Below are 267,246 nucleotides of genomic sequence, written 5' to 3'. Positions count from 1 at the left end.
ATAATGCTACAGGATATTCTTGGAATATTCAGAGTTATCTTTCCTTGGTAACAGTGGTAGTATTAGGCTATTTCATCCCCCTGTCCGGTTACGATTATACAGGGCCTTGTCGTAAACATGGCCATGAAAGGGGCACGAGACGCCATCCCTCTTGCCGGAATGACAGGAGTAGTCACGAATGGTGTCGTTGGTGCGTGTTAGAGTGTTGTTTTCAAGTGAAATTCAGTGGTCATGCAATAAACTTCCAGAACAAAAGTGGAAGGTGCGCATCCCTACACCCCTCCTTTCCATCCACCCATGCACAATGACACTTAACACACTGGCACAGTCGTTGCCCATTTTAGTCTCTTCTCACAGGATACATGAATGCTGAAAACAGGGAATCCCGACGAGTTTTCGCACCTGTTGTCTGAGATGTAAGGAATACGTGTGACGAGCAAGTCGGTGTCCTTTTCGATCGTACAAGCTGGTACAGATGCCTGTGTCACACCCGCCACCACTCGGTGAGATTTCTCGTCGATATTTACGGAATATACGGTATTTTAAGGCCTAAGTGTACTTCTTAACCCATATCAGTATGAAGTTCATAATTGAAACCACATCCGTCAGTCCAGATCTGAAATTCCGAGTCTGAAGCCATGATCCGTGAAGGGAATTAAAATCATTAACTACTAAAAAGCGATCTCTACATCTTACAGACTAAGCTAAAAATGCAGCAGAGTGGGTTCAGGTGATCCTGTCACAGTCAGGCTGGTAAGGCTCATCATTAGACCAGGGCCCTTGTCCCATCAACACGCAACCCAGACAGCGAATGGGACTTCTCCAAGGAACGCTACCTAGTGGAACCCACCAAACATTTTCCGGAAAATATATAGACTCCCCAACACTGCAGGTTCCTGCATTACCCAGATTGTCAGAAGGGCTGTGCATCCCGTCCCGGCGGAGAGCCCGGGCACTCTCCTGATCCGAACCAAGAGATCAGGAAGTACCAAACCATGGGCACCGAAAACATTGGGGAGTCTCGGGAGACACTTGAAAGGCGAGGTCCCCATAATTTGCATACTTTTCCTGAATCTTGCCGATCACGTTGCTGTAACATTATATAATTTTCAGTCCCTTTTGACAGCAAAGTGATTGGCAAGATTCAGGAAAAGTATGCAAATTATGCGGACCTCGCCTTTCAAATGTCTCCCCAGACTCCCCAATGTTTTTGGTGCCCATATATATATATAATAAATCCATTGGCTTTATCAAAAAGGACAAGAGATCACGTTTGTTACCTGATGCTGTGTCTGGGCCAATTCCATAAAAGTTCAAAGCTATTATTTCCAATGACGCCCTGGATATGTTCAGGATCATACCATGTACGGAGACAAAGCCACAGGCATGGCGGAGACGATAGTAGAAACAACGAGCCACCATATGTCATCCGATAAATAAATATGTGATAACACAATAAAATTATAGCATGAAGAACCTCCACATTTATCAAACTTCGACCTCCAGAAGTGACTGGCATAAATCAATGATTAAGAAAGGAACGAGGGTTATGAGCTCTGTTATCAGACCCGATGCCTTTTGGTCAGCTGGTCCAGACTATGGATATCTTGTTTCGTCCAATTAACTACTCCAAAGATATAGGACAGGACAGGCACAGCAAATGCACTGGCAGCTTTGACCTTGTTTCGAGCATTTAGAGAAGAGCTCCAGATTTTCCAGCTAAAGATACCTAAACTGACTCTGACGGGCGTCAGATAGGTGGCCATTAAACACCAAATTAAACACACCAAAACCCGAACTGACTCACCTGAAAATAACCATATTCAAGTTCGTCAAAGTCGTTGGTGAGGCCGTCGTATCCCAAGTAGGCCAGTGCAAATGTAAGAAATCCCCTTGAGGCGAGAAGGGCCGCCCGGAACTCAAACAGACCCCCTGTACCTCCAAACATGTCAAGGACCGCGGGGAATGGTCCATCGCCTTAAGCAGCAAGTATTGTTGATGTTAGGGTTATACATGGAAACGTACGTATGCATGTAAATATGTGATTACAAAACATCTGTTAATAAGTACTACAATCGATTCATATTTAGTCGCACTTAAGAATCCTTGATTTGGGTGTATACTATGCCATTATAATTGTTCGAGTGAATAGGTAGACACAGGTATCTTACGGGACTTTTGTTTCTCCACTCATTTTTGATAAAACTGTCAAGGTGAGGCGAAATGGAACTCATGAAGTTCTTTGAGAGGCATTTTAGGGGTTGTTAAGATGTATCAGTCGTGTGTTTGCGCGCTGAAGTTATGAAGGAAAACCAGGCTCTATGGCTAGTCAACTTCTCGATTGCAATAAGTGCGACGTTTCGGCGTAGGTACTAACACCGTTTTGAGGCAAGTGGTAACGGTGCTAGTACATACGTCGAAATATGGTACTTATTGCAATAAGGAAATTGCTAATCCTTAGAACTTGGTTTTCCTTTAGAACGCCTGCACACCGACACACAAAACATGCGTATATATTACATAGGACTCCAAGCCGACCAATCCTTGTTTTATCATGGAGGTAAGCTAACAGGGTGTCACACCTTTTTAATATCTTTTACATTTAAGAAAGACATGAAATATACAAAATTTGTCTCACTGCGCTTTCATTGCCAACCCGGTAATGAAACAGATTCTACATACAATATTTTCAAAATGTTTTCCTTTTAAAACACAAGAGACTAGTAAGAATTGTTACTTTAATTAAATGCATGTTTACGAACAGAACAAGACAAAACCCATAACACTAGCCAGCAAACAGCCGTATATTCATATTGCACATTTACCTGAAGGAATAAACAGAGTTCCTCGTATTCGCCCAGTTTTGATGGGGAACCTTTGCACTCCATTTTTTAAGTACCTCCGAGTAATGTGTGTTGCAGCTATTTCTCCTGCCTTGATACTGGCTGACTGGATGGATTCAAGGTCCAAATGATTTGAAAACACCGATATTCTGACGTCGTATGGAATTGTGACGTCTTTAATCAGTAGGCGCGTTGTCCTCCTATGTTTCAGCGACGGCACCATGGACCAGAAAAGTCCCATAGGTTCAACACCTGAAACAATGTTGTTAGTTATTATCAACAAATTGTCCCTGTGATTCTTTAGTGAACTGTCAGTTCCTGTTTATTAGGTTTGGTTCTTTATACTCAAAGTTCAAAGTCTTGTAAAGATTCCACTATAGTTCTGGATGTTTCAAAGTGACGTATACTCACCCATAAACGACCCGCCTTGACTTGTATGGACAGTTGTATTCACCTGACCTGTTTCATCAGCTGTATAGTGTGCGCAGGACACAAACTCCTTTCCGGCCCCACTAAGAACAGCAGAAAGAGTCATCTTCTGATGCCGCTGAAGGCCTGATACTCTGATTGTCACAGGTTCATCTATCATGGCATCGGCCGGTTCTACAGTCAGAGTAGGGGGTGAGGCATTCAACGCTAACGATCTTGAAATGACTTGAAGACGACGTATAGAACTGCAACCTATCAGGCTGCAACCACCTGCCATGTTTAGCATGATGTGTGCTTGTAGAGATGGTAGTTGTTTTCTTGCTTTTTCTGAAAACGATAAAACTCTGCAATCAAAATTTCAGTTCATTTAATGTGTTCAGATACATTTGATTAATACTCACATCATCTAAAATATTGACTTATTGAATATTAACTTCTTACCAAGATAGATCGTAAACCCAAATGAAACGACGCAAATTAGACGGACCGCTGAACCTGCGTATGAATGCATATATCTCGCTGATCCTATTGTTTGTAAACAAAGATGTGGTCAGTGAGTGAGAGAGTTAGTTCTAGGCCGTACCCAGCAATATTTCAGCAATACGGCAGCGGTCTGTAAATACCCCATGTTGTTTTTCTAATTACTGCTTGATATTGACACCACATTGGTGTCAACTGGAATGAAAAAAATGTTCATTACAATGCATCACAGATATAAGAGAATATAAGAGAAGTAGACAGCAAGTAGTTTCGCAATTCGTTTTAGTTCTCAATTCCTATTTTATATGTTCAGATTTAAACATCTGCCGATGTATGTGCAAAATCAATACGGAATACAATCCAAGTAAACTAGGTTAGTTGCGAGATTAGCGAATAATAAAATTACCAAGGAACTTACACTTCGTTTCATACAGTTCCGTGTTTTATATACACCCATCGTCTGGTCTATTTCCGCTTACACCCCACAACATTTTTTGTGAGTGACAGATAATTACACTAATAACTGACACCCCCATTCTATACATAAGAGATTGCGGGACATGTTATTTTTTTTTAAGTTTCCCTACGTTGCGAGCCAGCTTCACTCGGACTGGGAATATCCTGTCGGTGTCACGATCGCTGGGAGAACCATGCCTGTATGAAACGTTCACATTTGTCACTTTGTGAACTTGTACAAACAATATTTGACTTACGTAGATTCCCCGTGGAAACTGAGTCGTCAGATACTTAGAATTAAACTGATCCAACCATCGGATATCGATGAAACGTTACACGTTCATACATGTACTGCATTGCTGTGGCGCACCGGTTAAACTACGGTAACCCGTTTATGCCACAACGCCCACACACAGGCAAGCGAAACTACAGGTTCCACTACACTATATCAATATCACATGCTGCCCGAGCGAAGACCGGACAGAGGCCTGTGACAGCTGTGATTGGATGAAATAGTGTAAGATGTGTATGTGTTTTAAAAGCACATCCACCCTGTTATTAAAACTGGCTACAATTTTAAGTATTTAGTGCTGTCATTTTTATCACCATGGGTTATGCTTATGTGTGTACATATATTTTGAAGTAGGTGACATTCGGTGCGGAGCTGGGGGTTGATGTGTCCCGCTTCCTGTGCTTGGCAAATGTGCCGGACAAGTTGGCCACAACATGTGTTTTATTGTAGCTGAGAGGCCAGACTGTGCCCATGTGTACATGGAATGGCTATTGATAGCCTGGATATTTATTTTTAAAATATAAGGTTACTATAGAAGTCAATGGGAAAACATTTGGTGTTGTGTAACCTGTACGGGGATGGCCTAAAAGTCGGGCCAAGAAAAGTCGGGCCGGGCCACCGGGTACTACTAAAACTGGATTGCAGAATATTAAAACGAAATCTGCGCATTTGGGTAGCTAGAATTCCAAGTATGGTTTGGTTGAAAATGTATGGTTCATTATCCAATAATATATTTGGCCCGGCCCGGCCCGACTTTTAAGCGACCCCAACTATACGCGGCGAGGCTGGGGACGCAAACAGAACGACCAACACGGCGGCGTATCACTGCTGTGCCTCAGTGCACAAATGATTCTCGATACGACGCAGACAAGTCTTTATCGTTTCACAAGTTCCCCACATACAGTAAGCTACGGAAAGAGTGGGTCATAAAGATCAAAAGTGACTTAGGCCCACAATTTCGGGTAAGTAGATATAACTGAAATTTAGCTATCATAAAGTTCAGCTAAATCTACACTGCAGTTTTCGTGCTTTGTAGACAAAATCAATGATAAATCAGCTGGACATGTCACTGATATATTTGTCATTGGTTTCAATAACGAAAACGTCGGTTAGTAATCCAAAGCGATATAATAACATAACAATTGTGTTTTTCAGCTTAGTCATGCGACACGAGTGTGTTCATCTCACTTTGAATCAAGTGCATTCAAAAGGACCTTGAATGGGAAGAGAGTGGTTAAGCGGGAGGGTTTACCCACTTTGTTTCCTTGGACACAAACACCATCTGTGCGAATCGGTCATCAAAAGAGAGCTCGTATGTGAGTCCATTTTGATACTATATTATTTACATCGATATTTTAAAGATCAATTTTTAGTGTTCCTTATTATTTAAGCACTTGGGTTGGGTGGGGGTGTTATAAGCAGGGGTTGGGAAAGGCAGCGGCTGTGGACCACTTTGGACATTAGAATGACCCATTAAAAGTTTGAAGTTTACTATTGATACAAGGGAAGTGACCAATTCTAAAATCAGAAACTGTCTGATAATCCTGCTAATGGCCCATTGACGAAGTTCTGTATCTCAATCCCCGTATAAGCAATCTTGGGATGAGCTAGTTAATCCTTGACAAGCGACCTCACCATGGTCTATCATCTCTCTAAGGATGGCAACACTCGCGTAGGTCCACATTTCTAACGACATACGACTAAGATTGTTTTTCAAACTCCCAATGTCTAAGGTAACACCATCACCTATATCAGCAGGTTTCCTTCTGTCATCCATCATGTCAAGACTATCGACCCAGACATAGTCGGTTATCTTCAGGGCTTTCTTACCTGGGGCCGTACCCAGTCCGTTCCCGCTTGACCTCGCCGTGCTAGAAAGCCCGCCATCTTGAAACGACATCCCGCTTGACGGGAGAGATTGAGATTGTTCAAGATGGAGCATATCTCGCCTGAGACGATCACGTTTCCTCATCAGCTCCATCCGTTACAGCTTCTTTCCAGCACTACACACTCGGCTTCTATGTCCGTAGTTTGCTCAACCAACGTGTCCTGGACGTCGGACTTCAAGGGCGTGTTGACATTGGAACTCGACTCTGACCTAATTGTCGACATCTTCTGGGTTGTTGGTTTTAATGCATCCACCTTTTCGCCCATCCGGGCACCAGCAGCCATACGTTTGGGCCTAACGTCACCCTTCTGCTCCATAGTGGCAACTATCTCTTGGTTAAATATGTTTACTTACAGGTTTTGTGTCCTCAGGTTTGAAAACCAGCCGCCATGCTTGCGAGCATGTGAGAAAAAAGCAAGGCAGCTAACTCTATCTGCAGCATGGTGGAAGGGAGTGAACTCTAATACACAATTACATGTAAAATAACACGACATTCCTGCAAATGGCCAATTGACGAAGTTCTCTATTTCAGTCCCTGTATAAGGAATCTTGGGATGAACTAGTTAATCAACTAGCTAAATGCCTGCTATACACCCTTGACATTATTGTTAATATCATTGGTATTTACAAACTATTGTACAATTATAGATTGATAGTTGGATGTCTGTATGTTTTATAATACAACATGTCTTACATGTGTGATTTCAAACCACTTCCAAAATTACATTACAATATCATCCCAAAGTGACATATATCATAGTTTTTTACTGATGTAAATAATATAAATGGCTTTATATTCACAACTGACTGCTTTCTTTCTTTATGTTTTTATTCAAAATAATCAGGTATGTTGAACTGCTTTATTTTGAACAGATTGTAACTAATTTTATAATTTTCATATCACAATGCATCTCATACACTATTTTTAATTTAAGATAGCATGTTTTGCAGCAGTACAAATCTTAAGTATTACTTTATCATTTTTATTGTGAAGTCATATAGGACCACATGTGAAAAGGTACGTACTTTTATGAACAAATTTCTGATGTTTCTCTTAATTTTTCACTCCTATTTTCAGAGAGAAAACCAGCATACCCAATGAAATCTTGAATGGAGCACTGGATCAAGTACATGTGTGTCACGAGAGCACAATACCAAGAGAGATATGGTGCCACTTGTGTGTCCTGATCATGATTATCATGTCACATAGCACATCAGCTGGAAGCTGCAAGACAAGAAGTCAGTAATCTACGTCAACAGCTTGAGGCAACGAAGAACAAATTGTTTTTCTTAGATCATTTTTGTTGTGACTCCCAGACTATACGTTTCTATACTGGGTTTAAGGACTATGATACCTTGAAGTCTGTGTTTTCAGCTTTGCAACCAACAGCAGTTGTTATGGTCAGATGGAATCAAATGCAGAGACATTTGTCTTCGAGCACTGCCAACATCAAGGTAAATGCTTTCAGAGAAGAAGCCTTACCTCTCATTGACCAGTTCCTCATGTTCCTGTGCTGTTCAAATTCAATGTGTCCCAAGCATCTGTGAGCCGTATGTTGATAACATGGGCAAACTATTTATATTTCATGTTGGGTAGCCTGCAGATATGGCCATCACGTACACAGATCGATAATAATATGCCACAGGAATTCAAAAAGAATTACTGAAGTACAAGAGTTATCACTGACTGTACAGAGTTGCAAGTACAGACACTCAGTTCAAGAGTTCACAACTCTAACATTTATTCGTACTATAAGAGCCACACAACCTTTAAGGGACTTATAGGCATCAGCCCCTGTGGCTATGTCTCATTTGTAAGTTCCCTATACATTGGATGCACTTCTGATAAAGACATTACAGCAAAATGTGGTTTACTGCACTTGCTTGAACCAGGGGATCAAGTTATGGCTGACAAAGGCTTCATCATACAGGACCTATAAATGGACAAACATGCCAGTCTTGTCATTCCCTCCTTTTTGGAAAGGTAAGGACAATTTAGTGAGGATGAAGTAAAGTTAACTCAAGATATTGCACGATTGAGAATTCATGTGGAAAGGGCCATCAGGCGAATTAAAGAGTTTCAGGTCTTTGACGGAGTTATCCCTCTCAACAGTGCGTCTTCAGTCAACCAGATATGGACTGTATGTGCTATTCTCAGAAACTTCCGTGGCCCTCTACTTTAAATATACGCAAGGCGTCAATCACTGATAACAGCACATGTGTCACTGATGAAGTAATGAAGAGATATACACTACAGGAAATGAACTTTCTCACTTTAAAATTGAACTTTTCAGTTTTCCATTCCTTAAAAATAATGTGTCTTGACTTCATTGGTAGAGAATCAGACTTGGTGGTTCCAGGTGGGGGTGATCTCACAATCACTTCTGTTACATAAAGACATCATAAAGTAGGATTTAAGGACTCTCAGTTTATTCTGATCATTACAGGTATGTAATATCATAATGAACATTTCATTAAAATTAATGTACCATGATACACTGTCATAATTGTTACCTGTATAACATTTGGACACTGTGGTATAAACATAGATTAATATCATTTGAAATGCAGTATTTGTCATAGTTATGAAGATCGCGATTCTATGGTGTCATGGACATGTTTTCGGAAGTTAACTTGAGTATGGAATATTCAGCAATACATCAACTGTGATTGTTCAAGAACTATAGAAAAAAACCCAAGTTAAAGCAGGTCAGTTATTCAATCAGCACACAGCCATTAACTGGCAAACAATAAAGTATGTACTTTCTCTACAACAGCAAATTACAAGCTTAGATTATCAGAACTTAAGGCCCAGCAGCGGAAACAATGACGCAAGCTTTTATTTTTACAGAGTACTTGAGGTAATTTGTAAACACTGTTGTAATGTACACAATATACTGTCATTACTGTTTAGTGATGTCAGAATGTACATTGTCATGAACTAAGTAATTTTGATGATGAATGTCAGCTGAGATAACAAAACATGACACTTTGCAATGGTTTCTATACAAGTAGCATAAGCTTGACAAAAGTACTTGTTTTACGGAGGAGGACATATTTACCTGAATATTGCATTTTCCTTTTTCAGTCTGTAAGTTTATCAACAAAAACAACTGCAAATTTGCATATATTTTTTTCTTTAGTAAATTTGGCAGTGTTTCAATGAAGTGGGATTTAAGTAAAATGTGTCTCAAAATGTAAGAAAGTAATTCAGTTTCAGAGAAACTAATCATTCCCAGCACATAGCTGGAAAGTATTACTGATAGAAAAAGAATCCAAAGAACATTTCATTTGATACCATTTGTCATCATCAAAGTAAATTCGCTCCTTGTGAAAATCAAGTTCGCACTTCCCAGGAAAATCACACCACTTCATGCCTGTTATGGCCATTTGCCCCATTATATTACTTGACAATAACATCTATGAGTAGATTTTAGTTTGAAGGTGCCATCTCTATTTTCTTTCAGAAAATCACACATTGCAAAGCTATCTTTAATAGAATATTTGATCTCTAAGAGTCCATAGCATGGATCGCTGTTAGGATCAAACACCTTGCGGTCAGGCGAGGTACAAAGGTGACAAGCACTAGGATTTACTTTACTCATACTTTATTTTAGTTGTATGAATGTGTTTGGAACACAATAGTCTACTTGCAAGTTTTTCATGATCATGATTTGAATACAAAAGTGTAAACATTGAAAATATCGCCCTTAGTTATTTTGTATTATTTTTGTATCTTATGGCATTGCAAGGTTTCTGGGGGGGGGGGGGGGGGGGAGAGAGAGAGAAACGGAGAAATAAAGAAGTCTTGAGTCGTGATTTGAATGTACTTCAAAGGAGAGGGCCTGTGAAGGAGTTGGTTTTAACTCAACTGGGAGAGAGTTTCACAAAGACGCGGCTGCATATGAAGGTTTTGGAGCCAAATGATTTTAGATTATAGCTTGGGCCAGCAAGTAACAGTTGTTGTGATGAGCGCAGAGTTCTTCCTGGAGAGTAATGTATCAGGAGGTGCTGAAGGTAGGTAGGTCCTGAGTTGTAGAAAGACTGATAGGTGACGCAGAGAATCTTGAAATCAATCCTTTCAAGATGCCAAACAAAAAGCTGTTGCAGAAATCCAAGCGGGATAAAATCAATGCCCGCACTATGGTGGCAGTGGCATCTTTTGTTAGAACTTCGCAGATGCTGCCAATGTTCTTCAGATGGTAGTGGCATGTCTTTACTAGATTATTTTTCTGCTTGTCCATACTGAGATCTGAATCCAAAAGAACGCCAAGGATGACACATTGCTATTGTCTTGAGACTGTGAAGATGACCATTGTTTCTGATTTTTCATCGTTAAGTTTAAGCTTGTAAGCAGACATCCAGGATCTTGTGTTGACGAGGTATGCTTCGAGGTTGGACTTGCACTCTACCTGACTTTGTTCGGAGGACTTGAAACTGTCAAACAGTTGGCTGTCGTCCGCATAGAAATGATGGGGCACATGATGGGTATACTTCTCGGAGACGGTTTCTGATCGTCTTATCGGACATTCTTCGGGCTCCAAACTGTTCTTGTGCTGTGTCTTAGGCAGGTGTGGTAACTCTAGGTCTTCCTGATCTGTCATTTGTCGCATATGTTTGAGGAATTCGATCCCACAATCGAGTTATTGTGCTGGGATGAACGTTGAACATCCTTTCCACCTCACTCTTTGATTCGCCAGCTTGCAATAGTCCAGTTGCCTGATTTCGATCGCCAGCGTTGAGGCGTCCTATTTTCGTGTACAGTACTTGCAAAGATCGTGGATGAAGTTGTGAGATTCATTTGGGTCTTTTTTAGTCACATGATGTATTCATGTTTTGCACGTGAGAAACAATCATTGTGCCTGATATTCGTGCAGTATGACATCCACGCACATCATGACAATCCTCATTGATAAAAGGTTTTCGTCGCGTTTGGGCAAGCGTGATCTTCTAAAACATTCCAGAAACAATGTGCAACCCTAAACAAATGCTTGAGTTCACATATGTGTACAAAACTGTTAGTATCATATGTATAATTCTGACATTATGAACTGATTGTTTATGAAAACCAGAGTAAGCTGACATGAGAAATGAAGACAGAAAACAAAAGTGGAGTTGACAGGACAAAGTCTGGATGGTGACGACGGGAAGCCGCATCGAAGCATGGGAGGACTAGTGAAAAGCATTTGCAGACACAAGTTGGTCCGCCGAGGCATGGCAGCCCAATCACAGGCCCTCAGGTCATTGCGAGGATTACAGACTTTATTTTTAAAATATAAATAGTTTGAGATGACCCCCGACTTGAAACGCTTTACAGTACAGAGTGAGGCAAAGTTAGTGACGTATGCGGAATGGTCGGGAATTAAGTGTCGGGCGGAATGAAAACAATGGAGAGGGTAGAAATAGGAACGAAAAGGTAGCGCAACCCATAATACAATTTAGGTAAATATTGCTAAATGTCAGTAAAAAACAAACTCATTTAATTTGAAAAGGAACACCAGGGAGACCAGAGATGATAAAATCTAGACTTGCTTCATTTAGAACTTTAGCATTACAGAGAGCGCTAGACAGTAGGGAAAATATTGTGGTTCAGGGACTGTGAGATAGACTTTGCTCAATGTATTCATATTGTAAACATTATTGCATTACAATCCCTTATGTGAGCTGGATCGGGTGGTTTTGCTCGCTGACTTGGCTGATGCATGCCATAGCATACCAACTGCCTAGATCGATGCTGCTGATGTTGATCACTGGTTTGTCTGGTCCCGACTCGATTATTTACAGACCAACGCTATATAGCTGGAATATTGCTGAACATCAAACTAACCGGGGTTGTGAAGAAATAATTACGTATGACCTCGTGTAGTCAGTGACCTTATTATGGTGGTCGTTCTATTTTGTCTGGCTAATGAATACCTACCCCCAAACATACTGGGGTGGTGGTGGTCTGCTGGATTATTGAATATTGCAAAAGAACTCGTTGGGATAGAAATTTGACTGAAGTCACCTTTTTCATATTTGAACATATATGAACTAGGAATGGGCGTATATTGCAATTCGAACTTCACAATAAGATGTCTTGCGGTAGGCTTTCGCCTGTTACAATGGGCAGTCTCCGGGACCAAGATCTGTAATCACTGATGTAGTCCAAACTAATGATGAAATTTGTATTTACCTTTTATTCTCATACATTAATAGATTGGTGAATGTTAATTGGTCATAAAACTGCATTTGCTTGACTTTAAACCCGTTTGAATAACAAGTAACCTGGTAACGGCACTCGTTGTAGGACTAAATAAACCAAAGTAAAATGGCGGACGCCACTGCAGACGCCTTTTCTCGAGTTCCAAACTTTAGAGTGAGGTCTTCAATTCGAGAAAAATGCTAAACTGATCATTTGTACAATCACACATGAGTCCTGACAGAGGCCAGTGGCAATGTTTCATAAGATAGGAAACAGTTATTTCATTACGTTAAATCTAGTGTTACATTTTCACAATATACGGCAATACATATTGCAATACGCGGACACAACACAGTATATCGAAATACGAAAACTGACAATAGCCAGCCCTAAAAAATTATCAACTCTGTACGTATTCAGAAAGCGCTGGTCGACAGCTGTGTTTGGCTTGGTGAGTCAGAAATCATGCATGACCTTCACCTAGTTCTGACTACTAGCTGTTACGCTATGAGTCATTTACACACACACGCGCGCGCGCACACACACACACATACACACGCGCGCGCGCACAGAGACAGACATATATATATATATATATATATATATATATATATATATATATATATATATACATATGTCAGGGTAGAGATTGCGTTCGGAGTCTGTACGAATAGAGGTTTGGAATCGGAGTCTCTACTGGTGGAGACTCAGATTATATAAAATAACCTATACAATCACAATCCCTTCCTGTAGAAACCCAAATCTGTCAGGGTAGAGACTGCAGTTCTACACTTATGAAAGCCAGTGAATATTTAGAAAACCAAACTGTGTACTGTCAACTCGGTTGTTTTCATTGTATATAAATGATCTATCATACGCACTGGGAACAGTACAAAACGGTTTAAGTCTTCCATCTGGTAATGCGCCAGGTGTCTTATTAGCAGATGACACAACTGTTGTAAGTGGATCCATAGATTGCCTACAGTGTGCATTAAATGTGTGCTTTGAGTACTCTTGTAAATGACATCTTTAATATAATGCCGACAGTGCGTGTTTGGTAATACCCACAAACATACATGTCCACCATTTCACATTTGGGAGAAAACTGTAACACAAAAAGATCTTGTGATGTATGCTGGCCTGAACACAACCACTTCATCCTCAATCTTTGTGCGTGTTCTTGTGATAAACTCAGTAGTCAACACAAAACGAGCTGTTCTTTGGTGGTCTAAAGCCCATATCTGCCTGTGGAGTCTGGAACAGAGTTATGTTGCCATGTGCACCCTTTGCTTGTGAACTGTAATGTAAAGTGACATCTAAAGAGTATGAAATACTCAAAGAGAAGGATCGTTCTTCTGTAAAAACATCCAGGGACGCTCTAAATGTTCTTCGACAGTTGTGGCACGAGACTTTTTAAACTTACTGTTAGTTCAAGCATACATAGAAAAAAGGTCGTCTTATGGTCCTTGGAAAACTATGCAGAGTAATTTAAAATTTGCAGTCAAGAATGTATTTAACTATAAACTTAGTCAATTCCTACTTGGCACATGCTATGAAAGAGAAGCTAGAAGTACAAAATGACCTATCTACCATATGCTCCTACTAACATATAAATACGACCTGACAAATTATTTAAATGCACACATTGTGTCCACCAGATTTCCAAGTAAATCACAACTGAATGTCCATGTTACAAAAAGTATCCATGATGCTGAAAATATGTACATATGTAAAGAGTTATCGTCAAGGGAGAATCAACACAGATACTATTCAGTGAGAGACCACAAGTAGCATATACATAGCCAATCTGAGACCACTTTCAAGAAAGACCGCCTGGAAGCTTTATTTTACAAATAAAGCTTTTGTCAGGCTCTTTGATCTTGCCACCACTTGGTGACCACTTTTGAATCCACAATTTATCTCCCTGGTTACTTAGGTGATAACACTGTACTGTATTGTACAGTTTCTAATTCCTCATGGACGTATCGTGTATGTGGTTGTCTTTCAAATAGTACAAGTTAGGTTCCCCGTCTTTGATATCTACTCGATCAATGTTGTGCGTTTTCATAGACCATATAGGGTCAGTAGCACGTTTATGTGTGTCTCCCTTGTATTCACTCGGTTGATATAAATAGCTAACGAGCACGCAATCTGGTTTTTCTCTCTATTTTTGCACTGTGCCAATGCTTCTGATACAGTGGATTTCATGCGAATGGTTTCAACTGGTCTCTTACCCAGTAGTCTCGTTATTTCATGATTCATGGCATCAATCACCAGTGGCAGTCATTGCAAACACGTTAGAAACTTTTCAGCCGCGTCTGGACCTCTATACAATACGGGATGTGCCGTTTTCCTGTCACATTGTCACCATGTACACGAATCTGTGGTCCTACATTTTGTGTGCATATGTAGTACCCCAATCGTCAACATTTTTTATCAAGGCATTGAAGTTGGCGTAGATGACTTAAGGCACAGGAATTTGATTCTTGTGGTTGTTGAATTTTAGGATATTGTCACTCTCTTTAGGCATGATGGCTCATCTGCCCTACACCTTGGCAATCCCCCTAGTGTAATTCTAATAAATCAGCTCGCGTGAAGCTGTGCAGGCATCATATGCAAAAGTTTTTTTCCCATCGTGTTTAGACTGGTCTTGCAGCCTGCTGAGTTGTTTTATCCACAACTAGTATAAGCCATATATTCACTAATAACGTGAATCTAGACCCCTTTTTTTACAAACTCCGAAAGAACAGGCACTGCCCGTCTGCTTTCACATAAAATGGCTTTTTCGTTTCTAAAAAATCATTTTTAACTTCTATGGCTTAAACACTGTTGGTCCCACTATTCCTTCTACAACTCTATGTGTTTCAATCTATATAGTGGGGCATGTGACGCAAAGCCCCACAGGGAAATCCCCCGCAGAAAGATTAAAAAAGTAGTAAAAGAGGGTCCAGTCTTTGAAGGGCATTTAGAAGTGAAATGCATAAGAATGAAGATTTTATGGATATCAACTTCTTTATATGAGAACACAACATATAAATGTATTACCATTGGCTTCTATCATTGTTATCATAACTGTCGGGTTCCAATCAGCGCTTGTTTATACTGGCTTCCAGCTTTCGTTAATTCATTCCACTTGTTACTTTGTTATTGTTTTACCTGTACATATAAATATAGCTCTGTACCCCATTCTCAATGTTGATATCCATAAAATCTTCATTCTTAAAAGAGGGTCCGTTTTGTAGCCACAGTCCTCCAAGGGATCTTAGAAAAATAAGTTTGTGCTTTTCTCCCAAGGAGGACTGTGTCGATGCCTTCTCTCACCATGAGAGCGCCCAGCTCAGAAAGGCCCTTTTCTGAGACCCAACTGATATGACCGTGATACCTTGCCTGGAAATGACAAGGAAGTCAACTTGAGGCCCGGCGGGATAGGAACTCACAATGCACAGCTGTGCCACTGTTCACGATAAGCCTGCACCTTAACCGATTGAGCTACTCAGGACCGATTGCAATAATCTCGGTTTAACGGGTCTATCCTGTGTTATTAACACTGTGATGACGTGATAGCTCTATGGCAACGTTGGTAGATGATCAATAAAGTTCACACCGGCTGAACACAATGACATAACCAGGTACGGTGGTAGACGATTGATAACGTCTCGCCGGTTGAGCACAATGACATAACCAGGTACGGTGGTAGACGATTGATAACGTCTCGCCGGTTGAGCACAATGACATAACCAGGTACGGTGGTAGACGATTGATAACGTCTCGCCGGTTGAGCACAATGACATAACCAGGTACGGTGGTAGACGATTGATAACGTCTCGCCGGTTGAGCACAATGACATAACCAGGTACGGTGGTAGACGATTGATAACGTCTCGCCGGTTGAACACAATGACATAACCAGGTACGGTGGTAGACGATTGATAACGTCTCGCCGGTTGAGCACAATGACATAGTCAGGTTGAAAGTACATTAGTGTAAATGTTGAGAAGAAAACAATCTACGCCATTGGAAAGACTATGTGTTTCAATCTCTATAGTGGGGTGTGTGGGGCAAAGCCCCATGCATGGCCACCTGTTCCCAGGGTTGTCATCTGATGTCAGACACAAGGGGAAACCCCCACATCTATGAGTAATTTGTCTAGAATTTCTTTCCCCTCACTTTGTTCTACAATCGTGGTTTGTAACTTCACTCGGAGTGAATTAAACATCATCCCAATATACAAAGAACTCACATCGACTACACCCGAACATTTCGTTCCTTTGCTCAGAAGTCTATGAATGTTATTCTGATCTGGTTCTTTATCATTTTCCATTAATGGGTGATATCCAACTATTCTATTCTTTATGATGACCAATTTACTCTTGTCATAAAATCTCACATAATCAGCAAGTTGAGAGGAATCGGGGAGCTCTTGCATTTTCACCCTGACGATTGGATTTTCTAACACAGATCCACTTTTCAGAGTAGTTTGAATTTGTGTAAACAGAGGCAGATTATAAATTTCGATTCCATTTCGTGGTGAGCACTTTGTTGCAATTTCTTCATCAACTGCTCGTGCTGGAAATGACACAGCTTTAAATCATGGGGTTTCGTGGTTATCTTGTGTAAATTTCATGATTGAAATTAACAGCCCATAAGGGTGGTTCGCTTTAGTCATAATTCTATTAGCTTGAACTTCATCTGTGAAACTGAGCTTCAGCAGTCTCTTATTAAAATATATTTTCACATAACTCGCTTCCATCGTTGTTATTGCATTTTCATACCAATCGAACCTTATTACATCCGGAAAAGTCTTATTCTCAATCGTGTTTCACAAGCGGTAATAAAATCATTTACGTGGGTCGTCATGGTATACCCATAAAATAATTACAGTTTAAATATACTGTAGGGATGTGGGGCAACCCCCCTATCAATCTAAGACAATGATTTCAGCGAAACAGTTTAATGTGTATCTTCTATTATGCCGTTGGTTTTCATAATAAATGCCTCTTGAGTTTGCTGTATTCCTTGTTTCATATATTTTTTTTGTGTGCGTCTTTGCTTTTAGAAGAAGATTTTTTATGAACCTTTGATCTGATTTCCTCCTTCATTTTGTGGTATTTTTCTAGTTCACCTAGGCTCAAACGAAACTCCTCTTCTGAGTTTTTATTGTCATTGAGTGCACGTGGCTTCATCAAAATCTGTGGGCATTCATCGTCGCCATGTCTGGGCTGGTGTTTGTTGCTGCTAAGGAATTTTTAACCAAATAAGGCACAAACTGATCGCGACACCTCCAACGGCTAGCGCTGTTGTAAAATCGATATGTTGCTGGTATGTTTCTCAACAAACAGATGCATATCATAATCTGTGAATAATTCTAACTCTGCACCTGTTTTCTTCATTAAGGCATCCCACCATAGCCCACGGCTCGAATAATACCATGCGGGGTCCAACCCATATTGCTTTGCAAACGTTTTCCTGAAGATCTCAAAAACGTCAGCCAACAATAGCACGTCCATTTTCAAATATAAATTGTGGTAATCACCCAGATTCTTACAGCCTAGTTTTCCCTATACATTTTCTGCGTGTTTGTAATCATCTTGTGAGACAGACGCGTCAGTCAACTTGCTATAGAATCAGTCAATAGGAGGTAACTCTGTCTCATTAAACTTAGATGGTCATCCACATATTCATACGGGTAAATACCCTTACGTGGCAGCAAATCTCTAGTTTTCTCCTCTGTGAAACAATTAGTTATATCCAAATTGTCTGGGTTATTAGCATTGACCAAACGGTCTAGAGACGACACCAGAAACTGAACACTATCTATGAATCTCAACCTGTTTAATGAAAAGGATATAATCTTTCCATGTCATTTGGGATACAGGATATGTTTCCCTCCACCTTTGAAATAGCTTGCATAATCAAGTGTAAATCATACCCTCGTATTGTATATTGAAAGACCACCGGGACATGAAGAAGTGTAGGGTTTATTCTCAACTTTAAATTACATTCATTATGAGCTGCACCTCTGTATTTTCCTGTCATGTGACATTGGTCTCACACTGAATGACCATTCAGACATTTACAGCAAACATGGCAATGTGTGCTTTTGATGTAGGATTTCCGATCTGCTCGGGTCAAACACAATGGGGTTTTATTACACAATTTTTTCATACTCTCTTCCTCTTCATGTTGTAAGCACTTTAGAAATTTCTCAGATGCGTCTCGTCCTCTATAAATAGCGGGAGGGTTAGTTTGACCATCGCAACGAACAACCACATACCCAAACCCACAGGCCTCATGTTCATGAGTTTTCTGAGTAAAACTATTGTTAGGAGATGGAGCCTCTGTATCGATTGGTTTAATGATAGCCTCGAAGTCAGCATAGATAATGTAAGGTACTGACATTTGATTTTCATGGTTGATAAATTTCAAGATTTTGTTGTTTTCTGTTGGCATATCTATTCCAATACACCTTGGCAATCATCCCTGTGTGCATCCAGCAGATCAGCTCTAGAAAACCTGTGAAGGCATCTTTCACAAAAGTGTTTCTTTCCCCCATATTTCGATTGATTGTACAACAGTTGGCTGAAATTCTTGATTCATGTGTAGTGATATTTTTCACCTTGTATCACAAATAAATTGATTGTTTTACAACCATCCTCATACATTAAAGGACTTCTCCTGTGCACTATTATGTTTTTACCATCATGTCCGAATACATTTATAGCTAAGTCTGGATTCTGTTTTTCAACTTTTGACTACTGAGATATAGGAATGGGTTCATCTATACCTTCCCAATTTATCCCATCATCATCCAGATAACTGGAACGTCTGTCAGAACGTTTTTCAGGTGGAAATTTAGCAGATCTTATCGCTACCCTCTCACAATCATCACCACGATTTTTAATGTTAACCATAGCGTGTTTCTTCTTAAAATACCCAGGCAGGGGTAAGTACATTCCACCTCTCAAAGGTTTATAGTTTGCTATATCCAGGTAGACCATGTTCACCTCATCAACCACCCAACCAGACCCCCTATTAGTGTAACGTTCTAGTGTTTCTCGATTTTTTTCAAATGATCTGTCAATAGAAGAGTTGATACTATCTGGTTGTGTTGTCCTGCTTACCTCTGAAGTAAACATTTGTATATTCAGTATCTCCATCCACCTGCTGTTTCTCTAGTGTCATCTTTAATGTCAGTTGACATTTAATACCTCTTAAATCATTCAGTTCTTTGTTCAGTTTATGAAATACCAATTGTTTTATATCTTCAAAGTTTATATCTCTTTGAACTTCCATCTTCCAACCCCGCAAATATTTTCCAAAAGCATGCTCAGTAGCCATGAATTGTAGTTCTATAGGAGTCTGTTCCTTTAGTAATTCAAAAAGCTCAGACTTCCTCATATGTGAATACCCTCGCATACCACACTGGCGTGCTTCCTTCATTAATTCTTTCAATGTAGGAGGTTTTTGATTTTTTACCCCTAATATATCTGGTAACTCAGGTTTCCCCATACGAGAATACTGTCGCATCCCACACTGGTTCGCTATCTTTTTCAACTCACGCACTGTAGTCATGTTACAGTGGGGTGTCAGCCGGTGCAAACTTTATCGTGCTGGAGGATCATCCCTCCACTATAGAGATTGAAACACATAGTGGGACTTTGATGTCAGTGATGTCTACGTTTTTATCAAGATGCATGCGCCAACTTCTCAGATACTTACCTACAGCCTCAGTGCTGATTCTATGCTGATGAAATAGTTCGACTAGCTCTGGTTTCCTCATATGTAAATAACCTGGTAACCCCAGCTCTTTAGCCTCCTGTTTGAGTTGTTTCACAGTTTAGTTGTTTTACCATAGGGTTGTTAAGCCATTCAATTAGTGCGGCTTTCTTCATACTAGAATAACCTGTAAAGCCTAGCTCTTTTGCTCAGAGTTTCAGGGGGTTTTATGCCGAGTCTGGTCTCCTCTTTTGAGAGTAACCAGCTACACCTAGTGTTTTTGCAATCTGTCTGAGCTCTCAGACAGTAGACATTGCACATGCATATATATATACATCAATCTCTAATTGGATATTCAATTGTTAAAAAAAAAATCCATTATTCGTATTTTACTCAGCTATGTTTAGAAAGACCCCTTTGATACGGTCACATCAAGTACAAGTGGGTGCTGACTACCCAACTGTTTTAGTAAGCCTTGAAACAAGGCGAGGAAATCCTCATTTGTCTTGGGTTGAGATGCGATTTTCCACCCATGTGTTATCGGGAAACAAAACTGAGGCCCATCACCAATCAGCGACATTTGCGATATTAACTGAAATTTGAAGATATCTCTCATGTTGTCCAATACCTCCTCAAGTTTGCTGATAACCATTTGTTTGGTGTCATGTAATAGTATTTCGTACGCATCCAGACGCCAGCTGCTCAGACAACCTTTTGGAGGTATAGTTCGGACGAACTTCAGAACTGTATTCAGAGTAACCATATCAATTCTGGGGTCTTATTTTATCTAGACAGCCAACTATACATATATGTAAATCACTGTTTCCAGCAAAAAAATCCTCTTTGAACGCATCTTTATTTACAACAGCTGTTATTTCATTGACACCTTGCCCAGAACCTTCAGATTTTGTTTATAATCGGAACCTCAGCATTAACAAAAGATATATTTTGGGCCCACAGCACTTCCATTATTATAAACAGGTGAAAACAAATCTCTAATAGTGTGCACAGCCAGTGTGTATAAAAAGTTACACCTGTATTTTGATGAGACGCCAACATTCTTTTCTGTAGCCATTTCTTTTTACGAAGATAAACTGATTTTTCTAACAATGTTTGCTCCGTAAGCTTTGCACAGACAATAGTGGCCTGTCACTCCGATGCCACACACAGAGCACATGCAATTCGGGAGGCCGCTCCTACTGTGAAAACAGCAGAAGCCCTCAGCCATGCTTCCCTTGTCACAGATCTCTGTTTTCCCCATAAGTACGAATTCGCAGTGGTATGGAGCAGTATAGTTTTGTGAGAAGTTAGTTTAACACAGTCCCCGCTAGGCCCAGTGCTATGAAGACCAACTTTCTATTTTTCTATTCCTCGGAAAGCGTGTAGTACTGAGCATGTGTTACGAGTTGGTACGAGTTTCTTACCGGTTAGCATGTAGTATTGTTTAACTTCAACGTCAACTTCATGGAACGTTTGAACGGCATGGTTCTTATGCTGGAGTTCGTTGTTAATATAATCAAGCCTCTGCATACTCAGCTTGAGTGTTTTGCAGTTTTGTGTCATTTTCGTTCTCTATCTCAGCCACGTTCAACTCCCGTAGTTTAGAGAAGAGGAAATTCTTACCAGAAAATGCCAGTCGAGCCATGCTGGGCACTATGACGTCATTCTCACCAAGGTTGGGGAATCGAACCAGCAGCGTTTGATTCTGGTCTATCTTGTCTGGATTGTTGGAGATGGTCACCGAATGATATTAAGCATCCTTTTGAGGAAAGAATAAAAAACTTGGAAGATGAGAGACAGAGTCGGTTGGAATCCTCAAACCAGGAACATCTTTGATCACAGATCAACCGCGTGAGGGAAACCATTGATCGAGTCCTGAATGAAGACATCAAATTGGTGAGAGAGCAAGGGAATCACCATCGCCAGCGTTCTGACGGCATTTGGCTTCATCATATCAACCATTGTCAATTCTCTGGAGTGTGGGTACCCACCATGCCCCCAAGTAGGGATGTTTCCTCGTTGACATCGGGGTTTATGCCCAACTTTTGGCTGGCAGTGGCAATGACTATTTCGTTGTTGTAACCCACCACCCCTTTGTGTATTCTCATTTGCATGTCGCACGGGGCCATGTACAATCCAATGCCGAACAGCAGTCGACTTTCGACCTTGTTTCAACGAGTTCTGTTATGTCCCACATTTGACACAAACTGTTTCTGCACGTCGTAAGTGGCTTCCTTACCTATGATAGTGGAGCACGTCTGCATCTATGCGCCCAACACGTCCCACACGTACACGTATAGAGTGAATAGAGTGAATCCTTTCAGTGTATCCGGCATAAACATTTTCCAATCATCACCTGGCCCTTGTTTGAACCTCCAAACGTGGTAATCCTTGCTGTTGTCAAAAGCCATGTAGCGGTCGTCCCACTCTTTTGTCTTTAAATAATGATATGACTTGTAACCCCACTTACAGCCATGTCGTAGCTGGCATTTGTGAGAGGCTTGTTGTGAATGATTGGAATGACTAATCCATGGTTTGCCCTGGCTAATGCCAGTCTGTCTTCAGATCCATACTGAATTCGTTGCAAACTCGTTTGTATGCCCGTCTATTGTACGGGTTGTTGATTGCATTCCACACCTTATGCTGAGGTATTGGTGCACTTATTTCTTTGAGAATACGTCTGATATGATAGTACACGTGAAACGTAAACACAGATTTAGTCAGTTCATCACGTCTAGTGTCTGTCAACATCAAGTCACATCCAGTCATCACGCACCACACTGCAAAATTGAACTGATTCTGCCAAAATTGCATTGGGTTGCTAAATCACGTGTGTACCGTTTCCACGTTCATGACCGAAAACCTGTAATGTCCAAACACATCCATAAATTGGGCTCTGAACTACAAACCATCAACCACAATTTTCATGTGTGTAAAGTCGGAGGCTCTTATGTTGTCGTTTTTTAGGTAATGCATTTTAAGGTACATATTATGTAAATATATTTCCAATATGTACGTGATGCCTACAGGAATAAAGAGCGGTGAGTCTGCTCAGCTGATGCATGCAATCGATAACACATTGGGTGAACTCAAAGTTGCACTCTGCGATATCACATACATCCAATGATGGACCAACAACAACAACAAGCTGTTTGTAAGTGGACCCCCAACCAGATAGCCGACTGCTGCTACAGTGTGTGTTCGCTAAGCGATGATGTCTTGAAACCACTGTGGGCCGAACTCAAGATAAATGACTGAAACGCCACAGTGGTGTTAACCAACAACGGAATAAACCGCTTCAGGCTGAGTCGACTGTTGGCAAGGTTGCTCGAGTTTTCGCCAGATGAGGGAAACCCACAAGTACTATCACTGGTTATCCAACCTAGTGCAGTACAAAGACCTGTGCATTAAACTCGGACAACATTCAAGGGGGTTACCCTTCCACGATACTGTGTGCCATGCCTTTGAACCGAGTCGTTTTGACTGTGGCAGTACAAGAGGTTTGCTCATGGCACAGTCCCTGAGATTGTAATATTGATTTTTGACATAAAACATAATCCAGTGAATATAGGATAACTCAGCATAAGACTGCAGATAAAGTGACCAGCTCACAAGGCCCCTGAAAATGCATCAGTGTGAGGATTTTCTCAGGGACACACGCGGTTTTGACGACCTCGGAGTAGAGGGTAAATTGTATGCCTTGCAGTTTGAAAACAACATTTACAAACGCATTATAACTGGTGGTGGTGGTAGAAACCTAAGTGATGTAGTCGATACCCAGGAGTGACTCTCAACAATAGGTTTGACTTGATCTGCATCGGTGATGATAGATGGTTGATATACTGGTCATTTGGGGCAAACGGCTCGACTTAGAAGATGTTGCGATCAATGCGACGGCCATCACCAAAAATAAGCCATATTCCGTCGTCTTCGCTGATGGCGACAAGTGGGTACTGTTGCCCGCTCAAGTTGACTGGTTTCTCCACATTAGTCTCAGTTCCCTTTCACTGAGAGCAAAGATACTACCTAAACAAAGTCATGAACAACGGAACCCTGCTTGTGGATTATGTACCAGTGCATAAGCGTGGTCTCAGCCCAATCTCGAGCATGGCGGCACACATGCTATCGAGTAAACCTGGTAAGGACGATGTGACATTGCAGTTGGTGTCTGCAATGCACACGTGATAAAAATTCTTGAAGATTTACCAACGAATTCCACGCTGGTCATCCAAGTATATTTAACGGAGCCATGGCAGGATGAAGTTGAAGTCGTGAAGTTAATCAAACTCTGGTGGCCCAAACGACATCAGTTTAACATTTGCACTGTTTACGTGCAGGTGATGCCAACTCCCATACCACTCTGCAGGGGTCACCTGCTGATATCTTGATATTACTCACCAAGATCTTCCTAACAACAACAAACACCTCATGGGGATGAAGTGCAACCCCAAGAGGTTATCAAACAAACAACTGGAAACTATTTTGTAATAATGTCTAACAATGACTAGTCATCGTCCCAACGTTACGCTTAACGACCTAGGGGATGTGGAGGGGTTTGATCAACCTGAGGAAGACAACTTGTATGTCCTACATTATTAAGATGGGTTGTTTAAGCAGGGACGCTTAACAGACTATAAAGAACCTAATTGGTTGATCAACATATCCCTCACCTTACCTTACCTCTCTTTTGATGAAAATCGTGTCACTGAAATTATTAACAGTTGCATATTAGCCGGGTCTTTCATTCTAGATAAGAGTTTAGGAATTTACCTATATCAATCACGTTATACCTTGTTATTAGAAAATTCAGAGTTAAGGTTTGTGATAATTGAGCCCCGAGTGGACACTATAATTATGGCAAAGACCTTAATCATAGAATTAATTACAGGCCATGATAGTGATGGGTACCAACAACTTTTGCCCGGGGTGATGATAAGCAAGTCCAACATAAAATATGTATAAAAACAGTACTGTATCATCATACAACTGTTAGGCCGCCAACCATTGGTAGAAGTAAACCCCCAGTCGCTTGATGTGAACATAGATTTACCCATTAGACTCTCACATTTTTCTCTAAGCTCTATAGATCTTAGAAGTCTCAAATACACTAATCAAAAATTAAGTGAAACACAATTAAAATATCTCTTGTAACATAAATTATTCACATTTGTTGATGAACTGATTTTTCCTGTACTGTTTGATTTGGGGAAGATAAATTGCGGATTCAAAAGTGGTCTGTAAGTGGCGGCGTGACCTGACAAAGGCTTTATCTGTGAAATAAAGCTTTCAGGTGGGCTTTCTTGAAAGTGGTCCAGAATCACCATTCTGTATACTACTCCATAACATACATAGAGTATGGCAAATGTCCATCCTGACACCTGACCCCTTTCACTGTATTGCAGTTTTTATGTACTGCGAACTGACTAAACGAGAGAGATTTGATTCTTGACATAGTAGATGTACATACATGTTTTCCAGCCTTTGGACCATTGACCTGATACTATGTTTACACGGCGGACTTTCAACGGAATATTGTATAGCCCTAGTAAATAATTGTATGGCTCGATTGTATGATCAATGCATGTGCCGCAGGTGTGTTAAAACAGGACCACGGGGTGGTGTTCAATTATTTTAATAGACGTCACCTGTGAAAAGATGTGCCATAAACCTGTAATTAGTGAAATTAGAAGACGTAGTTGCGAGCTGCCACTGCCAGCATGGTATGCCATCCATTAGTGATAAATTACAACTATTGCGACATTTACATAAAGTTTACTTGTTGTTACAATAAAAAAAATTAAAATTATAAAAGTTTACTTATTACTAAACCATTATTAGATATAAGTAATTACGAAAAAATAATGGTTTCTAACCTATCAATAAATGTAAATATTTAAATACACCACGACAAGAACTTGTTTTAAAATAAACCATTCAAACAAACATTACATACCTGTAATTAGAGAAATTACAAGACGTAGTTGCGAGCTGCCACTACCAGCATGGTGTGTGCCGGGCACATGGCAAATTCAACAATATTCCCGCGATATGGGGGTGGTCTGTAAACAATCGAGTCTGGGCCAGACAATCCAGAGATCAACAACATTAGCATCGATCTCTGTAACTGGGAACCGATGACATGTGTCATGTGAGCCTGACCACGCGATCCCGTTAGTTGAATTCAGTCCAAATAAACGTATGACTGTGTTTGATGTTTGCCCTATATATATATTTGCCCTATATATATGTGTGTGTGTGTGAGTGTGTGTGTGTATGTGTGTATGCACGCACACACACATATCCATACATGCATGCATACACACATATATACATGTGTGTGTGTGTGTGTGTATGTTTGTATCTTCTCCTACATGTTTCATTCGTGTATCATCTCCCTGAAGACTGAAGATACACGATTGAAACATGTGGGAGAAGATCCATGTTGTGTTATTATTTCAGAAACTACTTCTTATGTATCCCATCACTTTATACACACGCACACGCACACATGTATATATATAATGTGTGACAATAACATTTTAGAAGATGAATGATTTTTTTGTCTGTGATTCATATGTAGTTTTACCATCATTAACGTCTCATGCAATGTAATGATGACAGTGCTCTGTCCACTGTATGAGGTGTGACATCATGATCAGATCAACAGTATGTAAATTATGTATAATATGTATATTGCCTTGTCAGAACTAAATAAATGAACAAAAGTAATGTACAAGGTCAGGTGATCTACTTCAGTAATAAACTCATTCATTCATACAATCTAACATAAATTTTCTATGGCGACCCCACAATGTGGAACCTTCCTTCTCATAATAGCGACTGGGCCTGAGCTTTGGGTTGGTGATGGGTTTCCTTCGAAAACACTTTCCATTGCGACAAATAGGTACACAACAATCATTTATTCACCAAAGTTCTACATAATGTATTGATGCACAGACTGTACACGATGCAAAAGGATCATAAAAGCAACACGTGTTACATAAGTAACGACGGAACTATTTCATTTCAGAAACTTAAGCAGTGACTTTTCGTTTCGTGGTAATTTGTGTCTTAGGAAAGTGTATCCAAGAAGGATCGGTGATCCTTTTGTTAGAGCTGGGAGAAATGACCATTTTGTGTACTATTTGACAGAGCTTCTCAAAGATATCCACATATATTGCACTGTTCAGAGAAGTGTCAACAACAGACACAGAAGCATTTGATAATGCATTTGTGTTGTTGCCTGGATGACTTTTCGATCGTTCGTTGCAATCTTGCGTCAATGTCATGGGAGAATTGTGTTTTCCACTCTTATACCTCCCGTCATTGTGCTGAAGACCACATCTTTTCTTATCGCATATTTCTTTCTCAGGGTCCTTGTCCTGCTCTTCGCATGATTGATTCCTGCTATGCTCGGGCGCTGACATCCTACGCAACATCCGTGCCCAAGCAATGAAGGGCCCTTTCCAGCTTTGGTTCCAAGAATCAATTGTTTCTGGTGACATTGTTTTTTGTTTAGTCGTTTTGGAGAATAGACGATTCGTGTCTTCGTTAAGTTTCACCACTCTGACACACATGTCCTGTGTCTTGTGGACGATTTGACTGTGGAATTTCATTACTTTGTCCAAACAGCTGCATTCATCGAGAGATCGTCTGCAAGGATGATGAACTTGACTTTCTTGCTGTGACCCTGTTATAAACCCCTTTTCGCCCAAAGGCGAATTCAATGTGGCATTTATCTTCATCTGATTTACAGCAATGTCGGTCTCTCTTTGCTTATGGCGAAATGACATCCCTGGTGGCATTGGCATCTGTTTCTTCTTAGAAATAGTTTCGCATGGTTCACACGAGTTGGACGTCATCAAATCAGTACACCAACCGGCTTTCCTTTGCTTGAAGCCTCCGCCAGTAGAGATGGTGTTTGGACGTTGGAAGGAAACGTCGGAAGCATCGTGAAACTTACTCCCGTAACTGCTGACTTCATGTGAGAAGGACGCATTACCATTGGTCTTCTTGTGACTTTCCAAGACTTTCTCCGGAAGAGATGCCAAAGGAATATCTGGATTTTCAGTTTTCCCTGAATAAGGAACTGATGCCCTTAAATTCTCACCATCTATTACTATTATTTGCAAAGGCAACATTGCATCTCCCTTTTCCTTCTTTATATTGTTTATAATGGCGCGGCCTATATGGACATTGGAGGTGCTGGTTAGAATGATGAGGGCATCGTCATCTTCTGATGTCAACCTACTGGTGGACATCTCCTCTGGATGGACAGCCGTACATGTCATTTTCACCTCCATTTTGGAGCCAGAAGCCATCAAGATGCTCATCAGTTTTGGACGGTAGACATCTCTGTAAGGGTGATACATATACAATATACACATGAACAAACGTGCATTTTAGGATGTTACTCATGATATATCTACAGGGTAATGAAGTGAAATCAGTAAGTATACTGGACAGGAGAAGAAACGCAGTTTTATCTTTTTGTGAAGTTTGTAAATAGGAGACATACACAGGAACGCTAACTTTTATGAGATTTCAATTTTTTTTTCGAAAAGTGCTGTTCTTGTTCTTTACAATATCCTTGAAATGAAACGGTCGTCGTGGTTTATTACCATGTTCCTTGATGAAAGATTTCAGTTCTTTACATCATATTTAGTTCTACAATTATTTCGTCATTATCTATGCATACGTGAAGATCCGGGTTAGAAATGCGTTTGTGCCTCCGATGTTGTGAGACTATTAGTCAAAGAACTAATATTGCGTTACAATTCTTCATGCAAACAGTATTCCTTATGTGATGTGCAAGTGACGACAAACGCGATTGGGTTGTCATACTCGGTGATTTGGTTGACACGTCACACTGTATCCAAATTACTAGACAAATGCTTAGTGTCTGAGTATATACAATTTTCATAGTAACAAGCTATCCCATATAAATTGAAAAGGAGTCCAAGGGAGACCAGATATTCAGAATCTGTGAAAATCTAGACTTGCTTCATTTAAAGCTTCAAATAGAATTGCAGAGAGGACTTGACAGTAGGGAAAACAATGTGATCCAGGGACTGTGAGACCAGTGCTAATGATAGTAATCACTTGGTCCCGTCTTATAAATTACAGACCGCCGGCATATAACCAGAGCGGTTAAACAACAAACATTAGTATTACAATAGTATCAGTTGAATGCCATTTATTGCTGAGTGCGGCGTAAAACTAAAGTCACTGTAATGTCATCAACTGGAGTGATTTGGACTTAGCCCTTGTACCTAATACATGTAGTAAGAGTCAGTCACAGAACCTGACCTTTAGTCAGTGCTTACCTGAATATATTTTTGATGTCGGAGAAAATGGAAGAGTTCAGGTCTTCTTCGAGCAAACTGATAAAAGCAACTGTGAAATCGCGAAGCTCTGCCCGTGTGTTTCGGAAAGCCATCGTACGTGTTCGACTATGCTGGATTCTTTCTTCCCCAAGCCGAGTTCTTTGCTGCGCTCACAACTGCATTCCACAGCATACGCCGTGGATAGAGCCTCTCGCATGCCTTATATATGCTCTGGCAATCCCTTGTAGAAGCTCACAGCTTCTCGGGACATTGAACTGTGTGGGCTGTGTCTAATTTGAGACAACACAAATAATCTCTTGTGTATTTTTCACATACGTCCTGGCCATATAAGGTATAACAGCAAATGCCCATTTTTGATTATATTTAGATATATACTCTAATATCTACATGTGTTTTGCTCTTGTAAATAGAAGTGATAAAAACCCTTTCTACACACACACACACACAAAAAAAGAAATCCCAGCTGAAAGTAGAGTCGATTGTACAACTTTGACTATATATGAAGATGTTTCCAGGTATTACAGCACTACGACGTGGGTTGTAAACAATTGAGTCTAAAGTGGTGTTAACATAAGCTGACACAACTTGTTCACCTACCTTCATTCATGTACTGAATAAATCAAATTAAAAAGGACGGATGGGTCGTTGTGACGGACTAGTGCGGGTGTTATGATAAATCTCCCAACGAGAGTCATTGTAAATGTTACCAATCCGTTACGAGTAGAGTCAGTCGTACTTTTCTTATTCGGCTTTACTTCAGCGGCATTACAAGTGCACGACGCAGTCTGTAAATAAATAAGTCTGGACTAGACAATCCAGTGATCAACAACATGAGTATCGATCGATGACATGTGTCTATCCAGTGAACGAACCTGCCCACTCGATCCGTTAGTGATCTCTTACGACAAGCATGGGTGACTGAAGATCAGTTTTATCCCGGACCTTCACGGTCGCATCTTTACCAAACAGTGATGAAACCAGGTGTTCACGAAAAACTGAGCGTAGCCTGTCCTGGTGGCAGCTGTCGTCATAAACGCATGCACAGGCTACTCAGTAGTTCACCTGCAAGGATTTGGGAACGTACGGTACAAGTCAAATTAGGGCATTGCATCCAACATCAATTTTGTTACTGACGCATCCAGTTTTGAAATGTGATCGACATGTCTACCATAACACCTTTTGGAAGTTTTTCTGTACTTTTTACAGACATGTTATCAAAGAAAACGTCCAGCATTTCATAGCTTTTTTCTCGTTAATGTCCAGATGACAGTTACAATCGCTTTAAAGGGGGGAAGCAATCCTTTTTCCTTTCAAAACTGTTACTTACTGTTTTATATGATGTAAAATGTGTGCTTGACATACAATACTCACTCTCCTGTAGATGTATTTGATAGTAAGAGACACTCAGATGAGATTGACGAAACATTTTTTTATATATATACTCTTAAAAAAAGTAGGGGAACCTGAACGTTGAAGTCTGGTAGAAAGAAAACCCACTGAGGAACGTTACAATGACATTCATCTTGTTTATGCAGCATCATTTCACGTTATCACCACACGCAAACACAATGCATGGGAAGCACGTGCACTACGTGGGAGCCTCCTACATGTGCGTGGGGTGTCATTATGAATCTTGATGTTCTTCAGACAGACCGATAAATCGCTATAGACCATTTTTCCGATAATTTTCTTGCATCTGTGCATGGTCAGGGTTTTCAGGGTTAAGTCACACACAACTGACTGAAAATTGTACACCTGAAATCTTCATGTCATACTCCAGTCATCCATCAGGGGGGAGGGGGGAACTGAATGAATAGCTTTGCTTTGAATGAAACCCATATGGTGATGCATTCTCACAAACATCCATGATTATTGTATCAACATTGATTCAATCCCATATATCTCCCAGTTTCGACAATCGTACATTGAAAGTACAATTCCCCTTCCTTCTTTTTTTTTAAAGTGTATTTTCTTTTCACTTCTCATTGCAGCTATAGGGGCAACTGACCTTTGTGTTAATCTCTTTGTAAATGAGCTTTTTACAATTCCGTAATATATACTTTTGCAAGACCTTAAAACCATACAGTGTTTCTTCACTAAAGTTGGCACTGGTGTTTTGGTTTCTTTGTGATTCTTAGAAAGCATATGTTCTGAGATTCCACGGCAAGAACTAGTCTGGAACCTACGCTTATGTGCTTGTTCATCATAACTGGCACATAAATAGGCCTAATGGGGAAGTGGCGCATTCTGATAGTTATTTCAAAAAGTATATCTTTCGAGTTTTCATGCCAGTTTTCGTGGACGTAATTTGGACCTTGTGGCAATATTCATTAGTTCCATAGCCGTGATTCTTCTTTGCTTTGTCCGAATTATAGATTTTTGTGTCTTTTGAGTTTATGTGGTATTCTAGAGATGTCCATGTTTAGTTAGACTTCATTTGCAAACGAAGATGACCAACTATGCAGACCCGTATTCGATTCCACATATGTGTGAAGCCCACTTCTGGTGTTCCCCGTCGTGATATTGCTGGAACCTTGCTCACTCGCTCACTCGCTCACTCGCTCACTCACTGATGATGAGGTATATAAATAATAAGATATATCGAGTGTTAGGATGTAGGAACAGCGCAATATCTCACAAAAGTTACCATATAAAACAAACAGGGTTCCGCAAGGCGGTCTTAGCGCTACTATTTGTAACCCAGTTTTATAGTATGGGAGTATAGGACTTAAGGACGCTTTGTGGAAGTCTAGTCACATGTGGCGTCACGATCGGAAAGGTCACGCGAGTTCCATAGGAATATGCAGTAGGGGAGAAGCTCAGATAACAGAACTGTTTTCCCGATTAAACCATAAATAAACATATTTTTGAATTAAACATTTGGCTTCGTGTTTCTGAGAAGTTTATCTTTAAAAAGGCCAATTATTGCAATTCTCTAGTATTTTCCTTTAACTAAGTGCGTTTACTACTGTGGGGAATGTTGATGACTTTGTTATGTTGTGTAACATCTTTTGTCGTCTGTACAACGTAGACGGAAATCGAACTGCTGACCATCCTCTCCCTGATCGAACGCTCTCTCCACAGGGAAACGTGAGTTTTCCTGCATAAAATCTAGCATGGTGTGGCTCTTTCTCTTGGTGTGGATGTTTACGAGACAAAGTTTTGATATATCTTAAAGGCAGGACGGTCGAAAATATCGCATCTAGACTGTTTATAGAATCTCGCATTTATTTTAGAGCTGCTAACATGGAAAACTTTCATGCTATAAAAGTAAAGGTGTGGCTCCATATGTAAATATAGGTTCGTAAGCGTCATACGTGTTTCTTAATTAATGTTGGTTCTGTTACTTACTTGTAAACTACAATGTAGATGTTAATGGGTGTACATCTGATGTACTGTAACTAGGGTGACTAATCACTGTATGTAGCTTGTGCTCTAGTGAGCTGTGAAGCTTGTATGAATTCTATTGTGAGTTGATATAAAAGTAGTTTTTCAAAGGCTCCATCAAGAGTTTGATATTGTGAAGCAGAACTCATGTGAAAGGAGAATAACTTTGAAGATGTTAACATTTTCAGAATTAACTTGTGTGGTTACTTTTTATGGCTAAATTTGCTTTGAAAAGCTCACCTGGTTATATCATACCATGATACTTGACTAGCATGAGTAGTGCAGAGGCTGGTGTATCTGTTTGTGTGAACTTCACCATGTGATCATTGTGTTACATTGTTCCCCAGATGTCCAGGACCATGTTAACTGTGAGATCTATGAGGAAATGAGGACGGACTACAGTGAAATGACAGCTCTTTTGGCTTTGCAGGTCAGTTATAGACAGTAACAAAAACATGCATTCAGCCATTGCAAAAACTGATCAGATCAGTTTAATCTTTGAAGTGGTGTATTTCATGGTTATCATTACACTGGAGTGTGACTATTCTCATTATCGGCAAGAGTTGACTATTAAATGTCAGTGTGTTTATTTCCATAATCGTCTGGGATAGAATAGGTTTTCAGCAACCCATGCATGCTGTGAAAGGCGACTATGCTTGTCGTAAGAGGCGACTAACGAGATCAGGTCGTCAGGCTCGCTGACTTCATTGACACATGTCATTGGGTCCCAATTGTGCAGATCAATGCTAATGCTGTGGATCATTGGATTGTCTTGTCCAGACTTGATTATTTACAGACCGCCACCATATAGCTGGAATATTGCTGAGTGCAGCGTAAAACTAAACTCACTCACTCACTCTGTAACGTATATATGTGACCATAGGCCCAAATACATGATGCAATAATATCAGTGATAATAAACAACCATTTTCGTATCTTTCAAGCAACATGAAGGAATGTCATCAATTTTGTAAGCACAGAGTGTGAAGTTGTTACCATAAGTTTTTGGAGCATTTGTACTGATGGGTCCTGATCACATTACATAGTAGAATAGCTTTCCTGACAGTGTCAAGTGAAGGGCATGTCAAAGTAAAATGATAGAGATCTTCGATTTCATATCGCTCACCCTGTGGACAGATATGTTTCTCATGGGGTGTATTTGATATCCTGCCTCTGTCAATCAATAGAATTGTATGTCCAACTCTTGCAAACTGGTGCTCAGTTGTTCATAAAAAGAGTCTGATAGGTGTTTTTCAGCATCAAGAGTTGTTTTGCATGCAGAGTATATCTCATCTGGAACTACTGACGTTACTTAGCCACTGATTACATGTACATACGGGAAACTGAAACTCACAATACTCACATATATTTCCAATCTTGCTTTTCGTTTTGCACCAGGAGTTAGTGAAGCTGAACAGTCCTAGTTGTGCATTGTATTTTGAAGTATCGAGCTGTTCTTGTGTTACAGTGTGAGTACAGCAAGTACCTGACGCTGTCCCAGTATCGGTGTCGGACGTCCAGGGAGGATGTACTTGTCTCCTACCTTACAGACTTCTTCACATCGCAAGTATCAATAAAGGTGAGGTTTAACTGTGAACTGTGTCTGTGTGTATGGATGCTAATGGCATAGATATCACCCATCTACCGTCAACTTAGCTGTGTATTTTTATTCCATATTGTGAGATTTCTGATCGTCATCATTTGCATGTGAAAAATGCATTGAGTACACTTGAATAGAATTACAGTTTCGGGTGAACTGGATTGGATGGGAACACTTGGCTTTACATACCTTTTAGGTTCATTTGAAAACAAAAAGTTAGAAGGATGGCAAATGCGTATCAGTATTCATCACAAAGGTTTCACTTGACATTTAATGCAGCAGTTAGCCATTAAGTTATGTGTGTTGTTCATAGACTGACCAGTCTGCTGTATATATCACTGGTCCATCTCCACGGTCAGCTGGCGATCAAGGCTTCAGGCACAGGGGACATACAGACGGCAGTCAAACACTGCAGGTAAGATGAGTACCAGCAGGGGAGAAAGTGTTTCCATGGCCTCATTCGCAAAAGCAGTTATTGTTATGTTGGTTGTTTACTCCTACACTTTGTCATTTCTTGCAGTCTTCATAGTGCTGAGACATGTTGTGGAGTGCCGCCCTCCAGGACTAGTTTGCCATCAGTATACACAAGCAAGAGTTGTCATGATGGTTACCATGCATCAAAATCGATAAACATTGCTTTCAGCTTCATACATCAGCACTGACACACAAATAATTGTTTAGGATGTTAAAGGTCACATGCAACATAAAACACGACTTTGCAGATTCTGATTCCTTTCGGTATGCACTTACTGAAACAAATCATCAAAAATGCCAATTCAACCTATAAAGTTGAAAAACGCGTTGAAAAAAAAAGCCCGCGAAATCGGAGTTCAAACGATTCACTAAATTTTCCCCAAGCGCTGGGGGAAAAGGGGTTTCAACAGCTGTGCTGCGCCCATAACGAATGGGCAGTGAATAGGTTCGCGGAGCTTGAAACAGTATGCATCCCCGGAGTTTGAGGTCGTATGCAGTAATCTAACCTTGGTTGCGTACACAAACAAGTAGATAATCTACTCGTTACATAAAAATAATGTTGATTGTGGTAAGCAGCCTCTATCACAGAGAAAGCTCTCTGTCTGGTTTATTGATAACTATATGTCTGCCTGCCTGTCTGCTGAAGACAATATGCAATACACAGCTTTAGTCTTTGACCACATGCAATTTGAGCTTAACACCTATATATTTGGCTATACGCCATGAACAAAATAAATTGATTTATACCTCATGCACCCAAGTTCTGTCTCTACCATATTATGTAATTAGGCAGGTGTGATACTTGTACATATGACATGATTTTATGTCTGTGGGTTGCCAAGAAACTACAACCATTTTTCTCGGATGACTGGATCATTTTCCAGGACGCCCTGGACATGTTCAGGGTCGTACCATGGATGGACCTCGGGGTCAAAGCCACAGGCATGGCGGAGACGATAGTAAAAGCAGCGAGCCATGCCTACAGGTCTTTTAAGATATACTGTTTGTGCCAATGAAGGTCATCCACTAGCAAGGTGTTGGACAGGCTCTGTAAATTCAAAGACGAATTTTCATGTTCACATTTTGATCAAGAATCACATTTTGACGATTGCGAGTGGGAAGTGACTGGTCATGAGCATTTATTATTATTGTTATTATGTGCACAACAAGTATAACGTTCAAAACTATGTTCAGCAATATAGTTACCAATTTAGGCATCACAGTCATCACGTGATACAGGATTTAATAAGTCTTTGAAATATGTATACCATGTTTCTGGTAAAATATTATTTTTCTTCTGGAATTAAGAATCATTTCGCTACATTATCAAAATTCGTAGCATTGGTGTGATGCCATTTTGTCCTATTCAAGGACACGGCCTACTAACCACGGATGCAGCTAACCATAACAAGTGTTGTTTTAACGGGGAGGATTTGGGGAGGATTCCCTTTATACGTGTAAGAGGTCTGTCTGTTCGCCGGCTTAAAACGTATTGAGTGCCCTTAGACATTTTGCTTTAAGATAATTAAATCTGTGGTACAAATGTTAAATGAAAATAAAAATGATTCCCAAGGATTTTGCCTCATAAACAGCTTTGACGGGGTAGCACGTAAAAGTAGTCAGGACTTTATGCGATATATATTTTCTACAGAAGTGCATACAATTCGTTTTCGATACAAAAAAGTTAAATCCGTTTTCCAGTCAAAATCTCTAAATTGTCTGGAGGCACATTTGCGACTGTCTCTCTGTGGTATTCCTATTTTCACATTACCAAACGATAGTAAAATGATCCAAGGAAAGTGACCTATTTATTGAATCACTTAAGGAGGTAGGATACAAAATATCAAAATGTGCAGAAATTGCTAGGTTTGGTATCATGTTGTATACAAATGTGTCCCAAATCTAATTACGTAGCGAAAATAGCAAGTCACCACGGCAAGTCACAAGTAGCGCCCACTCGTGGCTTCGTCTGTAAAAAGTAATATGTCAATAAATGTTATATAGTTCTCTTAAAAGAAAATTGTTCACTTTTATAATTCCATTTGTGTGTTTTATGAAGATATTTCAGTCCGGAATTGAAATAAAGCAAAATCAGTTTTCAAGAGCGTATGTAGGATTTGACACATTAATTAACTCCTAAAATAACAGGAATTCAATAAAAATATTGATTTATCATTGCAAAAAAGTGGTTTTTTTAATAATAACAAGATTCTGTTATAAAATGAATTTTTATACGGTAAAATCACAGATTAATATTTAAAACTAAAAACAATTACATAACATCACATTATCTCCAATTAAAACTGCATACCCAAATTATATTTGATAAGTTGAGATAACTCTTGTCCAGGTTTACCTCAGGATAACTGCTTGTGTGTCCAGAATATCATGAAGTATTATAAGAAGCAAGATAAAGGGAAATAACTGCGTAGCATAAAAGTAACAGACACGCGCTCCTACTATCACATCCCGTCGCACACAGTATGCGCACAACCTGTATCCAACCTCTTTAAAACCTTTGAAAGACTATTTGTGCTAAATAAAGTGACAGACGAAATGCTGCCTTGTGGCACACCCTGACCCTGACTGTAATGAACAAACACTGGGACTTGAAATTGCCTGTCTGTTTCAAACTATGCCATAAAGTGAGGTCAACAACCTCTTAATCCAAAACCATGTAAATCAGGTGTCGTAGGCGTTCTCCATGGCAAAGAAAACTTGATACTACACGCTCTTGAGGTACAATAGCATTTTAACAAGCTATTCTAATCCTACTCAATTATCAATAATGCTTTGTTTTCCAGAAACATTGTATTTCTGGATTATTAAGACACCGGGTTCCTAAATAACATGCTGCAACGTGGAGTCCGCTTCTTCAGTTATAATGAACACCAGAGATTAGTTATTTAGGGAAACTGATAATATAAGAAACAACATTTTCGGAAGACATGTTTAATTTGTGAAGGCTGAAAACACCCTGTTTAACTGTTAACTGAAGGGGCATTGAAGTGCCCAGAAAAGTAGTGTAAATAATACAGAAGTTGACATCCACAACATTTTGTCCTATATTACTAGAATGTGTAGTTTACTGAGGAAGTGTAATCCCAGTTATAAAACAATTACCTATTACAGAACATCCTATTGAACGTACAATGTTCCACACGTAGCCAAATGTTTATACATGTAATTATGTTTCTTTGTGGTTAGAATTGTGGGCGTTTTTATTTGCTGTTAACAATTAACCAAAACGTCCTCCTGTGTTTTGCAGGAAGTTATAGCTTGTTATCAAAGATAGTGACCGCTTGCATTGTCGTGTTGTTTTAACGATTGGTCAAGTTGTCTTAGCCGAAAGCCAACCAAAGTCTTTAAATACAAGCCCTGCCCCAACAAATGTCTACATGATCAGTTGTCACTTAAACTGGGCTTTGCCCCTTTCCTAATCAATTAACGTTCTCACTTCTCCAAACTACACTGGTGACGTGTTGAGTGGTCACCGGATACAGGCTCATGTAAATAGGTAGGGGAATCAAGCTGGTGACAAATTCATTCATCAACACCGTTCAGAATAGACGCTGAAACTGTGTACAAGTATGGTGGATGCAACAATGTGCAGCCTCTTAACAGATTCTGACGCCAACCTCGCGGCACTGACAGATATAGCAGTGAGTTCCCTTGTGAACACTCATATACCTCTACTTGGGCACCTTTGTGGAGATCTCCCCGACAAAGTGGTCTGGAAGATGGTGGTGAGTGACCTAGCTATTAAAGTCTATGTATGCTAGTTTTATTGAAGCACAACCAGCTAATAGTATTTCGAACAGCTAATGACCTTTTATGTGTAAATTCAATTTCATTTTATTAATAAAAATTCACATTTACAAAATCGTCTGTACCTGGCTTTGTTTAAGCTCATGTGCACAATATCTAAACCTATATTTTCAGTATCTGAGCTGCCACCAGGTGAGAGCACAAGACAGGTGTACGATGCTGAGTGTTGTCACTGACTACATAGTCCACAGTCCTGTCCGTCTGGAGACTTCAAAATCAGGAACCAATCCTTCAGATATCATCCGCGTTTTGGCCCAATGTTGGCAAAACACCCTTCCTTCTGGAAAGAGAGGTAATTGTCGTTTTGCAATCACGCGTTTTATGATATTTTCATAAGGCTTCGTAATTTCATAGGGTTCTTTCACTATAGGTTTGAATATTCGTGTTTTCTTTTTAGATTTAGATGTTCGGTCTTTGCACAAGCTCACAGTTACCCTGGCCAGATGCGTGTCACAGCTGAGGAGATACCACCTCCACGATCCCTTCATAGTAGTACTAAAGCAAGCCATGCAACTGAAAAAGCAGGCCCGTGTCGACCTTAGCACGATGAGTTTTCCAACTATACACGAGCCCAACTTTCCGCGGATTGCTGAAATCTCCCACAACAAGATGAGAAGGTTCCGATCTTACGCAAACCTTGCTCCCACGGCTGCGTCTTTGCTAACGTCTCCCTCACCAGCTCATCAAAAACCTCCCTCACAAGTGCGGCCAGTTTATCAACCTTCACTGATCCAACAGAAGGTCTCAACGCCGCTTCGCCTGCTACATACCGTACGGCCACAGCCTCCACGATCCATACCTGTTCCACAGAAGCCATGTGTATCAGGCAATGTGAACAGACCAGTGAGAACCAACCCATCAAGCAGCATGTCCTCGTCTTCGCCAGTTATACGAATCACTCATGTTATGGCTCGCAAGGTCCCACTGGCACCAGCCCAACGAAACACCCATGCAGCAGTTCTCAAGCTCGTGCCTGCACCACACACTCGGTCTGCTTCAACTCGCAAGAATCCCTCTACCCTAGCTCAACAAAACCCATCATCACAAGTTCGAAATATGTCCTCACAGAACCCACGTGTACAAGCCCCACCATTTCCCGGATACACTCCTGTAATGGTCCCTACGTCGTCCCCTACATCTGTGCAAGCTCCGCAGATTCCACCATTTCGCACGTATGCTTCAACCATATCTCCACCGAGGCCGTTTTCAACGGCTCGACAGATCCCATCTACACACACACAACCGATCTCATCTACCCCAGTTCGAGTGTATTCTTCAACACTCGCACGGCAGAACCCGGTTGCAACAGCTACAAAGCAATCTTCCTCTCCGCCGCATCGACAGTCTACAACAAGTAACAGATACCTCTCTTCATGGCACAGCGCACCTAGTCCAGTTCGACGGGATACGTCAGTGATACGTGCAACAACCGGGTGTACTCTTCAGCAGCGACAACGACCTTACACACCAACACACCATCAACCAACTTCATCAACCAAAACCCAACCGGCGACTGTCCCTCAGTCAATTCCGTCTGATTCTTCGCCAGCAACTCAAACAAGGAATCTTGGTACATTACCTCAGTCTGCTAACAGACTCACCAGCAAACAACGGTTCTTAATACATGCTGAATTGAAAAGACTTCATCTCGTCTCTACAAGCCCTGCTATGCCACTGCACACATCAAGGATGTCTCTCACTCCCAGCAAGCGATCCAGCGCATCAGTAGCAGCTTCGGAAGTTTCTGCCCATCATCCCGCAAAGGAGATACTGGTAGAAGTCCGACAGTCTGTCTACAAACAGAAACAAGGCAGCACTCTCCACCCAGCAGACAGAGCCGTGACCAAGGAGCTGTTTTTCAACTAGAATCCGTTATGTAAACATTGTGTTCAACTCACACATTTCTTACCACTGAATAGGTTAACTGTTGGACGCACTGGACGTAGTTTGTGTCAGTAATGTTCCATCTGAGACGTATAAATGACAGATAAACCTTTTTAAATACCTTTTTCAACGTGGAAGCGCAGAATAAATATACTAGTCTTTAATCGTGGTTTGTTTGTGTTTATTACGCAGCCTGAAAGCATGCAGCTGGGATCACAGCTCAAGACTCTTATCAAGACTGGCTCTGACAACACCCAGAGTTACATTCCTAGGACTCTATTAGGAGCTACAACATTACACGGCACGCTTATTCTCTTAGTTCTATTCATTATGAATATACCCCGGACTGTGTCATTTTACTACATCCAACTCTTCCTAGAAAATTGCGGCATTGTTTCAAATGGTATTTCGTCCGACAAATGATGATACGTGCAAAGAAAATTGACACGAAGCAGAGGCGACCCGATTGACATGATGGGGGCGTCAAAGGAAAAGGGGGACAACCCGCGTGGAACTATCGCTGTTGCCTTCAATAGTGGGTTCTGAGCCTTTGTCACTTTATTAGGACAAACAAGGATGCACAATATGTACATATAATGTACATAATTCTAAGAATAAGCATGAGAGGCCGTAGCAGATATTGTTAGGTTCAGGATATAGGACACACTGCGTTAATTAACGAAATTGAAATATTCTTCGAGCTAAGATTATGTAGAGAGATTTAGTAGTTTCATTTAAAACATTTTCATCAAACTGTGCAACCCTGTATACGTCAGACAGCACTTCATATGCATCACATGCTAATTTGAGGCTCATGTAAATCTATGTACATGGGGCATTTCATTAACACGAGTTCATTCACGACAGTATCCACGCTACTGATGGTACTGATTCTATACTGTAGCTGAGTGAAAGAGTCGGCCCACAGACGCCTAACTGTCTACGGTTTGTTCCCACTTTGCCGGACAGCTGATGTGATGATATTTTATTTATGAAAGCAAATCAATTTTTGGAATTGTACCAAATTTATATATACCAAACTGAATTTGCTGAAATAAAAAAAAAATCAAAATGTAGTGTGTTAAATCGTTTGTTAGATCGAAACAGACTATAAGTTAATCCCCTATTGTTATAAGGATTATCGCGCATCAGTGATTTTTTATTCCGAACAAAAGCGTCCGGCAAAGTGGGAACCACCCCCCCCCCCCACCCCCCACCCCACACATTGCATGCATTCACGGACGCACACTTCTATCAACACAACACAAAACCTCAACACAAGACAAGATCGTCTCAGAGTGTGAAACTGAGTGACAGTAACGGAGATTCGGCCTTGTCGATTTGAATGTCCGGATCACCATGCTCGTTTTAAACAGTTCGAGTCTAACCTGATCTTGTCCCAATCACGTCTCCAAATGCATCGTTGTGAATATCTGACCATCAACACACGTTTTGCCTCGTGATCTGCTAACTACTCATCGGTGATTAACTGTAAACTAGTATTTTAGGATTCTTCTATTTCTGTTACTCCCATTTATGTTCTAAGTCCCTTGAGAGGCGGCGGGGTAGCCAAATGGTTAAAGCGTTCGTGATGGGTTCGATTCCCCACATGGGTACCAGGTGTGAACCCTTTTTTCCAGTGTTCCCTGTAGTGATATTGCTGGAATATTGCTCAATCACTCACTAAATCCCTTGATTTATTGCAAAGCGGCAATAGCATCCGTTCCATCACGAAGTAATTGTAGTTCTCAATAATAGGTTTCAATTTTATTGTATCTTTTCTTATGTTTCAGAGAATAATAAAAGACGAGAAAACTTAGGGATGTGACCGTTCCCATGTGTGTCTTGTTTTGGACCATTGGGACCTCCCTGGATGCTTAAGTTTAAAGCGCAGTGAAATTTCATGGGGTCATTCTGTAATATAATACTCTCTCTGACTGCGTAAGATATAATACACTTTTAAATCATGCAAGATTTTGGCCTGATTGACATGTTCATCATATCAACAATTATTTAACTAGCACATTTTCTGTAGACTGTAGTTTGGATCGTGTTGCAGGGATATCTTGATACAAGGATTAACTAAGGAAGGAGTCAAATTAGACTCGAGGGTTTACAAACCGCCTCTTAATCAACTTCATCCCGACATTTTGTATTTGATCGCAGCGTTTGTATATCGTAGACTGTCAGCCGCCCTGTTGTACACTCTTAAGACACATTCGCTTACCCACTAGTCCGCTCTAACAACACCATATCTACCGTTGTATCGTTCATTCTCTTTCATGTCTTCCTGTGTTCCCTTCCTCTTCCCTATCCTGCCCATCCTCAACACACTCCCCGCCTGACTTTCTACTGTATCTTACACCACCCCCGCCGCACCCATGACCTGTCGCCAGGTGTGATACACCTCACTCGGAGTATACGAAACGAACATATACCATATTCTTGATATCTACTAAAATAGAAAAAAAGTGAAAATAAGGTTAGGTCCTCATCGTATTGTTTATCTTGTCAGTACCACCGAGCACATTAAGATGAAATTGAATAATCGAGGAAATGTCATTGTGTTTGATGAATTTCATCCGTACGCTTCTTTCCTTCTTTCCCTCCGATTCTGCCTGAGCACATGAAGCGGGCGTCATTGATTTCAAACAATTCTGGCTTACACTAGGAACATCCGTGATGTCAACCGGATGTAGGCTGCGACACAATGAGTGATTCAGATGTGTTGTATCTACAGATGTAATGTGTAGTGTCATGAAACTGAAGTGCTCTTAGGAAACTATTCTCGCCTCACAACAAAAGTATATTCCACTTGTTTTGATAAATATTGTTGCCTGAAACTTGTAGTGTTTTTGCACACACACAAAATCAAGGCAGATGATCACTTGTAAAACATTTGCTACATGTCAAAATATGAATTTGCAACGGATGTGGTTTTTTTCACATTGATCCGTCAAAGATGCATATTTTCTCCACAGGTTACCAAAGAAGCGACAACACCAGTTTCACATTCTTTAGAAATCATGAAAGGATTCCAGAGATTTACTTAGGCCTTTAATATAACATCGTGGTGTAAACATTAGTCTACCCTGAGACACTACTTAGATAACCAAAAAAATCAACTTTAGAATATTGTCAAACATCACGAGGGGAAGACACAATAATAACAAAAATACATGTGCTGAGTGAAAATCGACGAAACCATATGTTCATTATTTAACAGTTTTTGGTCGCATTTGCGTGGACACATTAACAAAACCCTCACTTTATCAAAAAGTGATATAGAAGACATTTTGAAAGAAATCCAGACATATGGGATAAAGGTTTCTCAACGGTCTATGCAAAACCTGAAACTACAATAGACAGTCACGTGATTATGTTCTCCTTCGTTGTATGCGATCTGGTGCCATGACGTCAGCTCGCAAATACTTTCCCTACAACCAATATATGTAGGTGACGTACTCTACTGCAATCAGGTATATTTTAAGACAAACAGAGAGCAGGTTCAACACTTGCAAGAAACATATAACCGAGGGTTTGAATCCCAGAGTCGCCATGTTTATGTTCCTGGAACATCCGGGTTAGAATAAATCTTCAGCAACTCATACTGGTCTTAAGAGGCGACTAATGGGATCGACTGAACTCGCTGAATGGGTTTAGCAATATGTCATCGTTGCCTAGGTCGATGCTCATGCTGTTGATCACTGTATTGTCTGATTATTTACAGACCGCCGTCATATATCTGTAATAATGCTGTGTGGCGTTAAACAACAAATAAACAAAAGAATACGCCTTGACACAGATGAAGAGTCTCGCTGACTTTGGTATCACATCAGGTATTCACAGATCGATGCTCATGATGTTACTCACTGGTTTGTGTAGTCCAGGCTCAGTTATTTACAGACTGACGTCATATAACTAATTTTTTTGGAATACTGTTGTAGACGACTTTAAACGACAAATAAATCAAGATTCAATGTTTGTGAGCATCATAGCCCGTCGTCAAGGACAACGCCAATGTGTCCCGAGATCTGGACAACGTTGTCCGGACAACACTCCCTCACACAGCTGACCCGCAGTGATGTAACTAAGCAACAAATAAACTAAACATATGACTTGACACAGCTGAAAGTAGAAGCTGACTTGGGTATCACATCAGGTATTCACAGATCGATGCTCATTATGTTACTCACTGGTTTGTGTAGTCCAGGCTCATTTATTTACCGACCGGCGTCATATAACTACTGCTGTAGACGACTTTAAACGACAACAAATTAAGAACACCATAACCCATCGTCAAGGGCAACCCCAATGTGTCCAGAGATATGGACACCCCCGGACATTCCTCCCTCACACAACTGACCAGCAAAGATAAAACTACAATTTTCAGAGCGGATGTACACCAAAACTGTCTAAGTAATTCCGTGTGTACACCTTAACGGATATATGACATGTGCTATACAAACCCACACATCATAACTTCCCTCCTAAAATTTGAACCAGTAACCGCTGTTTGTGATTTCTGTAAACGCGAGACCTAATGATCTGATAATAATCAGATCCAGATCCGCTGCAAACATTTCGACAGGGCCACATTACTCATAGGCATGTATGGTGGGCGACGTCGCGCTTTTTACGCAAATTATAGGACACCATAGGTATGTATTTAAAGTGTTATGAGAATTGGTCCCAGACAATAACACCGTAGAATTGTGTTGTTGTGATATTAGATAAATATATACATCTGGTGTCACCATCCACGTGTCAAATGGCAATTCCATATTTGAGCTTTTGGGGACCAACTTGGTCCAAATTGCAGTTTTGGGGGAATCAATTTTCTAAAACTTGCAGTTTTAAATAATAACCATGGTAACCTTCATCCCAAAACTTTATTCCAAGAAACATGGATCATGTAGCGAACTTCCTCGTCGTTATAAAGCGGAACAGGCGGGACACACTCTACTCAAATAGCAAAGCAATGTGTATCTGCAGCAAACATTATGTTACTGTTAAATCAGTAATCCCTTTTATTGCATAATCCTGGCTACAGTTTTTGCACGTAAATATTTATTTGTCTTTAAGAGCTTAGGTGGCAATTATAAACACGACTGAGTCGACGGTTATGGGACCTACATAAATGCTTATCCTAGCTTCAACAAACCCCAAATGATGAATGCTCACGAACCTAAGTTTACTTTGAGATATGTGTATTTTCGACAAGAGATCACAGACTCCAGGAAAACGACAGCAACAGTAACATTGAAATCGTTTTTTTTCACAGCATACTAAACCTTTCATGTTTGCAATCTGACAATTAAGAGAGAGAATAATTAGAGTTTACAGAAATCGTAAGGTCGTGATTGCAGTGAAAATGTTGTTCTATATAGGACAACGCCAATCTCTCAATGTCTAAGAACTGTAAGTGGTCTCACACACGCCAAATCCTAATGAACAACCCGAGTGACACGCGTCACTAGTGTTTTGATGACTAGTTAATCAATTCACACCAAATGCCCTGTGATAGATTAAGAAATCACATAGTCGTGCGGTAAACGGTATTGACGTGACACATACACATGCACGTTGCACAGATCTCTCCGTCCGGATAACTGGATCATTTTTCAATGGAAATGTATGGGAATGGTTTGAAAATTCGCCGTCCGGGTCTGGAAGCGCGGGGTCCGGTTAAGCGAGTACAATTAATGAACGTAAGTTTCGTTTCACACAAAAATCGTCCGGAAGGCGGGGTTTCCGGATATGTGGGGTCCGGGTAAACGGGGTTCGACTGTATATGGAACTCGAGAATATAAAGTATACATGTTTTCTTGTTCCGTGTTAAAGTACGAGTTTGAATAGGCCTATCCTTGTTACATTTGCTTACTGTTTACTGGAGGTGTCCCAATACACTTCCGTGTTGAATTCAAGCCACAATGCGCACTTATATTAACAACAGTGAAATTAACATCCTGGTGGATGAAGTAATAACGCTTGTGTGTAGAAGGTCGACAGACAGTACAGCTAACATGCACATACAAACATGTATAGTCCTCTCCTGTATCTGTGTCGTCACGGGGGAAACATGTGAGTGTTTTGTCTACAATTTATACAATTAAGAAATAACATAAAAGTAACTCTATCTGTCTGTCTGTCTGTCTCTCTCGCTCTCTCTCTCTCTCTCTCTCTCTCTCTCTGTTTTTGCAAAGTCGTATTATCGTAATATCATGTTACATTTAACAGAAACAAAGCATATATAATTTATCACACATCGACCATTTGACTTGCGGTCCTTCGAACATGGCGTCTTGTTCTAGAGATAGTTGTCCAAATTTTCCTAGTAGTCACCATTAACCAAGCTTGGTCAGGCTGCATACTGTTTGTAAACATTTAATAAGTTTTCTTTCCATTGTGATTACGTTTTAGTGTTAAGAATCTAAAAACATTGAAACACATCCGACGTCAGCTGTGGAAAATTATACTACAAGCACAGCAATCCGTGAAACGATAAATATGGCGTAATTTAACTACCTAAGATTTTAGGATCACTGCAATAATTTACTCTTAACGGATGATAATACAGTCAGTGATATGTACTAAATAACACCAGTCTTTGCAGCGTATAAGAGAAGTGATATCTGAAAAAAATTCTCAGCAGTGCCAGATGCAAGAAGATATAGACAATGTTTATACCATATATCATACTTTTAAATCCCTTCACCAGGCCAGAACAGAAAAGACTGCGCGCATTATATTATTACGTCACAAGATCAATGAATCGTCATTATAGCCCTAACTGAATCCCGTTTCTTACAAACTGGTGTATGTACCATATACGCAAGAGGATACAGAGTAATATATTCTAATTACACATTTCAGTACCGAACAGATTTGAGGGAGCCAAACTTAAGCGCCTCTCTCAGAGTGAGACCCAATCTGCAGCTAACTGCGAACGTGTAACTCCAATATATAGTCTGGTTCATAATTATTGAGAATTTGTCTTCTTACTTTGAGCTATCCTAACACCTCAACTGATTCACTGATACTTAAAACTAAGTAATGGTATAAGGGAGGTAACTCATCTTGGCCTACTGAGTATAGTACAATTAGAGCTACCTCCCCTGAATTTGTAGCAGACGTCATTTTCCTCAGCACTGTCAACAATGTCTGCTGAAGATAAAAGAAGGTTGATTTTTGAGTTGTGTAATCAAGGAATTGATGATGTAAATACACTGGCAGAGAGAACAGGAACTCCTCTTTCTACTGTGTATAGGATTAGGAAGAATTTTAAAGAGGGAAAGGATTTTGGGCATCAGAAAGGAGCAGGGAGACCCAGAAAATTGGACTTCTCAGATCGCGTCCGGCTGGGAATTTTAGCGTCTAAAAAGCAAAGGGCAAGCATCTCCAACATCAGGTATGAAATGATAGAAAGGGGATCAACAGTTGTATCAAAATCTACAGTTAGAAGAAATTTGATTGATCTTGGATGGGAGAAAAAGACTGGAATTCTTTCTCCTCTCATGAAACAAGAACATAAAGACAGGCGTGTTGAGTGGTGTTTGGCACATGAAAACTTTGACTGGGAAAATGTGATTTTTACTGATGAAAGCTCAATATGGGTATATCCCAATAATGTGAAAATATTGACAAAGTCTGCGTCAGCACCGTTGTATCGACGACCTAAATACAGCCCAAAGTTTCATGTATGGGGAGGGATATCCTTATTAGGAACGACCCCGCTGTGTGTGTTTGAGGGAAACCTGAAGTCAACGCTACACTAACATGTTAGATAATTTTCTGCTTCCAAGTGCACATGTGTTTTATGGAAATGACTGGATTTTGCAGCAAGATAATGATCCTAAACACACCGCAAAACATGCCAAGCAGTGGTTTCAGGAGAAAAATGTGACTGCATTACCATTTCCTGCATATAGTCCTGACTTAAATCCCATTGAGAACATTTGGGGGATGATGAAGGAATGTGTGAATCAAAAGGGGTTGACAAAAATTGAAGACATGAAGAGAGAAGTGGTCCGATACTGGGACAGCATAACTCACGAGACACTAGCCTCTCTGATAGGCAGTATGCCTACCCGTCTTAGACTGTGCCGTGAAGCTCAAGGAGACTTGATAAAATATTAAATTGTTACCTACACAACATGAAAAGGTCAGTTCACTTTCACAATACATTCAATTTTATCTGATTTGTTCTCGTTTAATAATATGAAATGCTTTAGCTATTCTCAATAATTTTGAACCATACTGTATGTATGTATGTATGTATGTATGTATGTATGTATGTATGTATGTATGTATGTATGTATATATGTATGTATGTATGTATGTATGTATATTCATTAAAATAATACACAACCAACAATATTTTGAATTCTCTTTTCTCCATATCTAACACATTCTCTCCATCACATTTCATGTTATATCTATATAACACCACGGATGCTTATGTAGCGGCCATAAAATGCCTACGTCCCGTGCTGGGATTCGAAACACGGACCTTCTGATCCGAAGTCGGACGCCTTGTCCACATGACCAAATAGGTTAACCCCTTTAGTAAGCTAATAAGGTAAAGACCATTTGTGGGATGACGCCACGCCCTGGTACACTTATATGGTATTTTACAGCTTTCTGGATCGACACTGAGCACAGCGCTCGCTATGAACCTCATCCGTCTGAGACCCAAACTTCATGGTGGGAAGCGGCATATCACCAGTGTGCCAAATCTGACGGCCATCTTTTTGTTCCTCACGGGAAGGTGGACAAAGATCGAGTGAAAACTTTACTAATTGAGCACGAAGTGTACTGGGTTGGTGGATTCCAATACCCGTACCTGAAATGGACAGGTGAGCTAGTTAAGTGTATTTTCATACTTCCTGGGAACCAAATACAAACATAAATACACAAGGTGTGTATGGTGTCCATGTACACAAGCTCTTTGACCTATCAACGGCTCTTCGTATGAAAAATACTGGAGTAAATGTAGTCATTGGCGACGTTCAGTGTCACAAACATGACGTTGGCCGGTGCCTATGACTATGTTTCACTTCTCCCCCTGATACTGTTACGTCATACGCATTATGACGACACAAATACTACGCATTATGACGACACATATGTTATATTAGGGATTACAGTTTTTCGGTGAAGTACAGATTCTGGTATTTTTATTGGGTTCAGTCTCATTCGGGATTCAAAATCACACTTTCGAAGTCAGACACCGGGACAAAGCCAGCCTTCTAACTCACTCAGCCTCCGCGCTTTGGGATTGCACCTTCCTACATCTGAGTCTAAAACTAAGAACGTGCTGAAATCTGTACAGTCATATAGTTGTAATATTGCTGAGTGGGGCGGTTAGTAAACTCAACCACACACTTGATAGTTGTAGAAACATGCGCCGTTGTGTGTCGCCCGTGACTGTGATTGTGTACATGACCTAGTTTGGACCAGCACATATGTTTGCACTCCATCTTTTACGTATCTAATGCCTGTGCATCTGAAAACATCCACACTTTCCTATATTTATGTCCTGTTTCAACCCCTCTTGCAATATTTACAATGTGTGTGTGTGAGAGAGAGAGAGAGAGAGAGAGAAAGAGTGGTGTGTGTTTGTGTGTGAGTGTGAGAGAGAGTTGTGTGTGTGAGAGAGAGAGTGGTGAGCATGTGAGTATCTCTTTGTCTTTGCATCCTTTCCGCTTCTTCAAAAATTCTTTGCCTTATATGAAAATAGTTTTAGGTATAAATATATTTATATTTTCAGAAGACGACACAAGGTACCACACGAGAGTCGGTCATATGTACGCTGATGTCGTGACCCCTGTCACAGTTCAGTACAACTCTGCATCAAACTGTGCTCGCAGATGTGGAAACAATCATCAACTATATGGACTTCAGGTAAACAGAAGACAACTTTTAATAATCGTGAAATCTTGTGAGTAACGTGTTTGGTGTCACACGTATGCGTGTATGAGTCACTCTAAAACAGCGATGTAAAAAGTTGCAATATTAGATGTGGAAACAAGCATCGACTATATGGACTTCTGCTAAGCGACACAGCATATCTATACTGGACAAAAATAGTTAAGGGTATTTGTAAATTTTGAACTATGATTAATGGTGTATTTATTCATTGACATACTGATAAAATATCAGTCATAAAAATACCAATATCCCTAACTTATTTTGTCCAGTATATAATCTTACGACAACACTTCTTCAGTGGGAGCCAACATGTACATCTGACATATACACCACTGAGAGTAGATTCAATAAATTGCCTCTACTTCCGTGTCATTTGTACGTGGATAACCTCACTGGCTGCTGTATCGCCATTGCAGCTAGATACATTATTTGTCCAGTGGATGATCAGGGCAGTGTAGAGAGCAAACGCACTCTGCGAGAAACGTCCCATGATTGTCTTCACTCACTAACATGTCTACAAAAACAATACCAATGAAATATCAAGGCACAAGTAGCAGCATGTTTTACTTCATACTGTGAACTTTCTTTGAGCAATTTGCTTTGATCACCAGACATTATAGTGGTCTAACCTAAATGTCATTGTAAATGTCATTGTAAATGTCATAGACAACGCTGGTATCACGTGACAAACTCAAACCCAATATATTCTGATTAAGACTAACAATAGAGAAATAGTTGATGTTAAGCAAAGTTTGCAAACCCCTCAAATATCAACACCATGTCCTAGTGTCTATATTCGTAGTTGTATTGCATACTCGGAGATTTCATGTCTTATCACACAGACATTATATTGTCGTGTTGGTAGATTAAATAATCATGATCTGTACATCGTTTAATTGCGATCTGATCTTATTTCTTCAGAGGACATCTTGTTACTGTCTTGGATATAACCCCGAGAGGAACGGAATTATTGCTGGATATGCAGCAGAGAGCAGGTGTAGCGGTTATTCCTACCACTGGTGTGGTAGTGATTTGGTTATGAGTGTTTACAAGAAAGGTAAGACTACGCCTGTTACATCATTCTATAATCATTTTGGCCAGTTATCAAAGAAAGATACCAACGTATATCACGCGTCCTTAGTTTCTACGATAATGCCTCAATAACTGAAGTATTTCATTCCATCTGATCCACATTCTGGTCGTTACTTGAATCCAGTTGATCACAAGGGTACACACAAGGACAAGAAGTATATTAGTTTCAGAATATTTTAATAAGAAGTATCATAATCTGCCTACACTGTCAACGCAGAATGCGTGAATGCTCCTCAAAGTGATGATACCTGTATTGATTTCGAGATAATATCTCCTAATAATCTTCATTCTCTTAAGACTCTTAAAAAGAGGATTGGGTGGCCCAAAGCTGTGTCTTGGTCGTTATGTTTGCGTACATAGACGATGAGGAACAATTCTGAAGCCATTACAATATAATCGATTTCTCTTATATATTTGGGGGTAATTAACGAGCCTATAAAGCTTGATGAATGTTGATAACTACAACCATAAACATATTTTCATTCATTAAGCTAGTAAAAATATTACAACGGGTAAATCGACATTTAACCAATATTTAGATCGATGTTTAAGATATGTAAACGCCCTTAGTAGAGGCTAAGTGACTCGGATCAAATATAACAAATATGAAAACAGTTTCAGGTTTCTATAACAGTTACTACACGAGAGTCGGTTACATGTACGCTGGTTCTGTGACCCCTGTCACGTTACCGTACAATTCTGCATTAAGTTGCCATCTGAGTTGTGGAAACAGCCATGGACTGTTTGGACTTAAGGTAAGTACGTATACAGACAGCTGAAAACGTTTGATAATCATATGAAATCTCCAAATCCTTTGTCCGATTAAGTCTGCATCACGAGCATGAATGTTTTGCCATAATTTAACCACAACTCTGCTTCCATTGGTGTCTGCATTTGTACCTGACATGTACGTCATCAACTGTTAAACAATTTACAGTTCTTTACCATATGTATACGAATCAGATCACAGGCTATATATAGCCACAACAATTCGAGATATTATTTTTGCCTTTATTCACTGACATGGAAAATATAACAATAAAATATCAGAACTTAAGTAGCAACATGTATCTCCTCTTACCGGTCATTTTTGTTTACATGTATATACAGTTTAAAATATGTAGGGGAACCTGAAATTTCAGTTTGAATAGGAAGTATAAGCATTAACAGACGTCGCAAAGACAGAAGTCTTATGAACGCAATACCATATATTTCTTATCACCACCCTTAGACACAACCAGAGACCAGATAATAGCTCTGACACAACGCATGGGGTGCATGTGCACAGAGCACTTGCTCCATACACGTGCATGGGATGTCATTTTGAACATTAAATTTGACAATCAACTTGCATCACACCGTTGTTAGTGTTTGTTTCTAACCGTGTTTGTTTTTGGTTTGAAAATGAAACTCGTACTCCAGCAAATTTCATCTTTCAAGAACCATTACTGCACAAACAACTAGGGTAGTAAGTGCAAGTGATGATGCATTCTCAAAACCTTCGATTAGCTATAGTGTTTATAAATGATGACGCTTTATCGAACAAATGGAAATAAGCATAAAATGTTAAGCATTTATGCGTTCCAAATTCTGTTCCTCTCTTACACACAATCTAGCTCACACACCGCTTGCCTTTGGGAGTTCTGCATGTGTATATGACCTTACCGTACGTAGGAATAGTTGTCGAAAATAATAATATCGTTCACCCATCTTGGCCCGGCCCGACTATAGGGCAAACCCTTGACCAAGGATATGAGATATTTCGACATAATAAATCAATGCCTTCTTGTAGCTATTACTACCAAGAAATATCCAGACTCATGTCAAACCTCTTTACCTTTTCCTACAATACCATCTAGGATGATAGCCAATACGACATTTCAGTGGACAAACCCAGTATTCAAACGGTCATTTCATTGACGAACAAAGGAATATTATGGAAATCTCAGTTCTGATTTGGCAAATTATTTTGTTAATGATAGTTCACTTCATATTCTAAAATTACGTCCTCTTGTTCTGGTACTAATACGTCATTCCCATTGTAAACAGAATAGCAAATGGTACATGCCTTCCATCATGCCATCTACGCACATGAAACAGTGTAACAAATGTTTCTACACACAACGGATATATGTGTAAGCAAAGCATTCAAATTTCTGCTGTAATGGCTCCACAAGTTTGGCGAAGTTTTGACATTGTCACATAATGTGTGGAGACCAATCCGTATTCAGTTAAACTTTGGGATATCGTATCGTGCAGAAGCGTAGCAATCGTTATAAAAATAAAACAAAACAAAAACGGGCTTACACATGATTGTTGGTTAAAATGATAGGGAAGCCCTCAATATTATCTAAATGAAAAGCTTTCCAGCCTAAGGAGCTTACACGAAAAAATTGTCTTGTTATGCGCCTATTGTGCTACCTCAACATTAAACACCCATGTTGACGGTCCAAACAGAGTTGTGTGTGTATGTTTATATATATATATGATCTGACATATCTTTACCCAAGGGGACATCCTGTTACTGTCTTGGCCTTTATGTAAAAGCTTATACCATCACCGAAGGAGGCAAGACAGAGATCCGATGTCCAGGTGATTACGACGAGCGGTGTGGTGATGATTGGGTTATGACCGTGTACCAGGAAGGTAAGTCTAGACTGTAAAATACTTTTCATTTGCCTACCTTATTATTGTCATGATGTAATGTAATCCTCAAATGCATATACCTGTTATCAGATTATATTTATTCAAGAAGCAATATCTCAGGAGTACACAAGAGAGTAAATAAATCTTTGAAGGGAGAGTAATTAATACGATACATAGAACATTATCATGATGACACATCAAGACACCCTTACTTGAATCTGTATCACTTCATTACATTTAAGTTTAGTGTTGTTGTCATTTTAAGTAAAGCCGCTTTGTAAATTTGTCAGTTCCCTAAATTTTGTCAATGGTACACATGAACACACGGAAGTAACAGAATCTATAGTGATTCAGCATCGGGAAAGCTCGACGGTGTTCCCTGTTCCCTATAACAACTGACTTAAATCTGAGAGTTTTTCTTTCTCTTCATTCGCCGAAGCGGAATGTTTAAACTTTGGGTTTTGACTGAGTGAAAGTGTCATTGTTTTGAGTTTATTACAGATTCTACATCTGTACCCCTGTCACTGAATGGAAAGTGCGGTTATGTAGAAAGGTATTTGGCTAGCAATGGATATGAGTACGTATCATATCGCCTTGATGATAACTGTCGCAACAAAAGACCATACATATGCGCAGCAGATACAGGTGAGACAATTCATATACAGAATATACAACCGAAGGAACCTTATCGCTTGTGACTTTGTTAACATAATTTGTTCCATTTTTTAATATAACACCACAAACCTATACCTTGTAGCTTCCTCCATACGGCACATGTTGTCAAACTCCAGTTTGAGAGTGTGGACATTCCAACAACTCGCCAACAACACAAATTTCAGAGTTGTCAGACTGTTCTTGAAAAATGGGATCGGTCTCTATTCTTACCAGCTTTTCCATCAAACTTTCAGTGTTGTCAGTCTGGAGTTTGACGTCTGAAGTGCTTTCAAACTCGTGTTGTTCAACGAAATTGTCATGTGATCGCACGGACAGAGATGTGTTGTGAAAATTTTAAACAGGTCTTTCCCTCCCTCCCTCACTCTGTATATATTATAATAACTTTAAACAGAATATGGAAATGTTAATGTCAAATGTTACCTGCCCGACCCTCATCTCCCACTCCGATGAATTGTCAAAACAATAAATGGGTCAAGTGGCTGTGGGTAAGGTTTGACTTTTTGTTGGGAATGACGTTATATCGTGACATCTGTACCTTTTAGGATGCTATGGGTCCACGTGTGTAAAGACAACGCTAAGGACATGGGGACATGCTTATAGGGAGTGCAAATTGGCTAAACCTACCAAGTCAGACATCTGGAATATTCAAAGAGATAAGGACTATTGGATTGGTTTGGAAAGATCCGCAGAAGGGAAATGGATTAACGGTAAAGTATGATGAGGAATATGTACTAATAATTCTTATGATTGGGTGATTCTTTCTGAATCTGTCGATATGAGTTAAATCAAACTTTGTGTTAAATAACGATGAATATTATCTATAAAATAATCTTGATTTTTCAATTTAATTAATAAACGTAGTTAGTATATTTACTCAAATGGAGAAATATATGAAAATATGTGATTTAAATATGTCGATAATAGGGAAAACATATGAAAGAATCAGTGTATTATACAATTTATAGCGACGGTGTCCTGCATAGAAAAAAGAAGGAATTTCTTTTTCTCTGTGTAAATCAATTCGTTCCAAAACTGAATGAAAATTTCTAAAATCATGTGATATTTTAACAGGGAAACCAACTGAAAGCAACAGTTATCACCTAGACCGGGGCTGTCTTGGTATGCACAGAAATGGTTCATCCTTGCTATTGAACTGGTATGATTGTAGCCTTTTGCGTCCAGCTCTTTGCAACACAGGTAAACACACTTCAACTATCTTGTGGAATCTCGCCAAAGAAAGAAAACAACACGCCACGATTTAAACTCCAATGTCTTTACGTTTACAGTGAAACGCGAAACAACACCTTTGATATTTGATTCTACGTCAACGGTACGTCCATCGACATACGTGTCAGGAGCATCGACACAAGTGGTACGGGCATCGACAGATGGTTCTTCGGCTATGACATTTCCGGAGTCGACTGCTGAACCAGAACTCTCAACTGCCACCGACTTCTCACAATCCTCCGAACGAACCACCTTTCACCACATGAAAGGTTTTGTTAATAAAGGAACAGACAGGGGAGAAGATCATCCATCTGGGTTTACAGGTGCAGCCGTTTATTAATGCATATTTATCAGTCAAGGGTGAGGGTTTAAGTTACGGTTTTATGACAAGTTTTAAAGAGTATATAATAAGTTCGTACGATGCATCAGCAGAAACTCTATTCTGGTTAATGCTGAGTGTGCCTTGTATCTCTCGACCATCTCTAGCACAGTTACTGGACACAATTACACTAGCTGTGAGAATAAACTAGTGAATGAGTGAGTCTCAAAAGTCGTGCTCAGCGCAGTTCTAAATGAAACATGAGCTATAGTCTAAGTTGGGATAAACCTTCGGCTTTTATACGGTGAACGGAATGTAAGGAATTCTCAAAGATATTTGAGAGAGTGTTAAGTCATCGTTTATGTCAACACACACCTGTATTACCTTCATGCCCTTCTACCTGCCTCGGCCCATTCATGCATACAAGACAAATGTGTGCTGCCTGCTAAGTATTCTACCATTCGTTTCAGTGATATACATAGCGGGCGCAGCGAGTGTCCTTGCGGTGGGGACTGTTATCACCCTTGTCCTTGTATTCTTGAAAAGGTGTGTACACAAAGACAGCCAGGTTCAGTTCGGGTAAATGTTTGAGCAAGAGGGTTGTTGTATAATCGCTATCACAGTAGTCTTTTGATCACAGTCAGTATTCAATAGGAAATTATCACTAACAATGTGTCAATGAATTAGCAGCACCATATTCTACAATGATTGAAACATACATTCATTGTGATTACTATATTCGATTTAATCGTGACAGTGTATCCTACACACGTGTATACATGATACTGGATGGATTTATAACGTATTCGTACACGATCCTTTCTTTAGACAAAGACGCTACTGTTTCAAGATGGAAGATGAGAGAGAAGACGGTGTCCATTATGACAGTGGTGTAGAAAACCTATCTTATTCACTTGCTGGTCCAGGGTCACAAAGTGCCACAAATGAATATGCAATTCCATGTCCTGCACGAACTGAAAAGAAAGCCCACATGTCAACAAAGTCAAATATTCCTAATGAAAATCTAGTAACCAACAGTTTCATACAAGAAGAAAGTGTTTACAACGTCACGGAAGAAACATCGCCTGTAAAACCAACTGGACACATAAGTCAAGGGGAAAACACAACGTCCAATCCTTTAGACGAAGGAGCATGTTTTGAGGACGAGGGTCAATACAACGTCCTACACGGGCAAGTGTCTGCAAGGGGAACTAACTCTGGAATGTATGCTCACCTTGGCCAAGGTGAAGGTGATGTGGTGTATGATACGACAAGGCATCTGCAAAATACAGAACAACTCAGCGATACATACAACCATACTGGCGAAAGCAAGGACCCTGACGCTGATAATGAAAGTCAGTATGATGTATTACGCAGATCCCAGTCATCAGCTGATGGCAGTACAGGAATATATGATCACACAACAACCAGTGCAGACCAACGGAACAAGGTCTCAGCCGTACAAAGACCCATTCGGCAAGCGGTGGATGACATATACAGTCACGTTGACAGAGCCAGCAAAAGACCAAAGCAAGATAAACTCGATACCGCAATGGAAGTCAAGGAACACAAACGTCATGACGCAAAGAACACCGGTAAAGAGGACATTGACTGTGACAGCGTGAGTGTTTCGGGTGGTAACAGTACAGAACACGTGTACGGTAACACAGAAGAGATAATCGGTCCCAGGAATAGAGCCCCATGTGTCGAAGATGAAGCTGACTATTATAACATTGACTCAGTCCGAGAGTCCAAGCTGGGCGGTACGTCAAAGGGAGACGAGAACAATGTATACAGTCTTGCACACGGATTTTCTGACAAATAAAATTGTGAGTCAGTGAGGATGGTTTTACGCCGCGTTTAGCAATATTCCAGCAATATCACGGAAGGGGGAAACAAGAATTGGGCTTCACAAAAAATTTACCCACGTGGGGCATCGAACCCGACCCTTAGGTGACGAGCGGACGTTTTATCCATATTTAGGTAAAAGTGTGTTTATTAGTTTAAGAAACCTCTTGTTAATGAAACATAATTACTGTCTTTATACTTGACACAATGTATCCCTGGAAAGCCACCGCCGTCGTGGTATGGTGGTTAGACCAAACGCTTGGAGAGCGAAGGTCGTGGTTTCGATCCCCAGTCGCGTCACACCAAAGGATGTTAAAATATAGTCATTGTTGTTCCTGCCTGGTGCTCATTAATAATGGGAACCAGAAGGACTGGTCGACTTTGACTCTGGAAATGTATTTAAATGCACACAAAGGTTTGTTTGACAAGGAAGAACCTTCTTTGAAGCTTTGCTTCCTTATTATACAGATCTATTTAACAAGGTGTTAGGTAAGGATGTATGCTCTCGCTGCTACTGTTTTAGATGGACATGTATAAGGTGGAAACTGTTATGAAGGTGACGGCACACATCGTATCTTCATTGATTGTGACATTGATGGAGAGAAAGGATCACAGGAAATTTCAAGCGTTCCTTTATTATTTTCCAGTTTTCATCACCACAACAATATGCAAAGCTGCTGATGACAAGCTATCACATCACAAAACATATATCCTTACCCAATATGAAAGATATTGCAATACGTATTTGAAAAGGGTATTGTGATATACCGGTAATACCGTGCAATCCTAGTGTATAGGGTACCCCGTAAGGGTGGGGAAATCACATTAACTAGTGGCTGCAAGAGTTGTATGATCCACAGGGAGTTGATATTGATGTGACGTTTGAGTGTGACATAAAAAATAAAAGCGCCTTTGAGCGCTGAGTTGGATATACAAATACATGTATTACTTATGTTTACCCCTTGAGCATGTCCGTTTAAATGTTGTGTATAGTCCAATATTACTATGTTTGAATTAACCATATTTCTGATTCTGAAGGCGTATCATAGTTAAAAGTATTAAAAACGTAGTGTTGATGTAATGGTCAACATGTTCCATTCCTTTGAACTTCGTTTCAGAACTGCACATTTCTGTTAAGATACGGAACATGTTCTCAGGGAAGATTTTACACTTGTCATGTGTTAATGTGATGGTGAACGGAACATGTTCTCAAGGAGGATTTTACACTTGTCATGTGTTAATGTGATGGTGAATTCTTCAGAGAGAGCTGGGTATACAAATACATTATAAAATCATCAATATTTTGCTGAAGAGCTTGGCTGAGTAGCAAGTACAATGAGGTTATTAAGATTACTTTGTTTTCTCCCATATACTTGGTTGCATGTTAAACATTTTGACTTGATTTCATGGGAGACCATATAAAAGGCTATTATCATGGTCTCTGATTTTAGGTCAGTTTATTTAACATTTTCTTATTTTCTTGTATTTTCCTATGCATTGATAGATGTTCTCCCTTTTACAGTTATATATGTTCAGTTTATGTTCAATTGTTATGAATTGAATGCGGGGATTAAGTAAGTTATCGTGCATTTTAGCTGGGATTTTTTGTTTGATCCAGCATCCATCATCTGTGCATTTTGTACAGACAACACTTGTATATATGCAATAGGGCTGCTGTTTACCCTTCCTCAGTGCACTAAAGTTTTTGTTACGGACACCATGTGTACATTCATCTTTAAATGATTCTTGTTCTTTTACATCGAATAAAGAGTTTTATTGTTTTATGTTTAGAATCACATTTATCGTTGTAAAACAACTGAATAGCACGGTCGCAAGACTGATAAGATCACGACAACAGAGTTTGAGGCAACAGTGGATGATTTGACAAAATCTAGTCATGAAATCTTAATCAAATTAATGGTGGGTTTCTGTTGGACATAGTACAGTTTTAAATTGATTCAGGAAGTAGCGTTAACAGCTTCAAGACAAGGAATATCCTATATGACATTAGTAATCAAAAAGTTGTAAGAAAAAAGACATGTAAATTATTTAACGCTCTACGATTTAAACGGTATGTTAAATTTCTCTGAAAATTGATCATTGGAATAATTGCCTTTATCATGTCACGAAGGTGTACTTCAACTTCTTTAATAGTTTCACCAGTAATACTACCTTGCCAAGTTTTAGCCCAGTCTAAACTTTTTGACAAATCATTATAGTTGCCTCTGTTGTAATATCGTAATTTATCATAACATATATCGATGTATCGTCCGCAAAAAGGTGGATGTTGCTGACTATACCATCAAAAATATCTTTAATATAGATAAATAACAGTAAAGGTCCTAAAACGTGACCTTGGGGAACGCCAGCTTCTACAGATTTAATATCTGAACTGTCGTCATGTATCTTCAAACTGTATACCTCTTGTAGCGTTGATATCATTTGTTGATAGGATCACTAGGCAGGGAACACTATTCTATTTCTATTCTATTTAAGCCGTGGGTGTTGTCTTTATTAATCGTAGGAAGATAACCGTAAGATTTGCCAGGGAAATGTTAATTTGCAGGCAACCCAGGCCCTCGCTCCACTGTCGCTGTGTAAATGTACTGTCGCGGTATAAATCTAATGTCGCAGTGTAAAACAGCGCCCACCATGATTAAAAAATACCTTTCAGGTAATCATAAGGAAAGAGATTGGGGGACATAAACCATCAAATTCTATACCAACATTGACTGATGTGAGGAAATCAATGATATTTAGCGTTATATTTGTGAAAACCACAAAAGGTGTTCTAGAAACATGATGTGATGTTTCATGTTTCGTTTGGTGTAAGTTATCCCAGGAGCAACAAGATGGCGAACCATGAGAATATAATTGAAAAGAGTGAAATTGTCTCATTTTACTCAGATCGACCTGAAGAAATACAACTGAAATGTCGGAGACAACCAAACAGGTAATTATTCAGAATTAATCAACATATTTTACATATTAAAATCATTTGATTTTGCTAACAAGAAAAACGAGGATCGAACTGTGAAGTGCTTCCTATTTACTCGTACATCTTCAGCCTTCATGAAACCTCTGAAGATCCTGGTTAGAATTGAACACATACAAGTATTTGGGCACTGTCCTTGATTCAAGATTATCCTGGAATGATAACGTTGATTATGTTTACAAGAAAGGTCACCGGCGGTTGTACTTCCTTCGTCTTTTAAACACTTTTAGAATTGATTGCTCACTCATGGTTCTTTTCTACAAAACCTTTATACAAAGTATTTTAATTTTCAATCTTCTTTGTTGGTTTGGTAACCTGTCTGTTCAAAACAAAGCTAAACTCAACAAAATTGTTGACACAGCACGCAAAATCATTGGTTCAGAATCAGTAACTCCTATCGGCCAAATTTACGAGCAGCAAATTGTTAAAAAAGTGCAGAAAATTGTAAATGACAGCTCTCACATTCTCTATTATGATTTTGAATTTCTCCCGTCAGGACGCCGTCTGCGCATGGCGGCAGCCAGAACAAACAGGTTCCGTCATTCTTTTGTACCAGCTGGTATTCGCTATTTTAACAACAGTTAATATTTTTTATAACTTTTTTACCATCTCATCCCATGAGGCTTCTTTTTTACAAACTGTTTTCACCTTTTATCGCAGCATGTTAGTCCTATCTTACTGCAACATCTTAGTGCTCTTTATATGGTATTTATCTATATGTGCATGATTTTAGCGTTCTTGTAAAGTGCGTTGTGATTCAGTGTTTTGTTTACGATGTAACCAAAATTTCCCTCGGGATAATAAAGTATTATCTTATCTTATCTTATCTATCCTCAATAACGCATGCTTGTCGTAAGAATCTACTCCCGGGATCGGATGGTCAGAGTGGCTGAATTGGTTGACACTTGTCATCGCATTCCAGATCGATAGATTGATGCTCATAATGTTGATCACTGGATTGCCTGGTCCAGACTCGATTATTTACAGGCCACCGCCATGTCGATGGAATATTGCTGAGTGCAGCGTCAACCAACAAGCCAACCAAACCAATCATGCCTGTGCTTCTCGAGTGAAACTTAATGCCTACAGGAAACAGTTTGAGAGACAAAGGAAGAGAGCCATGTATTCAAATGACTGATCTTCCTGTGTACCATGATGGACGATACAAGCACGTTTGTCTGAAGCGGTCACAGTAGCATTCTGACTGGAGCATCCCTCACATCAAAGCGATGTATTTAAACTGGACCAATTTCACGCTGAAAACAGTATCATTTCTATTAGTGAGCTGGTATGTGTACGCAGAGAGCAACTGTAAGTATGTGGCACTTCCCATGTGTCTTGTTCTATCATTAATGTGCATATCATCCACAATAGGTCAGTAATGCATGGTGTTTCCGTCATCAGAATGCAGGCCATCAACATATCACTATTCACTAAAAATTATTTTAAAATATTATTTAATGTATCGGCAGAACCTTAGTTTTAAATATAATGTCTCCTTGCAATACAATGATTAGTATGTTGTGTGTGAGTGAGTATGGTTTTACGTTGCTTGTAGCAATATTCCAGAAATATTCCAGCAATATTCGACGGGGGACACCAGACATGGGCTTCACTCATTGTACCCATCCATGTGTAGGATATTATGAGAAAAAGTAAGTTTATTTGTGATCAAATAAAGTAATGTACACTGTCATAATCTTTTAAAACCATTTTTGAGGATGCACTGAGTATGTCAGGATTACTGAAATTATCATCGATTATATGTCATATCAGTGTATAGCTTTAGTCAGTTGTATAGCAACTACTCCCCAAGAACATATTCGTTCTTTTCAGCATCCGTTACAGGATATAGCAGAAAATGTTCACTGAGGTGTCGTACTCAACTAACTCCCAAGCATACTGCATGAATCTGCGTACAGTAAACTTATCACAGGATATCCTGTTTGTGTCCTGTTCTGTTGTCTGGTAGGCTGACTCACGCTTTCAACAACTGAGTTGGACGATGACATAAAGATAGCATTCACTATTATCATTATACAACTATCATTATCTAAACTGATTCTTGTTATCAATGGTAATAAAGCCTGGTCGTTTTGTCTGAATACCAGCAAGATATTATTGATCTGAAGGAATGGTTGACACATGACATCGTATTGCGCAGATAGATGCTTATGCTGTTGATCACTGGATTGTTTGGTCCAGACGTCATTATTTACAGCCCGCCGCCATATATCTGGAATACTGCTGAGTGCTTGTAAAACTAAACTAACTCACTACATGTATATGCATGCTAACTGAAAGGCCCGAGTCTGATTATAAGAACATATTTTAAACGATATATCATCATTACACATAACAGAATTTGCGTTAGCGAAATTTTACTGATCTAACATTCACTAAATGGGATCTCTCCTTTCATAACTATCTGACCTATCGTTAACAGCGACAGATGACCTCTACATCAGGGATGATGTTTTCACTTGGACGGACGCTCGCAGCGCCTGCAGCGGGGATCTCTACGTCCCCGGTGATGACAGCGTTCCCGGCAGCGTGTCGGACAAGATGTTGTTAAACACCTACTACTGGATCGGTGCCATACAGTATTCAACATGGAGATGGACAGGTACGTGTCTTAGTTGTTTGACATGCTGTTGTTGATTGCGGTCTATCAGTACTCGGGAGGTTGGGTAGCCTAGTGGTTTAAGACCCGGGTTCGATTCTCCCATTTATGGAGTTCCTCACCCTGAAATTGCCGAAATATTGCTATACGCGGCATAAAACTAAACTCAGTCACATAGGTACACATTCAGTAGCATCCCAATCGCGCAGATCGATGTCCATGCTGTTGATCACTGGATTGTCTGGTCCAGACTCAATACTGCTGAGTGCGGAGTAAAACGAAACCCACTACATTCAGTAACATGGATTGTCACATCGTTTTTCAATATCCATGATGACTTCAGTATTTGAATAATAAGTACACACATTACACGTTTAGATTAACATATATTTGAATTTATTAATACGATCGAAAAGTAGACCATGTGTCCAAAAGGGTTTCCGTGGTTATCACAATATTCTGATACCATGATTGTTCATGCTTATTATGGTCAAAGGCTGGACAGGTACAGTGGAAGCTGTCTAAACCAGTAGTCATAGGGGCTGAAAAAATAGTCCGGTTTAGACAGCGTGCTGGATTTGTTGAGCTGGTGATAAATGTACAAGCCACTGGTGGAACTGAGACTTTGTCCTGGTGTTGACAACTTGTCGGATTGGACAGCTTCCACTGTATATACTCCGACTTAATTACTAAGGAAGGCATTGTAAATATATTCTGTATTTACTAAATTAGTGAATCTAGTTTCTAGATTCATTTTATGATAATTAACAATAACTCATACTGATCTCTCCTACAGAAGACAACACGCCTCTATACAGCTATATCGGCATGCGGACACTCCCCATCGGTGGACTACCTTCAACAATCAGTGCCTGGAACTCGGTCCACCGGTGTCACATTCATTGTGGGGAGGATTGTTCGGTGCTTGGGCTCAGGGTATGTGTACACGGTTCGTCTTCCTTTCACCTGTTGTTTAGTATGGCATCGTCGTTTGTAGAGCAAGCTAATCAAAAGCATATTAGTTAACACTGAACATAGGAAACCATGCAACCTATGGACGGCAACTGCAACTGATAATCATTTTGTTGAGCAGTTCATACGGAGATCCTTTGTGTCTTGCATTTTTGGACGGTTCGCCTAAAGTCCGGATTAAGTACTGAGAATATTGATGTGGGCTGTATGTATTTGCGGGCCTGTATGTGTCGTTTGATGCAGTACTGGAAACAATGCCTAACAAACTGTGTTACAGATGAACGAGTGCTACTGTCTATGTACAGATGAAGATGTAAGCTTACCTGCTGTATCCACAGAGGTCAGATGTCCCGGAAACTGGGATGAAAAGTGTGGAAACAATTCCGGGTTGTCCGTCTATAAGCTAGGTACAGTACAACCCGTTAATCCGGACTGTAACATTCCGAGTATCAGACCATTGTCTGTATAAAGAAAACATTCGGGGATGAAGGAATCATGTCATTCGTAACTACTCGTCTCTTTCCGTGACCTACAAGAAGACTGGTACCCCTCTCTTATTACTCGCCCGTTGAAGATACTTAGGAGATAAACACCATGTGTTGGCCATTTTCCAGGTGTTATTGAGTATTTGAAGCACAGGAATGCATTTGGAACCGACGGCGTCAGCCGGAGGTTTCTAATGAAATATTCCCGTGATTCAAATACTCAATAACACCCGGAAAATGACCAACACATGATGTTTATCGACATTGTAAACACAAAAGTAAACCAAAGGGGTTTTACTGTCTGCACTCGTTTACATCGAATACGGACACAGCAGTGAAGTGTCATCAGCTGGCCGTTTCAGCTGGTTCTCATGGTAGCATCTGGAGTTGCTCATTTGTGACGTCATTCTAACTTTACGTCAGAATATGATTTGAATGACGTCACCACTGTTGATGACACAACAAAACAAGTGTTTACGTGTCAATACGCGGTGAATAGTCTTTCAGTTTCCGGGAATCTAATACCATTTAATCATGTTTTTCAACCAATCAGATTACAGAACACAGTAACTTTTGGTTTACAATGCAGTGTAATATCTTCACTTCAACATTACACTAGTGTAATACCGCTTGACCTATGACGTCAAAATGGTTCAAAGTTGTGACGTCACAATGCTAATGTTGATGTCACGATTTTACTAGACTGACTTGAAAGCTGAGAGTCCTCACACTGTAGGGAATTTCGCGGCAGTTTCTGTCAATTTATGTTGGCGAGTAATAAACAGAATACTAAACTCGCTTCAGTGAAATACCATTTTCATTAAACTCGTTAAAGATTTAGTATCAAACTCGCTTTCGCTCGTTTGATACCAAATCATTAACTAGTTTAATAAAAATGGTATTACACGGAAGGTAGTTTAGTATCCTCTATATACGTCATTTTTGCCAAGAATCGTGGCAAACCAATCAAATCGCGGTTAGTAAAACGCATTTCAAAACATGAAAATGGCGGAACAGTTGAACTTTGAAACTTCGCTAATTTATACCAAGCACAATTTAAACATAAACTTTGAGCTAAAAGATGAACAACTTTCAACACTAAAACATATTTGCAAAAGGAATAACCGAATTGCTGTTTTGCCCACGGGATGTAGGATACTCTTGGACGCCTGTTGTGAAATTCAGAGTTATCTTTCCTTGATAATGATACTAGACTGTTTTCATCGCCATGCCCGTTTGCGCATGTAGTCGCACGGAGCAGGTCAGTAGGAATTATGAGTTTGGGGCTGTTTTTTGTTTGTTTGTTTGTTTGTTTGTTTCTGTGGGTTATTTTAACTTATTTAAAATTTTACTACCGTTGCGTTTGTAATCCTACTTCTAGGTCAGTGAGCTTTCTGTCAAATGCTCACTTACCTGGGCGGGAAGAGCGAGTTCATATTACTGAAAGCCACATCAGTACTCGGTGGATAAACTTTAACCTGGTAATATTGCCACTGTATATGTTCATGCTATCTCGATAATCTCCGGGGTGTAAATATATACTAGGATGTGCTCTTTTGATCGCACTAGGGTCCTAGTTCGTGGAACATTTCAACAAAGTATACTGATTATTATTTTCTTCTATTAGCTATTGTGCACGTGTGCTTTCCTCCCAGGAATAATAAATATTAGCGTAGTTATAATATGTAGTAGTAGTAGTAGTAGTCGTCGTAGTAGTCGTAGTAGCTGTTGTTGTTGCTGCTGCTGCTGTTGTTGTAGTACTATATTTGTTCTGTTACAAAAATTGTTAAAAATATCATGTTATGATAACGATTTTCACAGAGGGTATCAAGTTCAGACCAACTGAAGGAGGACAGTGTGTATATGCCGAAAGATCGAAGGGAGTAGCATCATTTACTCAAGTTAATCAGACTTTATGCGACAAGAAAAGAAGATACGCTTGTTCTACAAACAGTATGTGTTATTTTTTTTATTGATCTATACTTTATCTACCATATTTTTCAAATCTCACATTTGTTCCATATCAAGATGATATTGTGAAAGTAGCAATACCAAGCTAGCAATTCCATAGGTATCCTAAGGTAAACGTTTGGAAGATATAACCTTACAGACAAGGCAGTCTGAAGGAGATTACAAACAATGGTTTCTGGACGGAATACAATAAAGAGGCAAGCCGATACGACTGTCATGATACTGGATACGATATCGTTGCAATAGCCTCTGGCTGTTGAGTAAGTCACCGAGTAAGACCCAAAGTAAGTCAATGACGCGTTCATAAAGAGAATAACAATTGTGTATTTTCTACTCAAGATATTTTAGTACTAAATTAAGTTTCAATATCTAAGATGCTTGTGTTAGCAAGTCTGCCTCCTCCAGAATATGTATTTTGGAAAAGAAAGAAGTGAAGCTACCGGAGGAGGTGACAGTGTCAGATGTTATCCTTGAACCTGCTATCAATATACTGCCTTCGGGCAATGACCACTTTCAATTACAGCTAATTTTACAGCTAATCCTGATGAAGTGAAAACACATCTGCCAGTAACAGAAACACGCTATGTGTTTCAGGTACATCGTGGATGTACGGAAGGTGTTCAGGGAACATACATATCTGTACTGTCAGTAACAAAAATACGCTATGTGTTTCAGGTACATCGTGGATGTACGGAAGGTGTTCAGGGAACATACATATCTGTACTGTCAGTAACAAAAAGACGCTATGTGTTTCAGGTACATCGTGGATGTACGGAAGGTGTTCAGGGAACATCTGTGTCACACAGAGGCAATATCAGAAGAAATGGGCAGAAGCAAATGCTACATGTTCCTTGGTGAAAGTTACCCCCTCCAACAAAGACATCTTCACCCAGTCCATGCACACTGGGGACGGAGTGACATACTGGATTGGTCTGTCAACACAAGTTTCAAGTAAATGGATTAATGGTGAGAATAGTATGAGATTAACTTGAAAGAACAAATAAAAATATTTGTACGCTTCGGTGCTTCAACCGTTACGCGTGATTTCTTACTTAAGAAACCAGAATGGTTTAAAGATGCGTCTTTTACAGTCATAGTTTGTATTGCTTCAAGAACATTACGCATAAAATGTCTAAAGCACTTGAGCACGGCGACAGTCAGTCGACCAGATCACACATTACATTCGGTACTTGCATCACACAAATACTCACCCGTGAAGATCCAGCAACCTAGGTTTGTTTTACGAGGCGACTGACGAGATCAGATGGTCAGGCTGGTTGCTCAAGTTATCATATTCAAATGGGGACTCATGTTCTCAATCAATAGATTGTCCAGATTCAATTTTTTACAAACGCCAAAAAGCTGTAACATGTGAGTGCGGCTTTAAAGAACAAACAAACACTGGTGTCCTGGGGACTTTTCCTGAACCAAGTGAGTGACTGAGTCAGTCTAGATTTACACTGCAATAAGGAATGTTCGAGTTATATGGCTGCGGTCTGTAAATAATCAAGTCTCAACCAGGCAATCCAGTGACCGACGGCATGAACACCGAACTACGCAACTGGGATACGACGTAATGTGTCAGTCAAGCCAGCCTGATCACCCGATCCCGTTAGTCGGCACCTACGGGGTTACCGGCGAATAATTTTAACTCGGATCTTCACTGTATCCTGATCCGAAAGTCACGAAGAAATGTGTTTATCCATTTCAACATATATCACCAGAGGATGCCGAAATGGTACATACTCAGACATACATAAAAAATAATAAACACAGGAAAGAACAAGGTGGTATGTTTTCTGGAGTCTACACCCGTTTAAAACAGCTTTAAAACTCATTTTAAATTAGGACTCTTAGGCCCATGCGGTTAATTTCTTTGGACGCCTATTTTTAGCGTTGTTTTGGCTGTGTTGGTCAGTAGATCCTTGATATTGAGTAAGCAGATCCTTGATATAGTGCAACAGACATCGAAGATGATGATGTTTATACTGGATTCTTTTGCTAAGACAGTATCATTCTTTTCAGGGACGATGTTTGCAAGGTACGGGACTGCCTTTCCAGACAGCGCCGGACCCAAGTGTCTGGCCATGATAACGGACAGAGGACAGAACATAGACCGACTCTGGGTTCCTTGTGAAATGAGACACAGATCAATATGTGAAACAGGTATGTTGTTTATCGTGACAGAGTTCAGTGGAATGCTTACATACATCTAAACAAAGTCAGGGTTCAATACAATATTCATATTAATGTATTCATGTATACCATTTGAGGTTTCAGTGGAGCATTAACAGGAAAACAAGTTTTGGACTTAGTGGAGTATTTAGATACATGTATCGAATGTTAGGGTTCCATAGAATGTTAGATATATGTGAAAATTTTTAGGGTTCAGTAGAATATTTAGTGGGTAGGTGGATCGAACTTGTGATCTTTGTATATTAAGCATAGTGAGTGAACGATTAGTCAAAGGACACACGGTTAATCTACATTATCAATGCATTTAAAAGTCAGTTGGGATTTCTGTTCAAGTATGTGAATGCAAGTAAGAGTTTTGTTTTATAAGTTAAGTTCTGAGAGTTATCGCCCTTGGATGAGGGTGTGGATGAAACGTGTAAGTAGCGTGTAATTAGATGACAACTCTCAGTGTTCACTGACAGCGTTAGTTATAAACATGTTTGTGTCACGAAACAGCACCATCTTCTTCCATACCACCAACAACATCATCTTCAACGCCAACAACTGAAACAGAAACAACATCAGTGCTGTCGACAGAGATGTCAGAGATGTTTACAAGTGAACAAAGCTTCGTGAATGTAACTGACACGACTGACGGCACCGAGAACAGTACACTGGCGCCCCCTGGTGATCGTGGTGAGGATACTGTAGCAGCTATTCCATATTGTGGTACATGTATATACCAAGAATTATCGAGAAGACCAATCCATATTTAGAGAAGGCCATCTGATAACTGACATAATCGTTTGTATTTACAATTAAAGGAAATAGTCTTAAAGATATGGCACAGTGATGGTACTGCATTTTGAAGAAAAACATCTATTCTTACTGCTGCTTATACAACACTATTAAACTTAGGTTTCACTTGTCAAAAATGTCAATTATGTGATCATGTAACATTCATTTCTGATTTTCACTTTTTAAAAGAAGGTAACCTTGTAGGGGAAACAAAATGCATGTTTTCGAAAAAAAGCATACATCGTGTTTAAAGTAAAAGGTAATTTGAATAATAGTTTTGTTTTTAAACTAAAAGTACAAAACCAAATTATCATAGTTTCTTTTTCTTAAAGATTTCTAAAAGAGACAACCTATTTTTAAAAAAATATACTGGGTGACGTTCAATATTTTATTCTCAGTATATATGTTACAGTTAGTGTGTAAAATGAGGCAGTTTGTGCTGACTCAGCAGCAGTGAACTAGGTGGCTAAAGGCCCACAATGGGTAGAAGTCTGCTCGAAGACAATTTTTTGGCATCAGTAGTGATCCAGACTTTGGTTGATTATATTGCTTTTGATCACCTTACCAGGCTTCCTTTAGAGTGAGTGAGTTTAGTTTTACGCCGCTTGTAGCAATATTCCAGCAGTATCACGGCACGGGGCACCAGGAATGGCGGCTTCCTTCAGAAGAGCTATGACAGTCAGCTGTAATCACAATGGATGAGGATTATATAATTATATGACTGAATTAACCTATTGTTTCACTTCATACTCCTTTAACACCATTGAAACTGACTTTCAGTCAATGTGCCAAATAAATTAACTGATTTTTCAAGCAACTTACACATTGACTGTAACATATGTAGTTTAAACAACGCCCAAGTAATTCATTGTCGGTTCGAGTGTTTTCCATGTACCCGTGCACCAAAACCTGAGCAGGAGCTGCGAGCTAATGCTATAACTACTGAGGTCTCCCAAACGTAGTGAGTGAGTGAGTGAGTGAAATGGCTTTCGAACTCTTATTATCGGGTTCTGGCGTGTCCAAGGGACGTAATTCTGCACATATTATACAGGCGTCTTGCTGACGATGTTTGAATAGAAAACGTAAGGTTTTTAAGACCCATTCAAATGCATGGAAACTTGTTTTCCAATGTACGACTTAAAATGTACGCAGATCATGTACTAAACTCAGTGCAGAACAGCTGCTGACAAGACGAAATGTCATGTTGTATCTAACAATTCAGTTAAAAATAGCAGAGCACCTTTTCATAAGACGAAACGTCATATTGTATCTAACTATTCAGTTACAAATAGCAGAGTACAATTAATAGGCAATACCAGAAAGTTAGAAATATATAATTGGTAAGCTCTATATATCAATAATTTCTTTCACAGTTTTACCAAAAGCGTGATATAAGTCTATGACATTATTACCCCCGCAGCGCTTTTAGGGCGAAGCGGAGGATATAGTATTGGGCTCCGTACGTACGTACGTACGTGCGTACATACGAACTGGAATATCTTGGAACCGTTGACTAGATTCTTTTCCTATTTGGTATCTAGGTTTATCAGAGTGTAGAAAAGGCCCAAGTCAGGTTTGGTCACCGTGACCTTCATTCAAGGTAACAAGGGGACTTAAGCGTTTACCCTTGTCAAGGAGATATCCCCTTCACTCACTGGATACTCGTCGTCGTATTCAGCACCAAGCTGTATCCTGGGAAGGGTCCAGTCGTTTGTGGTGTCCTTCACATAATTTTCAATGTCACGGTGGCACTTTGAAGATTTCAGCATATTAACCGCATGTTGAGATTGTCAGCAGGATATCGCAAGAACGGTTCACTGAATTTCCCTGATAGACTTTCAAGATTTCACATGAATGTTTTTCAATAAGCAATTTCTTTATTAAAACTTTTGCACATTTCATACCCTAAGACATTCACGTCAAGGTCAAAGTGTGCGTTGAAAATATTTACTACAAACCGAGATATCAAGAGAGGTTGACTGGTCATGTTTATGATGACATTTAACTAAATCTTAAATTACGATCTTCACTTTTATTACTTCTTGATAAGTTTGATTTGATAATTTGCGGCAGGTGATTGTGTCACCCCAGTGACAATGCTGGTGTTAAGTTTTTTTACCTCACCTTTCACGATATTTTGTTTTATAACTTTATCGATAGGTGATGCATAAATACATAGGCTAGGTGATGCATAAATACATAGGCTAGGTGGTGCATAAATACATAGGCTAGGTGATGTATAAATACATAGGCTAGGTGATGCATAAATTCATAGGCTAGCTGATGTATAAATACATAGGCTAGGTGATGTATAAATAAATAGGCTAGGTGATGCATAAATACATGGGCTAGGTGATGCATAAATACATGGGCTAGGTGATGCATAAATACATGGGCTAGGTGTTGTATAAATACATAGGCTAGGTGATGCATAAATACATAGCCTAGGTGATGTATAAATACATAGGCTAGGTGATGCATAAATACATAGGCTAGGTGTTGTATAAATACATAGGCTAGGTGATGCATAATTACATAGGCTAGGTGATGTATACATACATAGGCTAGGTGATGCATAAATACATAGGCTAGGTGATGCATAATTACATAGGCTAGGTGTTGTATAAATACATAGGCTAGGTGATGCATAAATACATAGGCTAGGTGATGCATAAATACATAGGCTAGGTGATGCATAAATACATAGTCTAGGTGATGCATAAATACATAGGCTAGGTGATGCATAAATACATAGGCTAGGTGATGCATAAATACATAGGCTAGGTGATGTGTAAATACATAGGCTAGGTGATGCATAAATACATAGGCTACTGATGACATAGTCGGACTCAGCTTTTAGAAGCGATATCTTATGATTATGGAAATGTTTTGTCCTATATTCACATGAACATTGTTTTCCAGGGCTATCCATTGGGCTAGCTGTCGGGTGCATCATGCTGCTGCTGCTGCTGCTGCTGCTGCTGCTGATTGTAGTCACAGTATTCATGTCAAGGTTAACAGTCCTTCACTTTCATCCAACATTAAATATTCTACAAACAGCTGCATAGGAAGTCTGCCTGTCTGTCCGCATGCACTAGGCTGTTGTGTTTGGGCGTTTGAATCAAACATGGTGCTGGTGTGTTTCAGCACCCATGTTTTTCGCTGTTTTTGAAAATGTTTCACTTCACTCGAACTCAGCGGATATTGTATCAGTTCCTTCACATCATGTTCCAGCATGTCGTTTAAAGTGTCCATTCAAACATTCAGCGCACAATATATTGTATTTACCATGGAATGAATGACCGAACCTCGTTACGTTTACATGTGACTACAAATTTTAGGGTGTTCTCATACTTTTAGTTTGTAGTGTAGATGTGCGATTTACGAACTTGCATTGAACTCGATTCCAAATTATTTATTAACCTAGTTAGTTGGCATGTGGATGTTAGGCAATCCATGTTACATTTCGGTTACTTTTGTACCTGACACAGGTCACAATATCCACGTGCCCTGATACGAAATACGTGTGAATGTCTGCTCCAGTATAATATAAGGAAATTTGTCCAATCTAAGTAAACTTATTTAGCCCCAGTGTTATTCGCTACACTCCTCTTACTAGGTTTTGTTAGACTCAGTGTAGGAGTGTCACGAATAGCACTGGGGCTAGGTTTACTTAGACTTCCAATCGTCATATATATATTATGGTACATAGATTTACAACGCCATGCTCTCATATGTCATTGTTGTTGTAGACATAAAAAATGGTGTTTCGCAAAGAGAGGCAAGTTTGAACCACTCGACAGCACAGCCGTGGAGAATGGAACCTATGGCTTTCATCTTTCAACGGACACGGCTACCACTGATGTTGTTGCATCCCAACAGCACCGTCCAACAGCCTATCCACCAACTTCAGCTACATCCCAACAGCATCGTCCAACAGCCTATCCACCATCATCAGGCACAACCTATCATCACCTAACAACCTCACCACCACCATGTTGTGCAGGAAGAACCAATACTCCCATCTATGACAATCCCGCTATCACCAATAGACCCTTGAATGCCAGTGATGAGCATCGCATACCCACAAACGGCCATTACACCCGATCCTATCATCATCTAACAACCTCACCGCCACCACCATGTGGCACTGGAAAAACCATCAATCCCGTTTATGACAATGCAGCCATCACTAATACGCCCCTCACTACCAAGGATGGATCATCTATGCCTTACAACAGTGGACGCAAAGAACCTTCCGCGCATGCGTATGACTATCTAGCGTCTGATCAACATTACAAGACTCCCCTAGACGGCGGAATTGTTGTAACTGATGTATCGGGGATTAACGACACGGGGGCAACTCACGTCGACGACTACAACCACATATCTTATGAATCTGACCGGCTGAGATACAAGGGAGACTATAACACTGTCGTCACCAGGGACTTCGCTGATTCGGATGTCGGAGAGACTGGTGACGTATACATGCAACCGATTGCTGAAACTGACGCTCACGTCAAAGGATGACAGTAATTCGTGCAACAGCGCAACTATCATGCTTAGGGTTTATACACAATGCAAGGGAGGTAATTCACTGTGCACAGTTCCCATGCCGGTGCAGATCGGAGAAGTGATATTGTATCACTAGTTGTCAGGGGGTTGTATCGTCACTTCCACCGTCATTACCATGTTCCGTGTCCTTACAGTGATATAGAAATTCTCTTCCCGCAGAGGTTATTCCTGTCATATCTTCCTACGAAGATGTGACAGAGTAACCTTTGAGGGAAGAGAAAGTGACACAGTGGAACATTAGTAATGCAGCGTAAAAACACCTCACTCATAGGGAGAACCAAACACTCGTACAAAATCTTTGAAACAACAGTTACAGTCTTAAGTGTCTTAGGTGAACTCATGTCCATAACAAAATACAGAAACAATATTCTACAGAAACAGTTACTGTGTTTAATTTATACTGCACCTAAAATATATGTTTCTCTTTCTCTTGCGACGATGCATTTTGATGGCAAACATTTGCTTTTGAATCCATATCTTCATATTCGAGAAACCATTTAAACTTTATTAACGATTGCATTCACGTTTGAGGTGTATATTTAATTATATTTACCGAGTCTAAGTCAAACTAGTGGTTGATAACACGATACCCGTGTGGCAATGAGTCATACATTCTGACCATCGGATCTTCATCCCCAACAGATCTTATGACAATCATGACGTTCTTGCATGACACACTGGTGACGTCATCGCGATTCTTGTAGCAATATATCTACTACTTTATGTGACGGTGTAATTTTATAATGATGTACTGTTAATCGGCTTCCTTCAAATATACTAGCTTTTTTACTGAATACTATATAGCTACTTTATAGACTTGGTGCTAATTGTTATTATCTTAAAACAGCCTCAGTGGTTCCTGAATAAAACTATTACTTTACACAGCTGTGACTGTTTTTCCGCATATGTATGTAAGTTCAAATAACAGAAAATATTCAGATGTTTAGAGAATTAGTAATGAGTTCAGCTATACGAACTATTTGTTCCCAATAAACTCACATCTCCTTTCTCGAAATATTTCATATAATACACTTGTTGTCATGGATCACCCCGAGTGACCAGTATTTGGGTCTGTTCATTCAATACATACTCCTGAAATGGTACGTCCCTTAAGCTGTTGCCCTTGTCATGCCGCGCGCTCGCGAAATCGCACATTTTGTTTAATCAAAACTAATGCCTGTGGTAAAATAATCTGCATCCCGACTCGTCGGTACCCCGAATAGCACCTCTGAATGAGCTCTTAGATCAGCCAGCGCAGTGAACGCGTTTGTGATAAGCAAGCTGGGCAAGTAATCTGGACGAATACACTTGGTTGCTACAGGTAGATTGGTGATTAAACACGTGCAATATATGCTGACCGTGGCATGAAATCAATACCGCTACTGTTTCACACGTATCTCGCCTATCGAATTAGTTTAGCAAAACACCATCACGACACGAGGAAATTGAACTTTTAAATATTTAGACGACAACCTGTTTCCCTCTTGTTTCAGATGGAATGTTCTAGAGGGCGTTCCCATATATGCAAATTAGGGTCATTTGTCAGGTCATGGCACATCTCATACTTGTAGAGTAGTAGGTGTTTACAAGGGAAAACGTGACGTAGGGTGACACCCAAACGCTACATTCTGTAAATGGCACTACGTGTGAGCTTGGCGAGGACAAGACGGGACACACAGAAATAAGTCGTTTGTGTACGCTTTGACTGGCACACCCAAGACACCCGCCAGAATTAGGATCACATATAAGTTTAGGAGTGGTAGCATAAAGTATTCTTAAACCACAATGTCACTCACCTGTGGAAAGGGCAAGGAAAATCCCAGAAATGTTATGCATATAATAAAAACGTGGTTGACAAACATAATATTTTGTATTAGATTCTTAAACCAATAGTGAACTTCTGGAGATGAAGATGATGTTTTGCAGGACAATGCAAGACTCGGGTAAATTATTTGTTGTTGGGAGTTCGAGCCTCGTCAGACACATGATGTCTACAAGGTCTGTACCTTCTCAGTTGGCGAGTCGTTTGAGGCCCACTTCCCATATGCTAGTCGCTTACCGCTTCAGAGGTACTAAAGCTGTACAAGGGTAGCTTTACAAGGGTAGCTTTACAAGAAGAAGAAAAAAGACAATTCCAGTTCTGATAGGTCACATCCTTCGTGGACATAGTATCCTCTGCATACAGTTTCCACCACGCATGCACTCTGATGCAACACATTATTTCGACAGACCCGAGAAGATCTGGGTTAGAACTGGTCTTCAGTAACCAATGCATATCGTATGAGGCGACTGACTGGATCGGGTGGTCAGGCTCGCTTGCTTGGTTGACTTAGTCATCGTATCCCAGTTGCGTAGATCGAAGCTCATGCTGTGAGTTTAGTTTTAAGCCTCTTTTAGCAATATTCCTGCAATATCACAGATGGGGGCACCAGAAATGGGCTTCACGCATTGTATTCATGTGGGTAGTCGAACCTGGGTATTCGGCGTGACGTGCGAACGCTTTGACCACTCGGCTACCCTACAATCCCTCGATCCGTGGACAAGAGACATCAGTGCCTGAATGGATACCGCTTCATTATAAGTGTGATGATGATCATCATCTGTTTGTTCTTGAATTAAGTGTTTCACTAAATCTACACTGGATAAGCGAGTTATCCCGCCACCAGACTCACATGTTTCGTGTTTAAACAACTCTTGATTTATACCTTTCATAATCGCTAAGCAAACATCTCTCGCTGGGAAACGTCACCTAAATCACCACTATTGTGAATATTACAGCAGATGAAGGTCAGTGCTCTGGTAAAAAGCAATAAGACGAACCTGAGGTTCGCATGCATGCTGAAAATAAAACATATGTAATTATATCACCATTAACATTTGCCAACAGATTTAAGAAAACACTATCAAGCAATCAACCTGTATATGATGAATACAAAGGCAAATGTCATAAACAAAATAAAAATTGGTCACTTACTATGGCAATAAATAAATAAATAAATAAATAAATAAATAAATAAATAAATAAATACATTTCCTTTATTACACATACCTGCGCACCACATAGTCACAACATTGTACAATCCAGTTTTGTAAATGGCCCTTTAAAGCTAACATTCCTGCGTCTCCATATCGCTACTGTGATATTTATAAATAGCTTCAATACCTCACGCCCTGTTCCGGTTGATATCGACCAGAGGCCTGATTTTTGTGAATGTGGTAATCTTTGAAAGAATGTGAGATATTGCCTACTTGAAATATTTGTTTCACTCTATCTTCTACTTGCTGCTACTTATCATATGATGTAATCTGGGAACAAAAGACATTATCTCGTTGCTCTTGGATGATGGTACCTGCGTTTGTCCTCTGTGTCTGTAGCAGTGTCGTACTTGCCGATCAACTGGGTAAGTACTGATCTTTTCATTCGATGGAATATGTTACAGCCAGCGTTCGAAATAATCGCCGGCCAAGCGGCCAGTTGTTGTATCGAGCCGGCAGTTTCAAATATCTGCAGGCCCTTGTGGCCTTCAGTAAATTATCTTGTTGGTTTTTCTCAACTTTAGTCTTTTCCATTTTTGTTTCTTCATTAACGTTCCGGAATCATCAATGATCCACCATACTGATATTAAAGCACTTTGCGCATTGGAACGTCAGCACCAGTCTTCAACAAATACAATACGTAATACTATATAACTCTGTGCAACAGGCCTCGCCATCTTTGCAGTGACTGTTTACTGATTTCATTCAGGGCCTGTAGATTTTAAATCCTGCAGGCAGCAGCAGGCTCTGGTGGGAAACTGGCGAATTAAAATGTTGCAAACAATGTATGTGTATTTCCGAAATGTCAGAATAACCATTGATGAAGATGATGATTAGAAAACAATGACTATATTCCTGTCACAGACGCTATGATTATGAAGCTGACCTCTCTATACATGAGCGTTAGATTGTATCCTGAAATATCATTTCAAAATTATCACTTGTTTGTCGTTGGACTACGCATCTGACAGAGCGTTTACAAGTACCTATTCTTTTACATTTTCTGTCTCTCAGTTCAAAGTCAAAGGAAAGCTATTCTGATCTATGACTTGTCATTATCAACAACATTTCTGGCTTCAGTTGATCGAATACATGCACACCGAAAAATACACATAATTTGAGGTGAATCAGATGCATTACACTTGTTTACCAATCAGGTTCCTCTCTTGGAAATAGATATGTCAAAAGCGTCATATACATATAGTTCTTTACGAAATATGAGTGATATCGTGCACGCGTGGCCATGGGTAGCATTGTACGTACAGCGATAGCTTCACTACAGAAGGCCTGGGTTTGAATCTCGCTTGGGCACAATGTGATGGGCATATGTACGGCATTCCACCGTTATCATGATGGAATATTTGTTTCTAAATGTGGCATAAAGAATAAATTATTAAAGTAAGCAAATACGAGTCTGTATTGTTTCCATGACATGTCTATATATTCTGTATTGGGCTGTTTGGTTGTTATGCAATTTTCAGCGTTTGGATTGGATCCACCAAGGGGCAATGGTAATGTAATATTTAAAAGCCTCACTACCAAGCAAAGCTGGTGGAGTGCCCAGCAGGAGTGCTCCCGTCTAGGAGGGAATCTTCTTGTACCACCATCACAGGACATACCGGAAGACGTCCTCAGACAGCTACAAGAGAATGTAGCCTATTGGCTTGGTGCACTAACATATCCAACCTGGATCTGGACAAGTATGTCGACCGATTATGCTGAAAACACAGAGTGTTCTGATCATGTTCATATTCTAAACACTCACTGGTTGTTAAAGAGCAAACTATTTTTACAAAATATGGTAACGGTGCTTCCTGAAAATGGACAGTGGTTTTGAACAGTGGTTATGAAGATTCTGAAACTTCTGCCGATAAATGATTTTGTTTCTTTGTTGTTGTTGCTAACACTGAACATTGATGGTAAAAACATTGAATCATAACACTCTGCGTTTTAATCAAACTGTAAAACCATATATGTGTAATTGTCATATTAACTTTGTTAAAATTTCACACATCGTTCAGAATTTTAGTATCTTGCTTTAGAGCAAGCAGGGTATTCCATTTCATGCATATAATACTGGCTTTTAAGTAAAATTCCAGATGATATACAGAATTTGAAAGGAGACCCATTTGTCTAGAGACTCTGCTTCAGTTGGGGACGGTGGGGTAGATTAGTGGTTAAAGCGTTCGCTCCTCACGCCGAAGAACCGGGTTCGATGCCCCACATGAGTACAACGTGTGACATTGGTGAAATATTGCTGCAAGCGACGTAAAACTAAACTCACTCACTTTGCTTCTGTACTTCTGATGTTACCAATACGACTTTTCAGAGGACCGCTCCCCACTGTACAGTTACATGGGGTACCAGCGACTGGCTTGGACCATTAATAAAAACAAACTTGATGGCAATTCAGCTGTTACGTGTCATCAGTACTGCGGAGACCATCATACAGTATTAGGGCTGAAGGTGAGTCACTCAATAAAACTGTACCTTCCAGACTGCGAGACTGGTGAAGTGTTGCATAATACAAATTGATATAACGAACAAAAAGAAAAGAAAAAAATCAACCAAGGGTTGTTAAGACATTTGTTAAGACCACCTGGGTCCATTTGGAACCGTTAATTGTTTAGACGAACATAATATGTATTTACACAGTGTTCGCGTTAACGCAGAAAACGGCATTTTTCACGAAAAAATAAAAATAAAAACACGCGAAAAAATATTTGTGGGCGTGTTCTGGACGCATAGATTCTGACACACATATTTTTAAAATAGTACCTTAAAACAGCAACATATGCGTTACTATATGGTTGTATAGATATATTGTATATCCCAGGCATAATATAAATATGTATTTCAGTACACTTGTAGTAAATAGTTCAGGTCATTCGTTGTCGTCCACTGAAGCAATTTCGAAAAGGTCTTCACCAAAAGTAAAGGTATACTGATCTACATGAGACACGTGAAGGTCCGGGGTAGAAAAGGCCTTCACCAAACCTTGCTTGCCATGAAAGGCGACTCTTCTTGTCGTATGAGGCGACTAAGGGGATCGGGTGGTCAGGCTCGCTGACTTGGTTGACACATGTCATCGGTTCCCAATTACGCAGATCGATGCTCATGTTGTTGATCACTGGATTGTCTGGTCCAGCCTCGATTATTTACAGACAGCAGGAATATTGCTGAGTGCGGTGTAAAACTAAATTCACTCACTGATGTGCAGAGTGCACGTTACTTTCATTTCATCCACGGACTTCTGTTCTGAACGCTGCATAATGTGCATTGTTAGCACAAAGACTATCTTATCTGGACGGCTTACAATAGAGGAGCTCCACAAACAACATGTGTGTCGGAAACCCTGTATTGACTATCACCTGTTATCATGTTTGTTTCGTGCGCCTGGCGTCGAGTAAAACAAATTTATGGCTCTGGTTGCTATATCAACAATAGCCTTCCAAACAAACTGTGCTACAGAGAAACCAGGACATAGATCACGTTTTTGCGTTGCGGTGGTAAATTCGCACGAGTTAATGGCACATTCGTCCTAAGTTATTGTATTACTAGTTTGTTATTGTATTACCACGTATGTTATTGTATTACTACGTATGTTATTGCATTACTACGTATTTTATTGGATTAGTGGTATGTTATTGTATTACTAACATGTTATTGTATTTCTAGTATGTTATTATATTTCTAGTATGTTATTATATTAGTAGTACGTTACTGTATTACTAGTTTGTTATTGTATTACCACGTATGTTATTGTATTACTACGTATGTTATTGCATTACTACGTATTTTATTGTATTACTAACATGTTATTGTATTACTAACATGTTATTGTATTTCTAGTATGTTATTATATTTCTAGTATGTTATTATATTAGTAGTACGTTATTGTATTACTAGTTTGTTATTGTATTACCACGTATGTTATTGTATTACTACGTATGTTATTGCATTACTACGTATTTTATTGTATTACTAACATGTTATTGTATTACTAACATGTTATTGTATTTCTAGTATGTTATTATATTTCTAGTATGTTATTATATTTCTAGTATGTTATTATATTAGTAGTACGTTACTGTATTACTAGTTTGTTAGGGGTGTGTGTACTTCATTTTCACCTGAGTTTCAATGGTCATTTAACAGAATGTCAGGTCACTGGGGACATCTCTGCTAAAAACATTCCATTTAGATCCATATACATACTTCATAACATTGCACATGTTCCAACAGTAGTCTGTCGTGCAGACCCAGAAGCAAATATATCCAAGAAAGCCCATTTGGCAAGTCTAGATTCCCATAGCTTCAGCTGAAAATGAAGAAAGTCTCAGGGCTCCATTTCATTATATTATTTTATGTTTTACTATGAACTTGTTTCTGTAAATTATGTTCATTTCAGAGACTGTTAGTCTAGTGCCAACAGATGCTTTTTAGCATGGTTAGTCTGCCTCGCAGACCTTTTACCACATAAGTTTTCCCCTCAACCCTTCTTCTTTCTGTGGCGCAAAAATAAAACATGAAGTGAGTCTGGACAAACCTAAGATTCACCTGGAAAGAGCTCATTTTCAATAAAAATGGAGTCAAATTAAAATTGTTTACATTCAGAGGCTAAGCGTTTCTCATAAGATGGATCATTATTGATATGATTACTTTATGAAACCTTCATTGTTTAGCATTTAAGAGGATGACTATGCTATTGTGTTCATATTAATATTTGCATTATCTCCCAAATTACCGTACAGATAATACAAGAATGACACGAATTTTGGCTTCGTCTCTCAAGGTATTTATCGCACCTCTATTGCGCAACACGAGAGACGTCCACCGATAATAGTTGTCTCCTTTACGAATTCTGAACAATTGCTGTGAGGTATCCTAGTGGACAAAGCGCTTGCTTATCACCCCGATGATCTGGGTTCCCACATAGGTATAATGTGTGAAGGCCATTTCCGGTGTCCCCAGCCGGATATGACTGAGATGTTATTGAAAGTGACGTAAAACCGCACTCACTCACACTTCTAAATACCACTTAATACTTACAACACAAATGCTGTCAAAACGTGTTATTTACCAGGAAATGGGAGATTCTTTGAAAATTCCAGTGACGTTGGATCTTGCAGGGAGACGACTGCTATTGTCTTGGTACCAGGGTGAACAGGAATGATCTGTCATCAAAGTCAGCATCTGAGGTGCGGTGTCTCGGAAACTATGATGAGCTCTGTGGGAACGACAACGGGATGTCTGTGTACAGAATGGGTAACATCATCATTCACGTTTACTACGACAGTAACTGGAAACAAATTATCTGTTCACATGCGATGTGGCATCCTTTGACAAGTTATGTTGCTTATCTGATGTACTTTGTTGCCAATGATTTGGAGTAATGGGATACAATCGGTCTTGATGTTTTTTAATCAAGAGCTCATAAGACTCTTGTCCGTTATTTGATGTCTAGGTTTTAACATGTAAGTATATTTAGTGGATGACGCTGCACTCGACAACATTCCAGCTATACGAAGCTTTGTAAATAATCGGGTATGGGCCGGACAATCCAGAGATCAATAGCCTGACCATCCATCTAGGCATTTGGGATACGATGACATATGTCAACCAAGACAGTGAGCCTGACCATTCAGTCCCGTAACTCACCTTTTACAACAAACATGGGTATCTAAAACATGGGTTAGTCGCCTCTTAAGATATAGCATGCATGGCCTTTCAAAACGTTCGATGGCGGACATGAGTTCATTTCACAACTTCACGAATAAGTGACTTGAGTGACTTCGTTCTTTCAACACTTGCTTTTACGTGTGTTTACGACTGTTTCTTGCATAGAGAACGTCACCTTCGTACCCCTCCCGACGAGTGAGTGTTGTTATGTTGGTGTGAGCAGAGATCCACCAACGTCTGGCAACACATTCCACGTCCAATATTTGGGCGTAACGTACTACCCGTACATCAAATCCGACAACGCATGTGACGTCAGGAAGAGAATGTCAGCCTGTGACAGGAACACTCTGACAACTTCAAAAAGTAAGACATCTTATCTAAGCATTACGTCAATACGTGTACGTGTCATATTGTAAGGAAAACGTATGAAGTAAACAATAGTGACACAAAAGGTTATGCACATTAGGATGTACAAATGTCCATATCTGATTGTTCCTGTGGTGATAAATAGTCGTTCGTATACGACTGAAACAGTCCTGAATCCAGCTAACACACCGTTTCCCTAAGACTGTAGATTGATAACGTCAGGACCCAACGTTATTATTTCGTCATTACAAAGTTGTGTCACAACGTAATACCAACGTTTAAATTTACGCTTTGCGCTCCTCACATCTCTATAACAACGTTTCTTATAACTTGGTATCACAGTGTTTTCTGTAAAACCTTTCACTTTGACATTCTTTCTTCACTATTCAGCTACAACTTCAGAGTACACACGACCAAACCAACATGCAAATTGACGAACACGCAAACTGATGAAGAGAATTTCTGCTGTGAATTTCTTATGTGCTGTTCACTACTTGAAAAGCTATTCAGCTATGAACGTCACACAGAACGTTAAAACAACTTACGTTAGTATCAAATAACCTAAACTTGCGGTGACGTAGAAATAACGTATTACAACGTTAGGCCAGAACGTTGTGACAAATGGGCGTCTACAGAATAACGTTGTAACAGCGATAGCATAACGTGAAATTGTTAGTTGGGAAACAGGTTTTATGTGTTAGTCTTTTATGTGTTATCGTGCATTCGCATTCAATATTGTAGCAGTGTAAATTTATAACTATCTGATATTGAAGACCACAATGCTCGCACCAACCTTTGGGCTTACTGTACTTCTCTTAAACAGCTTAGAAGAACGTTTAGTAACGTGTAAAGGTGCACGGCATTTGTCATATTGGCCATGTATCTGTTTACAGGATCGCATTGCAAAGGTACAGTATGCCTAATGGGTGAGCCCAGATCATGGGAGGAATCGAACACAGAATGCTCGTTGATCAAAGTGACACCTGGGAACGCTGAAAATCTTACACAAGTGATGGCGGCAGAACGTCAGAGTACATACTGGGTCGGCCTGTCGCGAGAGTCGGTGAGGAAATGGATCAATGGTAAATATGATTCAGAAAATATGTTTTCGAAAGGTCAAGAATTTATAGGTTCAGAAATGTACACGAGCAAAAGAAACGTCTGTAGAGCCCTTAAACCCCGACAGGTCTTAAGTCCCGACTGAACATGAATAATCATTAGTGGGCGGAGCTTATGTGACCAGGTCGTACGTCTTTCTTACGCACAACTTCTCAGTTGAACAGCATTCGGTTTACTTCTGCTCAGTCGTGTTAAGTTGATAAGCGTGCAATGAGAGTGTATTTCAACCTAACTACCATTTCAATACTACGGAAAATAAAGACATGTCCCAATGTTTGTTAAGAAATCGATCGTAATTATGTAAGGTACCGTTGATAATTTGCCGCTGGGGCGGGGTGATGATATTCTTTATGACACCAAAGTAAGTCTACCAAGTGACCCCCAGGCTTGGCATGGACAAAATCAATGAAAGCACTCTTTGTACATGTTTACCACTGTACATTCATGAAACTGTATCAGTTATGTATCGTTGTATGAAAGTTTGACATGGAAATTGAGTGTTGTTGTTGTCAAGTCATAATTACAGTTTATATAATCAGTCAGTGATTCCAGGAAATTCATAAAACCAAAGAATATATAAAGTATATACATTTTCCTCAGCACTGAGCCTGTTTTGTTTCCACTAAGCAGTATGGGTGAGCATGTACCTGAAGAAAATTTGAGAGCATGAATTCTACTCCTTTAGCATGGGTGGTTATAAAGTGTTTGATCAACATGAGACCCAAGTCCTGTGTCCCCCATCGTGATATTGCTGGAATATTGCTAAATGTGAAGTAAAACCATACACACACTTTCAGCAGTGTGGTGGGTTGTTTGCAGACTTTCCCAGTGTTGGAGCTGAATTTGGTGTTTGGTGATCAATGCTTGGGTTATGTGTCATGTTCTTTAATAATAAACTTGAAATACAGGTGTGCTTATACATCATGAGAAGCACGTTTTTAAGGACACCTTTAGTACATTTTACAAGAGGTACCACATGCACATGTGACTCTTAAGACATCAGAAGTTTACATGTTTGGGACAGCTTTTGAAAATGTGAATAAAGTGTAAAATGAGAGGTAGTTGTTTATGATGCCTCATATCATACCAGTCACATCACAATCCAGGATATCAACTGTAAATATTTGCATTGAGGTAATATCTGTGGCATCCTATAAATGCAGCTGAACACTGACAGCTGAATCATGTTCTTGGTGAACATGTCACAGTGGACATTTTCTGTCCAAATCATGGTGTTACTTGTCTGTGTATTCAGAAATGTTGTAGAGCGTCAGCTGGCCAGGTAAAACATAACCATTGTCACATTTTCCCATAAAATGACAAAAGAAATCAATTTTGTTGAAGGTGTTTTATTACAAAACAAAACAGTGCTGCATATCTTCCCAAGTAGTAGACTTGAAGAATACCATGTTAAACATAATGATATGTAGTACTAAAGTCATTAAGTTGGTATAGACACATACCTGTCGAAAAGAATCCAACAAACAAGTAATGCCATTGGCTAACCAACAATGAATGTGTCAGTATATGGTATTTACAATTCTATGACACTGAACATTATACCCTTTGTATTTGCAAGAGCTTAGCTACCACTATAAAACAAGCCCCAGGGCTAAAAAATAATCTGGTATTTTGTTATGAACTCATGATAGGAAGCTACCTGTCACAAAAAGGCCAACAGAAACAAAATATGGAGCACATTCTAATCCTGCTGATTTGATGACTGATTGTCAATATGAGGAGAAAACTGACAGAGGATGTCTGTACAAGGGGTGTTTACATTAGGTACTGATGTGGTAGTCACTGGTGGTTCATACAACTTCAACAATCAGTACCTAAGAACTGTGACAGTGATACTGCATGTCATGGTGACATAAATAATCTGGTGAAATAAATAATACAAGTAACTGGAATTACTTGTAGTTTCTGGGAAACCCATCCTTAATGATGCTGTACCTTTCTTTATGATTGACTCTACATTATACATGAATCATTAGTCCCATGCACTTGGAATAAAGCATGCAAACCCTACAGTTTATGGAGTTTCAATATTTCCTTTGTACAGATGATAGTAAATTACATTCCAAACTTGTGGTCAATTTCTGAATGTACTGGGTCAAAAGTTCTTACTTTCCGAGGTTTTTAACTATTTCTATTTGTCATACACCCTTGACCAGAAATGGAACATTGCCCTTAACACCTACAGTTTATGGAATTTTGAAGATGTTCTCTAAGCTTATTACAGTAAAGAGCATTTCATACTTGTTAAGAAGTTGTGATTCTACCTAGTCAATAGTTCAAATTTTGAGAGATTATGAACAATCTTATTTGTCACATCACCTTAACAATATATTGAAATAACGCCTTTAAAATCTACAGTTTAGGGAATTTGGACATGTTCTCTAAGCTGATGATACCAAATTGCATTTCAAACTTGTCATTAACTTTTCAATGTACTTGCTCAAGACTTCTATTTTTGACAGATTTTTAACTTTTTTATTCGTCACATGACTGTCATCAAATATGGATGAATGCCTTTAAAATCTAAAGTTTAGGGAATTTGGACATGTTCTCTGGGCTGATGATACCAAATTGCATTTCAAACTTGTCATTAACTTTTCAATGTACTTGCTCAAGACTTCTATTTTTGACAGATTTTTAACTTTTTTATTCGTCACATGACTGAGACCAAAAGTGGAATAATGCCTTTAAAATCTACAGTTTAGGGAATTTGGACATGTTCTCTAGGCTGATGATACCAAATTGCATTTCAAACTTGTCATTAACATCCCAGTGTACTTGCTCAAGACTTCTATTTTTGACAGATTTTTAACTTTTTTATTCGTCACATGACTGTCACCAAAAATGGATTAATGCCTTTAAATTCTACATTTTAGGGAATTTGGACATGTTCTCTAGGCTGATGATACCAAATTGCATTTCAAACTTGTCATTAACATCCCAGTGTACTTGCTCAAGACTTCTATTTTTGACAGATTTTTAACTTTTTTATTCGTCACATGACTGTCATCAAAAATGGATTAATGCCTTTAAAATCTACATTTTAGGGAATTTGGACATGTTCTCTAGGCTGATGATACCAAATTGCATTTCAAACTTGTCATTAACATCCCAGTGTACTTGCTCAAGACTTCTATTTTTGACAGATTTTTAACTTTTTTATTCGTCACATGACTGTCATCAAAAATGGAATAATGCCTTTAAAATCTACAGTTTAGGGAATTTGGACATGTTCTCTGGGCTGATGATACCAAATTGCATTTCAAACTTGTCATTAACATCCCAGTGTACTTGCTCAAGACTTCTATTTTTGACAGATTTTTAACTTTTTTATTCGTCACATGACTGAGACCAAAAATGGAATAATGCCTTTAAAATCTACATTTTAGGGAATTTGGACATGTTCTCTAGGCTGATGATACCAAATTGCACTTCAAACTTGTCATTAACTTTTCAATGTACTTGCTCAAGACTTCTATTTTTGACAGATTTTTAACTTTTTTATTCGTGACATGACTGTCATCAAAAATGGAATAATGCCTTTAAAATCTACAGTTTAGGGAATTTGGACATGTTCTCTGGGCTGATGATACCAAATTGCATTTCAAACTTGTCATTAACATCCCAGTGTACTTGCTCAAGACTTCTATTTTTGACAGATTTTTAACTTTTTTATTCGTCACATGACTGTCACCAAAAATGGAATAATGCCTTTAAAATCTACATTTTAGGGAATTTGGACATGTTCTCTAGGCTGATGATACCAAATTGCACTTCAAACTTGTCATTAACTTTTCAATGTACTTGCTCAAGACTTCTATTTTTGACAGATTTTTAACTTTTTTATTCGTCACATGACTGTCACCAAAAATGGAATAATGCCTTTAAAATCTACATTTTAGGGAATTTGGACATGTTCTCTAGGCTGATGATACCAAATTGCATTTCAAACTTGTCATTAACTTTTCAATGTACTTGCTCAAGACTTCTATTTTTGACAGATTTTTAACTCTTTTATTCGTCACATGACTGTCACCAAAAATGGAATAATGCCTTTAAAATCTACATTTTAGGGAATTTGGACATGTTCTCTAGGCTGATGATACCAAATTGCACTTCAAACTTGTCATTGACATCCCAGTGTACTTGCTCAAGACTTCTATTTTTTACAGATTTTAAACTTTTTTATTCGTCACATGACTGTCACCAAAAATGGAATAATGCCTTTAAAATCTACAGTTTAGGGAATTTGGACATGTTCTCTAGGCTGATGATACCAAATTGCACTTCAAACTTGTCATTAACTTTTCAATGTACTTGCTCAAGACTTCTATTTTTGACAGATTTTTAACTTTTTTATTCGTCACATGACTGTCACCAAAAATGGAATAATGCCTTTAAAATCTACAGTTTAGGGAATTTGGACATGTTCTCTAGGCTGATGATACCAAATTGCACTTCAAACTTGTCATTAACTTTTCAATGTACTTGCTCAAGACTTCTATTTTTGACAGATTTTTAACTTTTTTATTCGTCACATGACTGTCACCAAAAATGGAATAATGCCTTTAAAATCTACAGTTTAGGGAATTTGGACATGTTCTCTAGGCTGATGATACCAAATTGCACTTCAAACTTGTCATTAACTTTTCAATGTACTTGCTCAAGACTTCTATTTTTGACAGATTTTTAACTTTTTTATTCGTCACATGCCTTTAAAATCAATGGCAAGTGGGTGCATGAATTACCCTAACTTAATGCTAAATCTATAAATTCAACAGTGCCGCTGCACTCAGTTCACAATGCTTCACTTGAGAGGAAGAGTAGACATCAACTGAATTCCAAGTTGTCTGCAAATTGTTGATCTGGACTAGGCGATCAACCCAACATGGGATGAATGGTGAACAACCTGTGAACATATGAAGTTAATCATTAATAGAAACATTTGGTTTTAATGTCATGATAACCTGAAGGGAGGAAAATATGAGAAAAATATAATGAATTTAACATCAAACATAAAAATGTTTTATTGGACAATTACGGCTAAAATCTGTCAGAAGCCTTTGAACTGTCAAATACATTTATTCTCTGAATGGAAAAATGACAAATATGTCATTAGCCATGCCACTACAGAGCCGAGGGAATTGTCTGATTGTTACTATGGCATATAGTATTGGTACTAAGGGTTCACAGAAAGCTGAGCATATACAGTGTTCCCAGAAATTATTGAGAAAATCTTTGTTTTTTTTTCTAATGATGCTAAGATTGGAAAAAGGGCTTTCACTATGCACTAAACATACTAAATAAGGGAGACAACTCTTGAAGGCTTAGAAGGCAGCTCATTACGTCAAGAGTTATCTCCCTTGTCTGAGCAGACGGCTTCCTGTGTTGACATGGCAGAATTTACAGCAAGAGAGAAAAGAAAGCTCATTCTAGATGATTTTGAAAGTGGTGAGGCTGATGCTAAAGTGTTAGCTTGTAGACATGGTATTCCTCTGTCTACAGTATACAGAACTTTGAAGAATATTCAAACAGGAACCGGGATAGAGCACAAAGCAGGGGCAGGTCGGCCTAGGAAATTCAGTGTTGTGGATTGCCGAAGACTTGGGCAGATTGAGAGTAGGGGCAAATTGAAAAGTGTTGAGAACATCAGAAATTAAATGATTAGCAGAGGAAGTCCTCAGGTATGCAATGAAACAGTTAGGCAGGAATTACAGAGACTTAATTGGGTGAAAAAACGTGGAATTCCCTCGCCGTTGATGAAAGATGCACAAAAGGAAAAACGTTTAAACTGGTGTCGGGCTCATGAAAATCAAGATTGGGATAATGTTTTCTTTTCGGATGAAAGTTCTGTTTGGCTTTTCCCTAACTGTGTGAAAATTTGGACCAAAGATACTGTCAAACCTATCTACCAGCGACCAAAACATAGCCCGAAGTTTCACATGTGGGGTGGCATATCGGCTCGCGGAGTGACGCCATTGTGTGTTTTTACGGGAAACTTGACAAAAGAAAGATACGTTGACATTCTAAATGGTCACCTTCTTCAGACAGCACAAACATTGTATGAAGATGATTGGATTTTCCAGCATGATAATGACCCAAAACACACTGCGCGCTACACAAAACAGTGGTTGTCGGGCGAAAATGTTCAGGTTTTAGACTTGCCCAGTTACAGCCCAGACCTAAACCCAATTGAGAATGTGTGGGGAGTCATGAAGGACAGAATAAACCAAAAGGGACTGAGAAATATTGAAGATATGAAGGCCGAGGTGGTCCAATATTGGGATACCCTGTCACACGATTACCTACAAACTTTGATGGGTAGTGTGCCTAGGCGTATTCAGGCATGCATTGCTGAGCGAGGAGGTCTAACAAAGCACTAAAACAAGACTGAGACTGTAAAAGGATGATGTTTTAACATGTTTATGTAAGTAAAACACCAGAAGTTAATAAACGTAATGAGTTACATGACGCAACATGATTCTCAATAATTTCTGGGAATACTATACTGCCTCACCAGTGGAAACGTGCAAGTGAAATACATCTTTTCTGTGTATCTGTCTCAGTAATAATTACATCAACAATAATTTCCTTTATATCAGGCATCAGGAAGATGCTTCTGCATCTGTGACTAAAACTTTAGATATGACCATAAAAATCACATTTGATAACTCATATCAGATCACACATATTTTATTTGATATTTGTCAACTACCTTTCCCTGAGATAGGGAATATTGAGTTTGACTTATTGTTCCCATATCAAGGCATAACTGATTGTGATTACACTGCCATTTAGGAAGTGATCAGATGTAATGTATGTCATATTTGGGATTACACTTTCTTAGTAAAGTACAAATTCTACTACTTTTTTGGTTGAGTCCCACCTGGGACTTGAACTTGCACCCTAATCGCCAGCACACAAAGTCAGCTGTCTAGACGGATCAGCCACTGCGACTTCCTTACTTTTCTTTCTTGCAGGTTGTGCCTGAAATGTATCAATATCAATCATTAGGATCAATTGTATTTCACATGTTTTTGTTTATTTTTTGTTGTTGTTATCAAATGCCACACTCAACAATATCTAAGCTATATGGAGAGGTATAGTAATACATAATGTCATGTTTACCATTCTTTTTTTTATCTCACATTATGTGATTAATGTTAATAATGTTATAAAATTTACTGAAAATGAACAAGAGTAGAGAAACACATTCAGTGCAAAAGCCACAGATACTAATCCATATTTATTGACATGTTCATGTACCATGACTGGCTTAGCTATGGATGTGAAAAAATACATTTTAGGTACAAGGACATACTATTCAAAAACTGACTCTTCCTTAAATGTATATTGTTCATTATATACAACAACAACAACAAAAAAAATAAGAAAGTGGGAACATCACAGAATTTGATAGTCATATATATACATAAACTGAATCATGGTGAAGTCATTTATACTCTTAGATAAATGTAAGTTTTTGTGCGCTTAATGGTCACTTTAAATATAATTCAATATTCGTTGAGTTTGAGTGAAAAGAAACATTGTCAAAAACAGCAAAAAACAAGGGTGTTGAAACACACCAGCACCAAGTTTGATTCAAACTCCCAAACACAACAGCCTAGTGCATGAAGAAGACAGACTTCCTTACAATGCACAGGTATTGGCAACAGGGCACTGGCAGTATATTTAGTGATAACATTTTTCTATCTCAACCTATATAATGTGTTGACTAAAGAAGAATGACTATTAATCATACATGTCCATGATAGTCCTGGCTGAAAAATGTGTTCCAAATAAAGCATGATTTGTACATTCCAAACCTTAGTACAAAAATACATGAGCATGATGATTACTGTTGACTTCTGCACTCCAAATAAGTTTAGCAAGTCTTAACTTACATAGCATGTGCATGTTGATGCTGCTGCACAACTTACAGTGTTGGACACTGACCAAAATGTGTCTATGATCCAATGTACCAGCCTACAGAAAAAGTCCGTTTGTCCTGCTGGATTGCTGGATTCAAATATCATTGCTTCCAAAAAGGAGGACTCTAAAAATACTTTACATCTAACCTATACACTTGTTGTTCTTCCAAATTATTGATGTTTTATATCTTGGAAAAGTGGTAATCAGCATCATGTCACAACTACAATGAAACAAGGGTCATCAGAAGCTGACATATTCCCCTGGCCCCCAAATATTTAAAAGAATAGTTACAGGGGGTATGGTAGGTGAGCTGGCTAAGGTGCCAGGCTAGTGACCCAGCGAGGTTGAGGTGTCAGGATCGAGCCCAACTGTGATCGGGTGTAAAGAACCTTGAAGTCAACTTTGTGTGCAGACTATTTGTGTTGCAGACCTCTAATGTACAGTGCACAACCCACAAATCCGTTGGCATATGACCAGATGGTGGCCAAATGGATACTGGCAAACTCCAGTACAGCAACATGCAGTGAACTTGGACTAAGTACTGTGACTATGTGTCCCAGTGTGCTGTTCAGATTGACATCCAGTGATCGAGGGAAACAATACCAGTGCCTTGGGCATGTACTAATGTGTGGATATGTGTGCTATATAAATATCCTATATCATGTCATGTCATGTCATATATCATATCATATCATATATCATATCATATATCATATCGTATCGTATCGTATCGTATCGTATCGTATCGTATCGCATCATATCATATCGCATCATACCGTATCGTATCATATCATATCATATCATATCATATCATATCATATCATATCTCACTTAAGGTTAAAAGTATAAATTATATCTGTAATCAGCAAAGTCACCATTTCAAGACCTGTATCATATATGTGTCAAGATCTGTTGAAAGATATGAAATGGTTTTTGAGTTGTGCTACCATGGTTTACTGACAGATATTTAGAAGTTTTTTGAGTTCTGCTCCGGAAACGAAACACACCTATAACTTTTGAGAAACTTTTTGTCCTAAATGTTTCCACGGAAACCGAGATAATAATAAATCACAAGAGTCATAAGAAGATGACATATCCCCCCAGCCCCCACATATTTGAAAGGACAAATCATCTGACAGTTACTTAATGACTTTTTAGACTACGTTTGAATTGTTTCCATGGAAATCAAGAAAAATATAAACGCCATATATCTGTAAACAGAGAGGCACCACTTCAAGGTCCTCCATTTGATAACTCACACAAACCTGTAAACAGCAAAAGGCACCGCTTTACATTCTCTCTGTCAAAAAAAAAATTTTGCAGAAAAATACTCAACGGTTTTTGAGTTCTGCTCCAGGAACGAACCCACTGCACCATTTGACTAAGACCAAAACGTTTCATAGAAAACCAAAAAAAATGCCAAAAATCTGTCACTAGCAACAGGCACAACCATAGGTTGAGATTACTGTATCTATCAATTTTGGTCTAAAATTATGAAACGTTTTTTGATTTATGCTCCGGAAACGAACTCCACCCTTCCCTTTTGAGACAAAGTCTGAATTGTATCCAGGAAAAAAAATGACAAAAATCTGTAAATAGCTAAAGGCACCAACAAAATGTATTTTTGGTATATCTACCACTTTTACTGTATAATATTGAACAGTTTTTGAGTTATGCTCTGGGAAGAAAATCATTATGGACAACCAGACGGACAGACAGATGAGATGTCGACTATAAAAGGCAACTGAATGATACTTCAATACTTTCTCCTGTCCAACATATCCATAAAGAGGAGATTTGTTGCACTGAAATAGCTGTTAGAGACAAATTAGGTCTATTATAACCCTCAGGTAACATTATTTCAAAAATGCTTTGCAAAATGTATTTCTGCATTAATGAAGAATCTTTTATAATCAAACAGATACCATGGGATTTCACTCATTTGTCACAAAAGAAGGGGGGCATGTGATAGTTCCAAGCAAAGGCATATTTCGAATATCGAATAATGTTTAAACCTAAAAACTGGTAACTACACAACTTCCTGTTCAGTAATGGTCAGTTGTTTGCCTTCCTATACTGACACATCAGAGTCTACTACATTAAAGGAATATGATTTTGATACTCATGACCTCATGTGATTGAGATTTAAAATTGCTTCAACAAACCCACATTTCACACATTAGTCAGTTTTTAAAATAAATGAAGAAAACTTAAGGAGTTTATTGGTTACTCTTCTCAAAGTGAAAAAAAAAACCCTCAGAAATACAAATCTAATGAATAAAGGTAAGTGAGTCATTAAATTTGATATTGAGACACAGCCTGGACCAGAAGACTTACTAAACATGGTATGTACCTACATGTCCAGTTGTGACAGCATCTAAAAGGTGGTAGAGGATATCAGTGCAAAATGAGGGTGCTTGATTACATACTGTCAACATTAGCCTAACTTGGATGTGAAGGCTTCTGATTATGCTGATTGTGCAAAGATACACCTCCCCTGTCACAACAAGTCTTTCTACAAGTTGAAAATGGTGTCAATATCATGTTAAATGTCAAATAGGAAATTAACAGCCATGAGACTACATACTTGTTTGAAAGTCAAAAATGAAAAAAGTGTTTTTTAAAAAGAAAACCATGTCTATTCATATGCCAAAAGGGTCAAACAGAATGAATGAATCATATGCAACATTGTTTACTTCAATTAAAAGGGTTTGTGACATGTTGTGCCAACAACAGTGAACACATTTCATACTCACAATACTCACATCTTGTGACTTTACACTGAGAAGATTAACTCAGACACCCAAATAGTGGCAGAGGTGACTTTATCCTAATTTGTTGTCAAATTTATCGGTTCTATGAATTTAGAAACCAGGTAACAATGACTCGACAATGTGGGCTCTTGTCACTGATAGACCACAAAACAAAGCTGTGTTCAAATCTGGGCCACAAAACAATCCATTCCATTTAAAGTAACTATAGCTTCACGCCCAGTACTATGAAATCTGTCACTATTTGCCAAATGGTATCCATGGTAAAATATCAACAGGAAAGCATAAAAGTATGAATTATTAAAGTGTGTACTTGCCTTTACAGGTTGCTTAAAACTGAAGTGTTTTCCCACTAACTTCCACAGCAACATTATGTTTCATTGAAAAATATCCTTTCTTAACAGGCTGTTAACATGTTGCTGAAAAGTTATCACCATATTTTAGCAGTATTTACGAAAATATTCCCTGCAATAAGATTTAGTCATGGTACTTACTGAGCTATTCACCAATATGGCCTGTCAGTTCACTGCTGCTGATCATGTTTTTATATAAGATGGCAGAAGAGAATCATGGCAGTACAAATAGGTGTTTCCTCACAATTTACTCTATCGACATTTCAGAATTCCTTGTCTCATTTGTGAATTAATGTATGTTTGTATCATGATACAGTAACCTCTGATATTTGATTGTGTGACTAGTTGATTGATTTTTGCGCTAGACTGATAGGGAATGGAGCAATTAATCACTTTTGTTAACATGCACTATTATGTATGATATAGATTGCTATTATGTTGATTGTGTGATATTGCCCTGACTAAGGTGAAAACATTTATGCAGTTCATAACTTTTTCTTTAATTTTCCTCTTATGTTACATCGCACAAGATTCTTGAGCTGTCCTCTAGTGTTGTGAAAAAACACTGCAAACAAAACAGAAATTGTTAATTCAATGCCCCGAACTGTGCACACTGATACTGATATACTGGCGATAACTGTTAGGAAGCAGTTACTATTTGACAGCCATACAGGCATGGAATGACCATCTCAATTTTGCTGTGTCCACTGTCAACAATGGTCACCCGAAGTTTCAATCTGAAACACTCTAAGCAACCTTGAACTTGGGGTCAAATCATGGATGGGTGGAGTCAATACAATGTGCAGATTGTGGACCAAAAGAAATGTCAGTAAAGTTCAGCGTCTTTCATCTGATCTTTAATGAAAGCTATCACAAGTCACCCTGAAGAAATTGAGCCCAGACAGAACAGCCCATTTACACAAAACACTGTATTCTCCTCTTCCATTATATGCCGGGAGGATAATAATGAATAATTTTTCTCTGATGATACATCTGTATATCCGAAATGGGATCCCAAACTTTCGACTCCAGAAAACCGTTAGCAAAACCCACTCAAACCCATCAATTCGTCGAGCAAATGACGTTAGTGCCACATCAGGTTTTGCATGTGCAATCGTTCATGTGATCTTTGCATCGAAGTTTTCCTCATTTGCACATGTTTGCATTGGCCTCAAGAAGTGAAACAAGAGTCATCAGAAGATGACATATCCATCCGGCCCCCACATGTTTGAAAGGACAAATAATCTGAGAGTTACTCATTGTTTTTATAGACTAAGTTTGAATTGTTTCCATGGAAATCATGAAAATTATAAATGCCATAGATCTGTAACCAGCAAAGTCACAATTTCAAGACATGTCTGATATATCTCCCAAGATCTGTTGAAAGATATGAAATGGTTTTCGAGTTGAGCCCTGGTAACAAAGCCCACCCTTCCATTTTGAGAGAAGTTTGAGAGTTCTGCTCTGGAAATAAAACACACCTTTCACTTTTCAGGCAAGGTCCAAAGTGTTTCCATGATCACAAGATCCTATACATAGCAAAAGGTACCACTATAGGTTCTGATTGATATATCTACCAAGTTTTGCAGAAAAAACACTGAACGGTTTTTCAGTTCTGCTCAGGAAATGAATACCATCCCCCCATTTCGAGACTAAGTCTGAAATGTTTCCATGGAAACCGAGAAAATAATACATCACAAGATCCTGTACATGACAAAAGGCACCACTTCAGGCTCTGACTGATATATCTACCAAGTTTTGCAGAAAAATACCACATGGTTTTTGAGTTCTGTTCCGGAAACGAAGCCCACCCAATCATAAAACTAACACCAAAATGTTCCATGTAAAAAAAAAAAAAATATAAATGCCAAAAATCTGTAAATAGCAAAAGGCACAACCATTGGCTGAGATTACCATATCTATCAAGTTTGGTCTAAAAATATTGAATGGTTTCTGAGTTATGTTTCGGAAACAAAATGATTACGGATGGACGGACAGACGAGGCGTCAACTATATCCCCCCACATTACATGACGGGGGGATAAAAAACACCTTTAAACCACAGTTCTAACGATATTTTAAATGGCACGACTGTGCAACATGAATGTGCCGTTGGCATGTGAAAAGCGAGAAGATCAGTTATTGACGTCGCAAGAGCAATGGGATGCAGATATCGTACTGTGTATGACTTGAGAGGTCATCTACAAAAAAACTGGCACCGCTTCTGATTGCAAAAGGTCAGGTTGTCCATGTGTGACGACACAAGCAGAAGACCGTCAGATCATCCTATGTCACCTACGTGACAGATTTCTGCTGGCTACATGAACCAGGGCTGAGAGGTCGACTGTCCTCACGAACCATTTGGAATCATATGCAGGCAGCCAGTCTCCATTCTCAACCTCCATATTGTGACTTGACATTCTGTATACCCATGTTTTGGAAAGGAGGTGTAGCCTAATGGAACTGATTGTTGCACTGTCAGTGTACTGAGTACATCACTCAGTTCTCAGCGATGAAATAATAACAATTTAATCACCTTACCATCTCTTGTTCTTTCATAGTGCCCTAAAGAAAGAATATTTCTTTTTTGACTCAGCATGCTTAAAAACTTCTCTCCACACATTCTGCAGAAGTCATCAGACTAGAAAAGAAGCAACTAAATATTAGAAATTAGTTGTAATTACTGCATGGATACAAAATTTCAAGAACACAAAATTCTTACACAAAATCATCAAATCACAAATGTCAGATGATTCGGTCAGCACTGAAGGCTGTACACAATGCATTTCAAGAACAGGCCCAGCAAAAAGAAGATGCGTTTCATTTCCTACCAGTCCCAGAGTTGCTTAGGGCTGGATGAAGCTCTCCTGGGGCTGCTGGCTGCAGGTCCAAGGTACACTCTGACTGTCTGCCTGACATGCCAAGAAAGTGGCCAAAGTGGGCTGGGATGAGAGAGAAAATGAATGAAATGTTGAGTCAAGAGGGCATTGCACATGGTAAAAGGGATGCGGTGGGGTCTCTGCACAAGACAAAGCAACCAAGAGGGTACAGAGAGGGTCCTAAAGCGCCGAGAGTGCGGAAAGTGGTGACTGAAAAGAGAGAGAGAGTGAATGAAATATTTGGTCTACAGAGGTCTGTACAGGCTCCAAATGATCAGAGGAATGGTCTGCACCAGCCACAATCAACCATGAGGGGCCAGGTAGGGGGCAAGACTTCAACCGGAGCTTAAGACCTTGTCGGAACTTAAGGCCTGGTAGACGAGGTCTTAAGCTCCGACAGGGTCTTAAGTTCCGACTGGTCCTTTTCTCAAATCGTAGGGGAAAATGAAGATGCTTTTCATGTCCTACCAGTCTCTTGGGGTGCCTGGGGCTGGATGGATCTCCCCTGAGCACCTGCCACCACCTGTCATCTGCCCGCTGACTGTTCGCCATGAAGCGCCGAGAGTGCGGAAAGTGGTGACTGAAAAGAGAGAGAGAGTGAATGAAATATTTGGTCTACAGAGGTCTGTACAGGCTCCAAGTGATCAGGGGAATGGTCTGCACCAGCCACAATCAACCATGAGGGGCCAGGTAGGGGGCAAGACTTCAACCAGGACTGAAGACCTTTTCAGAGTTAAAATATTTAAATATTTAAACTCAAACAGGGTCTTAAGTTCCGACTGGTCCTTTTCTGAAAAGGTAGGGCAAAATGAAGATGCTTTTCATGTCCTACCAGTCTCTTGGGGTGCCTGGGGCTGGATGGATCTCCCCTGAGCACCTGCCACCACCTGTCATCTGCCCGCTGACTGTTCGCCATGAAGCGCCGAGAGTGCGGAAAGGGGTGACTGAAAAGAGAGAGAGAGTGAATGAAATATTTGGTCTACAGAGGTCTGTACAGGCTCCAAGTGATCAGGGGAATGGTCTGCACCAGCCACAATCAACCATGAGGGGCCAGGTAGGGGGCAAGACTTCAACCGGAGCTTAAGACCTTGTCGGAACTTAAGGCCTGGTAGACGAGGTCTTAACCTCCGACAGGGTCTTAAGTTCCGACTGGTCCTTTTCTGAAAAGGTAGGGCAAAATGAAGATGCTTTTCATGTCCTACCAGTCTCTTGGGGTGCCTGGGGCTGGATGGATCTCCCCTGAGCACCTGCCACCACCTGTCATCTGCCCGCTGACTGTTTGCCATGAAGCGCCGAGAGTGCGGAAAGTGGTGACTGAAAAGAGAGAGAGAGTGAATGAAATATTTGGTCTACAGAGGTCTGTACAGGCTCCAAGTGATCAGGGGAATGGTCTGCACCAGCCACAATCAACCATGAGGGGCCAGGTAGGGGGCAAGACTTCAACCAGGACTGAAGACCTTTTCAGAGTTAAAATATTTAAATATTTAAACTCAAACAGGGTCTTAAGTTCCGACTGGTCCTTTTCTGAAAAGGTAGGGCAAAATGAAGATGCTTTTCATGTCCTACCAGTCTCTTGGGGTGCCTGGGGCTGGATTGATCTCCCCTGAGCACCTGCCACCACCTGTCATCTGCCCGCTGACTGTTCGCCATGAAGCGCCGAAAGTGCGGAAAGTGGTGACTGAAAAGAGAGAGAGAGTGAATGAAATATTTGGTCTACAGAGGTCTGTACAGGCTCCAAGTGATCAGGGGAATGGTCTGCACCAGCCACAATCAACCATGAGGGGCCAGGTAGGGGGCAAGACTTCAACCGGAGCTTAAGACCTTGTCGGAACTTAAGGCCTGGTAGACGAGGTCTTAAGCTCCGACAGGGTCTTAAGTTCCGACTGGTCCTTTTCTCAAATCGTAGGGGAAAATGAAGATGCTTTTCATGTCCTACCAGTCTCTTGGGGTGCCTGGGGCTGGATGGATCTCCCCTGAGCACCTGCCACCACCTGTCATCTGCCCGCTGACTGTTCGCCATGAAGCGCCGAGAGTGCGGAAAGGGGTGACTGAAAAGAGAGAGAGAGTGAATGAAATATTTGGTCTACAGAGGTCTGTACAGGCTCCAAGTGATCAGGGGAATGGTCTGCACCAGCCACAATCAACCATGAGGGGCCAGGTAGGGGGCAAGACTTCAACCAGGACTGAAGACCTTTTCAGAGTTAAAATATTTAAATATTTAAACTCAAACAGGGTCTTAAGTTCCGACTGGTCCTTTTCTGAAAAGGTAGGGCAAAATGAAGATGCTTTTCATGTCCTACCAGTCTCTTGGGGTGCCTGGGGCTGGATGGATCTCCCCTGAGCACCTGCCACCACCTGTCATCTGCCCGCTGACTGTTCGCCATGAAGCGCCGAGAGTGCGGAAAGGGGTGACTGAAAAGAGAGAGAGAGTGAATGAAATATTTGGTCTACAGAGGTCTGTACAGGCTCCAAGTGATCAGGGGAATGGTCTGCACCAGCCACAATCAACCATGAGGGGCCAGGTAGGGGGCAAGACTTCAACCGGAGCTTAAGACCTTGTCGGAACTTAAGGCCTGGTAGACGAGGTCTTAACCTCCGACAGGGTCTTAAGTTCCGACTGGTCCTTTTCTGAAAAGGTAGGGCAAAATGAAGATGCTTTTCATGTCCTACCAGTCTCTTGGGGTGCCTGGGGCTGGATGGATCTCCCCTGAGCACCTGCCACCACCTGTCATCTGCCCGCTGACTGTTCGCCATGAAGCGCCGAGAGTGCGGAAAGGGGTGACTGAAAAGAGAGAGAGAGTGAATGAAATATTTGGTCTACAGAGGTCTGTACAGGCTCCAAGTGATCAGGGGAATGGTCTGCACCAGCCACAATCAACCATGAGGGGCCAGGTAGGGGGCAAGACTTCAACCAGGACTGAAGACCTTTTCAGAGTTAAAATATTTAAATATTTAAACTCAAACAGGGTCTTAAGTTCCGACTGGTCCTTTTCTGAAAAGGTAGGGCAAAATGAAGATGCTTTTCATGTCCTACCAGTCTCTTGGGGTGCCTGGGGCTGGATGGATCTCCCCTGAGCACCTGCCACCACCTGTCATCTGCCCGCTGACTGTTCGCCATGAAGCGCCGAAAGTGCGGAAAGTGGTGACTGAAAAGAGAGAGAGAGTGAATGAAATATTTGGTCTACAGAGGTCTGTACAGGCTCCAAGTGATCAGGGGAATGGTCTGCACCAGCCACAATCAACCATGAGGGGCCAGGTAGGGGGCAAGACTTCAACCGGAGCTTAAGACCTTGTCGGAACTTAAGGCCTGGTAGACGAGGTCTTAACCTCCGACAGGGTCTTAAGTTCCGACTGGTCCTTTTCTCAAATTGTAGGGGAAAATGAAGATGCTTTTCATGTCCTACCAGTCTCTTGGGGTGCCTGGGGCTGGATGGATCTCCCCTGAGCACCTGCCACCACCTGTCATCTGCCCGCTGACTGTTTGCCATGAAGCGCCGAGAGTGCGGAAAGTGGTGACTGAAAAGAGAGAGAGAGTGAATGAAATATTTGGTCTACAGAGGTCTGTACAGGCTCCAAGTGATCAGGGGAATGGTCTGCACCAGCCACAATCAACCATGAGGGGCCAGGTAGGGGGCAAGACTTCAACCAGGACTGAAGACCTTTTCAGAATTAAAATATTTAAATATTTAAACTCAAACAGGGTCTTAAGTTCCGACTGGTCCTTTTCTGAAAAGGTAGGGCAAAATGAAGATGCTTTTCATGTCCTACCAGTCTCTTGGGGTGCCTGGGGCTGGATGGATCTCCCCTGAGCACCTGCCACCACCTGTCATCTGCCCGCTGACTGTTCGCCATGAAGCGCCGAGAGTGCGGAAAGGGGTGACTGAAAAGAGAGAGAGAGTGAATGAAATATTTGGTCTACAGAGGTCTGTACAGGCTCCAAGTGATCAGGGGAATGGTCTGCACCAGCCACAATCAACCATGAGGGGCCAGGTAGGGGGCAAGACTTCAACCGGAGCTTAAGACCTTGTCGGAACTTAAGGCCTGGTAGACGAGGTCTTAACCTCCGACAGGGTCTTAAGTTCCGACTGGTCCTTTTCTGAAAAGGTAGGGCAAAATGAAGATGCTTTTCATGTCCTACCAGTCTCTTGGGGTGCCTGGGGCTGGATGGATCTCCCCTGAGCACCTGCCACCACCTGTCATCTGCCCGCTGACTGTTCGCCATGAAGCGCCGAGAGTGCGGAAAGGGGTGACTGAAAAGAGAGAGAGAGTGAATGAAATATTTGGTCTACAGAGGTCTGTACAGGCTCCAAGTGATCAGGGGAATGGTCTGCACCAGCCACAATCAACCATGAGGGGCCAGGTAGGGGGCAAGACTTCAACCAGGACTGAAGACCTTTTCAGAGTTAAAATATTTAAATATTTAAACTCAAACAGGGTCTTAAGTTCCGACTGGTCCTTTTCTGAAAAGGTAGGGCAAAATGAAGATGCTTTTCATGTCCTACCAGTCTCTTGGGGTGCCTGGGGCTGGATGGATCTCCCCTGAGCACCTGCCACCACCTGTCATCTGCCCGCTGACTGTTCGCCATGAAGCGCCGAAAGTGCGGAAAGTGGTGACTGAAAAGAGAGAGAGAGTGAATGAAATATTTGGTCTACAGAGGTCTGTACAGGCTCCAAGTGATCAGGGGAATGGTCTGCACCAGCCACAATCAACCATGAGGGGCCAGGTAGGGGGCAAGACTTCAACCGGAGCTTAAGACCTTGTCGGAACTTAAGGCCTGGTAGACGAGGTCTTAACCTCCGACAGGGTCTTAAGTTCCGACTGGTCCTTTTCTCAAATTGTAGGGGAAAATGAAGATGCTTTTCATGTCCTACCAGTCTCTTGGGGTGCCTGGGGCTGGATGGATCTCCCCTGAGCACCTGCCACCACCTGTCATCTGCCCGCTGACTGTTTGCCATGAAGCGCCGAGAGTGCGGAAAGTGGTGACTGAAAAGAGAGAGAGAGTGAATGAAATATTTGGTCTACAGAGGTCTGTACAGGCTCCAAGTGATCAGGGGAATGGTCTGCACCAGCCACAATCAACCATGAGGGGCCAGGTAGGGGGCAAGACTTCAACCAGGACTGAAGACCTTTTCAGAATTAAAATATTTAAATATTTAAACTCAAACAGGGTCTTAAGTTCCGACTGGTCCTTTTCTGAAAAGGTAGGGCAAAATGAAGATGCTTTTCATGTCCTACCAGTCTCTTGGGGTGCCTGGGGCTGGATGGATCTCCCCTGAGCACCTGCCACCACCTGTCATCTGCCCGCTGACTGTTCGCCATGAAGCGCCGAGAGTGCGGAAAGGGGTGACTGAAAAGAGAGAGAGAGTGAATGAAATATTTGGTCTACAGAAGGCTGTACAGGCTCCAAGTGATCAGGGGAATGGTCTGCACCAGCCACAATCAACCATGAGGGGCCAGGTAGGGGGCAAGACTTCAACCGGAGCTTAAGACCTTTTCAGAGTTAAAATATTTAAATATTTAAACTCAAACAGGGTCTTAAGTTCCGACTGGTCCTTTTCTGAAAAGGTAGGGCAAAATGAAGATGCTTTTCATGTCCTACCAGTCTCTTGGGGTGCCTGGGGCTGGATGGATCTCCCCTGAGCACCTGCCACCACCTGTCATCTGCCCGCTGACTGTTCGCCATGAAGCGCCGAGAGTGCGGAAAGTGGTGACTGAAATGGGAGAGAGAGTGAATGAAATATTTGGTCTACAGAAGGCTGTATAGGCTCCAAGTGATCAGGGATTACCAAGATTGTCAAGAAGGGATAAAAATAATTCCATAAATACTACGAAATTGTTGATATTTAAGTGATTTCCAGTTATGAAAGAAATATAAATGACATTTAAGAGTGAATAGGTGTGCTGTCTTTAACAACAACCTCTACACAATGGTATTCTAGAGAGAACTGGCCTCTTGCACACATATTAACTGGTGAAGGTTTTGGTATAGTGGTTATTTTTTATGCTTTATATTTAATTTGGCTTCATACCAGAAACTATTACACTTTAAAAGAATTTATCTGTCCACTTCACTTACAAGACCAAAATTGCAGAAGAATGAGTTGTCATTCTAGGAAAAATTGGGGATATATATATTTCCTTTTATTTTTCAAAATGTGAACTAGCACATAGCGTGAGTAGCATTGCTTCGGCCTGGGTAACCTGCCTTACATCAGTGCACTATCAGAGTTGACCCACTTTTGACATGCGCGGAAATAGCCTAATTAGGTGTGGCAATATGCATCGCATAAGTATTACGTCGGCTGACAATATATTTTACTGTGTATGGAAGGATTGCAATGAAAAGTTAGGACTGGGCTGAGACATGGCATAGTCTAATGTCAGCCAGTGGATGTTTTCGAGATGGCTTTGGAAATCGCTTCAGCTCAGCCAATGCTACCTGTAGGAAGCTGCGTCTAAAAAAATCAAAAGCACATCATATTGAATAAACGGCACATATACTAAATACTTACACATATCTCGTATGCATCTTGTGGTTGAGACATTGCATAACGCAAAGAGGCCTGTCATTGAGACATGTATTCTATCCTTAGTTCAACAGAAACCATTGTCGCCCATATGTGACGTAGCACATAAGCCCCGCCCACTAATGATTATTCATGTTCAATCGGGACTTAAGACCTGTCGGGGTTTAAGGGCCGCACAAACGTCCCCATGTATATTATTCTCTCTCAAACAACAGTGACAAACACAATAGCTGTGTTCAATTCTTTATATCAATAAAAAAAAAACTACTTTACACTTCTGTAGGCTATCATAGAGATCAGGCTTGATTCAATCTAAGTTCCAGATACTTTTTCAAGCAATTTAGTATTTACTCCCACGTCTTGTGTTGTATGAGTACTTGCATTTTTCAGGAGTAACTAGCATTTTGTATACTCCAACTATGTAAAAGAACTGAGTACTTTTACACCTAGTTTCGTATCCTTATTGGGTACTTAACTCTTCCAATATATATGACCCGTGAAGGTCCCGGGGTAGAATAGGCCTTCAGCAACCCATGCTTGCCATAAAAGGCGACTCAGCTTGTCGTAAGAGGCGACTAACGGGATCGGGTGGTCAGACTCGCTGACTTGGTTGACACATGTCATCGGTTCCCAATACATGATTATGTATTCTACGCAATGGATATTGCAGATTCTAAATACGTTGCGACATATGGGACAAAGTCAGTCATCACAGTAATGCATACATATTCATTCATGGGTAGCATTAAAGTAGTCAGTGCAGGTAGGTGAAAATGCGAAAACGGGAATTGTATTGCGAGTTACCTCCCTTGCTGAGGGAACATGGATTTTGCACCGTGAAAGTAAACATTCCACTCGAAACGTGTTTGAATACGTCAATATCCTCTTTATGTTAACAAAACACAGTCAGTTGTTTTTCAATAGTCAGTTTGATATTTTTTGTGTGTTTCAGGTAGTGACGTTACTTTGCAGTCCGTCTATTCTGGACGTCCTAAAACCTCTACACAATGCCTTGCTATTGGCAAGACGTCGCCTCCCGATACATCGGTCTTTTTCTTCTGGTCCGAATGTTCTCAGCACTACCTGTCTGTTTGTGAAATTTGTGAGCATTTCAAACACTACATTCTGAATACAAAATCACGTTGTACGTTACAAGTATTGCGGATCACATCGTGGTAAAAGTGAAGGGCCGTTAGAGCTTCTCCATAAAAATCATCATCACTCCCTACGGCCCCTTAATGCCTTTCGTTTCACATCTAGTGCGTTCTATACCAATAACATAGGTAATATATTTCTCGGTGTGAGTCAGGCATTATCAACGGTTGACTCAAATCGTGTTTCAATCTACACACCCATTGCTACGTTTTAAACTATGACTATTTCTATAGTGTGGACAATAACATGAATATTAGCATTACATTTCTCCTGGAATGGCATTTAGAAATCCATTACGGGCAGTGTGCAAAAATAGCCAAGTAACAATCCAGTTGAGCCAGTAGATGTCCACACTCACTGGCCTGACTTACAAGTGAATTTTCATTGGTCATTTTGTAAATGTATTACTCTCTTCGACTTGTTAAGTAATAATGCACTTTTAAGTCATGCAAGATTATAGCCTCATAAAAGTGTTCATCATATAAGCAGCTTAATCATGAAGCCTGCATCATGCCGACAATATGCTAATCTCATCTATTTTTCCAATCTTGTGTTTAGTTTCTACGTTCAAATTTAGGGCCAGTGAATTGTTTTGTGGGCATGTATTTCCGGCACAGCCAGCCCGACTGGCTAGCAAAATTTGGAAACTATGTCGCAGTCTGATTCTGGGGAACACAGAGTGTATTCTTTCACTCAGCATTATTTGCATTTAAAGCTAGGAAGCATCTGTGTCCATACATGCTTGTTCGTCTTATATACAAAATACGCTACTCTTAATGTAGAAATCGATAACTGAAAGAATGAGAACATTAATGCTGATACAGATTCGTTATCTGTTCGCAGTTAAAGTACGACAATCAACTGTGGCTCTCAGCACTATGATACCTATATCGGGTGTCACATCAACAACAGCTACAACAACAACAACAACGTCACTGTGCCACCATCCACCTTCAACATGTAACTATAACTCCACGCCGCAGCCCCTCGGACTTGGCCATGCTGGACACCAATCTGAGAATATTGGTAAGTACTGAATTTGGCGAAACAAGATCGTCACTTTTGGGCTTATGTCACCATGGCTAGTTATGAACATACTCCTCAAATGCCCAAAGGGTTTACGTTTATGTTTTATTTGTATGATTTGTTAATGTTTATTTTATGCTTGTGTTTGTTTCATGTTCATGTTTATGTTTATATTCATGTTTACATCATGTATTTTCCGTTTCATGTTAATGTTATATATTTCATATTCATGTTTACATCATGTATTTTCCGTTTCATGTTAATGTTATATATTTCATATTTATGTTTATGTTTGTGGTATGTATTATGTTTATGGTATGCACATATGTGGGAGACATCAGTCCTGTTTACAATTATTAATTTAACACACTGAAGTGGGTTTTTTTTCAAAGGATTCTAATGTCCCATACCTGTGTTACTGATCTGATCCTCATTTACTGATAACAGAGACATTTTACTTGACGTACAATAAACCCCAATCAGCTGGACCCCAGATACACAGGGTGGAAGCGCTGTCCAGTCGAAATGTGGAGTTTCCCCGAAAGCAACTCCATTTCCTCGATGGACAGTCGAGGAAGAAGAACACGTGACACGCAAGTATGTTTTCCCACACATTTTCATTATTTTACAAGTATATCAGGCTTTGCCATTTGGCTGACGGGTCTAGAAGGTTACAGATCTTTCGGAAAATAGCTTGACACCTCTACATATAAATTTATTGCAATTGCTCGTTAGCGAGGGCACCTTCCTGAGTGTAGAAACAAGATCGCGGAAAATGATCATTTCAACCCGAAATATAACATCCTCATCAGTGAACGTGCCTTGCTTTAGCTGTCAGAACTTAGATATAGTTGTTTTAGATCTTCATTCGCAGTGCAGGCTTTATAGAGTCATTAATTATTCAGTTATCGTCGAAAAATCAAACTGTACATTTTACATGGTCACATGTAGCAAAAAGACTGTCCAATGAGTTGTTATTTTACAGTCCAGGGAGTTGACAGTTTTAACTGCCATGTCATCAACCGTTATTCTAGGGGTGTTTGTTGTGAAGAAGAATGTTTTGTTCATGATTGTTGTAGTCTCTGAATAATATACTAATGGTAGAAAGTCAAGCAACCCGATCATTTTCAGACGTTATGGAAGATCAAGTTCCATTTTCACTGATAACGCTTTATGATGACACACATATTGGTGGATGCCTATCAAACAATACTTCAAAGGTACTAAACATCATTACATTACGTTTAGTTTTACGTCGCACTCAGCAACATTCCAGTTACATGGCGGCGGTTTGTAAATAATCGAGCCTGGACCAGACAATCCAGTGATCAACAGCATGAGCATCGACCTGTGCACTCAGCGAGCCTGACCACCCGATCAGTCTCTTTAGACAAGGCAGTTCATGTTTACAGTGTATTGACGTGCCATCAAACTTGCATTGTGCAAGTCGCGAGTACCTTCGCAGATTTCACTGTCCATGTGTAGCATGATATCCGATCTCATTCTGTTGAGTGAAGTTTTCTAGTGCAAACACATGTACAAATCTAACTACCTGTGAAGAAATCATCATGTATATACTTGGCTGCTTAACCTTTTACTAACAGTATACATATGCTTTAGTTTGAGATGTTGATGGTTTCAGGAGGTGAATTTTGAAGTTGAACGAGTCGCATATATCCTTCTAGTCTGTCATATCCAAGAAAGCCCACGCAAGTCTAGAAAATGTGGCAAGTCTAGATTTCCTTAGCTTCTGAAAATGAAGAAAGTCTCAGGGCTCCATTTCATTATAATATTTTTTTTCATTATGACCGTTTTTTGTCAGTAAATATGTTCATTTCAGAGACTAGCTGTTAGTCTAATATCCTTCAATACCAGTCGTTTGTTGTCAAGCACACCAAAAACATAGAGGAAACAGAAACAGACTGGGTTCAGTCCTTTTGAGCATATTAGTACAATGATCTGTCCATATTTTTTAGACCAACTCATTCAACTGGATATATAAATATTAATTATTATGATTTGATACATTTAATCACTTGTATATTGCAACACTACGCGCCTTATATTCTTCCATGCAGCACGTGCTCTGACAAACGGAAAACTGGATATCGGTGAAATCTCAAAACGAGACTAGAAAAGTTTGGCGGTCTTGTATAGCCTTGATATTATATCAATCACATTCTTCCTTTACAAAAATACACTGAATAAGAACAAAGAACACAAGATAGTTGTAACCAGTAAGCCAGATGAATTGTGAATAATTCTACGCCCTCACCAAACGGGCAGTCTGTGAGGTCTCAGTTAACGTCACCTAAACCTGTAAAATATTGAGATACTATTTTTTAAAAGTTTAAAATTAAAATTCATTAATTTTTGTAAAGACCATTCTCTTGTGAAATAAGGTACGGTTATTGGAATTTCGTGTAACCATAGTTGTTTGCAGTGCCTCATTTCACATCACGCGTGAAAATTAGGATCGGCTGTAAAGTAGGTCAATGTCTGAATCAATTCCTGAGACTCATGTGTCGATTTGACCTCTGCCACACATGCTGTTCTAAAAGTCTTCATTGGTCTCGGACCACATACAGATCCACAACCGTTTCCATTGCCAAGTCAGGGGATGAACAACAGTGAGATCTCGACGGTTAATGCTCCAGAGTCCACACAACTACATGGACAGTTACTTCAACGTAAACATTCAAAGCTATGGGCAATTTCAACGCAATTCCATAGAAAATATAAAGTTTGATTTTTCGACAATAATTAAAGAATTACTGGCGCATTAAAGCCTGCACTGTGAATGGACCTAAAATAACTATGTCCAAGAAGTGACAGCTGAAAAAGTGATTCTGCTGATGTCATATTTCGTGTTGAAACGATCAGCTTCCTCGATCTTGTTTCGGCACTCAGGGGGTGCCCTCGCTTAACGCACAACTGCAATAAATATAGATGGTGTCAAGCTATTACAGAAAGATCTGTAGATTTCTAGCCCCCTCTGCCGTGGCAAAACCTGATATACTTGCGAAATAATGAAAATGTGCGGGAAAACTTACTTTTACTTTCGTGTCACGTGTTCTTTCACTGTCCATCGAGGAAATGGAGTTACTTTTGGGGCAACTCCACGTTTCGTGTGGACAGCGCTTCCACCCTGTGCACCCCACTACCACAAAAAAACCCATAAAACCTGTTCACACAAGGAACGCAACTCTGCACAACAATAAAGCGCCTAAAGTGTTAGGGACACCATTGCGCTCAGTTTGAATTTAATGAAATTTTGTCTTTCAGGTGTTTACGTGGGCGTTGGTGTTGGAAGTCTGGCGTTGCTGTCTATCGTCGCAGCTCTGGCATTCACATACAGGTAGCCGCCCCGTAGTGTATTAATATATGGTACCCTACTTGTTGGTGCTCGGTATTAATGGGTACAATAAGGACTGGTCGGGTCGGAGTCAGTGTCTGAATGAGGTATTCATGCTGAACAGCAGAATGGCATCTTAGTGGGCTAGCACTATCAAAACAACTTTACTCTGGGCTGGTACAAGCAGCCACACATACACACGCGTCTACGTCGTCATATGATGGAAATATTTTAGCACGACATTACACCGACTTTCACCTCACCTCACATACAGGTATAACAATTGAAGTTTGATGATAATAGCACAGGCACAAAAGCGTGATCAAATGTGAACGTGTGAGTGAGTGTAGTTTTACGCCACGAGAAAATTTGTCTGTATCACAAACACATTCAAAAGCAGGTCAATTGTTTACGAGAAAATGAGTGAGTGGGTGAGTGAGTTTAGTTTTCGCCGCACTCAGCAACATTCCAACTATATGGCGCCAATCTAGAAATAATCAAGTCTGGACCTGACAATCCAGTTATCAAAAGTAGCGTACCAATGACGTGTCAACCATGTCGGCGAGCCTGAAAACCCGATCCCGTTAGTCGCCTCTTACGACAAGCAGAGTCGCCTTTCATGGCAAGCATGAGTTGCTGAAGGTGTATTCTACCCGGGCCTTCACCGGTCGATCACAAATGTATTGGTAACTAAGCGACGGCCTTGATCATTTCTGTGTATAGAATATAAAACGTTTGGTTTCCTCTTAAATTCATCCCAACAAACCACCAGTACCGTTTAAGACACAAGGTATCATGAAAAAACTCAGAATATTTTTCGACTTAATATTCATATCTAGATATGGTGACATGAAGAAGAGGATCGTTTGTATGCATAACGGACAAAATCAATATTATGTAGGTACTGTATTGGTACCTACTGCAAGAGCCTGCAAATACAGTTAGACGTTATAACTAGATTAAAGATTTGCCTGCCGTGTATGGAAAACAGAATGAAAACATTTTTTCCAAATGTACAGTAAATGGTCGTGGATCAATAAAAATTGTATTAAATTCATATTGTTGATTGCCAGTTGTAAAGCATTACAATGAAATTTCTATCTTTTTATTCAGAAAGAAGAGGCTGTGTTTCCAAGCTAAACTTACGCGTTCAAACAACCACGCTGTAAGCTTCGATGCATCGGCAACCAATGCTACATATGCTGCCTGTACGGTGCCATCGGGAGACGACAATGACGGCTACGAGGTTCCTGTGCCTTTAGACACAAGCATATGGGACTCGCCATATTACTCCGCAGTTCCCGTGGCAACCGTAAAACCAAACAGTCACATTTCACAAACAACATGGACGCATGACGGAAAGGATCCAAAACAGGAGCGCAGTTGTACCATTAACGCTGACAGAGGTGGTTGCGAGCAGCGAGGGAGTGTTTCATGTAGTTTTCACACAAACACGGACAAGGATTGTTATGAAAATATAACGCCACAATCTCATGGTGAACAAGGAACAGCAAAGGACGTAGAGCCTACCGAGACGGGGAGACAATTTCAGCAAACGGCTGAAACACTTGATGACGCTTCCGGTTTAAAGGACGCTTGCAGTGTTGATGCAAGAGATGACGACAGCTGTATTTACCAGCTTGCTGGGGAATTTGATCAGAGAGACGAAGGGTGCATGCACAATCTAGCAAAGGAACAGAACAATGACCAGAGAAAGTCAGTTTTGTATAACACTCTTGGACAAAGGATTACACCACGTGCTCCAGACGAAGGCCCTCGTGTTAACGTTTATGATCGTATAGCTGCATCTGCCCGTGATGGTTATGACTCGATGACTAGACAAGTTCCCTGTGAGGTCAGCGACAACGTCTACAGTCATGCCTTAGACGTTGACGTTGCTTGGGAATTGGATGGAGATGATGGATACGACAAAACACAACGTCAGCAACGACCGCCGCGGCCGGGTGACTACAGCTATGCACATGCATTGGATTCTGGTAATGGTGGTACTGTGGAAGAGGAGTGGGATGTAGATGAAGGTATTTATCAGAATATTGACGATACGGAACATCTCAGTGCCGACGACAGCACAAACATTACCCACGCTGGACCTACTTACACCAACACGGGAGCATCTCATCAAACTGATACTGACAGGGATGAAGATACGTATTACTACAATATTCCTTTCAACACACAAGGGGAGGGCCCTATACCCTCTTCAAGTGTCACTGCAGTATATGACGGTGTATACAGTAGACAGGGGATGTCAGACGCTTGAAGTCCAAAACGAACGCTTGATGTCCAAAACCCCGAGGACGCCTTAAGTAATGTTCCTGTTTGTTTATTTGTTGATGATTAACGCCGCACATATAATTAATCCCGGCACGGACGATGCAGTTGTTGATATGAGCAGAGATTTCCAAAATTCACAATTTAGCAATGCCTCCAAAAGATATTTCATAATACAGATTCATTTCACCAAGTTAATTACTGGCCATGTTACGGCACCGTTAATGCAGGAACGATACAAACGACATACTTATTAATGCATGGATCATACAAACGACTTACTTTCGTTACTCCACAGGGGTGTACAATCCAACAAGCCTATGAGTGAGTGAGTTTAGTTTTATGCCACCTTTAGTAATATTCTAGCAATATCACAGCGGAGGACATTAGAAACGGGCTTCACACATTGTACCCATGTGAGGAATTAAACCCTTCGGTGTGACCAGCAAAGCCTTAACCACTAGTGGGTTCACACCATCCCCCCCACCCCCACCCCACCCCATGTCTCTCTCATCGATAACTGTGCTGTACATTGATCCTTATTGCAAGCAAGCATAGGGCAAAAACCGCATTTTACCTATTACTGGGTGGTCTTTCAACCCTCTATATCAAGCTTAACAGAAAAATCGCAGTTTCAGTTACTGCCAGACATTTGGTACCCATCTTGGAGTGCGTAACTGGAGTCAGTTTAAACTGATGTCACCTCTTATATTCATACAGAACACATATGTGCGTGAAAAAAACAGTGATAAACAGTAACATGACATGGGAGAAAACTATACTCTTAGGGGAACCTGAATTTTGAAACCTGGTAGAAAGAAAACCCATTCAGGAAAGTTACAATGACATTCATCTTGTGTATGCAGCATCATTTCACGTTATCTCCACACGCAAACACAATGCATGGTAAGCACGTGCACAACGTTGGAGTGAGTGAGTGAGTTTAGTTTTACGCCGCACTCAGCAATATTACAGCTATATGGCGGCGGTCTGTAAATAATCGAGTCTGGACCAGACAATCCAGTGATCAACAACATGAGCATCGATCTGCGCAATTGGGAACCGATGACACGCGTCAACCAAGTCAGCGAGCCTGACCACCCGATCCCGTTAGTCGCCTCTTACGACAAGCTGAGTCACCTTTTATGGCAAGCATGGGTTGCTGAAGGCCTATTCTACCCCGGGACCTTCACGGGTCTTGCACAACGTTGGAACCTCCTACACGTGCGTGGGGTGTCATCATGAATCTTGACGTTTGTCAGGTAGGTCGATAAATCACTGTAGACCATTTTTCCGATAATTTTCTTGCAACTGTGCATGTTCGGGGTTTTTCAAGGTCAAATCACACACTGCTGACTGAAAATTGTACACCTGAAATTTTCATGTCATATTCCAGTCACATAACAAGGGGGATAACTGAATGAACAGCTTTGCTTTGAATGAAATCCATGTGGTGATGCATTCTCAAAACATTAATATTGTATGAACATTGATTCAGTCCCAAATATCTCCCAATTTCGACAATTGTACATTGAAACTACAGTACTTTTTTTGAAGAGTGTATGTTAAGTAATCAGCCATGTTCCAGAACCAGACCACCAGATTCATGTAGTCGATCTTACACTATGTCAGTGGGTGTCTGTTCCAATCTGGATTTGTAAGCCAGAGGTAAGAATCACATGAGAATTTGAAAAATAATTATGACCACACAAATGTATTGTAAATAACCAAAAGGTGTTTTGTATATCAAGTTGACTGGTCTGTTGCCGGTGTAGCTGGAATATTTTCAAGAGTGGCCTTAAACAACAGACAAACAAACCTAATCTGATTAAAAGCAAGAACTGTGATTTTCAGGTCATTACAGCTCTTTCTCCTAAGACCCCTGAAGATCGAGGTTACATCTGGATGATGCAAGAGGTGACTAACGGAGATGGTCAGACTTGACTTAGCTGACAGTCATTAGTTTCCAAATGCATATATTGATGCACATGCTGTTGATCACTGGATTGTCTGGTCCATTATTTACAGAGCGCCACCATATAGCTGGAATATTACCAGGAGCTGTGTAGAACTAAATTCACTCACTCTTCCTCATCAGCTGACACCATAATGGGATAATTGGGATCTATTCTTCCCCATATAGACCCGAGTTTAGTCCTCACTTAATCTGTAGTCTGTATTTACAATAGTCACAATCCATGATTTGTTTTGTTTTGTTGTTTAACACAAAGGAGGATCTCGCCAAATCTAATGACAATCCATACAAAAACAAAAGTCAGCATGTATGAACTGAGACTTTTTATTGACATGAAAATACCACTGTTGTATTGATTCTGAATGTAAAAAGAGAGTCGACATGATTGTGATGCTCGTTCAGCTGGTAAACGGTGCTTCATAACTTTTCTAACAAAACCTCATACTACATAGCTTCATGAAGATGAGCAGACAAAAACTGTCACAAGCTTTTGACATCATACTAAATCTTTAAAAATCATTTTATCTCTCCAGATCTAGAAATCCTGTGGACCTGTTGATAACATACAGAGGAAAGAAGGAGTTTGGGAGATTGTATTTGGATGTTAAGTCTCCATGACTGCAAAACCATTGTAATATTTCTTGTGGGTATACTATTTTGCATAAAACTTCTAAAAAAAACTTGTAAATGTAAGATAAGTCAAATGTGTCCCACAAAAACAGTAATGTAAAAGGTCTTAAAAATCTGCTCAATGTAAATTAACACCTTACTGTTACTAAAATCTCATAAAAGTCATGTCAACAGATTTCACTAAAAACTACAATCTATCAGTGACTGGTATTGCAAAAATTCAAATTTCAGTAAAGAAATGAAAACAGTAACCAGATGTCCACATTTCTTCACAAAACTGACTGTCTGCAGTCAGTTAGAGATTATTTCACTTTACAGATTTCAGTTTATGATATTCTCAATGATAAAGCTGAAACTGAAGACCACTGACTAAAGGACCAAAATGTTACTGATAAACTGACAGATGAACAGATTCTTTGGTATGTCAAATGCATGGTTATGTCATATGGAACATTTAATACAAAAAGTACCTGTTTTCCACTTGCTTTCAATAGTGTGTCCCTACTTATCAAAATATCAAACCATGGACAGTATTAGCATATCCATGGAGCATAAGGACTTTTATAGAAAGACATCATTGGCCATGCACATTTAGTTCTGAAACATAACGACAATAAATAGGTAAAAGAATATTCAACTAAGAATATTAGAACTAAGGATGGAAATGTATAAATTAGCAAAACATAAAATGATTTACACAAGCATTAAGAATAAATCTCTTGAATATCAGAAAGCACAATTAAAATACACAAATTATTGAATAAATATAAATAACATAAAATAACACTTTGAGATGCATCAACATAACATACAACAAACAAGGCTGAGAGAAAGCCTCATCTCTTACCTGCAGAGATAACACTTGCTGTGTTTGTTTCACACAATCATCCTTACTTTGTTGTAACCACAAGAGTGACCACAAAAGTAAATATATAACTTTGTTTGAATCTATTCCCTTGTTTCTTAGCATCAGTCTAAAGAATGGAACAATATTTTAAGAATGTAGAGTTTCATTCTAAATAATCGAATAGATACGATGTTAATTCAGTGAGGATACATAGTTCGGAGGTTGTTTGTTTGAGTACTAATTTGACAAATGAGTAATTTTAAAGACTAATGAGGTCGATGAATACATCATGACAAGACTGTCCATCTCTTTGCAGCAAATCAGACATAATGTGGTTTAACAGGATGTTGTAAGAACCATGGAATGGACGCCAAGCTATTCTGTTCTCACAACTGTTTTACTGTATCCTGAAAATTTTAAATCGTGAGGCATCTGTCTTACAGCACAGTTAATGCTTGAGTTTCATTTCCATGTATGAAATATACTATTAAGTGATTGGCATTATCCTTTCCACTTAACATTCAACAAACAACATGAACAACCAAGGTATCTATAAATCTCTTGGTATGTGCAGGTTGACAAGCACTGTTGTATAACTGTATAGTAGATTAGCCCAATTATATCCATCTTGTACAAAATGCATTGTTTGACTGTTGAACAATTAATGCTGATGTTGTCTAAAGTGGATTATACGTGTAGTTTAATGAAATACCAATAAGGGATTATTCATAATTATAGATAGTGGGTGATGATGATTTGTATAGAGAAGCATATTCAATGTGAATGATCCCCCCCCTAACATTTATGTACAAAGTTATGTGAGCCCACTGCATGCCATGTACAAAGACAATGAGAACCCCCGCCCTTAATTTTAAAATATTTTTATGTACAAAATTGTTGATCCCACCCAAATTAGTACATGTGCACAATTGCAGATCCCCCTACCATCCCAGAACAAAATGGGTGACCCCTCAGAGAATTATCATCAGACCACTTGCCATAAATCTTGAACAGTCCCTTATGTGCTTTTCACAAATCGCTTTATAGAACATCAGTAAGTACTTGCACAACACTGGATACGCACATACATACACAAGCATATTGCTGTGCCCTTGCCATCAATAGCTACAACTAGAAGCTGAAGTTGGACATTATCATGAATTATGCATAATGCATACTGAACACAAGGCTGTCATTTCGTATGCTTAGCCCACAACCCTTCCTCTTAAAACATTTAAAAAAAGTTAAATACATTAACCACATTCACGATGCATGTGATCATAAAGTGTTTCATCAACATATAAATTATAGTACTTATCACAGACAGCTATAGTTTGTACATGATATGAGTTAAACAACACGAACTCATATTCACACGTCCTAGAGTGGTAATATCATTTAAATACACATAATGCTTTGTGTTTGGATGTAATGAAATGTTCTTGTTGGCTTGGAGCAGGAACATCAAGAACTGAAAATACAAAGGATACCCGGAAGAATAGTTCTAAAATGAGTATTTAACATAGAAAGACAGACTGAACAGGATCTTTAATGTAATTGGAACTACCTTCTCCTTCTTAATAAATCTGGAAGAAATATTCATACATTCTATTAGAAACAAACATAAATTGTTTGAAAAGGTTCACAGAATACTGGTGATAGTGACTCATTACATTATATCTTCATGGTTTATTTTCCATGGACATGATGATCGAGGTTCCTGCATATGGACTTGTGACACAAATGCATTTGTTAAAGTATTGTCGTGTATGCTGGTGTAGCTATGTTAAAGCTCGATCGTGGCAGCCATGAATGCATACCATCGTTGATAGTGCCTGGATACATTTTTACTACCATATCAATTCAAACAGGTCACAGATGTTGATCTGAAGTCACCTGACACAGATGTTGACCCTAAGTCACAGGTGACAGAATATAATCCTAAGTCACAGAAATTAATCCTATGTTGCAGATCACAAAAGTTGATCCTAAGTCAGAGGTCTCAGAAACTGATCCTACTACAGGGCAAAGTAGTTGATTCTAAGTCACTGGACACAGATGTTCATCCTATGTCACAATTCACAGAAGTTGATCCTAATACAGGGCACAACAGTTGATCCTATCACACAGGACACAGATGTTGATCCTATGGCACAGGACACAGATGTTGATCCTATGTCACAATTCACAGAATTTGATCCTAATACAGAGCACAATAGTTGATCCTATGACACAGGACACAGATGTTGATCCTATGTCATGGGACACAGATGTTGATTCTAAGTCACAGGGCAGTGCGATAAGACACAGATGTTGATTCTACGTCACAAGACAAAAGACGTTGGTCCTAAGTCACAGGACACAGAAGCATTACTAAGATGAATAAGATATGAATGAATATGGTTCTACTATGTTATGACAGATATTATACAAGACAATCAAGGAACATATACTTCACCTAGAGGAGTATTGGTCAGTCAGTGATATTGTTCAATGAGATCTTTCATGTCTATGCATCTGTACATGTATTTGAAACGTAACCACCCTTTCAAGATAGGTGAAAACAATTGATGAAATATTATTCTAATCAAAGAACATGTAGGAAAATACTATTTGAAACAAGTACCTGTGATTCTGGGAGTCATAGCTTGACAAATGACATGACACCATGTGAAGATATTTCAGATACGAAGTGAAACTACAGTACCTGCTTCTCAAGTGACAGCTTTCATAACATTGGTTCTCATAACCAAGCTTCACTAGCCATGAGCAATGGAGTGCAAAACAAAGAATTTCTGTATTCTACAAAACCAGAAATAGCATCCTTTTTCAAATAACAACATTACCGTGAGTTTTAGGCAAGAAAAAGAACTTTACACATATCTGTTTCAGCTGTATGGGTATTTGATATATTTCATGCAGGGTGGGAAAGTGTACAACTGAATAAAACAGTTCAAGGAAATATATTTTGATTTACACCACTTAAAAAGTGGCAGAAAAATGCTGATGCTTACTCTTGATATAGAGAAGGTAAAAGAGGTTTGATGACATATCTCTTCAGAGTGGCAAGAACAGATCATTGATTTTTTTAACAAAATGTTTTGTACATTAAAAGGGAAAGCAGGGGGCCAAACTGAGAAAATTAAAAATGATAAATACTATAAATATGTATTTATTTATTATTCATATTAAGTAATAGTTGATGATACTTCCACATATATACTTATCAGTCTACAAAACAAATACACTGACTTCCCAGTAAAAGTACTTCTCTACTGGGCTGACCTACCGAGTTAGGAATATTTTCACACCAAAAGAGTGAGTTCAGTTTTATGCAGCACTCAGCAATATTTCACCTATATGGCAGTGGTCTGTAAGTAATCAAGTCTGGATCAAACACTTCAGTGATCAACAGCGCGAGCATCGATCTATGCAACTGGGATTCAAAGACGTGTCAACCAAGCCAAAGAGCCTGACACATTAGTTGTCTCATACAACAAGCATGGCTTACTGAAGATCAATTCTAACCCTGATCTTCATGGTCTCACACAGAAAGAAATCAGAAAAGCAACAGCTACTGCATATTTGCTATATCCAACACCATGATCCTGGACAGGTTTTCTGTGTGGGGGACACTGCTCCACATAACGTCGACTGTGTAACACTTGTATACTTGTACATGTTCCACAACGACTCTAGCTTTACAACAAAGCTTGCACAGATTAACATACACGTCTGAGATAAATGATGTAACATAAACAATTCTAATTTGTGTATAAAATACAGAGGTAATGTTTTTTCTGAGCAAATATCTACATGGTAATAATGTTTAGATATTATGTACAGGTCACGTGTAGTAATATCTACACAAGTTAACAAACAGCACAGTATTGCTGGAAGATTTCACTTACTAAATTAGGGTAAAACACCTCTCTTATTCAGTGTAAGTGAACTTAGGCTCAGTGTTGTCCGTTATGCCTCTATACTGAGTCTCAGAAGCCCTTGTAGAAAGTCGCATCAGCCAGACCTATGACCATCCAATAAAATGAGAGATGCAAAATTGGATTTAACCAATCAGACAACAGCTACTATTTAGGGTTCAGCTAGAATAATGACCAAAATGACCCAAAACTAGTCTAATTCTTTCAGTTTTTTCAGAATTTAGTCTGAGTTTCTGTGTGAAGTGGTTCTGTTTTCTCTCTTTCTTCACTGCTGACACTGATGTCTCATCAAATGTAAATCACATCAAACATAGATATTTTGCTGGTAAGATATTAGCATAGGGATTTCTGATGATGTGGTTATTTTTAGCTTATATTTCTAGAAGGTGACACCCTCTATATAGTGACAATATTTTCAGTGACAGTAATGTCTACTCACCATTGTGAATACCAGTAATGGTGTCTTAATTGCAAATCACTAGGAAAAGATCGTGTGGAAAAAAGGTTAAAAAGGTAAAAGTTAAAAAAAGCAAACAGTATGTGCAAATGCTAAATTTTGTGATTTGGAAAACTGTGTTCAGATTGATCAACTCAAAAGGTTAGCTGACATGACCTGCTACTAGGGTTTCTGAAACTCAGTATAGCAGTGTAACGAATAATTCTGAGTCTAAGTATACTTAGACTGCTTTTTTATCTGCCTTTTAACTAATGCTTTGGGAAAATAAAGGTGATATAGTGTATGTCTCATTCCAGCATTACTGTTGGTGAAGGTTTGGAGGTCGCTGAAATATACTAGTATTTCACTACAACATGATAGTGCTGTTGATGTTTTGGATGTGTCACACACGTCTTAGGGTTTAAGTCCACTATATGTGTGACCTTCCAAATGCATGTGATTCATAGGTGTTCAGAAATGGACTGAATATATGGATATATAAGACGCTGTACAGGTTTCTGTCTCTGAAATGGCATACAAGACTGACCTCCACAGGTCATACAGTCACTTTGTTGTCTTTAGATATCTCCTTAACAATGGAACATCTGGCAAACTGTACACACCAAAATGAAATCCCAGGTTTCACATTAGTGCACAACAGGTTTCATGTTTTGTGACAAACCAAACTGAATATTAACTTGCTTGTATACAAATCTCACAATGGTCAAATAAATTAAACTCTCAGACTTAACTAAAGTGACCATTGCCAAGTTCAACCTGCTTCAACAACTTAGTTCAATAAGTCATTACCTGCCCTAATTGGCTAAGACGTACCACCTCTAAAGAAAGGTTACGGATGCTGAGAGAGTATTTCTTAAAATACTTTCAAATAAAAGACTTTATTACCACCATGAAAGATACAGGAATTCATAGTGGTACCGAAAATGAAATAACACCTGGAACCTTGATTTGATTTAAGAAGGCAAGTTATGATTATGTACTGATGGTAACAACTTGCTTTTGATTACATCATAATGATATTTAGGATGATCTGATATTGCTTCATACTGATCAAATCAGCTTCTTGTAGTCTCACATTGTTATACAACCATATTGAGGTATTCTTTTGAGATCACACGTAAGAATTACTTATTAGACAGCTTTTCTGGTAGAAATATCAATATTGTGGTTCTTGAATACACATGGCCTCTTAGATATTGGCAAACATAGTATATATAGGTTTGGAAGTTACACTTTCCTGCATCAGAATCTAAACCAAAGGATGTACTAGAATTTGTACTTTACAAGAAAGTGTAATCCAAAACATGACATTTTCTACAATGTATTTCATGATCAACAATGATTATCTCAAGATCTTATTTATATCAAACAAACTAATTAACTACACATGTCATATTTGGGATTTCACTTTCTTAATAAAGTACAAATTCTAGTACTTTTTTGTTTGAGTCCCATCCAGGATTTGAACCCGCACCATCACAGTCAGGCACCTAATCGCCAGCACACAAAGTCAGCTGCCTAGCCCGCTCAGCCACCGCGACTTCCACAAAAATGAAAGTCGGACAACTGGTAGTCTAGACTGCATACTTTGTGTATCCCTCTGATAAGTGTAAATTGGCACGGTTTCCAGGGCAGAAAGCTATGATTACACAATGCCATATAGAAAGTGGTCAAATGTCATATTTGGGATTTCACCTTCTTAGTAAAGTACAAATACTAAACTAATAAACATATGACATATATTATATGTGCTGATCAAAAACACCAATTTCCAGTGCTGCTCTTCTTTGAAACAAAGGTGATTATTCTAAATACACAGACATGTAGAGAATACTGCTTTTATCAAAGTAGACGTTCATTGGAAGGACATGATTTCACTTTCATTGGAAGGACTGGAATAAAATACACTAAAAAGATCTTGTGAAAACTTTAACAAATTTAGTTTAATCTGGGTTTCAACATCATGGTTGGTTAGCATTAAACAGATGACTTTTACTGTTGCTGATTGTCTATCGAGGAATGGAACAAACTAAAAACACGGTTTCACCGATATTACAAAGTCATGGTCTTCACAAGCATTAAAGACATGATAGTTTGTTGAAACTGCTCTTCATACAAAGAAGATAGGATGAGAAAGGGTGAGTGATGTGGGTATAACAATGCTGTGATTGGTATTTCAGTAATATTATGGTGCCAAAAACAACTGGGGCACCTTGCCATTGTGTGGTATCAGCTTCACAGCTGATAGTAACACTACTACCTGAGACTGCAGAAACAGCAGATTAAGGTAAAGAGCCTTTTTTGTGTGCCTTTCACACCAGACTGTTTTATTTTCAATATATACCCAGAATTAAAAGTTAAGCACCAGCCGATATCAAACCTAAGATGTGATGCCATGGAAATGTTAGGTTAAAATAATTGGGAGGACCAATCTATATTTGGAGAAAGTTCATCAGATGACTGATTGAGGGACATCATAATCATTTGTATTTACAGTCTGAGGAAATATTGTTAAAGATATCATGGCACTGTTTTTTGAAGCAAAATAACTATTCCTATTGATGCTTACACAATACTGTTAAACTTAGGTTTCACATATCAAAAATGACAATCATGTGACCATGTAACCGTCATTTCTGATTTCCACTTTTCAAAAGAAGTTAAAGTGCAAACATCCTGCTCAAAGTAAAAGGTAATTTCAATAATGGTTTTGTTTTTAAGCTGAAAAGTACTAGACCAAAATGTGACAGTTGTATTTTATCTGAAAGATTTCCTATTAGACAACCTATATTGGCAAAATGTTCTGGTTGGCACATAAATGTTTATCCTAGGTATATTTAAGGACTGGGTTTCCCATTTCTTCTACAAATCATGTAATGTGATGGAGGGATGATGGGACCTGATCTGTGTTCAACATCCTTCCAGGAAAAGGAACAGTTCTACGAGTCTGGTTCCACCTATGTGTCCGCTATACCCTGACAATGAGATCCTGGTATGTCTGTATGACTTAGTACAGAGCAAAGAGTGGATATGTAGTGTCTTGCCATCAAGTCAGGGTTACATTAACAAATTCCTCATGATACTGACTCATAATGTAATCCATCCTACTAGGAGGTAAGAAATGCTGGTACATTTCTCCTGTACAGGAAATGAGTGGATCTTTCGCATGTTTAAACATCCGTTCAGTGCATAGGATCCTCATAAATACAGTGATGTTTCCAACATTCAGACGGCAAATGTTCCTTTCTGAAATATAATCGATGGAACACCTTATCTGCCTCCTCCTCCTTACTATAGAGGTCCCTCTTCATGTCCCCTGTCATGTCTTCATGTCAGAATGCAGTTATTTCTTTTCATCTTTATCTGTGTCTGTAAGAACAACATCACCTTCTAATAGTATCCACATTTCACAGGACACAACAGGCAATACATACCTAATCCAATCATCTGAATATCTGATTTTTTTTGTCCATTCCACATCTTTCCTTGGATACAAGGAAAGCACAGGGTTGAATGACATCCTTCTTGATGACGTTAGTTTCATAATGATCACAGAAGGTTGCAACAATATCCAGAAGGCCTGCTGCAGGTAAAGTACTTCGATAGTTACCAGAGAGTACCCTACTCCATTCATCCTTTTCAGGGGTACCTTTCAGATTTAGAAGTCATGTTCTTGCTTAGAAGGAGAGATCAATACTGTTAGATCTTGGACGTCGATATCTGCTATATTCAATTAAACATCCCTTGGAAGTATATTTCTTATCATTTGCTTCCTTGTTCGTCAGAGCAGATCGGGAGTTGTTCAAGTCTAACGATGATGATACTGACGAAATGCTGATGACAACAATGATGATGGTCATGATGATGATGATGATGATGATGATGATGATGATATCTGTAATATCCTTTACGTCCACATCCTTTTAACAAAGGCTGTGAAGTAGAAACAGAGTAGTTGTTGGAAAACATTCATCCGTCTTTTTCTGAAACACATTTGTCCATTGGCAATCTGGTGTTCATCAGGAGAAATGGAAGGAAACAGTCTCTGATTAGTTAAGACAGCCTCCCTGGTATCCTGTAATGTCTACTGGATCATGTTCACTCTCAGTCTTGCACATACGAAATCCTGCACTACACCATCCCAAACCCTTGGTTGCCTTCATTTATGGCAAGGAGCAGTGATCGGTGGAAGTTTTCAATACTGTCATAGTCAGGCAAACACAGCTGGTTGAAACTGGCAACATGAAACAGAAAACAGGTTGCAATCAATTTAAACTGCAAATTGAACAAACAGAAATTCTATACATGCTATTCACACAGGTGGTATGTACACTAGTAACAACAATCCCTTTAGACATCAACATAAAAGTATATGAAGTCTGACACACCTGACATTTCCCCTTGTAAACAGTTTATGACCATGCTCTGTAAATAGTATAGTTATGGGTAGCAACCTCTCTATTTTGACGCCATATGCGTGTGACGTTATAGTACAGTTTCTTGTACCATTGTCAAGCATGAAATAAAGAACTACAAACGAATAGAGAAGTTGTTATTAATAAAATACTGTTCTATATTGTACGTCTCGTGAACCATTTTCAAGCATGAAATAAAGAACTACAAACGAATAGAGAAGTTGTTATTAATAAAATACTGTTCCATATTGTACGTCTCGTGAACCATTTTCAAGCATGAAATAAAGAACTACAAACGAATAGAGAAGTTGTTATTAATAAAATACTGTTCCATATTGTACGTCTCGTGAACCATTTTCAAGCATGAAATAAAGAACTACAAACGAATAGAGAAGTTGTTATTAATAAAATACTGTTCTATATTGTACGTCTCGTGAACCATTTTCAAGCATGAAATAAAGAACTACAACCGAATAGAGAAGTTGTTATTAATAAAATACTGTTCTATATTGTACGTCTCTTGTACCATTTTCAAGCATGAAATAAAGAACTACAAACGAATAGAGAAGTTGTTATTAATAAAATACTGTTCCATATTGTACGTCTCTTGTACCATTTTCAAGCATGAAATAAAGAACTACAAACGAATACAGAAGTTGTTATTAATAAAATACTGTTCTATATTGTACGTCTCGTGAACCATTTTCAAGCATGACATAAAGAACAACAATGAAATAGAGAAGTTGTTATTAATAAAATACTGTTCCATATTGTACGTCTCTTGTACCATTTTCAAGCATGAAATAAAGAACTACAAACGAATACAGAAGTTGTTATTAATAAAATACTGTTCTATATTGTACGTCTCGTGAACCATTTTCAAGCATGACATAAAGAACAACAATGAAATAGAGAAGTTGTTATCTATATTGTATGTCTCAACCACTCAAACAAAACAATAGTTGGATGCAATCACACAGGAAAAATGTACACTTGAAACAATAACCCATGAGACATCAACACTCAAGCATCTTTCGAAGATGCTTCGGTGAAAGATCAAAGGCACTGACAAAACTTTATCAGACAACAATGTGCACTGTTTGCATTACGTCACAATGTTACCGACGTCACGATTGATATCAGTTGCCATTGCCTCGTACAACCTCCCACAGCAAACTGCTCGTCTCATCCCGTTTCTCGGTTTGCAGTTGCATCACACAGCTAACATCACTGGTGGAAACATAACGTTTATGTTTTTCGAAGGATAAAATGTCTCATAGTTCGACCCACGGTAATGTTTGCAATGTTTACATTCCCACAATGCAATGTGGAATGTCGCATGACTAGTCAGCTTCAGCTGAATGTACTGATCTAAACTTTCGTTGGTAGTAGAAATGAGACTGTCATATTGCCTTGCATGGTTTAAGAGAATCACAGATGTATTTAAAATGATCTAGAGAAGATATTTAACCTGAACATAAACCGTCACCAAACTGTTCATCATTTGTTTTTCTAGTAACGTTTGTCTGAACGTAAGGGGCTGACACGTCAAAAGAACAGTGCGTCAGTTAGCCCTGTGCGAGGATTCTTAATTTAGGTCACAGACACCGTCGTTTGTTTTCTGCCATAAATTAATGAAAATTTGGCTTAGAAATTATTAAATACGGCATCTTAGAAAAGAAATACAGTTCGGTCTACCACCATGTATATAGTAATAAAGCGTCCTCGTGCTTTAACTATAATAGTTCAGGTCGAAAGTGTGCTTTATTACACTATACATGGTGGTAGAACGAACTGTATTTCTTAAATATAAATAGTCTGTTACACCTAACATAGCCAGTGGATAAAGAAAACCAAATGAATCAATAGTTGGATGTGATCACACAAATGGAATGTACACTTGGAATAACAACTCATTGAGACATTGCCACTAACACCTTCTTCAGCTTGACCTGATCAAGTGAATACTGATACGTTGCAGAAACATGTCACAACTGGTTGGGTCTGTTATTCTGAAGGAGTGCACCTTTGTCAGTGGATTGTCAACATGTCCGAACAGCTAAGACAATGTTGCTGTTTAACATCCTCTGCTCCCCTACTTAACGCACTTAACTCGACCTGCTGTTTGTGCCATTTGACCTACCAGGTCATGCATATGTAGAGTAGTTCAGGTCAAGCTGAACAAGGTGTAAGTATCTATAAAACTAGTCTGTCACAACAACATCTTCTGTTGAGAGGAATAATGACTGGTCCTGTATTTGGATCTCTGTGGTATTACAAACTGCTGCCAATACACCTGGATACTATTTAGGTACCACCTCTTCTGTATGTATCTTGAACATCTTTGTATCTTAAACCATTAAGGCAATTGACATACAATTAGTGAAGTCCCTAGTTGTCACCACAAATCAGCATAAGTCAGTTCTTATGAGAAAGCTACAAAGGACCTGGCCTGGAATCTCAATGGGCAATGTATTGGATACAGACAAAGAGGTAACTTCAGACAGAAGAGCTGTCACTCACCATGTGTGCGCTGTTGGAAGTGTGTTGTAGGTTGGGGAGGAGCTCAGTTGGATGTTGGGGTTGAGTTCTCCAAAACCTCCTGGGGGTAGCTGGGAACAGCCTGTTGTGAACTGTAATAGCCTTGCCATCTGCTCCTCTGTGAAACTTGCAACGATTGTCCAGAACCACTCCAGCACCTGCAGGAGAATGGCTATTAACAATTAACAAATAACCATTGATAGGAAATATGTTGCACAGTGACTTTGACTTGACCCTGAATACCTCAAAACTGATACATGAAGCCCTCAACAGGTGCTACTACAAAGCACATCTGAATAACTGTTCTGAGAATCCCAAACCACAAATGTCATACCTTGGTGAATGCTGGACTCACACCCACCACAGTATGTCGAAGTTTGAAGTCAGCGATACTGTAGTTGCCTGTACCACACATCAGTAACTGAAACACATGAATGTAATCAGTGGTACTCCTCAGGTCTGTAAACTGCATGCAGGAATTTACCTGTGTCTGCCTATTTCCAAGACGAAAGGATTTTCAGTTGTATTTCTGCTGCCCAAGTCATGAACAATGGTGTCCTAGACTTGCAGTTTGTAGAACTATTCACTTTCATAGAACTGCAGTTATTATGTGCTGTTACATCAGTGCAGTTCTTGGAAACTAAGTAATATTTCACTGCACACACTCAGAAGCTTTAAGTTTAAGGATACTCTGAAAAGGGAGTTCAATGTCAGACTGAAGAAAACCAGCTACAGAACTTTGACTGAACGTCCAACCTGAACAGTTATGCTGGACTTTACATCCGTTAACAATTTGCTGTTAAACCTTTCAGAAAAACTATTTGCTTCATAACAAGAACACTTCATAAATCTACCATTCCAAGATCAATTATGTGTGCCAACTAGTCTGTTCCCAGATGAAATTGTCAATGCTTTTCTGCTGCTATCTCAGAAAGTCATAAAGGAAACATGTTCATGTACATCCCTTGGTTACTTCCAGATTCAAGTCACAAACAACTGATAAAACTTGAGACCAAAATAGGATGTCACCTCAAGTTCATTTTCATCAAAGATGCTGAGCAAGTTGTCTGGGATGAGCTCATTGAGCCCCTTCAGGAATGCATCCACTGCTTCCTTGACCGCTCCGGTCAGCCGGAACTGGGCAAGCAAGTCAAGATACCGAAGCTTGTTCTTGTTGGTCACCTTCACACGGCTGCCATTTGGCACTAGGTCAACTGTCTGCAACAACAGATCAAGACAATGATAGAACTGGCACAACACTCTGAATATTCATAAGAAATCTCCGCTGAAAGCCGAGTTGGTTGTAAAAGTTTAGCTTTTCATGAGCATTTGGCTAAGAACATATTTTACAAGAGCCAGGTGTTAAAGAAAATGCGTCTGTATCACAAACACATGCAAAAGCAGGACAATTGTTCAGAAAATGAGTAAGTAAGTTAGTTTAGATTTAGTCTGCACTCAGCAATATTACAGCTATACCATGGCAGTCTGTATATGAAGGCATGAGCATCTTCTGTGCAATTGAGATGACGTGTCAACCAAGTCAGCGAGCCTTACCACCTGATATTGTAAGTCACCTCTTATGACAAGCATGGGTTACTGAAGGCCAAGATTCTAACTCGTATCTTCATGGGTATTTTTACCAGAAAAACACATGTAACATATTGACAACTGCATTTTGATTAGCACTGAGAAAATATTTTGGAAGCCTTACAGTTACTGTGTTTTTCACATGATGGCATGATTGAGAGAGCATGATAACATAACATTTTTCCAAGGTTTCTTTTATCACAGTTCTCAGCTTCAGCAACCACTGTGAACACCATCAGATCAAGTGAATAATGCTATATCTATGCCACAATATTAGTGAAAATGGTAATAAAACATTTCACATTTTCACTTTAACATAGCTACCACAATGTAACCGATGTGCATTATCAGATCGTTGATAATACAACTTTACTGTTGTATCGACTCTGAGAGGTTTAAAGTGTAAACAGAAATTTAAAAAGGCACACTTAACATGGCTACAAGAAGATACTCAGTCTCCAACATTTATTTATCATTTCGTTGACACATTCACATCCCAGGCAGTGGGAGTGTATGGGACAGAGCTGTATGTTGAAGCTTCCTTGAGACTCCTTCCAGCCTCCTTACCTTGACCAGCTGACCTTGTGCTGAGTACTCCTCCTCACAGAAGGTCAGGTCCATGTCGTTGATGTCATTCTCCTCTATGTACTGGATTTTCGTCTTGAACAACTCAGGGTCGTCTGTTTCAAAGTACTGGAAAGATAACAAGTAATGGTAAAAGCAGTCCATCATTTAGCTGCCAAATAACACAGAACAATGATTATCCAACTGTAAAGGGATAATGCTGAAAAATAATTACAATGATTTGCTCTTAGAGAAAGTAAAACATACAAAGTTTGCTATTGTTCTGATTTTTGTGGTCCCCTGCAGAGTGTGAACAATTATGGAAACTATCTCCAACAGAAATGAAAAAAAACATTATCCAAGAATCCAAGAACAGTTATCGTGAACTAACCTTGTAGTTGACCCTGAGGCCAATGAGCTGAGCCAAAAATGAGCGTGAGAACCTGGCCTTGACCAGCTGTCTGTAAGGTCGACCTAGCGATGACTCATAAAGGCACTTGCCCACCACCTTCCCAGCAAACTCATAGTACTTGAGTTTCCGATCTGTCTGCCTCTTAGGGTTAGGATGAACCTGAACCAGTCGCAGAATCATAATAACAGTAACTATCAACATCAGCAAAGAAACCGTAACAACTGCAATCGTTTTTTTAACAATAACATTTAGTTTTCTTTGCAGAAAGGAAATTCCATTTTGTTGGCATGACTCGATGATGATCTTTAACTGGATAGATCGAACATATTGCAGTAAACATACTACTTCCATAACCAGAAACAAGAGATGTAAACTCACAAGTCCCTGAGTATCATCTGTGAACCTTGTGAAGAGACCGGCACCACTGGGGTCAAACAGTTCTGTACAAAGAAGCTCAAACCATTCCCTCCGCAACCCACCCCAGTCCAGGCCTGCAAAACACGTAAATACAGTCTGTAAGCAACAAAGATGCAAAGAACACTGTGTCACCAGGAGACATAAGAATATTTTAAGCTGTTTTTATGGGTTCTTTCCAGGTGTTATGCTTGCATCAGGATGCGATTGCTGTTCCCCACCCACAACATTCATCCTGCTTACCTTCTTCTCCAATGAAGTTTATTTCAAACCGCTTACACCAGTCACTGAGATCAAAATGTTTTGTTGCCTTGTATGACTGAAAGAGAAATGTACACAATGACATGTAACTGTGTTGTAGTGAACATTTTCATAATGACCACAGAAGATGTAGGGGTGTTTCTATGCGAATATCCTCAGATCTACATCAGCAAAATTTTGAGCAGTCACAAACATTCGGCTGTTACTCTGCACAATATTCATGTTAGTGTTAACCAGACTTAACAATATCAATTTCATGTTTGAGATCAGGAAGCAGCAGACAAGACATTTGACCACCATTTTACACCAAGAATTGTTGCCCAAACTATCTGCCCAGGGGTTCAAAAATATGTTGAAAAGCCATTTGCCACAGGGCAAGTGACTTCAAGAAAGCAACTTGTCCTGGTTAATTTTCCACTTGCCCTGATTTTATGACACAATGCGTGATGTTAATGTTTACTGGACTATTTATCGAAGAGTGATAATTTCACTCTCTACTAGCTCTACTTTATTACTAGTGCTAACTTTAATAGCTTCATTATGAGCAGATGTGAAATTAAATCCAAGATTATTTGCAGTTTCAAACCATAAGTGGAAATTATGTCCATGGACAAGTAAGATACATGTACCATTAAATGATTGCCCGAAGTTAAAACTGACTTGTCCCAGGCATCGGGCGATGGGATTTTTGTACTCCTGCTGCCACAATGTACAATACAAGGAAATTGATTTAACATCTTTTGATGTAATTACACTTGTTGGACAAGCAAATACCTGACTATTTGATGACCCCCTTCCTCGAAGGATAGAGCATCTGTTAAACATTCCAAGCTGTGGGGCCAGAGTGACCTGATCATATTGTTTGATGTTTCAAGCTGCAGTTAATGACATTCCTGCTGTCTCATACCTCATGCATCAAACCAATGACAAATGGTTGACACTGTAAGCTTAATCCTATGCTGTCCTGGTCTTTAGAAATGCAATCATTCAAGCCACATAACACCACCATCTAATACAGATTAGCATTTTCTGATGACAAACATCAGAAGACTAGGGCCCATTCTTATCCTGGTCCTAGTTCTAATTTGGCGTCCCAGGAAGGTCGTTTCCCAGAATCCCAGTTGGGCAAAATACAAGTATACTCACACTGTGTAAGAGTCTTGACCTGTCTATCTTTACAGGGAGACAAGCATGAAGACGCTTACTATGCAGATGTCGAACTTCGTGATTAAAGAAAGTCTGCTTGTCCAGAAATGTCTCTGATCCACCTGGGAAAAAGATTGTACAATATTCAGACAGGTGTAAAATACCATTAAGGCTAGTAAAGAAGAAAGTGCTGCTTTGTCTTGCATTCAGCTAAAGTCCAGCTTTACCATGGCAACCAGTAATTAATCTGGGCCATGGATTCCTAAAATGTAAAAGAACAAGTGAAGATCTCATGATGGAAGTTTTCACAGACCAATAACATTTCAGTGCCATTATCATCCACTAACACTAAGAAGTCACAATCCTCTACAAATTGGAACTAAATGAAGCAGACATAAAATATAAATAGAGACTCCCCATTTCTCGTCTTGGTCAAGCATAACTCTAGAGATTCATGAAGTAAATCTTCCACTCGCCCATCCAAATAATACTAATAAATAAATCTCTTAGAATGAATGTCTTTGCAGGAGGGCAATAAAATATTTTTAATTCAAACCTTAAAATTTTACTTATTTCATCATTTCTGAATACATCACTAGAAACTATGGTGCCTCATATCATGTTGATGTGCCCTAGTTCCTACAGATGAAGACAATGTGTTCTTTTCTTTACAAATACACCCTAAACATGTGCTTCAAACTTTCCTGCTTCAAGCTTCTATACATCTGGGCCTGCTTGCACGGAGCAATCTTAGTTACAATCAATTTTAGGCCCCTACAATCAACTTCACAATCACCATGCAATTGCCCTAATTCACTTCCACAAAGACAATCTTAAGACAGCATTCGCAATCTTAACTAAGATCGAACTCTTCAACGCTGAAGGTAGAAATTTCTTATACTCGACTCCTGTCTACAGCTGTCTTCAAGTGCGCATAGTATGCAGTGCAAATAAAACGTGGAACTGGTTACTGCAAGCAACTGACATGCCTTCCTTAATTACACCTTGTAGATTTTTCATGAAAACAACACAAAACAAACATCAGAAGATGACATATTTCCCCGGCCCCCACATCTTTAAAAGGAAAAATCATCTGACAGTGAATAGGTTCGCAGAGCTTGAAACAGTATGCATGCCCCGAGTATGAGGTCATGAGCAGTAGTCTAACCTTGGATGTGTACACAAACAAGTAAATAAGCTACTCGTTACATAAAAATACTTGTTGATTGTAGTAGGCAGCCTCTGTCACAGAGAAAGCTCAGTGTCTGGTTTATTCATACCTATATGTCTGCCTGCCTGTCTGCTAAAGGCAACATGCAGTACACAACTTCAATCATTGACCACGTGCAATTTGAACTTAACACCTATCTGGCTATGCACCATAAACAAAATTTAAGACTCATGCACCCGAGTCCTCTCTCTCCCACATTATGTAATTAGGCAGGTGTGATACTTGTACACATGACATGTTTTTTATGTCTGTGGGTTGCACACAAACTACATCCATTTTTCTTGGATGATTGGATCTGACAGAAACTGGTGCAAACTCGTGTCAGTTTCAAATCCTGTTTTGTACTTGGACGAATGACAGTTTCCAGTCACGCAGTAGTTCACCATCTCTGCTGAAATGATTTTTGATTGGATCGGACGCAAATGCCCAAGTACAAAATATTGCACTTTCTGAATCGCGATTGTACGCTTACAGTTTTGTTTATTTGTGTTTTACAAGCAGCAATGTGTATTATATGTCATGAATAAGTGATAATTGTGTTTTAATTGTTTGATTTTTTTGTTGCATGTGACCTTTAAGGATTTACAAAAATTGTAGCTCTAAGATCGTTTTGTGCAAGTGGGCCCTGGATGACAATTAATGCTGTACCTATATTTTTCAGCAGATAGTTAGTGAACGTCGCTGCAATGATGTTCCTGTCCTTGGCAACCAAGACAATGGGAGGCTGAGCACCATCATCTATTGTAAACACTGGTGCCTCATACTGGTTGTTGAAACCGTTGAAGTAGAACTGAAAATACAAGTAACATTCATCAAGACATGAAATAAATGTGATATCAGATATCTGTGAGCAAATATTGCCTCCATGACAATGCCATTTCTTGTACGAGATGCACAACAGTTTTGTTGCAGAAATGTAAGAGATGTAGAACTAGATGAAGAGATACCATGAGTGAGTGAGTGAGTGAGTGAGTGAGTGAGTGAGTGAGTGAGTGAGTGAGTGAGTGAGTGAGTGAGTGAGTGAACTTTTATGCCTCTTCCAGTTTTACACCTTACAGCAATATCATGGCAGGGGACACCAAATATGGGCTTTACACATGTGGGGGATCAAACCCAGGTCCTCTGCACGATGAACAAATGCTTTAGCCACTAGGCTACCACATCACCCCAGTAACAAAGATATCTGTCTTGAAGCAACGTCACTTGACTTGAAATCAGGGGTGTAAAAAATGTTGACAATTTGTGAAATGGTAAGCAGCAAAATTATTAAAGGCATAATTGTCCGGCAATCATGACCTATGGGTCACTGAATGGTCCATTTAAAGAGAACATGCCTTACAAAAGAAACACCAAACTCTTACCTTAGTTGATGGGCAGACCCTGAAGGCGTATAGCTTTTTGCCAATGATTTTCAAATAAAACTCCTTAAGAGTTAATTGCTGAAATACAGAAAAACAAAATATCTGAGGTGATAAGCTGATGAAGATAAAGAGTTGTAAAAACTGAAAATACATCCATGACTACTGAAAATTGCTTTTAACATTATGGCACCAGTTTATTCCACTCACTATTCTGAAGAATTAGAGAGAAAGCAGGTGATAAAATTCAATAATCATGAGACGTGAGCATTCATGAGAGTTCCAATAACAAATGAATTTCTCAATTGTGTGATTCTTGTTATTACTATTAGCAGATAAGGACTAACATTTATGTATAATCCTTACCTCACACAACCTCAATCAAGGTTAACACAACCTTATATTTACTTCTTTAAAATGAGATTATATGTGCCAAAGGAAATGTTTATGAAATAAAATCTCACCATAAATGCAGAACATGTTTGTCCTACCTTTGGTGATATACAGACATAGACCTTTTTGGGCTTGTCTAGCTTTTCATGGTTGCAAGATATGAGACGAGCTTCATACCACATGTTGTGGCTCTTCTTGGCCAGGTTTTTGTGGACATGGGTTGTCTCCTCATCTAGGTACAGAACATGTCCAGTTAACAACTGGCTGGGTTCGCATTATAATTCTTGCACTGTGCACCATACAAACTAATTCTTGATACATGTTTTTTCCTGCTTAAGAGGCAGGTGGCAAAATAAATTTCATAAAAAGATATAGATATAGACAATTGCATCCTTCCATTTGATTATCGAGTGAGCTCAGCAGCATTTTGAATAGTATTTCAGTTAATAGCACAACATGGCAAATAGGTCCAAAGACACATATACAAGATAAAACTTGCAAGCTTAAGACAAGCCAAGAGTCAATACTGTGATTCGAACCTATGTTCTGTCCTGAACAAATAAAATACCAGTGCTTGGTTGATCACAGAGGGCCAATTGTTTGATTGACATTCTACAGTCTGTTTGCAGTGAAAATGTACCGATGAATTTTATTTTGTACAAAAATGTAGATCAAACTAAGTGAAATGAGACTGCGATTCCTCATAATTTTACCATGCCGATAGAAAATTTAAATCTCAGAATTTTTATCAATTTAGGATAAAAGTTGTTTAACAAATGATCATAGTTTCAAATGCTTTTACTGCGTTGTATTACAAGGGGGTGGGCACATTAAATGAAACACCCAGGACAAGCAGGGTTGGTTGAAGTTAACACTCATTACGATCCGCATGTACATTTGTTTCACTGTTCCAACTAACGCGCCTACCCCTTAATAACACAAGCCTTTAATAACAATTTGAATCTATGATTGTTTGTTAAACAACTTCTACCTTAAGTTGAATAAAAGTCTGACATTTTAATGTTCACTTGGTAAGGTACAAGGATTCACAATCTCTGATTTATTTTATTGTTTAATGCAAAATTCATTGGTACGGTTTCCCTGAAAACAGGCTATATACTGTAAACTGTCTTATTTCCGTGTGTTTAAATTTTCGCAAGTGATGGTCACTAAACCTTTTCGCGCCTTCTTATTTTGGCGAGGCACTAATTGACCAATATATTGACAAATGCAATACAGTATAAATACCTGAGATATAGGTCTAAAGGGTACTTTACATGACTACGGTTTTCAAGCAGAATATTGATCGATAAATCTTTCATTCAGCCATGAAAAAGACCGGCCACGTGATAAACATATGATCCTGTAACAGAGGGCGTCTCTGAATGTTTTAACACAACACCCAGGTGCGTGATCATTGAGTTGTTATAAGATAAGCAGATCTGCGTAGTGATTTAAAAACAAATGTAACTGATATCAAACCTAGTTCTCTTTAACCGCGTATTAGAGCAATGAAAACAAAATGATCACTTAATGATCTGCTTACGTAGATGTATACAGTGGTATGCAGAGAAGGTAGCCGTCAATTGCAAGACAAACATCAATGAAACAATAGACTTGCAAATCAGTGTTATGAAGCCTGTACAGGCACGGTGGATAGTGAAATATCTTTACAAGCTCTCCAAACAGAAAGACATTGTTCTGAGGGGTTGGGAAAAAGCTAATCTCTTTGTGAAAACTGTTAGTAAGAGGATCACAGTGTTAATTCAGATTAGTCCACCGATGACATGTGAATGAGCAGTGTACACTTGTATTATTTTTATGTTGTTGACTTATCTGAATAAAGTGAATGTTATATCTATATTATCGCGTGTTTTTATTTTCGATTCATGAAGTCTGACGCGAAAATTGCGAAAATTAAACGGTCACGAAAATTTGGCTGTTTACAGTAGATAGTTGATAAGTAAATAAGCAAGTCTACAACTTTAGGGATAACAACCTCTTCAGGTCTGTATAGAGCAACATTTGGGTGTAGATTCTTACATCATCAAGAAGCTCACTTTTCACACAACAGGCTAAAGCAGCAACTAAAACCTGCCAATATTAGGAGAGAATCTTGGCATAAAAGGGAGTACAAAATACTTACAATTTAAAACTAAGATATTGAATTCTCCATTTTTTAACTTGACATCTCCATATGACACAGTTGCTTGGTAACAACCAGCTTTCTCCATGGTAATATGCATAGTAAGTCGCTTCTCATTGGGGTCGTATATTATTTGGGTTGCTGGCACATACTTGACATGGCTTCCTGCCTGAAACACAAAAAGAGAGTGATGGTGTTATTAATATTGTCTTTGAGACACTTTAGGCAGACAAAATATCTAGCGCCTAAACATGTTTTTGAGTGAGTGAGTGAGTGGGTGAGTGGGTGAGTGAGTGAGTGAGTGAGTGAGTGAGTGAGTGAGTGAGTGAGTGAGTGAGTGAGTGAGTGAGTGAGTGAGTGAGTGAGTGAGTGAGTGAGTGAGTGAGTGAGTGAGTGAGTGAGTGTGTCATGTACCAGATGTCCTATTTCCTGGACAATCATGAAACCATTTTTATGAAAAAGCCATATTCCTGACTGTCATTATTTTTTTTGGTCAATGTAGCCTTAGTTTTATCCTGTTAAAAACAACAAGTCAACACATTTAGATCATACATAAAAGAGTCTGGAAGTTATCATAAAGTACTGGTGATAAGTTTCACCAAAGATATTCCTCAAAACTTTCTAGCATTACTCTGTTGCAGATATGCTGTATTTAGTCATTCCTAATGCAAGAATCTAGCTAATATTTGCTAACAAATATCAGATTTTGCCAATATTAGATGCCATTTCTCTGATTTTATTACTTACTATCAGTGATGTATCTGATATGAAAAGACTCTCAGGGGAGAGCATTGATTTAGGCTGTACTCAGAGACATCAAACTGGAACTGATATCGTAAATCTAGATTCCTAACATGACCCCAGACCCCAGACTCATATATATTTCTTACACTGATGAAAATTCATAACCTTTAATGCTGCATCTATGTCGATGTCCACTTACTGGAGTTAACAATCTTTATGAAGCTGGAGTAAAATCCCTATAAACCTACTCACATTGCTGTTCAGCATCTGCACATAGGGAGGGGAAGAGTCTGGCCTTGTGCAGCTATGAGCAATAGTCCAGCAATATCATGGAGAGAAATGATCTTCACACATTTTACCATGTGAAGGATTAAACATAGGCCTTTGGTGTGATGAGTGACCACTTTCCAAGTGAGTGAGTAAGTGAGTCAGTCAGTGAGTCAGTGAGTGAGTGAGTGAGTGAATTTAGTTTTATGCCTTTTTTTTAGCAATATTCCAGCAATATCACAGCGGGAAACACCAGAAAAATGGGCTTCACACATTGTACCAATGTGGGAGTCAAATCCAGGTCTTCAGCATAACGAACGCTCTAACCACTATGCTACCCCACCGCCTCACCACTTTACAAGCAGGTAATGTCAGCATCCTGTATTTCAAGCAGAATGAACAGATACTGACCAAGTATTTCTACTGAGACTGACCTCTCTTACACGAATCTTGAAGTAGTTGTTCTGGTCAGTCTTGTACGCTGCCAGGTTTCCAAAAGAGTCTTTGGTTTCTATGGTGAGTGGATGGGAGGAGCCAGCAGTGCAGACAACGGTGGAGCTGTAGTTCATGAAGCCGGTCTGACCTGCGTCTATAGGACCTGCACGTAGAAACTGGGGTCAGTATACACAGGATACATGTTACAAGTTAGAGTATAGAGAGTGGTCATCTTCACCACTAACTTGTGTCTTGATAATTCTATGAGTTCATCCTGTGTACCAAACACATGATATCGATGACATAGCATTCTTTCCGCAATAGTAACACCAGAAATTGGTTTGAATGTACCCTGCAGGGAATCAAACCGTATGAAGTAACAACTTGTAGACAGGTCCTGCAAGATTTTAGAAAACAGAAAATAACCAAAACACATTTGGTTGTGCATTGTGGATGTTTAAGGAGACTCTGTGCTCCTTGGTATGCTGCAAATTTTCCAAAAGAAGTCAACACCAAATCTGTGTTAGCTTGAAACTGAAAGATGAATGAGTGTCTGTGTAAACTTGGGTAAACATTTGCTGTTTGTTTGTGACATTATTAAGAATCACGAGCAAACAAATGCTTTGTTGTTGGAGCAAGCTGAGAGATTTGGATCAAACTTGCTATGGTTGTCAAATAGTCCCCTTCCCAAAAAATGTTTTGAGTCTAACTGCTGATCCCTCACAACCGTGGCTTTAATGGTACAAACTAAACAAACATGCTCTTACAAATGTTCAAAGGTGACCAGAACATCTCATTTTCACATACAGTTTTGGACATCATAATTTCCAGTAATGGACAGCAAGTCACTGTCCCACCTACATTTCTCCAGGTACATTTGCATGATATTGGATCTGTTGATCCAAACATCATGCTTAGTTCATCAAGTAAAGAAAAAGGAGCAATTTCTTCATTTTCGATTTTTTGACACATAGAAACTACAGATACAGAATGTACTACACAAAAAAGTTTCAGAAGTCTCACCTGCTTCAAATATTTTCGTGAATGGACTGCCTTTGATATGTTTAGCACCAATCATAACAGATATCTTGTACTCTCCTGATTTGTGGACGGTGAATGAAACCTTTGCAAGGTTTGCATTGGTGGGTTCCACGCTGCCATAATCCATTGAGGTAGCAACCTTGACCCCTGCATGCATGATTTCCACCAAAATGCCATCTGCATTTGACACAGGATATGGCTTGCCATTCTTCTGGAAAAACTGTAACCAGAAACAATGTTATGATCCATCAAGATAAAGTGTGTGAGTGAGTCTAGTTTCACGCCAAACTCGGCAATATTTCAAGCGGTCTGTACATAACTGAGTCTGGACCAGACAATCCAGTGATCAACAGCAGGAGGACTGACCTGTGCAAATGGGAACCGATAACATGTGTCAACCAGGTCAGCAAGCCTGACCACCCGATCCCGTAAGTCGCCTCTTGCAACAAGCATAGTCGCCTTTTATGGCAAGCGTGTGTTCCTGAAGGCAGGGACCTTCACAGGTACTAAGATAAAGGCAGACGAAAGTCCCACTATTCTTAAATCCATAACAGTATATATTACGTCACAAATGCTCTTCCTTTGATGCATATACATATATGTGGTGTGGGAAATGACTAAAGACTTTACAACTATAAACATCAGTCAATGGATCAGACATGATCAAATACAACTATAAACATCAGTCAATGGATCAGACATGATCAAATACAACTATAAACATCAGTCAATGGATCAGACATGATCAAATGCAACTATAAACATCAGTCAATGGATCAGACATGATCAAATACAACTATAAACATCAGTCAATGGATCAGACATGATCAAATGCAACTATAAACATCAGTCAATGGATCAGACATGATCAAATGCAACTATAAACATCAGTCAATGGATCAGACATGATCAAATGCAACTATAAACATCAGTCAATGGATCAGACATGATCAAATCCAACCACAAACATCTGTCAATGGACCAGACATCATCAAATACAACTATAATTGACTTCCTTTCCCACATGGAGGCAATAACCCTGAACATGCCCTCAGCAAAGTACTCATAATTCATTTCCTGATATGCAAATCTGAAAGATATCTTAGCATACTTTTTCAGTTGTTTACTTGTTAAATATCCTTGTCAATAAATGAAACGTGGCATATGAAAAAACATGTTCATCACTTTGTTTGGTGCCTAAAATCGTAATATCAGTTTCTCTTTGTTCCCAGTATATAAACATTACTTGGCAACAAAAGAAACTCCACAGATGTTATCTGAAATGAAAAGTCATTGCTGAAAGCAACAAGTACAGGTAAGATGCGGACTTACTAAACAGTATGTTGAATCTCCAAGACTGTGGCTACTCTGGACAGCAAACTGAAAATCCTCAAACCTTAAATTGTGGCAATTAAGCAATTGCCATATACTAGGAGACTGCCATCACTTAAATTTCAGTTGTGAATGATGCTACTCTGATTACCACAGCAACACAGATGAGCCTGGACATAACTAAGACGACATACAAAATTTATTATGAATACTGATTGCATCTCTACTTGAGTGAGTTCATTTTTACACTGCTTTTATCAATTTATATCAATCTACTAATATTACAGCATGGGAGACCAGAAGCGGGCTTCACACATTGTACCCATGTAGGGAATCTAACCCGGGTCTTCAGCTGCCCTTGTCTCTGCTTGACATCAGTGTCATATATTATTTAGACCTTACACAAAAGCTGAAATCAACACATAAATTGTCCAAATACTTGTCCAGCATCCTCAGAAACCAAAATCAGTGCCTTCGATGTAAACACCCCATCATCCTCATTTGTCCTAAATCCCAGTGTGCGCAATCCCCAACCCTGCCACAAGCCTGTTTTGCACATCAATATCAGCCTAGTTTGTGTCGTACCTTGTAAATGCCAGTCAACCACCTGTAGTTAATCAACTGATTACATCTCCTGTCAATCTTCTATTGAGGTTGAATCCCTGACCTTTCACAACCAGACACTGAGTCATGGCCAAAGGTTTTTCAGGACTTGGTGATATTTCACTTGCAGCATCCAATTACTTTTAATAATGTTGGATGTTTGAGTTTTAATAGAAATGGTGACAGATTAACTAAAACCTTTATATTCATAGCTGTAGGTTTACAGCTGATTGAGGGTAAGTGAAATGGGGACTGATGTTGCATTCAGCAGGACTAGAAATATGTTCTCATTTCTACAAGTACGCAAAAAATGTCTGATGCCAAGCTTCCTTCAGTCTGAAGGAAAAAGGTGTAGTCTGAAAGGAAATGTCACAGGTCATTCCTGAATTTTACAAGTCTGCAACTACTGGTAGTTTACTCAGTTATACTTGAAAAAAACCCTGCTTTTTGTAATTCACACAGCAACCTGTATACACTCCAGGCAAAATGCACTATTTTCTACACCATGGAGAAAGTAAAAACATCAAATTATCAAACTTCAGCTTTCAAAGAAGGTAAATATGATGCTTCACTTAAGTTCTATGTTATAACTGTCGTAAACAATATGCTCTGTCATTGCCTCTCATATTAAAGTATAAAGGTAAGAATTTAAATAAAATGCAGAAAACAAATACAAGTTAACAGCCATATATAATAATTTTGAAGCATCAATAATCTCTGACACACTGACAGTAAAAACTGTGATGATATCTCTTTATGAGACTGTCGGTTGGCAAAATGCACATAGCTATGTATATAAACCGCAAAATCAGCAAAGGTCAAATACTCGACAAGCACTTATCAAAGGCTTTATAAATAAAAGTATATACTTTCCCCAAACTACCCTTCAAACAAGTGATTTTAGCTGTCGCCAGTTCAAAGCGCACTTCAAAAGCCAGCAGAGACAAGCTTGCATCAGTGAAGGAGGCACTAATCTATACAAATCTTATTCTGTTGTAGGTTCTTTAATAACGGTAACAGGAATTCAATACAATCACTCAAGGCTTATAGGAAGAGCACAAAATGATGTTCATTCAGTCTAGCATGTAGCGAACTTGTGTACTTCATGGCCTAGTTTCCCATCCAATTATGTCAGAAAATTAAAGCTTGCAACAAGAAACAGTATCTGAAAAGGGTGGTTTTATTGGACCAAATGGCACCAAGGTTAAGCATGATATTCTCCACTAGCACTTTGATGGATTCCCCAGGAAATTACTCTATCTATGAATAATTCAAGCGAAAAGATTTTGTTGAGGGTTTTGCTATCTCAAGAGTCTTGTTTTATGACCCCAGCTTTCAACAGTGGCATAAATGGCCCATTTGGTACAGTAAGCTCAATCAATATAGTTGTAACGATGGTGAAGTCATCATCACATGGCGGCCATCTTTGATTTGCGGCTACCTTAGCCAGACACAGAAAGTTTAACACAACTGGATCAGTTTATGTGTGTTAGGTATGTTACTGTTTAGCATCTGGGTATCTCGAAAAGATTTACTTGAAATATATTGATCAAATTCTTCCATGGAGATCAGCAATGGATAGTATATTGTGAGTCAGACAATCATTTCTGCCTGAAAGGATCTGGTGAGTAAGTGAGTCTGGTTTAACACCACTTATGCCAATATTTCAATCATTGCCTACCACCCTGATGTAGAGAAAACCTAATGCAAGTGAAAAAAGGTTTTACTTGTTTTGTGGATGATGCTAAAAAACCCCACACAAACCTTGTGCTGAAAAACTGAGAACCATAAATTAGGGAAAACTTGTCTTTAACCCATTTTCACAGGTTTCTGATGTGTCCAAGAGACATAATTGTAAGAGATATAAATGACATGGACCTGTTCCATAATCACACAGAGAAATTTCTGCTGAAAGAAGGTTCCACTGTACAATTCCAAATATATCAGGAACATGTCCTCATTATTCAGGACCTAACAGTGACAATTCCAGGTGTTTGCAAAAAAGGTGTATGCACATTAAATGAATCACCATGAACAAGTAGGGTTGGTCTAAGTTAACACTTATCATATACTGCCAGTGCATAAGTGATCCAGTGTTCCTACTACTGCTCTTGCCCCCTTGTAATACAAACCAGTAATAGTGATTTAAATCTATGATCATTTGTTAAACAACTTTTACCCTAAGCTGATAAAATTCTGACATTTAAATGTTCAGTTGGCAAGGAAAAATTAACTTCCATCGTTCCTAATACAGAAATAACTTTTGAAACTTTTACAATTGTTGATGCATGATAAATTGCTAAAGACAGAGATAAATCTTTAACACGACCAAAGACTGTTATTGATAAATCTATAAACATGACTCAATTCATGTCTGCTAAGACTACAGCAAAAAATATAATTAAAGAAAACTGTTTTTCCAAGAAAATCATTAAAAGCCTGAAATACAAGAATTCCATACAAATATGCATAGTTATTTCAAATAATAAAAACATATTTTCTGCAGTTTAAGGAGCAGAAAAACACACACAAAGAGCACATTTGTTAATTTCCTGTTTGACTGAAATATTAGAAAACAAGTTGAGAAAGTAATTGGCAAAACCTTTGTAGGTTTGAAGCTTATCACATTACTTTTGCAAAGAAAACCAGACATAAAATGAAACTGACATTTATCCAGTAAAACCAGATGAAACAATTTCTTTCTAAGCCTGTCCTACTTCACTGTTATTCTGGGAATAAATTACATTTGGATCCTAGAAAACCACAAACAAAAAGAGCACAAATCACATTTGGAAAATCATTATGATAAATACAGCTTTTATGCTTAAAATCAATATACATACTTGAAACAGATTAGTACTTGAAACTGATACCTTGATTTATGGAGAATTACATGGAATGAGTCTCATACATGCGATGTTTTCCTTCAAAACAGACATGTAGTCTGCTTTGATATACAAAATGCATTCATTAAGTCATCAAAGTGAATCATTTGCTGTTTTTAAGCCTGAGGATCCTGAGATGTCTTGTAGTATTTTAGCAGTCAGGAGCAGGTAATATTATTCAGAATCTAAGTGAGTGACTTTAGTTTTATGCCACAATCAGCAATATCCCAGCTATATGGTGGTGGTCTATAAATAATGAAGTCTAGACAAGACAATTCAGTGGTCAACAGTATGAGCATCAATCTATGCAACCGGGATACAATGACATGTGTCAGCCAGGTCAATGAGTCTGACCACCTGATCCCATTAGTCACTTCTCACAACAAACATCGCGGGGCGGGGGGAGAGGAGGAGAGAGAGAGAGAGAGGGGGGAAAGGGGGAGGAAAGAGAGAGAGAGAGGGAAGGGGGAGGAAAGAGAGAGGGGGGGAGGGGGGAGGGTGTGTGTGTGTGTTTCAAATCTCACCTGATTTTCACAGGCAATTCACAGTTTAACTTATTTGAATGATAAATGTTATGAATAATACTTCAACACATACTGTAGATCACCTGCATAGGTTAAAAATGTCAGCTGAGCCAAAACAACTTAAAATGTAACATATTGTGAAACACAAAACATGTTGAGAGCTCCACTACTAACTACATACATACCAAATTTTAACATATTTTGAACTGAAAAGTAATGGTACAAGAAGTCTTAGGTAACATTTCAAATTAAGGTCAAAGTTGGAATTACCTCAGAAACGGAAAATCTATACATGTTGGCCTATATATAAAAATGTTTATTTCATATTTTTCAATTAGAAATGTTCTTTACACATTCTACCAGTGAAGGGAACTGAACCTGAGGCTTTGGTGTGACAAGAAGGCACTTCAACCACAAGTCTAACCCACAGCCACAGCGAGCTAATAAAGATTATTGTGTATCAAAAGTGCATTGATTATAGAACTAAAAATAATTTTAACCTTAACAGGATCTCACAAAGTAAGGCTTCAACCATAGGGTGAAAGGCTTTACTGGGTTACTGTCACTACTGCCAGTACAACACATTGCACGTACAAATCATGTTATAAACTTGAGTGTGAACAGCAATTCCTAACCACAAGGATGATATTTAAACAAATCCTGCATGCTAAAGATCTTAAAAAGATTCAGAAAAGAGATAATGGATTTTACAAACTTTAAAGTCCTTGACAATGGAGCTAAAAATCTTTCCAAATTTTTGAAATCATCACTGTAGATAAAAGTCTAGTAAATCTCATGTTACAATTATCAACAGCATATAACCATAATATCTTAATACGGAAATAAGACTATATGCATTGCATGATCTTGTAACCAAAACTTACTGTTGTTATAAGTAATACAACATTAACTCAAATAATTCGGTGTTATAGTAGTTTCATCAAAAGAAGGTTACACATTTATCATTCATATTACATAATCTTTAACTTCTACAGAAAAAAAATCTGCTGAAAACGTATAATTCCAAACATTGCTAGTACAGATAAACATTTTCTGGCTCTGTCATGCAATGACCTTCCAATGACCTTGACCGGCTTTTGTGATGCACCCACCTGCCCAAGATTTTAGATTGTGCAAGTATGTGTAATAATAGTAAACAATGGACAATCATTGCTAATTCCAAATATACAGAGCTGTCGTAAAACTCACCTTATACTGTGAATTTATAAACATAAAAATCCAATATAAATGAGCTGAAATGAGGGTTAAAGCAAGCTTTCATCCATAAAGTTTAAGGAAAGTATTGCAGAGATTATTCCAGCAATAGTTTAACAATAAGTGTATAATGTCAACATGAGAAAATAAAGTGTCTTGATTATGTAATGATTTCATTGGTAAAAATGTATCAAGAGGCAACTAAAGAAAACTACACACATGGATTGCTTAAAAGAATAGAGATGGGAATAGGCGTTCATGGTTACAATTGTTTGTATAAACTTTAGAACTGAAGTTAAGTTGAAAACTGTTCCAGACCAAGTTGCTATGATGACATTTACAAGTGGAAATATATTATAGATCTTTCCAAGTGGCCATACTTCTGTGACCATTAAGTGTACTCTATAACCTATGGAATCAGATATGTAATCATGTACAACAGACTCAATAGTACTTCTTGGCATAAGATGTTTATCAATGTTTCATTTTCTGCTATGGCTTGTGAATTACCAGGTGGATCAGACAAAAAAGTGATTGATGATGCATGCTCTACATCAGTAGCCAATGACACATATGGGCAGCATTTTTATTTTCTGTGTTTCTCATCACCCTATCCTTCAAATTTTTACACCACTAAAACATACTGCCTCGGCACATAAAATTATTATCTTTTAATCAGTAATTGCCACAAATCCAAAGAATGTGAGAAAGAATTACAATGAATGAGAATCAAATACATTACTATGTATTGAGATGATTTTGTCTAGATTATGCTTTTTGGGGGGAAGTTGTTTTACCCCAAACAGCCCAAGTTCAGAATTTGGTGGATAGGTGAAACACATAAAAAACTGCTGCTCCAATAGGTCACATCAGTTTAAAAGTGTCTTACTAGATCAACTGCTCCGAGGCTGTGGGTAGATGAGGACCTATCCTGCATGGATTGGTTCCACAAAACCATGTCAGGACACTACATATCTGAATCACATTGAAGAACCCTAAATCCTTACAATCAGTAGATGCCCTTGGGAGATGATCCAACATACAGTAATAACTACAAAATGTCTTTCACCTACCCGTATATTGAATGCTACAGTCTTCCCCACTACCTGGGGTTCCTTCCATTCCCAGTGAACTGTGCAATACTGTGGTGCAGGGTAGCGTCCAGTGAAGAAGTCAAAGATGGCAACCTTCGGTGATGTGAGAGTCCTTTGTTGAAACCACGTGCGATTTGTTCCCAGGAGCATGACGGTTAGAGATACAGACGAGGTCAGGATTATCATACTCACTGAAACAGAGAAAGGATTCCCTGATTAAATATGAATGAGAGCATGTAGTGTAAGTCTTGTCAGTAAAAGCCACAGTGTTATCAATGCACCCTGCAGGTATGAGGCTCTGAAAACCAAAGTATCACGGTGTGATGTTACAGAGACGCAAGATGCTCACTGGTTCTTCCTTCATCACTATCTGGAACATGACCACCATTCTGGCTACCTGTAAAACGGGGGCTTTCACTGCAAATCCTCTTTAATGGGAGGTGTAATTACAGGTTTCATGATTATGGGAGCAAGTGAAAGAATGTTGATGAACAAAGAAGTCAGCAACACTCCAGCAACATCACAGCAGCCTGAGAGCAGACAAGTCTGTTCTGATGCCAAATCGGTATATGGAACATGCATATGAAGCTCTCTGAGGCCGTTGTTGAGGTATTGCTTAGCACTAGATATTTCACAGGGTTTAATGTGTTATTTGTAAGTGGTAACCTTTAACAGTTGCCATAAAATGTACTTTTCATCAACGCCAGGTATGGAAATGTTACCTATCATAAAGCATGATGTACTAAGACTCCTCAAAGTCAGCACAGGGTAGTCAGTTGTATGGACAACAATAGAGGATTATGTTATACCTAACAAGTCAATGGACGGTGAATAAAACATTGGGAACAGGAGATACGTCTGCCATATCTGAGGATGATGTAACCAGAACCATTACATGTATCATAATATATCAAGGATATGAATGAGTGAGTGAATTTATTTTGACGGCGCACTCAACAATATTCCAGCTATAAGGCAGAGGTTTGTAAATAATTGAGTCTGGAACAGACAATCCAGTGATCAACAGCATGAGCATCAGCCTGTGCTTTTGGGAGCTAATGACATGTGTTAAGTCAGCGAGACTGACCAACAGATCCCATTAGTCGCCTCTTAAAAGAAGAATAGTTGTCTTTTGTGGCAAGCATGGGTTGCTGAAGACCTATTTTACCCTGGATCTTCGAGGGCCATCAAGGTTATGAGGCTATGTAGAACCCATAACTCATGCAAGCGAGGGGACGTCTCAGAAACTCATGGTGAAGATCAACTATGGAGGAGATGACTAACGCTGGTTACTCCTGAAGCACAATTTGAACAACTCTCCCAGAACAGTCAGATGGTAGTTGATAGTCTGAGCGAAAAGGTAAGACCAAGAGCAAGAAGGCATAAGTCGAGTAAGTCATCATTGGGATATGTAACAAACGAATACCAAATATTAGTTTCTCATGTCTGCAAGCATCAGGAGTGATTTGTGCAGGCAGAATAAAATACAGACAAAAAATACTTAAAAAGCTCCTTCACTTATTTGAGTAGAATATGTCAACATTTATGATAACATAAATCACTAAAAAATGTCACATTGTATCCAAATGGGAATTGATATCAACACTTGCTGAACACTTGAGTAGAATGATTCTAACAAGGCCTTGATAAATGTTTTACTCTATTCCTTGTATAACCTGAATTCAACACAGTTTGGAGTGGATTTGGGCATTAAGCAGAAGCTTATTAATCTGAAGCCCTGATAACAGTTCTGACCTTATGAACTGACTTTTACACCTGGCACAGGAATCAAGCAGTCTGATTTGAATATTCCACAAACACATCTCCAATCTTTAATGCCCACAAAACTTACAATTTGGGATGTGAAAATGTTATGTTCAAAAGACTGACATTAACATCAATTTTTAACAAACTACACTATACTATAAATATCCAAAATATTTGATCTCTGCAAAGACTACCTGAAGAACCACAATTTTATGAACACTTTCGAATGTGAACACTGTCAATGGTAAGAAATAAACTGAATTTAATTTGTTTTATAATCAACAGCTTTTAATACATTGTCGGTTTAAATCTAAATGTATCACAGGTAGATGGCATGACTTCAGTAACGTTTGTTGTCAACTTACACTACTTACACTACATGTCTTTAACTTCTTTTGAGTAGTATGTATGTATATGTATGTATATGTATGTATGTGTGTGTGTGTTTTTATGTATGTATGTATGTATGTATGTATGTATGTATGTATGTATGTATGTATGTATGTCTGTATGTGTGTGTGTATGTGTGTGTTTATGTATGTATGTATGTATGTATGTATGTATGTATGTATGTATGTATGTATGTATGTATGTATGTATGTATATGTGTGTGTGTGTGTGTGTGTTTTTATGTATGTATGTATGTATGTATGTATGTATGTATGTATGTATGTATGTATGTATGTATGTATGTATGTATGTGTGTATGTACCGGTATGTGTGTGTGTGTGTGTGTGTTTTTATGTATGTATGTATGTATGTATGTATGTATGTATGTATGTATGTATGTATGTATGTATGTATGTATGTATGTATGTATGTATGTATGTATGTATGTATGTATGTATGTATGCATGTGTGTGTGTGTATGTATGTGTGTGTGTGTTTTTATGTATGTATGTATGTATGTATGTATGTATGTATGTATGTATGTATGTATGTATGTATGTATGTATGTATGTATGTGTGTGTGTGTATGTATGTGTGTGTGTTTTTATGTATGTATGTATGTATGTATGTATGTATGTATGTATGTATGTATGTATGTATGTATGTATGTATGTATGTGTGTGTGTGTATGTATGTGTGTGTGTTTTTATGTATGTATGTATGTATGTATGTATGTATGTATGTATGTATGTATGTATGTATGTATGTATGTATGTATGTATGTATGTATGTATGTATGTATGTATGTATACATGTTACATACCAATGCATGCTGAAGGGTATTTCCCCTGCTTGTAAGAAGGAAAGGGATTACACTTACACTGGCATTCCAGCCCATATACAACATAGAGTTAGTGTCCCAACATGCAATACAGGGAAATATCTTTGCACTTGACCTACATACTGGATTTGACAATATAGCACTGAATTGCCATAATAATTGACAATGACAGAAATGTGCAACAACAGACATTCAAGTTCATACGACTTAAAAGTCAGTTATATTTGATATTTTTCTAATAGTCTTCACAATGTGCAGTGTGACAGAGCCAAGTCAAAACATGTATGTACTAGAACATAGTAAATGTCTTTAAGTAGCACATTTTCTTTTTAGAATAGGAAAACTAAAACAATGAACGGTACAGTTAACGGATACCTTGTGTCACGTCATGGTAACCCTAAAGCACACCAATCTTACCCTAACCCTAAACCAAACCCTAAACCTTACTCTAACCCTAATGCAAATCCTGAACCTTACCATATCCCTAACCAAACGTAGACTTGTTTTCTTTCAAAGATGGCAGAAGGTATCCAGTTGTAATCTTGCCCAATGGACATGTAATCATAATAATAGCATTTTATACCTTAGTAATGACGCAAACTATATTCATGATATTATCATGGAATGATGATTTTATAAAATTTCACTATCAATTATTATCATAAGCAATGTATTAGGAAAATATAAATGAAAAAATTGTTTCACCATCATGTATAAAAGAGTAGATAAATACTCCAGTCTAAGGTAATAAATCCCATCTCACAGACACAGTATTTAAAAAGGTATAAGCTATCTCCACATCAAATGGATACAACTAAATTCTTTTATATACATTTGGATCTTTTGTGACATGCAGATTTGACACTATTTTAGATCCCTGTTTCTTTTGCAAATTCTTGAACTTTTTCAGCCACCTATCACCTATAGTCTGTTTGTCTAACAATAATAGTGATGAATCACCATCATACTCACCATAAGCTGGTCCTGCAAGAGCACTACTGTTACTTTACCCTCACAAAACCTCACATGGAAAATGGAAACAAAATGATGATAGTTTTTATGCAACTATTTAATTCGGGAGACAAACATTATGAAACTTTTTCCCAGAGCTGGTCTAATGTTTTCATTACATTCTGCATTGGACTGAGTGTTTGAACATGAAATGGTCTGGATTTAGATTGTCATTAATCGGTATCAATTTAACTCAAACTGTTGAACTGAAATTTATGCATTTAACCTAAAAGGCACACATATGAGATACATAAAGTATATATACAGGTAAAATATAATTCATAGAAAAAAACAGAAATAAAACATTTTAAATTCCAACTGCAAAATATAAACAAAGGGAATACCTGGACAAACGAGCAGATCAAACTGCCTCACTGCGGACAAGCATCATACCTGTATCCAAGTCATACAAGTATCAGTGAATCATCATATATCACATATCAGGACAACAGATGTACCAGCAGTAAACATGTACTGTTCATATGCCTGTCTAAACATTTCCTTGTTAAAGTTAAACATACCAATCCTTAGCACGGATCATATGCACTGTCGCATTGTTAGGGCTGTTAAGTGGCTTTGTCAGTCCACCTTGTACATGTAAGTGAGTGAGTGAATTAGGTTTGTGCCACTTCTAGCAATATTCCAATATACCAGCAAAATCATAGCTGGGACACCAGAAATGGGCTTCACACTTTGTGTCCATGTAGGGAATTGAACCTAGGTCTTCCTTGTGACAAGCAAACGCTTTAACCAGTATGTTCCTCGTGCATTTAAGGGAATGGATGATAAACTGAAAATCACAAAATACTTTGAAAAAAAAAATCTAGAATAAACATGAAATAATATTATTTTAGATTAATACAGAGAATATTTCCAACAAAATATTTTTTGTTGAAATATCCCAAGGCCAACTCAGAATATCATGAGGTTAGTGACAAAGAACAAGTCTGACCATTGTCCACTGAGAGGCCAACTCCAGTGTTATTACAGTCAGGTCATCAATCATTGTCAGCAAGTTTGCCAGAAACATTTTGAGCAGAAAATTCCCCTTTCATTTGAACATTGCTAATCTTAACACAAGGACATAATGATGCACAAGGAAACATGGCATTTTTGTAAGATCAATAATGGCTTTGTTTGATTTCAATATTTCTGACATTCTCTCTCCCTGTTGAACGCCACACTGGTCCACCCAAATTGTCTGGCCACATGGGGAAGTCGGATGTGCGTGAGAGCGCACATTAATTGTGTTGTGATTACAAAGCAAATCTCATAATACTCTCATACATGGGTCATCTACTGCTTCTATAAATTCTGGTTGCCCACTGGTTTTATTTTTTCTGACATAGGTCTCCTGCTAGTTTGGTTGTGCTTGGCAAAGGTCAGTCATTTGTAAATGTCTTATAATTAGTCTTACTATTCATTTACCATCAGCCTGTCTTGTACACTCTGGTAATGGTCTTCAACTGCAATGGCTCTTCATCACCATCATCACCATCACCATCACCGTCACCATCATCATCATCATCATCATCATCATCATCATCATCATCATCATTATACATGTAATGTCAATAGTTTGGTTTGTCTATTTCTGTCAAGCCCTTATTGTAGTGGTTCTTAAGACAAAGACATACCGTATATATTATTGTGTATGAGAGCATTCTGAGGAAGAAAGAATGTTGTCTGTAGAAGGGGGTTGGCTTATCTATGAGGCACAATTTCACGAAAGTATTTTTCTGGTCGTCAGTGCCCTGTGAGGATGATCTTAAAGGTTAGTGGTACAACTGCTTGGAAGTTGACGACGATTACAGCCACTGTGTTATAAATGATAAAAAAAATACAAATCGAAGTATACAGTTTTCTTTATTTCAAATTATTTTGCCCTTAGTCATTATTAAGTTCCGTACCTACCTATTTACACACAATATTAATTTTTAAAAAGTTTATAATCCTGTCCGGTCACCATTTGATGTGCCAATCGGATCAGCTGCTTCCTGTCACTTCACATACGGTGATTGCTTCCTGTTGTTTCGTACATGCCACGCAAGTGATTTCTATTGTTTTGTTGTTTGCACAAGCACTTTCAAGAAGTGAGTGATTATTGGAGTAGGGGCATTCATTTGTAACATGTCATTATGTCCCACAGCTGAGAGCCACAATGCGATACTGCAAAGTTTCCCTTCACCCTTTTATATTTTCATTTTCGCGTAATTGGAAAATTATTACTATATGGTCAGAATAATATCTTTATCAGATATTATTCTCACTTTGCATATTTATGTTTTACATCCAAGACTGTAACTGGCAGATGTCTTGTGGTGTGGATTGACTGCGACTATACTTACGTTTTACATCCAAGACTGTAACTGCAAGACATCTTGTGGTGTGGATTGACCGCGACTATACTTACGTTTTACATCCAAGACTGCAACTGCAAGAGATCTTGTGGTGTGGATTGACCGCGACTATACTTACGTTTTACATCCAAGACTGTAACTGGCAGATGTCTTGTGGTGTGGATTGACCGCGACTATACTTACGTTTTACATCCAAGACTGTAACTGGCAGATGTCTTGTGGTGTGGATTGACCGCGACTATACTTACGTTTTACATCCAAGACTGTAACTGGCAGATGTCTTGTGGTGTGGATTGACCGCGACTATACTTACGTTTTACATCCAAGACTGTAACTGGCAGATGTCTTGTGGTGTGGATTGACCGCGACTATACTTACGTTTTACATCCAAGACTGCAACTGCAAGAGATCTTGTGGTGTGGATTGACCGCGACTATACTTACGTTTTACATCCAAGACTGTAACTGCAAGACATCTTGTGGTGTGGATTGACCGCGACTATACTTACGTTTTACATCCAAGACTGCAACTGCAAGAGATCTTGTGGTGTGGATTGACCGCGACTATACTTACGTTTTACATCCAAGACTGTAACTGGCAGATGTCTTGTGGTGTGGATTGACCGCGACTATACTTACGTTTTACATCCAAGACTGTAACTGGCAGATGTCTTGTGGTGTGGATTGACCGCGACTATACTTACGTTTTACATCCAAGACTGTAACTGGCAGATGTCTTGTGGTGTGGATTGACCGCGACTATACTTACGTTTTACATCCAAGACTGTAACTGGCAGATGTCTTGTGGTGTGGATTGACCGCGACTATACTTACGTTTTACATCCAAGACTGTAACTGGCAGATGTCTTGTGGTGTGGATTGACCGCGACTATACTTACGTTTTACATCCAAGACTGCAACTGCAAGAGATCTTGTGGTGTGGATTGACCGCGACTATACTTACGTTTTACATCCAAGACTGTAACTGGCAGATGTCTTGTGGTGTGGATTGACCGCGACTATACTTACGTTTTACATCCAAGACTGTAACTGGCAGATGTCTTGTGGTGTGGATTGACCGCGACTATACTTACGTTTTACATCCAAGACTGTAACTGGCAGATGTCTTGTGGTGTGGATTGACCGCGACTATACTTACGTTTTACATCCAAGACTGCAACTGCAAGAGATCTTGTGGTGTGGATTGACCGCGACTATACTTACGTTTTACATCCAAGACTGTAACTGGCAGATGTCTTGTGGTGTGGATTGACCGCGACTATACTTACGTTTTACATCCAAGACTGCAACTGCAAGAGATCTTGTGGTGTGGATTGACCGCGACTATACTTACGTTTTACATCCAAGACTGTAACTGGCAGATGTCTGATGCGGGAGTCGGCTTATCCATGAAACATAACATTTTGACACTGGTTTTGGGGGTCAAATTGGGGGGTCGGCTTATCTATGGGATCGGCTTATAAACAGTAATATACGGTTATGAAGCAACCTACATCAGTGAGATCTGTAATTCACCAAATTACCAAGCTGGTCTTCAGAAAGGTGGTCACCAAGTGATTAATAAGACAAACAGATTACAAGATAACCTATAACAGTAAGATTTGTAGCTAGCTAAAATACCAAGCTGGCCTTCAGAAAGGGGGTCACCGAGTGATTCTTAGACGGAGACATTACCAAATTCAAAGACATTGGACACAACAGTGCATGAGATATCAGGTTCACAAGAATTTGAAATATGGTCAGAGAGTCATGGTGACCTTGAAGATAAGGTCATGGTCAGCCAAATTGACTGGTGTCTGCCTAATTCCCCAATTTTGTCTAGGTTGTCACCAACTTTGAAAACACTGGTAACAACAGTTCATCTTACAGTTGAAGTGGTCATAGAGTTGTCGGGACCTTGAAAATATGGTCAGGGTCACTCAAATCAAATAGTGTTTGTGCAGTCCCCCAATGTAAGCTGCCACCAAATTTGAAGACATTAGGTATAGGAGTTCAAGAGATATCGCGTTAACAAGAATCGGGATGTACAGATGTACAGATGCTGCCGAAAACATTTCCCGTTCCACATTGAAGCAGGGAACAATTACACAGCTGATTTCAAGACAGGAGGCCTCCAAGGGATCCTTAACACAAAGAGATCACCAAGTAACCTATGACAGTGAGGCCTGTAACTGACCAAATTACCAAGTTGGTCTTTAGAAAGGAGGTCTCCGAGTGATACCAAATAATTCTGACGTGGTCATCCACTGGTTGGCAAGACAGATGATTCTCAGCTCTTTCAGATGTTTCCTGCATATACCCATCATGCAGTGACATCTTCAGAATGGATAAAGTGCCTTTTATACTGTTAAATGTACTTTCTTAATTTGGCAGACAGCAAACCACAAACATTTAATTAAAGATGAAATAAGGAAATACAATCAATGAAATAAAGTAGAAGCACCTTGTCACAACAAAATGAATGACCCCTAATTCAATCTGGAAATGTTCAGATAGTTATGTTTATGACCACAGGAAGTTAAATGTCAATTCTACAAAGAAGAACTGTCATCTCAATCCTAGAAATAAGAGGGTTATGAAATTGTCCAACTCTCAAATCCAGTTGCACAAATTACCCAATTTGTTAAGATGCTCATAAATTCAATCCTTCAACAAACTTCAAAACTAGAGATGACTGAAGGCAATCACCTCCGCCCGTCTGCACCAATATTAAAGCACCATGATGGAACTAGTGGTCAGGAAGATGTCATGTGAACACTTTGCTTAATGATAGCCAGTTTTTGCCACGCTCTACAACATGGCCTCCACACAAACAGAGATAATCACTTTGTAATGAGTGGTTTGGTACATAACACAGTGCAAGCAATTTTGTGTTCCAATTGATGTCCATCAGGGAACAGGTTAAGCACGCAACATGCTGTGATAGTTTTTGAGCTTTACTTCATTTCATAATGTTGATTCGGCTCCCACTGTTAAATTTGACCTACACAGGAGTAAAAGAGTTAAGGCTGGCGGTTGACAGAGTTTTACACCAAGGCACCACTAGTTCAATGGTATCACCTGACATCTAGAAAATAATCATGTCTGTAATTTTATGACTCCTTGGGTGAGCAGTGATGATAAAAATGAGACATAAAGCACACAGAAGTAGGTCAGTGCTCGCTTGCTGGGACCAGCTACACTACTCCAAAAGGTTCAAGATTGCTCAGTTCTGTCTTCTGTAATGAAATGACAAGATTTGCTACAGAGATATGAAAGAACTGGCATGACAGATGAAATCTAATACATTAGTTTGATGATAGTAGAAGAAAATACATCAAAATGCAGCTCTGTGCAATAAATGAGAACATGTCCACAAAGTTGTATGGGTCTTTTTGTTTGTGGACTTCTACAAGTCTGATCATGCAATATACTCCAGTAATAAGAAAGAATTGGTTGGTTTGTCACATTCATCCGAACTGAAAATATATCTATATTCAAGTATGAGAGCGAGTGCCAACAACAAACGCTTACACAATTCAAGCTGAACCACAGACTTAGCATTGTGTGCACTTAATGATACATATTTCATACATGATCACTATTCTTTGAAAATAAAATCATGAGAAACCCATAAATCATGGCAACACAGTTGTCTGCAATATACCACACACATTGACATACATTAATAGGGAGTGAGTGAGTATAGTTTTATGCAGCATTTAGCATTATTCCAGCAATATATTCACAGCAGGGGACACCAGAAATGGGTTTCACACATTGTACCTATGTGGGTAATCAAACCTGGGACTTTGGCTGAGTGAACACTTTAAGCACAATGCTACCTGTATACCCAGATAAACATTAATAAACAGTGAAAAAATCTATGCTTCAAATGGCACTTGTCTTGGTTGATATAGTCTAATAGTTCAACATATTTTACAGAAAAGACAGTTCCTCAATAAAATAAATTAATTTTTAAAATGCTAGAAATATTGACCTTTAGTCTTGCATGGCTGCATTGGGTTATATGTTTCATGGTCTGTGTGACAGACTACGATCAATAGAACATAAAACATATGTTTCTCTGGTAAACCTAAGTACAACAGTGAAATGATACACTAAATATAACACTATTTCAGTTTGTATACATAAGCATAAATTACACCCAGAAAATTCACAAAAACTGCCTAAAACAAAACATATTTCACATCCCATTTCAAACCTAAAAATACCTCAACCTATAGACATTTCCAGCTTGAACGCTCCTCCTTCAAATCATTGACATATCTTGATAGAAATAACATCCCACAAAAACAGAATGAAGGACGAAATATCCTGAGTGGTGACATCATCCATTCATCCATTATACTCACATCAACAAGAACTGTTTTCAACTTTGATTTACGGTACTATGTACATACAGTCTAAGCATGGTCCCTACATAGTGTTCAACATATCCAGGCAGCATGGTCAATACATGGCCTCAGCAATGAACATAACCTCTTGACCTCTGGCTGGGGGCATGTCCTCCAAGCTGACCTGCACTTGGTACCCACTAGTAACTGATTGTAACTCTTCCTTCAGTGTCGATGGGATCGTGTGTACTTCATGATTAAAATGGTGAAATGGACACTGCAGTATATTACAACGCTGTTTGGTGCGTTTGTTCTTTGTAGGGTCATTTGTATGCATGTATGACCAGAAAAGGAATCCAACACCATTTAATGTACATTTACATGTACAATATTTACATAACAAAGCAAAATGACAGCCTGTCAAAACATTTTGACATAAAAATTGTGTCTCTGTTTACATCAATATGTGCAACACGATGATAAAAATGTAATCTTATCATTAATAACAATAAAGGTGACAAGGCCCTTTCCAAATCCACAAGAATAATCTAAATTTGTAAGTTACCCATAAAGACCTGGGTTAGAATTGATCTTCATTAATCCAGAGGCAATGAACAGGATCAGGTGGTCACGCTTGCTGACTTGCTTGACACGTCATCATATCCGAAATGTGCAGACTGATGCTGATACTGTTGATCACTGGATTGACTGGTCCAGATTCAGTTATTTACACATAGGAGCCATCTACCCGGAATACTGCTGAAAGTAGCATAAACCTAAACTCACCCACTCACAATTAACAACAACATCCATTGATTTACATGAAGAGGTGGGAGCATACAACTGAATGGCACCTGTCATTAACACAATGCTAGTGAATTCTTCACCTAGCAAAAATACAGGTGTTGGTAATTATTTTGTTTTTTTTCTGATTCTTCATTATTGCAACATATATGATGTTTTCAACCATCTGTCGAAACATGTCTTTGCTGCTATTCAGCATTAATATGAGATGAACTATAAATATACATTACTAATACAACACTAAAATTGAAGCTTAGGGTATTTTTTTCATCCCTAATATGTACACAAAACATGTGTGCTTGTATATTTTGCCTTAACCCTGGAATGATGACTATCATGTATGAGAGTTATTTCTTATTGTAAGATTACAAGATATGTACTATCAAAACTGGCACAATAGCATTTCACCTTCATCCTTTTTATGTCATTATAATTCGATAAAATCTGCTATAGAGCCAGAAAAATATTTAACATTATTAGAAAACAAGGATTTGATAAGAGCCATGTGTAAATTTAGACTTTCCTTACACAATTTCAATGTCAATTTTTCTAGAAGGCATAAACAAGACGATATTGATCTAATTAAATGTGCAAACTATAAATGGGGTTTTATTGAAGATGAATTTCACGTAATATTAGTTTGCAATAAATATAAAGATCTGAGAGAGAGAGAGATGTCTTCCACATATTAAACATGTCCATAAAAACAATCTGTTAATGGTAAATTTACTAACATCTCAAAATCCTCTTGTTATACATTCAGTTGCAACTTTGTTAAAACATATATCTATTGCTAGATAACTGTTTTACTTTGTGTTCATGTGACATTATAAACACATTATATATCAACTGTTAATTGGGCCATAAGCCTGTACATCACTGAATAAAGTGTCTGTCTGTCTGTCTGTCATTTCTTATTTTTTGTATCTGTTGCCAATATGGGCTGTGCAGCCAAGCTTGATATATACCATAAATGGAAAGTCCTGATCCTCAGAATCGTCTGAATTCCCACCACCCTCACAATATGACAAACAATGATGCAATATTACACAATGACAAAAATATCTTTCCATTTGTAACTAATATGGCTGTGTTCACTACCAATGTTGGACAACCAATCAATAAAACTGCCCAGTTATTTCAACATCAACTAAAGTCCTTCTTCCTCTCTGTATAAAAAAACCCCCTCATTGTAACTGAAGCTTCACATCTCATTTCGATATCATATAGCGATCATTAAAACATAATCATATCATTAAGAGTTGTAATACAATATAAAATAGCTGATTATCTTCTGGACTGGAAAAATGTCACAGTAATGAACTTTCCCAGAAACATATTTCCAATAATGAACTTTAATCCAATCCCATGAATATTATCTGCCTGAGCTAGCCTGAGGCAAGGATTTAATACATAAAGACTAATCAGCTTCAGATAGATACAATCCTAATTGTCTGGAAACAACCTGAGTCTCTCCCTGAAATAAACTCCAAGCTTTCTCAATGCAGAAAAAAGATTCAATGTGAAGCATTATCATATTCGGCCAACAGATTTGTCGTAATTGGCTTGTTTGATTTAAAGGGCCTAGTGAAATAGGTAGTTGTGTGAGAGTTAAGACTAATTCACGTGACTCTTAATCTCCCATTTCAATACTGGTCCTTTTGCATTTCATTAAGGTTTTCTGTTTCTATCAAGGCTGTATGTTTTCCAAGACGATGCATTAATCTACAATACAGCCTGCAGTTGTATAATTCCAGATCACCTCTTGAGATATTGTGTGGTAACTGGGAGTCATTTACAGGTCAGACTGGAGTCATAACATTGGTGCAATTAGGCCTTGGAACATGCCACCTGCTGTGATCTTGCTGGATTGCTGCATGCTCACTCGTGATCTCACTCACTCACTCACTCACTCACTCACTCACTCACTCACTCACTCACTCAGGGTGGTGGGGTAGCCTAATGGTTAAAGCATACCCTCATCATGCTGAAGACCTGGGTTTGAATCCCCTCATGTGTACAATGTGTTAAGTCCATAAGTGGTGTCCTTCACCATTAGTGGTGTCCGCATACTGCTGGAATATTGCTAAAAGCAATGCAAAACCACACTCACTCACAATCTTCATATGCATAGTTTTGTTTGATTGATTCGGTTGAAACATGTTTTATTAAATTAAGAAAGGGATTGGGTACAAGTTATCCAACTAAAATAAGCCCTCTCCACATAGTTGCAACAGGACATTACAACAAGAGGCAGACAAAGGGCAAAGATATATACAGACAGAGCTGTTTCAATAAAGTTATTTTGCTTTCATGCTTGACCCTTGAGTGAGTGAGTTTAGCTTTACACCGCACTCAGCAATATTCCAGCTATATGGCGGCAGTCTGTAAATAATCAAATCGGGACCAGACAATCCAGTGATCAACAACATGAGCATCGATCTGCACAATTGGGAACCGATGACATGTGTCAACTAAGTCAGCAAGCCTGACCACCCGATCCAGTTAGTCGCCTCTTACGACAAGCATTGTCGCCTTTTATGGCAAGCATGGGTTCCTGAAGGCCTATTCTACCCCAGGACCTTCACAGGTCGCTTGACCCTTGAAAAGTATATGCTCACATACTGAGGCAATGCAAAGCTTACATGCTGTACAACAGACAACTTACACGTTTTTATTCCAAATATAAAAATTCTAAAGGCAAACGTCCCAGGTCCAATGTTAATATTTTATGTGAACTCTTATATTTTCTTAAAGGCTATCAAAAGAAATGTAGAACTAAGATCTCTGTGAGGAAGAAACACTTTGAAAAGGTTATCATGTTTCACAAAAAATGTTAACTGCTAAAAGATATCAGAATACACATATATCTTAATTTCAAAATGATTTTCTTTCACATGTACAATTATATGAACCTGTATGAGGAACATTCCCCCCAGTGTATAATTCCCTGGTCCTTCACGTTTGGAAATATTTACATTCTCTGTATAATCCCCCACAAATGACACCACCAAGAACCTCAGCATAATACACCACTTGCCATTCAGCAATAAACACACTTACAATAAATGTCTGTCATCAACTGGCTGAACTAAACAATGGACTATACATTCATATGATTTACATGTCCCACAAACCTGCATGTTCCCATGATACAGATCCATCTTTAGCTCAAACTAAGTCCTTCACAAACCCCTGCCGTATGGAATCCATCCACTTAAATCTACTCGGCTCCAGTTCCGCATTCAGTCACATCATCAGATGACACTCACAAGAGGTGCAGCCATCATGAATCTGCCACAGTGTTGTTGCCAAATGTTACCACAGCCAATACAGGTCTGACAAAGGCTGCCATAAACCCACAAGTGATAACACTCCAATATCCCAGAACAGCTCCTCTGGGAGGGCAAATCCTTGCCAAGCCGTCATTACCGCAATACAAGGAAAGAGCAAGACAATTGCAGACTAAATATACCAGCCTGGACTTGGATCTGATTGTCCAGCAGTCACGTGGTGATAGTAATCTTCCTGCCTACAGGTGGGTGTCATGTAAGAGCATTAGCTAAATGTTTCCCATTTGGGCATCACAGTCGCTCGTAGGAATTGGGGAATATCCCAGCTAGTCTATGGAGATATGAAGTGAAGCATATCTATATACACTGGCTGCCTGTATGATACAGGAAATGGACATATGAAGTTGAGAGGATCATGAATATGGTTTTACATAAGTGAAAAACAGACTGAGTGAATGTTTGTTGTTCAGGCTGTTATTTTTAACACAACACTCAGCAATTTCGAAGCTGGATGATGGAAGTCGAATCTGGATTGGTGATTGACATGTGAATCAATCAACACAATTACGACCTGGATTCAGCAATATTCCCGCTATTTGGGGGCAGTCTGTAAATAATCAGGTCTGGACCAGACAATCCAGAAAACAACAGCATGAGCATCAGTATTCACAGATGGGATATCAAGAAATGTGTCAAGCATGTCAGCTAGCCTGACCACCCAGTCTCATTAATTCCCTCTTATATCAAGCATGGGTTGCTGAAGACCAATTCTAACCCGCATCTTCACAAGTCAAGTTAATGTAGTGTCTAACCATTGAGGTCAGCAATACTCAGTGGTCTGGACCATGCAATCCAATGACTGAAAGATGGCCTGGACCCATGTCACTGAGATGCAATGAATGAAGTCAAGAAGACCAGACCCTCTAACTAAGCAGACATTATTATAAGCTGAGGTTACTGGGTAACCCATTATACCCTAAAAACAATGGGCACAAACCTGTATCTGCAAGAAAGGATCCTCATTTACAGTGTATTCTTGTTAGTTAAACTGTATTTGATCTAGTATTCTAGTTATATAGAGTTTTCAGTGATATTTATTTCTTTTACTGATTTTCAGTCTACCTGAATCCTCAACCTAGGAACATCCTTTAAATTTAAAGAATCATGATCTCTATGAAGACATAAATAATTCATGCTTTGAGCATGAAAGGGATGTAATGATTGATGAAGTATGCTACAGGATAGCCAGTTTTCAGCATGACAGTGAAAGGCAGTTGATGTCATAATCCCAAAGTCATCCTATTTCACATCACCAAAGTCAGCATTATGCCTTGTACTTTCAGTTATAACTCTTATGGAACTTGATCAGAGTTCCTAATGCAGCAATGCTTTACTGCAGAAAAAAATAATAAATCAGATTGCACCATAAAAAAACTGGAACCTGCAGACTACTTGACATTTCCACATAGTCCCTCTGGGGATACTGAAGTGATCGATGGAACGATTTACATTAAAAACTCATGATAATATATCTTGATTACAGCATGAAACCCCAGAACACAGTTCTACAGAGAAAACAAAAGATGAAATACAAATATGATAGCAAAGGACAGCCTTGCTCTTAATAAATCATACCTATCTCTTAACATTGGTTCCGGAACCAGAATCAGTCATTCAGGTGGAGGCAGAAATTCTTTGAAGAACCAATCAAGATGGACCAACCTCTTTGGATCTACACCCTACTCAGACAGATGAGAGGATGGTGATCTAGACTTGGGGGATATGCTGGATTGGGATTTCCTGAACGAGATTTATGATCATTATGTGAACTGTGTTCAGACAGAGAAATATGCATTGCGTACCTAGAGGAAATCATTTCCTGTGTCTGAGAAGGTTTTACTTCCTCTTCTCTCAATAAGCTAGCTGATCAGTAGACAAGAAGAATTATAACTGATTGACATAGAGGATGCCTGATATGGCTTCAAAAATCACTCCAAAAAAGTTGACATACTAAAATCATTTCTTCCTCACTGCATAAAATATTTATCTCCCAGACATCGAATGTTGTTGTTAGGTTTACAACAGAAACAAGATGAAAGAGCTAAACATTAAAGACTTCTATAATACTTTTCCCATTTCTGTGTGGCTAAGAAGACATTAGTCTTCACACCAGTGTGCATAAAACTCATACTTGCTGACATAGTAAATACTTCCTTTCGGGGAATTAACTGAATGATGAAAATATTCTAAGGGTATTGAAACAGTTCAAACATACTAATATATCACTATCATCCTCATCAAGTGCACTGTCAGCATATTTCAAATATTATAATCAGAAAAATATTAAAATAGATTATCGTTTTTAAAAATATGCAACTATTTTACTCCTTTAGACCCATATGCATTCATTCTTTACATCACCACAGTATCTGACAATTACTTCCATATATGTAACTATATCTGGCACTGTCTAATGTTAAGCACAATGTGCTTATTTCTATCTCCAGACCAATGTCACATTATGCATATTATGTCACATTTTTGTCAAAAGAGTACTGCATCCATATCCTAAAAGAGACAGGTACTATTGTGTGGACATACAAAGATGATTTGTTCCTCAATGTACATGTCAATCCTCACTCCACACAGGAGACCTACGCTACTGTATTAGAGGAAGGAAGCACTGTGGGAACTCATAAGCCTTGCATATCAGAGGCATTAAGTGCTCAGCTGTGTTGAGAAAATCTCACCTGTCAGCTTAGAACATGTTTCCATTGGTGCATTCATCACAATGCTTATTTATGTGGAAATCTCAACAGTCATTCAACGGTGAGCATATATGTAATCGTGAATATGCGGTCTTATACCTTTTAACAATATCATTCCAGCAATGGCCATCAGAAATGGTTGTCCAGTGGAGCATTCATTAAGTGTGTGATCAAAGGTTGCTTAAAGGTCATATGCAATGTAAAACACAGCTTTGCAGATTCTGATACCTTTCAGTATGCACTTACGAAACAAATCATAAACAACATCAATTCAACCTAAAAAGTTGAAAAAAAAAACGCCATGAAAAAAGCCAGCAAAATCTGAGTTCAAAAGATTCATGAGCTACCTACTCATTCACAGTGAGTAGGTTTGTGGAGCTTGAAACAGTATGCCTGCCCGGAGTATGAAGTGAGCTGTAGTCTAATCTTGGTTGTGTACATAAACAAGTAAATAATTTACTTGTTACATAAAAAAACATGTTGATTATGACAAGCAGACTCTGTCACAGAGAAAACTCAATGTCTGGTTTATTGACACCTATTTGTCTGCCAGAATTAGTGATATGGTGCTCCAAATTGACTCTCAGTAGTTGAAATATAGCCAACAAAACCCATTCCAAACTTAAAACATGAAAGCAGGTGAATCACATAATTCACTCTGAGCATCCAAAATATCATCCAAACACTTCTCATTACACATGCAGTTGTTTGATAAATTTGATTTTGAAAACCTAATTACTTGTAACATTTGATTACTACTGAAATATTTTAAGGATTATTCTTTATGACAAGTACCAATACCATTGATCTCAATTCTAAATTTACTTATATCCAGCTTTCAGTCTCACCCCTAGTCTCCACCATCAACAACAAACATCAGTCATAGCTTGATGCAACTCCACCTTGGCTCTCATCACTACACGCAAGTGTGCTCTTATGGTAACTTAACAATTCACACTGTGTCGCTAATGGACTGAAGGCAGAGACAAATCAAATGATATGTATATAGCTTATAAACATATTGATTGTAACCATGGAGTGTCATAGATCATCAAAGCCGGGACAATGATGCATGTTGCATGTTTATCAACTTACCATTAACAAGACATTACACATATTGAAGCTTTTACTTGAAGCTCATCTATAAACAGAAATACCTAAGTTAATCAATTAAGAAAACAGTAGCTGTACCTTCTGCCATACCTTGTCTGAAACAACCCAGAATGATCAAAGATAGTGAAATGATGCAGACATAACCGACTGTGTTATCGAATAATCAATTGCATCATGACGGCTGTCAATGAGACATTAACGACAGTGTCATGTTGACATGCAGGTACACAGACAGGTCCTGAAACATACATGAAGTCTGAATGTGCAACTAATTAAAAGCATGTCAAACAGATATGGGTGAACACATGGCCCTGTGGCATAAGAGCTATCAAACATTGCTTATTAACAGGATATGCTGATCTTGGGTTTGAAACTTGGATTTGATGTTTCAATTTGGAGTAAAGTTGGTCCAGCACCCAAAACATCTGAATTTAAGTGTCAGATGATTGCGGAGACTTGCTGGTGAGCAACCAATATTGGCAACAAAATGGCCTTGGAGATTAGATTTTCTTTACTTTGTTGTTTGAATATCTCAGTGATGTGGATCCTTGCTCATGTTACTGCTCATAGCTCACATTCACTGCTTGTTGCTGGTCTAAACTTCATTATTCCAGGACATATCAGTGGAATATTGTTGAACATGGTGTTAACCAACAGAAGCAACAAACTAAAAACTCACAGTCCAGGGCCCCATTTCACAAGCTTAGCTCTCGTAAGCCTAAGATCTCGTAACTTTTCTTGTAGCATCCGTAGCTCCTATGTTACAGTATAGGAGGTACAATGGCTACGAGAAAACTTACGAGATCTTAGGCTACGAGAGTTTTGTGAAACGGGGCCCAGAGTAGCATTACTTTAAGTGCCTGGATCTGGTGATCATGTGTATAAATCACTTATTTGCCCTTAGTTTAATCATCGGCATGTCAACACCATGTCCACAAGACAAGACAAGACATTTATGAGCGCTACATTTATAATTTACAGTAAGATGGAAATGATGTTGAAATTACTGTTCAGATCACTGTTAAAACCTCATTTTAAAACTGAAAAATATCAGAGCTACAACTAACTCCATCTACAAGCTTGAGACTTTACAAAACATTACCCATGAATAATATAAAACAAAATGACCATTTTTATTAAACAAATGGGAAACTAATGACACTATGACTCCCAATATATTGTAACCTTGTAATGATTTCACACTAGCTGGTGTTACATTTCACAGCAGGTGCTTCTGTTCATCCAGAAGGATAATCATCTAGCTTAATGTGATCAATGACAACATATATAGAGAGAGACTTGATTGAATGAGACGTCCCCCTGGACCTGAGACATGGCGACACAGGTGAATGTGATATCGCCCTTGGGGCCACAACAAACCGGAACAGTCAGAAGTAAATCAGCATATTGGATTTCTCACCATGCATGGAGTTTTTCATGAGTTTACTGAGAATAACACTGACAGCAACATCACTGTCTATAACTTTCACTATCTTCTTCATGACTGATCAAATCCAGTTCACAGTGATACTACTTTCTTACCCAGAGATCCTTAAGATTTTGGGGCCGTGGGGTAGGCTAGAGCTTATAGTGCTTGCTCATTACGTTGAGGACCTAAGGTTCGATTGCCCATATGTGTGTAATGTGTGAAGTTCATTTCTGGTGTCCCCCACTGTGATAACGGTTGAATATTGCTAGAAGTGGTGTAAAACTAAACTCACTCACTCCTTGGAGACAGTAAGACAAAGGAGATGACAGAAGTGACAAAATCTTTCCCTATTCATAAAAGCTCTCTGCCATTTCAAGTACATTATGAGCTCACAATCAAACAGTGATGACACAAGGTGTTCACGAAAAGATGAACGTCTGCTGGCCCAACCTGGGGCATCCAAAACATGCACGGAAAGTTGAGTGTTCACCAAAAATAACGCAAACATATATGGTAAAAGTCAAATTGGGAAGTGAATGAGACATAATATCTGTCACTGATGCATTTGATATTCGATGTTTGTCTACCAAAAAAGATTTGCAAGCTTGACTGAGTCTTTGAATATTGGAACCTTGATCAAACAACTTCTGAACAAAAGTCATATAATGCTATAGGAAAACCTGGCATGCACGTGAGCAGAATTCTCAAGGGTATGTGAAAAAACTGCAATATTGACACCAGAGGCTAGAGCTGCTAGACTACTGCTCTTCATGGTGGAACAGTTGACGTCTGATGATCCCTCTTGTCACAAGAGCCGGCTAATAAGATTGATAATTAGAAATATTGTTGATGGGTAGAATTATAACAATAATCAATATGACAACTGCCATTGATATCTTTCATACACTACTGAGTTGAAATGAAAGTTGAATTTAAGCACACAATTTCCTTGCACTATTTGTTTGGTGATACTTGTTCTTTGTTTACTTGCAGATCACATGAATAAGTCTGAAACATCTCATAAATCTATATGAGACAGGTCTGGGTTACAGCTAAGCCATCATCCATGTATTTACAGTACCTTCATGTCTGGAAAAACCTTGCTGTCTGAAAATGTGTGACATCTGAAAACATGCAATCGATATTTCAAAAGAAATATCTTCCTTCTCATGCTGCACCTAAACTATGCTGTTACTTAAGCTCATATAAAATTGAAAATTATTGATTTCATATTCTTTCTTTCCATTTTTCAATTCTGATCCTTAGCTACTTCTCCAATATTTAACAGAAATCAATTTAGTTAAAGATTATCTATATCTGCAACATCTATATCTATAGCTGATATGACTAAACAATATCACATAGCCTTGTGGACAGCTTGTTTGTCACCATAATGTTCACTGGTCTTTCTTATTTCTCACTGAAGGAGTGTTGAGGTAGCCTAGAGGTTAAAGTGTTTGCTCGTCATGCCACAGACCTGAGTTCCATTTACAACATGAAGCTACAGGACAGTGCCCTGGCCCCTACACTGGACAGTGCCATATGGTGACAGCTGATGATTATAGCAGAAACTGTGATGTTTGAAGCTACAGGCCAGTGTTCAGAGTGGCCCTACTCTGGACAGTGCCAGATGGTGAGTGTTGATGATTAAGTGACCAACACATGCCTCCAACAGACAACACATTTGTAAGTCAGAAATGAGTGAAATAAGAAGATTAAGATGAACAGATCAAGTCATCTAGATATCATATTGCACTCATCGCTGAATATTTATCTAAAATTGTATTGCATGTCATAATCCATAGATGTTTTGTCAGCTTCAACGGTTCCATTCTTTTTGGTTTTCCATCATATTTTAAATTTATGTACATAAGAGATGATCCCACGGAGTTGGGTATAATTATGTTGTTCTGTATAATTCTACTGTCTTCATGTGACATACTTTAATTTAAACATGCACAAGTGGTAAATACACGAGACATTATATGGAGCACTGTTCTTCTTTAGATAAAGATGCTGTTTTCCAAATTTTAAAATAATTGAAACATACTTTTCAAGTTACTGGTTGAATAAAACCTTTCTAAGTTCAAATTTGTAACTTGGTGTCATTCTTATATAAATGATAATACAATAAACAACACTTACATTGCATCTCCTTTAGACAGAGAAAACAATCCAACTGATATGTTTTAAGTCATTGGTCTGACAAACTCTAAGTTCAAATTTTTAAATTACTGTGATTTAAAAAAAATATTTTTAGGTCATAAATATGAAATTAAGCATGAAGAAAAACACAAAGCAACATAAAACATGGAGTTGTGTTCATGAAGACTTAATAACTTAGGTTCCATTTGTGCTTATTTACATGATTCTGTTCTTTATATATAATTCCAATCTGTTTTTTTGTGCCAGGGTCAACAGACAATTTATGATACTTCTGACATGTGTACAGACACTGTCATTACTTTTGACAGCCATGATGGGTGTAGCACACAGCAATTAATCATTTCAACCATAATAAAGGAATAATTACTGGCTTATGTACATTATCACATTTAAAACAGCTGAAAGCAAATTAGAACCTAAAAACTAATACAAATCCATCTTAAAGTTTCACCTCTCATGTTCCAGTCCTCCTAACTTGGTTTACCTTCAGACAGCAAATTGTCTTGACACCACAGATGTCTGTGCTCCTAATGCTAATCTTACAGGTACCATTGATTATATTGAAAGTGATATATTGAGCTGTCTGACAGACTTCATCAACAAATCATATCATGTCCAGGAGGTCTTTATGCAAAAAAAATGGCAGCCAAGACAACAAAACTATGACAGTCTTCTGTTGACAACTCCAGAGATGTACGGAAAATTCCAAAATTAATTGGAATTAATACAGGAAAATAGACAAACTTTTGTTCGCAGTTTCGATTATTGTCAAAGTTTTAAATTAGTAAATTTCAGGGACATTTAACCATGCATTCATAACTATTTAAATTGCATTAATGAGATAGTGTTAGCTAACCAAAGCCTCTTCCTCCTAAACAGTCTTTTTGTCAGTGACAAATGCTCAGCTTGATGACACAACACATTATTACCGTTATGTGGACAAATACTCAGGAAATTACATTCCTGATGGGGGATATTTTTAGACTTATCCTAAAGATATATAAATAAACCCAAAGAAGTAAAGATGTGCTTCATACATTGATGCATCTAAAGGATATTATAGGAGTGCACATGTCACACTATGTTTACAACACAAGTGCCTAAATATTGGCATTTCTTGAATGAGAGCGAGGAATAGGAATATACCAATATTTAGGCACAAGCCTTGTAGACATAGTATGATACGAGCACATATATGATATTCAGTTTATTACCAAAGTCGTCAAAGTGAGGAAAATAAATCCAAATCTACTTTCAAGCACTGGTTACCCACCGTCGCCGCATGTAGAATGCAACGTTACAGAAGAAATGTGACGTCGGAGCATGGTTCAAGGCATAGTCAAAGTGATATTTTACCCTAGGGCATCATATGAAAAACATGAAGCCCGATATTTTCGCCCTCGTAGGTTATGAACTGAGATATGGCCACTGATGAAACTGCCACAATTGTCTGTCTGCTTCAAACAAGGAAACAACTCCATCAGCTGTGGCACTGATACTTTCAAAACACTGTGTTCATCTAGGAGGAAACAAAGGACAGTAGGTGAAAGTCAGTTCAACAATGATAGAGAGGAAATTGTGATAAACCCCGCTTTACTTTATGTCAGCACAGTGAAACATCCTTATTTATTTCCTTTGTCCTTTCAAGCAAATAATAAATTATGATCATTCAAACACTGTAAAATATCTTCCTTCCTTCTTTTGTTCATCCAATGAAAAGAGAGAGACTCACAGAACCACTAATGCTATTGTTCCTTTGTTCAAAATCCTTCAAATTCTTCAGGATTACAGCAGACTGCTCTATGTTTGGTTGATTGTTGTTTAATGTTGCAATCAGCAATATTCCAGCTATATTGTCTGTAAATAATCAAGTCTGGACCAGACAATCAAGTGATCAGCTGCATGAGCATTGATCTACACAGCTGGGATACAATGAGATGGGTCAAAGCAGCAAGCCTTACCACTTGCTCCTGTCAGTTGCCTCTTACCGAGCACTGGATACTGAAGATCAATTCGAACCTGGATCTTCATGGGCACACATGCATAAGACATGTTCCTATGGTTGTGGGTTTGAATCCAATGCTGATCTGATTGTGATCCCTGGTTTGTCAGCACCGGACACATGGGTTTGTGTTTGACTGACGTGACATGCATCTGCTTCCTGTGACCTCCATCACTCGGACTTTATTGACAGGAGATCACACTCACAGATTAACACTTGAATAACAAATTACGTTAAGTCATTTGAAATAAAAATAGAAATAAATTCGCCAAGCTGAACAATTATTGCTGTAGTCATAGATGAGAGGTAAACAACCTGTCAGTTCTTTGATAAGCACAGGCGTCTTCAGATTGGGAAAAATGTGACCAACAGGTTCCATAAAAGAGGTACATACTTTTGTCTGCTTTATTTGTTCCTAGAGTGAGTGATTTTCGTTTATGTCGCTTTTTGTAATATGCCAGCAATATCACGGCAAGGGACGCCAGAAATAGGCTTCACACATTGTAAACATTGTGGAGAAACAAACCCGGGTCTCGGGCATGACAAGCAAGAGCTTTAATGGCTAGGCTAGCTCCATTTGTGCCTACAAAAATATATGCAAAGAAATATTTTGCAACTGTTTAGATAACCTGTCAACATACTGAACACAGATGCTCAGTGCTGACATGATAGAGCTTCAACTTGAATGCGAGCCAACCTTGATATAATTCTGTGACAGTAAACTGCAAAATATTCCATAACAAACCATAACAAACAAAACTATTGCACATGAACAGGTTCTGTGAAATATGAGATGTAACATGAGCTGATTGCTATAAATGGTATGCATCCATCATGTCCCTGAACCGGTGACAAGTCGGCCATGTGAATCGGCCTCCTGCTGATAAATGAACTCTGTTGTGATACACTGCCTCATTCATGATTAATGAATGTCTGTATGGAAATAATGAACTCAAATACATCAATTTCTGAGATTCAGTCTGCATGTTTACCCACTGGCCTGAAGTTCAAGACAAGTAAAATATATGTTGGTCAAGTCTACTCACAAGCCTCAAGATGATCTTGGGCCCATAGGCTAAAACTTGCAGCATGATCAAATATTTGTTTTCCTCAACACAAAATTGATTATCAACTGATATTTACTCCCAAAAACAAAACAATACAAAACAAGATGAAATTGGGGAAAACATTTGGCAATATGACATACTGAAACAGTTTGTAAAATATTTTGACTACTCAGTGATTACTGGGGGGTTTTTTGTCTGCAGTTTCATTTTCATCAACACATATTAAAACTTGTAAAATATTGAAAACAATAATACTAACTTCATGTAGAGGTCTAAATTTTAACCTGACCATCAAGGAGGTGAATTTGAGAATCTGGCAGTTCAGGCAAGCAGGTATTTCCAACACTATTACTGCAGGTCCTGTTCTCCAGAACAGTAGTGGGTTAGAAATGGTCTTCAAAATACTACATGGCACTGAATGGTCTTGCTCGTTCATTTTGTTGATGCTATTCATTGTATCCTAATTGAAGAGATCCATGCTCATTAAGTAAATCACTGGATTGGCTGGTTCAGAGTCCAAGTTTTTTACAGATCTCGACTGCTGGAATCCTGTAGCACTAAAGAAAGCATTAATTTGTATACATCTGTATACATCCTACTGAATATGAGCCTGTATTTGTATGGCTGGTTGCTGTTAGACTTGCACAAGTCTCTTAGAAATAATTCATAGTTCAAATGATAATTTCTAAAAACATACAAAATACTCTCTAACAAACTGGCGTTGTGAGATGTCCTGAACTGTCCACTTATCCAGATGTGCCCCTTTAAGGACAGAATTGCAAAACATCCACAGGCTTAGCACTCAGTACAGCCTTGGAGCAAGGCTAGGTCACTAAGTCTGCATGCAGTATCTATCATCTGTATCTATTTTTTCCTAAATTATTTAACCCCAACACCATACTCAAAAACTAAAGAATCTCTTTCTGGCTGTTAATTAAATTAACAATCTCAAATATTCTACATCTAATGTGTTCGAGACATATAAGGAAATTACTAAAAGAGAAAATTTGGAGATAGTGGGGTTTCGAACTAAGAAGGTTTCACAGCATGAAATTGCCAAGTCTACCGATGACAGATTACTTACCATGAAGACATAATCTCATGTGATGGTTACTTCATGCAGCTAATAAGCTGAAGGAGAAAAGTCCAAATGATTCCGATATGCTGCTTCTGTAGGGACTACTTTGAATGAAGTACGTGACATTAAAAGCTAAGAAATCTATATTTCAGATGATGATTGCCAGGGAATGAAACTCCCAAACATTTCAGCCAGACCACAGGGCTGGCTGAGATGTAAAACTTGCCAGCCCTGACCAAACCTTACTTGTCCACCAAAAGTACTAATTTACTTAGAATAAAATAAAGTAAAACTTGTAAAATATTGAAAACAATAAGACTACCTTCATATAGAGGTCTAAATTTTAACCTGACCATCGGGGAGGTGAATTTGAGAATATGACAGTCCGTGTTGAAAATAACCAATCCCAGGAAGGATACTTGATTACAACAAAATTGTGAATATGTACTGAGGAAGAAGATTTTCCCAGGAAGATGTTGAAACGAGGTGTATCAACTAAATACCTGTTACTGACATGAAAATACACTGACAACGTACTTTATGGCTGGATGTTCTCTCAATAATATTTGTATAACTACTGCCTTCTGTTGTGGTGTCATGCATCTGGCACCTGAGTGCCCTTGCACGAATCCCCTCTACTGTTAGACTTTAGTGACTGAGTTGGGTTTTACGTTGCTTTTAGCAATATTCCAGCAGTATCATGGCTGGTGAAAGACCAGAAATGGACTTTACACATTGTACCCATGAGGGAAATCGAACCCAGATCTTTGTTGTGACAAGCAAACACATCAACCACTAGACTACCCCCACCCCGCCCCACCCCTATATCTTTAATAATGTGCAGCCAACTCTGTAAATACATGTACCTGAGGAGGTACTGAAAATCTCATCCAGTGATAGGTTTAGGCAAATGCAAGATTCAAAAGTACTGCCAGTACTATAACAAAAATCCCCCAAGTCTAGATATCCCTCATGTTCTATAACCCACATCACCCTCAGGCATCTTTTCAATTTTTAATAAAGTTCATTGTTGTCAAGAAGATGGTATATTTTCAAAGACTAAACATTAGTCTTAGTGAACTCCTGTAGCATCCTTAATGATGAATTGCTAATGATGTATTTCTAGAATCAGATCGGAATTCCATCATGAAATCATATGAGCAGATTACAGGGACTCGTTTGACTCAGACATTCCAACAATGATTACACTCCTTATGTTCCCAGGAGTTTCAGATATGCCAGGGATGAATGTATACTGGCGAAAGTGACATTTAAATGTTCAATGATAAAGCGAGCTCTTGTCACAACCACGGTTTGATTTCCCAGATGTCTAAGTCCATTTCTGGTCCCATACCATAATACTGCTTAAATAGTGCTCAGAGCGATTTAACATCAAAGTCATACACTTATGAATATAACTACAAACTGTTTTTCAAATACAGAATTGGTTCATATCTCAATCAAATTGAAACTTCACAAATAAAAGGAAAGTATATAGATTTAAAGCAATATTTAAGATTTCTTTTTGTTATATATACTTCTTTATATTTATAGAATCAAACAAAAATCCTTTGACATATTTAAGGACCATTTATCAGTTGTTGAACTGATCACTTACACACTCAGTGTGCAATGTTTATGCACACAATGGAAATACATGCAATAAAGAATGTTAATCATTTCTTTTAGAAACACATGATATGACACTTACAACTATGGAAGAATCAGTTGGTGACCATCGTAACCATGGCATTAGTAGAAATCACACCGAAAGTATCATCAGATTCACATTGGGTATCAAGTGAATATCAGTCTGTATCACAGTCCTTAAACAAAGATATTTTCCCATCGACCATCCAGCATTGTAACGAAAATCCCCCAAGTCTAGATTTTCCTCAGGTTCTGAAACCCACATGTCCCTCAGGCTTCTTTTCAATTTTTAATGAAGTTCATTGTTGCCATGAAGACTGTATATTTTCAAAGACTAAACATTAGTCTTAGTGAACATCTGCAGCATTCTTAATGCATTCTCCCCAGACATTCACAAAATAGCTGTAATTTAGGTTTTTCAGCTTGAGGAAAGTGTACGCATGGCCCATAGCAAGGCATGGCCCACAGCAAGGCAAATATTGACTTTCTTTATGTCACCGGACAATAATGGACATCTCTGCATCAAAAAACCACCCGAGTGTTCAGACCAACATAGAACATCCTGGCAGGGAAGTGAAGACCGTGACGATGATTATCCAATCACAGACCCAGCATATACAAGTAGCTAGGTTCACAGTGATTGCCTGACATGCAGTAATCCTAATCCCTAAGAGTGAGTGAGTATGGATTAACATCACTTTTAGCAATATTCCAGCGGTAATACCGCAGGGGACACCCAAGAAATGGGCTTCATATGCTGTACCCATGTGGGGAATTGAACTTGGGTTTCATTGTGTCAAGTGAATGCTTTAACCACTAGACTACCCATCTCCCAGGAGGTTTAGCTTCTTGTTTTTACAGACAGACACACACACACAGACAGACAGTCAGTCAAAACAGTTATAAAATGTAAGATTAAAACATAAAAGGAGTACCATACACATTTAAAAACAAAAGAAACGTCTTAAAACTGTCTCTGTTAATGCATGACTGTAGGATTATGTCATAAATATAGGAATACCACGATATATATAGTACATTCAGTTTACTTTGTTTTTGACATGACTTCTGTTAATATGAACAAAACACAATGCCTGGCCCAAAATGTGTAGAAATAAACTAATGGATCATTAAGGCACATGTACAATGTAACATATTTAATTTAAATTTGTGTTTTTTTGGTGGGATTTTGATATTTTTCTGTTAATATGATAAATCTACAAAATCTATTTGATTTGCATTTTAGAAGTTGCTGAGCAATAATAAAGTACAATCCTTTTATGGATAACAACTTCTTTTTTGATATATAATGCAATATTTTGGTATGGATTTTTGTACCACTGGCAAGCATGAGTGAAGTACCACAGCACAGCACGGACTTATATGTACATGAACAAGGAAAAGTTATAAAAATAAGGGGATTTGAATCAGAGATTAACAACAACAACAACAACAACGGAGGGTGGTAACGATTTGGTGACAATAAGTCAGGAAGCCAATGTTCAAGTAGGTAAGTCTGTGCTGTGCTGAAAAACATTACTTGTGCTTGAAAACGGTATAAGAATCCATCCTGAAATGTTGCATAATATAATAATAAAGTTGTTATCCATCAAGGATTGTACTTATTACTACAATATCTAAAAGCAAAAATCAAAGCATATATATGATAAGTACCATAGGGTCATGTTCTACAAGAAGTCTCAGGGTCATCCATTAACAGAGACTTCTGATAATCGTAACGGTTAAAATAGTGTCAAGTCATCATGACTCACATACATTAACATAGATTTATCATAAGCACAGAGTTAAGATGACTGCAACTCCAAAACATCAGCACAGATTTATGGTAACCTTTGTGTTGTGATGATTGTAATCCACAGACTTGTGACATAACAGTGCTGCTATGACTGCAACTCACATGACCTCACACTGTGGGTTTTCTGACCTTCAACATTATTGCTAATCCAATGAACAACAGCAAAACATCTCAATAACTTACGAAAAACAGCCTTATCCATAACAATAAAGCTAAGATCCCATTGTGGGACAAGATGAGCATGTTAGTTGAAGGGGATCATGGACTATGATCTTATATCCTTATATTCCTGGTATTATTGGAGGAAGTCCCCTCATAGTTTCCAGGGTCTTGCCCCTCAAAGCAATCAGAGCGTAGTATGGAGTTACGATCATCTTAGCACTATGATTCCATTGAGGAATGGGGCCCTGGACCATACGGTTGTCACAAGGACAGACTGACAGCAAGCATTGGGTGGGTAGGCTTTGTGTCTCAAGCAATCATTGTATGCCACAGAGAGGCATACACTCACTGCAACCATATAGATCCATCTGCATCCACAAAAAGAGGGCTGTGTCCAGATCTCCTCAACACTATTTAGGGAATCATCCTTCAGTGGTATTTAGAAGTTGGTATGATGAAGAGGAACGCTTTTTATAGATAGACAGCTTCTTTATTGCAGTGGATGTGACATTTCGGTGAAGATCATAACACTGTCATTTGCTTAATAATGGTGTTGAGGATCTACATTGCTCCTACTGCAATAAAGAGGTTGTCTTCCATAAAAAGTGTTCTCCTTCACTTTCACCATTTAGGGGAATTGTTTTAAATAGAGTCTGTGATGGTCTGAAAACATTTTCTACAGCATAAAGCATTTTTAGGAGAATTATTTCAGACAGAAATTATTTTGGTAAGGAAACATTTATCCAGAGTATAAAGTATGCTTTAGGAAATTATTTTAGACAGCCTATTTTGCTCTCCAAACAAAACATTGTGTCATCATAGATATGATTTTTACCAGAAAAGGGAAAATATAATAATGGCACCTTAGTAATCAATGATGTCAGTCACAGGAACATTTTCTGTAGATACGTCCAACAATGTTTGTGTAGCTCCATCTTCACCTCTCAGTTATTCATGTACACCATGAAGATCCAGGATATAATTTGTCTTCAACGACCCATTCTTGTCATAAGAGGCGACTAATGGGATTAGCTAGTCAGACTCACATACTTGGTTGACACATGCCATCGTATCCCGGTTTTGAAGATTAACACTCATGATGTTGATCACTGGATTGTCTGGTCCAGACTTGATTCTTTACTGACCACTGCTTTATATTGTTGGAATACTGCTGAGGACAGCATAAATCTGTACTCACTTGCTCACTCAGTCATTGATGTGATAAAGTGATTATGTTGTCATGATAGCATTAGTAAAATTCCAGTTATAATACAGCTACAGAAAAAGGAAATGGTTTAACACATTGTACCCATCCTGGCTATCCTTGAGTATAACAAGCAAAACACCTTATTTATTAGGCTTCAACAGCATTCTCAAAGACAGCTACGAGATGAACAAGAAATGCAACATAGATGTGTACAAAAAATTGGACCAGCACCTGTTTTTTTCAGAACAATTGAATAAAGGCATTGTAAGTACCCACATAGATCACCTACAGTAGCAATCAACAGCAGCAGCACCCACACAAATTACAAGCTGGTTGAAAGTTCTCCTGGACAAAAAACAGACCAGCAATTTGTATCCCTTCACGTCCCAACACAACATCATGGCATCTCTCCATCGCAGCAGGGGAGAGGTCTGGTCAGCAATGATGGCATTTTAAGCATGAAAAATGTTTCCAATGAGGAATATTTCCGTTGGCCTCATTTGAAAGTATTTATTGGATGCGTATTAGAAAATAGCCATTTGTTTCCTCAAGAGCCCTGTTAATCATTTAGGTATGTCGCCTACCTTAAATCATGCTGTCGTCTGGTCAGCAATGTGTGAACAGATAAGACTGGTTTGGTTATCCATCATTCCATTTGTTCGTTAAATGGTTCCTGTTCTAGTTCTCACTCAAAAGATGTCAACCATGACTCGTCTCCTTGCAAAAAACACTACACAAAAAGTTTGAGCAGTCGAGTTTTCAAAATACCAGGACAAAATAGTTTCAGTCAGCAAATTGCACATATGCTTGCATATTATGATGGTGATAAATTCAAACACTGAATTAATGCCAAACAGTTTTGAAATATGACAGGGAAGAACATGAAACAATGACACCCTAACTAACCAGCTACCAGTATTTCTGAACTCCTAATTCATGTACAGACGGCCACCTTAATGCTCTATCTAATAAAAAACAATAACTGGAAAAAGTTCAAAGGTCAACAAACATAACCTAGAAAACTGCTCTCCTTCCTAAAGGAAATCACAGGGCATTGACTATTCAACATCTGCAAACCTGAAAATACAATATGCTTACCTAGAATTTCATCAACAATAAACTAACAGAAGAATACATAAAGCCATATTCAATCAGAAGAAAGGTCTAACACCGCAAATATACTGCAATATACATGAACAGTGTTATGAGGGCTAGCCAACAGATGTAAGGTCTCGCCACAAAACAAGATTCTAGGGAGAGGCAGCATGAGCAATCTGGGCCAAGCTTACAGTAGAAGCCAGCATCAGAACACAGTCTCCTCTGAGCGAGGTAAATCAACGCCTACAAGCACAGAGCGTGTGGTTCTGAATACCTAATGCAATTGCTCCCTCACAGAAGATGCTCTGGGATAACGGATGTTCCCTGACCGGTGCTGAACCTGTGAATTGACCAGGTCCAAGACAGACCAACCTCGGGGACTGACCACAATAATGGTTCTTGAAGTCTTGAGCTGGTTTCAGCTGCTGGACACAGACGTCTATCTAATCCTGCTGTTGATGAAGATTCCACCTCGCAGACACATGGTGCCAGATAGAATGTTTGCCATTACAGAGTTCCATATCTCACCATTATCATACAACATGAATACAGATGAGCCATTAACCCTAGCTGTACCAAAACACGAAGGTCAGTTCATTACAATAATCTAATGTCACATGAGTTTCAACAGGTTGGTATAAATTTAGTGATCCCTTAAAGTTAGCTCAAACTGTAGTTGACCATATATCACAACACCCTATGTGCATTTCTTGGCAAATACGGTTATTCAATCCAGTACCTGATCAAACTCATTGGTGGAAATCATTACAAACATTGGCCACGTGACCTGATGTAACTCCACCTACACACACGGAGTGAGACTATGTCAAGCTTTGGATATTTGAAATCATTGTAGGAGTTTGAAATATGTAGTTATAAGACTTATTTTGAACATTAGAGGTGTAATATACTAAACAAAATAAGTTGGAGATCATGAATATTATGGGGGATACCTCACCAATTGTCTGCTCTGTTTTCATTGTTAAAATCAAAATTTCCCCCAGATGTCCACAATACCTTGTTCAGTATTTCCTGTCTTTGTTCTATATCCTGGGATAGATAAAGTGTTTAAAGTTTTCAATTCAGCCCTATAACCTCACTTACATTAACTAATATATTAACTCACCTACTCACTACCTCAATAATCACCTTCTCACATACTCAACAATAAATTACCTCACCCATTAAGTCATATCGTAACTCACTCACCAATGAATTAACTCATCTACTCACCCATTCCACTCTCTTACCTATTCACTCACTCATCTATAACTTAACTCGTCATACTAGTTCATGCAATCACTCACTCAAAACATACTTCAATCACATTTCTACATTATATATTCAATACAATGGACATAATTAAGGTCCGCTCTCAAGCAATTCCTGTACTCACCCAAAACCTGACCATCCATTCACTCACTCACCATCATCTCACCCAATTTCACGTGATTTATCGTGTTCCGAAATAATCATATCAAAAGAAAACAAAGTAACATCATAGTGGCAGCACTTAGACAAATAATGACACAAGAGCTGCAGACTTGATACATGATCTGCCCCAAACACTCCAGACAATGTTTACATCATCACAGATCAGAATGATAAACATGGTAGGCAACTACAGTATCACATGCTTTGAGTATGGATGGAGGATCTGAACCCAGATATGCAAAGCCATGTCAGAGTGCTAACAATCTAGTTATGTAAATATAATGTGATGCCATTATGTAAATACCATGTGGAGACAGTCGTTCATATCAGACAAACAGAAAATGTTGAAAGAGATCTGAAAAGACTGTAGCATGATGCAGACAGTGAGGAATATCTCAGACAGTGTCCTTGACATACTGCATCTTCTGTGCAAGCTGTGTTGAGGAGCAATGAAAATATTTCTGTAGAAGTTGATGTTTATCACAACATATACTAGTTCCATATTTCATGGTGACTGAATGGTGTCCGGTCAGGTGAATATTTTGTCATTTTCAGGCTTGATCTTTGCCAAAGTCAAGGGAGAAGGGGAAAAATTCAAAGAAACGGATGTCAGTTGTTTTCTGTAAACTTTGCTTTTCAGACTCTAAAAGGGTAGAAAAGTTGTCTTTTATAAGAGAATTTTGAAGCATAATGGCTACCCACTGCCCCAGTTGTGCAAAAAATTGCTGTGTTTGATGAAAATGCTGAGATCATTGTTATACCATAAACAGACTTCTTAATCAATTCTACTTTATCGTGCATTTGTATGTCCACTTATTAATAAAAACATGCCATTTGAAACACAAACTCATGAAAACAAGGTCACACTGAAGATAGCCATGAAATCGTTTACATGTGTACTTCAGATTTCACTTCAAATCTGATTCTCTCTAAACATGGATGACACTTCCAGGCTTTGAAAAGACCTAAAGGGATGCTCACTAAGAGCAGCATGTCATCCCAGAACAGTCCCTTGTCTCCATAACCTGCTTATGTTTTGTATTTGATTGACACGGCAAGAAAAAAAATGTCCTTGCTGTAAAGATGCAACAGGAGCAAAATCGACAAAAATACCAAGGTTTTGATTCTTTGACAAGCCTGAATCTAGCATGATGCAGACAGTGAGGAATATCTCAGACAGTGTCCTTGACATACTGCATCTTCTGTGCAAGCTGTGTTGAGGAGCAATGAAAATATTTCTGTAGAAGTTGATGTTTATCACAACATATACTAGTTCCATATTTCATGGTGACTGAATGCAGTCCGGTCAGGTGAATATTTTGTCATTTTCAGGCTTGATCTTTGCCAAAGTCAAGGGAGAAGGGGAAAAATTCAAAGAAACGGATGTCAGTTGTTTTCTGTAAACTTTGCTTTTCAGACTCTAAAAGGGTAGAAAAGTTGTCTTTTATAAGAGAATTTTGAAGCATAATGGCTACCCACTGCCCCAGTTGTGCAAAAAATTGCTGTGTTTGATGAAAATGCTGAGATCATTGTTATACCATAAACAGACTTCTTAATCAATTCTACTTTATCGTGCATTTGTATGTCCACTTATTAATAAAAACATGCCATTTGAAACACAAACTCATGAAAACAAGGTCACACTGAAGATAGCCATGAAATCGTTTACATGTGTACTTCAGATTTCACTTCAAATCTGATTCTCTCTAAACATGGATGACACTTCCAGGCTTTGAAAAGACCTAAAGGGATGCTCACTAAGAGCAGCATGTCATCCCAGAACAGTCCCTTGTCTCCATAACCTGCTTATGTTTTGTATTTGATTGACACGGCAAGAAAAAAAATGTCCTTGCTGTAAAGATGCAACAGGAGCAAAATCGACAAAAATACCAAGGTTTTGATTCTTTGACAAGCCTGAATCTAGCATGATGCAGACAGTGAGGAATATCTCAGACAGTGTCCTTGACATACTGCATCTTCTGTGCAAGCTGTGTTGAGGAGCAATGAAAATATTTCTGTAGAAGTTGATGTTTATCACAACATATACTAGTTCCATATTTCATGGTGACTGAATGGTGTCCGGTCAGGTGAATATTTTGTCATTTTCAGGCTTGATCTTTGCCAAAGTCAAGGGAGAAGGGGAAAAATTCAAAGAAACGGATGTCAGTTGTTTTCTGTAAACTTTGCTTTTCAGACTCTAAAAGGGTAGAAAAGTTGTCTTTTATAAGAGAATTTTGAAGCATAATGGCTACCCACTGCCCCAGTTGTGCAAAAAATTGCTGTGTTTGATGAAAATGCTGAGATCATTGTTATACCATAAACAGACTTCTTAATCAATTCTACTTTATCGTGCATTTGTATGTCCACTTATTAATAAAAACATGCCATTTGAAACACAAACTCATGAAAACAAGGTCACACTGAAGATAGCCATGAAATCGTTTACATGTGTACTTCAGATTTCACTTCAAATCTGATTCTCTCTAAACATGGATGACACTTCCAGGCTTTGAAAAGACCTAAAGGGATGCTCACTAAGAGCAGCATGTCATCCCAGAACAGTCCCTTGTCTCCATAACCTGCTTATGTTTTGTATTTGATTGACACGGCAAGAAAAAAAATGTCCTTGCTGTAAAGATGCAACAGGAGCAAAATCGACAAAAATACCAAGGTTTTGATTCTTTGACAAGCCTGAATCTAGAACATTCCTGATGACTGATTGAAATATAACATGCTATGGTCCTCAACCAAATTTGGATGGCTTCTATTGACCATGATCTTGATGTTGATTCAGGTTCATTGATTGGTGGGTGTCAACATTGACCACGTAAATGCCTTGTCAATATCTGCACATCGTTATTACATCATGTCATATTGCATACTACCTCTTCCATTGTTGATACACAACTGCCAGGACATGCAAAAAGCCAATTATCAATAGTACATCTTTTATTTCTTACAAATCATCGTAAAAATGATTAACATCAACTCTTGACATTTCAGGATTGTTGACCATTACAAATACATAAAACGCAATATGTGTCGATATTCAGACCATATCCTCTAATAATCATGAAATACTCAGTTAATCCCATGCAATGACTACAACCACACAAACCAATCTAAAAATTAAACAAAAATAACAAATCCTCTGAAGTTCATGTTACAATGGATAATGGCTGCTATCTATGTTTAAATATAACTTAATGATATCTTTATCACACAGGTTGATTTTGATGTCTGTAAAATGATTAGACCTAATCTAAAACTTGTCCCTGGAGCTCAGAAATTTCAAACACAATCCTGTCACTGCATTACTTAATACGACCGTCCCAAATCCAAAAAATAACATTAACGTAAATCATCCCAAGGGACGATTTCACACACGACAGTTATCCATTTCAATTCAGGCCATCTGAAATTCTTCATCTGTGCCACCAAGCCTTAAATTAGGACTTCCTCGGTATGGACCCAAACAAACCATGCATGAGATCTGTCCCTTGGGGTTCTTCAGATATTTAAAGCAAGAAAACATGATACAGTCCTTTCTGTTATTTGAACACTCACAGCTAGGGGCATTCTCAAAAGCATCAATTCCAATTCTCGAAAATGGACTTTTTCTTTTCAGGATCTAGTTTCATTAGGACTAGTCAATAGTGCCCAGTTTGACTACGAGATGACTCATATTTGCAGATGAATTTGGGGTCTGAAACTAGATTTTTTGTTCTGTCACTATGTTGTTAACATCACACTCGGCATTATCGACAAACTGTTTGACGGCAAGTTTGAGAATGGTCTGGACTCTATGTTTGCGAAGTACAATACAAAAAAGGCTGGCAACACTTCATCATTTCTACTGCAGATATTTTTCTTCCTGTTATATATAAAGAGTACTTGAATCAACTCAACAATGAGTAAATAAAACATGCATTATATTGGTGGTTACTGAACTAACACACATGTTCTGAAAGCACACACACAGCTGGGGTCTATCTATGGAACAAAACATGAGGTAGCACAACGCCTATATATCATCACCTCTGCATCTATTATTAGATGCTGATTGTAAAAATAGGTATGAAAGTCTACAGACAAAGCTGTTTTTGATAATTTTTTTCCACAAATAGTCAATTATTGTTATGCTCATTTTGGCTACTTAAGCAATTTAAGAGATAGGGATGAGTGATGAATATAAGTTGCCATGGAGACAAACTGAGCCTTGTGTGGGTGCCAGAACTAACTATAGTTGGACTATGGCAGAAAAATTGTCTTTATATGGACCCTCTACAACATCCTTAGATTTCCTAAAAACGTTTCATTTTTTTCACTTCAGTACATGAAAATGAAAAGATTCTCAGAGGTTCCTTTTTTGTATATACAAGAAATTTCCAACCAAAATTATCTTCAAATATTTCTTTTCAGGGATTAAATGTTAATCTATAGTTGTATCGGTACCATTTGTTGAGGTCTGATTGACCTGGAGTGGTTTCTTGGCAACCTCCTTGTAACCAATAGGAAGCACATGAGAGTAGCCCTTGCTTTCTGCCTTCATCCGGCTGTAAGATATCGAACTGACAGTTTTGTGAAAATGTCAAACTGGCTTAGAGAAATAATACAGCTGGTAACGAAAATAATTAGTTTAGTTCTGGAACAAGTCTTTCAAAACATTTCAGGTCTTTTTGTTAGCAAGTCTAATTACTTTATAAGATGATTATTCTATGGTTGCCATAGTAACTGTTTTTCAAACCCCTTAGGGGTCTCGGTGCTGTTAGAATGATGTCATGTTCAAATGAGAAGGGCAATGAGGATGAAGTCAGTCATGGAGAAAATTTATGTAAAGACCCAAAAGTATGCTGCCCAAAGTAACTACAGAGCTACTTTATACCATCACACTAGCAAGAAAACTTTCAGTAAAACTCTTGCCAGGTGTACGTGGTGCCTGTTGTTACCCTGCCTCAGACTTGCCTCTATGGGAACAAAACTAGAACTGGTTACTTAGGGAGCCAGGACACTCACTGTAAGGGATTCACATTAGAACTGCATCAAGCTACTGATCTGCACACTAGTGATTGCAGACAAAAACAGATAGACAAACAGACACAGATCATCTGACAGAAACACTGAGAGACACAGACAAACACACACGGAGACACTGAAATGTAAGTGCAATGATGCAAAGCTAAAAACACATTTCATCTCAACAACCTGTGCCTGGAAAGTTTCAAGTCAAGTTAAAAATTGTATGCGCTAATAACTGATGTCAGGTTATTGCTTAGGATTATATGCCTTCATCCTGTAACAGATACTGGTTACAATGTCTTATTAAGAAACTGAATCAGAGTCTCTCTGGACAAACATTTCTCAAGAATTGAGATGTCAGTCACGTGCGAAGTACAATCTTCAGCTTTGATTAATCCTGTTTGATTCAATCAATGAAACCATTTTGCCTCCAATGAAGATGCTGTCATGTGTGCATTTTCAAAATGTGTGTATACGCAGTATTTGTGTCAAGTAAGAGTCTGTATGTTGTCATGGTGTTATCAGATCGGCAGCCAAATAATCCTTAATCTCACTAATCCTACCACACATCCCAACCTAAATCATCATATTTCACCCGTTACCAACAACCCACAAGTCACTTGTATAAACTTACTGGTATGTTTTCTCGAGTGAAGTGCTTTCTTCAAATACACTGTATCACTGCGTATCATGTAAGAGACATTCTGGCGATAATATATATCACAAATAAACATCCGAGAGGTCATGATTGTTCTCCCTATCTTGCCTGTTGGTCAACTTTTGCATAAGTCGAAATATCTGCTCAGATAGATAAAGTAATAACAAGATAATTTCATCATGAGGCTAAGCTTCAGGTATATCGATCATTGCTCATTAACTGATTTACCCACACACACTCAAGATGAAGATGAAAAGCCAGAATACCTCATGATGTATAGAAGGTGTATCGATCATTGCTTATTAAGTGATTTACCCACAGAAACTCCAGCGGAAGATTTACAGCCATAACATCTTATGAGTTTCATATTAGACGTATCGATGAAGATTTAGAGAGACAAATCACCCTTCAAAAGGCTGTAGGACTAGAGGATTATGACTTCAACCATCCAATAGTCAACTTTCCCATTATGTCCAACAATATTCCTGCTGCAGTACCCAATGATAAACCTTGGTATAATTTGCATTATGGCGTGAATGTAGGAAACAGGAGAGACTTAGAAAAAAAAACAAGGAAGTAAAAATGAGACAAAGAGCTAATTCAATTTAAAAAACAGTGCAACACAGTTAACAATATGAAGAGCTACGTTAAAGAAAATTCCAACCTCGATGAACTGATTTTTGAGCTTTATGCTGAAAATACATCTGCATATTGGAAACTCTTAAGAAACACAGAAAAAAGTCCAATTCTACTTCCTACATTCCCGTTCTAAACAGAAGTGGCAAAGATGAGTGTCTGTCAGCATTCTCTGACTTGGAAAAGGCTAATATGTTGAATGAATATTTTTAATCTACATGCAGTTTAGAAGTAGATGGAAATTTAGACCTGTTAGTCCTGTACTGTGCTTTACAGTATACAATATGTCCCTCAGTTGGTGTGTGTATCCAAATAATTGTAAATATGCCAATGTAATGCCTTTATTTCAGAAAGGTGACCACTCCATTGAGTCAAACTACAGACCTATATCGCTTATTACTTGTGTTGGAAAGTTGTTTGAGAGAGCAGTGTTTAGACATGTGTATAATTATTTTTTAGACACTAATTTATTGCATAAATATCAATGTGGATTCCAAACTGGTCATTCAACTGTTCATCAACTAATTGAAATTTATAATCAAATTTGTATTTCACTTGACAACAAAGAAAACCACTGTATGGTATTTTGCAATGTATCTAAAGGTTTTGACAGAGTATGGCATAAGGACTTATGTTCAAATTAGAAATGTATGATCTGAAAGGAAATTTTTGAACTTGTTAAAAAGTTATGTAAGCAATCACAGCCAATGAGTGTTTGTTAAGGAGCTTTATCCACACAGGAAGCTGGCGTTCCACAAGGTTCAATACTCAGTCCTTCCTTGTTCATTGTGTATATCAATGAAATAGCTGATAAACTCTGTTTTCTAACTAGACAGTTTGCTGATGATACAGTGCTTGGAGCTATTTCAAAAGAAAAAATACTTAATGGAAAAAACATGAATGATAATGACCTTTTTGAGTAGTTGGGTGATGGAATGGAGGATTAAATATAATCCCAACAAAACTGAAGCCATGATATTTTCTTTACAACATAGTGGCCAACCTACTAAACTATACTTTGATGGAGTTCGTATAGCTACTGTAGACTTTCACAAACATTTGGGATTGACTTCTTCTCCAAATGGCAGTTGGTCTCATCACATCCGAAATATTGTGGAAAAAAACTCTAAAATGATGGTGCCTTAAGAAAATTGAAATCCATATTGAATAGGAAAATGTTGTAAACAATTTAGACAGTGTTTATAAGACCACACTTTGAATATGCATGTGAGGTATGGGATAGGTGTCTGATTGAAAATTTGAACAAGTTAGAAAGACAACAGCTTGAGGCAGCTCATATAGTAACTAGCCTGTCCAAATACAAGCTGAGTTCTTTATTATGACATTTAACATTTTACAAGATTAAACATAATATTGACCTATCTTTTTTAAATGAATAGTTACCACCTGTTGTAGGAAAAAGAACTCATTATAACTTTCATAATAGTGAAAAAAATACTGTGCCCGATACAAGACTATAATATTCAGCCTCTTCATTTCTTCCATCAACTATAAAAGCCTGGAACAATCTCCCATCAGCTGTAAGAAATTGTGATTCCATTTCATCACATAAAAGAAATATTAAAACAATTCGCATCATACTTTTCATCTAGTATATGTGAACTAAATATTTTACTCTTAAGGTTAAGATAGAATCAACATTATTCCAGATCCATCAAGTGCTTCTGGATGTATTACAAAACACACAGAGAAACTTGGTTACCTAACATAAGTTATATCTTACATAACAGATGTTCATTAGATACATGTCTTACTTTACATGACAATGCAGACCTCTCAAGTGAAGAAAATCTGACCATCTACAAAAATGTCCATCATTACATCAATCAAACAACAAAAATCCTCTGTTCATCCTAGTCAGTTATATTCACAAACACAACACCTCTCATGTATATCCTTTCATGTAAATATATTTTGTTGTAAATATTGGGAGAGGGTGTCATTAAGTCGGATAAGTTGTCCCCAGTCCTTTTCTTCAATGAATAAAATATATTAAATCAGATCATTCCTGCTGCTCCAGCCTTTGGTGTTTGATCTACATTTGACCCACAGTCAATCATGCTCTTTCAACCACCATTTCAGAGAGAACTTACTGGGAAGTTGTTCGAGGAATGTATGACAGCCCTGGTAAACCTATCAAAAGATTGACATTTCTAAATTTGAAGTATCAGTGACAAAAACAATGTCTGAATTCTTGATTTTCACATGTATCATATGTTCCTGTGTTTTCGCAAGTGAACGACTGACTAGCCTCTGCGTGTGTTTGTGACAGAAGCAACAGGTGTGGCCTTCTGGGAACACCTGGGGACATCACTATCTGATGTTAAGTCACAATTGTACAATCATATCTGCTGTTGCCAGAGATGTCTAGTTGTTATGGAAAGGTTTCTTTGATGGGCATTTTAGAAATTGATTTGATGACAAAGGGTGACAATTTTTATGGATATACAACTTCTTTCATTCTGTGAGGGCAATGTTTCAGCATAGAATCTATGTTGAAATGCTGCCTTCACAGAATAAAAGAAGCTGTATATCCATAAAAATTGTCATCATTTTATATGGATGGGTTTTGCTGCTTTTATTATCAAAGAGTATTTTTACATGGTCACATACTCCAGAGTTTTACCTCAGGCTCTGTGAAGCAACAGTGTAGAGAACGGCATGTTTTGATCATTTCCTTTGAGCTAGTAATGAATCATTGATCACATGAACTGATGAGTGAAATGACAAATGTGACTGCTCTGAAAGAAACTACCAAACCCTTAGCAAAGTGATAGATGAGTTGTGGGTACTGAGAATAATATTGTGCATACCTCAGGATGCAGTGAATTTTTTTCTGCTTCCAATCTCTACATCTGCACGTAGCGTAAAATTGTGATATTCAGTTGACAAAGGGGAGTACGGGTCCCAGTTGCTCACAAAGACAGACATCTTCAGACTATTGGAAGTTTCTTCCCATAGTATGAGGAATTACAAATGTTGCTGACACCCGTATATCTCAGCAGCATCTTCAACCTTATTCACATGATTCAAATTAATTCCTATGAGCACGTCATGTTAATATCCAATGAAATTGATTCTGGTCCATCGCACCAGCAATCAGGTCAGTGGGCCCAGCACAATGATGAATCCCACCTTGTCAAATGAGATTTACAAGACCACAGATAATTGCTATTGACGTGGGTGAAATCAAACCCAAAGAAGATTCACTGTGACAGGAATATACTTCATTCTACGTCAATTGCAGCTTGCCAGGCTTGAGAAATGCCAAGTTCTTTTGGTCGATATGGATCCGGAGAAGTGAGTGGTCAGTTAAATTGACGGTCAATAGTATGATCATCAGAAAGTCCACTCACAATTACTACACATTCGTTCAGTCAAACTCAATATCCCCTGGTACCTTATCATGTCGAGATCTTAACCATCCTAAATATTCAACCTCTTAAATGTGACTCAGTTCTGAGGACCTTTCAGATATGAGGTTGATTATCACAGAATTAACAAATTTGTTTCTGAACCTTTGAAAACAATATTGCTATTTCATGTTCACCCTCTTCCTTTCATATGGCTGATTTTGTTAATCTTGTTTCTTTCTGGGTCAATGTTGTTTCCTTTATGAGGTAATGTTGTTCCCCTACAAGGTTCATGTTTTTTCCTTTTCTGGGTTATGTTGTTCCCCTTTTAAGTTTAGTTTGTTTTCCCTATTGGTGTTAATGCTGTTCCTTAAGTGAGCTGATGTTCCCCTTGTGAGTAAATGTTCCAATGTTAAAGCATTACAGTTGGTTACATTGTTCCCCTATGGGTTTGAATGTGGTTCAACTTGAAGGTTAATGTTGGTCATCTAGTACTTGTTAATGTTCATCATCGTGTGAGTCATTGTGGGTTAACTTTCTCACCGCTTCTTCTTGTTCATCTTTGTGGCTTGACATTATTCAGCATAATTTCGGATAATAATTTCGTTTCCCTTTGTGTTTTTTTTAATCCATGTTGTTCTTGGTTAAATGGAAATGTATATATTTTCAGGGTTAAATACTGTTCACAAGTATTTTTAAAATGTGTTAAATCATGTTAAGAAAATTTGTTTATTTAAGCTAGATAATCATTAGTTGAACTGAATACAAAATCAAAGAATGTGCAATTACAGATGTAGATTTTCTGGAATATGCAATCTGTCTCTCTCAGTGACTGGGTTGATGCATAACATCTTTTTCTAATTGTATAGATCTATGCTCAGGATATCAACCACTTGCTTGTAAATTTTCAAGTACTTCTATGAGACAGATCAACAGACTTAACTGGTACCAAAATGGATTTCGATTTCCCTCTGTCTGAATCTGAAGATGACATATGCTGAAGTCAGTTTAATTTAAATGTCATGAAATGCCGGCATGGCAACTTAATCCTATTTCATGAAGACTCTCGTACATATCTCCCGTAAACTAGCTCATAGCTGTCACAACTAGATTGCTGATGGCTACTGAGCCAATATCTCTTTCAACTCTAAAGTCGTCAATGAACGTTATCCACCTACATCCTTCAATAGCTGATGGACTGTGATAAATTATTTCTGTGCACAATTTCAATGATGTGACACCCACACATGAATGTTTGTGACACTGACATGACATTTGAACATCCTAACAGTACAAATTATACAGAAACAATACAGATAGATATCACAAACAGCATATTTCACAGAGCAGACACTTGAATATATATTTAAAATTGCAGAAATGGTTTCTTCCACAATAAAAGTACAAAATATCGATATAACACACTGGATGAATGGTCCGCCAAAATTAGATAGGATTGGGTCATTTTCAACTTGTACAATATACATTTTAAAAGACCTATGATAAATGTTAACTACTCACAAAACAGACCCATTGACACCCCTAATGACCCCTAGAATGTTAAACCTAAGTGCAGGCCCTGTCATTTCCCAAAACAAACTTAACTCTGAGTTTTGACTTAAGTTGGAGTTTTCACTCAAATTTGAGAAAACACCGAAAAATACATTTACAAGAATGATCTGAAACCGATATTAACTTAAACATAGTAGACAATTTGAATTTGGTGGATAGATTACATCAGTTGTTAGGGCATTTTTATTTTAAGCTGTTTCCTATTGTCAACCTCAGTTTGAAATTTGAGTAAAAGCTTAAGTTTGTATCGAGAAATCAGAGCCAATTGATACCCTACAGATGCAAGTAACAGTGCATTAGTTAACATGTTGCATGAAACAAGTCATGTAACACTGCAATAGTTCACTATGATTCTCTCACATCAGTCGTAAACATCTAAGGCATGTATCTTTTCACTATTTTAACCTTGGACTTTCTGTGACACATACAGTTCAAAGTGTTGATTCACACAAATTACTCACTCGAAACATCCACTAAAGTAATCAGTCACTCATTACTCTTGGAAAAATGTCAAAAACAGAGCTACAATATCATTATGTGGAACACAGCTTCCAATTGGTCACTGTGACTTACATGAAGTTCAATATGCACCCTTATCATCACGATTATACCCACAGCTGAAACCCTCACCACAGATATTTTCACAAAGTCTGATAAACCTCAGCAGCGACCGAAGACCTTCATCTTCTTATCAATGAAACTGATACAAATTTTATGAATTGAAAAAAAAATGTAAAATCATTAACACTGTAGTCTTTAGGCTAAAGCCATCACTGGTGGCCCATTGTTCGTGCAGTCTAATGACATGCTGAATCTGATGCTGCAGATTCCAATCCCAGTATTATGTTAACATCACATACTCTTTATTTGCATGCAAACTCAACTTTGTTTGCTAATCAAACACCGCAGTAATTGGTCCAATTCTTTTTCGCAAGTTTCTCCAAGACTGGTAATTAAAGATGGTATCGTTCACTCCATTGGGACTGAGCAATGTGATTACTCTCTCGTCTGTCACCAAACAGATACAGTTTTTCTCAAAATCACACGCGGAAATTGATATTAATCGAGGTGTGTCATTTGTTAGTTGCATTGCTGGTTACATTTGAGCAGTTTTTTGTCCAGTGATGTTCTTAAAGACTATTGCTTTCTGGAAATGTGTGATATTGAGTTTGCGAACAAGATCAGGCATGTGCGTGAAAGTAAATTTTCTAACTGTAATTGACACAAATAGTTTCCAGAACCTGTTTTATGAACACAAAATACCACTAAATTGATTTGTAGGTTTTCTTTCTTGTCCTTGAAGAAGAACCTGGGTCTGCTGTGTAGTTTCAACAGAGATAAAGTAATTCCTTTTAAAATAATATATTTCAAATAGAATACATGTACATGTAACAGTGACCATATACAGTCAGACCTTGTTTATCCAAACTTCAGATATCTCTTCAGATATATCATCATTCTTCACAAAAACGAATTTTCTAGTTACAATTTACCTGGTATATCTGAATGTCCAGTTTCCGTATCTAAACGGTCAATTTTGGAAACCAAACAGCAAAATATGTACAAATTTGCCTCGCATATCTGAACACTGATGATCCAGAAGATGACATGGTTCTGTCAGAATTGGTGAAAACCCTTTGTGCATATGCTGACAAGACTGAGACCACATCCTTAACCTTGAGTGCATTTGTTGATGGGGATCACAATGAGGAAACTGGCCAGACCCTCTCAGATGAGGACATTATCATCATTGTTTCACATGAAAATCACAGTGATGACAAAGAAGAAGAAGACTGTGATGAGACCATCTGTACCTTTAGCACACATAGACACATACACCCGACTACCCCTATCTTTAACACACAGACATATACACATGACCACCCCTACCTTTAACACACTTAGACACATACACATGACTACCCCTACCTTTAACACACATAGACACATACACTCGACCACCCCTACCTTTAACACACATAGACACATACACTCGACCACCCCTACCTATAACACACAGACACATACATATGACCACCCCTACCTTTAACACACATAGACACATACATCTGACCATCCCTACCTTTAACACACATAGACACATGCACCCGACCACCCCTACCTTTAACACACATAGACAAATACACCTGACCACCCCTAGTAACCTTTAACACACATAGACAAATACACCTGACCACTCCTAGTAACCTTTAACACACATAGACACATGCAACCGACCACCCATACCTTTAACACATATAGACACATACGACCGACCACCCCTACCTTTAAGACACATAGACACATACATCTGACCACCCCTACATTTAACACACATAAACACCTGACTAACCCTACCTTTAAGACACATAGACAAATACACTTGACCAACCCTAGTAACCTTTAACACACATAGACACATACACCTGTTCAGACAGAAAGTCCTCAGCTTGAATCAACCCTCAGGAATGATTAGTAACTTTGTTCGTGGTTAATAGTTTAAGACAATGTTCCAAATATGCAAAAATAAAATATACCCATTAAATTTCAAATCTTACTAAACAACGCTATCTTATCCATTTACATCTTCAACATACAGGACAAGAAATAATCATACTCAGATTCTTCAAACTATCCTCATATATAAATAAAACACCTAGGAAAGGTGCCATACATTTTGGTATTTTGTGATAAATAACTGATGTAATTTAACTTAAAACATATCACCAATTCAGAAAGTACAAGTCTTGTTAAAATATAGTCACACCTTATCCTATTAAACCAGTTCACCAGTGTAACCTTGGAAGGTATATATGTTGAGTTGAAAGCTCAAAAGAAGAGTGAGTGAGTTTAGTCCAACCCACTGTATTTCAGCTATGGCAGTGGGCTGTAAATAATTGAGTCTGGACCAGACATTCCAGTGATCAACAGCATGAGCTTGGATCTACACTTTTGGGATATGACACACATCAACCAAGTCAGTGACCTGCCACCCAGTCCCATTAGTCACCCCTCAGGACAAGCATGGTTACTGAAGATTCTAACCCGGATATTCATGCATCTTCAAAAGAAGAATTTGGGTTTGTGGATTAGGTGGAGTCAATAGCCCTTTTCCTAACTCTGGGTTCATCTGGGAATAACCGAACATGTGCAGACACAGCAGCCATGTTTCCTCCAGTCCCTGATGTCGTCACAGTCTGAAATACTCCTTATTTCACCTAAAGCAGTAGCATGAAAGGAGTTTGGTACTTAAGCAAGAAACCAAACACTGAACCCTACCATTTGAACAACTTGCATCTAATATGACTCATTATATTCGTCATAAAACCTGTCCACCCTACACAGGACAATCACTCAATCCCACATTGCTTACCTGTAGTTCAAGCAAAACGAGCAAATCCCCTCTCCCTCCAACAAAACAACAATGTATACACCAGACAGTATCTCCCTTCATTATCACCATCCTAGGAAATCAATGCATGGCTCCTGCATGTTAAATAATTTCCTCATGCACTGTGATCTTCTGGTCAGTTGGAGGTCACTCCTTGCCTGCCAGATTCGTACTGTCAATAACACCATGTCTATTCCCCAACACATGCTTGACTGTATGATTCCTAATTGCCAGCAACAGACACCCTGCTATTGACTATAATCAATTTCATCTCCAATACTAATCTCTTATTTTGGCACCAGTTGTCTCATTCCTGCTCGTTCTTCACCTGCACCCATTTATCATCACATGCAGATCCACACTCACCAAAGATTAAAAGAGATTTGAATTTTTTAACTGTGCAGGAGTTACCTTTGAAGATTTTCTTCCCACCCTTTATAGCATCTGTATGTATCACATCAAAGAGAGATGTGTTTTGTAATCATTGTCCATGAAATAATGCTCTTTTATTATGTTTGGGGGTTGTTTCCGACTTATAACACAAAACAAACTTACAATATAAGACCAGGGAAACCAATTGTTGAAGAAGTATGCACCAACTGAGTGAGTGAGTGAGTGAGTGAGTGAGTGAGTGAGTGAGTGAGTGAATGAGACACCTCTTTCAGTATTATTCCAACACAATGACAATGGAATACACAAGAAGTCACACTGCATTACATAAACATTGTACTCATGTTGGAAACTGAACGCAGGCCAGTAGTACACTTATCATGTAGATGCTCCAAGTGAACACTGGCCAGTGAGCAAAATATTTATGGAGTCTGCCAAAGTGTTAACTGCAATGCCTTGTACCCCATGACTCTCCTGGGCTGCTGTACACCCAGCTTAATTGGTATTCAGTGTGAGATTAATAAACCATGGCCAGAGACAAGCATGAATGTCAACAAGGGGCCATCCCAAATTAATTTCAGAGTCTAAAAGTACCGGTGCTCATAATGCTTTCCAAATTATACTTTGTGTAAATGCAGTTTTTAAACTGAATGAACACCACCCAGACAGGCTGATTCAAAAGTCAAATAAATTGCAAGACTGATTAGAGAGTTTCTCATCCAGATACAATAAACTCCATACAGGACTCAACTAATGTTTTCAATTCCTTGGTTTATATTTTAAAGTGCAAAATATGAAAATAAAAATATAACCAACAGTTTAAATATTGTGCCATTCTAAACACAATTGATATTAATTTCAGTATCATAACACGACAAAAACTGAAGGCAAGAGAACTTGTTCTCTTTTATACATTGAATGATTCTTTTGTAAATGCCAAATATTTGTGTATATGTACCAGTACAGTCTGTAAAAAGATTGAAACAGATTGCTGCTAACATTCCAGTAGGGTGAGTGAGTGACTACGTCAGTGAGACTGGTTTTATGCCGCTTTTAGCAATATTCCAGCAATATCATGGCAGGGGACACCAGAAACACGTTTCACACATTGTGCCCATGAAGGAATCAAACTCAGACCTTTGCATGATGAGCAAATGCTTTAACCACTAAGCTACCCCTGATCCTTTTCCTGTAGAAGGTATGTATGACTGCTGTGACTGACCAAGCTCTGAAAGTCTATTGATATGTTTTTAGACGGTCTTAAATATCTTGTGTACACAGGAGACAGACAACACTGTCATATTAGAACTTTCTCAGCATGTAATAGTTGTGATCATCTTTGAGATATTTGGAAGAAATGATTACAAAGTGTGTGTTATGCTTTCTTCAAGAACACTGATTTGTTGACATGGAATCAAAAATGAATGTTTTCGATAAATGATAGAAATTGAGGAGGGACGGGACTTCGTATATCACTTTAGATTTGCTAATAATTCCTTCATATTTGGAGGATCTAATTTTCTTGTCTTTTTCACACTGAAACATCAACATTTACAAAACCAACTAATAAGAAATTAAGAGCCTTGCCAAAACATGGCATATACTCTTTAAGATTAAGAAGTTATATAATCAAAATATGATTTGAAAACATTGTCAGAAAGAACTGACAAAGAACATTGCTGAACATTTCACTGTGTCTCTTTTTGATGAAAGGACACCATTTATTAAGGTATATGAAGTCAAATCAAATATTCATGTTTTGCTTTTTATCTATCAGTCTATCATAATAATTAGTGACAATGCAGGAATACCCGATAGATGATGTACATGCCCTGTCACAACCAGATGTGATTGAGGGGAGGTGTGTTTACGCATATGAAACAAAGTTATTCAGTCAACAATTACAAATAAACCGTGAAAAGCCGTGATTTACATCCATATCCTTAAACAATTTCCCATCCTTGATATTTCCTGGGCATACATTCCGATAAATCTCCACTATACCTTGGATGCATCTAGGGCCGTGATTTACATCCATATCCTTAAACAATTTCCCATCCTTGATATTTCCTGGGCATACATTCCGATAAATCTCCACTATACCTTGGATGCATCTAGGGCCGTGATTTACATCCATATCCTTAAACAATTTCCCATCCTTGATATTTCCTGGGCATACATTCCGATAAATCTCCACTATACCTTGGATGCATCTAGGGCCGTGATTTACATCCATATCCTTAAACAATTTCCCATCCTTGATATTTCCTGGGCATACATTCCGATAAATCTCCACTATACCTTGGATGCATCTAGGGCCGTGATTTACATCCATATCCTTAAACAATTTCCCATCCTTGATATTTCCTGGGCATACATTCCGATAAATCTCCACTATACCTTGGATGAATCTAGGGCCGTGATTTACATCCATATCCTTAAACAATTTCCCATCCTTGATATTTCCTGGGCATACATTCCGATAAATCTCCACTATACCTTGCATGCATCTAGGGCCGTGATTTACATCCATATCCTTAAACAATTTCCCATCCTTGATATTTCCTGGGCATACATTCCGATAAATCTCCACTATACCTTGACCCGTGAAGGTCCCGGGGTAGAATAGGCCTTCAGCAACCCATGCTTGCCATAAAAGGCGACTCAGCTTGTCGTAAGAGGCGACTAACGGGATCGGGTGGTCAGGCTCGCTGACTTGGTTGACGCATGTCATCGGTTCCCAATTGCGCAGATCGATGCTCATGTTGTTGATCACTGGATTGTCTGGTCCACACTCGATTATTTACAGACCGCCGCCATATAGCTGTAATATTGCTGAGTGCGGCGTAAAACTAAACTCACTCACTCACTCACTCACTCCACTATACCTTGGATGCATCTAGGGCCGTGATTTACATCCATATCCTTAAACAATTTCCCATCCTTGATATTTCCTGGGCATACATTCCGATAAATCTCCACTATACCTTGGATGCATCTAGGGCCGTGATTTACATCCATATCCTTAAACAATTTCCCATCCTTGATATTTCCTGGGCATACATTCCGATAAATCTCCACTATACCTTGCATGCATCTAGGGCCGTGATTTACATCCATATCCTTAAACAATTTCCCATCCTTGATATTTCCTGGGCATACATTCCGATAAATCTCCACTATACCTTGGATGAATCTAGGGCCGTGATTTACATCCATATCCTTAAACAATTTCCCATCCTTGATATTTCCTGGGCATACATTCCGATAAATCTCCACTATACCTTGCATGCATCTAGGGCCGTGATTTACATCCATATCCTTAAACAATTTCCCATCCTTGATATTTCCTGGGCATACATTCCGATAAATCTCCACTATACCTTGACCCGTGAAGGTCCCGGGGTAGAATAGGCCTTCAGCAACCCATGCTTGCCATAAAAGGCGACTCAGCTTGTCGTAAGAGGCGACTAACGGGATCGGGTGGTCAGGCTCGCTGACTTGGTTGACGCATGTCATCAGTTCCCAATTGCGCAGATCGATGCTCATGTTGTTGATCACTGGATTGTCTGGTCCACACTCGATTATTTACAGACCGCCGCCATATAGCTGTAATATTGCTGAGTGCGGCGTAAAACTAAACTCACTCACTCACTCACTCCACTATACCTTGGATGCATCTAGGGCCGTGATTTACATCCATATCCTTAAACAATTTCCCATCCTTGATATTTCCTGGGCATACATTCCGATAAATCTCCACTATACCTTGGATGCATCTAGGGCCGTGATTTACATCCATATCCTTAAACAATTTCCCATCCTTGATATTTCCTGGGCATACATTCCGATAAATCTCCACTATACCTTGGATGCATCTAGGGCCGTGATTTACATCCATATCCTTAAACAATTTCCCATCCTTGATATTTCCTGGGCATACATTCCGATAAATCTCCACTATACCTTGGATGCATCTAGGGCCGTGATTTACATCCATATCCTTAAACAATTTCCCATCCTTGATATTTCCTGGGCATACATTTCGATAAATCTCCACTATACCTTGGATGCATCTAGGGCCGTGATTTACATCCATATCCTTAAACAATTTCCCATCCTTGATATTTCCTGGGCATACATTCCGATAAATCTCCACTATACCTTGCATGCATCTAGGGCCGTGATTTACATCCATATCCTTAAACAATTTCCCATCCTTGATATTTCCTGGGCATACATTCCGATAAATCTCCACTATACCTTGGATGCATCTAGGGCTCGATAATTACCTCCCTTGTCTAGCTTTTTATCCAATCATGTGTTCACACTGGAAAGTTGAGAGTACCAATCACAACTCACTTTTGATTATCCAACCCATTAAACATGGCATCACAACTGATGCAGAGGTACTTGAAAGAAGTAGGAGTTCTTGCATATATGTTTTTTCAAGCACATAGACACTTCAAACCTGTCATCTTGTCTGCATGATTTCAAAAAAAATCTGAGTCACACTGTGTGAACAAATCTTCGTGGCTGCAACAGTTATATTTGTTCACACTGGCAAGCTTGGTTGTATCGACGGCTTAGCTGAGTGGCTACTGTGAGAATGTGGAGTCAGCAAAGGGAGGTAATAAAATTATCGACCTGAGCCATAGATGCATCCAGGGTATAATGGAGACTTATCAGAACGTAAACCCTGGAGATATTGATTATGCCAATTTCCAGGACTTGATTATAAACAAAATTATACTTTGGCAAATATGTCCTAGGTGAGAACTGATTCTTGTTGGATATGAAAAAGTTTCCTCAGCTCTGAAGAACAGATATTGTAACATAGCACTTAATTTCTGTTTATATATGACTGATAAAATGCTCAGAAACTACAGGCTTAAATACAACATGAAATTGTTGAAAGTCTTTCTCACAAATATCTGTCAAATGTTGAACTATGTTTTATTGAGTTAGGTAACTATTTTTCCATTCCTACCTTGTCACATTTAGACTTTGTATTGTCATGTACATTGTATGAGACCTCTGTCCTATCAAACTGACAACTGCTGGCCAGACATAGCTGATCAAGGTCACATTAAAAAACATGGAACTATATTGGCAACGTGCTCCTAAAATCCATCAGCATTAGAGGTTTGCTTTTTCTTAAGTTATTTGGAATAAATAATTACCAAATGTGTATGGCGTTAAGTGGCCACATGAAGACTGGAATTGCCACAGTCATTGCAACTAATAAAACACTGATTGGGTTCAAGTATCTAAATGCATAAGTATACACTGTTTAAAACTACTTTTGATTTTTCACAGGGTAACAAAACAAAACAGTAACAGCTGACTGTCTTGGCTGGTCTGAGCGAGTGGTCTTCACAACTCATTGACAACAATGAAGTTTCTGCTTCTGGCAAGCAGGGTAATATAAAACCATGAGATGGAATGAGATAATAATCAGCCAGACTATCAGACATGCATCAAAGTTTTGACCATCCGAGACAACACAGTCCTTCTCAGACAGTAGGGCAGACTTGCATTTTAAACATTGGTAAATGATCACATTACATTCTAAATTGTCTCAGATGAGATTTAGAGAGATGGCTCCTGTTCGTGAATGGCTACTGGAGGGATAGCTTCAGGTAAATCACAGTTTTTATCACGATTTTTATTACCACAGATCCTATACTCTCAAAACATTTGGGTTAAAAAAGTGACATCAGTCTTACTGATAATATAACAAAAAACTCTTTTAAAAGATCCTGAAGCTACCACTGTTGCAGTTTTTAAATTTTCATGTGGCATAGCTACCTACACTCACTGATTCTATGCTTAATCATCACATGCTGTGTTGGAAATGGGCACCTGGCCATGCTGGGAAGATTTCATGTCGAGACTGTAGTTTCAAATTAATATGGATCCTCCAAGCCTGCAGGATATCTTGAGTAGATATATTAGTCACAAAAAGCTGCATTTTTATGTTAATGGTGTCCTGAAAAATTTAGTCAGAGCCAGCGACTTCTAAAGTCAGGGGATCCTAATGGAAACTTGGCATTTTGGCTTTTATTTCAAACACTGAATGCGTCCATTGAAACTGAAAGATATAGATAATAATTCATATACCCAGCACAACTGAATTATGATTTCAACACAACATCAAGCTGTAGTGCCTGTGTAAGCATCCATCAAAGTGAAGTGTATCTACCATCCCAAATTTAGTCCTGTGAAGATGCAATATCACTTCATCCATGCTGAAATTACACATCTCTTCTATCAATGTCATGGGCTCTCACAATCTCACCCTTTTACATCTACACCACGAAGACAGGTTACCAGCAATATTTCACACGACAGAGGTGATTACTGGACTTACATGCTGTATTGTGTATGACGTAAGTGGCTTTTGTCCGTGTCCTGGGGGACATTACCAACCATTAATGGATCTATAAACTTATTTTCACTCTCCACCATAGTCCCCAGGACGAGGCTGGTCCATCACGTTAGAACAATTACAGTTCGGGGACGGAGCCGTGATGCAGGTAGTTAGGCTGCAACAGAGGCTCTATTTTCCACACTAATTGAATACAAGCTGTCTGCGTTTTTTGGGAGAACATTGGTAAGCTTTCTTAAAAGAACTTCAAGGGGCCATCTCATGAATTTATAGGTGTAAAAATAGATAGTTTCTTATAAATGCATCAGAAGGGAAAAGGTAGAATTCACAACACAAACCTTTTTCCAGCTAAAATTGACCGTCTTGTGACCAACATTTAGTCTACATCCACTAGAACTGTTACCATGGTTACATCCAGGTATGAAATCACCCTCCTGTCTGGACTAAGATCTATCATGTTTAATGGATTTCTGAAACCAAGGATATCTTTTACCATTTAATCTAAATGCAACATCAAGAGACCTCATTTCATTAAGTACACCACTCCAGGCTGGATGCGCAAGGATCATTTGGAGAAAGATAGCTCAATGCCCAACCATTGTTACTGTAGGAAGGAGGACACTGAGACTTGGGCAAATTGGCATTCCCCCACAAGACTGATGTCTGCTAGTTGCAGTGTCATGACACATGTCAATGTTAAGCGGCCTTCACACAGCAAACTAAGGTTTGACAACACTTGTTGTCAAACTTGAGTTTAAGAGTGTGAACATTCTAACGACTTGCCACCAACACCAACATCAGAGTTGTCAAACTGTACGTGTTGTCAACAAAAAGGATCAGTCTCTATTCTTACCAACTTTTCCATCAAACTTTGGGTGTTGTCAAACTCAGTGTTCAGAAACAACCAATTGCAGTCAACGAAATTATCATGTGACCGCGCCACTAGAGACATGGTGCTCAAATGACAGTTTGACAACATGAGTTTGACATGTGAAAGCTAAAGTGTGACAACTTTCAAAATTTTGTCAAATTTTGTCTGACGTGTGACGTCTGCTTAACAGTTAAAACATGGAAAATCAATGAGAATATGACGAATCTGGAAGTAGAATCAATGAGGCCAAGAGTGTTTACTCTGACAAAATTATGCAGATATTTATTTTCTCTCCATTGTTGCATAATGACCTATAGAATGATCAGTTCTACTTGTTCATAATGCATGTTCAGAATGGCTCAGAAACAACGTAGAGTACAAGTATGCGAGTGTAAGGAATCTACAAAATACCATAACTAAATTTAGAACTTGGCTGAAAACATAATGCATGAAACATAGAGTCTTTTATAAGCTTGTGTGAGTCATGATGACCTTATATCATGTTTTCACTTCATGAGCCTGATATTCTAATTTAACAATCTCTTTATTATCTGTGTGTTATAAATACTGTAGAGAAGATGTAGTACCTTCTATTAAGATAATCTGTAGCAGGCAATGATAATGGCACAGAATGCTGCTGGTTATACGAAACCCTTTAAAAAAAACTAAAACTTGTGCTTCCTATCGATTTTCAACAAACATTCATATAAGAGAGGGAGACAGCCTACAGCTCTATCAACCACATTGAAGCTATTTTGCTTAATTCCCCAATGAAGCATGACTAATATTTATATTATCATAGGGTGCTGAAAACTGAAAGGGAGAATTACTTGATTTCATTTTATGGTCTTTAAGTCCACTACTGTCAGTAACTCATTTTTCAGTAATGTGAAAATGGGATGATATGGGATACTTTTTGACTATTAACATATGAGGGCTTATATCATATTTTTTAATGTATTTATCTCTCAGATACAAATATTTAAACAATACATTCTATTCTTGTAATGGCTGTTGATGAATAACACAGATGTTTTTCCAAAACTGATTGTTTTTCCATCCAGGACTAATTTCATTATTATGCGACTTGATCTAATCATAGCACAATAACATCTGTCTTGTTCTTCTGTATCCATGTTCCTACGGCCATGTTGGATATGAGAGGCTTCTAATGAGGACGAGGGATTTGTCATGAGTACTGGCTTACTGAGGGAGTCAGTGTTGGTGCAGTGAGTGAGTGAGTGAGTGAGTGAGTGAGTGAGTGAGTGAGTGAGTGAGTGAGTGAGTGAGTGAGTGAGTGAGAGTGAGTGAGCGAGCAAGCTTAGGTCATGCCGCTTTTAGCAATATTCCAGCAATATCACAGCAAGGGACACTAGATATGGGCTTCACACATTGTACCCATGTGGGGACTTGAACCAGGATCTTTGGTGTGACTAGGCTAGGCTGCCCCACTTTGTAATGAAAGCTGTAAAGCTGTTACACCATTAACTCTTCACAAAGAAACTACAGGGGTGGTAGTGATAATCACACCATGGCATTATGGACTGGTGCGTGGGGATGCCTGGCTAGTTATTCAGCTAGGTTGAGGTGTCGGGATCGAGCCCAACTGTGATTGATTGTAAAAGCCTTGGAATCAACTTTGTGTGCAGACTCTTTCCGTTCTGTCACACCCCCACAACCCTGTGCACTTAAAAGAACCCATAAATCTGTTTGTAAATGACCAGATGGTGGCCACATGAACACCTACTTGTGAGGACAGCAATTGCAGTGAACTAGTACAAAGTACTGTAACTATGTGTCCCAGTCCACCCAACTGTGAATGGGTACCTTATTAGGATGATAAAGCCACAATAAACTTGGTGCGCATAGATTCAGCGAGAGTTGTATACTTCCAAGCAAGTTGAGATTGATAAACATGATGTTCCGCTGACATTGACATCTAATGGTTGAGGGAAAAAATACCACTACCAGCACCTTCAGCAAGCTCTAGTCATGTGCGCTATATAAATATCCCATGATAGTAATAATGAAATAAAAACTTGATGCTGATGCTATTAACCACTGGTTTGTCATGTTCTCTGTATTAAGCAAGATTACCTACAGACAACTGTGACACAGCAGTAATATCACTGACTGTAACACAAAACATTCTCTCACTCTATACCTCTTAATTGAAAGAGAAACGAAACTGAATTTGCACAGTAATTCAGCAAATACAGTGAAAAATAATGATACATGGTTAACTACACAAGTGACTTAAAACAAACCATAGCATGTACATGTATGCCAGTGGTAATTCAAAAACTTGACTCCACAATTCCAATCAAATACTGGAATATTAGTTTGCAGACCTAAGATGTTATTCAGGAACACTACCGACTTGAATTCTGGTGCCTATTCCATCAAGACCAATTAAAAAAATTCCATACAAGAAAACATCAGATTTAATGTCCAACTGTGATCTCCAGAGCCAATCAGTTCAATAGGATCTCTTGAGGAGGTCATCTCCAGATGCATTCAGTATGTTGTAAACCAAGATCAGCTGTTTTCATAAGTTTCCAAGGTTACATGACAAACTATCAATATCAGCTACAAGATGCTAGAACAAGGGTCATCTGCAGTAACTGATCATGTTCTCATCTCAAAGTCTGAAATAATAACTGAAATTATAACTAAGGCTCCTTAGCCTACATATGGCTGAATTACAGTACACTTCATTATATGTCTGATGGATCTATATCCGCATGAGACACTGGAAATATGGTGGGTGATAGGGATATCATGATTCACTGGTGCATCATCAGCAAGCTTTGCATGATACGATGCACGATTCATGTGATATTTTATATTGATTCGGTTTTTTCACACATATCAATTACTATTCTGAGTCTTAACACATTTGTCAAAAGAGCACACATGACTTGTTGAGAGTGAGCGATGGGCTCTTTACTGATCGGTAATTGTCCTTTAGCTAATAATCTCTACCTATAACAGAAATGATTTTTGAGAAATTTTAAGTCTGCTATGGTTTCAACATCAGACTTCCCATTACGTTAATACTGCTTGTTATGCACAAAATGTTGAAAATGCTGTAGCGTGATACATATTGTATGATGATCTCAGTATCGAGACATGTATCATGACACCCTTAGTTGGTGATTTCAAATATTCCAGATTTCTTTAAACAAATAAAGCAATACTTCAACATTTATTCCTGACAGAAAAATAGACATTATCATATACTGATATTTTCAAACACACAGAGGTTAAGACCAAAGCAAACTTGAAAATGTTCTTGAAGTTTCTCAATTTAGATGTGTAAGTTTGGAATGGGTTTTACTTCAGAAACCAGCTGAATGATCAAAGGGAAGAAATGAATCAGCAGCAGCACAAATCTCAGTGCACCAGTACTGATAACTGTCTGTCAATATTGATAGTGTTAGGAGAATCAACATGAACTCCCTATCTGAAATATATTTAACTCTCTGCAAAAAACTACAACTAACACAATCTAAGCAACTGACATTATATTATTCAACAAGACTACAGACAGTCTCTTTTGGAATTACTTGCAGATGCAAATTAGATGGAAAAATAGCTAATTGGTTAGACTGAGTGTCAACCAGTGAAGATCCAGGTATGCATTGATCTTCAGTAACCCATGCATATTGTAAGAGTTGACTAACAGGATCGGGGTCAGGCTCACTGAATTGGTTGACACATGTCATGATCGTTTTCCAATTATGTGGATTGAGGCTCATGCTGTTGATCACTGGATTGTCTAGTCCAGACTTGAATATTTAGAAATCACTGTCACATAGCCGGCATATTGCCAAATCGAGAGTTTAATAAAACTACAAACAAACAAAATATTGTGTGTCAGTAGCAGAAATTGCAAACACATAATTTTCAGCATAAAAATGCCATGTGTGGTAAGCTGACCTCCCTGTATTGCTGTCATATTTGACTGATCAAATGTCGTTGTTCATGTGTATGCCAGTCATGGATTATTCATTTAGTCTAAAAGAGATAAATATTTAAGGAACGACTGAGCAGCCAGGATGACAGCGACAGTCCAAACAACTGATCACACTAACAACCATATAATTCACAGGGTTAATGTTTGTGAGGTTGTCACAGATAATGTATTGGTTGTGGGATAGATTGTTAAGCCACCAATTTGATTTTCAGGGCCATGGGCTAGGAATCAGATTTCAGGTCAGCACGGTTGTTTTAGATAGTTCATGAGCTCAGATATATATTTCTAACAAATGCTGAACATTATTTTTCATTGGAATAAATAACAAACCATATTTTTTAATGTCTGCAAAAAATAGCAGATGAGCTATTTCTCTTGGGTTCATAATTCATCAAACAAATTGAGACAAAATGAATTTTGTTTTACTTTGAGTTATTACTAAATCATATGTTGACACTGCATTGGAAGCAATTATATGAATGTGTCATTCAAACCAATTTGCTATTCCTGATTTCAGTGAAACACTAAGCATCATGACAAAGTCATCACATTAGTACATTAATAGGAACAAGGATGCTTTAGCTCCCATTTGGGAATTTTGCCTGACCTATGATGCATATTTGAGGTTGCACTGAGCAGCACAAGCAGGGACTCCCCTCACTAAGCAACCTTTACTAAGGTTAACCTTGACTTCCGTTCTTTAACATCTTAATGCATTGTGAAAGGTTGTCCAGGTCAATAAATACACCTAAGTCAACAAAATTTACACTAATGTTTACAGTTCATTGTTATACAGTGAGTGAGTGAGTGAGTATAGTTTTACGCTGCACTCTGCAATATTCCAGCTATATGACGGCGGTCTATAAATAATCAAGACCAGACAATCCAGTGATCAACAACATGAGCATGGGAACCAATGACATGTGTCAACCATTGTTATACAGACAAATGTTCAACTAACTACTGTCCCCAACGTAGAACATTCAAGACACTTGATAAATGAATGACTAAAGTATGGGCAGATCAAAAGTTGTTTCATTTTGAAAATTACGTAGACTGCCCAATAACATGAAAAAAAAATCCAAAAAAAATCATCATATTCATTATGTGAGTGAGTGAATCACCTTAGCAATATTCCAAGCATATAATAACGATTGTATTCATTTTGTCTTTGGGTATGATATAATACTTATTATCATGATAACCACCATATGATCATATGAAAAAGACATATCATGTATTAAACATAATCATTAGGCTATCGTCATGAATGTCTCACATATCACAGAACTTCGGAAAACCTATACAGAGCTTGGAGAAAATAACTGCAAAAATAACAGCCAAAAGTCTCATCCACTTCATAGAATAAGAAAAAAACAGGCAAGAGAACACTACTAAAGATCTGGCATGGGGTATTGATCCCTGAAAACAGTCTTTGTTACTCGGCAGAGCTCTTTTGTTTGGGAGGAACACTGAGGTGTTTTCCCTACCACTCAGAAGAACTCTTTTGTGTAGCAGGAACTGTTTGAAGTTTTAAAGTCAGGAAATGAGCATAGCTGGCGCTGACGATTTTGTGCAGTGTGGTATGATGTTAGACAATGGTGGCAAAATTTGGTTGATTTCAATAACATTATGGACTAAATAGGCTGAATTTCTGCAAGCTCTCAAGACATTAGTGTTGTTTCTTTAACTGTCTGTTTGATCATGTCGACAACAAGGATATACATGTTTTTCATTCTACACCTCTCAATTTCACCACATTAATTTGTAACTACATCTGATTTAAAACAGAGAGAAAAGAACATTTTTAAACAATTAATATTTCATGATTCAGAACTCAGAAAAACATGATGAAGGAATACTTCAATTAACTGAATTCCGCCATACAAACAGCAACTGATCGTGATAACTAAATGTTACAGAAGCATCATCAATAATATTTAATCTTTACGTCAGTTCCACTTACCATTATTGCTTGGAAATTCCTCATTTTCTATGAAGACAACTCTTCCCAATGACAAGATATTCTGAATGCTAGAAGCTCAGTATCAAGAAGCAAATAGCCACAACAGAGCACTGGTACATCATGTAGAATCACATCACGCTTCTCTCTTGTTGTACTCACCTTGAGAAACTCAGATACAGATGGCTAAAAGAATCCATCTGCTAGCGCCAAATCGGCCACACGACTCCCAAGTCAGACTCACATTGTTCTCACAATCCCTGCCTGTACAATAACTCAATGAACATCTACACTAAAATCCCTTCCTTGAACAAAGAAAAAAACAGCGGCAATAAATCACCCACTCCAGTCAACACCCTTCACCATCTTAATCCATTGGGCAGAATGTTCAAAGTGTAAAGAATATCCTGGAGTGCTATCCTTTTTTCAGCACATCCTCAGTCTCGGCAATCAGATTTCAAATTTTGGAAAAATCTTCCGCTGTGCTGGCTAAATGGCATTGGCAAGGCAGTATCGTTGGACTAATAGCCCACTGAAAGTTCCATGTGGTGATGAGGCTACGAGACCTTACAACATCCCCTAGCTAGGTCTTTTTACACAGCCTCGTCCTTATTGATTTCAGAACTGACTTGATACAACAGGCAAGCGAGACTCGAGAACGATGCTAAATGTGAGTTCGGCCAGTTTGGCTCTTCTCAGTCTCAACAATTGCATTGCAAATACCACGCAAGTTCCTCTCTCCTGTAATTCGTTCTGTGAATCTTCCCACTTAACAGACACATGTTCCATTTGGAGAACTATATATTAAAACCAAGGCTGCTAAATTCCTAGTTCAACATTTAGTAACACCATGAACCATATATTGTGGAGAATTGGACAAATTCGACTCCCCTCAACAAACACACAACATCTGTTGTGCATCAGGTCTGATATTTTTTCACATTACCAAAACAGTTGGAAAAGAAATATTTTCAGTCGAGGTTTTCCAGGCGTTCTTTATCAAGGAATTCAAAGGTCTCATAATGCCATTTCCTCACTGTTTTGTATTATTCAGACATGCAAATTTGAAATAAAAATTCCAGACCACTGGTTAAAGAGGTAATGACTGTTTCGTTTGTTTATTTCAAGCCAATGCGGTTTAATCATAGACTGTGCTGCACAACATCGCTTACTACTTAAGCATCATAGGTAAAACCTGATGGAAGTGTAGGAAACTCTGTTTTCATCTCTCTTGTCTCTGAGAATCCTCAGCAACTTCCATTCTCTCGCTTTGAAAGAAGGACATGAGCATTATCATTAATTAGTGGCCAAAATTCAACCTTTCTTAATGTATGCATGGTAAATAAGTCATAATAATATAAATATATTGCAAAACTTATGTAGCATATGACTGGCAAGCCAAAAACCTAAAAGGTGGGCCACACTTTCATGTTCAAACTCTTTCTTAAAAAAATGTATTTTTCAATCTGGGTCAAAGAAATGTTTCCAAAGGGCAGTACACTACTGATTCTACAATTCATGAATGATGGCTGCATGCAAAGGAGTGAATAACATGTAATAAAAATTATATGGGGTGGGATTATTAGTCAAGATTTTCTGATACTGAAAGATTCCTTGATTCTAATACTTATTCAATGAGCTTTTGGGAAGCTTTGATGCTGGTAATATGATAATCCAATTATTAATTCTGAATCAAGATACAGCTTGTAATTATATTCAAATTATGAGGTGTATTGACACGGTATTCTTACCTCTTATTCATAGGAGTAGGTATTCTCATTTTCAAACTGTATCCATACTAACTCAATAATGTTTGATAAAATTCCATCTGGCATTAAATAATTTTAAAATTAAATAAAATATAAAATAAATGAGATATTTTAGATAGATACTTTTACATGATTTTTTTAAGATCTCCTAAAACTTTTTATAACAATTATTAAATACCTTTTGCAATTTTAAAACACAAATGAAAGTAGTTTGTAAAAACTATAACATTACATAAAGAGAAAAATTAGAAAATGTTACATGTTATATGGGATAGCCACAGTTGATCACTGTATTCAGGTCAGGTTGTTAAGGTTGCAAGGAACCTGTGCCAACTTGGAGTGACTGAGTTTAGTTTCATAATGCTTTTAACAATATACCAATAATACGATGGCATGGCACACCCATGTGGGGAATCAAACCCAGATCTTCGGTATGATGAGTGAAAGCTTTAACCATTAGGCTACCTCACCACCCCCAAACCAACCAGTAGGGTAGGTATGTCTTTAATAGGAACATGTTTGCAAACAAAAGTTAAACTGTGTGAATTCAGTTTTCACTACATTTCAGGACCAATACTGTTTGCAACTGTTCTTCAAAGGACATAAAGATATTCTCCTTCAACATTTTGTCTAGTCCTCCAAGCTCATGTTATGTCCTAGTCCAAGCAAACAAATCCTGATTAAAATCCAAAGATTTTTCGTATTTTTTCTAGTGTTCCTCCTTTAATGATCACTAGATAAGTCTGTAGCTGAATCAAAGCGGGATAACCTTTCATGCATATATCATACGATCAATACATATTCTGCTTCCATCACGAAATCGAGGAGGGTCACCAACAAGATCTGTTGCAATCAATAACAACAGGACCTATCATCTTTCCAGAGAAACCTTTAAATTTAATCAATGTCCCTAAAACAGACATCATAATACTGCTATCGATTTCCCCTTAGTAGTATCAACTCGTCTGTAAAGGTCAGATGGGTTATAAATTATGCAAGAAATAATCAAGTAAGCTGATAAACATTGAGAGTCTGTCATGTCTTCGTGGTGTGGGTATAACTAAATGTGAAATGCTTGTCTAGTCTAAACTAAACTGGCTGAAATGTACATGAAAAACATGACAGCTTGTCAATTTCATGTTCTGTTCCTGTTTACTGACACTTACCATTCCATATCAGGGGGTTTCCTGTCATGACCTTTCAAAGATTTTTAAAAAAACTGTGAAACATACCTCTTCAGATGATGAATACTTTTCATTTTTGAAGTTTGAGAATACAATGAATGTTGTTAGACATGTCAAAGTAAATTACTGAACAGCCACACAAGTAACATACAGAGGTGAATCGACACAAGAATGGAACATACCTATTGGTTTGAAAATTAACACTTGTGACAGCACACAGCCAATAATGGAAATGAGGGTATTGATATGACATCAGTAATATCTTCATAAAGATATACTGGACAAAATAAGTTAGGGATGTTGGTATTTTTATTAATGATATTTCATCAGTGTGGCAATGAATAAACAGATCATTATTTACAATTTACATATATCTCTTTACATATATCTTTACATATAGTATGTAAACTATATTCTTTAGAGACACACTTTATAATGTTCTGCATGAGTCTATTAAAGTTTTGTTTGAGACAAAAAAAACCATTTCAGGCCCTTCAAAACACACCAGTCCTTTTCTCAATATCAACTCAAGGACTCTTTCTTAACACCTAAAGACAAATGTATCAGTAAAATTATTATTCATTTCGATTGGTTTCCTGAAAATGAGCCTAATCTCATAAATGCAGCTATCATCATCATTCTGTTTGTAAGTTCCCCAATAACACAAATATCATTAACTTTGATACTTTCAGAAAAATCAAACATTCAGCATGTTCATCTGAAATTAAACTTTCAGTACATTTTGTTTTTGTTAACATGTTTAAGGTTTAATGTAAAAGGTGTTCTGAATTGTGATTTTTCTAAAACTTCTGTTTTAGGATGTGCATAAGTAACTACTTTTAGAAGGCTAATGGACGTAAAATATTTTGAACATAAAATGCCATATGAACAAACTATCTACAACTCTTGAGAAAAGGTAGGAACCATTTCAATAGAAATCTTGGTTATCACCAACTGGCCACAGCCTAACAGTCACAGACCTTTGCAGCTGCCAGAGTCTCTGGTCAGTTTGCTTGAAGAATGCCACGATTCGCATTTACAAAACAATATATTCTTGCCCCATACTTCCAGTGCTTCACCTGTCACTTTCACAGGCTACAGTTTTCCAAATCTGGAAACATTCCAAACAATCTGAAATTCTGCATAAAACAGCTCTTGAGAAACAGCTGTCCTCACTGCTAATCCTGTATAGTGATTTCAAACTCAAAAGTTATACTCAGGACCCTATGCGAAAAAAAAGGAGGGCATCAATGTGGCAAGAAATACACTTCACAAACTGAAACCATTGATTGGTTATTTACCGACTTTAATACCTCAGTCAAGACCGGATGAGGACATTTTAAGACAATGTTGTATCACTCACAAGTGACAGTCAGTTTACTCATGACAGATGGAGATGGTCCTCTTATGAGTGTCTCCTGCGATGAAATCTTCACCATCAAACATATACTTTACTGTGTGGACTTTTCAAATGTACAGGGCTCATATTATAGCAATAAATATTTAAGATCTGTTTTCAAGCATAAACAGGTGTCTCACTGTGAACAACTTAATGGAAATTGATCTGTATCATAAATTGGAACAGTGTTAGACAAATTGCTCGGGGTTTTTTTCTTATTTTGTGCTCTGACATTTTCTGTTTGTAGTTAATAATGTAATGAAAGAAACATATTTCAGGAATCTCTTTTGGACTTTGTAATAAAAATGTGTACATGTGCAGAATATGTTGCTGAAATTCAACATAAACTCACTCTCCGACCACTTAAAATTTTTCACTGTTCTGAAACATTATTATCAACATAACTAATGCTTCTTTGATTTGATGAAGGTACAAGAGGTTTCAACAGTTCAGACATGACACCATCCAACGTACTATCATGAAAACTTATGCTCACTCTTGACACAGAATGTATAGCAAGTCAGTTATCAATGATGATTGAATTCTGCTGCAACAAAATATAGACTATGTTCAGCATCAGAGGTCAAATAAATGTGTCTCATTGCACTAACCTAAGCATTAAAATAGAGCCATTTTCTCAAGCGTTACACAAACACATAAACTGATACCCCACAAATTTTTGAATGCATCATATGGAATATCAACCTCAGCATCTAACACCAATCAAGGTCCTGATTGAAAACATAACACATGGTCACATATAAAGAGTGACATGAAGACAGGATCCTTAATATTTCATTGATGTCATAAAGTGAGAAATTATGTTTCCATAACCCTTCTGTTACTTCCTTGTTTTTGTGTCACAACACTATGAACATACACCGAATCAAAGTCTCACAGGATGTGAATGCTGATCATTGTCAATGTCATTCATGGATCAAAGAGGCAAAACCTGTTAATCATGTCAATCATCTCGTTGATATCACCCTGGGATATGGTTGGGCCACATGGTAAAATTGATGATTAAAATGCAACTCTTGCAACTGACTTTAATGCACTCCTTAAACAAACAAGCAGGCGTGCAGAGTGATATTCATTGCCCACTCATAAATAGCTGTTCCATTGTCATAGCATCTCCGCAGTCGCTGATTATGCTTGTTCAATGATTGTGATCAGGCCAATGGATATGCTTGTTCAATGATTGTAATCAAGGGCAGACACTGCTGCTAACAACATGCTTCAAACCTGGATCGGTCGTCTTTGATTCATGCTGGGTTACTTCCGAGGGTGACTTCTAAGAGTTCAATCTGAGCCCTACGGATGATTTCCCATAAGGATATGATGTGTTGAGTCATTTCTTGATGGCATTCGTGCAATATCAAACTTCAGATTAATACAAACTTCTTGAAGTCAATCGACCCATTATCGCTAAAATAATGGGTTAAGGTATGAAAAACAGGGAATATGGTTTTACGCAGCTGTTAGCAATATTACATGAACAAACAACAAAACACAATAGAAATATACTTTAAAAAAATATTTCAAAGGAATCAAACACCTGAACTTTTTGCATGCGAGCAAACACTGTAACCACTAGTAGCGTGACGATTCACTGATACACATCGATCCATGGGCAGCCAGTAGAGTGAATCAATACAAAAGTTTTACACTGCTGTATATCCTGATACGACACTTAAAATGGGCAATGATGCATCGATGTATTACTTTCAATATTGCCAAATTGCATTATCGCTCAGGAAAAAAGACTTCCTTTCATTTGATGATTGAAATGTAAGCCTAATTACTTATCCTTCATAGGCAAAATGGTTTTTTTGAAATTCTCGCATCAAGAACTCTGTCTGACATAGGGCTCTCATGTTATTAAAATTCTCAAAGTCTGTGATAATTATCTCTTTTCTGAATGAACATTGATCAATGCTTCCTGAATTGGATGAAATACTTAAAAATTGGTTTTGTTTTGATCTGAAGGTGTTCTGTAGTTGATGTTACTAGAATTAAAGATTTTAGTATCATGATACATATCGTCTTGCCAGCCTTATATATGGATTCAGATTGTACCATAGCTAAAGTGCATAACACTTTGGCAAGGTATTGCTGTGCCTACAATTTTAGTATCATTAATATCATATTACTTCTTGTATGCCAGCACCAACACTGGTAATCAGATGGCTATAAATCCACTGACAAGCATAAAAGTACTGCTCAGACATTGAAAGCTATTTGAAGTTTGTATAATGTTATCAGAGGTAAATTCCCCTGGAATACTGAAAAAGTGCGAACAATAGATCCAAATCCAACAAGTATATCTATTCCTTTAAGAACAACAGACAGGATTGCTGTTTCATGGTGCTCATTAGTCATCACTTCAAGTAAGCATGATATGTACAGCAGTCTAGGATCACCTAGACTGATCCATGTGTCGACTTGACCTTTTGAAATCAGTCTGACATTAGGACAATAAATGCCATGACGCATTGTATATTGCAAGACATCATGCCAATGTCACTGTCAGTACAGTGACACTAGGGGAGCCAATCACAAAGTACAAATTAGAACTGAAGGTGACGGTTGTCCTTGTCTTGCTTGTTATATAAGTCATAATAAGCTACTGTTAAAAGTTTGAAATAATAGACTGTCAGTTTAACAGGAAATGTATGAACATCAGAACTTCAAAATCCTCAAACAATGTTTACCTGTTTCAGTGATTAACTGAAACTCTCATACTGGCAGATGTCAGCATCTGTACACCTAACGTATTAAGGGAGGTTGCCTTACGCTGCTTTTAGCAATATTAGAGAAATGGGTTTTAAAAGTTGTACCCAAGCGGGGAATCGAACCAGGGTCCTCTGTGTGACAAGCAAACACTTTAACAACTAGGCTGCCCTACCGTCTTTGTACCGCTGAAGAACTGGTAGTCACTAACTGTCAGGTATGCAACATTTATGGAGGAAAAAAGTAAGGGTTCACATAAAAGAACAAGTGTTCCTTTATTTTTTTCCATTTTTTTTCAAAAGCTAAGTGATACAAAGCTTGATACAAATCTTGTGGAAAAAAACAACCAATGACAAGATAACCTTTCAATATCTCGAAATGTGATTATGACTAATCTGAAATGAACACCTAATAACATTAATTCATTAAAAGAAATTAGTTAATTAAATGACACAAATCAATGGAATTCATCAGCTACTGCAGTGTTTTTAACATGCATTTATTTTTGTCGAGTGATAAGATATGAAAAGATATAGGAATAATACCAGCCAACTTATCATGCACATTTCTCCATGAATCATGCATACTCAAAGAGCCCAAGGAATCTGATTGTTATTGCCCCGGATAACCAAAGCTGCCTGTAAGATGCTAGAAGGCTCATAGTCATGTGACACATCCCACTGGCTATCCATGTTTCTGCTGGGTGAACACATGCAATTTTGAACAATTCACTTGCCTAAGGTGAGACCACATGCAACACATGTTTTTCAAATATATCTTTTCCATATCAACCTACCAGTGATAACAGTCTCTGCCCTGTTGGACAGAGAAAATCTGCCCTGTTTAGAAGATATCTATACTCAAAGCATAATGTGGATCTTATGGAAAGACTTGGTAACTTTGTTAATTGTGTATCAGAGAATGAAATGTTGGTCATAACACCCCCTGCTTGTTTGGCCCAAAATAAAATATTTTCAAGCTGTAGCTGGATATTGCTGAATGTGGTGTTACTGAGTGAGTTTAGTTTTATGCAGCTGTTAGCAAAAATATTCCAACATTATCACCTCAGAAAAACACCAGAAATGGGCTTCACATATTGTATCCACATGGGGAATTCAAACCCAGGTCTTCAGCATGATGAGTGAAAACTAGGCTACCCCACTGTTCCAGTGGTGTTAAATGACAAAATACAATTACAGCAATGTGGTACAAGCATTCAAACAAGCAGTTATTTGGACCAGGTATGAAGAATTTCAAAAAATGTAATCATTAATTCTTTTATTATTTCATCATCTGGATTAATTACTTATTTTACACAAAACAGTATAGAGAATAATATGTAGTATTTAGTGCATATCCTCTCCATTATGTCAAAACACAGTACAACCATGGCATCCTTATGATACACACATAAAACAAGGCAACCCAACACTGGCTATGAGTTAATGTGTCTGTGCTGACATTAATAAGTCTGGATGCTTCTGTGACAAAACAACACTGCAAGTCTCTACTGCAGATGACTGACAACATCACTGTTATGTGCTTTGTTCAGACAGAAAAATACTTTAAAAATGGAAGATGAAATATTCCTTACTGAACAAAAGTCAGTTTGTTTTCTGTTCCTTTTCAAAAAATGACATTAACAAATCTGTCTGTATTTCCATGGCAACACTGTATTTAATGTACACTACAAGTGCTAACTAAGCCTCATGCACATCAGCACTGTGATGTACTTCATCCCACATGGAAAAGTGCTTAAAACATCGAGACAAAAAACTTCCCCACTGGACAAAAGTCAGTTTGTCTTCAGTTCCTTCACATGTTTCCAAACTTCAGCTTAATGTCATTCCCCAGCATGCTCAATAATGGCTGACAAAATAAACTTCCTGCTGATTTGAAACCTCTGACAACATAATGAACATCCAAGTTTGTAACACAAACGCAATTGACGACATGATAACAAATTACATGGCTCCGAAACATGTCAATACACTGAGAAAAGTTGCATGAAGACAATTTCGTCTTTCAAGTCTAATTAGACCACAGCTAGGTTTTTCAAAAGATACATTCATTTCCTATCAGCACTGCAAAAAAAAGATTACTCTGAACGTCCAAAAGATATCGACAAATACAGAATCAATATTAGTTCCCATCAGCGAGGAGGTTTCAATGAAGCGATGAATTTTCACACATAAATCACCAGCAAAGAGTTGCTCCTGCTCCAGCTCTTGATAATGTTCTCACGAAGAAAGATGGCAATAGCTCCCTAGTTTCTCCTTTTTCAACCAAGCCTTCCAACAAGGAGTCGCATTGCTCTTCCAGACTTCAATACACCACCCTAAGACAATTTACACCAAATAATTAAATATTAAGAAGATCAAATGAAACTTTGGTACAATTAATTTCTTTGCTTGAATTCAATTAAGATCAAAAACAAATTTGACGTTACTCACTGCAAATTCAATCTGTGAAACTCTCAGAGGCTCTATATATGGCTATATGATTAACTTTTTAACACAACTCAAATTGAATCTTCATCATGGGGCACTGGTTTTCTTTGACTAAAAATACATATGATTGTTACAAGTTGATAGAACCGACCAGAGTGGGAGGAAGGATTAATGATGCTCGGAACAGTATTTCAGTTGTATCACAGCACGTTATCTTGATACTGGAACAAAGACTGAAGTGAAGCAGAATTGAGATGTTTCCTGCCTCTTGTAGAACAAATAGGATGAGAGCAAATATGGACTGGAACCATGATAATATTTTCCTGTAAACAGTTGAGTCTAAACCAGACAATCCAGTGATCAACAGCATAAGCATCGATCTAGGATGACGTATGTCAACCAACCCAGCCAGCCTGACCAACTGATCACGTTAGTTGTCTGCTACCCAATGAGGTTCTTGAGAGGAATATAGAAGTCGTAATACTAATATAAGACAAAATGCTATGGATGTCAACTTCCTTATTGTTTACACACCGTTTCTGGGCTATTCTTTGCCCCTTCGTCAGATCTTCATGGGTCGGGAGCAAGGGACACAACTCAGATGATTCACATGATAGTACCTTATGATCATGATGATACTCAAGACTAGTTACAATCCAGAAAACAAAAGAAGCAAAACAAAACATGAATACCATACACTAGGTTCTCACAAACATCCAGTTATCACTCCCACACTAATGATGCAAACATTCCACATTCATGACTACCATGACTGCAGTAAATCTTGTACAGTCACAAATTCAATTCAAACATTTAATATGGAATTCCAATTATTTGGTCAAATTTAGACACAGACCCCAAATTAGGCCAATAAATAACATCTGTGGCCAAAAAGACCTTACTCAAGTGACACTCTTTACTTGGCAGGCAATCAACAATGTCCCAGTGTTCAAATTTTCTAAGAAAATCAATACAAGAAGAAAAGTTCGTCAGATAGCTGATGTTACGTGAGATTTCAGAGTGCAAGCTCCACTCAGTGTGATATCAATGGTTATATCCTACCATTATCTGTGACTACTTTACACTACCAACATCACTGCCTGTATAGCTTAAATAACATACACCGTGACTGGAATGTAAGCTGAGTGGAGAGTTTGGCAGTAGCAATACGGATATTGGTTCTTCTAATAACATCCTTAAGAGCAATTTCAATAAGTGTAATGGTCAGTCTGCTGTTTCAAGGAGTGTGGATATCCTGGGGAGATGTCCACTTGTGGGATTCCATCCTAGATTCATCCTCACCAAGACTGAGTCAAGATGGTATTAGTTTTAGTTGGTTTATGCAAACTCAAAAATAACATCAGTTCTTACTAAAAGAAATATGTTGGCCAATTCTGCTTTACAAGTACCAATTGTATAATTCAGGGAAATGGGAAATAAACACAAGATTCTATGACCAAAGATCAGAAGAAGGTCAAAAATCTGAAAAGTCTCTATTGCCAAGACAAAGAAACCCCTAAAACATCATCTCACTATCTTGCTACTCTGAAACAATTTCGCTTTTTAATAATAATAAACAACAGTACTAATTTGAAAGTTTTTGTTAAGCTAACAGTTTGTAATACAACAGCAATACAACACAAAATGCCTCACTATGCATGATATGAGCAAGTCCAAGATGAAATTCCTTGAAAATCAGACATTACTAAATTCTCAGTCACGTCAGAACAAAACTTTCAAAAACTTTGACTGACCAATCACTTGCTGACACCATCCAATCAGAAGTCAACATTCTATTTTTACACAGCTATTCTCAGACTGGAAAACAGGTTTACTAACTGTTAGGTCAACAGAAATTTTCAAACTTTACAAACTCTGCTTCGAAAAATATTCTGACAAAGTTCCAGACTCAAAACTTCAAAAGTGAAAAAAATAATGTCTAATAAATGGCTGGGATCATATTTTTTTAGTACTTCCTCTTGGTAAAGGAAAATCCTTTCCATTTCAAATGTTTATCCAACTGAAGCAAGAAACAAAAAACTTCATTTGAGATGATATTAAAGGAATCTGTCATAACTGTCATCTGGAAAACCCTGTGTCAGTCCTTTTGAGGTTGCATAATTCATGAAGACATTGAAACAGTCACTTCACCTGTGAACCATTGTTCAAAACAACCTTAGCCAAGATCAATGTTTATGATTAAAACTAAGGTTAGAGTTATGATCACCATATGAAAAAGATACGCTCGTTGCACAAAACAACCTTAGGGCAACCTTAACTTGGACTCCAACCTTAGCCATAACCTGAACTCTTCAGCACAGGAGTAATGGAACCATCTCTAGTTACCACGTGAATTCAGCATGTCCAGTTGACTCGTTCTGTCTCTGTATACTCTCTGCTTCCTCAACTTTCTCTCAGTCTCATTGTATAAAATAAAAGCAGCTGCCATAATTCCTTGCCAACCTTAGAGACGCTAAGGCTGGGTCAGACCAACATAGTTATCAACCTTAACTATAGGTTAACATTAGTTAAGGTTGTTTTGAGCAATGGGAGACTTACCTTAGTAAAGGTCTAAGGTTGTAATCTTAGAAAAAAGGTTGACCTTAAGAGAAAGAAAGTAATGCTTGGATCCATGTTGTTGATTACCCGGGTTAAAGGTTATACAACATTATCTGGAAAGGAATGTCTCCAAATCTTTGTTGGGCATTAGGAAGATCTAAGATTTGACCTTGACCATAATTTTTTCCATAATGATTATTTTTGTATTCAATAAATAATGTGTACAAAAAGGCATCTGATCCAAACAAGATATATGTTTATGCTTCAGTTCTTCCATGCCCTTCTCTTTACTTGGTTATAAAATGTTCACACCAAGTACTTATACATACATATTGGGGTATAAAAAGGCAGTGTTTGCCCTGACACAGAAAAGCTGCATATTTGATGAACAAATTATCTCAAATACACAGTGAATTTAAAAGCTTGTGTCATTGTTGATGGCATGCTACTGAACCCTAAGTTCAGATAATCTAGGCTTGTAATTTGCTGTTGTTTAGAGTTTATTGTCTGCCAGCTAACTGCTAAGTGCTGATTAAATACCTGATCTGCATTTTTTATCGTTAATAAACAATCACATTTGATGTTTTGACGAAAGTTCCATAGTGAAGTTGACTCCCAAAACCATGTCCACGACTCCCTCTGATCATGCTGATGACACCAAGGACACCAGATGACACCTAAATCTTCATGTCTAGCGCAAAGACTGAAAAAGGTCTGGCATAGTTATGCAAAACCAGAATAGTGTCTGTTGAGACTCAGAAGCAAAGCTAAACAATGTGCTGTCCATCAAAATGGCCTTCATTAAGTAGCAGAAGAGAGAAGACTTGGGGACAAACATCACTATCTGCTTGTCTGCATTAATACCTAATCTCATAGCAGCCATTTTGTCATTTTCCATGGCTTTTGTCTCGTGACTGCAGAATGGAGATACAAATCCAGCATTTCAGAATTTGCATTAGAAGCTGGTGCCATGGATTAACCATGTCCTCAATAACATGCCCACATCATCACTTGTGGGGAAACAGCTTCACACAATCATTGATCAAAGTGACAAAACTCAAGACCTTTTAATCAAATATCACAACCAACAGGCAGACAGACACACATGAACACAACATGATAAATACCAAGCTCTATAATGCAAATTATTTTAGACACACTATTCACCATAATATAGCCCCAGGGCTCTTACAAATGATAGTCATGAACGTTAAAAAAAATTAGGTGATCGTTGAGACGGTAATTCCCTGTCCAAGCTATTGTTATATATGTGAAAAATGAGTGAGTGAGTTTAGTTTTACGCTGCACTCAGCAATATTCCAGCTATATGGCGGTGGTCTGTAAATAATCAAGTCTGGACCAGGCAATCCAGAGACCAACAACATGAGTATCAATCTGCGTAAATGGGAACCGATGACATGTGTCAACCAAGTCAGCAAGCCTGACCACCTGATCCTGTTAGTCACCTCTTACAACAAGCGTAGTTGCCTCATATGGCAAGCATGGGTTGCTGAAAGGCCTATTCCACCGCAGGACCTTCACAGGTCAGAAGTGAAAAGTGTGTCATACACAAAGAAATACATAATGACTGTCATGTCCTTGTTGGTGGTGTCTATGAAGACTATGAGCAGAGTGGTATGTCAGCGTAATGTCACAAATATATAATTCTTTGGAAAAGTAAAACTGGTGGTTAAGCGTAAACAGAAAAAGAATAATATTGCCAATGAGGGTGCCTCTGAGATTCGACTATCAAGCAGCTCAAACATACATTCCTGTGTTCTTTTTAACAGTTAGATGTGGCACTTTCAACCTAAATGGGTTTGAATATAATATTTGAACTCTTTTACATGCATGTATCTTTATTCATCTTCTCATAAAAACAGAAGTTCTGGGTTTCAACCACTGACCAGCAGATCCTGATTCAGCTGAGGGACACAATTCTTCATAATTCATCAGAAAACTGGGTCACCTATGAGGCTAATTGAAAATGAATCAAACATCTGCATGCTTGACAACACCTTGAAGAGTTCAGATGTGAGAACATTTACAATACAACTGGAGTAATGCATGTGAAAGTATTTTACTGCTGCTTCAGTCACAATCATTCCACTTTGCACAGATTCCACAAATCCTGTTTATACATGTTAATACAAAAGGAGTATCAATATTTGATAATAAAGCATCTTTGATTGCTCTAGATTTTTTTGTCTTAGATTATGGCCTCTGTAACTCATTACCTACTTATCCAGTGCTTCTAAAGCAACTGTGGTATAAATACTGGTCCAATTCTTTAAAAAAACATGTCAGCATATACAGCAGTAGGAGTGATGCAGAGCTTCTTAAACTCTGTTCGCATGGTACATGATTTGCACATGTGTAAACTTGCACCCTAATGTATATTTACATACATATGCAAAAGCAAATTTACTATGCATTTGCATGAAGAAAAAGGTGTGTGTGTGTATTGTTAGGTGAGTAAACAACCTGTTGCCATGTGATCATTCAGTCTCTAACCTTTCCCATGTAAGGATGCCATGTAACAACCTGGTGGGATCATATCTACAGCAGCAGGACAGATACAGAATGGATCCATACTATGGCTAACCTGTTTGGCATGGGCAAGTCAACAGTATATGACTCTATACACCAAGTATGCCATATCTTAGTGGATCACTTAATGGAGACCTATGTTATCTTACCCAAGGATGAGGAGCTGGATCTTGTGATCCAAGGTTATGAAAGGCAATGGAATGTTCCAAACTGTGCTGGTTCCATAGATGGCACACATATACCCATCAAGTACCCCAAAAGAGGCCCATGGTGATTTCAAGTACCCAAAAGAAACACATGTTTATTACTTGAACAGAAAAGACGCATACTCAATTGTAATGCAAGCCATTTGTGATCATCAGTATGTATTCCATGGTATAAACATCGGTTGGCCAGGCCGTGACCATGACGCTAGAATCTTTGTAAATTCAGAAATGTTTCACAAAGGCGAGTTTGGAAAACGGTTTCCTCAGTTTCACAAAAGGGTAAACCTCCCAGGAAGAGATTTTAGTCTCCCAACTGTTACTCTCTGAGATGGAGCCTACCCAATGACGTAATGGCTTCTGAAGCCATACAGCAATAACCATTTCTGTGAATCCTGCTCATTATCCTTAGCTGAAAACAATGAGCGCTTTACCTAAATACCTGTAGTTGGTTTCAGGATCATCTAGGCTTTCCTCCACATGTAAATCATGTCAGATGTTCAACAACAAGTGTTTCATCGTCTGACCAGGATGCGCCCCGCCTCTTGACCCTCTCTGTCATTTTGGAAGTCTGATGCACGAAGAAGCACTGTGAGGGAGACGACAACAATTCCCGCCAAAATTTAAATGGATCTTATGCAATCCTGGCATCCATACAAGTTTTATGCAAGTTCATCTTTTGAGACATGTTTATTTTGCACATGTGCAAAGTTATTATGTGTTCGCATGGGCCAATTTACTTGCCATGCAAATTTGCACATGTGTAAAAGTATATTTACACCTGAGTCAGATCAGATGCAAATTTACTTCCAGTGCAAATTTGCATGGTGTGTAACTTGTGTCCGCATGGACTAGTTTGCACACGTGTATTTTATTTGCGTACGTACGTATATTTACATGGTGTGCAAATGGGTCCATGCGAACAGGGTATGAAACTAAAGTGTATTTACAGTAATCAAGCGCTTCTAGATCCTCATCAGTGTTGGCAATGTTAGCAGTGCCTTTAAAACTGCATCAACCAAAGCAACATTAGCTTTATATCTAATGCAGTATTATAAGTTACCACATCGTGTCTCTGGAAATACGGGGTTTTATCAGTTCCGAGTAAGGTTGCCTCCAGCTCGGGGAATACAACCTTATGAGGGACACGATGTGATAACGCATTTATCTAGCTGAATGTTTTCACTAAATCAAAACAAAAGAACACGCATCGAATCGACTTGCTGCCATGTTGACACCAGCTGATTGTTTGACCTCAAAAGGCTTGGCGATGCACGCTTTTCTCACTTCGCGACGTCACCGAGGCATAGCAGGGTGATATGACTTTCGCAGCGGGAGTATACGACTTTTATACTCCCGCTGGCGGATCGTGATGGATGTACATGGTATTTTATGAGAGTCATATGGACCAATCAAAACTTGACATTCTTACATGAGGCTAGATAATAGCTGATGTAGTGCTTGTGCAACAATCACTGGCGTAATAGTGACCCAGTGCTTCTAAAACCATCAACCATTTTAGTATTATCACTAATCCACAGCACCTTAAATCATAGAATGTTGAGAACCACTTCGGTGCTCTACTAAAAATAAAGCTTCTTCAACCCTTTTCTTGCTGTCCGAATGTTTCTGAAAACTCCTCAATCACTAAAGCATTTCCACTGATTCAATGTTTCTAAAACCTCATCAATCACTACAGTAGTAGAAATAATGCAGAGATCTGAAAAACCTCATCTACCTCTGCCGTTCATGAGCTGATTCATTGCTATTCAGAGCTTCTTTAACTGTATCAGCACGGTAAAGAGAATAATAAATCTATTTGTCATCAGTACCACTATTCTTTATGGCTAAAACAAAACACTTGGGCCCAGGCTCAAAAACATTTCATAGTATTATTGCTACGGGAGGAGGTACAATTGCTACAAAAACTTAAAAGGTGATCTGAGCACCAAGATGATCGTAACCCCCATACCTTAACCTTGATCATGACAGTCATAGCACTACAATCACTTTGTGGAAGGGCCCTGCTTACCACTGTAAAGAAACTTAGGGGTTATCAACACCCATTATGTGAGGTCAACCATCAAATAATTCCATTAATACTAACAACACTAGACTACTAAGAACATCAACCCAGAACACAGGCGCAAGCAACACAATATCCTCCTACCATAATCTCGTAGACTGTAGGTCATTTTTCTGTGTAGGTATGACTTCAGCTCATCATCAGATGCCCCAACAACACGCCCCTTGGACAGCTCTGTCAGAAGATCAGCAACATATGACTTGAGTCTGATGTAATCTTGTAACGTTGAATCGCCCCGTGTGATCTTCTGGAGGGTTTCTTCGCGTATCAAACTGAGGTCTATCATACTTCTAACACCTTCCTTTTTTAGTCTGGGGAAGAAACAACACATTCATGAGAACTGGCACTGAGTCCTTTCCACAAAGCTATCATACTGATCGACAACACTATCTTAGCCTGTGTTAAAGAATTGGAGTTAGGAACATCTTAGTAATAGGATTTCTTTAAGGTGCTATCAGGATAAAAAACCAACCAAATTCCATAATCAGGGATAGAAATTAATCATTACTTGAATAGTTGCTACCTCATGATAAAAGCATTAAAAATTCAGAAATCACCAGTGATTATTGAAAGACTTCAAACATACTTTAGTAAAAGATATAAACTTTTGAATAATTACATATTCTGAAGGAAATATAAGGAAATCCAACTGCATTCATTTGCAGGGACAGATTTTGTAAACTACAGTTTGATCGGCTTGACCTGATCAAGTGAATGCTAATCATGCTAATGCATTGCAAGACCATGTGACAACTGGTTGGATCTATTATTGTGAAGTGGTGCACCTTTGTCAGATGATTGTCACCATGTCTCAAGAGCCGAGACAAGGTTGCTGTTTGACACTTCAAGTGTTAAGAAATCACCAGCAATTTCTTTGAAAACAAAAGAGGTTACAGATGGTTTAATGCTAACTCGACCTTCCCTTTGTGCCATATGGCCTAACAGGTCATGCATTTGTACAGTACATCAGGTCGAGCTGATGACAATCATATCCTATGACAATCACCCCTTGCAATAACACTCTTCACAATACTTTTGATTTGGGTAAACCCCTTCGTCACTGAAAATCCACTGCTGTGCTACGGTTAATCATGTGTAAACAAAAAAAATTCAGTGCAGATTGTAATTAACAGTGCTTTTCATACATATCCATGATTTTCCAGATGCATAAAACATGCAGGCTTTTCTCAATAATATTCACACAAACAGAAAAACACCAAAATAATGATATCAGAAAGACATGTCATCAGCTGAGTACTTACAAAGTTTGCTGTGATGCAACACACAGAGTTAAAGCGAGAATGTATGATGTCACAAAATACATTTTATTGGATTAAATTCAATCCCATTTTCATTCATTAAAACTGTTTACAGTCAGAATGGAGAAACCATGGATGAAGTGGCATCACCTTATTCCATATGTTTACAACTTCCGCTTAACACACTTGTGAGAGTCTGTTTTTCGTGCCTACCTCAATAACACTAATTTCACATTATTCTAGGCAGTCATGAACAGAGTACATCTTTGTAATCTATGGATCCCAAAATCTGTGTTATTGACTCACTCAAGTCATATTTGACAATTAAATGCCAACATTTTGTTTCCACAATCAAAGTATCATGTATATACAGCGGGAAGTCAACGGTGACTTGTCCAACTGTTTCCTACATAAAATATAGCCAGCCAGATAACCCCTACACAAAAACACTGTCAACTAGACTTTAGGTTCTGACAACATGTCATATTTGCAGATTGGGTATCAGTTATTTGGGGGATATGTAAAACATAATTATTACCTTTCAAAGTAGGAAGCCATGCCCTTTCCAGACAACCAATATTCCAGTCTCATTTCTTCTGTCAACCCTTTCAGGGCCTCTTTGAGGGTGTGGTGCTGGTCATCGGAGAAGTGATGAGTCCACTTGTGTTGGTCATGTGTAAAGAAAGCGGCCTCGTAGACACTGTGTACACCTGGGGATATAGTAAAAAACATTATTATGATTATCATTATATGTATTAGTACATCTGGAGATAGCATAGATAGCATTATTGGTATTGCAATATAATGATCATACCAAGAGATAATGAATAATGAAAACAAATATCATGGGTATCACAATAATTATTATACATATGGAGATATTTCAGATAACAATATTGTGATTACAAATAAAATTATCACACTTAGGGATAATGATGAAAACATTACCATGATTATCATTTTGGGGGAAGAAAAAAGAACCATTTATCATGATCATCAATATGATCATACCATGGGACAAAGTATAAACCATTATCATTTAAACCATTGTTATTAATGCATTTGGGGTTAGCACAAACTCAAGCATTATCATGATTCATATCATTACCACACTATTGTTGGGAATTGGCTGAAATCTCACAACTGGTGACTGCTTCAAGTTCAATACCAAAGAACAATCATGAGAAAAAAAATATTGGCTAACGACATTATTCAGTAATTTACATTTTCCAATTCAGGTATTCAGGTTATTATTGCAGATAAGTACAACATGATGCAACTTGCTACTTAAAAGTGATGACTGATATTTTATTACGGCTAAGAATTTGCTGCGACAAACGGTGTAAGAAATCCCCTGTGAACCAGCAAAACAGAACAAAGACAAGTCTAAAACATTGTATATTGTATTATTTAGAAAAGAGAGAGTAAGTTATACAAAGTCACAAGCTAATTTCACAATACTGATTTCAAGTACAATACAAATGAGACAAAATCTAAGGCAATGGGTCACAAAATATACAGCAAACTCACCAAGGTCTTAATGCGAGAGAGAAACAGTTATGCAGAATGTAACATGGCAAGCGGTCTGACAGCAGTTTCAGGCGATGGCAGATATTGATGTTGTAAACTCCAGTGAATTGTGTGTGTCCCAACACAGCAGCTAGGCTTTATATATATATATATATTCAGTCATTTCCAGAAAGTTCGAGCACACACAAACATCACCATTCATGTGGAATGCCCTCGAAACAGTCTCCCGCAAGTAAACAAATAAAAAGTCAAGTGCAGATAATTTCCGGAGAACCTGCTGCCAAAATCTTAAAAATGCTGACCACCTATTATACGAAATGTGACCCATCATAATTATTATTCAAAACACTAAGCATTGTGACCCAATAATAATTATTACTTAATTAATAACAAAATATACAGAAAATACACGCTCGTAACAATATCATGAGCACAAACTCTCTGGAGTTTCCATGAAATGTTCACTCAGGACCTTTCACTAAGTGAAGAAAGTTTTCTAAGAATAAAGTAACCTGGCATAATGTAAATTCGCAGACATCTATTTTTGCACACATATCACTTCCGGATTTACGCGGTCGCTACACATAAAAGTGTGATGTGAGATTTCGTGTTTGTAAACAAGAAGTCATCTTCTTCTTCCTGCTGTCATGATTCGGAAATCAAAAACTTCAAAGTAGAGTTTTTTATCAAATGTTTTCCAGCAAACATATTTTTACTCCTCTGCACTAATACACAAAAATCAAGATGAAATTTAACCCTAAAAAATAGTTTTCACTAATTACATCACCGATCTGTATTGGTAGATGGTAATGCTAAAAGGCCATAACCCCAGATGGCGAGGTGTTGTCCAGGAAAAATAACCTTGGAAGCCAATTTCAGACACAATCCTTATACATGCTTATAACTTTACAACAAATTTTCATGAAAAGTTACTTAGTAAAAGCAATTAACATGACTTTTTCTGATCAAATCAAATGGTTTTAAATTTAATGAATTATGAACATATGCTTAAGTTTATTCAGTAAAGGTCTCCAAAGGCATGTAGAATATTATCTAAATTTTCATTCAAGATTACTGGAACTTTGACTTGATTAAATGCGTCTTTTGGATGAAAAAAGACAAAAGTGAACAAATTTTGAACATTTCTTGACTAAAACCTTCTTATCAGCATTGTGAGACATGAATTTCAATACTACATCAGTGTCAGCTTTTGGCGTAAACTATTCAACATACTGTTTGTCCGGATGTTAGCTATCACAAATATTGATGTTGTTGCATGCAAATGACTTTAGTTTGATACTGTTGTATGGATGAAGGCTTCGTCTCGCTACGATGGCGATGTGTCAAATGCTGAAATGTATGTTTTTATGAACATTATATATTGATGCAAGTTTGTATAATTGTTGATTTTCATGTGCCTTGTTAATTTTACATACTATGCATAAACGTGTTACGTGCGCAAATATTGATTACGTGAGGCTATGTTTCCAGGCCATGACAACTTCAAAGATATGTTCCATAGTAAAGTGTTTCAGAGACTATAACAATAGTTACAAAATCACTTGTGTTTGATTATGAGAAAACATGATCAATCGCTTGGTTGTTAAGTCACTGCCACCAATCTTCGATTATTCTAATTAAACAGAACCCCTCCTATATCACACCTGGGGATAACATTTATCACTATCATCATAATTAAGAGCAGAGCTTCAAAGGTATTCTTGTATTTTACAGTGCACAATAGCTTAAACAAGAGAGTCCCAGGACATGCTGAACATGAAGAATGTCAGCTGAGAGCTGTGATGTGGTTCTATGCAGTCAAGACATGATCCAGCATCATGATGTCTTAACTGTATGGCTCCACATCGCCGCTCTTGGCTAGCAGAATCTTATTTTTCTGCTTTATACAAATCTTTACTGCTTTGCCCATTTTCACACTGTCCCTTTTATCTGATTCATTTACATAGACATAACAATGCTGGTAACAAAACTAAATTAATAGTGACCTTATCTTTTGATTGGAAGCTAATACTACTGACACAAAGTTTGCAGCCAGTTAGAGATAACAGCTGCACCCAGAAAAATGCTGACGTGTCAACATCACAATGTGAATTTTATTAATGATATGACAGTTGACATACATGACAGAACTTTCGATCCCTTTACCTGGCCACAGGTTCTAATGTTTACATAATTTATTAACATAGGCTGTTCTTAAAACGCGTATCGTTGTCAACCCGATGATTGTGCGTGTTTATGAAATATACCTGCTGATGCCAGAGCAGATGAAAATGCGTTGAGCTGTTTTTCTTTTAGCCATAAATCCAGTTCATCCCTCATTCTCTTCTCGGCTGTACGCCTCCAACACGAACTCAAGCCATAGCCGACAGCCACTGTAAGAGCGGCAAATCGAAACAATGTTGACGAAAATAGGCCTGCCATGCCTCTGTTTGATCTCCAGTTATGTTAGTCCGGACTTGATGGTGTAAACAGTTTTGTTTAAGAAGTCAGATCAGACGGTTTCAATCGAACCATGTCAATTATTATTTTGTTGTTGTCAAACCGGAAGTTTAGATCCCGTGTACAAATTAAAGAATACATGATACGGACTAAAACTACTATACTTTTTCGTATTTACAATATCACACTAGCTAAAATCACAGCAAAATAAATTTATGCCTGTCATAATAGAATAAGTATTTCTATACTCAGTTATTCTGGTAAATATCATATACAATAAATCTATAAGGGTAGTATTTCGTACCAGCTTTCATGTTTCAGTTTTCGGAAGTCACGTTAAACATGGCGGATGCAGGTGAGTTTTTGTGGAATGACAGCTGATTTTTTGCACATTTCCTCGTAATCAAAAGCTATTTTCATTCCTAATTCAATGGCAAAGTAACGATTTGTAGTTTTGAAAAGTGTTGATGCTATATTTCAAACTGATAAATTGTTTTCTCTACATATTCGATCTTTCGTCTTAGACGATATGAACCCCAATGCGTCATATCTATAGATAACATATGAACAAGCGTTCAAATTGTCAAGGGTACCAACGACACATCGTTCATGTCTCAGAGTTCGACTATTCTGCATATTTTACACAGTAAAAGAAAAAATTCGGCGTAAAAATAAGGACATTATGCAGATACGTTACACAATATAAATATATTTCAAAACTATTATCCCGGTGTTAGGGGTTTACGACTATGTAAGCCAAAAACGAAATGTTTTTATTAAATATCATTTAAAGTTTTGATTTTGCTAAGCTTGAGTGATAAAGATATATTCATCTATTTCACACAAAAATATCATGTGTTTCCTACAAAAATAGTGTTGATGACATCGTTTCGGCAAAACTGTAGATGCTTGCCACATCCAGGTATGTGTTTCTGACGATGAGCCGTACTTTTACCTCTGCACTGCAAGAGATTGTTTTGATCACATGGCTTCCTGTTTTATCCATAACCTGTAACTAGCAGACAACTGATCTTGATGAATTTTGCTCACTATGTTTTATTATACAGGCAACTGATTTTATATCTGAAGTGGTATTAATGATCTTGGGTAAATAATATTAATGTTTATTTGCTCTTTACATAACTTAACTTCCAGATTTCAATTGTCTATAAAACGTCTCACGAAAGGAGCTGGACATCCACCCTACTGATGAAACTATTTGTGCACTCACATTGCACACATACTTGCCCGATATATCGCAATGCAATCGTTGAAATCACAAGAACATCGAAACTTCAACAAAAACCTTTCTGCGAGAAAAGGAAATATATATGCTCTTGCATCGCAATATATCGCAATATGAAAATTCTGTACAATACCCACCCATAGAAATTATTAGTTGGTGTTCCATGGAGTGTTAATTGGAATTGTCCTGTTTGAAAATCCAACTGCAGGCTTGGTTATGTAAATAAAGCAACATGTTTTCAGATTTCACATTGCTTTAATGTGACATCATTCAAACAACCAAGCAAATTACATGACAAACAATATACATGAAATGTCATTAAGGTTTCAAGCATGAGACAAAACATATCTCCAAAGACATGTAATGAGATTTAAACATGCGCACCATCTTAATTCTAACCACTGGCCCTTGTTTTTAAACAGACCTACAGAGACGTGATGGAACAAGAATCTGTGTTGGAAACCGCATTCTTAGTGATGGCAGCTTTGGTACAGTGAAATATATTGGTCAAGTACCTCCAACAAAAGGTGGGCGTGAAAAAGAGTGTCTTCATTATCCAAATATGTCCTATCTCTGTCTGTCTGTCTGTCTGTCTGTCTGTCTGTCTGTCTGTCTGTCTGTGTTTATTTCTTCACTTATTTATCTATGTGATATATATCTCAAATGCTAAACACTGTTTTAACACATCACACTTTGATATTGGAACAGCAATGCTAGATATGTATAACTGTAAGTGTGTAACTGTAACTGTAAGTGATTTTCTGTTCTTTAGCAAGAATTTATCACATGTAACATCCTGAAGTGAAGACTTCCTGGGTGTTCACAGGTATATGGCTGGGCGTGGACTGGGATGAGCCAGACAGAGGAAAACATAATGGAAACCACGAAGGGAAACAATATTTTGAAACAAGGTGACACTAAGCACTCCCAAATGTCTCAGCAATCTTACTGCTGAATTCCAATCGGTTATGCTTTTGTAGAAGAACAAATGGCTGTTTCTCCAACCATTCATAATTATTTCAGATGCACATTTTGCACAGCAATGTTTGAAAATGCCTGTATTGGCTTACAGATCCAACCATGTATTTCACTTTCATCACTTCAAGCTGCTCATTTTTTGTATTCATAAAGTGTAGATATGCTGTCTATCAGTACCGAGTGATGGGCTATGAAGTTATGGAACATGATATGACAGATAGACTTTACTGGTATGAAACAGAATAAATCATTTATACTAGAAGCCAAGTGGGACATGACAATATGACAACATTAACTGTTTCTTGTTGTTTACAGTAAACACTAAGATTTATCATGTTAGTAAGGCACTGGTCTCTACCCTCACTAAGTTACATGGTTTCATGCGACGGCTACAAAGTATCAGAGAAATAAGAATAGATTCAAAGTCAAGCAAGTACTCATTCACACTGATGACACTTTGTCAATATAACCAAACATCGATTCATGGCAGTGTTTGCCCTGAAACAGCAAAACCTGCATATTTGATGCGCAAATTATCTGAAATACACAGTGAATTTAAGAGCTTGCATCATTGTTGACACGGTTGTACTGGGCCATAACTTGAGATAATCTAAGTTTGTAATTTGCTGTTGTTTAAAATTACATAGTTTATTGTCTGCCAGTTAACTGCTCAGTGCTGATTAAATACCTGACATGATTTACCTTGATTTTATCGTTATTAAACACTCACAGATGATGTTTCGATTAAAGTTCCATACTGAAGTTGTCAGGTTAACACCCAAAAACATGTCCAGGACTTCCTCTCATGACAGTAGGGGGTCATGATGACTCGTAAATTTTCATGTCCTAGGCAAATACTGGGCAAGTGAAGTACTTTAAATCATACTGCATTTCTGATATATGTTTGCAAGTGTAAACATGATAAGGGAATAACATTCAATCCTGTCATAACAGAAATCCAAAATCAGGATCTTTTCTGAGGCCAAAGAAAGCCGAGTTTGGTGTGTCATGCTTTGAAGCCCTGAAAGACCGTTATGGCCTGATCGAGGGAGAAGATGCAGGTGTCGTCACAGATGAGTTGTTTATCCTCGGATCCAACAAGAAGGCCACAGTTGTGGAGATGGTCGGTGCTAAGCAAGTTAATCAAAGACAAAGGTAGGGTCTTTATGTCGTACCATGTTTGGTATTTCAGAAATGTTTTATGACAATTGTTTTATCAAGTGTAGCCACTGATTTGTTACCACTGATCTTGGTTATGACTGACATGTCTTTATACTGGGATCTTGGACCTAAAACAAGACTTGGAAGATCCAAAATGCCTTATATTACAGGGACATGTAGCAAAACTTGACATTGTTTTCACAGTGCATAACCTTATCCATTATTCTACAGTCATCACAAACTCATAGGGACCTCCCACTAAATTTTAGATTGTTATAACCGTAGTTTGTTATATGCTTCTCGACTAAAACATACAGAAAGTGGTGGTAACCCCCAAAGCACAGTTCCTTTTTTTCACATTTATGTAAATTGCAAGCATGTTCATTATGTGAGGTGGGGACGGTATAGCTTAATGCTTAAAGCATTTGCACATCGAAGACCTGGGTTTGAAGCCCATATTTGGTGTCCCCTACCGTGATGTTGCAAGAATATTGCTAAAAACAGTGTAAATCACTCTTTATGTGTGTACATCATTGTATGGTAAACTGTACATCACACCAGTGTCAGGTTTTTTTCGTAGTTTGATAACCTCAGATTGACCAATCAGACTGAAGTATTTCCAAACTGAAGACAACCTGTTTCATAATCTGTACTTGTAGCAAGCTGGAGACCTTGAAGGACATAGGACTGAGAGATTGTCTTGTGTATGGAAATGGCCCAGGTTGTCAGCTGAAGGAGTACACTCCCAACATCACAGAACTGAACCTGTCAAAAAACCTTATCCCTTCATGGGAAGATGTGGCTAGGATAGCAGAACAGCTGCCCCAGCTTCATAGTCTCAATGTCAGGTAGAGTAAATAAGTAGCCCTACAAAATGGACTTGTTCACAATAGTTAATGAAAGTCTTTGTTCTTGTGGATTGTATAAATTTTACTATAATATATAAAGGCATAATACTGTCAGCTGTTTGCTGAAAACATTATACCTTGTTTACTATATGTAATTGTTATCCAAATAGACTTATATCAAGGTTATTACATAACACTTCACTGCTAAGATGATCCATAATGAAACACGTGTGAATTACAAATGGAACATTGGAAGCGTTTCACCGACATTGTGCTGGTCTGGACTCCATTTATACTTCAACCATGATAGATTTCAGTAACATTCACTAAGTATGGATGATACTATATGCATGACCCTTGACAAAACTGTAAAATTCCTGTCACTAGGACTTTTTCATTTAGTACTGAATAGTAAGAAAAACATGGTTCTTAGAGCTGAGAACTTTCTTCAATATTGTCATCTGTGTGCATTTCTTCATAGTGACAACTGTTTAGCTATACCAGACAACCCGGATGCATTACGGCCAAGTTTTGCCAAAGTTCAGTATCTTTTCCTGAACCGGATGCAGTACAGCTGGGAACAGGTACGAGTCCTTTTAACATCCTATAGCAACTCCTTGGTTAACATGGATCACTAGAACAGGCAGCCAGTCATTATTAGGACTTGTCATTCTTGTTTTTATGTGTATTGTGTTAAAATGAAACATTATACAATTTTAGTTTGGTGATTAGGTCAATACCTGATTTCGTCCTTGGTGAATATTGCTTTTTGTGAGTTCGTAAAAACAGGTATTGACTGAGTTTACCAGTCTGTAATTGTTTTATTACGTATTTACCCCCGAAAAGCTTTTAAAAAACCAAATATGTCCGTTTAGTCAAGAAAAGTCATTTTTTTTTATGACCATGTTGTTTGACTTGATGACCTTGTTCTTTGATTTGATGACCATGTCATTTACTTGATGACCATATCCTTTCATCAGATGACCATATCTTGTTTGCAGATCTTGAAGTGTAGCACTATGTTCCCGTGTCTGGAACAGCTCCACATCTGTTTCAACAATCTTCAGTCTCTTTCCATCCCTGTCCAGTCTCATCTGCCTCATCTCACCTTACTCAACCTCGACTGCAATGACCTGCACAGCTGGGAGGAAATACTCAAAGTCGGAATGCTTCCAAAGTCAGTGAAACTGTAGTTGTCAGATATGCAATGGCAGTAATGGGATTTTATGCTTTATGGCACAGCCAGCAATATTCCATCTGAATCCTAGCGGCATGTACATAATTAAGGAGCAAGCATTTGAGTGAATGTGTATAATTTTACGCCCGAGCCTGCAGTATTCCAGCTATATGGGGGCGACCCACAAATAATCAAGCCTGGACCTAGAGGTCAAATACATGTGCATCAATTTCCACAATTTGGATACTATGACATGTTCCAACCATGTTAGTTGCCTCTTAGGACAAGATACTGAAGATAATTCTAACCTGGATCTTCACGATGGATCAGTTGAACCAGTGGTTGATGCAGTGAGCACAGTCCACACTGACACTCTGTTAGCAAGACACCGAACATTAAGACATATGTTGTTATTTTTATCCCCCCGGCATGTAATGGAAACGTTTCGGACATAGTCTCAAAATAGAGGGATGGGCTTCGTTTCCGGAGCAGAACTCAAAAACCATTCAATGTTTTTCTGCAAAACTTGGTAGATATATCAATCTGAACCTATAGTGGTGCCTTTTGCTACTTACAGGTTTTTGTTATTTATTATTTTCTCAGTTTCAATGGAAACGTTTCGGACTTACTCTCAAAAGTGAGAGGTGTGTTCTGTTTCTGGAGCAGAACTCAAAAACTTCTGAATATCTGTCAGTGTTACTTTGTAGATATGTGCTTCAGACCCCAAAGTGGTGCCTTTTGCTATTTACAGGTTTTCATGATGTATTATTTTTTCGGTTCCATGAACACGTTGCTGACTTTGTTTCCAGAGCACAACTCGAAAACCATTTCATATTTTTCAAAAGATCTTGGCAGATATATGAGACAGATCTTGAAATGGTGACTTTTTTTATTACAGATATATGGCATTGATATTTTTCATGAATTCCATGGAAACAGTTCAGACTAAAAACATAATAAGTAACTGTTAGATGATTTGTCCTTTCAAATATGTGGGGGCCGGGGGGATATGTCATCTTCTGATGACTCTTGTTTCTAGTAGAAATACTTTTCAAGATGTTTAATACTAAGAATTGGTTACGATTTGTTCTTTATTTGGAGTTCATCTTACGTTTCAGCCTGAAGACACTGATGGCCAGTGAGAACAACATTGACAGGATCCATTTTGATGATGTTCAACTTCTGGAAAAGACAAAACACTTTCCAAAACTTTCTGTCTTGTCAATAATGAGGAACAAGATTGGTGATGTTTGTGAAATTGTCATCCTATCCTTCAGTAGTACCTGTATTAACATGGTAATGCCTACACTCACAGAATAGAATAGGTCCACCAGTAGTGCTGCTTGACCCCTGAAGACAGAATGAGCCTTCAGTAACCCATACTTAACCCATGACTGGCTGACTTGGTTAACACATGTCATCGGTTCCCAGTTGAACAGATCAGTGGTCATGCTGTTGATCACTTGATTGTCTGGTCCAGACTGGATTATTTACATTGTGATGCCATATAGCTGGAATATTGCTGAGTGCAGCATAAAACTGAAGTACTGTCTGAAACAGAAAAAAAACACTGTTTTTTCATGGTTATCTCTACAATGTATGTAGTTCATATGCGAAAGCGTTGAATAACTGTTAAACTAAGTTCAGCCTAACTACAGTTCCAGAGGGACTGAAACTTGAAAAATGGACTTTATTGGGGAGAGATTAGTGCAAAAATTAGCAGTGCAGATTTTATCAAAGTCCAAAGCAACTTATTTGGAACAGACCATGGCTTTATGCAAATTAGTGTGAGATAATATTGTATCATAAAGGGTACTTTTAAAAGCCCATTTTCAAATTAGACTTATAAAGGATAGCTGTCGCAAAAAATAATAACTTTCATGCTAAAACTATTAAGAATGTAGCTAGTGGAGTCTCACCATCATAATTAAAGGAAACAGGCAAGAGGGGTCATCTCAAAAGCATGACCAGGACGGTGAAGCTGATGATGGTTTGGGTCAGGCTGGGTGATAGAGATAACAGCTAAGATATTGTAATCCCATAGGAGAATAAAAGTTGGGAAGTACATAGCATTTTCTAACATATATAACAATATCCAGTCCTGTCGGTCTTCGGGCGGTCATGCTACCTATGTATTCTGAGATATTTAATATGATACTTTTCTATGGGTATCATACTCTTTTACATATCTTAACATAAACTTCATAAGAGATAGACACATTCCTTTTCTAATATTGTAAGATGTTAATCAATAGATTAGACATATTCAACACACATGAAAAAACACAACATATATTTGAGATGACCTCTTGCACCAGTAGGTAGCTCATGCATTTCATGCCAGGTGAGTCGACTTTCTGTCCTAATTGTCATCTATAGTCTTATGTATTGTTTTCAGCAGCGAGTCGTATTTTTTCTAAGTTTTGCCAATTTTACGAGTAAACATGCTTTTCTAGATATCTTCATACACATCCCACGGGAATGTCAAGTTAGGCCAAAATGAGTTATTTCAACGTGTCCTATTTGCAGTTATGGAAATTTGAGGGAAACAGAGTAAGAACCTAAACCAACTTTTTCTATTTCTGACAGTACTTTACGCACGCACGCACGCACGCACGCACGCACGCACGCACGCACGCACTGTACGAGTAGAGCCTTTGATAGAGATTTTGACGCATCAGCATGTATACTTGACACTATTTATTGGAAAGGAACTTGAAAACTGTATTTTGGAGTTAGTTCTTGCTCCTTTTATCAGCTAAATCAATGTAGAGGAATCCATGGGAGTAGTGCACTTTACTGGGCGCAATTTTTCCGATTTATTTTTCGGATGGATGTACTTGCACTAAAGGTAAGCCAACCCTAACCTTTACTCACTAACCCTAAGGATCGAGAAGGGGGGTGCCCTAGGGCTAAGGATCCAGCAGCGCGCTCATTAGCAAGCGTTCAGCAGTCCCCAGGTAGCGCCCAGTAAACTGCACTCTAACCGAATCCATGTGATGAAGGAGTTAGAAGATGTGTTGTTACAGATAATACAAGTAGAGTCATGTATTCATGTAGGAAGTAAATGATGAGTAGTCTTGTTAATGCCCTACATCACATTGCAGAAAATCATTGCCTAGTCTTTTTAAATGCCTGAAACAATTTCAGAAGTAACTACATTAAAACTATGTTTGTCAGTCTTCAACTTCATGTTTTAATCAAGAGGGAACCTTGGTTTGAAGACATCAAAACAAGGAGTGAACAGGGTAATAAAGGGACCTAAGTCCAAAAATGTGAATTTGAAACAATGTGAGTTGTCATTTGTACGTGTTTGGGCCTCAAGGCAATTTTATTATTATTCATGGTGACCTATTTGTGTCCATGGAGCAGTCTGGTCACATTGAAATATAATTTGTACTCAAGTTACCACTTTCGTGATAAGTTGTCATCACCAAGATCAGTTAATGCCTCTGAAAAATCTGAGTGTGACATGCTGGTGTCTTCATTTTTGTGGAACCATCTCCACCTGAGCTGAATGTGTTTTTTTATGTTTTTAGTGGACATCTATGAATGAGCTAGGTAAGCTGGCCACACTGTCGGATCTGAAACTACAGGGTAACCCGATTTGGCAACTGATGGACGATAATTCTGTCAGGCAGCTCATCATTGCCAAAATAAAAACATTGAAGTCATGCAATAATTCAAAGGTAAAGGACAACATTGTTATTTCAAGATGATGTATGTCAGAGGCATTAATCTCTCTTCTCCAGTCTTTGTACTCTGCTGTAGTCCTTGTACCCTCCTCTAGTCCTTGTACTTTCCTCCAGCACTTGTACTCTTCTCCAGTCCCTGCACTCTCCTGTAGTCCTTGTACTCCACTTTAGTCCTTGTACTCTCCTTGAGTCTTTGTTCTCACCTCTAGTCCCTATACTCTCTTCTAGTCTCTACTCTTCTCCAGTGCTTGTTCTCTCCTCCAGTCCTTGTACTCTTCTGTTGTCCTTGTACTCCCCTGTAGTCCTTGTACTCTCCTACAGTCCTTGTACTTTCCTGCAGTCTGTGAACTCTCACCTCTAGTCCCAATACTCTCATCTGGTCTCTCTACTATCCTCCAGTCCTTGTACTCTCCTCCAGTCTTTGCACTCTCCTCTAGTTGTTGTTTGAGGACTGTATTGTGAGTTATGTCCCTTGGTCTATTTCACGGTCCATGTCTGTTTCAGCAACTTCCCCTGACTTGATCAATACAAGGACACTTTGAATATCATTTGATTATTTCCTACTGTTTGCCTCATCGCGTGACAGATTCATTTTCTTAAGTCAAAGACATGAAATGCAAAAATGAGAAGGCAAATATTTGAAGAATTTATGTTCACTGAAATTGTCTGACAGTTGACTCCAGAGGAAAGGAAGGGTGCAGAGATTGACTACCTCAAGCACTTTGGCCAGGTCTGGAAGAAATCTGGGGGTAACCAGGATCCTTCGAAGAACAAACCAAGTCAGGAGTTTGTCACAGAACACCCTCGATACCAGGAACTGGTAGACGGTAATAGGACCATTACTTCTCTGAAAAAAATAAAGACTCCAAAATAACACCTCAGTTTGTGTAAGTGTATGAAGGAACATATGAACATGTTTCTTCATATTTCTTGTCCAAGATGAACATTTGTTTTCAGATTGAGAGTGAGGATAAAACTTTCTAGTCATTAAACAGTTTTAGGACACACTAATTCAGCAGCATTGCTTTTGAATATTGTGAATTCTAGACACTTCTTGTTAATGCAAATTTTGAAATTTGACTGTGTTCAGCAGTTCTTGGAAATTTTTCTATGCATACCCTTTCCATGTGTTCCTATAGCACAACACTTAAATCACATCATGTTCACAATATTGGACACAAACAACAGATATGCTTTTGAAAAACTGTTTTTCATAAGCTGAGAAGTAGAAAAGATTTCGGAATTAAAAATCTGAATTGACAATGATTTTAACTTAACCAGATGTTGGAATACAGCAGTTTTGTTTGTGTTTTGCCACAGTGTTTGCCTGTATGTTTTAGAATGGGGTGCTCCTGAAGATTCAGAATTAGAAGTGAAGTCTAATGCTCTGAAGGACAACCTGCTGAGTATCCTTTGTAGCTGATAAAACGCTGCCAGATTTTCTCTCTACTGTGCATGAGGTGGTGGAGGCATACGTGAAACGCATCACTGAATAATATAATTTTCCATGCTGATAACTAAAACTTGGTTTACACTGATTTAACAACTTGCAGCATTTGGAAATAGTATTGTTGGTGATGAGGCCACGTGATTCTTGTGTATGAACATTTTTATTCCTTTTGTTTGATAAAATTTGGTGTGATTTTGATTATGAGGGATACAGTTGCTATAGAAACCACAAGAACAGGTTTATGTACCTTAACTTGACTAGGTGTTATCCTGTCGTGTCCACAGAAGCCAGAGAAAGGTCAGATTACGAAGAAACTGCCAAGTGAGTCATGCTGTACACAGGATCTTAAACTATGAAACAGACTTAACATCTGTGAAAAAACACCCTACATGACACTATCTTATTGTGGGTTGAGGTTAATGTTTGGGTATGGTCTTACGCTGCTTTTAGCGATATTCAAAAGTGATACTGAAGGGACACCAGAAATGGACTTCACATATTGTACCCATGTTGAGAATTGAACCTGGGCCTCCAGCATCATGAGCAAACACTTTAACCTTTGGACTACCTCACCACCCCTGAGGCCAATGAATGAATAGCAAAAACTAGAATACAGTGTGGTTAATTGTCAATTTGTACATGGTTACCGTAGCACATATTCAGTATGACATTGTATGGTTAAATATTTATGTATGTTGAACACTATTCTCAGCTTCAGTAGATATGTTGGGGCATAGTCTCTTATTATTCTGGAGATGAAGAAGTATGTCTGTGTGTTTTTCCACAAGTGAGATTTTGTGTTGTTTGTTTTCCAGAGACCATGACAGTCCAGAAGGTCAAGACTCTAGCCCAGCGGTTGTTTCAGGTGGAGTCCGGAGATATCATCCTTACCTACAAGAGCCAGGAGGTGGGTGCTGTAGCCGTAGATGGACTCTGGAGAGTTGTGGTCCTTTGATATGCAAATGATCTGCTGATGATGAGTTTGAATCCCAGATTGATTATAATTCTTGGTTTGTCGTGAGCACTCCTGTGTTCATCGTGTTCACACAGGTTGTAAATGTCTTACCCACTTGTTTGTTTTTTTCGGATTAACTTATATACCTCTGAAGTTTAAATACAATCAGCAACATTCCAGCTATATGGCAGCAGACTGTAAATGATGAACAAACAGCAAATTGTTGTATTTCGTAGAGATGGACCCCTCTCTGCAGAAGAAATCTGGTTTTACAAGGGAAAAAGTATCACAATAGCTAAAGATTATAAATACATTGTATCTTGGATTTGCTCTTTAACAGTACAATGAATATAAAGAAATCTGCTTTTGGTCTTTTACTCAGGGCAAAAATGACTCTTTTGCGTGTTTTCACTGTTACAAATAAACTGGGGACGATGCCACCCCATTTGTAATTTAGACTGTTTGATACACAAATCCAGCCTATTCTTACTTGTTGTTGAGAAATCTGGGGAAACACCAGATTCAATGTTGTAGAAAACATACACTTACTTGCTTGTAAAGGGTTTTTAAATGATGGTTTGTTTACACCAAATGCCATGATATATGGTGTGTGTGGATGCTACCCTCTATACGTGATTATGTAAAGCGTATTCGATTCTGGATTAGAATTTTAAGAATGCCAACACATTGCCCTCCTAAACTTGCTTACAACATCCTATTACACTGTGATAACATTGACTTCCCATATCCGTATGCTACTGTTCTCTCTTGGTTTTGGATATGTATGGCTCTCACAATCTGTGGAAAATGTGAATATGTTTATCACTGTTTTTCGACGTTTCATTGATACCTTTTGGCAAGAATTGGTATCTACCTTAAGAGACAGTTCACCTTATGCCTTCTATGTCTATTTTAGGGATACCTTAGAACCTGAAAAATATTTATCTTGTCTTCAAGTCAAAAACATTAGAAATACAGTTGTTCAATACAGACCTGGTCTTACAAGCCTAATGATCAATGAAGGTAGAAAATATGTTTTAGAAAAGTCTTTACGATTATGCCTTTTGTGTATTTGGGGAATTGAAGATGAATTCCATTTTTTATTCCTGTGCCCAGCCTTTAAGTTACTGCAAATAAAATATCTTGACAGTCATTATTGTTCAAACTATGTCAGTTATACTGTTTTTGCTAATCTCTTGGCTACAAAAAAAATGAAGCAATTTTGTCTGATCTAGCATTGTATGTACATCATGCATTGAAACTAAGAAATTCTATTGTATGATTATTCTACCAGCTTCCTGAATGTTATAAGCAATCATTTAAATAATTGAATTAATGATTACAGCAGAATGAATATGTTTACATATTGTATCTAAGCTTGTATATAGGTTATTGGCCTCTCATGCACTAACCACTTTCTTCTTCTTCTTTAAATGGTCGAGTTTGGACCACACAATTCAGTGATCAACAGCACAATGACATGTGTCAACAAGGTCAGGGAGTCTGATCAGCAGAAACTGTTAATCACCTCTTACAACAAGCATGGGTTACTGAAGAGCAATTCTATCCTAGATCTTCACGGGTAGAAATGTTGTTCTGACACATGTAAAACTCAATACATGTATTCTCATGTGATCTAAATGTACCTTCATTAATCTGTTTTAGGTTGAGGACGCTGAATTTCCAATTGACAATGATCTTCGAGTACTGTCTTTCTACTCCTTGGAAAATGGGGATACTATACTAGTGAAGTGGAAGTAGGAAGATCCTGAAGATCCATTTTACTATCTACACCATTATCAGATACACTTGAAATAATAGCATTGTAAATACCCTTTAATTATGCATACAAATTTTGTACATTTTATATTTGAAAAACCATAATTGTCATAGTTTTCAAAATGAAACTATTTACACAGGCTTTTCTGTTTTTGGTACAAAAATACATTAACCTTAAACTCTGCATTTCTGGTGTGTCGCTCCAACCCAGTACCAACCTGATTTGGGGGTACATTTAATCCTGATTATATCTTGATTATGTGTGCCAACTACTAATGCTGTGAAACTGACAGGTCCTTCCATTTTAAAGGCAATGTCGAGCAGCTCTCATGTGATATTTTGACATGTATCGCTAGTCCAGTTATGCATATACACATCTATCAAAATGAAATATTCTGAATTTATATAGCATAGCATAGCCACAAATTCTGTTTGACCTTATAAAAAAGAACTTGATGTTCTGAGATAAATTTTGGCTCTTGAAGTATTCTAATGAAAATTCTGCTTGACTATCAATGCAAAGACCATCTCAGCTTAGAGGGTCCAGAAAATTTCAAACCCCCCTGAAACTTCTGAATTAGATAGCTCTGTGGATCATTAAATATTTGTTATGATAATAAATATTTGGTATTTTGGGAAGGAAAACGCTAATGGTAAGGTCCAGCTTCCTGGTAGTTCACTGTCCAGTCCAAATGTACAGAGGCGGGTAAAAGTAACAGCACCACCAAGACTTGATCTGTTGGTGTGTGTGCCTTAGTATGTCTGCATCAGAAGTAATGCTTTGTATGTGACATTAATCTGATTAGGAGGCTTATTCATAATTAATTATTTATTTTATGAAACGTTAGAATCATATCTCTTTTTGTTGTTCTGTGCTAATTGCTGACTTTCTGTGATATGTATTGTGAAAAGAATTCAATGTGTAAATATTGAAAAATAATACTGTTGGTTTCTGTTGTCTTCTTGGTAACAAGAGCCCCATTTCACAAAACTATCATAAACTTAAGATCTCGTAAGGTTGCTCATAGCATTCGTACTGCCTATACTGTAACATTGATTTACTATAGTCTAGCGCTATAAGAGCTTTGTGAAATGGGGCTCACAAGGTCTCTAGAAGCAGACACTATGGTTAACCCAAGGCTCAGAACAACAATATGCATTGAGTTTGTTGATACAGAGGGCGGTGAGAGAGCCTAGTGGTTAAACTGTTAGCTTGTCACGCCCTTGACCTGACTTCAGTGTACCACATGGATACAGTGTGTGAAGTCCATTTCTGGTGTGCCACGCCTTGATACTGCTGAAATATTGCTAAAAACGTTGTTGTCGAACTAAGAGCAATAACTCACTCTTAGCCACATCACCAACAGGGTTTCTGTTGTCATATTGGTTTTAGAAGGGGAAACTATGAACCCAAGGAACAAAACGTGTTTACATTGTCCACAATACCAGTGAAGCAGATGTAGCCACACATTTGATGATAGTGCCATCTTAAACACTGAGGGCGGCGGGATTGCCTTGTGGTTAAATGGCCAGGTTCCAGTTCCCGTCTGGGTACAATGAGTGAAGCCCATTTCTGGTATCACCATCGTGATATTGCTGGGATAATGCTAAAAACGGAACACAACTAAACTCACTCACTCACACTTAAACACTGATGTTTGATAACATCATCACAGTGATGTTTGATAACATCATCACGGCGATGTTTGATAGCATCAGTTCAGTCAGTAAAAAAGCGATAACAACTTTGCTCAGTGATGCTTGACGATATCCTCTCGGGATGCCGATATTAAATGTCCGACAAAGTCGATGAAGAGTACGTGATTATATACAGACATGTTTTCAGTACACGGACTATCATCACGCACAATCCCCATAGGTCGCTACTCCTGTAATCAACCATCGCTCTCACTGGCCACAGCCTATTAAGGTTTAGTCTGGTTCTAAAGTTTTAAATCTATTCATTTGCCTTAAGATATATTAATATATTAAATATTAATTGACCAGACTGAACATCATGACCGCGCTGTGACAACCATAAAATCGATCGCACCTGGATGTCCCCGTTATCTACTTAGATAATCTTGATAAGCGATAACTTGTAGCAATGCCGTTGTTTCCTAATGGGTCTATGTAAAACTCATAACATGCAGGACCATGTAGAGAGAGAGCCATATAATATTTACTGAGTGTCACGAGCCATTAAAGAGCGATGCGGGATGGCTTTGGTGCGGGCAGGTGAAATGTGTCAAAGATGGCGTTCGGGATTACATTTCATGCAAGTGTGTGCATGGCTGGAATTATCCAAACTGATACCGATCTTTCAGACATTCTCCACTGAGATACCCATAACAAAAACATCATCGCGGCGTAAAACTAAGTTCTTTCACTCCTTTTCTAACAGGAAGTGAAATAGCACCATGCACCTTTATTGGTAAAGCGTGCACCGTGTGGCCAATATTGGAATTCAGTCTTGTTAAATGACAGGAATATTTGTATCTAATGTCTGCAAAGAATCACATGAATGATTAGGTGATTGAACTGGTCACACGTGGAGCTTCTCATGATATCAACCACTGGTTTGTATTGATTAGTTAAACGTCATAGTGATAAGCTGAAGTATTGCGGTGAAATAAATGTGTTTCCTTATGCGTAACAGTTTTTTTAACAGTTATTTTGTGGGTGGGAGGTTAAAAATAGCCCTCGAATTTCATCGGCAAAGTGACACACATATGTTTGTCTCTGTTACACGAAAGATGAACCGTCAATACACAAAGGATCTTCACTTGTAAAGTCGTCTTTCCCTTTTTCACTTATATGACAGGGGACAACCGTTGTACGGGGAATACTGACGTAACATCTTCATGACATGTTATGTAGCTTGTCTGTAAAGACCCGTCAAACTGTTACTAACATACACTGACCAAACGTCACCGTGGTACATTATCACGTAACGTGTCTGTAAAGACCCGTCGAACTGTTTCTAACAAACACCGACCAAACGTCACCGTGGTATATTATCACGTAACATGTCTGTAAAGACCTGTCAATTTGCTTCTAGGAAACACTGACCAAACATCACCGTGGTATATTATCACGAAACGTGTCTGTAAAAACCCGTCGAACTGCTTCTAGGATACACTGACCAAACATCACCGTGGTGTGTTATCACGTCATGTGTCCGTAACAACCCGTCAAACTGTTTCTAAGATACACCAAAGACGTATATTCACGAATATACGTCTTTGGATACACTGACCAAAACTCACCGTGGTATATTGTGAAAATAATGTAGCGTGTCTGTAAAGTCAGGTGGAAGTGTTTCTAGGATTCACTAACCAATGTGTCAGAACATAAGTCACTTCCGGTTAGTGTGTCTCTAAGAATTTGTTGTACCTTCTCTAAGATATACTGACCATATATAATGACGTTACCATGGATATCTTATTGTCAGTCGTAGTTTGAGCGTTTCTAAAAACATCTCCAATATAATGTGCTCGTGTGTCCATGTTCAAGCTCTATCAAACCTGTCATTTAACCTCGTCGTTTAAACCAGTCATTTTGTCTGCATGTGTTCACAGCTCGGTACAAGTAAGACAAGTCCTTAGAGATATCATGGTTACCATTAAATCAACATCATTGTCAACAGTTGATGAAACATCAATACTCCTCCACGACAACTGACTGTTGGCACGTGAATGGCACTATCTTGTTCAAGTCGATCAATATCGTATGTTGTAAACGGGGAAAAAATGTCTCACAAGAATTCTAAAATATTCTCAGGTACAAATGCTACCGATCCTAACTCGTCGGGCAACACTGGAAATTCAGTTGTCAAGCAGCCAAGTTGGTTCCAACAATATGGATCTCAAGTTCAGTTCTTCCATCAACAAGGTGGGGTGTATTGGTATTCGCGATCAGCATTGGATCTAAACTCTGAACGTTGTCAGTGAGTGAATGTTATTGTTTGCTTCCTCTGTATTTTGTGCACCCATGTCAGCGACTGCTGCTCTAAGGTAGCACTGATACATAGACATGTAAACCTGAACCAGGCAATACATATGTTTTATAGCCAATCTTGACAAAACATATATCAGGCACATCCGATGTTGGGCGTGGACTCATTGCCTTCGAGCAACCAGTGTAAGTGTGTGCTTTCGTATGACCGGGATTCGAGCAACCAGCGTGTAAATGTGTGTTTTCGTATGACCGGGAAATCCCTCATTATTAAAACAAATTGTGTTTATGCGATCAGTTGCTTGTCACACATGCTAGAAATTACTTTAGTATGTTGTTTAATGTATGAATCATCCGCATTTAGCTGGGGCAGGTTATTTAAAAACTCCATTCATTGATGTTTTTTTTCTTTGAACATGAACAAACCTGCGTATTTAGTTGTGCTTCGACACGTTACAATCTCGCAACCATTATGGTTCCATTCATCAACCAACAGAGTGGGTAGGTACAGTGTTATTTTTGGTAGGGTCTTTTGTCACCGTATGTGGATCAATGTTTCGATTTCCCAACAAGGGGCATTAACACTATCTCTCCTGACAAACGTCAAGATATATACTTTGAATACGCTTGTAGCTAAAAATCGTTGAGAACAACAGCTTTCGCCATGGTGATCACTTGCTTATTTCCTCGGAACAACATCCGCTTCTCGAGTGTGTGAGTGAATGAGTAAGAGAAATGAATGGGTAGGAGGAGCAGGTGGTTGGGTGGACTGGTTCTGAGTGAGTGAACCGAGCGAATGAGGTTTTACGCCGCTTTTACCAATATTCCAGCAATATCACAGTGGGGCACCCCAGACCTTGACAACATTTTGAGATGATCTTAACTTGAAGTCGACATATGTGTGTGTTCGAGTGATATATAGCAAAATTATCCTTTTTCCCTCCACACTAGGGCTTCATTTTCCTACTTAAATATGCGGGTGTCGAGCAGTATAAAACCACAGGTCAGATTCACGTTTCATGGGAACCTCAAATAGTCACGCCAAAACATACCCTGAACCACAGATATTAGTTTCGCCAGAGACCATATAATAGATGGTCTCTGGTTTCGCGTCCGTCCTCTTTAACATAAAACTTCGTTTACACGATGTACCTTGGAACATTCGAAATTCTATCGAGATGTCGCTATATACATGTTCGAGCCAAGGAGACGGGATAGGTCAAGACAAGCACGTGGTCAGCTGGAGACTAACGGACAAATATCGGTCCACAGTAATGACATCTCATCTATAACGCTGTATCATCTCAACCTTCACAGGTAGATATGGAGGATATAGAGTCTGTGATGTTTACACGGACTGTACCGAGCTGTTACAAAATCCTTTCGTAGTTTGCTAGTTATAATGACTCGTAGAAATATATTACCATGTGCTTCAATCCGTTACGAATCTTATCCTTACCTTGCGCAATAAGCTTATATACAACGATGTAGTACGTACGATATGCTAAGTACGTTACGATCCGTATTCAAAACTAAACCATGGAACCTATAGTAAGACAAACCCGACAGTTATTAGTCTCTAGAAGTATGTTCTGGTGTAAATCATGTGGCAGTTCCATACAAAGTCCACATTTCTACTCAACAAAATGAAAGTTAAAGACCACCCAAATTTCAATTTTAAACTATTTAATAGTTCATATAATGATCCACATAATACTTAAATATTGAATATCGGGTGATGCTTAACTGTTTTGCTAGGCACATATATACAGTGCAGCTTTAATAACCCCGGTATTGACTGTACGCCGTGTGTATGTGTTGCCTGGAGGCTGTTCCTTGTTGCTGAAAGCTGCTGAACATAAAGATGAACCTGCATGTTATCTTCCGGAAAACAAATATTATTCTACCACTACTAAAGCAAAAACAATTCTCCTTTCATATTTTGTGAATTAGATGTTTACACAGTCGATTGTATAAAGATTTCCGATAATGGTAAACAGAAATCTAAGACAAACACGAACATTATGTCACGTTGAACACGCAGTGCAAACGGCAATAAAATCACGTACATTCAGTATTACGTGAACAAGAAAACGATCACATATAAAGGGTATTACAATAATATAATCACATACATCAAAAGACAAAAACAATGACGTAAACACATATTAGAACGCCCAATAAAATCCAGCAAAGTAGGTATTACGTTAAACAGTACGTAAACAATCAAAACAATCACATATAAACATATAACATAGGCGTGTGCGAGCGTTCGTTCCTCGTGCGTGAGTGGGTGCGTGCGTGTGTGTAGGTGAGTGTCTGTGCAACAGCTGACAATGGGAAGAAAATAGGTTGGGAAGGTCCACTCTGAATCCATCTGTATCTTTGATGTGAATATGTTTTAAGCCACCTGTAGCAATATTCCAGCAATATCACGGCGAGAGACACCAGATATGGGGTTCACGCGTCAGGAATCGAACCCGGGTCTTCGGCGTGACGTGTGGACGCTTTAACAACCAGGTTACCTCACAGTCCGTATCTCTGGAACCTTCATGGCGCTCTCGACCTCTCTTGTGGCGTACCACCCGCCTGAACTTCATCTGAGCTACTCATCCGCTTGGTCTGAACCCTTCGATCCATACCTGCTGTCGGTGAGTTACACAAGAAGAACCTGGCATGTGGATGATGAAGAGGCTTACAGTAAAGGAGACCAAATATCACCTTGTATTAAAGCAACGCTTTTAACAAATGATAACTGGATTGTAGAAGCGATTTGGATGTGGCTCGGTAGTATTCCATAGTTAGCTCCCTTGGTATAGTGCCGGGGAAGATGGCATAATGTAGTCAGAGACCATATGGTCTCTGATGTAGTGGCTAACTCACCCACTAACTTCTCGACAACAGACCTGAGAAGGTCCGGGTGAGAATGGATCTTCATGAAAACCATGCATGTGAAAGGAGACTAACAGGATCGGGGTGGTCAGGCTCGCTGATTTGGTTGACACATGTCATCGTATCCCAGTTGCGTAGATCGATGTTCAGACTTTCGAACACTGGATTGCTTGGTACAGATTCGATTATTTACAGACCATCGACATATAGCTGGACTACAGCTGAGTGCGGCGTAAAACTAAACATACTGAGGGAGACGAATTCCTTTGAAACTTGAAACTTACTCAGGTTATTGTCTTTCAAAGCGTTGTTCACTTGTGCCACCTGAAACATTAAATGAAGTTCTCCCCAAAATAATGATCGAATGATTACGTGCGATTATTGTACCAAGCCGTTTTGAATGGTAAAACGAACGTCACGGAAATGACATTCGGCGACTACATCAGATGTTCAGTCAGTTGTAATAAACAAGCCAATCGCTCGTGACACAAAAAAACATGGACGTGAAGCGCCAGTCTCCCCAGTTTCCGGTTCTGATGCGCAGTAGTCAACCTAAAGATAACCGGAAGTCACAGGTTCCCTACGTGGGGTAGATGTGTCCTATTTGAATGGCAACTCAGCGTTAAAGGTCTTCATGCAAAAATTATATTTGTAGTTCTCTACCATGACAAAAATATCTAAACAATGTAATCAAAACCATTACAAATTTTGGAATCCAAACCACGTCTAGCTAGCAGTAATAAAATCACGATTAGGAAAATAGGACGAAAGAAATGTATAGTGTGCACTAAAACAACTCATAGTATATTCTGTTTGACGCCAAAGGTATACGAATGAATGCTCAATGGTGTTTGGTATAAATTATTGTCCAATCGATCTTCATTAGTCGTTTGTGTTTTCGTTTTCACACAATCATAAGATGAGACTAACGGGATCGGATGGTCAGGCTCGGTCATTCACACAGTACATGCGTCTACATAAAAATCATCATCACCCCACCCCATCCACAAATTATGAACGCCCCCTTATTGATATTTCCGCATACAGCCCTGCGACCTGAGGTGTATGTAAAAGTCACATACCTAATCCGCTTACACTCTTTGCGACCTGGGGTGTTTGTAAGCGTCAGACACCTTTCCACCTACATTCTCTGTGATCTGAGGTATTTGTTAGCGTCAGATACCTTTTCTTCCTACATTTTCTGTGATCTGGGGTATTTGTTAGTGTCATTTACCTTTTCCGCCTACATTGTTTGTGACCTGGGGTGTTTGTAAGTATCATAAACCTTTTCCGTCTGCATTCCTTGCGACCTGAGGTATCTGTAAGCGTCATATACCTTTTCTTCCTACATTTTCTGTGACTTGGGGTGTTTGTTAGCGTCATTTACCATTTCCGTCTGCATTCCTTGCAACCTGAGGTATTTGTAAGCGTCATATACCTTTTCTTCCTACATTTTCTGTGACCTGGGGTGTTTGTTAGCGTCGTTTACCATTTCCGCCTGCGGTCTCTGTGACCTGTAATGTTTGTAAGTATCATATACCTTTTCCGTCAACATTTCTGCGACCTGAGGTATTTTTACCGTCACATACATTCCCTGGATCTAGGCAAGGCGTGATGATGATTTTAGAGCTGGGGTTTCAACCATTATGTTCTGGGGAGTTGGGGGGTGTCATCAGTTTTGCCGGGGAGTACTCACATGGTACATGCTTCCCGATAAGCATGACATGATCATCATCCAAACCCTCAGCCATAACTTAGTCCCTTACTGACATACCTTTTCCGCCTGAATTCCTTGCGACGTTCGTGATAGTATGTTTGTCTTGTACTCTCGCTAATTAAACCATGAATCTGTCCGCACTCGTCAGTAATTGTCTATTGTATGTTTAATAGGTGACAGATTTGCACCTGATGATATTGTACATGTACATGTCACGCAACCCTGATGGTTGGCTGGCTGGCTGTGTCATTCTCTCCATAATCTTTAAACCGTTTTGTTGCAGTCAGATTCCATTATCCGTCAACAATGCCCCATAATGCCCCTATTTGAAATTAATAGGTTGCAGTCTTTTGAATACCATAAATATTAATACTTTGGTTGCCAATTACTCCCAGTTACCCTAGATTAACCATAGAATCTGTATATCGCCTAGGGTAGCCAGTCATTGTTTGGATGTTGTAAAATGGAACAAATCGATGATAAGCAGATCTACCATCTGTGTGAGTTGCCCGGACTTAACATGTGACCGTTTGATTCTGTTGATGGCCGAGTGTATCTCTCGGCGGAGAAATCGCACCAAGGCAGTTGCCACGGAATTCTGTTAACCTACAACCAACTAATGCTGACAATATTTTCTTTTTTCCCCCTAAGCTCTTAATACGACGTATCAACCATCGATTTTCGCCGCCAAAGAATATCGTGTAAACAAAGAATTCTATCAAAACGTATAGGCCGGGTGGATTTCACGCTATGTCCAATCAACATGCCTACAAGGATTATGCCAGCTGTTTATGTGAAATACTGGTAAATTCGTGCAGGAAATCCCGAATTATGCTCGCATTGCTTATCTTAATTTCTAGACCAATAATCAAATAGGTTAATCAAGTCCCACTACAAATAAATGCGGTCTCCGACCGAGGTGACACGACGCTTTTGTTCTTAAGCCTCTTGACGGTGTTTAGGGACTGTGACGTCATATCGCGGTTGTCCCACAAACAAACAGACGACATGGGTTGTAGCAGACGACAGTTTCAATGGCACTGAGCGATGGGATCTTGCTAAACGCGTTACTGGACTTGTACTGTGGATTCTGACAGATCAGATGGAGGAAGATACGGATACTGTTATTTACAAGGTATGCATTATCAATAATCTGTTATAAAGTATACATTTGTATGCATGATAATCACAGTCGTCTACTCAAGCAAAGCGACCCAGGTAGCTTATTGCATGGTTAATGAATGAATCAAGTGGAGTGTTGATGAGGCAGTTTTAATCAATACACCCACACTGTATCAGTCTTTTAAGCTATTTGGCATTTTAGATTGTGATAGTGATTTTTTTCTCTCAAGTATAAACTGAATATCATGTTTTCGATAACTGACACATGGTCCTGATGCATATGATTGTTTCCACGCCGGCAGGAGGGTTGGGGTTGGGGTTGGGGTTGGGGTTGGGGTTGGGGTTGGGGTTGGCTCGGGTCAGTTCGGGTCCAAGGGCGTCGGGCTGGTGCTCGGGGGTAGGGATTGGGGTTGTAATGAGGCCCCTCGATGAGGCCCCTCGATCGTCTCTCAAGGAAACCGGATGCCTTTCTCCCCGTGGTATTACATGGAATAAATTTGCTCTTCAGTACCAATGTCATGTATGAGATGTCCATCAGGGTTACCAGTTTCACTTAGGATTGCTCGGCAGAAAGTGTCCCCAGAACCGCATATGTCCGTATGAGGGCACCACGGAGGTAGAATGAATGGACTGTTTCCTTGAATGTCATTTTGTGTTGACAGCATTGGGTGATGTTCATGTCAAATAACACTGTTTTGCCAAGTGAAGATTCGATGTTTTAGTGGTCCCGTTTGGGGTTGTGATGCTTCTTTGAAATGGCATAATATTGCATGTATCAGCCACTGACTCGCCTTGACACTCACGTGATGTGAGTACACTGCTGTCTTCATGCTGGCAGATTAATCAAACGTACATCTCGATAACACGTGTGGTAAGACCGTTATTGAAACGCAGATAAATTCTAGCTAAACGTATTGCAGAAGGCTGTCGTCTACATTGTCCACGTAATATTTTTAGTCTGACATGCGGCATTCTCATAGGTACATCGCACAGCAAAGAAAAACGATTTTAACCTTCTCAGTAGACAAACACAGGTAAATAGAAATCCTCACCATTTACAAAAATGTTCTCATAAATCAGGAAAAACGGGACATTGTAAATGCAATTATGAATAAGTGACGTCCAGTGTACTATATACCGTCATGGCTCCACTGTCAGGTGACATGACAACCGTTACACCCATACTTATTTCCACAAGTAATATATATATATACCCACTGAGTCTTATCTGGGTTGAATACAGCTTGTCTTAGTCTAAGATTCCAGACTATTGTTCGTTCTATGTCCATCATCAGTTCCGGTAATATTTAATTGCTATTTACACAGAAATATACTGTGGGTCGATGGGATAGTCAACAATGTATATAGACCCGTACTTAGAGTTATAGCTGAGACGCTGTCGACACTAACTGTAGGTAAACATTTTCTGTCAGGCCTTCCTTGTAAATCAATGTTCTCATCAAGTGTGAGTGGCAACGGTAACCTAAACGGCAATACAATGCATTCCCGGTAGATGAAGAGTACAATGACCAAATTATACAATATAACCTACTCAAATATTGTACACAGTCACTGATATTTTGTGAATATTGTTAAACTCAGGACATGTTGAAGATATATTTACCTCTTGGGACGTAATGGTTATCATCCATGTAGCCTGGGTAATAGGGTAGCCTGGTGGATAAAGCGTTCCTTCATTCGTTATGCCGAAGATTCGGGTTCGATTCCCCACATGGGTACAATATGTGCAGCCTATTTCCTAGTGCCCTGCACCATGGTATTGATGAAATATTGCTCATAGCGGCGTAAAACCCAATTCATTCACTCATTGGATACAAAAATGGAATTGTAATTTGCAATATTTTATGCCATTAAATAAGTAGGGAATATTAGATTTACAAGACTGTTAACATGCAAATGACGACGCCAAGGAGGAAAGAGATGATAAAGGAAAAACGAGGAAAAATGTGACAATTTATTCCATTCCTATGCAAATGTTTCATCTTTATGCATTTTCTCACATATGCATTGTCACTGTTTAGTGGTATGCTCGCAAAATGGAAAGTCTCCTACTTTTTTGAATGGAATATACACTCCAGCAAAATGCCAAGAATGGTTTGTGTTATATATCCGAATCACGAGGTACAACGTGGACGTCACACAAACCGTCCGTACAGTTACGCCTGAGATACGTCATGGGAGTTAGGATCACCCAGCGCTAAGGTCGCTTTGTGAACATGGGCCAAGGGTTGAAAAATGAGGGTAATGCAGAGTGTTGTTGCCAGATTAATGGTATATGAAACAAGTGGGAGGTGCAATGGTTTATCAAATAAGCTTTATCGCCTTACCCGGTTGCATGATTACCTTAAGTGGTTCTTGTAAACGACAACACAATTTCATATCCGCCACTTGAGAGTCAGAAAGTACTATTTAGTAATTCGAGTCCCTTTCCTTTGTAAAGACAATAAAGCGCAAGGAATTAATTTCCTAATCATGATATGCTTCCATAAACGTTTCCAAACACTGCCACTGAACGGCTACTGATGTCGATGAAGTTTATTTGAACAATAAATCATCAACAGGACAAGGTTTAGCCAACAGTGTGTATGTGCAACATGTTATCATACAACGGTAAACTGATGTAATACGTGTGCTTGGCGTTACCACATCCGACTCTAAACCCAACAAATTCAACATTGCCGAGCAAGGCTTTTCAAATAATTCACAATCTTGAATGATGTCTGCAAGACGGAAGAGAAACATTTGCATACAACGGTACAGTATTTATGAACATATGACTATAAGTCGAATGTTTCCATTGTGTTATGACGTGCGAAGTCGTTTTGTGTGGGATTTATAAAATCGTAGCCTTAGCTATACTGATAGGCACTTTATGAAACTGTGATCCTAGCTTTCAACTAGACGGATGTAAATTAAGAGCAATGCATTCTGCCTTGAAGAAACGGGACATCCATGTTTAATATGTGGAGGACAGGTAACTGGGGTGCATCAGAGACGAGGCAAACTGCCAGTAAAAGAAAGCATTCATCCATGTAAAGCCAGACATACAGGCGATGTAAATTTAATGGTGACGTATTTATTACAGTGGTATCGATGTGGTTTGGTCCGTTACGTTTGCAGTGTTAAGGCCAAGTATAACGTTTTAATAGCGTCATATACTGGTGGTTGATACAGACTATTGCGATATTGCTGAAATATTGTTAATTGATTGGTTATCTTGCTGTCTTTTAATGTCGCACTCAGCAGTATTCCAATTATGTGGCGACGGTCTGTAAACAATCGACTCTGACCAAACAATCCAGTGATCAACATCATGAGCATTGATCTACACAGCTGGAATACGATGACATATGTCCATCAAGTCAACTAGTCTGACCAACCGAAGCCGTGTACTCAAACATGGGTTGCTGGATACCAGTTCTAACCCGGACCTAAACAGGTCTTGTCAGCTGAAAACAACAATCACCCTGTTAAACTGTCTCTGACGTATCACGAGTCTTTTGTTGCGCTATATCGACAGTAATGCGGCGTGATGCCAAGCGAGGGTGGTGACCTAACTTGAATCTCCTGTGCACATTTCTGCTCGCTTGTCACAGCCTGTTTCGTCCTGGTAACACGACTGAAGGAGACTGGAGCCGTCGCTGGGAACATTGAAATGTTGATGGGAATAAACAGCTACACTGGCACAGACAAGGAACTTCACTGAGACGGGAAATCCTGAAGCTGTTGATGATCTAAATCTGCATCTGTTGTTGGGTTGTAGTAAGAATCTGGTGCAAGGAAAAATAAGGTACTGAGTTATTTGACGGTTGTTGTACCCCTCAGTGTAGATCATGGAAGGTAGTTCCATCATTCAAATGCCAGAATGGCATAACTTTTGTGAGTGTTGATCTAGTATTGGGGAACAGATGACCCAATCGTTTCAAGCACCTCAACGCGTTGAGAAGAAGTATGAAGATGTACGGATGTCTGTGATGTGAGGGACACAATGTTTGGGAGTATATTCGTACTCCACCACCAAGTAATGCAACAACTACAGGGATAAGATGACAGTAGTGGCCACTTAACTAGTTAAGGCAGTACTTACGAGTATTTGGCGCTGAAGGGTAATGGCTATGAATAAATAGAAGTCACGTGTTGTCCCGGACGTAATGGTCGAAGAAGAAGAGAAGACGAAAAAGAAAATTAGTTTGTTTAAAAGTGTCTCATATTTTGGTACACAATTTATAGTCATGTTATAATCCATCCGAAACAGCACCGGACAGTTGGCCTATGAGACACTAAAATAATCCTGCCAGGTAATCAAGCACTGACAGGTAAAGGACAAAAGTGGGTACTGTCCTAATTAGTGATAGTGAAGACATGGAAGCCAACACAATTAATCAAACTAGGTACTGTATGTTTCTTGATCGTGGTTGGTATTTCCTAAATGCCTTTGGCCTTTTAAACCCACCTGACGTCAGTTATTGGTGGTGGTGGTCAAGATTTTAATGGTTTCCCTGATGATGCTGTTATCACGATTCTTTCTATTGTGTTCGGATATCTGGCCGACTGTCTTAACAGACGCCTGGTGTCCCTGGAGTCTTGCGTTTGGGGGTCTACAGTTGCAGGAGATCTGGCGAATACATCCCCTGGGGCTGGGGGTCACTTTATAATGCCACCCAAAGACTTTGATGGAACGGGTTACGTCCCTGCAGCACGTCAGAGGCCTGTGATTGTGGGTTCGAATCCCAGCCCAGCCCGATTATGTTTCGAGGTTTGCTTGCACCACGTTATTGTCCTGGGGTTTCACCAAACTGGTAATCAATTGAAACCTGCATTACGTCGGTTCAGGCGGGGTTAAAATTCTGGTTCATGCGGGGTTTGAAATTTTGGTTCATACGGGGTTAAAATTCAACTCACTAACACTTCGTCATGGTCAAGGCCAAATACATCATATTCGAGTTGAGAAGGTCGTGTTTATTATATTTTCCTACACTATACTTTTACAGGGGCTCCCTTCCACCCAGCTAATGCTGAAACTACACTGTATTATTTATAATCGATATAATTACTGTAAGTGGGCTACGATGTGCTAGAAAGGTCATAAATATATGTATGTATATGAAGAGAAGTGCACAATGCATGTGCCATTTTGGACTGAAACCAGCTCCCTGGTTCAATGGATAGAATCTTTTCCCAGATAGGTCCTTGGTTAGATCCCCGACCTCGTCAATCACAACATTGCTCCCATGTCTGGCGTTCGGTATTGAAAGCACAAAAAAGGTATTGATTCCTCCGAATCAGTATACTATGGCCGAGTCGGGTATTCTTGTTGAACAGCGCCAGTACTACGCCACTGGACTGGCACAGGAACACACACACACACACACACACACACACACACACACACACACACACACACACACACACACACACACACACACACACACACACACACAGACACACACACACACACACAGACACACACACAGACACAGACACACACACACACACAGAGACACACACACACACACACACACACACTTCACGTTTACTTCACAACGTGGCCTCACAACGTGGAAATCCCGACAGTAGCCTTATGTTTAATGTTTATTGTAATAATTATTACGTTGTCACACTAGAATCACTTTGTGTTCAAAATGCATCTCTGCATGTAAAAATGTTTTGTTTTATTTTAGGGAAAAATCATATTTTGACAGTTATTGTAATAAACTGTCTCAGACAGGACTATTTACAAACCTATTGCATTATTGATGTGTTCTAAAACAGCATTCACTCACTCGTTCTGGAAACCACGTGGTCTTTCCATCATTCACGAAAGCAATAACATTTATTGCACGTTGGGGTAAATATGCAGCCTTTAGTCATTTGCAAAATCGAAGTTCTCTTAAGGAATCCCCACGATCAATAAATCAATTGCGATTCCACGTTCCGCTACCGTGCATGGCGACAGTGTTAGCTGTGTCAGCGGTCCTGGTAACCAAGGTAAAGGCATGACAAAGCATACGTAATGCGGTCACTGTTCAGGGACACATAATATTGTCAATATGTAAAGAGTATAAGGAGGTACAGCTTTATTTATCCTGACTTTTAACGTTTTTTTTATTCTTTAACCCTTACATCAGAGTTGGTGTAGTTGTATTAAGCTTCTGCAATATTTCAGCAGCACGGAGACATTTGTGAGTGAGTGAAAGAGTAAGGTTTGACGCCGCTTTTAGCAATGTTCCAGCAATATCAATGCGGGGGACACTACAAGTGGGGAATCGTACCTGGGATGTCAGCGTGACGAGCGGGCGCTTTAACCATTAGGCTACCAAGACGTTTGTGAACATCATGGAGCTAAATGGAGAACGTACTGCACCCGTTTAGAGATTTCGGGAATCTGGCGTGAACATTCTCTATTTTATACTAAAAGATAAACGCTACACTACATATTAGACAACAATGAATATACACGTGTCTAAATGGTTCACCCCCAAAATACAGATTACCCATGAGATAGAAGTCTGTCTTTTGGGAGGTATGTTAGATGTGAAACTCGAATTGTCAGTTGTGTTGCTGTTGTGTGAAGTCGCAAGAGTCCACTATGTCAGATGTTGTGCACAAACACAACTATGACCTTCCATAACTTAGGGACAATCTGTTTGTTCGCTACTCTTAGACCTGTTTGATAACAGCGTGGGATGATATGCCGATACATGATCTCTGATTAAATACCGAATAAATATTTATTACTCGCCCGTTGAAGATACTGCAGTGTGATATTTTACGGCAATATTACACTAGTGTAATACCACTTGCCGTATGACGTCAAAATGGTTTAAAGTTGTGACGTCACAATGCTAATGCCGATGTCGCAATTTTACTAGACCTTGCTTGACTCGCGGAAAGTTGAGAGTCCTCACACTGCAGGGAATTTCACGGCAGTTTCTGTCAATTTATGTTGGCGAGTAATAAACAGAATACTAAACTCGCTTCCGTGAAATATCGTTTTTATTAAACTCGTTAAAGATTTAGTATCAAACTTGCTTTCGCTCTTTTGATACCAAATCATTAACTCGTTTAATAAAAATGGTATGACAGGGAAGGTCGTTTAGTATGCTCTATAAATGCATTTGTAGGGCTCGTAATATCTACATCAAGCTTTAATCATAAATGCACAGGCCAGTTAACGAATATCAGTCTGATTGACCACTACTGTGACTGGATATTGTGGTCCCCGTTATATCGAATACAATCGACCAGTAATGCTCGCACAATAAGCAAACGATTTGAAATCATTCGTTCGTCGGAGATTCAGTCACTATACTTCGTTTTGGTAATGCAATTACAACTTAATACACTTATATCATAAACACGGGGGAAATATATTGCTGATGCAATATTGGCACCCTTAGAAATCCCCAGATGTGATAATTTTAGTATGCAAAAACTACAGTAACACACTTAGTCTTATTTTAAAAAACCCATCCTTCCATAAAATTCCAAATGGCACGCCTATATATTAATACTAATATCCCTTGGTGTATTGAAACAGACTACATTCCAGATTCTATGTGATAACGATGTAACAAATCACAGCAATACTTTATTTGTCTTACCCACAAGTCAATCACAGAGATACAATGACATCAGTGATCGTTAACAACGTGAAGAGCAAATCAAACATCAAAATATTTCCCCGAGTATTTTCTATTGTGGATAACAATGAGTATAATCACAGACCAATTGTACAGTACTCAGTAATACTAGGAAATAGGATGACAACAATCACTAGAACTATTTTTCGAACAGGCAGTCTGAGCTGTATATTCTCCTAGGGACTGATAATAACACGTCCAACATACATTACTCCGTTAGCCGGAGAGCGAATTGTAATCTGAGAGCTTTGGGCGGAAATGACTACAACTGTTAAAAGATTATGATCCATGTGCTATCATCATCAAAATAGTCGTATTGATTAAGACTGTGTGATCGATTAACTGATAGGAAACTGAAGCCATTCCATCATCAATCAAATCAGATAATCGGAAAAAATCATGAAAGGCTGAACCACGTTACCTCATTGCCGTTGGCAACTGCGATAGAATTTCACACAGATCCTACGCTTGACCAACTCCTGAAGGTCAAGGTTGGACGTTGTCTTCATGCTTTAGATTTCCGAAACCCTCTTTGCGCTAAGATAGTCGCAAGTTAATGCTAATATATGTCACTTACGACTATCTTAGTGCCATGAGAGTCACAAGTTAATCTTAATGCATGTCACTTACGACTATCTTAGTGCTATGAGAGTCGCAAGTTAATCTTAATGCATGTCACTTACGACTATCTTAGTGCTATGAGAGTCGCAAGTTAATCTGAATGTATGTCACTTACGACCATCTTAGTGCTATGAGAGTCGCAAATTAATCTGCATGTATGTCACTTACGACCATCTTAGTGCTATGAGAGTCGCAAGTTAATCTGAATGTATGTCACTTACGACCATCTTAGTGCTATGAGAGTCGCAAGTTAGTCTGAATGTATGTCACATACGACCATCTTAGTGCTATGAGAGTCGCAAGTTAATCTGAATGTATGTCACTTACGACCATCTTAGTGCTATGAGAGTCGCAAGTTAGTCTGAATGTATGTCACTTACGACCATCTTAGTGCAATGAGAGTCGCAAGTTAATCTGAATGTATGGCACTTACGACTGTCTTAGCGCTTAAAGAGTGTCGAAAATCTAGAGCCAGTATCCCCGTCTTAAGAGGCGACTAACCGATGTACATTTTATGCATACTGTGCAGATCGAAGCGCATGATGGTAATTACTGGAATGTTTGGCCCAGACGCGATTACTCGGCTCTTCAATAATTGGAACATTGATGGTTGTGGCTTTAAAAACCATACAAACTGCTGTTACTACTACTACTACTGCTGCTGCTGCTGCTGCTGCTACTGCTGCTGCTGCTGCTGCTGCTGCTGCTGCTGCTGCTGCTGCTACTACTACTACTACTACTACTACTACTGCTACTACTACTACTGCTACTGCTGAATTTCGCACCAGTGACACGAACTCACTCACAGACTAAAACCCTTTGGCTGCAGAACGTTCTCTCTTGTCTCCCCAGTACTGTGGAATACTCTTCCATCTAACGTCACACTTTGTCCCACGTTCGAGTTGTTCAAATCAAGACTCAAAACACACCTGTTCTCTCAGTGCATCTGACTTTTCTGCTTACCTCCTATCAAATTCAACCTCTACTCGAGGCTCTTAATCCTTAAAGCTTTGAGCAGGCTTTATATCTGGAATGTGCACTACTACTGCTACTACTGCTGCTGCTGCTGCTACTACTACTACTACTGCTACTACTACTACTACTACTACTACTTAGCACAATGGGCTATAGATATCGCCATACATGGAGTCAATATTTTTATTCGATATATAGTAAAAATTACTTAAATACAAGTTAATTGATGTTTACTTGAAAACGACCTCCACCCTCTCCATCGTATCATAAGAGTATGGTATAAGTAAGCCCCTACTGCACCCACTCTTCGGCTTAAGACCGCCAGGACCAGTGCCACATGCATATTTCTCAGCAGCATAAGCCTCCCCGAGACCCATTGTCCCGTTCGTTATAACGTCATATACAATGCCGATACGTCTGACTTATTGCATCACCGTAATTCCCCCCATTACCGGGGATTCAGCATTAAGTCGACACAAGTAGAATTAGTCAGGGATAATATCGATACATGCAGACTGGTGGAAAATTGATTCCTTTAAGAAAATAATGACCGGGCCGTTCCAATAGCTGGCCAAGCAGCAAGTCGGACCCGGCCTTCTACAGAGATGGGTTGTCAATGGGGATTTATAGGCGAGGTGGTCCCTGAGGATATATGACAGGTAAGCCATTTTCATTTGCAACGTTTCGTACTTCTACATCTGTAAATGGCTAAGTATTCTTTCATGCATTGATTGCCATAATGATCAAAGATTATAGTGGAACTTTTTGTGGGAGTCACTAATCGTAAAATGATCTAGTTCGAGGTCGATATATATTGAAATTGCAATAAACCGAATATGTACCTACTTGGTAGCCACAAAACATGAAACCTTGTATACCCATAAAACGTTACGAACATAAAATTTCATTATATATACATGAACAAATCAGTTTCTCTGCCGTTTAGTGTAAATCCCAATAAATCACTATCGGCTGATGCTTGAAAGTAGATCTACATTCGTTGGCACACCCGGAGTTCAGGTTAAACGGTATTGTATGGAGCCAGATGTCTGTTAGAAAACTTACTGGATATCTGCTAGTATTCCAGTCCTTGGGTTTAAATGAAATGTAGCCGAAAATAATATAGTTGAAATTGAAACAATTCGATCTTCAACATCTGTGTCAAGGTACAGGCGCTCCGGTTCTATTAACTTGGGACAGTTGTTTCCACACCAAAATTTGCATGCCAACTGATGGTCCGACTGGTATGTATCACAATGAAGAATTGATTTAAAGACGGTTAACCCAAAACCAAGATTAGCTGGAATCAAACAAATAATTCGGTTACCTAACTACAACATATGTATCATATTGTGATTTCGTAGTATATACCTCAGATCCCTTGTGCTAAATGTGCTCGTATTAATTCTAACGTGATGAACCGATAGAGAGGGGAGAGAGCGGGATGGTGGAAAAAGTGTGCTTGTATGTGTGAATGTGTGTGTATGTGTGTGTGAGAGAGGAAGAGGAGAGAGTCGGTGTGTCTGTCTCATTTTCCTGCTGCTGAAGCTGTCACAAGATGCCAATGGTAAACGCTCGAACACGCGAAGTAAAATGGCCATGGCAGCTCTTATCCCTCTGACAACTACAAATTCATATGATCGCACTTACATTTGCCCATGAGTATACCATGGTTTTTCTGTCAGCAGTGGAACACTCAGTCACCCCAGGTCATCTCTCGCATGGCACGTTTCTGTACAGGTATACAGACGTACGATACTCGCTTGGCATCTTTAATTATACTGTATACGCTTGGAACTTGAGGCCATTGTTCTCTTGTACTGAATAACTCATAGCAGCTGTTAGCGGAAGTGACAGGGAGTACAAAGTACCTGTCAGGGTTAAGGTAGGTTTATCATTTTCATAGCCAAAAGTATTTTAATCTGTTCAAGATAGCTGTTTTCATTTTAAGTCTTTCATCTTTCGTATGACCGTTATTGCCGTGGTGTGCGTGCGTGTGTGCTTGTTTGTGAAAGAGAGAAAGGTGGGGACGGGGGAGTGTGCGTCAGTGTGTTCAGATAATGTCACACGGTTTACTTTGTAGTGTGAATTGTATTTTCTTGTGAACCGGATTCCACATAGCACCCCGTCTGCAGAGACGTTTTTTTGCTACATCACGTGTAATATATGTAACCGTCATTATGTACGTTTCTGTAAGCAGTTGTAGTTCAATAACTTGCAAAATCAATTGATTTCTTTGTTGACACGGAAATGTCGGTGTCCTGAACTGACAACTACTCAAATATGGCAAGCTAATGGTGTGCGGTCTAAAACGGAGGAGTCAGACGATCCGTCAGATACCCTCAGAGCACTAGAAACACTGCATATGGCGGCGGAATATTCTTGGAGAGAGTGTCGTTTGGCATGGAATCATTGATGCGTTGGGTATCCTCTCGCATGACAGTAGACTTGACCTTGTGTCGCTCCGACAAAATTACTGGACAGGGTTGTTGTATCACATTTTAATGACCACACATATGACGCAAAGCCAGACCCTTTGCACTTATCAGAGGTACAAAAAGGGGGAAAGTACACATTAGTAGCTATAGTAGCTCTCTCTCTTTCTCTCTCTCTTTCTCTCTCTCTCTTTCTCTCTCTATTTCTCGCACTCTCTCTCT

At 38.7% G+C, this 267,246-nt stretch overlaps 8 protein-coding genes across 8 annotated transcripts in view; 6 read left to right on the top strand and 2 right to left on the bottom strand.

Annotated features, from left to right (window-relative positions):
- LOC137293650 (bile acid-CoA:amino acid N-acyltransferase-like) overlaps window positions 1–4,645 on the bottom strand; it is an 11,257-nt gene extending 6,612 nt beyond the window's left edge. Inside the window, exons 1-4 of the mRNA XM_067824326.1 lie at window positions 4,466–4,645; window positions 3,255–3,599; window positions 2,826–3,095; window positions 1,808–1,977 (exon numbers count right to left, since the gene is read on the bottom strand). Coding sequence (XP_067680427.1) covers window positions 1,808–1,977; window positions 2,826–3,095; window positions 3,255–3,558 — 744 coding nt within the window. The 5' untranslated portion in view covers window positions 3,559–3,599; window positions 4,466–4,645. The remainder of the gene's footprint in view (window positions 1–1,807; window positions 1,978–2,825; window positions 3,096–3,254; window positions 3,600–4,465) is intronic.
- A 27,746-nt stretch (window positions 4,646–32,391) lies between these two features.
- Window positions 32,392–36,481, top strand: LOC137295148 (uncharacterized). Its single transcript, XM_067826470.1, has 6 exons — window positions 32,392–32,440; window positions 33,369–33,451; window positions 34,490–34,600; window positions 34,935–35,036; window positions 35,980–36,054; window positions 36,467–36,481. Exons 1-6 carry the CDS (start codon window positions 32,392–32,394, stop codon window positions 36,479–36,481), a joined length of 435 nt encoding a protein of 144 aa, XP_067682571.1.
- A 2,204-nt stretch (window positions 36,482–38,685) lies between these two features.
- Window positions 38,686–40,968, top strand: LOC137295136 (mucin-2-like). The gene is made up of 3 exons (XM_067826459.1): window positions 38,686–38,841; window positions 39,038–39,215; window positions 39,321–40,968. The coding sequence occupies exons 1-3, from the start codon at window positions 38,686–38,688 to the stop codon at window positions 40,787–40,789; spliced, it is 1,803 nt and encodes a 600-aa protein (XP_067682560.1). The 3' UTR covers window positions 40,790–40,968.
- A 5,852-nt stretch (window positions 40,969–46,820) lies between these two features.
- Window positions 46,821–60,330, top strand: LOC137295074 (uncharacterized). The gene is made up of 12 exons (XM_067826353.1): window positions 46,821–46,891; window positions 49,447–49,665; window positions 50,580–50,713; window positions 51,662–51,797; window positions 52,448–52,587; window positions 54,343–54,478; window positions 54,980–55,123; window positions 55,696–55,860; window positions 56,225–56,350; window positions 56,440–56,703; window positions 57,170–57,245; window positions 57,528–60,330. The coding sequence occupies exons 1-12, from the start codon at window positions 46,834–46,836 to the stop codon at window positions 58,522–58,524; spliced, it is 2,595 nt and encodes an 864-aa protein (XP_067682454.1). The 5' UTR covers window positions 46,821–46,833; the 3' UTR covers window positions 58,525–60,330.
- A 2,349-nt stretch (window positions 60,331–62,679) lies between these two features.
- LOC137295075 (uncharacterized) lies at window positions 62,680–76,025 on the top strand. The gene is made up of 10 exons (XM_067826354.1): window positions 62,680–62,853; window positions 63,989–64,168; window positions 64,962–65,101; window positions 65,415–65,544; window positions 67,444–67,575; window positions 68,350–68,559; window positions 69,619–69,759; window positions 70,285–70,464; window positions 73,489–73,579; window positions 74,319–76,025. The coding sequence occupies exons 1-10, from the start codon at window positions 62,772–62,774 to the stop codon at window positions 75,094–75,096; spliced, it is 2,064 nt and encodes a 687-aa protein (XP_067682455.1). The 5' UTR covers window positions 62,680–62,771; the 3' UTR covers window positions 75,097–76,025.
- Window positions 76,026–78,376: 2,351 nt separating this feature from the next.
- Window positions 78,377–115,848, top strand: LOC137294008 (uncharacterized). Its single transcript, XM_067824921.1, has 10 exons — window positions 78,377–78,542; window positions 79,659–79,877; window positions 80,507–80,643; window positions 83,310–83,445; window positions 84,025–84,222; window positions 85,119–85,307; window positions 106,780–106,929; window positions 107,826–108,008; window positions 111,294–111,366; window positions 112,477–115,848. The coding sequence occupies exons 1-10, from the start codon at window positions 78,482–78,484 to the stop codon at window positions 113,642–113,644; spliced, it is 2,514 nt and encodes an 837-aa protein (XP_067681022.1). The 5' UTR covers window positions 78,377–78,481; the 3' UTR covers window positions 113,645–115,848.
- An 8,365-nt stretch (window positions 115,849–124,213) lies between these two features.
- On the bottom strand, window positions 124,214–232,456 carry LOC137295073 (apoptosis-resistant E3 ubiquitin protein ligase 1-like). Its single transcript, XM_067826352.1, has 19 exons — window positions 232,160–232,456; window positions 228,901–229,072; window positions 227,188–227,414; window positions 148,093–148,304; window positions 140,443–140,680; window positions 139,419–139,582; window positions 137,974–138,142; window positions 135,926–136,059; window positions 135,438–135,515; window positions 134,725–134,866; window positions 132,846–132,967; window positions 131,682–131,757; window positions 131,403–131,515; window positions 131,004–131,183; window positions 130,616–130,741; window positions 129,491–129,679; window positions 128,796–128,882; window positions 128,444–128,619; window positions 124,214–125,739 (listed from the first exon to the last, which is right to left on the bottom strand). The coding sequence occupies exons 1-19, from the start codon at window positions 232,332–232,334 to the stop codon at window positions 125,637–125,639; spliced, it is 2,883 nt and encodes a 960-aa protein (XP_067682453.1). The 5' UTR covers window positions 232,335–232,456; the 3' UTR covers window positions 124,214–125,636.
- A 221-nt stretch (window positions 232,457–232,677) lies between these two features.
- Window positions 232,678–246,583, top strand: LOC137294573 (tubulin-specific chaperone E-like). The gene is made up of 14 exons (XM_067825617.1): window positions 232,678–232,707; window positions 234,021–234,125; window positions 234,425–234,509; window positions 235,531–235,731; window positions 236,397–236,585; window positions 237,067–237,169; window positions 237,587–237,762; window positions 238,881–239,010; window positions 241,302–241,451; window positions 242,131–242,284; window positions 242,798–242,863; window positions 243,169–243,228; window positions 243,723–243,814; window positions 245,528–246,583. The coding sequence occupies exons 1-14, from the start codon at window positions 232,695–232,697 to the stop codon at window positions 245,621–245,623; spliced, it is 1,620 nt and encodes a 539-aa protein (XP_067681718.1). The 5' UTR covers window positions 232,678–232,694; the 3' UTR covers window positions 245,624–246,583.
- Window positions 246,584–267,246: the final 20,663 nt, after the last annotated feature.

The sequence above is a fragment of the Haliotis asinina genome, chromosome 8 (assembly GCF_037392515.1).
Source record: "Haliotis asinina isolate JCU_RB_2024 chromosome 8, JCU_Hal_asi_v2, whole genome shotgun sequence".
NCBI classification, from domain to species: domain Eukaryota; kingdom Metazoa; phylum Mollusca; class Gastropoda; order Lepetellida; family Haliotidae; genus Haliotis; species Haliotis asinina.
This window is presented reverse-complemented; position numbering and strand designations above follow the sequence as displayed.

Coding starts and splice junctions, on each gene's coding strand:
- LOC137295148 (XM_067826470.1), top strand. CDS start 32,392: ATGTGGCGTCACGATCGGAAAGGTCACGCGAGTTCCATAGGAATATGC. Junction 32,441..33,368: donor GAGTTCCATAGGAATATGCA/GTAGGGGAGAAG, acceptor ATTGTTCCCCAG/ATGTCCAGGACCATGTTAAC. Junction 35,037..35,979: donor ACGGCAGTCAAACACTGCAG/GTAAGATGAGTA, acceptor ATCATTTTCCAG/GACGCCCTGGACATGTTCAG.
- LOC137295136 (XM_067826459.1), top strand. CDS start 38,686: ATGGTGGATGCAACAATGTGCAGCCTCTTAACAGATTCTGACGCCAAC. Junction 38,842..39,037: donor AAGTGGTCTGGAAGATGGTG/GTGAGTGACCTA, acceptor CTATATTTTCAG/TATCTGAGCTGCCACCAGGT. Junction 39,216..39,320: donor CCTTCCTTCTGGAAAGAGAG/GTAATTGTCGTT, acceptor TTTTCTTTTTAG/ATTTAGATGTTCGGTCTTTG.
- LOC137295074 (XM_067826353.1), top strand. CDS start 46,834: ATGCACATACAAACATGTATAGTCCTCTCCTGTATCTGTGTCGTCACG. Junction 51,798..52,447: donor TATGAGTGTTTACAAGAAAG/GTAAGACTACGC, acceptor ATATGAAAACAG/TTTCAGGTTTCTATAACAGT. Junction 55,124..55,695: donor CATATGCGCAGCAGATACAG/GTGAGACAATTC, acceptor TGTACCTTTTAG/GATGCTATGGGTCCACGTGT.
- LOC137295075 (XM_067826354.1), top strand. CDS start 62,772: ATGTATTTAAACTGGACCAATTTCACGCTGAAAACAGTATCATTTCTA. Junction 67,576..68,349: donor ATACGCTTGTTCTACAAACA/GTATGTGTTATT, acceptor TATGTGTTTCAG/GTACATCGTGGATGTACGGA. Junction 73,580..74,318: donor GTCACAGTATTCATGTCAAG/GTTAACAGTCCT, acceptor TTGTTGTTGTAG/ACATAAAAAATGGTGTTTCG.
- LOC137294008 (XM_067824921.1), top strand. CDS start 78,482: ATGATGGTACCTGCGTTTGTCCTCTGTGTCTGTAGCAGTGTCGTACTT. Junction 79,878..80,506: donor TCCAACCTGGATCTGGACAA/GTATGTCGACCG, acceptor ACGACTTTTCAG/AGGACCGCTCCCCACTGTAC. Junction 84,223..85,118: donor CACTCTGACAACTTCAAAAA/GTAAGACATCTT, acceptor ATCTGTTTACAG/GATCGCATTGCAAAGGTACA.
- LOC137295073 (XM_067826352.1), bottom strand. CDS start 232,334: ATGGCAGGCCTATTTTCGTCAACATTGTTTCGATTTGCCGCTCTTACA. Junction 229,073..232,159: donor ATCTGCTCTGGCATCAGCAG/GTATATTTCATA, acceptor CTATATCCCCAG/GTGTACACAGTGTCTACGAG. Junction 135,516..135,925: donor ATGTCTGTATATCACCAAAG/GTAGGACAAACA, acceptor TCTGTATTTCAG/CAATTAACTCTTAAGGAGTT.
- LOC137294573 (XM_067825617.1), top strand. Junction 239,011..241,301: donor TGAGGAACAAGATTGGTGAT/GTTTGTGAAATT, acceptor TTATGTTTTTAG/TGGACATCTATGAATGAGCT. Junction 243,229..243,722: donor GATTACGAAGAAACTGCCAA/GTGAGTCATGCT, acceptor TTTGTTTTCCAG/AGACCATGACAGTCCAGAAG.